The sequence below is a fragment of the Equus caballus genome, chromosome 1, assembly GCF_041296265.1.
Source record: "Equus caballus isolate H_3958 breed thoroughbred chromosome 1, TB-T2T, whole genome shotgun sequence".
NCBI classification, from domain to species: domain Eukaryota; kingdom Metazoa; phylum Chordata; class Mammalia; order Perissodactyla; family Equidae; genus Equus; species Equus caballus.
In genome coordinates this window covers 146,832,129-147,061,956 of record NC_091684.1, presented here as the reverse complement: position 1 = coordinate 147,061,956, position 229,828 = coordinate 146,832,129, and the positions used below count along the sequence as shown (strand labels likewise).

Here is a 229,828-nt window from a genome sequence, read left to right as displayed (position 1 = left end):
CAGATATATGGCCAAGGACGCAGAGCCAGTGTCATGATTGCATTTCGTCCACAAAATTGACCCAAGCCCTTATCTAAAATAATGTCATTTATGTTATTTTCAAAATAGTCAAAGTATTAATACTTTCAATAATTGGTATAGCGTTTTGCCAGCTACTATCTTAATTAAGTGGTGGAAGCCTCACCAAATTAGTAAAATGAAATCTGAATTCTATCTTTTATTTTTGATTGCCACCTGAGCTAACATTTGTTGCCAATTTTCTTTTTTTTCCCCCCTTCTTCTTTTTCTCCCCAAATCCCCCCACTACATAGTTGCATATTTTAGTTGTGGATCCTTCCAGTTGTGGCAGCATGTGGGATGCTGCCTCAGCATGGCCTGATGAGCGGTGCCACGTCTGTGCCCAGGATCCGAACCGGCGAAACCCGGTCCGCCGAAGCGGAGCATGTGATCTTAACCACTCAGGCACGGGGCCAGGCCCTGAATTACATCACTTAAACAAAACAGTTTTATTGCTTCAAGCGCATGTAGAATTTAAGAGAGATAAATTCCAAGCCGGAAAACTCCTTTGGGATCTTTAATGAAGACAGGAAAATGGTTTATCATTAGCTTATCAGTTCCTATATGGAAATGGAAGATTTTTATAGTTCTGGAAAAGTCTGCTCCTTCTCTGTGCAATGACATCTTGTTTACACCATCATTTGCTGGGCCGACTCTGCCCTCATAATTTCCACCAAAGTAGACGTCAGCCCCGATTCTGCAAAATATCACATCTTCGAGATTGCTACATTTAAGTAAATTCCTGATACATTATCCTGCTTTATCCCAGGCTCTTAAAATGCTTTTGAAAGGAAGCTGCTCGGACCTGTGGAAATAGGCGGCTCTGATATTTTCTTTTGGAAGATAAGTGGCAGAAATGTTGAGGTTGTGACTTCATTTCTTGCCTGAGTTCCCAGGACCCAGCCTCCCCACCTGCCACCTCTACCTCATCTACCGGGCAATAATCCCCTCTGATCACAGCCCAGGGCTGGAAGGAAAGGCCAGGGTGGAAGGGGAAGCTGCTCCAGAAACCTCCACCGCCCTGTGTAATTATAGCACAAACGCAGCCTGTCCAGTGACTGCTGCCCAGCACGTGACTCTGGGCCTGGCACAGGATGACGTTCCCGGAGGGTGTCTGAGTCACAGGCGAGGGAGAAAAACAGGGACTTGTTTTCCTCCTACATCTCAAGGCTGCTTTCCAACTTGACCGTGGCCACAAAAGCACAGACCCCACGGCTTCTTGGCAATTAAATGGTTTTCACACTTCTATTTTTAAAAGGCTTGGAAACGAGGAACGTAGGGGATCAGGGCGGTTGGGTAAACGAATGTCTTTCCAAAGTTCTGCTAGCCAGAGGCCCTGTCCTGGCAGGGGTCCCAAAGCAACTGTGAAACCAAGATGCCACGACAGGGCCCGGTCTGCAAGCCTGTTCCTCAGATGGGAAAAACAGAAACATCCCAGTCCCTCAGTCTGTCCTATGTGACGACAAAGAGTTCGTGTCCCCAAGTGGTCCAGATGATTGTCCCCTGCTCTGCACGGGAATGTAAAGCTTTCACATTTGGGATTCTATTGCACGGGTCCCGGGAAGCCGACTCAGATGGAGGTGAGAGCGAGGGGCTTTCTTACTTGGGATCCACGTGGGAAGGGAAGAGGTGGGAGGAGGGCATGCTGGGCAGAGGGAGGAATGGAGCTGTGGTCAGTCTCCGAAAGGGCTCAGGTCCTTTGGGTGCTCTGCAGCTGGTGACCCCCCAGACCTGCAAAGGGGGCTGGGCCTTTATACCCTCACATCAGTCAGGCATGGGCTGTGACCACCTGGGGAGGGGTGTGACTGGGGTGAGGTGCCCTGTGCGGGGTGACAACCGAGCCTGTCAGTGGGCAGCCTCCCAGCAGCTGGGGAGTAAGCCTTCCCTCCTGAAGTGGGACCCGACTGCATCAGAGCATCCGTGACTGTGTTTCGTTTCTCTTCTTTCACCTGCAAGCTTTTTAAAACATTGAGTTAAAATTCATGTAACATAAAATCAAAAAATTGACCATTTTAAAGTTTACAATTCAGTGGCATTTAGTACATTCACAATGTTGTACAACTACCACTTATATCAAGTCTCAAAATATTTTCCTCACCCTCAATGAAAACCCTGAACCCATGGAGCATCACTTCCGCTCCCCTCTCCCTGCAGCTCTTGGCACGCACCACCTGCTTTCTGTCTCTGTGGATTTGCCTATTCTAGACATTTCACAAACAGGGAATCACATAATATGTGCCCTTCAGTGTCAGGCTTATTTCATTTAGCATAAGATTTTCAAGATTCATCTACGTCGTAGCAGGTATCAGCACTTCATTCCTTTTAGTGGCTGAGGAATGTTCCCTCGTGTGGATATTCCCTATTTGGTTTATCCATTCATCCATTAATGGACTCCTGAATTGTAGCATGTCATCTTTTTACAAAGGAGTTTAGGGTCAATGTGGAAGTTGATCATTGAAGCTATGACTTCCCCTCATTTGGAAGAAGAAAAAGCCCTCCAGGCTCACTCTGTGGGTGGGTCATATCACGAATTTATACCCCAGAAGAGGCTCGTACTCAAGTGAAAGTCCCATGCCTGCCAGCCTTCCTGGACCTGACAATGCCAGGTCAAGCTTGTCCCCCCTTCCTGCCGCCATGTGCATGCCCCAGCCCTTGGCTCCACTCCCCTGCATCTCCCTGGGTGCTGAGAGGGAGTCTTTCCCGTCTAAGCCTTAGAACTACCCTCCATAGCTTTAAGCCAAAGCCACCACTCTGGCAGACGTAGCGGCTGAACATCCTCCCAGGCTCAGCCCATTGGTGAATCTCCATGTGGCCCTTCTGCCCCAACTTCATCTCCACCTTGAGAGGAGATGCTGCCCTCTATGACTCCCTAGTGCCTGGGTCGGAGCGAACGCTGGCTGAGCAGCCACACCCTTGGCTCCCTGTCCTGCCCCTCTGGATTCTGCCTGCCCGGCTCATGCCCACCCATTTCTGCTGCCCTCCATCCCAGCCCCTCTGTCCTGTTCTCTTGTTCTCAGGCACTCCTGGACACCCCAGCACCCAGCACAGAGGTGCTTACAAAATGTTTGTTGACTGAAGAACCTCTCCCTTGGAAATTTCCACTCCATACCTATGAGCTTCTCTAGAAAACCCTTTCTGAGAGGGACCCTTGTCATTTTTCTTTCCGGTTTTACATACACTGTCTGTGATCCTCATAGCCATCCCACAAGGTGGGCATTATTATTCCTCTTCAACAGATGAGTTCAGGATGGAGACTACCCAGGTGGGAAGTGGCAGGGCCAGCATCTGCCCCCTGGTGCCTCCAGGCCCAGCCCTGCTCCTCATCTCTGGGCTACCTCTGCCCATCGGGTCAGTTCCACTGGGAACCTACTCTCTGCCAGGCCTGGGGCCAATCCCCGGCGTTCCTAAGGCGCTCTGGTGGTGATGGTGGGGGGGGCGGGGCTTCAAATAACGTTCAGTCTAGTGGGGGAGGTAGCTTACCGCCAGGGCGAGAGCTGTGCTCACCCTGAGGGAATTAATAATAATAGTAAGAATTAATAAATAATATTATGGGTGACACGTATGATCAGCTATTTATATCATAACCCAGGGTCTAACTTGGCCCGGAGGACATCCAGCAGCTGAAAAGCCTTACTGTTAACCCCAATCCGGGAAATGAAGGCAGCCCCAACAGCAGGAGCGGGGCGGCAGACACCACGCTCCCACCTGGACATGGAGGGACAGCCTCCCCAGGGGCTCCTTGCTTTCCCGGCAATAGGTGCTCAGACCTGAGGACGATCTTATCTTCCCCATCTCTCCCAGCGCGAACCCCGGGCTGCAGTACAGAGCCGGTGCCAAGGAAATGGGGATGCAGGAGTGCCAGGAGGGATGCTGGAGAAGACCGGGGAGAAGGGGCGCTGATCACAGCACTTGACTGGAGGCAGAGGGGAGGTCCTTCACAGAATCATTTTCCTTAAAATGTGGAGGGGGAGTGAAGGTGTCTCGTTTTTCTTTTTCTTCGGGATGATGAGCAGTGAACCACCGTGCATGCCAGAGGAACCCACTCCCAGACCAGGCGCACCTGATGAGCACCCAGAGCAGAGTCCCCCTCACCTGCTGCTGACAGTGTGCACCCACAGGGAGCAGCCATCAGCCGAGACCCTCTAGGGGCTGCTGCCCAGAGCTCTGGGTGGTCCTGGTGGGAAACACGTAGAGGGAGTTCCTGGGTTTTATCCCTCCCCTGGGGATGGTCATGATTCCTCTGCCTCCTGCTCTCCTCCCGAGTCCCCAGGGGTGGGCAACACCAGTCACCCGCCTCCGGTGGACCACCCATGTGTGGGTGAGGGTCTGTCCTGGGGGGAGAGGGAAACAGCTGGTGCTGGCTAAGGCGCAGGTGGTGGCCCCGGTGCTGTGAGAGGGAAGCCCGGAGAGGGTGGGAGTCAGGGCCGGAGGCCCACGTCCCAAACAGCCTGTCAGCACGTCGTTCTGTTTCACTGCATCCCTAATGCAAAGCTCTGAAGCAAAGGGGTGTGACTGTTCCAGAGTGAGGAGAGAGAAGGTTCTGGGGTTCTGGACATGGTGAGTAGGGCAGGCCTGAACAGGACACTGAGGTGGATGGTGTGGACACAGCGGGCAGCTGAAGGCTTTATGCCAAATGGGAGAGACAGACAGACAGACAGAAGCATCCCAGGACCCAGGAGGCAGGAGAGAGCCCCAGGCCGTGGAGAAGCACTGTGGTCTCCAATGGGGCGAGGCCCGGCCCTCCCACTCCCCAGGCCTTTTTCTCTCTGTGCCTCGGAGGTCCAGGGTGGGCCTGGGGGTGTCAGAAGGGAAGCCCACCTTGGCCACTTGCCTGGCAGGGGCCCCATATACATCCCTGAAGCTACTAATAGGTGTTTGTCCCAGTTCAGTCCAGCAGAACCCTCTATGGACCGGAGGGTGAAGAGGAGCAGCCATGGGAGTGGGGAAGAGAGAGTCTGCTCTGCAGAGACCCAGAAGCTTCTAGGCAGTCACCACTGCCATGGGAGCACAAGCACACATGCACCCCTCCACGACTGGGACCAGCAGACCCAGACATTCCTGCCGGCCTGCAAGGAGGGCGCCCAGCCTGGGTTCTGCCCTCTGAAATGCGTGTTAGAGGCCCAGACTGACCCGAGGTGGTTTTTCTAATTCTTTTCCCATTCTGTCAAGGAGGAAAGGACATGCTTTCTGACACAAGGGAAAAAAGGGAGGCGAAAAAGGAGGAATGTGGAGGGAAGGAGGTCTCCCCAGAGCAGCCTGGGCCACAGCCAAGGCCCAGCCACTGGCCGAGGAGAGCAGATGGCGTGGCTGTCCGGCCCGCAGACCTCCGGACTGGCCCAGCCCTCCTCTGTGCTGCCCACGCTTCCTCAGAGGCCTGCGAATTTGCTCTGACGCTGACATCCCTGCTTATGGTTTCCCTTCAGATGCTCCTTTAGCTTCTCCCTCACCTGAATCTGAAGCTGAGGCCGATTTCTTTGTCTCTCAGACTTAGGTAAACGAGAGGCCTCAGACCCTGGGAAGATGCAGAGAGCTCTCCCTGTACTTCCTTCTTGAGGCTCCAAGGACATAAAATGGTTGCTATGGGGATTCCTTCATTTGTAGAGTAACAGTTTTCAGAAAAAAGAATGATTTACAAGTCCTTGAAGGAGGAACTGAGTCAGTCTTTGGGGACAATATGATGTAATAGGGTTTAAGACAGGAACAATGACTGGCTTTAGTTTGGGGCTATTTCCTCTATTCTTCTTTGATCCTGGGGCATGCTGGGGCCCCCCATGGCTCCCTCAGAGCCTCATTCTGCACAGAGTTCTATTTGATGCCTGACACTTCCATTTGCCTCTTTGCAGTAGTTGAGGGCAGGCGTTAAAAACAATGTTAGAAACAGCCAGCTAGGCCCACCAGGAGTTACTGTCAGGGTCTCCACAAGTATCTCCATGGCCCTTTCTGGGCCTAACTAGCTGGATGTAGTTATTAGCCCCAGGGTGCCACAGGGCTTTTGCACATTCATTTGCATTATCAGTAGGCTGGCAGAAAGCTTTCCCTACATGGCTCTCTGGGAAGGCTGGGGTTAGCAGTGCAGACTGGAAACTGAGGTCCACAAGAGGAAAGGGACCTTAGGCCTGACCCAAGGCCCCACTGTATTTAAGTGGCAGAGTCAGGCTCAGAAGCCAGGGCTTCAAAGCAGCTGTGGCCAGCACAGCAGGACCCATGTGAATAAACAAATTTTCTAATAATGGGCAAAGAGATTGGCTGGTGGGAGGAAAAAAGAGAAAGAATAATGAGGGGCTAAAATTAGACTGACAGCTGATTGAGATGAACCTTCTCTTCTTTTGGAAAGAGCACTACACCAGGAGTCAGCTACGTGACCTTGAGGAAATCACTCTCCCTCTCTGGGCCTCAGCTTTCTCACCTGCCAAATGAAGGGGCTGGGCTTGAATGAGCTCAGATCCCTGCCAGTGACAACAGGCTTGTATACTGCACTAATGCCGGAAATACCAGTGACGGTCCCTCTAGGCTAAAATTAGTGTTCAAGGAGTCTCTGGGGCCACAGGGTCGAGCCCAAGCTCCTTAGCTTGGAGCTCAAGGTCACAGCTCATCTTGCCAGTCTTAGCCCGCATTTGCCGTTTCCGGTGGATTGCTCAGGGGTCCATCCACCCAGCCTCCGCACCCTCTCCCTGCAGAGCACGCCACCTCCACCCCGGAGGCCGCAAAAGCCCCGTTAGTCCTTGGCCCTCCAAGAAGATGCCTCCTCCTTCAGGAACCTCTCCCGGAATCCTGAGTCTGGGGTTGTGATCTTCCCAATCCTGTGTCTGCCATCACTCTCCTCATCTGAACATGTGTTGTAATTATCTAGACATTCAATTCAACAAATATTCCTGAATGATTAGCCTGCGTATGACAATGCCGAATTCAGACATAGTTCTGCCTTCATGGGGGGGAAGAGAGGCATTAATCAAATAATCATGTTCACAAATGCGTAATTGCAAACAAAGAAGTTTGAAGAAAGAAGAGAAAACAGTCCCCTGGGAGCTTGTCTGATATCTGGGAAGGAGGAGAGGATGGGATGCGCAAGGGACATGTTCCCAGAAGGGGAGGAACGCGTGCTGACTCTGGCGGAAGGGAGTATGAAGGATGAGAAGGGCTGGAGGGAGGCCAGGGTGAGGGGATGCCTCCAAGAGCAGGCAGCCCTGGGAAGAAGGGCAGCTGAGAAGGTGGGCAAAGGCCGTCCCTTGTGTGTGGGAGGGGTCGTCTTGATCAGAGGAGCCATCTGGGAAGCCTTTGACAGGTTTTAAAGAGGGGAGTGATGATCGAATTTGTGCTTCAGAAGAATTATCTTGGCTGCTGTTCAGAGAATGGCCGGGAGCTGGAGTTTGCAGCCCCAGATGCTAGGAGAATGGCGTGTCCCCAGAGTCTGCAGCCCCAGATGCACTGGAAGCACAGAGAGGTTTGAGAAGAACTCAGCCCGGGCCTCACCTCCAGACATCCCCATCCAGTTGGTCTGTGGGGAGGCAAAGTGAAGAGGGGCGCAGTGGTCCAGCCAGGTGATGAGAGCACCTTGGACAGGAAGGTGGGACCCGGAGGGGCTCGCGGGACATTTAAGGGAGGAGATTGACAGGGTGTGGCGATTAATTCAGGTGGGGATGAAGGAGAAGGAATTGTCAAGACTGGGCCCTGAGTTTCTGGCTTGTGCAAGTAGACAGAAGGGGGGACCTGCGCTGAGACTGAGAGCCTGAGGCGTTGAGGGGCAGGGAGCAAGCAGATCACAGCGAACAGGACCCGGGAGACCCGGCCTGTACCCGGGAGCGCTCCGCGCCTGCGCAAGGCTGTGGGCCTGCGCTTTCGCGGGGACTCTCCGCAGCCCCTTGGAGCTCTCACCTGCAGAGACCAAGGTGGGTGGGGAGCAGGGCTTGTTGGGTGGCCCGCGCCCCTCTCTGCATGCCTCAAATGGAGATGCCTCGAATGGAGACGCGAGGGAGGCCTAGAGGCAGGGAGCGCGCCGGCCCCAGGCGCCCAGCGGACGGTAAAGGGAGAATAAAGCTAACTTGGAAAGAGCCGTTTCTGAAGCAGAGGAACAGCACTAAGGGATCCCCAGCCGTCGGGCGCCAGCGGGCCTCCCACCTGCCTCTGGATCAGCGGGCAGCTCCGGGAAAGGGGAGACTCGGTTCAGGGCGTGGCCGCGCAGTAAGAGGCTCCCCGGATGCGCGAGCTCGCGGCACCTCCCGTATGAGACAGGTGAACACGGCCATCAGCTCGCTCGGCTTCCCGCGCAGGGGTTGCAGAGCAGTAAAAAAAACCTGTCCACAGTCGTTTCTTTCAGCCGCTTGATGCAGCAGAGAAAGACTCCGCTTGGAGTTGGGGGAATCGGGTCCTAGGTCTTTTTGGGGGGTGGGGGAGGAGGTGACACATTTTGTGTCCTTGGATAAGTCACGTATCTCCCCAGATCCTGGGAGAAACAGAAGGAGGAAGAAGACCCAGTCTAGAGGCTCACTGGCTCTCTGGCCCTGCGCCAGGCCCTGGGCATACCACAGCCCCGGCAAAGTTTCCTGGAGAAAGAGGAGGGAGAGGAAAGAAGAGAGAGAAAGATGGAGAAGAGGTGAGGGAGGGGAGACAGGAAAGTGAGGAAGAAGGGAAAGAGGACGGGAAGGAGGGAGAGGGAAGAGAGGAGGCCAGCGGAAGCACGGAGGGGATGGGGGACCTGCACCTCCTCCCCAACACACGGGCCTCCTCTTCCTCAGCTCAAAGCTCCTAGCCCACCTCCCTCTGTCGTCGTCTATGTTGTGGATCACAAGGTGTGTTTGTACCACAATGACTTTAACTAAAACTCTAAGGTTGAACTTTGAGTTGTTTTTATTTTTCGTTTTTCTCTTATAGGAGAACCTGTAATGGCTACCCTAATGCATACACATTTGTGCTTGTTTATAAGCTCTTTCTTCAAAACGTATTTTCTTACATCGCTTCTGTCCCTTAACCTATGCCTATGGCCCAAGGCAACACTATTGAAAACTTGTCCTTTTCTCCTTGTGCGTTCAAACATATTCACACGAAAAGGGAGTCAACCCTTTTTTTGTCACTAATTATCTTACAAAAGTTGGATCATACTAGATGCGATTCTCTGCCACTTGTTTTGCTCCCTGAACAATAAATACATAATGAAAACCCCTCTGCTTGGGGAGATAAGAGTTCTCACTCGTTCTTTTTAACAGTGTGTAATACTCCATGGTGTGGACTGACTAGAGCACGTCTACACAGCCAAGAGATTTTTTTTTGCCCAACGGTAAAAGAGAAATAGATATTTTTTTAAATGCTGGAGACTTCACTGAATTCATTTTACCCGGCAGGGAGCTAAACTACCTGTCAGGTTCAAAAGCCAAGCCCATCAGCCCTGGGTGTGGGTTTGTCGGAAAGGACAAGAAAGGACTCTGCCCGGAGGAGTCCGCTCTCCTGCCAGGAAGAGGAGGACGTGGCCATTAGACAGCAAGCCCCACAGCTGTCTGAAGGAGGGTGAAACGTGTGCCTGCAGGAGTGAAGTTTCGAGTTAACCCCCGGAGAGGGCAGCCCTGATGGAGAAAACCCAAGAAGGAAAGTGCGGAGGTGGGAAATTATCTGATGTGCTGTGTGGCTGGCACACGAAGCTAGGTAGGAAAAAATGGGCTTCTTGCAAGGACTGGCTGAACCGCCATCTCTTTCCCACTGACTTCGCCCTGGAATTTCATCAGCCCCGGGTTATTTTGGGCCTTTCGTTTCTCCTCACCGGAGGTCGAGCCACTGTCTCTTGATATTCTGACTTCAGAACGGATGAAAGTCTGAGATTTCAATCAAAAGCTTAAGAAAATAATAATCCTTGGTTGCCCTAATTCTTTCCTGAAAATACCTCACACTGACAGAAATTGTCTTTAAGCCCCTTTTCTCTTCTTTCGCGCTTTAAATTTCTTTCTTAATTAAAAAGAATTGTTTACCTGATTTGGGCTCCGAAGCGATTATTTTAACTTATCTCCTTGTTTCTTTTTTCCTTATCTTAACCAGTGACTTGATAACTCTATAACTCTCTATTCTCCTGTCTTAAAATGCCCTTGTCTCTGTCATCGAAGTAACATAATAATGAACTTCATAATCAGCTCGTTTCTATTCCCGCGGAATGGAAGCCGCGTCAATAACAAGCAGACAGCCAGCCCCTCCATTCAACTGTCCTCAATTGGCTGCTTGTCCCTATCAGAGATGTTACGATGATTTCTCCTCAGAATAATATTTCAGTTTCACTCACCCCTACTAACATTTGATGACAGCACTCACTGAAAATTAATGAGGAATTAATGTCTGCCTTCAAAAGTACCTGGTTGAATTCACCGTGTAGAGAAAAAGGCAGCCACACTAGCACATCATTGAAACCCAGCAACTGTTGATTGACAGAATTTTTTCCCATCCCTTAAGGCGATCAAGTGCTGTGCTCAGTCTGAGAATGCCTCAGAGACGCGCCATCCAGTGACTGGGATCCTTGAGCTGAGAGGATTGTGATAGAATTAAGTCTGACTCAACAAATGAGGTCACTGGGAAGAAGAGCTGGCGTTAAATTTACCGTTAATGCCGGGGTCGATTTTCTAAACAGTCATCTGCTTGTGGTTCCAGAAGACCTCTGGGTAAATTCCAGACACTGCCTGAGCTGAAGATAGCTTACGCATGAAGTCACCGAATCCTGGTGGATGTGACTCTGGGTGACCATCTCTTAGTACACCAGAGAGTGTTTCCAGAGACAGGATGCCATTTTGGTGTGTAAAGCCTGTGAAATCTGTGGAAGGTGACTTTTGATGTTCAGTCTACAAATAGGATGGCCGGAGGGGGAGAAACCATGACTCTGGTGCCGGGAGACTGGACTTCTAGTTCCGCCACAGATGTTAACTGGGCCTGACAATCCAGTCGTTAAATGGCTCATTTCAGAGGTGTTTCTAGATTAGATATTGTACTGTATTGAGAAGCGTGGATAAGTAAGGAATTCTGTCAGCCCCAGTGGTCAGGCATGAAAGATGCCTTTCCCTGCTTCTGTGAGCCCCAATCTCCTTAACTGTCAGGTGGGAACATAAAACCTTACTTACCCCGCCCCCCACTTCCCAGGACTGTTAACATGAATAAGATGAGAACATAGATGTGAAATTGCCATACAAAGTTCAAAGTTCTACACAAATAAAAAGAAGTAGGGGGAATCATTTCTAGATTCCTTCTGATGAAATTTTTAAATCATTTCCAATCGTAGTTTTAAGAATTCATTAAACATGTCCTGGCTGAGGAGCCTGTGCTGGTTCAAATGTCACAACCCTGATGACCCCTGGTCTCTTCTCTGGCCAGCCCCTTGGGGTCAGCTGGTTCTGTCACTGCCTTGCACCCTCTGCCTCTGACCCTGGGGAAGCCAGGACCCCAGATGAACCTCTCTGCTTCCTCCTGAAACTGCCCTCCTCAGTTTTTCAGCTGTATCTTCCAGAGTCTTCTCACAGGATTCTTGACTGGGCAACCACTTTGCTTAAACCAAGTTGGGTCTCCTGAATTCCTGGAGATGACACAGCAGAGGGGCAGCCTGTGGAACTTGGGGCCACACAGATCACTTATTATCCACAGCCTTTCTGAGCCTTGGTTTTCTCATCTGTAAAGTGAAGATAATAGATCTACTTTACTGGGTAGATGAGGATGAAATGAAAGAATATGGGTAGAAGAGCCTGGCATTATTGTGGGAGCTGAATATAAGTCCTTTTCCTTTTTCCTTCCTCCTCTGTTCCTTCCCCACGCCACTGCCTGCAGGCGCTGTCTCCTCTCCTGATTAGGAGCACCTTTTCTCTCTTGGCGAAAGAAAGCAAACTCGGCCCCATGTCTGTGCATCGGCCTGGAGAAGCCCTCACAAGGCCACATCCCCCCGCCCCTTCCATACTGGCCTTCTCTGCGTTATTCCAGATTCTTCACATTTGGAATGGTGTGGGGAAACATCTGGATGTGTCACTTAATTTTTCTTGTTGCATCTGGACATGTCACACAGCCATAACCATAGCCCCACACTGAGAATCCTGTCATTTGTGCTGCTGGTAAGCCAAGAAGCGGCTTTGTGGGGGTTGACGTGTTGGTGCTGGGGTGGCCTGAGAGGAAGGAAGAGGGACTCCGAGGGTCTAAAGAAATGAGGAGTTAGGTAGGACCTTATTAAGTGGGTTTCACTAAAACGTGTTGACACCCTTCTCATAAATTCCCGACTTCCTGCTGTTTTCACAGGAGATGACACAAGGAGGGCTGGAGATCAAATTAAGTGAAGCTTTCCCAAGTCACTTGAGCTCTTCCTTGTGGATCCAGGGTCCTGGGATAACACGGCCTGTCAGGCACACCTGCTCTGTACCTCTCCCCCTCTCCATTCTGCAAGGGGACAGGAAGAGAGCAAAGTGTTGGTTTCCAGAAGTGCTGGCACCACTGCCTTTCTGCAGCCCCACCCCACCCCCGGGCCCGCCTCATCGCCTTCCGCCCCTCCGCTATCTCTTCATCCATCTTTCTCCTCTTTATTTTTGCCCGTCCCTATGGCTGTCACCTTTGTCATCATAAACTCAAGTGTTCCAAAGTGTGCTCTGTGGAACACTTGTTACTTGAGAATGTGCCTCAAAAAATGGACCACACCCTCATCTCCCTCTTGGGGAGTCTCCATTACCTATTAAGGGCTCTGAAAAATCCCATAATAAATGGTTTAATTTTGCTTAGCTATTTTTTTCCAAAAGTTTTTTGATCACAGACCTTTTCCCGTGAACTCCCAAGGAGCGCTTATTAGCTGGGTTTGGCGAATTACACTTTGGGAGAAGCTGGCATGAACAATGTATTATTCGTAGGAATGCTGTGAAGTCAAATTCGCTAATGAGAAATCTGGCATCAAAGGCCCATGGAAAAATGTGTGTGCTTTGCTTTAACGAAAATATGCCATTTGCGTAGATCAGAGGTCCCCACCCCTTTCACCACGAAAGACCCTTTTTAGTTCTTTCCTCAAGGGCTTCCATGTTTTGAAAGCTTTTATCTACCCAACAAACTACAGTTATTGAATAATAATTTGTTTCTTTGAGTTTTATTCATCAAAGACATGCAACTGCCAATTAGTGCTTCTGATCAGTCCAGATAACCACCGTTACCACGCTGGGTTGATATGACTCCAGCCCAAAGCAAATAAACTTAATGTTTTATTTAGTCTGGGAACCTCATTGAGGTAAATGCATGATTTCCTTTGGGCTTTTTGAAATCTTGAAAATAGCTTGCAGACCCCCCTCGCTGCCTTCACAGAGTGCAGGGTGGGTGGGAAGCAGGGCTGTGTGTGGAAACCCAAGGAGGACACACACGGCGGGAGGGAGGCTGGGAGGCTGTGGTTGTTGGGGCTACCCACGGCCAGTGTGGACAGGGAGGGCTGAGTGGCTGTGTCCCCAGGAAGCCTGAGGGTTCGTGGATCAGGGAGGCCAGGTCCTGGTGAACAGATGAGAAGCCGCTGGCCAAAGGCACACACATGGGCGCCCCCCAAATGAGGGCAAGAGCCTGGGGAACAGCATCTCGTCTCTGTGCCCCCAGTACTCAGATACCCAGAAGAGAGCTGGGGGAGAGCACAGGGCCGAGGGAAGTGAGAGGGCACTGGGGGCTGCCGGGCTCCTCTCCCCAGACCTCCTGATAGAGTTTTCATTTGTGAGCTACTAGGAGGTGAGTGAACTCAGTTCTGCTACCGTCTTCGGTGTTGATGGAGCCCTTGAGGGCTTGGGGCTCCCGAGGTACCCACCGCCTACTGGCAGTTGGTTCACTCCTAACCCTGAAGAAGACCGTCTGCCCAAGGAGCTCCTCCTGGCTCAGCAGACCCCACTCCTGTTGCTGTGGGAAAGCCGTAGGGCATCGTGAAGCTCTGCCGCAGACAACGGGTGACATGGGCTCTTTTCCGGGTGCATTTGAAATGGAACTTGGTGTCCTGGAGTCGGTCTCCACCTGACTTTTCGGAAGAGCTGGTGGGGCAGCTGTGGGTACGGTGGGGTGGTCCTCTTATCTGAAGTGAGAGAGGGGCTCCTCCACGGGAGAAAAGTGCTCAGGCCGTGCCCTTTGCAGCCTAATCGGCCTCCGTGGGCCGGGCCTCCAGCCTCTCCCGGGCCGTGGAGGTGATGTCCCGGACCCCAGCCCTGCCTGGCAATGGCATTGGACTTAAACACCCAGCCTTGCTTCTCAGCTGTCTTCCCTCGTTAGCCAGGACCTAGCATTTTCCCAGAAGATACAATCTGTGTCTGGCAGAAGCCTGCTTGCAAAAATAAATCTTTCCCTGAACATTTTCCAGGCCCATTTTAGAAACAAATCTGGGTGATGCCTTTTACTCATTTCCAAAGACAAGCATGCGACACCCAGGGCCCCGCTCTGCAGCGTAAATGTGAGGGTGGAGGAGTGGGATCTGCCCCTCGGAAGAAACCACCCCCTGTGAGCAGGAAGAGCGTGACGGTCCCCTGCCACAAACCGCTGCTGCCCCTGTCTCGGGACACTGGTGGGACAGAGCTCACAGCCCTGGGCCCCGGTGCCGCACAGCCATGCGGGGCGGGCCCTTCGCCTTCACGCTGCTCGGCTCTCCCACAGGTGGGAGCCTCCTTGTGGCTTCTGGAAGCACTGAGAGTTGCAGAGGCTGCAATCTCCCCGGCACCCATTCACTCATTCATCCATTCACTCAATGAATATTTATACTGAGCACTTGTTACATGTCCATGTAGGCACCATGCTAGGAGCTGGGGATACAGCGGTGACCATGGGCCCACAGGGCCTGGCACCTAATGGGCACTCCGTTCCCAAGGCAACAGCTGAGTGAGCGGGCCATGCAGGGCTCACACAGGCTGTTGTCTTCCACACCATCACGGCATCGTCTCAGTTGATTTTCACAACCACCCTGTGAGTTGGGAAGGAAGGAAAGTAGGAAAGAGGGAGGGTAGGAAGGAGAGTAGGAAGGAAGGGAGGGAGGGAGGGAGGAAAGAAGCTTCTCTTTATCTGGTCAGCACCCCCTGCCTTCACTGCACCATCTCTCTAATCTCCCAACCGCACCAGGCAATGAGAAGGCACCTCCGTCCTCGCTTTCACAGAAGGAGAGTCAAAGCCCAGAGGAAGTGGCAGAGGAGGAACTGAAACAAGGTAGGTCTGATTCCAGAGCCCCAACTCTCCCTCGTACAGGCATGCTCACCCGGGCACTCATACACACCCACATGCACACACTCACACACTCACAAACATACACGCATCTAGACCGTGGGTCCCAGCTCCAAGGATTCCAGTGATTGACCCATGTGCTGACATTTTGCTTTTCTTCGTCCATAGGTATGTTCTGAGCACCTGCTCTGCATCCTGCATGCTCCTCTCTGGGCCCGGCGACCCAGCACACCAGAAGAGACCATATACATGTCAGGTGTGATAGGTGAAAAGAAAAATCAAGAGGGAGTGCAGGTGAGTGGGAGCTGTGTTAGAGAGAAGGTGACATTTCAGCGGGAACCTGAATGAAATCAGGGAGGAGCCTGAGGACACTGAGGGGAAGAGCATGCTAGGGAGCTGGAACAGCAAGTGCAAATGTCCTGAGGTAGGTGCGTGCCTCTCGAGTTCAAAGACAGCATGAGGCCAGCATGCTGGGGCAGAGTGAGTGAGAGGAGGGTGACCAAAGGCAAGGTCAGGGAACCTCAGCATCAGGATGAGGACCTGGATGGATTCAGAGTCACATAGTGTGCTCCGTAAATGGCAGTCATGGTTCTCACTGTCATTACTAGTGTTCCAGGAGACCACAGGTTTCCTGGAAACTTGGCAGCTGTCACCATTCACAGGATCTTCCAAGATGAGGAGGTGCTTGTGGTCTCCAGGCTCAGTGCAAGAGAAATGGGACAGCCTGCCACCGGGCAGCCTCACACTGTCTTGTGCTCAGCAGTTTGTCTGTAAGAGAAACCCTACTGAGAGGCATGTGGACTGAGTGGTCTCCGGGGGTGGAAGTTTGGGACTATCAGAGAGGCAGGAGGCCCAGGTGACCCCAGGACGCAGCAGCTCCTTATGATCAGGGAGCCCAGGACCCAGCGGCTTGCTGAGGTTCTGCTCTAGAGGCCTCTCCTGTCTGCCCTCCACCCTGGGTTATCATGCCCCTCCCCTACTCAAGGACCCACAGTGGCTCCCTATTGCCTTTTGCTTTGTTCTCCAGCTGACTCTTTGCCATGGCGATCACTCATGCCCCTCAGGTCTCCCTGTCCAGTGGTTATTTGCTAAAAAATCTTGGCGAAGACTGCTGGAGGAAATTACTTATTTTTTGCCAAGAGAGAAAGACCTGCTTTAATGAATATTTTTTCCCCAGAAAATGATCCTTCTGTCCTTCTCTGAACCAAGAAACCAGTGCTACCTTGGCTTTCTTGCCATCCTGTGGGGTGTGGCAGGCTGAGAGGGACCAAATGAAGTTATTCGGGGACAGCCACGCTCACTGACCCAGCCTAGACTCCATGGCCCGTCGAGTTGGGCCCTGGGGGTTTAACATAGCAGGGTGCCTTCGAACAACCAGGCCTCCCACCCCACTCGCGCTCATTTACTGAGGCTGCGCCGGCCGCTGTGCTGTGGCCTGACCGCTCGACCGTGGTCCCAGCAGGAGGGGGCTTAGTCCAAATATGCTTCTGTTAAAGAAATGGCCTGCCATTTCAGTGGTTACTGTAGAAGCAGAAGGCCACAGCCCACCAAGCTGACGCAAATCTTTCAATATTTGATCGCATCTCATAACGCCTTTGCTCTCGGGAGGAGCTCCAGAGTCTGGATCCTTCTGTTTGCTCTTTATCAGGAGGATAGGCATCTTTACAGAGGAATTTGCAAGTGGGACTCAGAAAGGTCAAGGGATTTCTTAAGATCACACAGCCGCACGATCTGTGGAGCCTCCGAGCCTGAATCTAGAGGGGTTCCTCTCCACTCTGGCTGCGCAGGGAATCACCGGGAGAACTTTTACAACTACCAAGCCCCCAGGTGGCGCCCCTAGAGAGTCCGGTTTAATTGGCAGGGCCTGGGGCTGGGTGGGGCGTGGTGGGGTGAAAGCTCCGAGGTGATTCTAAGGGCCACAGCAGCTGAGCACCGCTGCTCCATAGCCTGTAGCACAAGCACACTGGCTCTTCCACTAAGTTGCTGTGTGATTTGGGGCAAATCTCATAACCTCTTTGTTCTTCGGTTTCTTCATTTGCCGACAGGGAGATCTCCTTCAGAGTCTCTTTCACACGTGGAATCTGTCAGTCACATGGTAATGGAAGAAGCTCGAAGTCCTCAGGGAGGCACCCCGTGAGAAAGGGCTTGGGTCCCGGTCCTCCCCACATCAGAGCAGAGGGAGGGAGAACAAAGCCCTGCACAGGAAACCGCATTGTGTCCCTGTCCTCCCCACCCCCCAGTCCCAGGGCTCTTCTTCCTGGGGTGAAGGTCAGGAGTTCTCTGCCCAGGGGAGGGCACTGCAGAGGAGGGGCAGGCATCCAGGTCCACATCCTGCTTGTGTGTGACCAGCCCCAAGGGCCAGCAGGGCCCTAAGGGACTGAGGCCCTGGATCTTTAGGGCTGGCCCTCGTTCCAGAGCAAGGAAAGAGGTCACCCTGGTCCTGTAGGCTCAGCAGCCCCAGGAGGGGTGACCTGCCTTGCGGGGTTTCCCAGACAAAGGCCCAGCCTGACCGAGATGACTGGGGTGGGGCGGGGGCCCTCTGCGTGATGTGATCCTCCGAGCTTCTCTTTGTTCTCACTTCCTGATTGTGAAAAATGTGTTGCAGAATGAACAGAACTGTTTATGTTTCCCAAATTATGAAGGTGACTTCATGTTCTTTGATGGGTTTTTTAGTGTTTCTGAGATAGAGTTCATTTTTCTTCTGGGACATTTTGTGGCTCACGGGGACCTTAATGGGGGACGTCGGGGGCTGTGGGAGGCCACCGCCCCTCCACATGCTACACTTATTCTTGAAGTGGAGGGGCTCAGAGAGCTCCAGGCTGGGGTGGGTGTGGGGCTGGGGCTCTGAGAATAAAAGGCCGGGAGGATTGGCCCCACAACTAACCAAAGTGTCCTCCTGTGGGGAGGAAAGCACAGGGCCCATCTCCACACTTCCCTGAGCCTCGGAGGGGCCGCTGTCACTGCACCTTTCTGACTGAAATCAGACAGAAGCAGCTTTCCGTGGAGTGGCAGGCACCCCGGTCATGAGCTGAACTGCCGAAGGTGGCCCCGGCTTTCTCTCTGATCCGGTGGATGTTTTTCTCCTCAGCATCTGGTCCACAGCCGGCCCAGAGGATGCGTGTTGACTGGCCACGTTCCCACTAAAAATGTGGATCCTAGAGCTCGAATTTCTTGGTGTGAAAAAGAACTTCCTGCAGGCAGTGCCTCAGGAAGTGGATCATGAAAGTTCTTTTCCCAGCCCTTCTTGGCTTGTGTGTGGCCTCTATGCCGAGTTTATAAAAACAAACTCATGATGGCCAGGAAAGGGAGCCAATGGCCGCTGAGCCATCGGGTCCTCCCAGCTGCTCTCGGGTGTTGTCGTGTCAGGGCGGTGGGTGGGGATTTGCTCCATGACACTCAGGCACGAAAGTCATCGGTTTCCTTTAGTTTTCCATCCTGGAAATCCTTTAGTATTTCCTTTAGCATTCCATCTCCCAGGCTTGGGAGGAAACCCATCTGTTGTGTTTGGGGATCTTGTCTGCTCGCTGGGGTCCTATGGACCCCAGAGGGTCTTGCACCATGCAGAGAAGTGGCACTGCGGGCCTCAGGACACCTTGAGCACAGCTGAGAGACTGGCTCTTCTGTCATCTTGGTCCCCAGAGGCAGTGGCACCATTGAGTCTCAGCTTGGCCCCTGGGTAGTCATGTCGCATCCCCGTGAGCAATCTCGGGTACCCCCTCCACCCCAACTCCTCCCCATTTGCCTGAGACCACCACCCCTGTCCCCGCATCTTTCCTGGCACTGTTGACTGACTCCCCCTCTCAACTCAAGATATCAAGCTCACCTGGGACCACTCAGTTTACGCCCTCTCCCTGCTCCCCATAGGCCTAAACCATAGGAGCTCTGTACTGTGGAGTTGGGGTGAGTAGGTGAGAAAGCTCAGTCCTTCAGAAACACAAAGTGGCCTCTTATCCCCAGAAGGGGGAGAAGAGGAGAAGGAAGATGCCCTATTCTTTTGGGAATCAGAGTAAAAGCATTGGCCGAATGACACTTCCACCCTCCTACTGCCACCCCCCCCCAAACACCCAAAACAAAACCCCAAAGACCAATTTTTTGTTTTACTAAATAGCTCACCTTGTTACCTTAGCCTCATTTGACAGACAAGAAACCAACGCTGAGAGGGGTCACCTGGGCTGCCACAGGCCCTGGTGGGAGTTTGTGGACATACGGGCCCCACTGATCATCTGCTCCATGGGACAAGTGTCAGGCCTGGCGGTGACCCTGTGGCCACAGAGCTCCAAGCAGGGACCCACCTGCTGAGACACGGTCTCCATCACAACCTTAGCCACTGTTGCCGAACCGATGACAAAGTGACCAAGAGACTGTTACATTCCAGCCACTCAAGACAGAACTGACTTGACTTTGAGCTCCTCTCCTGGACCAGGCACATGCTCGGTTGTACACGTGTTGAGTAACTTTCCCAAATCCTATAACTAGGAAGATGCCATTGTGGGGTATGAACCTGAATCTCCTCATTTTAAGTCTCGCGTTCTTTCCACAGTACATCAGTGAAGACAGCTGAGCAATTTCATTTTTTAAGAGACAAAAGCAAGACAGGTGGATGCCAGTGTTCACTCGTTTTGTCTGAGGTGCCACGCGGGCAGACAACAGGGAAAGCCATTCGAAATTTCAGTCTCTCCGCAGGATTTCAGGGGTGGCACAGAGGCTACTCCAGAGGTTATTCTGCAAAAGACCACCAGGTGGCACCATTGCACAACAGCTGCGTCCGCTGAAGGCTCCAAACGGAAGAGGATGGGAAAATGCGGCCCAGGGGAGCGGACTGCTTTTCAAAAGTCGCTAATGATCTAGGAAGTCTAATTAGGCTGTGTCCACGCCTGGCCATTGCTCACGTTCCCCCTGAGGACCAGAGCTGCTGTCTGAGTAAGGAACTCACAGTGTCAGCTCCTGTCCATTTACTAATCTGTCTCTTTAGCAAAGATACCCTTTGCACCCAGTGACTATTTAAAAGCTGTTTAATTTGTTGGGTCTTTTCAGAGAATCTGGTCTGTCTCTGGAAATGTTGTGCCTTCTTGTCTGGAGGTGCAGGGAGCAGGATGAATTCTTTAATGAAGTCTTCCCTTGGCCTGAAGAGGAGGCGGTAGGGACAAGTATTGAGCCTGGGTTGAAGGTGGAGGGGTCAGAGGTCATGCAAGGGCAGGGGTGAGGTTTGGCGGGCCATTCGGGGCCAGGCAGGCAGCTTTGCACAATCTATCCTTTGCCTCTGTATGGGGTCGGGAACTCGGGAGGCATGCGAGTTGGAGGGTGGGGGGAGAGAAGGGGGTGGTAAACAGCACTTCTCACACTGTTGATGGACACAGAGTCCTCGCCATCGCTAACTTGGCTCTGGGATTTTGGGAGTTCCTAGGAAGTGCGGGGTGGGGCAGGAGCCAGGAAATCAGGGGGGTCACCGGGATGGCTCTGCCCTGGTCTGAAGGGTGCTCATCACACACTGCAAATGAGGAGAGTGGACACGCTGGAGGAGAAGCAGGGAGTCGAAAGGAGGCCCCAGGCATTGAAATGTGAAGAGATGGGTCTTTCCTGATGGAGGGAAATAATGGGGCAGACAGAGCTCTGAGTGGTGGTGGCCACATTGGGAACACACAGCTCTGAGTGTGACACGCCCAAGATTACCTTCAAAGAGCAGGTGAAGTAGGAGCTGAGGAGTTACTGGTCCTGGCAGCCTCCCTAACGTCTGCTTCATGTAACCTGAGAAAGTCAGAAGTAGGGCCAGGTGGTCAGGAAGAGGGGGAGCTCTCGGGGATGGAGGTCTGAACTGGGTGGCAGGTGTCCTGTAGCCCAAGGGAACGAGATCCAGAGGCAAGATGGAGCATGGCTCCTACTGAGGGGCCAGGCAGGACATCGGGCCACACTTCAGAGTGCTGAGTGCTCAGTTCTAAGTGCTGAGTGCTGAGTGCTGAGTGCTGACCTGTGGGGAGGATCCACCTCGGTGAGGGAGGGCCTGAAGCCCTCCAACTGTGTTTTTAGCTTTTATTTTCTCTGAAACCTTATTTTCACTGATTGGCTTCCTACAATGAATAGCTGGTAATAGAGAATTTGCTGGAAGGAACATAGGGTGCTGGATAGAGATTCCAGGCTGTGTTAGAAGAACATACAAAGTGCTGTGACCAAGTTTGTGAGTTATAACTTGAGGTGCCTTTTTTATTTTTACTAACCTATTGTCTTATTACAAGTATCCAATTATTTTTGTTAATTCTTGCACAAAACATATAAAGAATGAACAATGAGTATTTTAAATGTCATATAAAAATAGCGGCTGTGACTTATTTAAGTATAGTTACAAAGGAAGTTCATAACAGAATTCGTATTCAAGTATCATTGCTGTGTAACTCAGAAAAAATGTCCTTCCATACACCCTCTTACATCGAAGCACAAAATGTCATAAGCAATTGTTCTGTAATAAGACATAAAAAACAGGTTATCAACAAATAAGACAAACGCGGCATAACCTCTATGTTCTGCAGATATGCTGATTTTTTGTTTAATAATTTGGATTTAAAGGGCTTTGAATATTTTTATGTGTTTTGCATATCACCAATGACTTGAAGTTCCTTCAAGCTATTAGATCTAAATTCTAGTCTATGGAGAGATGATGCCAGGTCGTAAATGTTATGGACTGAAATGTGACCCGTCCCCCCCTCCCCTGCCCCGCCCAAATTCGTATGTTGAAGCTGGAGCTCCCAGCACCTCAGAATGTGACTGTATTTGGAGATAAGTTCTTTACAGGGATAATTAGGTTAAAATAAGGTCACTAGGCTAGACCCTCATCCAGTGTGATGACCGGTGTCTGTGTGAGATGAGGGAATCCGGACACAGATACACAGAGGGAAGACCAGGTGAAGACACAGGGAGAAGACAGCCGTTGCAAGCCAAGGAGAGAGGCCTCAGAAGAAACCAACCCATCAAAACCTTCATCTCAGACTTCTGGCCTCCAGAACTATGAGAAAATAACTTTCCATTGGTAAAGCCGCCCAGTGTGTGGTCCTTTGTTATGACAGCCCAGCAAATGAGTACACAGAATTACACAGACTAACAGGCAAGAGGCAATAAGGACAGAGGAAGCGAACACGGTGTCTTTCAGCGATGGACCCCTTTTCCTAGACTCATTTGTACCTGTCTTCTTAAAGTAGCTATTTTCACTGAAAGAGAGACTAATGAATTTTCAAGTTTCAAACACATTCATTTGTTTCTATGCAACTGTACATGGCCTGAGAGTGACACTCATCCTTCTGAGAGTCACCTGTCCTCTAGAGAGTAATGACCTGTGCTAACCGAAGCTGTTCGGGAAGATGAATGACTCACCTGGTCCCTGCACCACAGCCGAGGCAGATGTCAGGAGCTGTGCAGGGAGCCCTGGGGACTGGGGCAGCACCAGCCACATGGGGAGGTGACTTCCAGGGCCCTGAGGCCAGCCGCAGCAGGCTTGGCAAGGACCCTGAGCAGGGGCTGGGCGGGAGACCCCTGGGATCAGGAACAAATGGCAAAGCTGGTCAGGGAGGTCAGGCCATGTGGGAGAGCCTGGTCCCTGCTGGGGTCTCCCACCTGGAACCGGATTAGGGGCCGGTGACCTGGCACAGGTGGCCACACTTGGCCAGTGCTCTATTTTGAAGACAAAAGCAAACTCCTAACTGTTTATAAAATATATAGCTGATGCACTGAGTAGTGCTTTTCAAAAATTGGTCTTATATAGATGGACTAGAAGGAAATTTTCTGGGGGGAAAATCTCTAGAATCTATAGTTCCTGGTATATTAGGTTGCCAGACCAAGGAGAAAAATTAATTATTTTAGAACTCTTACTTGGCAGTCGGCATCCTGCTGGCATCACAGCATTCAGGTACCTGAGCTTTTTGTACAATAAAACCTTATTAATTTGAAATCCAAAGAACAAAAAGGAAAATTCTCCAATCCCCACTGGACTTTGCATTTACCAAGTTCGGCTTATGTCAGCACTTTTATTAAACAGGAATAAAAGGCGTCTCGTTGGTTGGGGACTAGCAGTGACTTTGAAACAGTCGCAACTTTTAATTAACCAATGTTGAAATAATGAGGTTTTTCTATAATTTGGTATGATTTAATTAACTCTAACTTTGCGTCCGCCTTAAACCTCCCAGCTCCGATCAAGAAATCCCTCAGCAAACCGCTTAGATTTGAGGGGAGCCAGACGGCGGGGGTCTCTCGGAAGGCCTGCCCTGATTTGTCTCTTGGGGCAGCAGTGGGGACCCCACTTTTGTGTGGCAGCTTGTGGGGTAACCTGTTTTTCTGTTTTTTTTTTTTTAACTTGTCCTTATTGCCAACTTAGCCTGTCCTCAAACCTTGTCACCTTCCTCCCCCGCTGGGTCCCCTGCCTCACATCCATGCCCCAGCCTCCTAAGATCAGAAGTGCCCTTAAAAAGGCTTCTCCTCTTTTCCTCAGACTGTACCAAATTCTCCCTCTTTTCCCCAGAGCCTCTCCACCTCTGTGGTCGCCCCTCCATGGTCCAGGCCCCCCCCCCCCTGCGTCCTAGACTCCCTGCCCTCCCTCGGCCTGCACAATCCAGGCCCTTTTCAAACGACCCCTCTTCTTCTGTGAAACCCTTCCCATGGGCCCAGCACCCATCGGAGGCTGTCCTTGTTCCACGGAGCCCTGGGAATTGGAGGAGGGACCTGGGAGGTGAGGATGAGGTGACAGAGGGGACAGAGGGGTCCCGGGAAAGCCACTTCCTTATCACTTCTGCTTCGACCAGAGTGGCCCTGCTCTCCTCTGATTCATGCATGAAGCTTCTGGGTAATATTTGATGTGAAAACAAAAGGTTTCTGTTGCTAAAAATAAGCTAGAAAACTACTGATCTGTACGATAGGATCCATGCTCTCCAGTGAACAATCATGACCCAGAACAATGCAACGAAGGCCGCCTCTCTGTTTTTCTCCACTTCTCCCTCTCTCCAAACCCACTGCCTACCGGGCCCTGAGAGCATGTTGTTGTTTCCCGCCTTTGCGCCTGGAATAGAAGGCCCCTCTTCTTCGTCTTTTCGGTTCCCAGGGGTTGTAGACCTAGCACAGACCTCAACCCACCTCTGATGTGGCTGTGCCCACCCTGACTGCTAGGACCAGAAGGCTCTCTCTCATTCTGCAGGCCCCTGCTCCTCTCCCTGGCCACAGCTGAATGGACCCGGGGACCCTCATGGGTCTTCTGTGGTCTGGTGCAAAAACACATGGCTGCCGGAGAATGTGGAATCCAGCATGGAGACTGAGCCATTGGGTGATGATGGCTATTGCCTGGTGGAGAGGCCACGTGGAGTCAGGAGCCACTTGTCAATCAAAATTGGGAGATGGGGCTATAGCGGCTGTGGATAAACCGAGAAAGGTAGTCAGCAGAGACGGGAGAGAGAGCCAGCAAGAGAGACTGAGACTTTGCTCCTGGGGGCGTCCTGGTTCCTGTCCTCATTTGTGAGACCCACTGGGAGGTCTTGCTGCAAACCTTGCCCTTACTGGAGCCCACCTCAGGGGCCTCTCTTCCTGCCAACAGAAGAGCTAGTTCACATCTCCTTGGCTGGACCTTGAGCTCCTTGAGGGCAGAGATTGTGTCTCATTCTGCTATTATTCCCTGCAGCTCAGGAACATGGCAGAGTGTGTGTGGGAGCCTGAGCTACTCGCCCGCCTGGCTTGAAAAGATGACATGTTTGAGCTTCACTACTGAGCGTGCGCAGCCCTAGCCTGGGGAGTACGTGATTCAAAACCCATAGGTACTTTACAGCCACCAGGAGAGCGACAACCGAAAAGATGACAATAACAAGTGTTGATGAGGATGTGGAGAAATTGGAACCCTCCTATGGGAATGTGAAACGAGGCAGCCACTGTGGAAAACAGTCTGGCAATTCCTCAAAAGTTAAGCACAGAGTGGCATGTGAACCAGCAATTCCACTCCTAAGTAAACATCAAGAGAAATAAAAACGCATGTCCACTCAAAAACTTGTATGTGAATGTGCATAGCACAATTCTTCACAATAGTCAAAAAGTGGGAACAACCCAAATGTCCATCAACTGAGGAATGAATAAACAAGATGTGGTCTGTCTGTACAATGGCTTATTATTTGAGAATAGAAAGGAATGAAGTTCTGACACATGCTTCAACATGGAAGAACCTCGAATACACTAAGCTAAATGAATAAGCCAGTCACAGAAGACCACAAATGATTCCATTTATATGAAATGTCCAGAATAGGCAAATCCATAGAGACATACATATATATATATATGTGTGTGTGTGCCAGAAGACCTCGTGCAGACCCCAACCCGCCCTCTAATATGGCTGTGTCTGCCACTTTTTCTTTATCCGTTCATCCATCAATGGACACTTAGGTTGTCTTGGCTATTCTGAATAAGGCTGCAATGAACATGGGAGTGCAGATATCTCTTTGATATCCGGATTTCATTTCCTTTGGATAGATACCCAGCAGTGGAATTACTGGATCATATGTTAGTTCTATTTTTAAGTTTTTGAGGAACCTCCATACTGTTTTCCATAGTGGCTGCACCAATTTACATTCCCACTAACAGTGCACAAAGATTCCCTTTTCTCCACATCCTCTCCAAATCTTATCTCTTGTTTTTTTGATGAAAGCCATCCTAACAGGTATGATGTCATAGCTCATTGTGATTTTGATTTGTATTTCCCTGATGCTTAGTGACATGGAGCACATTTTCATGTCCCTGTTCGCCATTTGTGTGTCTTTTTGGGAAAATGTCTATTCAGTTCCTCTCACCATTTTGATCAGACTGTTTTTTGTTATTGAGTTGGATCAGTTCTTTACGTATTTTAGATATTAACCCCTTATCCAGTATATGATTTACAAATATTTTCTCCCATTCTGCAGGTTGCCTTTTCACTTGGTTAATAGTTTCTTTTGCTCTGCAGAAGCTCTTTAGTTTGATGTTTATTTTTGCCTTTGTTGCTTGTAATTTTGGTGTCATATCCAAAAATTGTTGCTAAGACTAATGTCATGGAGATTTTTCTCTGTGTTTTCAGCTAGGAGTTTTATAGTTTCAGATCTTACATTTAAGTCTTTAATCCATTATTAGTTAATTTTTGTGAGTGGTGTAAGACAGGGTTCAATTTCATTTTTCTGCATGTGGCTGTCCAGTTTTCCCAACACCATTTATTGAAGAGATTGTCATTTCCCCATTGAGTATTCTTGGCTCCGTTGTCTAATATTAGTTTATTGAGTTTATTTCTGGGCTCTTGATTCTGTTCCATTGGTCTGTGTGTCTGTTTTACAACAGTACATACCTTTTTGATTACTATGGCTTTGTAATATTGTTGAAATCAGAAAGCGTGAGGCCTCCAGCTTTGTTCTTCTTTCTCAGGCTTCCTTTGGCTATCCAAGGTCTTTTGTGATTCTCTACAAATTTTAGAATTGTGTTTTCTATTTCTGTGAAAAATGCCATTAGAATTTTGATAGGGATTGCATTGAGTCCTTTCAGATTTGATAAGAGTATTTTTTATTGTGTTATTTGAAAAAGAGTCCTTATCTTTTAGAATTACTAAAATATTTATGATACCTGGGATTTATTTCCAAATAATCAGGAGGGAGGAAAATGGGTAGAGGTATAAATAACATGAGATTGGCCATAAGTAGACAATTGTTGAAGCTGGATGACAAGAATATGGGGGTTCATTTTATGTTCCTACTTTTGCGTGTTTGAAAATTTCCATATTTCCATATTTATTTATTATTTTAAAATAAATAAGAAAAGAAGGATTGAAAGAGAAAAATCATGGCAAAGTAGTCTTCTGATGTGGGGAGTCAGGCCCCATGTGTTGACTGCCAGTCTTGCTTTAGCTGAATTTGCTGGCTGCACCCAGGTGTCTCCACCCTCGCTCCTCCCTCTCTGTCCCATTGGCCCTTTCTGGGAAGGAGCGCTGTCAGTGGCTGTAGCCATCCGGGCCTAGCCTCACAACTGTTTCCAGAGGAAAGAAGCTGGCTCCTGGGGACCAAGGTAGGAAAAGTGGATGATCAATCTCTTGTGGCCACCGCTGTTGTGGAATAATGATTCTAGACTATGGCCCTCCGGTAATTGGAGCGCTTTAGAAAGCACAGAGCTGAGGTGTGTGAGAAGGAGGGAAGTGAGGAAACCTTCTCAACTGAGAGCTCACTGCTGTTTAGGGAAGGGAGGTAATTTTTGGATCAGAGGTTGGGGAAAATTCTGATCAAAGGAGTGAACTGAACTAGAGCGACAGTTAAATCATGCAAAACATCTTTAAATGCATTTATTAATTAAAATTAAAAAGCCCTGCAGAGAAATGGGCTTCTCCCTTGCTCAAAGATGACCACCTTGGAAATGGCTGGTGCCTTGACAAAAGGTCATCTGTAGGCTGGCTGTTTTAGAACAGAACACATTTCCCACGGAAGCCATGTTATATGTGGTGTGGGGTTCCCAAGTGTATTTAGCCAGTTTAAATGCTGAACATTTGCACCTGAAGTAGCTAGGACCATTTTAAAGGTTTGGCAATTTGATAACACTTGTGTTACACATCAGGCCAACGGAGATATGTGCCCCCAGCCCTCAGGAATCCTAAGTGGGATTCGGAGGAGGGAGGGGCCCTTCCAGTTTGGAGCCCAGGGAAGCAGGGAGATTTGAGTTGGGCTTGGAGTGATGGCTACAGTTCAGTGCCCAATAAGAGCAGCCCCTTTATTCTCTTTCCTCATCGTTGTTAAGAAAAATTCTGAAGTGTGCTTTGGGCAGTTTCCAATCAGTGAGCGCTGAATCAGGCCCAGTGGGTTATGAGGGAATGTTAGGAGCAAGGTCAAGTCCATCCGAGACAGACATACATGTGCTCAGGATGCACTGAGTCGATAGTCGCACTTCCAGGTCTTCAGGACGCCTCCAGCTGCCCATCCCGACCCCACACTCCTTCAGGCTCCAGGCCCTCAGCTCCCTGACGTGCTTGCTCCCTTCCACTTTTGTCAAAACTGCAGGGTCAGATCAGCTCTTATCTTTGTTTTTATTTTTGAGGTTCCAAAGACAGCCTTCCTCAAGTGATCTTTTCCACCAGGCCCATAACTTCTTCCTGAAACCAGTATCCAGAATGCAAATACCAGATCCACCAGGCGGGTTCAAAAAATAGGTCTCTGATGGCTTCCTTATTTCAGGAAGCATTGAATTAATTATTTCCACTCAGGAAAATATTACGTTGGAGTCCATTCCTGCTTCTCCTCTCCAAGTGAACGCCAGGAAGAAGCAAATGAAAAGCGGCCTTAGTGCATGTAGCTCAAAGGAGGAAAGACCTCATTTTCCCCAGGATGAAACTTTAATAATTAAAATAATAAAGAAGATGAATTCCCTTGCCTCCCTCCCTTCCACTCCCATAACATCCAAGCACTCATTTCTCACTTGCTTCTCAGCCATCACCTGTCCTGTATCGGTTATCTATTGCCACAATAATGCTGTGTAACAAAACTCCCTCAATTTGAGGAGCCTGAAACCACAACTATTAGTATTGCTCATGTGTCTACAGGTTGGATGAGTGGTTCTAGCGGTTTGGGCCAAGCTTGGCTCAGCTCAGCTGGGCAGACTCTGGTCAGCTGGTGGCTGAGCTGGCGGTTGGCCGATTTAACATGGCCTCAGGTAGGATGAATTGGCTCTACTTTGCAAAGTAGCCCATGCTTGTTCTCTCTTTCTCCAGCAGGCTGGTCCAGGCTTATTCTCATGGCTGAGGCAGGGGTCCTGAGAGAAGAGCAGAAACATTCAAGGCCTCCTGAGGCCTGGCCTTGAAAATGGCACATCACCACTCCTGCTACATTCTGTTGGCCAAAGCAAGTCACAAGGACAGCTCCAATTCAAAGGATGAGACAGCACACTTCACCTCTTAATGGGAGGAGTTGTGAAGTCATGCAGCCAAGGGTGTGGATACAGGGAGGTCATTAATGGTGGCCATGAATGCCAGCAATCTAGCAGAACTGCCAACATGATTTTTCTTTTAATTGTGGATTTAGTCCAATTTCATACATTAATGAAACTCATTTGAATTCTACTTCCAGATTCCTAATTCCTGGGGAACTGGGAAAGCATAGCATGCCAACCTTCTAAAATCCTCCTTCACGTGACGAACATTTCCAGAACACCCCCTGTGCCAGGCCCTTTGCTCAGTGGGTCCCTGGGAAATATAAGAAAATGATGACTCTCCTGCCCCCCTAGGTGCTCAGCACAGCAGGAGAATCAGACTGCGAACAGGGAGAGGAGGCGGCCACTCAGCTCCTATGGGAATCGTGGGGAAGTTCAATTTGGTCTCGAGGGGTGAGTTAGTTTTCCAGAAAGAGAAAGAAGGGGCATTTATTCCAGAGGCGTGGAGTAGGTAAAGATGGCTGTGTTTTCAGGAACGTGAGCTGCTTGCAGGAGAGGGCAGGTTCCAGGTAGTGAAGGGCCTCCTCAGCCCTTCAGTGAAGCGTGGGCTTTGTGGTGAAGGAGGCACATAGCCACTGAGGGCTTAAGCTGGGCTCATGTGCTCAGGATTGCGTTGTGGAGGGATCTCCGGGGCAGCAGGGAGGTGAAGACAGGGAGATTATTTCCATTCCAAATATATCCTTTCAGGCTGAAGTTTCTATGGTGCCCACCTGCTGGCTGAAATAGGGAGCTTCTCCGGAGCCTGTAAACCCTCCTGGTTGCTTGCTTGGAATTATGCAAGCCAGCGTTCAAGGGGGCCGGGCCGGGAAGCTTTGCCCTTCTCTTCTCTTGGCCGACTTCATAACAGGTTAGCTTTTAAACTTCTGGCTCATTCCAGACACGATGCCTCTGGCCCTGGGAGAGAGCTTGGCCTCCCTGACCCTGCATAACATTTCCACTTTCTGGGAAACACACCTGTATGTAATTAGGTGAGAGAGGCGTACACAAATCCTTTATGTTGCCAACCTCCCTTCTCTGGCCTCTGTGTTTATTGTAAAGTTTCCATCCTGGGATAATCACCAGATGCCGTTTTCTTCTTCTGACACCTAATTCTGCCGTCCTGACCTTTCAGATTCCCAGCCCTTCTCTCACCACAACAGCTTGTCACAAATTCTCAAGGGAAGTGTGGCAGGCAGAATATTGATCCCCCAAAGATGTCCATGTCCTGGTCCCTGGAACATGTGAACGTGTTATTACATGGCAAAGGGGAATTAAGGTTGTTCATCAGCTGACCTTAAGATAGGGAAATTATCCTGGGTCGTCTGTTTGGGTTCAGTGCAATCATTAGGGTCCTTAAGGGGAGAAGGGAGGCAGAAGAGGAGGTCAGAGTGAGGCAGAACTCCGCCTGACGTTGCTGGCTTTCAAGACGGAGAAGGAGAACCATAAGCCCGGAGTGTGGGTGGCCTCTAGAAGCTGGAAAAGGCAAGGAAATGGATTCTCCCCTGGAGCTTTCAGAAAGGAGCACAGCCCTGCCGGCACCTTGATTTGAGCCCAGTGAGACCCATGTCAGGCTTCTGAACCACAGAACTATATGATAATAAATCTGTGTTGTGTTAAGCCACTAAGTGTGGTAATGTGTTACAGCACAATAGGAAACCACTGTAGGATGTGCGAGTTGATAGCGACCTCCTTGGGGACAGGGGTTTCCGCTAGATCCCCATCAGCTAGCACATGTCATTACCCAGTGCTCAGAAAGTGTTTTTAGAATGGACAGCACTGACTGAGACGAGGGAGTGGGCATCTGGTCTCTCCAGGCCCCCATCTGGCTGTGTGATCATGGTGAGTCCCCTCACCTTCCAGTGACTCATTTTCCATGTCTCTTAAGTAAGGAAGTCAGGCCTGATGACCTCCTAGGTTTTGGTGACTTTTGAGTGGACTCACAGACATGTCCCTTAACTTCCCTTTCTCTCCTGGCAGCCACCACTGGGTGACTCCCTCCCCTCCAACTGGTGTCACCCGTAAAGTCTAATACCATTGTTCTCAAATACCAAGGTCATCAATTAGTCAGCACCTGAGGCCTTCATCAACTCCATCCTCACTGCCCTCTCTGGAGTCCCCTGTGCTTCCTTGTCCCTCGTGGGTCCCCTGCCCACAGGTTTCATTTGGAGGTCATGGTGGACTTTGCTGTCCAGAGCCCCCTCATCCTCCAAAAGCTGGGAAGCCACCCTGCCCATTCTCAGCTGTGGGGGGTGTGGCAGGGACTCCTGTTAACAATTTTGCTTAGACATTTTGCTGGGACATCCCCCTGGCCCGTGATGCTGCTCTCACTAGAGAGTTTGCTACTCTGGCCACCAGCTGGAATCACTCAGGGAGTGTTTAAAAGTCCAGCCCCGCTGTACCCCAGAGCCATTGGATCATTGGGTTAAAATTACCTGGTTTAGAAAGTGACTCGACTTTTCCCGATGGTTGTGACGTGTGGCCAGGGTTGAGAACCACTGCCTTAGATGACAGTCATTACTCTTGTTCTTCCTTTTGCTGTTTACAAAAATGAGTTTACTTAATGCTGACTCTCAAGAGTGACAACACCCATGTGCCCTTCCTTGTTACTCTGGAAGATGCTTTGTTCTAACTGTCCCTGAATCCCCTCTGAGTGGTAACTGACACTTACACATAGTCCTGGGATCTCAGCCCTGGGCCCTCTGGCCAGGTCAGCATCCAAAGTCCTCCCAAAGTTTGAGGATGAGCCTCTCCTGGACCCTTTTAGTGGTCTCTCTTCTAAGAGACCAAAGGAACAAAACCCAGCATCTGCACTGATCTCTGAGGCCCTGGTCCAGGATAGCTGCTCTCTCCATGCAGTCGCCTCTGACTCATCTCCCCACTTCCTCCCTGGTTCCCACGTGCTTCACTCACAGCTTTTCGGGCCTGGTGCATCTGTGAGATGTAATCTTCACCTGCCTCCTCCCTGGGTCCCTACTTGCCCTGTGGATGAAAACTTGGGAGCACACCCTTGACCCAGCCTCTGACCCTGCTCTTCAACTCACTGGATGCTCCTCACCCACTCCGCAAGGGAGACTGGTGCCTGCAGGTGTGGCTGCAAGGCTCACTGTGTCCAGCCTCAGTGTGCCAGGGCAGCCGGCCAGGCTGGGGCCTATGGAGGCCTGAGGATCCCAGGCACCCTAGTCTCCTCTGGACCAGCATTGGCCACATGGAGAGCTTCTTGAGAGCAAGGGCTTCTGGGTGACACCTGGAACATGGGAACATGCTGGGATCAGTTCAGCCAACAAATGTAACTCATCCGAAGTGAATGTTAATGGTTTCGAGAGTACCTGGGGACAGGTGGTAGAACTGCAGCCCACAAATTAAGGGGGGAGGGTCAGGAATCTGGTCTTTGGTGCTGGCCCCTGGGCAAGAAGAGAACTCCAGCAGGCACTGTGGCACCCAAAGTGGTTCCTCCTACCTACAGCTCCCCCCACCCCCACAACAGTCACCCACCCTGCAGGCTCCGCATGGCTTTCCTGCCTCAACCAGAGAAGTTTGCCTCAGCTGCTGAAGGGCAGCCTCAGCTGGTGTGTCCTTCTCTGAGAGCAAGTCTGAGCCAGTTCCCACTGGTGCCCCTCACCCGCTCCAGGCTGCCACAGCTGAGCAGGAGTCCAGTCACATAGTGGCATCTCCTTCCTGAGTAAAATTCCCCATGGCTAATTGTTCACAACCTGAAGGAAGAAATGTCCCACTTTCAAAAAAGAAAGAGCTGCTAACAGCCAGCTGCTAACTAGGTGTCACTTGAAATTCACAGACACCCGTTCCCATAGCAACACCAGGGAACTAACGCAGCCTGCCTCTGATACAAACTGCTTTGGCAAGGGGTTTCAAAAGTATCAAACATTTTTAAAGCACATATTAAACATAGTTTTTAAGTCGACATCAAGGGGTTCCTCAGCTGAGGTAATTGGATGAGAAAGCCACTGGTGGGTTTTGTTGATGAATACAACTCTGATTATCAATGGCTGGAAGCGGAGGACACTTGGTATAAAGGCAGCGAGACTGCATCCCACGATGAAGGGGGACATCCTAGGCTTAGCATCATATTTGAAACCCTTGGACAGACTTCCGTGCGCAATGCTGTTTGGAGATGTTGCCAGAAACCAGAGAAGCCAAAGATACACGATGATGTCAACGTTGGTACGTGCCCTCCACCAGCCTGAATTACATAGTAAAACCACATCTGCACGTAGCCCCTCTGTTCTGCCACCTCAGTGCCTTCTGAGGAGGAAAGTCCTCTCCTCTCTCCTGTCTCTTGGGCACTGCAGTGGATGAGCAAGATTCTCCCCAGGCCCCCCTCTCTGAGGACAGGCTGTCTGGCCCTCTGGAGTAGATTCACCAGATGCATACGCTCCTTGGAAAAATGCCCTGGGATTTCAGGACTGAGAATGGGCAAGTACAAAATAAGCCAGGACCAGCTTATGGTGCCAGAAAGTAAAGAAATGCTCGGAAAATGATGGGGTCACATCCAAAGATCACAGGAGCCAGCTTGAAATGGCTCTCAACAGCCCAAACTGGGGAATTTGGGCAAGAAAATCAATAATGATAACAGTGAGTCATGATCTGTAGAGTAAAGTGAATTTATTTTGTTAAGTGAAAGAAGCCAGATCCCGAAAGCTACATTTTGTAAGAATCCACTTATATGACGTTCTGGAAAAGGCAAAACTATAGGGATGGAAAACAGATCAGTGGTTGCCAGAAATAGAGAACGTAGGGAGGGGCTGATCACAAGGGGGCAGCATGAGGGAATTTGGGGGTGGGGAGGAAGGAACTGTTCTGTTTCATGACTCTGGTGGTAGATTTATGACTCTGTACATTTGTCAAAACCTGTAGAACTGTAAACCTTGAAGAGCGAATTTTAATTCTGCGGTATGTAAAAATTACCCAGGGTGTGTGTTCCCTAAATAGAACACAAATTGCTACAGATGAACCCAAAGCAGATGAATAACAGAACCACACTGAAGGGGGTGGGGAAGAAAAGAACTCACTTAAGCACCTTTGGAAAATCAAATTTTGACTTGTAGGCTCAGGACAAAAAGAATGTACACAAATCCTGTATTCCTAGTAAATTTGTTCTCACAGGAGTCTGAGTCAGCAATTCTGAGATGACTTTATGTGTATACTGAACAGATAAGTAAATATGTTGTAGATGTTTAGAGCCAGGTTTCTCCTGTTAGAGAAAGAAGTCACAAATCAGAAAAGGGGGAGGCTAAATGAACCCCATGCTGTTGGGTTGGAATCTGAGATATCAGTGTGAATATGTGTTTATGTATATATGTGTCATATGTATATCAATGTCTACAGACAGGTCGATACAGAAATATAGATGTGTGTGCATGCATGGGCTAGTGTACATATATATTCTGTTCTGTTCTCTGAGAGAGCCTAGACGCGATGACATCCAGTGACAATAAGTGCACCTAGTGTTCAAATCTTCATTTCTAAATAAAAGGAGCCAGGTATCCTTGGAGAAGTGGTTGATTCCTCGCTCTGGGCAGGAAAAATATAAGAAGAGCCTGGAGCATCTTGAGATACCAGAAAGTAAGGAAGTCCTAAAAAGGGATAGGAGTATGTCAAAAAGGCGCAGGAGCCAACCTGAAAGAGCTCCCCATGGCCAAAGGTAGAAGAATTTGATCAACAAGACAAATGATGATAGCACTGGATTATAACCCACAGAATAAAATAAGCATACATGAGTTCATACTCATGTAAACAAACAAATAGATAAGAAAGGACAGCTCTTCTGGACGGAGAATTTCAATTACTTGTAACAATTAATATGCGAGGGAATTGTTTAATAATAATTAATAAGGGGAATATAAAATCACCATTAGACAAACATCACAGTAAAAGTGTGGCGTGATCCACCAATGGATGTTAAAATTAGTGGGCAAAATTTGAGATGAGACAGGCTATTTACATAGCCTCAAAGTAGCTCCCTCAAGATATTTATTAACTACAAAAGGAAAAACAGTAACTTTACAGTGGAGGAACCCAGCAGACACCACCTTAACCTGTGATCCAGTGTTAAAACATAGCAACATCGTATCCCCCTGACATGATGCACTGAGGGCTCATTCCCTTTGTGCTGTTCTTAGCAGAAATGCATCACCTCAATCTAATCAAGAGAAAATGTCAGATAAACCCAAACGGGGGCACATTCTCCACCATAACTGACCAGTACTCTTCAACAGTGTCAAGATCGTGAACAATAAGACTGAGGAAGCCTCATAGATTGGAGGAGATAGAGACACAACAACTAAATGCAATGTGGCATCCAGAAGGATCCTGGAGAGGAAAAGGGACATTAGATAATTGGATAGTCTTTGACTGACATCTCCCCATTTCCTCCACCCCTCAGCCCCAGCAACCACCATACTACTCTCAGTTTCTACGAGTTTGGCTTTTTTAGATTCCACATATAAGTGAGATCATACAGTATTTGTTTTTCTCTGTTTGGCTTATTTCACTTAGCATACTGCCCTCAAGGTCCATCCATGTTGTCTCAAATGGCAGGATTTCCTTCTTTCTCACAGCAGAATAATATTCCATTTTTTATATATACCATATCTTCTTTACCCATTCATCCATTGATGGACACGTAGGTTGTTTCCATATCTTGGCAGTTGTGAATAACGCCGTAATGAACATGAGAGTGCAGATATTTTTTCCAGATCCTGATTTCACTTCCATTGGATATATTCCCAGAAGTGGGATTGCTGGATCATATAGTAGTTCTGTTTTTAATTTTTTCAGAAACGTCCATGCTGTTTTTCCCTAGTGGCTGTACCAATCTACAATTCCACAACAGGTCTTTTCTCCATATCCTCGCCAACACTTATTATCTTTTGTCTTTTTGATGATAGCCATTTTAAAAGGTGTGAGGTGATATCTCATTATGGTTTTGAGTTTCGTTTCCCTTATGATTAGTGAAGTTGAGCACCTCTTCACGTACCTGTTGGCCATCTGTATGACTTCTTTGGAAAAATGTTTATTCAGTTCCTCTGCCCATTTTTTGATCAAATTTTGTTGTTGTTATTGAGTTGTATCAGTTCTTTATATAGTTTGGATATTAATCCCTTATCCAGTATATGATTTACAAATATTTTCTCCCATTCCATAGGTTCCCCTTTCATTTTGGTGATTGTTTCTTTTGCTGTATGGAAGCTTTTTAGTTTGATATAGTCTCACTTATTTATTTTTGCTTTTATTGCTTATGCTTTTGGTGTCATAGCCAAAAAATCATTACCAAGATCAATATCAAGGAGTTTTCCATTTTATGCTAGGAGTTTTCTGGTTTCAGGTATATATACATACCACATCTTCCTTATCCATTCATCAGTTGATGGGCACTTGGGTTGCTTCCACGTCTTGGTTATTGTGAATAATGCTGCAATGAACATGGTGCATAGTCTCTTTGAATTGTTGATTTCAAGTTCTTTGGATAAATACCCAGTTGTGGGATGGCTGAGTCGTATGGTATTTCTATTTTAAATTTTTTGAGAAATCTCCATACTGTTTTCCATAGTGGCTGCACCAGTTTGCATTCCCACTGGCAGTGTATGAGGGTTCTCTTCTCCACATCCTCTCACACATTTGTCGTTTTTTGTCTTGGTAATTATAACCATTCTGATGGGTGTAAGGTGATATCTCATGTAGTTTTGATTTGCATTTCCCTAATGATTACTGATATTGAACATCTTTTCAAGTGCCCGTTTGCCATCTATATATCTTCTTTGGGAAAATGTCTGTTCATATCCTCTGTGCATTTTTTGATTGTGTTCTTTTTTTTCAGCTGAGGAAGATTGGCCCTTAGCTAACATCCATGCTAATCTTCTTCTATGTTTTTTTCTTTTAGTATGTGGGCCACCAGCACAGCATGGCCATTAACAGAGTGGTGTAGGTCCTCACTGAGGAACCAAACACAGGCTGCCAAAGCAGAGCATGCTGAATTTAACCACTAGGCCACTGGGGCTGGCCCAGATTGTTTGCTTTTTGTTGTCAAGTTCTATGAGTTCTTTATATATTTTGGAGATTAACCCCTTGTCAGATATATGATTTGCAAATATTTTCTCCCAGTTGGTGTGTCGTCTTTTTGTTTTGTTCCTGGTTGCCTTTGCCTTGCAGAAGCTCTTTATTCTGATATAGTCCCATTTGGTTATTTTTTCTTTTGTTTCCCATGCCTGAGTATACATGGTATTTGAAAAGATGCTGTTAAGACTGATGTCAAAGAGCGTACTGCCTATATTTTCTTCTAGGAGTTTTATGGTTTCACCTCTTACCTTCAAGTCTTTAATCCATTTTGAGTTAATTTTTATGTATGGGGTAAGATAATGATCTACTTTCATTCTTTTGCATGTGGCTGTACAGTTTTCCCAACATCGTTTATTGAAGAGGCCTTCCTTTCTCCATTGTATGTCCTTAGCTCCTTTGTCGAAGATTAGCTGTCCATAGATGTGTGGTTTTATTTCTGGACTTTCAATTCCATTCTATTGATCTGTGCACCTGTTTCTGCACAAGTACCATGCTGTTTTGCTTACTGTAGCTTTGTAGGATGTTTTGAAATCAGGGATTGTGATGCCTCCCGTTTTGTTCTTTTTTCTCAAGATTGCTTTAGCTATGTGGGGTCTTTTCATGTTCCAAATGAATATTTAGGATTCTTTGTTCTATTTCTGTGAAGAATGTCATTGAGATTCTGATTGGGATTGCATTGAATCTGTAGATTCCTTTAGGTAGTATGGACATTTTAAATATATTTATTCCTCAAATCCATGTGCATGGAATATCTTTCCATTTCTTTATGTCATTTTTTATTTCTTTCAATAATATCTTATAGTTTTCATCGTATAGGTCTTTCACCTCCTTGGTTAGATTTATTGCTGGATATTTTATTCTTTTCGTTGTGATTGTAAATGGGATTGTATTCTTGAGTTCTCTTTCTGTTAGTTGTTATTACAGTATAGAAATGGAACTGATTTTTGTAAGTTGATTTTGTGCCCTGAAACTTTCCTGTAGTTGTGAATTATTTCTAATAGTTTTCTGATGGATTCCTTAGAGTTTTCTATATATAGAATCATGTCATCTGCAAACAGCGAGAGTTTCCCTTCCTCTTTGCCAATTTGGTTACCTTTTACATCTTCGTCTTGCCTGATTGCTCTGGCCAAACCCTCCAGTACCATGTTGAATAAATAAGAGTAGTGAGAGTGGACACCCTTGTGTTCCTTTTTTCATAGGGATGGCTTTCCATTTTTCGCTGTTGAGTATGATGTTGGCTATGGGTTTGTCATATATAGGCTTTATCATGTTGAGGTCCTTTCCTTCTATACCCATTTAATGAGAGTTGGTATCATAAATGGGTGTTGGATCTTGTCAAATGCTTTATCTGCATCTATTGAGATGATCATGTGATTTTTATGGCTCATTTTGTTAATGTGGTGTATCACATTGATTGATTTGTGGATGTTGAACCACCGCTGCATCCCCAGTATAAATCCCACTTGGTCATGGTGTATGATCCTTTTAATGTATTGCTGTATTCAGTTTGCCAATATTTTGTTGAGGATTTTTGGATCTATGTTCATCAGCAATATTGGCCTGCAATTTTCCTTCTTTGTGTTGTCCTTGTCTGGTTTTGGGATCAGGGTGATGTTGGCCTCGTAGAATGAGTCAGGAAGTATTCCATCTTCTTCAATTTTTTGGAATAGTTTGAGAAGGGTAGGTGCTAAATCTGCTTTGAATGTTTTGTAGAATTCTCCAGAGAAGCTGTCTGGTCCTGAACTTTTGTTTTTTGGGAGGTTTTTGATTACTGTTTCAATCTCTTTACTTGTGATTGGTCCATTCAGATTCTCTATTTCTTCTTGCTTCAGTTTTGGGAGGTTGTAGGAGACTAAGAATTTATCCATTTCTTCTAGATTGTCCAATTTGTTGGCATATAGTTTTTCATAGTATTCTCTTATAATCCTTTGTATTTCTGTGGTATCCATTGTAGTTTCTCCTTTTTCATTTCTAATTTTATTTATTTGAGCCTTCTCTCTTTTTTTCTTAGAGCCTGGCTAAGGATTTGTCAACTTTATTTATCTTCTCAAAGAGCCAGCTCTTAGTTTCATTGATCCTTTCTACTGTTGTTGTTATTGTTGTTGTTGTTGTTTGGTTTCTATTGCATTTATTTCTGCTCTAATTTTTATTGTTTCCCTCCTTCTGCTGGCTTTGGACTTTATTCTTCTTTTTCTAGTTCTGTTAGGTGTAGTTTAAGATTACTTATTTGAGATTTTTCTTGTTTGTAGAGGTGGGCTTTTATTGCTATGAATTTCCCTCTTAGGACCACTTTTGCTGCATCCCATAAGAGTTGGTATGATATATTTTCATTTTCATTTGTCTCCAGATATTTTCTTGATTTCTCCTTTGATTTCTTCATTGATCCATTGGTTTTTCAGTAGCATTTTGTTTAGTCTCCACATATTTGTGATTTTCCCAGCTTTTTTCTTCTAGTTGATTTCTAGTTTCATAGCATTAGGTTGGAAAAGATGCTTGATATGATTTCAAGCTTCTTAAATTTATTGAGGCTTGCCTTGTTTCCCAGAATATGATCTATCTTTGAGAATATTCCATGGGCACTTGATAGGAATGTGTATTCTGCTGTTTTTGGATGGAGTGTTCTATATATATCTATTAAGTCCATCTGGTCTAGTTTTTCATCCACTATTTCTGTCTGGATGATGCATCCCTTGAAGTAAGTGCGGTATTGAGGTCCCCTACTATTATTGTGTTCCTGTTAATTTCTCCCTTTAGGTCTGTTAATAGTTGCTTTATGTACTTTGGTCCTCCTGTGTTGGGTGCATATGTATTCATAAGTGTTATGTCCTCTTGATGGAATGTCCCTTTTATCATTATATACTGCCTTCTTTGTCTCTCATTGCCTTTTTTATCTTGAAGTTTGCTTTATCTGATATAAGTTTGGCAACACTTGATTTCTTTCATTTGCCATTTTCTTGGAGTATTGTCTTCCATCCCTTCACTCTGAGCCTGTGTTTGTCTTTAGAGCTGAGATGTGTTTCCTGGAGGCAGCATATTGTTGGGTCTTGTTTTTTAATCCATTCCGCCATTCTGTGTCTTTTCATTGGAGAAGTGAATCCATTTACATTTAGAGTGATTGTTGATATATGAGGGCTTAATACTGCCATTTTATCTCATTTTCCGGTTGTTCTATGTTTCTCATCTCGTGTATTTTTGACTGCCATTTCAGTTTGGTGATTTTCTATGATGGTTTTCTAAGTTTTCTCTATTTATCATTGGTGTCTCTGTTCTGACTTTTTTTTTTTTGTAGAGGTTACCACGAGGTTTGTATAAAGATCTTGTAGATGAGATAGTCTATTTTCTGATAGCCACTTATCTCCTTAGCCCAAGCAGGTTCCATCCCTTTCCTCTTCCCTGTTTAATTTATTGTTGTCACAACTTATTCCATTTTGTGTTGTGAGTTTGTAATTAAAATGAAGTGTTTATAGTTATTTCTGATACTTTCCTTCCCTTTATCTTTAATGTTATAATTGTTTGCTAACCTATTCTGATAGAAAGCTTCAATTTTCTGATTTTGTTTGTCTGTTTATCTCCTTGCTCAAGGCTTTATAAACCTTTTCCTTTTTTTTCAGGTACGGGAGCTTTCTTGATCATTTCTTGTTTGGGGGGTCCAATGAACTCCCTCAGCTTTTGTTTATCTGGAAAAATTTTTATTTCTCTATTGTGTCTGAAGGATAGTTTCTCTGGATAGAGTATTCTTGGCTGAAAGTTTTTGTCTTGCAGTATTTTGAATATATCATTCCATTCTCTCCTAGCCTGTAAGGTTTCTGCTGAGAAATCTGCTGAAAGCATGATAGGGGTTCCTTTGTATGTATTTTCTTCTACCTTGCTGCCTTTAATATTTTTTCTTTGTCATTGAGTTTTGCTAGTTTTACTAATATATACCTTGGGGAAGGTCTTTTTGCATTGATGTAATTAGGAGTTCTTTTGGCGTCATTTAATTGTAATTCCTGCTCCTTCTCCAGGTTTGGGAAGTTCTCAACTATTATTTCTTTGAACAAGCTCTCTGCTCCTATCTCCTTCACTTCTCCCTCTGAATTACCTATAATCCTTATGTTGCATTTCCTAATTGGGTTGGATGTTTCTCAGAGAATGTCTTCATTTCTTTTTAGTCTTAGTTCTCTCTTCTCCTCCACCTGAAGCATTTCTGAATTTCTGTCCTCTAAATTATTAATTCTGTCCTCCATAATTTCAGCTTTTTTTTCCTTGGTGAAGAAGATTGGCCCTGAGCTAACATCCATTGCCAATCCTCCTCTTTTTGCTTCAGGAAGACTGTTGCTGACTCAACATCTGTGTCAGTGTTCCTCCATTTTATGTGGGACACAGCCACAGCATGGCTTGACGAGCACTGCCGGGTCCATGCCTGGGATCCAAACTCATGAACTGCAGGGAGCCAAAGCAGAGCATGCAAACTTAACCACTACATGGCTGGACCAGCCCCTCAGGTCTGTTTTTTTTTTTTTTTTTTTTGAGGAAGATTGGCCCTGAGCTAATATCCATTGCCAATCCTCCTCTTTTTGTGTAGGAAGATTGGTCCTGAGCTAACATCTGTGCCCATCTTCCTCTACTTTATACAGGGGATGCCTGCCACACCATGGCTTGATAAGCAGTGAGTAGGTCCACGCCCGGCATCTGAACTAATGAATCCCAGGCCCCTGAAGCAGAGCACATGAACTTAACCACTACACCACTGGGCGGCTCTGATTAGCTCTGTTTTTTAAGGATTCTAGATTTTTTTTAAATCTCATTCATTGTGTTCTTCATCTCTAGCATTTGTGGGGTTTTTTTTTTAGAGTTTCATACTCTTTTGTGAAGAATTCCTTCTGCTCATTAATTTTACTCCTGAGTTCACTGAACTGTCTTCCTGTGTTTTCTTGTAACTCTTTGAGTTTCTTTAAGATAACTATTTTGAATTCTCTGTCATTTAGATTGTAAATTTCTGAGACTTCAGGATTGGTTTCTTGAGACTTGTCATTTTCCTTCTGCTCTGCTCTGGAGTGTTAATGTATTTCTTCATGGTGTTTGATGGAGTGGACCTTTGCTGGTGCATAGTGGTAGTATCTGGCCACAGATTCCACGTGCCACCACTGCAGGGGTGGGGGTTCCGGAGCTGTGTTTTCTGAACTCGCGTGTCCAATGGAAGTTTGCCCATCAGTTGGAAGCTGTGCCAACAGGGCCCATCTGTGTTTGCCCACAGGCCACCGCTGCTTCACACATGCAGGCACAGGCACTCTGGCATGGAACCACTGCCCTGGACAACCAGCTGAGCTGGTGCACCAGGCCTGAGAGGTAGGGAGGGGCACTTTCTTTTGCATGCACAATCCCGCACCATCCCACTCTGCACTCACTGGTGGCCCACCTGGGCTGCTCAGCTTGGGGGGGGGCACCCACGTAGCATCTGAGCTGCCTCTGTATGGAGTATTCCTGCAGGCTGGAAAGCAACTCTGAGAGCAAAGGTGTTCCTGTGTAGGGCTGCCTGTTTCCCCATCTCCTCTCAGAGCCATGCACCAGCTGCTGCTTGAGGTCCCATGTCCTAGATCACTGCTGCTGGGGCAGGGGAGGAGGTCTGCTTACCTCCTTCCACTGCTTCCTGAGGGTCTAGTCCCCCCACCTTCAGACCTATGGCTGCATGGATCTCTCAGATGTTGTATTGTGCTGTGTGGATATCCTCTGTTGGTTAATGAATGTCCTTTTCATTGTATCTTAGGGAGGAGATACTAAGGGAACAGCTCACTCTGCCATGATGCTGATGTCACTCAAATCCACTGGAATTTTTATAGGGATTGCATCGAATCTATAGACGGCTCTGGCTAATATGGACATTTTAACAACATTAATTCTTCTGATCCATAAACATTGGATATCTTTCAATTTGTTTGTGTCTTATTCAATTTCTTTCATTAAATTCTTTTTTTTTAAAGGTTTTGTTTTTCCTTTTTCTCCTCAAACCCCCCCGGTACATAGTTGTATATTTTTTAGTTGTGGGTCCTTCTAGTTGTGGCATGCAGGATGCTGCCTCAGCATGGCTTGATGAGTGATGCCATGTCTGTATCCAGGATCCAAACTGGCAAAACCCTGGGCCACTGAAGTGGAGCGCATGAACTTAACCACTCAGCCATGGGGCCGACCCCTCATTAAATTCTTATAATTTCAGTTGAAAAACCTTTCACCTCCTTGGTTAAATTTATTCCTATGTATTTTATTCTCTTTATGCTATTGTAAAGGAGACTGTCTTCTTTATTTCTTTTTCAGATATTTTGTTTTTAGTGTATAAAAACACAACTGATTTCTATATGTTCATTTTGTATCCTGAAACTTTACTGAATTCATTGAGTTGTTCTAACAGATTTTTGATGGATTCGTTAGTATTTTATATAATTTAAGATCATGCATCTACAAACAGAGACAATTTTACTTCTTCCTTTCCAAGTTGGATGCCTTTTATTTCTTCTTTTTGGCTAATTGTTCTCTCTAAGACTTTCAGTGCTATGTTGAATAAGAATGGTGAGAGTGGACACTCTTGTCTTGTTCCTGATCTTAGAGGAAAAACTTTCAACCTTTACCATTGAGTATGATGTTAGCACTGGGCTTTTCACATATGGCCTTTGTTATGTTGAGGTATGTTTCTTCTATACCCAACTTGTTGAGTTTTTTATCATGAAAAGATGTTCTATTTTGTCAAATGCTTTTTCTGCGTCATATCTGACCTTGGTTCTCCATGAGTCCGTTATAGTTACAGGTTTCCATTCCATATGGGAGCTTTTATCTTTCATTTATTCCTGTGTTTGTAGTAGAAGGGAGTGATTTCAGTCTGTCCTCACTCAGCCATCTTGACCTGGAAGGTCTGAGTTACTTTTGTAACGAAAAAATATGCATTCTAAAATAAACATTACATATAAGAGAGCTGCCTCTGTAGACATGCGATGTATCACAATGATTAAGCACATAGGCTCCAGAGTCAGACAGGCCTGGGTTTGAATCCTTGCCCTGCCACTTGCTAGCTGTGCCATCTTGGGTGAATTATATAATTTCTGTGTACCACTTTCCTTCTTGCACAATGAGAGTAACAATATCGTCTGGGCTATTGTCAGTACTGAATGAAAGAATGCATATAAATGCCTGGCACATAGAAGGTCCTCCCTCCTCCACTTCTCAGGTCCTTATCTACTGAAACAGACATCAGAATCAGGCAGAGGAGATCAAACTGGCATTTTTATTGCTAGTGCAGTTGTTGGAGAATAATAGGAATGCTAGGTAATGGATATCTTTTTAAAAAAATGATGCCTCATGCCATCATCAGTCCCATTATCAACAACTATATAATATCCAGGTCTATATAAAGAGTTTATCATCACATGTATCTTAATACTGCTTTATTGATGCCCCTCCAATAGTTCATTGGAATAAGAAAAAATTTCAAAATATATTGGTAACTTTTGGAGATTTCATAAGATGAGTTTGTTGTTTGTTTGTGTGGATTTTTTTCTCCTGGCTCTGGGTGCTTTGAATGGTAGGAACTGGGTATAAGACTGGAAGAAAGCCTGGCTAGGTGGGTCTTGAACAGGATACTGTTATAAGTGATTTTGTGAATTTCTTTTCTTATCATAAGCTAATTAGCTTGTAATGCTTTATAAAGTAATACCTGGACTCAAATTTCCTCCATTTACCAGGTCTTTTTACTAGCCTAGAAGGTCTTAAACATGCACCGATACTCATATTTTACACTTCCATCAGCCAGACACAAATAACCAGAAAACTCTCTTTTTTAATAAATATAAATCTATCTCTTCCTTTGGCCATATAGATGTATACACACACACACACACAAAACTATAAACATAACGTTTTTGTGTATTTTTCCCCCTGTGATCTGGACCCAGGAGTTCTTCATTCTTCCTTTTTAAATTGTGGTAAAATCTACAAAACATAAAACTTACCATGTACACCATTTTTAAGTGTACAGTTCGGTGGCATTAAATACATTCACATTGTTGTGCAACCATCACCACCATCCGTCTCCAGAAAATTTTCACCGAAACACAATGTTTTGAAAACTATCAATTTTATTAAGTACTTCTCACTCAAATAGTAACCGCTGGAGAAAGAAATGTAGACCTGGCAACGACACTCTCAGCTGCGAGATTTCAGAAGCAATGAAGTATTCCCTTTTGAAAAATCTCTTCCCATTTTATCATTCTTTGCAAATGCATAGAAAAGTTGCTTTATGAAAACAAAATTTAAAACAGAAAACAAACACTGTGTCCTCTGCTGGTATATAACAACCAAAGTTTATAACAACATAACCATTTTATAGCTCTCCAAGCTTATTAAAACTACATTCTTCCTGTGCGGTTCCATCTTGTGGACAGGAATGTAAATAAGAGAGATGGTGTGTGATCTTAAGGGCTCTCTTACCGGAGAATGTTCTGGCCCAATTCAGTTTGTTACATTATACTGTTCTTTTATATGTCACCTAATGTCGTACTTATCTGTCTACATAATATCAAAAGTAGGTTACATTGCTTCCGAAAATGTTCTCGACCTTTGTTATATCCATTAAGGAAGTTATAATTCTGAGATGTCTGTATTTTACTGCTGACTGGATAGATCTTTTTCTGGTATGAAATGTGGGTATTAAGGCACTGAAACATACATTGAACTGTTTGTGGGAGTTATCTTTCACTTCTTCGATATCTTCTAAAAAGTTTTTAAGCCTATGAAAATATGTCAGGCCATCTTATTAGAGGGAGTGTTCAAAGCTCTATCCTCTTTCCAGGGTCTTAAGAATGTTCTAGAATATTGTAAGGTGGGAATGGAGTGCCCAGGATCAGGAGAAGGGAAGCATGTAAAATCTCTGGGCATGAGTGGGCATCCCCCTTCTGGGTGGTCACCAGGCAAAGGGCTGACTGTGGAGGAAGGGAAGCCTCACCCAGGGAGGGGCAGCTGGCAAGTCTGGGAGCAGCCGGCACAGAGGCCACCTGGCTCCCACGGCTCCTCCCTCAATTTCCTCCCAGTGGCCCTTACACCTATTTTTTCTCATTCCTGTTCGAATGGTTTCTTAACCCCTCTCCCCTACCTCTTAATCTCTTCCCCTCCTAGTCTAGAATAATATTTTCTAGTCCTCCAGAGAAAATTCCACAAGTAAGCCCCACATTTTCCAAATTTTTGGTCTAGGCCTAGAGACCTCCAAGTCGGAAGGCCTCTGAAAGCTGCCACTCTGAGATTTCTTTCTTTTCTGCCTCCATCTCTCCCTCAATGCAACGGGCAAACGACAGGGCCTTGGAAAGCGAAGGTAGAGCTTCAAAGAGCAGAAAGGGAGAATTTTTTCATTAATATTTCAAAAACATCGTCCTACTGTGATGTAAAGAATTGGATTTTCACTATTAGATGTAAAATACAGTCAGGTTCTCTGCTTGGAAAATTGATCTGTAGGACAGGGGTCCCTCTCCAGCCTTAACGGATAGTCTCTTTAAAAAAAAGCAATACAAGAATTTGCTATTGAGAAAATTAAAGTCCTATGAGACAAATATTCGTAGAGCCAGGATCAGCCCTGCTGCACACCTGAATCACCGGGGAGAACTTGTAAAAATACCAAAATAGGCTGCCTGGGCCCACCCCTAGACACTTCGATTTAATTGGCTGGGGTGGGACTCCAAGCAAAGCTATTCTTTAGAGTTTCCCAGGGAGTCAGTGTAGGGCCGAAACCCTCAGTATTTAAGCAGGGGTGACCCATCCATGAGACACAGGCACAGAGCTGGGCCCACAAAAATGTTTTGTTTCTTTTAAAATCAGAAGACATAAATGAACTTTTAGGTGGAAGGAAATATGTTACTATCTAATATTAACGTGTTTTTCTTTATACCAATGCATTAATAAAATATAATTTTTAGTATTTTTTTTTTGGAGGAGGGGACCCATAGTGCAAAAATGCCTGGGGCCCATGGAAGTCATAACACAGCCCTGTATTAAAAAGACCAGTGTAAGGGTGTGTCTTTGAATATTCTTGAATATAAAATTCTGTTCACATTAAGATGACACACTGAAATACGTCAGTGATGTCTATACCTTGCATTGGCAATAATGATGCCTAAATTGCCCTTAAGCATGTCCTATCCCCTATGTTCAGTGTCTCTACCCTGTTTCAACGAGCTACCTGTAAATTTCGCTATGTTGCCAATGATGGCCTGAGAGGCGTTCTGGAGTGTCTAGTCTTCCATCCAAACATCCAGTGCCTTTCTGAAGCAGAATCGCTGACCAGGTCGTGGGTGTTTCAGGGACAGAGCAGACTGGAGTGGACTGGAGCGCACTGGAGAAAAAGCTGCACTGGCCCTGAGCGAGAGGTCCGGGGTGACTCTGGTCCCCAGCAATATGGGGCTCCCTGCCCGGCTACGCCGGCCCCTGATGCTCAGCTCAGCTCTCGCCTGGCCCCTCCTGTGGGCAGAACTTCCCAAGGCTGAGTTACACAAACCTCTGCTGCCCCTTTTTCCTCTTTGCAAACCCATATCCATGTTTTGAAAGTCATCTTCATGTTGGCACAAACTCTGGAATTCTCACGGCGAAGGAAAGGCCTGTGGACATCAATCTCTAAGTCCTTGAATTTCATGGAAGGGACGCAGGGCTGGGCGGGACTGAGGGATCCGGCACGGAGGGACAGGTCAATGCTGGGTCTTCTGGCACAGGGTGGTACTCAGAGGAGGCTGTCACCTATGAGTGCTGGGTGTGAGAGTAAAACACACAGAGGGAGACGCACCCAAAACCACCCACCACAAAACTCCCTGTGGCTGAGGTCCCCTCGGCTTCTGGCAGGGAGCTGGAGAGGAGGAAGCCGAGTCTGGTGTGAAATGAGGGAAAGAAGACTTGGGACGAATCATTGCTAGATGCCTTCCCGTTTAAGCTCTGTGATTCTCCCTCTAAGCGCTGGTCCTGACGGACCCAGGAGCACTGGAAACTTCTCCTCCATGTATTTATGAAGGATTTGATCTTGGGCAAGTTGTTTTCTGAGCCACAACTCCCTCATCTGTCAAATGGGGATAAGAACACCTACCAGGTTGTTCTGAAATTTAAATGTTGAATGTGAAGTTCCTCAAGCTGCCCAAGAAATCCAAGTTCCTGCTATAATCACGGTTGCCTTCACCATAGGACTGTAGGCAGAGGGCATCGCCAGTCTGTGGACTTCAACCTGCTCTTGAGTAGAGCAGCTCCAAGCCCTAAGGCAACCCCTTACACTTAAGGTCTAGGAAGATAAATTGTATCTACTTCTACAAGATAAACCAAATCCTAGTTTTCATTATTTCAGGCCTAACCACAAAATAGTCCCAGCTTACTGCTTTTGCTTTAGACATAGCCAAGAAAAATGTGTTCTGGAAGGAGAAAGCCCTCATTAGTGGGTGTGGGCAGTCCTAAATGAACAAAAATGCAGCACTGAAAAACATTTGATCTGGTGTTTCAGGCCTCCTCTGTAGCCCAGTTGGTCTGAGAATGTGGCCCTCAAGATGGCTTAGATTATCTGTGACCAAATAACCCTTAGAAAGGTTAATTAACTTGCTGCAGAGAAAATGCGGCCCACAGAGTCAAAATTTTTTTAAAGGTTTTGTTTTTAATCTTGGAATTTGAGCTATCCTGACTTTGGCCAAAGCACGGTGGAAAAGGCAAGACTTTTGTATCCTGGAGTTGTTTCAACATAGCTGGGGACATTTTCGGGCTAATATTTAACAAATGCGTCTTCATTGAATTAGTATCAGTTGGTGGTTTGGGAATGACAGAGGACACAGGGATTGTAAACGTGTCCTGTTTCTCCAGGCATCCTCCCTCCACCGATCCACTGAGCTTTGACATTCCTTCTGGTCTTCTTCAGCCTCCAGGCAGGCAGGCAGGCAGGCCAAGCTTCTAGAAAGTCCATCCCTGCTGGCATCCAGCTGATCCACAAATGTATATGAAACACTTTTGACCATGCTGGCTTCCTCTAAAGTTGCTATTTATTCTCCCTTGATTTTTAAATTTATTGTGCAAGTTGAAACACCTGTGGGAAAAATCTGTGGTCCCCTTAGAGCAAATCCTGGAGAAGGTAGCATGGAGTCAAACTGAAACCTGGCTTGTTTGTGGTTTTTTTTTTTTTACTGAGAAACTTCACTCCTCCTTCAACATTTCCACCTTTATGATAGGGATGTCCTACCTTTAGAGTGGACAAAAAATTAATTGATAGTTTCTTTATCTTCCCATCTCCCACAGAATAAGAATGTGTTAATGACACACTCAGCTTCATTACCTTCCTCCATACTGTACACAAACACATTTGCTTTTTCAAAGCCTACTTAGGGGATTTAAATAGTAATTCGTCTCTACCTCCTCCCTGTGGGGTATGTGAATACCACTTCCCTTTACAGACCTTGGGATCCAGGCCACAGAGAGATTAGGTTACTCGTCCAAGGCCACAGGCTAGTCTTTATTAGGATTCACATGGGCCGGGTCGTTCCCTGGTCTGGCCACCAGACAATGACCTCAGAACTTGTTCTCAGTGGCATTTCTTGATAGCTGTGCATGTGTGCACTGACTAGCACGTGTTCATTCCTTCATTCATCAGACATCTACTGAACACCTGCTATGTGCTAGTGGCTGGAGACTCAAGGAGGGGTCTGACCCTCTGCCTTCAGTTAAGGAGCTCAGAGTGTGTGGGAGGGCTGAATTACAAAGACATAGGTGCTGGGATAAAGCACTCCGAAAGGCAAAATTGGAGGATGGAGGAGGAAGGACTTGAGCTGACCCTCTGAAGATTGGAGCCAAAGGGATGGGTATTCTAGATGAAGGAGCCTTGAGAGCAGGGGGTGGGGTGGGCAGGGACGCAGCCACGTTGACTGTTCCCGCAGGCTGGGCCAGAGCACGAGGGGCTATCCACACCTTGCCAAGGGGTTAGATTTTTTTCTGGAGGCAGAAGGAAGACCTAGCAAGTTTGCCTGCCCAAGGGACTCCAGAACTTCCAACAGAAACTTAATATAATTGTTTGATGTTTAAGTCCCTTCCCTTAGCACCTACATGAGTGAACACTTGGAAAAGTGAACAGTTTGAGACAGAGATTCTTAACTTCACATGGTAAGTGTGGATGGTCTAAGAGTGAGATTGGGCTCCCAAGGAACAGCCTCCCCTCTGCCCTGGCTCAGAGCCAGGCCTCTTTGGAGAGGGCATGGCTGTGGTGGCAGGCCGGTGGAACTTGCTGGAAGTCTGACCTCTCGGGTTCTGGGGAAAGCTGTTCAAGAGGAGGTATCTTGCCAGAGTTGCTCCACTATGAAACAGCTGGTGTTGGAGGGAGCGAAGAGGGGGAATGGTGCCGAGAGAAGCTGCCAGCTGCCCCATGCCGTGGGAGGGCTGCTGGGACAGTCCCGTGCAGACTCAGTGCCAGTGCTGACAGCTTCCCACCTCCAGTGAGCACTTTTGTCCCAAGCAGCCCTCTCAGAATGGGAGCTGGGGTAGGGAGTGTAGCCCCCAAGGGCAGTCCCTGCTGGAGCCTTGGAGAAATACTCCAGCCCCCTGCCCTTCAGGTTGTCAATTCCAGGGGAGGGAGGAGGCATTCAGCAACTTCTTACAAGGCCCCACTATACACAGCACCAGTCTCAGTAACACACTCTAATCATGGCTTCCTCCTTCCCATCTCACTCTTCCTGCTCCCTCCCTCCTGCTTCCGGGGTTGCCCTCTAAATACACCGCCTGCCCCAAGTCCTGCCTCAGGCTCCACTTTCAGGGCAACCCAAACTAAGGCAGGCTCTTCCAAAGGCTCCAAACAAAAGTCCTCGTCTTTCTTCGCAAGCACAGCGTCTCCATGTCAACCAAATACACCAGTTGACTATTTTCTGCTTTGTTCACTTCCTCCTGCTTCCTGTCTTCTGTGTCTGCTCACACGTTCCACGAATGCCCTTCCGCGCTCTCTTTGTTACCCACGTTCACTACATCCTCACAGCAGAGCCACAGGAAGTGTTCCATGATGCAGCTTCCCTTCTAGGGCTGAATAATATTCCACTGCATATACACACCACATTTTCTTTATCCATTCATCCATGGATGCACACTTAGATTGTTTCCACGTCTCAGCTATTGTAAATAATGCTGCAGTGAACATGGTGGTGAACATATCTTTTTGAGACTGTGATTTTGCTTTCTTTAGGATAAATATCCAGAAGTGGAATTTCTGGATCATGTGGTAGTTCTATTTTTAATTTTTTGAGGAACCTCCATACTGTTTTCCATAGTGGCTGCGGCAATTTACATTCCCACCAGCAGTGCACAGGGTTCCCTTTTCTCTACAGCCTCACCAACACTTGTTATCTCTTGTCTTTTTGTTAATAGCCATTCTAACAGGTGTGAGATGGTATCTCATTGTGGTTTTGATTTGCATTTTCCTGATGGTTAGTGATGCTGAGCACCTTTTCACATATCTGTTGGCCATCTGTAAGTGTCTTCTTATCTATTCAGATCCTCTGCCCATTTCTTAATCAGATTGTTTCCTGCCACCCCCCCTTCCCCCCCACCCCCGCTCTTGAGTTGTATGAGTTCTTTATATATTTTGGATATTAACACCTTATCAGATATATGATTTGCAAACATTTTCTCTCATTCGCTATTACTTTTTAGTCTTTTTTATATTATTTTAAATGATTGACGTTTCGAGCCTCTGTTTCATTCTCTATGTCAGCAAACATTTACTTATTAAGTACACTTGTGTGACATTTCCATACCTGTTTTCTCAGATAATCTTTGCAACTGGTGGGGTGGGTATCCTGCTCCTCATTTCCAGATGAGGACATGAAACCTTTTTCCTCCAGCTCTCACAGCCGGTCGGCAGCATCTTGCAGTTTCCCCTGGAAGGGGCCTAAACTACATCCCAGAAATCTGGCTTCTACTTCCGGCCCTACTACCATCAGCTGTGTGACCTTGGGCACCTCACTCCCCCGCCTCCCTAACAGGGACAGACATTTATTATTGTTAGATTGTAAGTGGAGACTATAATCTTTTAGCTTTCTCCCCGTGTCTAGACGGTAGGTACTCCATAAATATTTGTAGATTTGATTGTGGTAGAAGAAAGTTACACTCTAAGTTTCTGAGTAGTTGGGGAGAGAAAGTCTGCCCGGAAGGGTAAGGAGAAGACAGGACTCAGGGGCTGTGGAGAAGGGACAGGGCGGGCATCCTGGGCACGGGGAATTGGGCAAGGGGGAGGCTAGAGGTGAAACATACCGCTGATGCCAGAGGGGAGGTGGGAGGACATTCCGATCTGGGGAAGGGTGAGGACAAAGCGCGGCTGCACAGGAGTGTGAGGCCCGATGAGGGTGGGGAAGAGGTGCTGGCGGGGGGCGGAGGGTGAGCCCGAGAAGGGTAGGGGTGCCCGGGGAAACGGATCCCGAGCGGCGTGGGGCGGCGCGAGGGGCCAGGGGAGAGCAGGGGGGCGCGGCCGGGCCACAAGAGGGCTGGGGCGGGCCCGCCCGGGAGGGGGCGTCTGGGCGCCGGGCTCCCGCAGCCGGGGCGGCTGGTCGGGCGGCTCTGGCCCCGCGCGGCCCCTGCCCCTCCTCCCCGGAGGGCGGGGCACGGGCTCGCCCGGCCTCCTGGCGGCGCCGCGGCCCCTGCACTCGGGCCGGACTCTGCTGGCGGCGGCGCGAGCGGGACCCGGAGGCGGCGGCGGCGGTGGTAAGTGCGGCGGGCGCGGGGAGCCGAGGTGTCGCCTGGGCGGCGGGACCCGCAGGGCTGGGGCTCCGCCAGGTGCGCCGCGCTCTGCCCGCGCGTCCGCCCTCGGCGCGCCCGTCCTCGGGCTGGAAGGTGGGCTCCTGCCAGGAGGACGTGCCGAACAGATGGTGGGGATCCCTGGGGACCCGCGCCGGGGCCAGGCCTGGGGCAGGGTCTCCAGGACCTCACTTTAGCGAAGAGGGATTGGCCGCTTTCGCACCCCTACCTCGACCCTGGGGCTCGAGTGACAGCTAGGAGCGAGCCAGGTTCCTCCGTCCCTGTCCCACCCTGTTTTACTTAATTTCTCGGCGCGCTCGTCCAGACCATCCCTTGCAAAGAAAGGGCTTGTGGCCGCCCCCTTCTTCCTGGCCTTCCTGGTCCAGGCGGGTCGTCCTGAAAGCCCCCGTCTCACGATGGCACATAGTCTAGCTTTCCAAGGGACTTTTCCCGGTTGCATCACTGTCTGGCCTCCAGACAGGTGCTTGGCTGTCATACTGGAGTTAGTTACACAGGACTTTTTAAAACTTTGTGTATTTACTGTGTGTGTACCCCTTCACCCCAGGGAAGCCGTGCCTTTCCAACGCTGCTCATGCTGCTCACCACACGCTGTTAGAACACGTTGGGACTTCTGGGGATTGGTTCTCAAACTTGGCTGCACACCTAGAGAGTTTTTGAAAATACTAATGCCCAGGTCCCACCTCTGGAGATCTTGATTCACTCTGTCTGTAGTGCAGCCTAGACAGTGGAATTTAAAAAGCCAGGTGATTCTAATGTGCAGCCACACTGGAGAAAGTCTGCTTGAGCACTTGCTCCCACAGCCGCTTTTTGAACTACTGGAGAAGATCAGCCCTAATAGAGAGCTCGTCTCGGGCACTCCTGCCTCTGCCTTCTGTAACCCACCTCTCCTCCTAAAGAGCCTGTTGCTGCTTTCCAGCCTTACACTGCAGATGGTGCCCGTCTTCTGAAGTTCCCTTTGCTTCTGCTTTTCTGTTTACAGTAAATATTGCCTGGGCATTTTCTGCCAAGGAGGTGGGAGTGTAGGAATTAAAGCCGAGAAGTCCTTGGAGGTGTCAAGGTTATAACACAGCGTTGTCCTATTCAGGGAAAACCAAGTGATAGTTTGACATGTCCGTTTGGGAAGGATTTCAGATTAAAGGGAGGAAAATACCTTAGGAATCCATCAGCTTTTGGAGACCTTCCATCACAGATAACAATTTTGCATAAATATAGGAAATTTTCCTTCAAGAAAGTAAGCAAACAAGATCCTTAAGCTTTTGTGGTTGATACTGTGTTAATGTGCATGCATTTGTGGCTTCAGCTTCTTCCCGATGTGTGATTAAGCCCAGCACAGTTGACAGAATATTGAGTTAGAGGATGAGTGCCTTCTGGTAGCATGGCACATCTGAGGTGAGACCTCAGCCACTTGTCAAATGATCTTTAAAAATGATAGGGAAATAGGACCAAGGAAAAATTAAACATATGTATCTATTGATTGATCATATATATTTTATTAAGAAAGTGTATTTTCAGTGTCCATGTTATTCTTGTGACAGTCTCCTGGGATTTTGGTTAATTTACTGTTGTAGCTAAGTATGATGTTTGTATTAGATCCCCACCTGGATGTGGCTATCTGGCCATAAACCAGTGGATTTTATTTTTTTCTTAGGTGCTGACCCTCCATGATGCATTTTTATTAGTGGTGTCGTGACATACTTTTAAGAAAATGCCCTCCAGAGGTGGAAGAATGTTTATATTCATTTCTAGCTCCTAAAATGAGTCAAAAGAACATTCATTTTGAAAAATAAAAAATTGTAGCGTTTTGCCCCAATCAGTTTTTCTCTTTTTCCCACCTTCCACTGCCATCTGCTGCTCCTATCGCTGTATTCAATTGCTGGAAGTGGGGCTGCTGTGGGATACGTCTTAATTGTCTTGGCTTGAGAATGGAGGTTATGTGGAGTGCATGGTCTCACAGGGTGGCCCCTGACCCAAACCCTCAACCTTTGGGGAACAAGACCATATGGAAAGTGTTTTCCTACTGTTGATTTTTTTTCTTGTTTTTTTGGACCAGGCCACAAAATGAAGCCATTATTGAATGGTTTGTTAACTTGGTAATCTTGTCTCCATTTTGGGGAAAAATGTTTATTTGAGGATGCTCTTGAATTCTTGGTGTCTGAAAAGTTGCGCCTGAAAATAGCAATGGTTACACTGTGAATATAATAGTACATTCTGGAAAGAAAGAAAAAGTGTGTTTAATATGGACCTAAACAGCTTTATGGAAATATTTCTCACTTTGGGGGAGCAACTCTAATATTCTAAAGTGATTAGAAGAAAGTGAAGAAAAATAAGAAAGACTCGGTGAGGGGCTTCTTCATTAGAGAAAGAGTATATAGCATTCAGAAGACTGTTGAGTGTTGATTTGTGTTAAGAATAAACTGCCCTATTGGCTTCCTTTTTTTCTTTCTTCAAGTGGGGACAGTTAATTTGCCTGTACCGGTGGTTTAAAGAAGTTAATGGCCTCCTTAACTCCCTTTCTCCCTGAAACCTATTAATTTAAGAGATGCCATTGACCTCTTTAAAAAACACAACTGACTTTGTGCTTTTTCTTTCTTTTCCTCCTCTGATCCCGGCACTAAAGGGCAGTGAAATGGCTGAGAGGTTGGCATCAGAGGAGAAAAACAAAGTTCAAGGGGAATTGAAATTGGGTAATTTCCCCTGAATGACCAGGCACTTACTTTATTCTGTCACGTGACATTGCTGTTATCAAGAAATAAGTTACCATGTGAGAACCCTGAAAGTGGAAAAGGAAAAAAATTAAAAAAAAGGATTGATGGGAATAGCACCAGGGTTGACTGGCTTTCCGTAGGAGAAGCTTATTGGAGTTTTCAGTTGAACGCCCCATCCCAGCCCCTCTTTGCCTTCCCGCTTCATGCACTGTCCATCTGCCAAACCAGTGTCCCTGGGGGAGAGAGTGCTTCATCATAAATTCACCCCAAGCTTTTGTTGTTTCATTTCTTTCTTTTTTTTTTGAGGAAGATTAGCCCTGAGCTAACATCTGCCACCAATCCTCTTTTTTTTTTTTTTTTTTTTGCTGAGGAAGACTGGCCCTGAACTAACATCCATGCCCATCTTCCTCTACTTTATACGTGGGATGCCTGCCATGGCATGGATTGACAAGTGGTGCATGGGTCCACACCTGGGGTTCTGAACCAGTGAACGAACCCTGGGCTGCTGAAGTGGAACGTGCAAACTCAAACACTGTGCCACTGGGCCGGCCCTATTGTTTCATTTCTTTATTCACTCATTTAACAAATTCTTATCAAGTCCCCACTATTGGCAAAGCTCTGTCTTCCTCCTTGAGTTCATGGTAAACAGGGTCCAGTCCCTGCCTTACGGAGTCCATCTGGTGGAGATGGAAACCATGCGTACAGCTCTTAGGATCACGATGAGCTCAAAGAACATGAGGAGCCAGGAACCCCCTGACTAGCCTCACCCGGGTACACACCTCAATTCACTGGCACAACAGGCACAAGAAAAGCTTTCCTTGGGTTTAAGTTAGGAGTTATTTTATTAGGTCCCTACATCCAGTTTTAAATGACGGATTGCAAACACTTTTCTGCCGGAGGACAGAGAAGGGTTTGTGCACAGATCAGGCGGAGAGGTGGGCGGTGGAGAAAGAGGAGGCCCGATTCTGGTAGATACATTTTGCTTACAGAGTACCGAACCGAGGAGTGCAGGGTACTCCCCGGGGTTGGGAAGCTGGTGGAGAATGAGGCTGGACCCGTTTTTGGCATGTCAGTAACTGGCAAAATAAGCTTAATTGGTAGTGGCTACCTCTGCCGCAGAGCTGGGAGCAGGGTGCAGGGCGTCACGTCCTTAGAGAGCAAGCCTCTGTGCCTTGTCCATGACTGCAGGCAGCGTGTGGGCGTTCGTCCTTTGTCGTACTGTTGTCACTTTAGCTCAGGTTTCCTTGGACAGACTGAAACTGGACTTCACACTGTTTTTCCCTTGGGAAGCGGCTTTCAAAGAGCCGTATCGGGCTAATAACCGCAGGGTTGTGCGAGTAGTTACCATTTTTTATTGACCGTCTTCTGAGTGCCAGGTCTCACTCAGCACTCTCTTCCATTACTTTGAACCCGTCCGTTCCTGAAAGGCAGGTGGCAGGGGCCTCATTTTACAGATGAGGAAACTGAGGCCCAGAGAGGTGCTGGATCACCGCCCCCCGAAGAAGTGGCAGAGTTGAGGTTCGAGAGTACTTGGGTCTATCTGAAGACAAAGCTAAGCTCTTTCCACTGCTCCATCTCCCCTTAAGCGGAACTGATGAAGGAACTGTGTTTTCAGTGCCTTGTTTTTCTAACATCACAGTCTCCTTGGGTCTGGGTTGGTTGACAGTTTTCCTCTACTAGATGATGTGTCATATTAGACTAAAGATCACAGCCGGCTTGTCATCCCAAGGGAAATTTTATGAAATCCTACTTTTCTGGATTTTTTTAATGGAGAGGTAGATTTGGCTGTTGAGAAAGGCTCTGAATGGATCCCAAATCCTAGGTTAGAGAGACATTATCTCCACATTTCTGCAAGTTCTGCAAACCTCTGAATTTCTGTAGATAACTGGTCGTTAGGTAAGATGTTAAAAACAAAATTCAACGTTGAGCTTTCTGGAGCGGAGCGAAGCTGTGCGCGTTCCCCTCCTGTTTATGTGGTACTTGTGACAAAAACAAAACTTTGGTGCATTGTAATTACCTCAAGCTCTTAAAATTACAGGTCGTAAGGGCTCGGAGGCCGTGTGGAGCTATAATTAGTAAAGGTGAGTTTAAAACAGGGTTACTGAATGCGTGCTCATTACTACAGTGGGCTCCAGCTCAATATTTCCACCTGAGGAGCCTCGGCTCCGGGAACATTTCCAGGGGACTCAGTGGAGGGTCGTCCTGGAGTTCGAGTGTTTGGGATTAGGGCACAGGGCGGTTGTCCTGAATGTGGATTATTCCTGCCAGCCTGGCTGGCAGCCTCCTTGTTCCTAGGGCGTTTTTTCCCTGCTGCCCCATCTCAGGGGGTTCTGCTTGCCCTAGGTAGAGTACAGAATGGTTCAGGCTGTTACTCTGTAGTTTTCTTAGGTCTATAAAGCTCCTTTATTATTCATAATCTTTCACTATTGCTTATCTCATTGCTAGAGAATTGAGGCAAGACAACCAAGATTTTCTAGTTTTGGCTTCAATAATTCTTTTGGTTTTTACCTCTGATTTCCCCTGGCTTTCTATCCTTATATTTTATTGCATTTGAAACAGGCACTGTTTTCCCTTGCAAATTTATAGAGTATTCAGGAGAGAGGACCCACTGGGACCATGACTTCTCCCAGGGATCCTGTGACATCGGTGTGGTTCCTGCCATTTCCCGGGTGAGGAACCTGGTGAGGTCTGGAGCGGTACTAAGGGGAAGTTCGGGGATTCCAGCTCAGGGTTTCAGACTCTAAACAGCTGCTCTCTGGATTTGATGACAAAGGAAAAAGAAATGGCCCAGTTTTCAAAGTTGTGCAGAGGTTCTAATATGTCCTGTGAACTAAGCTATATCCTTGAGCTTTGTGGTAGATGTATTGGTAGCTTTTTTTAAAAAAAAGATTTGATTCTCCAGCATTTTTGCCCGTGAGATTTTTAAAGACAGTGACTTGCTCAGAATTACACTAGCAGCTGAAAAGTTGATTGGCCTCCGTCCTTGCCCTAATCAAATATCAAAAACCTGGAAAGTTTACTGAGAGGGGTGATTACAGTGAAAGCTTTAGGAGTTGGAGAGGAGCTGATAGAGAAAGAATGGAGGCACTGATAAGAGAGAAGAATTTGCAAAGGGGGCTGCAGGGTGGGGTTTACCAGGCTTAAGATTTCTGTTACTTGTAAGGTTCAGCTTTGGGACTTGAATACCTTTGTTCCAGATGTAGCCAGAGCAGCTCAGCTCTGTCTGCACTGCCCTGGGCCCACCGTGTTTTTTTGGGGGGTGGGGGTGGAGGAGTGTAAGATGGGAGAGAGGGAGAAAAGAAGGACGAGAGTAGGGGGGGATGGTGAGCAGAGCCATTGATTACCTGGTTCTTCACATCTGGTCTGCTCAGGGCGTGACCACCTCTCACTACAGGTCTGGGTACCTGCTGTGAGTCCGCTTCCTGGGTGTGAGGCAGCTGGGTGGGGTACCAAAGAGAGAGAGGGTCTCCAGACTTCCCAGGAGATCTACCCAAGATCAGCAATTCTCATAACAATAGCAAATGCTTATAGAGCACTCACCTCCAACCCTGTCGGAGAGCTTTGTCATAGCACCTCTATGGGACAGGACCTATCGGAAACCCATTTTACACTTGAGGGACTCAAGGCTGTGAGCACTTGGGTAACTTGTCAAAGTTGTGTAGTTCCCAAGTGGTAGGACCCAGGGTTCACACTTGTGTGGCCCTGAGCCGTGCTGGTACTGCCTTAGATGGCCTCTCTAGACCCAGAGGTCTGGTTGCTGCCCTGCCTCTTCATTCTTCCTCAGTTTACCTACTCAGTCATTTCTTCATCAGATTACTGACTGCTGTCTATGCCTTTACCTCAACAATTAGGACACCATCAGTGCCCTTGTTTACGTGTCTGAACTCCCACAAACCTGTAAACAGACCTATAAAGAGGAGAAATCTCTCCCCTGACCTCGTCTCCCCGTGTCCAGCAGAAAATAGATGCTCAGTAAAGTTTTGTGGAAGGAAGGATGGAAGTCAGCCAGCCCTTTTGAAACTTCACGTGCTTGTATTTCATCTCTTTCTCTCTGGCAGCCGCAGTGATTTCTAAACAGAAGAGCGCTAAGAAGGATGGGAGTATGAGGACAAGTTTTCACACCAATAATCAGAGAGAATTCTTGATACAAGCCTGTTTTTAAAAATGTATTTCAAGTTCTCATGGCCAGTGATCTTTTGTTTGTGTCTGTGCTTAAAGTATGTCTTATTCGAAGGGCATGCAGCTTGTTCTGTGAGTAAAGGAGGCCCTCCAGACTGCCAGGCGTTGTTGGGGCTGTTCCTGCCGGCAGAGCCAGCCGAGCATGTTTTTTTGGAGTTGAGGACCAAACACCGGGAAGGTTCAAGCCCACCGTCTGTTTTCCTAGGGCATGGCGCAGCTTGACATTTCTCCCATCCACAAGCTGGGAGAAAGTACTTCTCTCTCCTGTATTCTTGTTCCTTCTTCACACCGGGGGTAAGAGCCTTGGGTCTCCCCTACCTGGACTGGAAGCTACATTTGTCCATCACTAGGAGTATGGTGTTCTGGGCGGGTTCCTCATCCACTTTGGGTTTGTTTCCTCATCTGTAACATGGGGGTGTAGTGCTTACCTCACAGAATTGTTAGGGCCACATCTCTTTGAGAGAGTATAGTGGCTCTCAAACAGGGTCCCCACTGGGCGACATAACATCTGGAGACATTCTTGGTTGTCATGACTGGGGAGTGGTGGTGGCTGCCCGCTTCTAGTGGGTAGAGGCCAGAGATGCTGCTGAATACCCTATAAGGACAGCCCCTACAACAAAGAATTATGTGGCCTCAAATGTCAGTGGTCCCTGGCAAGGTGGAGCCTCTAACAAACAGTGGTGTGGTTTTTTTTTTTTTGAGGAAGATTAGCCCTGAGCTAACATCTGCTGCCAATCCTCTTCTTTTTGCTGAGGAAGACTGGCCCTGAGCTAACATCCGTGCCCATCTTTCTCTACTTTCTATGTGGGATGCCTGCCACATCCGAACCAGCGAACCCTGCGCGGCCGAAACGGCCACCAGCGGTGGTTGTTTTTAACATCTCTCATCAAAAGGAGCTACGGCCAGTCACACAGAGCCCTCCTTTCTTAAGTGGGGTGCGGGGAATGGAATGTAACCTTTTATTGATGCTTCTGGGTTACCCCACAGGTGCCCCTGAAGTGTGGGAGTAGCTACTCTCCTCCCCAGGAAGTGCTCCTGATCTTCATTTGTAATTGCTTGCATCTATTTACATATAAATAATACATATAAATTTACATATAAATAACTTATCTGCTTAAAAAAAAAAAGTCCCTTAACCTCTCGGGGTAGTTAAACCTGGCTCTTGAGGATGTCAGCCTCTTAAGGAAGACAGCCGGGTGGGGCCCTGGAGAGGAAGCCAGGCTCCCGCCCCCGCCGTGTGGCCTGAGGTCAGCTACAGCCCTTGTGAGGCGAGCTTTTCTCCTTGTAAAAGGACAGGGAATTGCCTCACCCTCCTGTCGTATCATGTTGTCCCCAGGACTAAATAAAATAAATCCGCCTGTGTGAATCAGCTCTCCACAAATGAAGTAGCTCTTCACACGTGAAGGTGGCGCATGTGCCTTTGAACGTGGTTTTCAGGAAACCTCATTCGTAAGTGGTCACTTGGTAAATGCAACTAAAGAAAGATTAGGGCTCAATAGCCAAAGACCATCTGTGTTTCGGGCAGAGTGGCCCAGGAAACGTGCCTGCAGCGGAGCGTGCCATCAGAGGCAGTGTGGCCGTAGTTGAGAGCCTGAGTCGGGGTGTAAGCCGCCTGCTCCCCTACCTCTGGGTTCATCCTTGACTTTTCTCTTGTTGGTGTGTGACCCCCGGCAAGCTCCTTGACCTCCCTGTGCCTTGGTTTCCTCACTTGTAAATGAGGCTCACGGTAACGCCACTCACCTGAGGACAGGTGTGTGTGTGTGTGGGGGGGGGGGGAGTGACGGGTCGTTGAGAAGTGCATGGTGCACGTGGGAAGCTTAGCTCAGTAAATGAGGTGTTATTGGTACAATAACATCATTTATTGCTTTGGCCTGTAGCAAGGATATTTTTACTCAGGTGAGGGAGGGATTGCTCCTGGGTTGGGAGCTGAAAAAGGATTTTTCTGGAGTTCTTGGCATCATTTTTTATTTTATTGTGGTAAAATACACCCAACAAAAAATCGACCATTTTAACCAATTTAAAGTGGTCTTCATTAACCAGTTCTCTGGCATTAGGTACCTCACAGCATTGTGCAATTACCACCACTATCTAATTCCAGAACTTTTTCATCACCCCAAAGAGAAACTCTGTACCCATTGAGCAGTTACTTCACATTCTTCCCTCCCCCCAGACCCTGGCAGCCACTAGTCTACTTTCTGTCTCTGTAGAATTGCCCATTCTGGGTATTTGATATAAATGGAATCCTACAACATGTGGCCTTTTGTGTCTGGCTTCTTTCACGAAGCATAATGTACTCCAGGTTCACCTGGGCAGCATACTTCGTTCCTTCTTACCTGGTGTCTTGTAGAGCCACTCAAGCCACAGTTCCATCAGGCTTCTTCTCCCACATTGAGTCCCGTTTTCAAGCTTTAAAATGTCTTTCTTCATTTATTTTGGTCCTTTTTAGCCAGCCTTATTTTTTCCACTTTTCCCATCCAGGGATCCTAATGACCCTTGAAATGAACGTTGGAACGAAGCTCTCAGGCCAGGTTCGTGGTGCTGCTGGGGAGCACATCTTATTGGATATTTTGTTTCTGCTGAAGAATTAGCAGCAGGAGCATGCAGGGCCCTGGAGGTGTGCTTCGTTTCCCCAGGACAGCACGGCTGCTTTGAAAAACAAGTGTCTGGAAAACCCCCGCCAGGCCCCTGTATTCCTCGGTTTAAAAGCTTTCCACAGATGAGAAGTGGCCCTCAATTAAGTCGTTTAATGAAAACCTCCCTCTGTTTTAAAGCATTCTTGGGAAGTGTTTACATTGAACGCCACTGCGGGCTTCTAAATGAGGAGCTGTGGAGTGAGCGATCCTTAACCTGTGACTTTAATAATATCCTTTGCTTTAGATTTCCAGGTGGAGGCCTGGGCCGGATTTGTAGCTTGTCATTGACGCAGTCTTGACTCCATCCTCCCCCCTCTGCCTTCAGTCACCGCTAGTAGAAGATTTAGGGAGGCCTAAAGTGGCCTAGAGATGTAAAACCAGCTCTCTGGAGAGAGACGAAACTGAAAGGGGGTGATGTGTTCCTCTCTGTTTCCCTCCCGGCAATTCTGACCTTAGTAGCCAGGTTGGTGGGGGGGGGGGCTTCAGTGAGAAGAGATGAAGGCATTTAGGAGAGCAGCTTAGGAAGTCCAAGATTCTGGGTCCTTAGGGCGAGGCCTGAGCCTCCAGGCCGGATCTGGAGCTTTCCTGTGCTAGGGAGGCCTTGGGCCCTGATGGCTGAGGAGGCTCTGCTGTTTGCTGTGGTTCTGGAGAGGTGAGTAGGCTCCGCCAAGAGGAAGCAGGATGTTGGCTGCCTTGCGGGGCTGACAGAGGCCCTTTTGTGGGAAACTGTAGGATTTCTCACAGAGGAGTATCCAGAGAAAAGCTGCGTCCTGAAATAAAGGACGCTCTAGGATGCCTTCCCTGTGTGCTGATTTCCTGGGAATCCTCGCTGCACTGGCCCAGGACAGGAGGGTGGGAATCCAGAGTCACTGGCACGGGTTGGGATGCGTAGAGAGGCTGCAGTGCGTGGCGGTCACCAGCGTAGACTCTGGCACTGGACTGTCCGGTCTGCCTTGTCCAGATCCTGGCTCCAGGGTTATATGTTGTATGAGTTCTTATGTCTAAAGTGCTTAGAATGGTATCTGGATAGGGAGGTGTCTATGTGTGTGTTCTTTTTCTTCTTCTGACACTTCCCTTTTGTGAATTCCCACTTAGAATCATAGAAATGCTCCTTGTTTTCAGATTGAACCCACCCCCGTCCCCCCAGGCCTGTGCCGTCCATGGGACAGGGTGAGATTACCGGAGCCTTAAAAAAACGTGACTTGCAGGTGGATAAATCATGCTTGATGAATCTATTAAAGTTCTCTGAGGGAGAAAATACGGGTGGGGAGAAGGACAAACCAGTGGATATAATTTATTTAGACTTCCAAAAGAACTTTGAGAAGACTTCATGCCAAAGGTAATTAAACATACGAGGCTCCCACAACTCTGTGGAGGGGGAATGGAAGAAGGAAATGGCTGAAACTTGTCTTCTGTACTGTCCTCCACAAAAGGAGCAGGGGTGGTGAAATCTTCATATTTGCAGATGAAATACAATTCTTTTAAAAGTAAAATGCTAACATCATGTTGGAGTTAAACTATAGGGAGTGTTTTTTTTTTTTTTAATTTGGATACTAACATGAATATGTCAACTATACTTTATATGATTCCTTTGTGGTCAGTGGCTGCATCTGGGCAGCCAGGGGTTAGGGCTAGAAATTGTGCGCGCTGCTTCCTAGCACAGCTACACATCCTAGGCCTAGGGGATCAGAGGTGCTCAGTAAACGTTTGTTGAGTGAATAAATGAAAATTAATAGAACAAAGGCATTCATTAAAAAATAACGAGTTCTTTCTTTTAAAAAATAACTGTCTTTGAAATAAATAGGACATTTGTGTAAGGAAGTAGATTTCACCGTCAATACATATAAGAATCAGATCCCTTAAATGCACAGATGCTGAGGTTCATCCCTTCTGTGATTTAACCCAGGACAATAAATGAATGAACGAAATGAATAGAAGCTTTGTCAACACAGACCCCTCTCCCCCAGCAGGATTTAGGAAGCTTGGAGTTTTGCTAGACTAGAAAAACATGGCATTAGTTACTTTTGTATTTTTCATTTTGCTCAGCTTCCTGTGGGTCCGGTGTAGTGGCTTCTGTATGTGCTGGGATGATGAATGAATTAAGCCCTCCTTAAGATAAGCACGGATATTTTATTTTTGCATGTCTATTATGTGCCAGGCAAACGTGATATTTGCTCTTACACTGGTTGTATTAGGTTTTGCTGTGTGCAGACAATCCCTGATCTCGATGCCTTACAACCACAAACATTTATTTTCCTATTTGTTCATCTGTCAGTGGGATATGGCTTGGTTGACCTGGGCTGGCCTTGGCTGGGCCAGGCTAGACTCCAGCTTCTGTTTGGCTTCAGGTCTGTTCCACATGTGGGTATTCTGGGGCCCAGGCTGAAGGGGCAGCAGCTACCCAGGGCATGCCTGTGTCATGGCAGATCACAGTAACACAAGAGGGCAAATGGAAATGTACAATGCCTCTTAAGGCTTTGGCTCATAACCACCCCATTGTCACTTCTGACATTCCATTGGTCAATGCAAATCACACGGGCAAGCCCAACATCACTGGGAGGGGAAGCATACTTGGCCATTCTAGTGGGAGGTACTGCAAAGTCACATGGCAAAGAAGGTGGACATATAAGCCCATTATAGGGGAGTAAAGTGTTGGGAACAGTGACCCAGTCCACCACAGTGTAGAGAATGAATGAGGGGGCAGAAGGAAGTATGGGTCAGGCCAGCCTTGTGGGAGCTTGCTAAACCTGGGCCAGCTGGGTGCAGAATCATAGACGTTTTGCTCAGGTACCAGTGTAGGCCTTAGTAATACTATAAATTAGCCTGGCGCTCACTGACTCTTGGCTAGCTGAACATCTCTTCATCTTCGTTCACTGAAATGGTGCTCCTGGGAGGTTCTGTTTCTCTGTGGGAGGAGCAGAAGTGACGGGCTGGGTTTTCTTCTGGTCAGTAGTCATGACCTGACGGGCTGCCCACTGTGGTGGCAGGAGAGTTGACAGGTAGAGAGAGCAAAGAGGACTAAGAGGGCCGAAGTTAGGAGGTCGGCTTTCCATTCCTGTGGTCCTCTCTCAGCATAGATGTGCAGGAATCAGCCTAAGTCCCGCCTTGAAGAGCCAGTGACAGTTGATCATTGGGCCTTCAGGAACCCTGTCCCCATCTGTATAAGGACTCTGGGTCTTCGTTTCCAGAGTCCTCCTTTCAGATCTCAAGAAATAGGCCTCGAGAGGTTAGTGGACTTCTCTTCAGTCGACCAGCTCGTGGGTAGCAGGTCCCAGCTAGGTCATCCAGTTCCAATCCAGGGCTTGTCCTTCCACACCCCTGTGACTGTCCCAGCGCAGGCAGAGCGTGGCTGGCTCTGAGGCATTAGAGTATATCCCAGCCCTATGATAACAGTGCCTGCTTTCCTGGAGGAGCTGGGTGAACCGTGAGTCTCAGTGTGATGCCCTGGGAGGAGCAGAACGAAGTGTTGGCCAAGGGCAAGCAGCCTTTGTGTTACATTTTGCATTGTGTCCTTTGTTTAGTAAAGAGCTGCTGGACTCTCTGAGGAAGAAAAGGTTCTGGCCGTTAAGTAAAATGCACTGAGAATAGAAGGGGACTAAAACTTTGTGTGTGAGGTGTGAGGAGACAGATACTTTCCTACGTGCTGTGGGTGGGATTAGAAATCCAGCAGATTTCTTTTTGGAGAGCAGTTTGACACTGGGGATAATTCATCTGCAAGTAAATGGTTACTTTTACCATTTGGGGTTAATTAATGGAAGACCCAGATGCATTTTCTCTTTCCTCTTTGTCAGCCTCAGTGTTTGACATTTGTCCTCAAGTGTATCTCCTCATGGTCCCAATGTGGCTGCCACTTCTCCAGCCTGTATCCTCACACACAGTGATGTCCAGAGGCAAGCAGAGAGGAAAGCAGAGAAACTTTTGCTAGGACCCCTCCCACCCCCCACAGAAATTCCATACCCCTTTGGCAAAAATAGGTCACATGCCCGCACTAAACCAATAAATTGCTTTGGAAGATGGGGTTCCCATAGCTTGCTTAGACCCATGTTGGACTTAGAAAGGGGGCCAGCCTTCCCTGAAGCACATGGGCACTGGGAAGAGAGAGGACGAAACTGGAGCTTTGCTGGCTAGGGAGAAAGTGGCAGTTACTGTGGGCAGGTGGCCCTTGTGTCAGCCACAGCATTATCTTTCAAAATTAAGAATGTGTATCCCCTAACTCAGCCTTTTCACAGTTAGGAATTTATCCTGTGAATATACCTGCACAAGTCTGCTAGCAAACATGCAAAGATATCCATTGCAGCATTATAATAGCAAAACACAGCAAATAACCTAAATATCTTTCAATAGAGGACTGGTTGAATTAATTAAGGTATATGCATGTTATGGACTTGGGCGAATCTGTAAGCACTGATAAAGAAAAATTTAAAAAATATACTGTTAATTTTTTTTTTTTTTTTTACATCAAGGTGCAAATCAGTATGTATTCGGAGATCCCATTTTGGTTTAGAAAAGGACTTAATTCTTGATTGCGAATATAAATTTCTAGAAGTCCCAAGAAATGTGGTTATTTCTGGGCTGTGGGTTTAGTGGTATGGTTGGGAGGGAAAGTTTCTTTTTCACTTCATGCCGTAGGGGAGGAAAACATTTTGTCTACCTTCTCTGGGTTCGTCTGGCCGGAGAACGAATTAAATTCACATGAGACAGAATAGCAGGAGAAATTTAAACAAAGCTTTACAACGTGTATACGTGGGAGAGATCAGGCAAGCTGAGCAACTCGCCAAAGTGGCTGAAGCCCCCACCTTAAATATCTAAAGACAAAGGAGGATGTTGGGGTTGGGGGGAGTCAGTTACAGGAGGTTACCAGAAACAGGAATAAGATTTTTATGCAGATTCAAGTCCTTGCCTTCCCCATTGATCAAGAGTTTCTAGAGACAAGGTCATCTTCCCTTATTCCTGGTACAGAGAGGGAGATATCTTTACAGATGGAGAGTTCCTTTACAATGTAAATGTCTCTTACAAAGGGTAAGTAAATTCTACTTTTCAGTTGCTTTCCTGTCTGCAAAGTAATGAGCCCCAAATAATCATCATGCCAAAGAGATATCTTGGGGTGGCCAATTCCAGGCCCCCACAAATGCCCTTCTTGACTGCTTGAATTTTATAAAAATCACTATATGTATTACCTTTATAATAAAAATAATGAGTATTTTCTTAGTGTACAGGGGCTGAAGGAGAGGAAACCAGGGCCCTCACGTGGGCATTAGCAGAAATGTGGTATTGTGAGGGGATGGGCATGCCATTTTTCTGTGTGTGAGGGGAGATTGTGTAAGGAAAAAGTCCAGGAGTGAACTAAGGTCATTTTTTAATCTCCCTTGGTATCTGGCACAGTCTTACCCATGGTAGAGTCATATACACATTTGAAGAATGAATGAATGTTTCGATCAAGACCCAAAACAACTCGATGAAGTGCCCAAACCCAACCAAACAGCCCAAGTCAGCAAGAAAGTAGATTCTGCTGGAAATTCATTTTGCAAGTAAAATATGGCTGCCGTTTTCCACTTTTCCCTTGAGCTCCCAGCATCTAATTCGTTGCTAAGAATCTGAGTGTGAAACTTTCTCTTCATCATCCATCTCGTACTGAAGCCTACTGTGCCACATCTGGATAATAGAGCTGAATAAGGTCTTTACGATCGAAGGTGGGGCAGACAGGAACTACCATCGTGACTTAGCTGTCTTTATAGATGTGGCTTCAGTGGAGAGGTATCCAGATGTCCTAAAGTCTACTAAGTATAGAATAAACAGTTATTTTTTTAAGCAAAATAGGGTTCTTTGATACCCTGGACTAATAAATCAGAAAATTGCTATCTTAGTTATGTCACTCTGATGATAGGAAGAAAACCACAGATAATAGTAATGAGAGGGATTTTTGATCTGATTGGCTAGTGTTAGTAGAAAAGTGTGAATGTGCTTGTTGGTGAGATGAAAGAATTATTTGTAGTTGTATTTCTGAGTGTAATTCTCTTCCACGTGGAAAGGCAAAGGCATGTGGGTATTGAAAAGCCTTTTTACTGGGGTAGGGAGAATTAGCACACTACCACTGTGTTGTGCTGATATTGCTTATAATTCCTTGGCTTAAGGGTTTGCTTTCTGAGTCTTTTAATTTTTATATCTTGATTTTAGCATTTAGCCCTCTGTATGCCACCGGATGCCCACTTTATTCAGACAGTGATGATATCATTGACCTGTGGTAAGATCATTTCCTTTGGAACAAAATGAAAAGCTTTCTGTGCTCACAATTGGAGGAAAATGTAAAATTTCAGCATGCCTCCTCTGCTACAGGTTGAAAAGAGTCGGTGTTTGAACACCATCCACTTTGTGGCTCAAATGTGCCGTGGAAAGGTTCCAGCAGGTTTTTGAAATAGGAAAAGCAAATATACCTTTTCAGGGTGTGTTTTTTAAATGGGTCCTTAGAAATACTTGGAAGAAGAGTAATATTTCACGTCTTTGACGGGATCATTTTGGGACCAAGAGAACCTAGGATCATTGGTACACTATGTTCTAGAGTGATTTAAATTACTTATGAGAGAGAGAGAAGGAGAGAGGGAAGGAAAAAGAGTTTGTGCACGTGTGTACCTACAAAACCGATATTCATCCTCACTTGACATAATCTTAGTAAACACATTCTGGTTTTTAGATAGTCTATCCTATATCTGCAAATTGTGTGATTAAATTTTATAGTTTTAAATGAATTCTGCATCCACATCAGAAAATATAAAAATTAATGGTAGTAACACTTGTATACCACTTATAGTGCTTGGTCCTGTTTTAAGCACCCAACACCTATTAACTCATTTAGTCCTTATAATAACCCTATTCTTAACCTGTTTTACTGTTGAGGAAACTGAGGCACAGAGAGATTAAGTAACTTGTTCAAGGTGATGGGGCTGGCAAGTCGTGGGGCTAGGTTTGAATCCAGACAGTCTTGTCTTTCCTTAGTTGAAAGTAAATTAAACATTAATGGAAGCAAAAATTCATGAGACATGAGTCATTCCTAAATCTACCGGTTAATCTTGTAATTTGGAGACTATTCTGTCAATGTTTCCTTTAACTCTATAATCTGAGTCCCTTGCTTCATGACCAACATTTTAAGTTACTTTACATAGCAAGCCTATACTTTAAAAATTATTTTAGTTGTGAATTGGAAATACGTTAAAGGATAGTAAATTTAGCTGGTCGACGTGAGAAACTTTTAGCAGAGAGCTGCTTGTCTCTTCTGTTCCCGTAGGGAAGAAAGATGAGCTCTTTGAGTTCCCAAATGACTCCTCAATTTATAATGAATTATTCCGCTGGAGTCAAATATTCTTTCTCTTCCTGCAGAAAGCAGCTACTGCTTTCAGAAGCTCGAGTCGTTTTTCTCTTCAATAGTCTGTGATTAATCCTGATGTGTGGCTCCTGCCAGTTTCCTTTCCTTGAAACCTCAGCAGCAACATAACTAGCGATTCCCCTTTTTTCTTGAAATAAATGCTGTGGTTGGTGTTCTATACAGATGACTTCTGAACGCCCAGGTCACAGCCTGCGCTTCTGGCCTTGAGTAGTGGGTGTTCTTACCCACCAAGAGCTGGGAGAGATGGTCTCCAAAGTGATTAAGAGCTTAGAGCTTAGAGCAGTGCCAGGCACCGAGGAAGCCCTCAGGGGATGTTCGCCCTTGCTGTGATTGTTACGTATGTGGCGCTTGCGCTAGGCACTAGGTTAAACATGCTAATGCATTGCCTAATTTAATTCTCATCACATTTCCATCAAAAGTGATGTTTTTGTTTTCATTCCCATTTACAGTTGTAGAAACTGAAGTTTAGAGAGGTTAAGAAATTTGCCCAAGGCCAGGCAGCTAGTAAGTGGTTAGAGCTACGGTGCAAACCCATTTTTTTTTTAAGTAGAAAAGTGCAGAAATCATAAGTGTATAGTATCTTGCAGAAGTTTTCTCGTACTTCCTCCTGGTTATTATTCCTTAGCACAGATAACCACCATCCTGTTTTATCACCCACCGTAGGTGAATTTTGACTATTCTTAAACTTCATAAAATGGAATCATATTCATACAGTATGTACTCTTGTGTCTGGCTTTTTTCTTTCAGCATTATGTCTGAAATTCATGCATGGATTTGCATGTAGCACTAATTTGTTCTTTCTCATTGCTAAATGTATTGCTACATTTCTCGTTGTAGGACTATGCCTCCATCATGGATTTGTCTACTGTTGACGGACTTTTGGGTTGTTTGTAGTTCTTGGCTGTTATGAATGGTGTTACGTTCTTTTGTATGTATGTGGGTTCTTTGGGTATATATATCTAGGAGTGGAATTGCTGGGCCTTCATATATGTGGAGCTGTGATCGATACTGTGAACTAGTTTTCCGAAGTGGTTGTACCAGTTCACAGTCCCACCTAGCAGTGTGGGAGTTTCAGTGGCTCCAGTGTGAACACTTGGTATTGGCGTTATCTTCATTTTGGTCATTCTGGTGAGTGTGTAGTGGAACTGTGTTGTATTAAACTCGATTTTGACTCAATAGATGGTTATTGTAAAACATTTGGAAAATATAGAAAAGTAGAAGATGAAAATTAAAAACTTTTCAGTTCTACCATCAAGATGTACACTGTTAATATTTGGTTGTATTTCCTTTTATTCCCCACTGCATATATGTGCATATGTATGCTCAGTACAAAATTGGAGTTGTTCCATGCAAGCAAGATAATATTACAGGGAGTATTTTGGGTGCCCATATAATGAAACAGGAAAACAGTGACTGGAAGGCTCAGGAGTAGTCTTCATGATGTTATGAGTGTGGAAGGAGGAAAGGGGAAAGGAAGCCAGCATTATTGTGCACCTGCCATGCCCGGGGACTGCATGGGAAGAGCTGTGTGCTCCCAGAGTAGAGTTGAGCTCTGTGAGAAAGTGTAACTGGTGTGGCAGCCATATAAGGTACAGCATGTTTGAAGAAGAAGTCTTATTTCACACCTAGTAACTGGGTATGTTGGAAAACTGGGCTCAGGTCATAGTGTAAACTGAATTTAATTTAACTGGCAGGTTGTTTGCCCAGTTGTGAAGGGGCATACACCGCTATTGTTTTAACCCACTTGAACATTAACACACAGGAACAACACTTTGAATGGAGAATACTTCACCATTTGGTGCATACGCTTTGTGTTTTTAACAATTGTCCTGTTTCCTTCAAATGCGTTGCCTCTAACTGTTTGTTGTTGTTCAACAGTGAATCTAGTCTCAAAATCCTATTTGTAGTCTATAATCGAATAATTTGCATTGGCTGAAACTTTGGTTGCTTAGTGTTTTGAAAAAGTGGAACCTTGTTTTTTGAAGCCATGCTTAATCTCCTTAAGACCCAGGACTAATTTTTGTTGCCAATAAAAATCTTTTGGTGGAAAAAAATAACACCAGAAATACGCAGTGCTCCAATCCTGCATTCACTCTGTATCTTCATGGCAATCAGTAGAGGTCTCTTGGTTTTCTCTTGAGAGCAGAGGGTGTAGGATCTTTGTGCTGAGGATTGCTGACCTTGGGTAAAGTTCCTCATGTAAGTATAAGTTAATTTTGGGCGTGTGTGGGAATTGCTTTTAAGAAGAATGAATATTTAATCTAATGGCTTTTAAAAATAAGAACAAGAATTCTTAAAACGTTATTCTGTAAATACAACCTAAACAAAAATGATAGCTTAATTCTAGAGCATGTCGAACAATTAGATATTTCATATTAGTTCGTTTTCCTGATTTCTGAAGTTTATTTCTTCAAGCCATAAGACTAAACATTTAGCTTTTTAATTGAAATTTTAATAGGGACGTGTTTCCCTGAGTTACTAAAACCTAGACACTCAATAAAATGTACCATTTTCTTTCTTGTTCATCTTATTTATCGTTGCTGTGCTTCTAATTCTCAAGATGCTTTTGGTGGTTCTTCTGTCGTCTTCTGTAAGGGACCCCTTGTTTGCTTCCACAGCAGCTCACGCATCTATGTTATTGTTTCTCCTTGGCTTTGGGCTGGGGATAGTACTTTCCAGCCGTGTCGGAGTGTCTGTAAGAAGCCAAGGAAGGAGGAAGCTGATGCTGCATTGTGTTGTGCTGGGTGCTGGCTTTGAGACAGCCTGTTGCCTAAAAGGGAAGCTGGGCTTCCCAGCACCACTGCTTGTACACTCAAAGGCCATTTCAGCTTCCATTGATTTTTTTTCTTATTATAATAATAACTTGTTTGTAATGAAAACTGAAGCACTACAGAAATGTGTCATTTAAATTGAAAGTACCCTCTTTTATCACTTCCAGTCATAACTACTTCTTAAGAATTTGGCAGACTCTTTTAGATTTTTATGTAACTTTTTACATAAAATTATGTTATAGCAATGGGTGACTCTATAACTCTGTCCATTAGTCTGATGCTTATTTTCGTTATATAGTTTTTAACCCTGTATGTTGATACTTTCCTTGGCTGTGTAAATAAATATTTTTTTTTTATCAGCTTCTTGGTATTCCGTGGTGTCGATACTATATCATAATTTAGCAACCTCCTATTCATGGACATTGACTTATTATAAATATCTTGTATACAAGTATTTATACACATAGAAGTGTTGTTTACATAATTCTTTTGTTTAGGGCTAATTACTAGAAGTAGAATTGCTGGATTAGATGGTGCGCACATTTAAAATTTGATGGTGTCTGCCGTAAAAGTACCAATTTGCACTTTTGTTTCCCCCATGCTCGTCAAAGTCCATTTCTACATATTTCCTGGTGTTTTCCAAGCGCAAATTGAGAGTCACAAGTGTCAGATATGAAGTGTTTTTGAGCTTCATTTTTCATTCAAAAGAGAGACCTTTATTTCTGGGATATAAGAGGCGAAGAGACGGATTCGTCTCTGTCAACACGTGAGGCAGACAGGGCCAGAGGAGGAGGAGGAAGAAAGAGAAGCGCCCGGGGAATTGCTAGTCTTCCAGCGGCAGCAGCTCCTCACGTGCCCTCGGGTCTCTGCGCGTGGCAGGTTCGAACCTGGCCCCAGCTCCTCCTTTTTTTTTTTTTTTTTTAGAGATTTTATTTTTTTCCTTTTTCTCCCCAATGCCCCCCCCCCGCCCCCCCGGTACATACTTGTATATTCTTTGTTGTGGGTCCTTCTAGTTGTGGCATGTGGGATGCTGCCTCAGCGTGGTTTGATGAGCAGTGCCATGTCCGTGCCCAGGATTCGAACCAGCGAAACACTGGCCTGCCTGCAGTGGAGCGCGCGAACTTAACCACTCGGCCACGGGGCCAGCCCCCTCAGCTCCTCCTTAAATCCCTTCTCACCATGTCAGGTTATCCACTTATCCTGAAATGGACAACCCCTGGGGAACTGGAGCCCTCCCTGTTCCGTGAGGACGTCAATCACAGGTCTTAATTTTCAGCAGTAGAAACTAACCCTGGTACATCTAAGCAGAGAGATGTATTATGAGGCTATCGTAAGGCTCGCAGAATTGCTGGGAAGGTGGGAACCAGGCTGTGGAAATGGGCAGGGACCAAGGGAAACCGGGAAGGTAGGACCGTGGCCTGGTGCCACCACAGGCATGCTCTGATTAGGACATGCCACCAGGGGCCACGCTGCACTTGGGACACAAACCCGCTCTCCAGCTGCTGGGGGCAGAGATGAGAATTGGGCTTTCTCATTCATACCGGTTGCTGGTGGACACTGTCTCTTCAAGACTCCTGTGTCGGTGGGGAATTCTCCAGCACGGGAAGGGACTGCGTTCAGATGCTGACTGAAATACGGATCACCTCCAGGCTCTGTCCTTCATCCCTGGGTGGTCAGTCCCCCCTTGCCTCTCTCCCCAGGGTCTTTGAGATCTCAGAGAAGAGGGATGTTGATGTAGATATATGGATACAGATTTATGTACACATATTACATATACATATTCATTTTTAAAGCCTTAAATTCCTTACGTTCCCCACTTTAGGTGGCATTGCAGACCAAGAAGCACGCTTTTTGAAGGCGTTGGGTCTAAATGCAGAAGTAGGGATTCCAGCAAACAGTTGATTGTACCATGTTTGCCAGTGGCTAAGTGAGTATAATTTAGTTGGAGACTTAGTCCAGCCTGGAAACTAAGATTCTTCAGCCAGAGGGTGGTTGGATGGTCTGAATCTTTGTGTTCGGAAACCTGGAAGCCGAAATTCAAATTCTACAGAGAGATGATTTCAGGGAAAAGAAGACTGGATTATGAGTGAAGATTCTAGTCCTAGTTCTGCCTACAGCTAATTGGGACCCTGGACAAGTCACATGACTGCTTTAAATTGTCTCCTCATGTTTGAAATGAGGGTTTGGATGAAGTCACTGTTTTTAAACCAGACCACCCATCAGCAGAGTTACCTTGGGCTGGCCCTGTGGCCTATTGGTTAAGTTTGGCGCACTCTGCTTTGGCAACCTGGGTTCAGATCCCAGGCAAAGCTCGTCAGCCATGCTGTGGTGGCAACCCACATACAAAATACAGGAGGGTTGGCTCAGACATTAGCTCAGGGCAAATCTTCCTCAGCAAAAAAAAGAAAAAAAGTTACCTGGTTGAATTGTGTGTGCATGTGCGCACGCGCATGCAGAATTTTAGGCCTCAACCCTAAACCATCTAAATTTCCAAAAGTGGATCTCAGATGTGTGTTATTAAAAGATCCCAGGAGATTCCAGTGGAGCCACAGTTTTAGGATGCCTAAGAAATTTCCTTACTAGCTTTAGTGTTTCGTGAAATAAGTTCAATTCAAAGGTGGATGGTTCTGGAAAATTGGTTTTATTACTTGTTCAAAACACCTTCAGCTTTAAATAAAGTTTTTAGCTGTCCCTGAAGAATAATGTCATTTGAGCTTCATCCCTCAATGCCTTTTTTTTTTTCCCCACTACCTGCTCTTCTGAACTTAGTAGAGCTCCAGATTGGCTCCTTCTCAAATTCTCCTTTTATGCATTCTGTGGCAAAGACTGCTAATTTTGTGTCCAGTATCTGTTCTCCCCTTCTTCCTCAGTAACCAAAAGCCTGATTTTTTTTTAGGATGTAGTGATGTGCCAACTAAAAGACTATATTTCCCAGCCTCCTTTTCACCTGGATATAGGCCAATGACTTAAACTTTAGTAAGTAAAAGGCGAAGGTGTTATGTGTGGGGCTTGGGAAAGTTCCAGGGACTGACATGTGTGGACAATGCACCCCTTTTGCTTTTTCTCTGTCCTCCTACTGACTGCTTGGGATATGGACACAATGGCTGAAATCCAGCAGCCACCTTGGATCATGAGGCAACTGTGAAGATGGAAGCCATGCTCTAAGTAAGTGGAGCACAAACAGAGGAGGAACCTGGGTCCCTAATGATCATGGGGTCATGATACCAGCCCTGGACTGCTTACCTCCATACTTCTTTCTTTTTTTTAAAGATTGGCACCTGAGCTAACATCTGTTGCCAATCTTCTTCTTCCTCTTTTTTTTTCTTCTCCTTCTCCCCAAAGGCCCCCAGTACATAGTTGTATATTCTAGTCGTAGGTCCTTCTGGTTGTGCTATGTGGGACGCTGCCTCAGCATGGCCTGATGAGCAGTGCCCATGTCTGTGCCCAGGGATCCCAACTGACAAAACCCTGGGTTGCCGAAGCAGAGTGCACGAACTTAACACCACTCGGCCATGGAGTGGCCCCTCACTTCTTTCTTATTGTTTAAGCCAAAGTTCTTTTGGGTTTTCCATCACATGCAGCTGAACCTAACCCAGCTGATACCTTTGCTGTGTGGAGGCTTCACAGTGTGTCCTCCACATCTTGAAGGCGACTTGTATGCAGTAGGTGCTTGCTAAGTGTTTGACAGTTTAAATGTGCAATGGCATTGAGGTGAGAGTTTAAAGGCTCCAGCTGCTCCGACCTCTGCCCTTCCTGCCTTGATTAAATGACTCATGGGAACCTTTTGTTTTTCCTATCCTGACCCCCAGGAAGGTTTCTCCCAGTCCTCTGTGCAGGCCTGTAGGGCTACAGGCTCACATATTTTGACAAGGCGCTGGGCAGTAGGCCTTTGAGACTCCAACTGCATGCATGCATTATTTCAAATGAAAATCTCAGCCCTGGGTACTTTTCTGAATCCACTCAAGAAATTGGAGGTGGTGGTTCGAATGATGTCAGAAAAGGCCACCACGGAATCTTTTGCTATCATTTGAAGGCTGTACTTTCCACAGTGCCTGCCAGCAACTTGATGTCAGGGGAGTCTTTTGAAAGTGACTATTAAGGAGCCTTGATTGCCAGCTATTGACAAGAGGGTCTGCCTTCTCAGTGGCAACCTCAGAGGTGGTCTTGGCCGGACCAGCCTGCTCCTGACTCATGCTGAGCTTTGTCGGCCAGGCTGACACGCCCCTCTTTGGGGCCCAGGAGAACATGCTGGTTTCCTGGAAGCATTTAGGCCAAGACTCTGCTGCTAAGAAAATGATATTGTTTTTGTAAGTATGGCCTAATGGAAGTGTGCTTAAAGCTCTTTCTCCCTCCACAGTAAAGCTTCTTTCAAAGAAATACGGGTTTTTAAAAAAAAACAAGACCCAAATAAAAAGCAAAACCTGAGATGGTGAATTAACTCTTCACTGATGCCAAAGAGTTTATTTCAAAACAGGTTTCGTTGACTGCCGGGGTTTGGACAGCCCACCCCATCGTGTGCCCCCCGAGAGCAGGGGCAGAGGCGGACCCACACCCCTTTGTGGGAAAAAGTGAATTCCATGGCAAACCCCGGTGGCTCAAGACTGTTTGCTTCTCCTGGAAATAATTATAGAAATACGCAATTCTTGAAAGGCAACATCTGGCTGGATGGAGGCAGGCTGGCAAAACCTCAGTGTAAATAGATGGAGGTGATGTTGTACAGAAGGAAAGAAGCCGCCTGAGAAGATGGCCATGTATCTTTGTCCTCGTCTAGAGAGACATCGCTCCCTGTTCGGGGTTGACTTTTTCCCCTGAGCTGCAGGTTGCCCCTGACTTTCTAGGAGACAGATGTTCAGCCCAGCGCCCAGTTCCCTGCCCCATCCCCTTCTGAGGCCTCCCTGGAGGAAGGGGGCCTCCCGTAGCACTGTTGGCGCCGAGAGCCCAGATGTGTTTGCTGCCCAGGGAGCGCCCCGGGCCAGTGCTCTGTGGTCAGCCTTGCCTTCTCATCCGCTTCCAGTGCAATCTGAGGTGTTGATTTAGACTGTTAGACAATTTCGTCTCTTCCCCTTCAGGGCTTTCTCAGGGCGGCCCCCTCTGCTTGTTCTTACTAGCCATGCCCAGAACCTGGGAGCTCTGCAGCGTTTCCAGGAAAGTGGCTGATCTCAGTTCTCCCTTCTCCTCCCTGAGCGTGGAGGGGCCCAGCCTTGGACCGCTGGGAACTCCATGGCAGATCCCTTTTTAATCCTCTTCAATTTTGCACCTACCAGCTGGGAACAAAAGTGGAACAGCATCTTCATGGATTTATGAATGTTGAGGTTTTTTTTTCATTTTTCATAGCATGTGAGATATTTTCAAGTCAAGAATGCAGTTCTTATAAATCCCATGAACCTGTCATGGATTTTCTGAAACAAAGTTTCTATGAAAAGCTATGGTAATGACATTTTGAAGGAACTTATTGAAGAATATGGGCCCTTATGGCAAGTTTTTGCAGACTGCGCATTTTCACATAGAAATGCTTTCAGTAGCAGTTTTGTTCAGTTTTTCTGCAGCCTCTGGCTGTGATTTTTCAGAGCCCTGAGGCAACGTTTTTAGAGGCCTGGGTTTGACTTCTCTTTGGTCTCTTCAGCTTTTCAGTACTGAGGAGGGCCTAGACAGAGGAGACCAAATTTCTTCCAAGTGATGTGGTCCTAGAGTAAATCCTGGGAGGAATTCAGAAGGGGCATCCTGCTTTTGAATAAATAGTCATTAGCGTGTGATAGATAATGTCCTATTGATCACATCTGGAGGCGCCTCAAGAATTGAGTCCTTGGAACCTGAAGACCCGTAGACTTCCACCTCTGCCACTTGCTAGCTATGCAGTCTTGGACAGGAAGTCATTTGGCCTTTCTGAGCCTCAGTTTCCTCAGCTGTAACATTATTCTGCCCACTTCACAGTCTTTTATGTAAATCAATGAAGTCATGTTGTGTCGATGCTTTCTAAACTGTAAAGTGCTATACAAATATTAGTGACCAAGGTGATGGCTCCTTTTTTTCACTTCACCCATCCCATTGCCTCTGGTGTCAGTGGTGACGTCAACGTCGTCGCTCCCACCATCTCTAGGTGGGCCATTTTCTCTCTCACACTCATGTGATGCGTCTTGTCCCTCCTGTGTCACTGCCTTGCACTGGGCCACCACTCTGTGCTGCCTCTGGTTTGAGGGCTGTGACCTTTGCTTTTCCTGCCCTCAGGTAGCTTTTCTCTTTCCAGATCTTCCTGTTCTGACTCTGTCTAGGGTCCCTATTTTCTGCAGCATTCTTTGCTTTGTCATTTGCAATCGTCACCTCTTTCCTATCTTTGAAGGGACCCCCTGAGAAATGGTCCATTAATCTGACTTTGTCTGTGCTCTCTCCGCATCCCTCTCCCCTGGTCCAGACTCTGCCCCTTTCCCCAGGGTTCTGAGAAGACAGGAAAGCTCTTAGAAGGTGTTGACTGTTTTTAACCCTGTGATGCTGCAACTTACATTTAATACAAATGCTTTTCATTCATTCATTCTTTTAATACAGATATTTACTAAGTGCCTGCCATGTGCCAGGCCCTACTTTAGACCTGAGGATACAGTGGTATGCTTAGCAAAGGATAGCAAAGCAAAGGTACCCTCATGGTGGCTTGTGTTGTAGTGGGAGAGACCTAGTCAGTGGGGAGATGCTGATAAACACACAGAGGCGTGTCAGTGGGAGACGAGAGCTGGAAGAAGAATATGGCAGATAAGGTGGACTGTGAGGAAGTGGGGGATAGTGGTGAGCCCTACTTTATGGGGATGGCGTTTTCTATGAGATGGTCGACAAGAAGTTGAGACCTGAAGGAAAGTCTGGAGCTGGCTCCCTGGGGAAGGGTGTTGGGAAAAGGGGACAAGGACACTAGTGGCCCTAAGACAGTAGGCGTAAGGGCAGGAGTGTGCTTGGTGTGTTCTGGGAACAGCAAGGAGGCCGCTGTAGCTGGAGGGGGGTGAGTGAGGAGAGAGTGTGCTAAGAGGAGGCGGTTGGGATAGGGGGCAGAGCATGCTGGATTTTGCGGATCATCTTAATGTTTCATTGTGATGGGAGTGGGAAACCAATTAAGAGTTTTGAGAAGGAAGGAGGTGGGCAGTCCAGTTAAGAGCCTAGTAGAGCAGCCCAGGATTTTCTGTGGGATTTGTTCTTCAGTCATTGCAAGGTGGTCATGGCATAGTAACTCAGAAGAGGGTCAGTAATAGAGGCAGGGCCCTGAGGTGGGAACAAAAAGCTTGGAGTGAGAACTCAGGAAACCAGAAGGCTGCCTGGTCCACAGGGTCCTCATTTCAAAAATGTGTTTTAAAATGTCAGTTAAGCACATAAGAGCACAGTAATCAAATTCACATGAAGGTGCTGTGTAAATCTGGAAAATTCTTAGTATGTGTGCTGAACTAATTGACCACACTGGGCTCTGCATACATTTTTTTTTTTTTTTTTTGGTGAGGAAGAGTGGTCCTGAGCTAACATCTGTTGTCAATCTTCCTTATTTTTTTTTTTTCTCCCCAAAGCCCCAGTACATAGTTGTGTATACTAGTTGTAGGTCCTTCTACTTCTTCTGTGTGGGATGCTGCCACAGCATGGCTTGACGAGTGGTACTAGGTCTGTGCCCAGGATCTGAGCCAGCAAACCCTGGGCCACTGAAGTGGAGTGTGCCAACTTAACCAGTACGCCACCAGGCTGGCCCCTGTGAATACATTCTGAAACAAATAATTTTTTCTTACATTCATTTATTTGTCAAAATATTAATTGAGTGCTTACCAAATAGTAACCTAGTGCTTACTGTACTAGTTAATACTGGAATTTATGACTGTTGTCTCATTTCTGGTTGGTTCACAGGCCACTTGGAAGGTTGGGCCATTTGTCCCTGTGACTAGTTTTCTTGTCTGCTGGGGGTAACTGTTGGATCATCTGCTTATTGCTGGCAGTGTCTAGTCATGGCCTCTGCTTTGGGGAGGTGGCCTTCCCAGATGTCTTTCTTTATACATGAGGAGCGTAAAGACATTCTGTTATGGCAGCAAGAACTAACTTTTAGCACTTGCTATAACTTACCTGATGTCTGGGTTTATTTTTTCTTTCTTTATTTGTTTTTAGCAAGTATGATGAGGCAAACAACTCGTCTGCATTGTTTTCCGAATTGATGCTGGTCTTACCCCCCAAAAAGTGTTTAAACAAATGATTATGAAAAATAGGCCTAGGGTGGGTGAGATTTCTTCTCGGAAAACTCATTAGCATGACATGTAGCCTTTTTGCTACTGAAAAAAAAGGCCCTCTTTTGGTGATATTTACATTTTTAAGTTCAAAAAAGGGATTCTGACAGTTTGTTCCGTGTCTGAAAGTATTAAAAAATTGTTATTCTGTTTAGTATCTTCAAAGACATGGAGCTGAGAGGGTGGGGTGGAAGTTAAGTGACCTGACTAAATATCCGTGTCCTGCTGCATCTCACAGCGAGCTGGGTCCTTGGAGAGAAAACAGTCTATCCCAAGAAGTCGGTTCCCAAAAGCAACGGAGGACAGAGCACACCCTGTTATGTGTTTATTTTGGTAAAGGGAAAACAGAGTTAGGTTTCCCTGGGGCCCCAAACATCAGGGATGATGAACACTAAGATTGTAAGCTGAAATCATTTCCTTTGATGGAGACGTTTGTCCTGCGTGCCTCTCTCAGAGGTGAATCTCTTTTCTCAAATGCTCACTGCCCAGATGTTCCCTTTGGACTCACAGAGCCGATTATTCAGAAATGTGACTTTTAAGCCCCAAAGCAAAGTTTGGGCAGTCGTCCCAGAGCTAAACTTCTGGAGACTATGCACTTTTCCAACTGTCAGCATAGGACTGTCCTCGGCTCCCTCTTTATGAGGGGGTATGCTCTTAAAATTGCCTCTTGACTTCCAACCCCCTGTGCTGCATGCATTCGTTGAGGGCAGTTAGGAACTAAACATTGTAGAGATTAAGGGGCGGGCCCTGCTCTCCGGGAGCCCCGACTGTGATGGGGAGGTAGAGAAGTAAGGGGACAGCTGCAGTGAGTGTTTAGGCCGAGCTGAGCAGTGTGGGCGTGCGTGCGTGCGTGCGTGCGTGTGTGTGTGTATGTGTGAACAAAAGGCAGGAAACCTGGTGGGGGAATCAGGGGAGGTGAGGCCTGAGAAGAGTGGAGCTTGGGCAGGCAAGCTCGTGGAAGCCATGGAACATGGTGCCTTTGGAGACCCTCGAGCCTGCGTAGGGGAGTCCCATGTAGCCCGTGATCTTCAGGGGCCAGGTCTTGGATGCCATACTAGGGAGCTTGTATTTTTTTTTTTTTTAAAGATTTTGTTTCTCCTTTTTCTCCCCAAGGCCCCCCGGTACATAGTTGTGTACTTTTAGTTGTGGGTCCTTCTAGTTGTGGCATGTGGGACACCGCCTCAGCATGGTTTGAGGAGCCGTGCCATGTCCGTGCCCAGGATCCGAACCGACGAAACCCTGGGCCGCTGAAGTGGAGCGTGCGAACTTAACCACTTGGCCACAGGGCCAGCCCCAGGAACTTGTATTTATCCTGAACGCAAAGGAAGAGTGAGTGGACAAATTTGAAAAGATGACAAAAGGTCGTGTGGAGAATGGTTGGTGGAAAACGAGGCTGGAGGCTGAGGGACAGTCTGGGAGGCCCTTGCTGACATCCAGGTGAGACCCATAGACGCCCCAGATTAGGATGCCAGCGTGGGAATGGGGAAGAACTGCTGAGATGTTCTAGAAGGCAGAGTCGGCAAGAAGCAGTCACTGACTGGTGTGGTGCAGAAGGATGAAGGAGAATCTAGGATGCTTCCAGGTCACTGAGAGGGGATGGGGTTGACATGGATGCCGAGTCCCATGGTAAGTCGGGGGTTTTGAGAAAGGATCGAATGGTCCTGGGGCTGTTGGCGCTGTTAGGCAGTTGGAAGCTACTACAAGAGTAGGTGTGGTTCTAAGTTGAGTCTAACCAGGCAGCTGTTTTTCTTATGAGAAAAATGTAGAGAAACAAGCCAATAAAATCCTGTTTGGTTGGAAAATCCAAACTACTAGAAGGGAATTAGAACAGAAAGTTCCCCACAGAGCATTTTTGCCGCATGCTGCCTTGTATTAGGGCCTTCCCCTTTCCGACCTTGACAAGTGGTAACGATTCCTTCCATTTTAGAAAATGAAAGGCACAAGCCATCAGCCTCGAAGGTATTTTAGCCAAGGTGGTTCCAGATTCTGACCAGTGAGCGCTCACCCCTTCAGGAGAGTGGGATCACATACTAGGTAGGGGGATTCACTCTTTGCAGTATTAGGACTGCGTGCAGAGGAGGTAGCATGGTCTAGTGAAGTGGGCAAGTAAGGACTTCGAGTGGGACAGACCAGATGCCTTGAGGATTCCCGCTCTGTCCTCTGTCAGCCTATCACCTCCTCCAAAACTGAAGCTCCTCATCTTTCCGTTTTCCCATTTTACAAGACTGTTAGGAAGATTAAATGTGGATGTAGGCACCTAGGCCCCAAACGATGCCTCACCCAGGGTGGGCACTCAGTAAATTGTAAATCCTGTCCCTTAGTCGACGTGGGAGATGTTTATAGCACCATGGGACAGGAGCTCTGGCTTTCTGCTTGTGACCTAAATGACGCTTGGTCCCTTGGGCGGATGCCATCTCGTTTGTCCTCTTCTGCTGCCTGCAGGCTCAGTCAATAGATGGAGGAGGGCTTCAGGTGCCCTCCCATTGCTTCCTCTCTCTTTCTAGGCAGGCATTTTGAGCACGTCTGCATGGTCCCAATGCGTCTTTCTGTGTTTGCGTTTTGGGGTGGAGGGGAGTGAATATGAGGAAGCTCAATAATAACAAGTGAAAGAGAGAGAGGAAAAAATAAATCCAATCTAAATATACCTGTTTTGGTGTTATTTGTTAAAAACCTGTAAAAAGTCTTAGACTATTAGAGAAACTGTAAATAGAACCTAGCATACTGCTTTTTCAAAATATTAAACCTCTGCCCTCTAATTTTATAAATCTTGTGTTAAACACGATGCATTTGTGTGGCTTTACTTTCTTTTCTCTTTGGGTAAAAGATGAAATGCGATCCTTTTCTTACTAAGAGAGTGAGGTTTATCATGTTTGTGTCTTCTCAGATTCAGTGGAGAAAATCAGATTTGCCTGAAAATGATAATGCATCTGTAGTTTTGTATTTTAATACAGGAGTCTGAAAATAAGCTGTAACAGTTTAGAGAACATAATTCGTACTGTACTACAAAGACCAAGTTTAAAAAAAGCCCAACCTTTGAAGGAATTTACTAAAATTTATCAAATTTCTGCCACACTGGATGGTGCTATTTGGTGATGTTTTTCTCAAAAATATTCTGGAGGCGTGTCATATGCAGGGGCTCCATCCGTAGAAACAAGAGATTTTTCTGACATGAGCTGGGTTCTGAATGGTCATCATTAGAATTTAAGCTTATCTCCTACTAGAATTAAGTTTATCTCCTACTAGAATCATCTGGAGCTGCCTAGCAGCTGTCTTCACCCCCTCAAGTCCCACCCCCTCCTGGCTCAGCATTCATTTGTGCATGTTTTTGTAAAACCAGCTGTGCTCTCCCTCGGAAGCCAACACCACATCTGCTTGTCCTTGGCCTCAGGGAGCTTACAGCTTAGCTGTGCTGACATTTCTGCCATGTACTGTTCAGCTCTCACTATTTTCTTCATTCTCCTCTTTGATGTGGATAATTTCCTTGGCCTTTGGCTCAGCTTCTATGTGGAGTTTCTTAATATCTTGCAGTACCTCCTTGAGAGACTTCATGTTTCTTTTCTGCCTCTTTCCTAGAATTGAAAGGTTAGATGTTTTAAACCATGAGTATCCAGTGCTTCTTGAGGAGATTCTGTCAAGGCTCATATCTCTGTCTGCTCTGTTGATTGCTCAACCAGCATTCAAAGCCCCACTAATGTTCACAGCCTTTTAATGTGACATCCCCAGTTTTCCTTTGGGACAGGCTTGGGTTGACTTCCTTCCTCTGCCAAGAGGGGAACCAGCTAATGATAGTTGTGAGTTTGTTTTGGGATAAGCCTGACGTCATGATGTGCCTGAAGTAATTCTCAATTCTCATTCATTTCTGGTCCAGGCTGGAGTCCCTCAGGCGGTGGATGTCTGCTGGTGGGTGGGCCGGACCCGCACCCAGGCTGCAGGCCACAGGAAGGAGTGGCTTCACTCAGTAAGAGACTTATCCTCAAGTCAGCATTCAGTGCAGATAAAAGCACAGGATAAGAGGGGGAGAAAACTTGGTTCTTTGGTGGTTCTGCTATCCTCTTACCTCTTAAAGACTGTTCCTGACCGAATTCACCTCTGAGCTTCTATCTTTGCTGTGATTATCTCCATGTTTTCTCTGGGTCTGTAAATGGATGATTGTTTCTGAGTAAATATGAGGTGAAATCATTGACTCTCAGATTTGGAAGACCCTACCCTTATTGAGGGGCTGACACAAGAGTCACTTCTCAAACCTGCCTGAATGGGCAGCTGCGCCCTGTTTGCATTCCTGTGCTGATGGGTAACTCATTGTCTCCTGAAATAGCCCGCTTTATCTTTTGGCATCTCTGTTAGAAAACTTCTCCCACTTAGATTGAATTGGAATTTGTGTCCCTGGCATGTCTACTCATTGTTCCTTGTTCTTAACTTTGGGAGGCACACAGAGCGAGTGTAATCCCCTTTTCACATGACAGCCCTTCTGGTATTTGTATTTGATGACAGTTTATCATCTTCTTAGCCCTGTCCCCCTCCTTCTGTACCCGGTGCCTTCTCTTGGCTCCTTGGTCCTGAAGTCATCCTGGTCACTCCTTTGTTAAAGTGGGCTCTTGCTGATCAGCCCCAAGCAGAAGGGACCCCTAAATTACCAGGGAGGGGTTCTGACAGTACGATCAGCAGGCTTCATCTGCCTAATGTGACTGCTGGGCTGGTGGCCCCTTTGTCCTCAGGACTCCCTGTGTGTTCCCCTGAGGCTGTGTGCTTGGCAGAAAGGACACACTTCTGAAATCGTGGCGGGGAGTTGTTCTTGATTTCAGGGGAGTCTGCAGTATGGGTAAGGGCCCTGTCCTGCTGAATCTGCATGTATAATTTCCGGAGATCACTGTGCTCCACAACAGTCATCTCACAGTGAACGTGTCATCACCTTGATCCTCCAAGATTAAAAAAAAAAGAAAAAAGCCACCCAAGGTTTGCTTCTATGCCTCACCCCTCCTGCAGTCAAATAGTTGGTTTCCTCAGGGCCTTGGATTCTCCCTGTTGAACTTCATTTTGCTAGGCTTGAGCCATCCATCCAGTCTGCTCATCCGTTTAGCTCCTTAACACTCCCACAATGCACTGTTTCCTGCGTTCCTGTTGTTCTAGGGGTTCAGGGCACAAACTTGACGGGGAAAGAGAGATGGGCGTAAATCCCACACCCACCACTGTGGTTTTGGGCAAGGGCATAGTGAAGAATCTTCAGGGGTAACTGACAGAGCAGATGAGTGGTGTCTCAAGGAACGCAAGGGCGGGAGGCTGCAGCCTTGGGAAATCAGAACCAGGGAAGGTGAAAAAAGGTCTCATGTCATCCCTACTTCTTTCTGAACAGAATTTTTTTTTTCTTTTCTGGGAGTTGACTTTCCCTGACCACTTATGTGGTAGGCAGAATAACAGCCCCCCAAAAGATGTCCACATCCTAATTCTGGAACCTGTGAATATGTTGTCTTACATGGCTTAAGGGCGTGATTAGATTAAGGACCTTGAGGTGGGGAGATTCTCCTGGATTATCCAGGTGGGCCCAGTGTCTTCACAGGTCCTTATAAGGGACAGAGGGAGTCAGGAGAGTGGGAGTCAGAGAAGGGGGCATGACGATGGAAGCAAAGTCAGAGAGAGGATGCTACACTGCTGGCTTCGAAAATGGAGGAAGGGGCCAAGAGCTGAGAAAGGCAGACAGCCTCTAGAAGCTGGAAAAGGCAAGGGGATAGATTTTCCCCCAAAGCCTCTAGAAGGAACACAGCCCTGTTGACACCAAGATTTTAGCCTACTGAGACGTCTGACGAACTCCATTATAATAAAAATGAATGTGTGTTGTTTTAAGCCACTAAGTTGCAAATGCCTCCTTGCCTTAAAGTCTTCCCCATGCCACCCATCCCCGTGCAGTAATGAGCTTCTCAGCTGCCTCTTGTGCCCCACTTTGGAGGCCGTGTGGTTTGTTGCTGTCTTCCCACTTCCTTCATCACCACTGTCTGCCTCAGGGCCCAATGTGGGCCCTCCATGGGATGGGTTCTTGGTAAATATTGGCGGACCCAAAGACCCCAAGAGAAACCTAATGGTGCCTTTGGAAATCCAGCTGTGTGGTTCTAGTTCTTTGGCCCCCTAACTCAGCTGCCCTGCCAGAAAAGGAAAAAGGCCAGTCCCTCATGATTTTTTCCCAATGACCCCTGAGCAGGCTTTTAGATGGCCACTTCCTCAGAGTCCTTTCACCATGCTTGGACTCACTACTCTGGAGCCTTTGTGTGGAGAATCCACCTGCTTTTGTAGACTGAAACTATTGCCATGTTTTTTATACTCTTCATATATCAGAGGTTGGATTTAAAAAAAAAAACCCACAGAAATATGGTTTTGACACTTTGTCTTTCTTTAATGTCTACAGTTGAAAAAGTGCTTCCACATTCACCATCACCTTTAATCCCCATGGTGGCCCCATGGAGTGGCCAATCCTTTTCAGTTTGTTAAGCTTTTTTCTTGTGAGGAAGGGAGTGACAATGTCCAAGCTCTTTCTTTACATGTTGGGCTGGAAGTCCACGGTTCTTTCTTAGAGGTCAGAGTTCAGGGTGGTGACATGCCCAGTCTCTCTCTTTGTGTGGGCAGAGGACGTCTCTGTTCCCAGGGCTTTTGGAAGCACAGCTCACCACCTCTTCAAAGTTGTTGGAATGTTCTCATTTTCCCCTTAGAAATCTGGATAGCCTTTTGCATTTTGCTCTCCCTTCTCACTAAGCCAGCATCCTCTCATGACCTCCTTTTTTCCTGCTCTTATCATGGCCTCCTTGTCTTCTGGGCTTACAGCTGTGGGCTGGCCATCTTCCTTCTGGTTTGAATTGGAGATACTCTGGGAAGTCACCCAGATCAGCACCTGCTCTTGGAGGCACCTGCTCTCAGAGTGTCCTTGGACCTGGTTTCATGTCTACTGCTGGGGTGCACACAGAGATGCTCAGTCGACCCTGGCTGGGTGCTGTCCTGGTAGCCACGTCCTCAGCCTTCCTTCTCCTCATGATCCTCTGCAGGAGGTCCCAACCTACAAACCTGATGAGTTCTGAAAATTTATTTTGCAATAAGTTGATTGTTTGGAGCTGGAAGGCATCTTCCTGGGGATTCAGTGTCATAAATGGTGGTTAGGTCCCAGGCCCCCAACCAGCATCTGTTGTACCTGTTATATAGCTGAACTCTGGAGTCAGGCCTAGATGACTTCTGGCTCTGCCACAGCTCTCTGGGTGACCTTGGGCAAATAACTTAACTCCACTGAGCCTCAGTTGCCTCACCAGCAAAATGGTGATAAGTAGTACCTACCTGGCAGAGTTGTTGAATAATGTATGAAGAGTGCTTACTTAGCATAGTACTTGGCACTTGGTAAATGAGCGATGAATGGCCGGTATTATTTATTGCTGTACTATTAATTACATATCTAGTTTGTTTAATAGCACCAGATACCTCATCACTATTTATACTACCATTTCTATGGGTAAGCTGGTTCCAAGGTCAAACTCTGTACTAGCCACTCATCGAAATGTCCTTTTTTCCTTCTGGTGGTCTTAGATTGCTGGGGGAAGAGTCTCTTTCCTTCCTTCCTTCATTTAATTCATAAACAATTGCATTATGTCTGGCATGCTGTGGGGCACTGGAGGCAAAATGGTGAGCAAAAACCAATATGGTCCCTGTACTCATGGATCTTACTGCCTGATTGGGGAGACAGCATTAATTAAAATAAAAAATCATAGAAATCTGGAAATACAGCTGCTGAGAGAAGAGATACTAGGGGAGGATGTGGGGAGATGTTGCCTGGGTATTTGGTGGGCCTCTGGGTTGGAGCTGTGTTGTTGGGTGGCAGACACTGTCTTCAGCTGGGTGGCTTGAGGCTTTGGCAGCACTGGGTCCAGACCAAAGCAGGGGTGGTGTTAACCTGGGCTCCAGCAGGGGACAGTCCAGGGGGTCTGAGACATCAGGGCCACAAGCATTCGTAAGAGAGGAGTAGTTGGGAAGAGCATGGCTGGGGGAAAGGAGACTTCCGGCTTTGGATCAGGAAGCTGCATTTTCATGTGGTGCTTATTAAGGAATGTTTTAAGTGGGGCTTTAACTTGGCCTCTCCTTCTGTTCAACCCAAATAACACCCCACTCCATGCCTCCTGTCACTGTGGCTTCCCGTGGCCAAGCAAATTTAATTAATATCTTTCTCCATATAATCGCCTCCATCTTATCTCTCATTTTCCACTGCTCCTTCCTTGCTCTCAATCCCTTTCGATTTCTCTTTTTTCCTCCTGTTTGGTTTCTTTGGTTCTGCTCTGTGACTAAATCAGCTCTTCTGTTTTTTTGTCTAATTAACGTTTCTCTCTTGGAGAAGCACATTCTTTGACTCTGAGATGGAGGAGGAAGGGGGCAGAATTCTGGCTTATATAAGCAACATTAGTATACAGGTTTTGTTTAATGTCCCCATTTAAACTCTGCTCCCATGTTCTTGGAGGAAGGTATATCTTCTGTGTTTGCCCACCTCGCTACTTGTTCCTTCTCCTTCCCACACGATGCGGTTTGCAAGTTTTTTTTTAGTCATTTAGTTCTGCTCTTTGGCTTGTGGGAAACTGTGCGCAGCTCATAAATTAGCACCACGTAGATCATATTCACACCCTACTTTGTGCAGAACTCCAAGCTCGGGCACTCACTGGATGTCTCTTGAGGTACCTGGAATGTGATGCTCTGTGTTCACCGGCTCCTGGAAAATTGTCCTGTTCTTCCTGGCAGAGGTCTAATCCAGGAGCAGTGTTTTGAGACCTAATGAGGATGGTGTGCCCAGTGACCTGTTGAAGGACATGAGTATCTCCGTTCTGGCCACCCGGCAGGCCGGAGGGGTAGGACAAGTCAGCAGTCACAAGTATTGGCACTGGAGTGACCACACTGACCACAGTAGTGGCTTTGACTGCTTGGTGGCTTTTTAAAAAAAGTTACTTAAAAAAAGCGTTGTATTGGGGCCGGCCCGGTGGCGCAGCGGTTAAGTTCGCACGTTCCGCTTCTCGGCGGCCCGGGGTTCGCTGGTTCGGATCCCGGGTGCGGACATGGCACTGCTTGGCAGCCATGCTGTGGTAGGCGTCCCACGTATAAACTAGAGGAAGATGGGCACGGATGTTAGCTCAGAGCCAGGCTTCCTCAGCAAAAAGAGGAGGACTGGCAGTAGTTAGCTGAGGGCTAATCTTCCTCCAAAAAAACAAACAAACAAACAAACAAAAAAGCGTTGTATTCTAGAAGAGTCTCAGATTTATGAGAAAATTGTGAAGATAGTACAGAGAGTTTCCATATACCCCCCAACCCAGTTTCCTCTATTATTAACAACATTACATTTGATTTGTCAGAATTAAGGGACAAATATTGCTAAATTATTGTTAGCTAGAGTCTTATTCAGATTTGCTTAGTTTTTATCTAAAGTCCTTTTTCTGTTCCAGGATCCCATATTACATTTAGTTGTCATGTCTCCTTAGGCTCCTCTTGGATGTGATAGTTTCTGAGACTTTGTTTGTTTTTGGTGACTTTAACAGCTTGGAGAAGCACGGTCAGGTATCTTATAGGATGTCCCTCCACTGGAATTTGTCTTATGCTTTCCTCATGATGACACTAGGGCTAGAGGTTTCGGAGAGGAAGACCACAGAGGTAAAGTGCCATTTTCATCACAATGCACACTATTAATATGACTTATTACTATCGATGTCAATCTTGGTAAAGTATGGACCAAGCTGAGGTAGTGTTTGTCAGGTTTCTCCACTGTAAAGTTGTTCTTTTTTCTTTCCATACTGTCCTCTCTGGATAGAAGTCACTATGTGCAGCCTACACTTAGAGAGTAAGGGGTTATATTCCCTTTCCTCTGGAGCAGAGTATCTAAATCAATTATTCGGAATTCTTCTGCATGGGAGATTTGTGTGTTCTTCCCCGTTTATGTATTTATTCAATCATTTGCTTATATCAGTAAGCACACATGGATATTTATTTTTATCCTTTGGGTTCTAATCCGATGCTACTTTATTTTGTTGCTCAAAGTCTTCCAGCTTTGGCCATTGGGAGCACCATGTCTCTTTGAAATACCTCCGTCATTGTGGGCATTATTGGTGTTTTCTTTTTTTAAAGCACTTCCTTACTTTCTGACACTATAAGATGTTCCAGGCTCATCTTGTATATTTTGTGCTCTAGTCCTAGAACCAGCCATTTCTTCAAGGAGCCCTGGTTCCTTTTGTTGGAGAATTTATTCGTATTAGAAATCAAGGTCTGGGTGCTAGATGTGCTCTTTGCTGCTGGGGTGTTCTCCTAGGCCCTCAGCTGACAGAGCAAGGAAATACATGTGTATACTGTATATAAGCATATTTATAAATGTGTAACCATCTGTATCTATATTAAGCTAAACATGAGTTTATACTGATGTTTCCAACTTGACTTCATTATCACATGGATCATTCTAGACTTCTCCCCTTGTATATCTATAACCTCCCACTCCAGCAGTGAGAAACAAGGCTCCCACCAGCTGCCATCCATTTACTTAATTGTTTGATTCCAGTGTACATGTGCAGTGGTTTCAGATCACTGGTTTCACTGTTTTCACATTGTTACCCCCCATCCCTCAATGGGAAACAACTTTATCAATGACAGTAAAATATGTCTAGTCCTTTTGCTTTTGGTCTTACAGACCCCGCTCACTTCTAGAGTTACTTAGCTCATTACCTTTTCCTCTCACCCGCTTTTGGTGAGGTTGTTTCCTGTATTTGTAATACAGTTAGATTCTTTTGGTCTGATGGCTCTTTAAAAGAGAGAAATGGCAAGATAAAGACTCAGTCATCAGGGAACTGAATTAGAGAAAGCTTATGAACAAGTCCTTTTCTTCTGTCAACCAAATGTTGGGTGCTGCTGGATGATGGGATTCTTGTAATCTTCTCTCCCTCTGCTTGCTTTTGTTCCTACACATTTGCTATGGACTGAATGTTTGTGTCCCCTCCCCAAATGCAAATGTTGAAATCCTAACCCTCACTGTGACCATATTTGGAGATGGGGCCTCTAGGAAGTAATTAGATTAGGTTATGAGGGTGAGGCGCTCATGATGAGATTAGAGGCTTTAGAAGAAGATGAAGAGAGAGATCTCTCCACACACATGCACGGAGAAAAGGCCATGTGAGGACACAGTGAGAAGCCTGCCATCTACAAGCCAGGAGAGAACCCTCACCAGGAACTGAATTGGCCGGCACCTTGATCTTGGACTTCCAGCCTCCAGAACAGTGAGAAATAAACGTCTGCTGTTTAAGTCACTCACTTTATGGTATTGTGTTGTGGCAGCCTGAGCTAACACAGCGTTGTGTGTAGAAACAGGATAGGCACCCCTGGGCTGCTGAGGAGCCCTTTCTTAAACCAAATTCCCCAGTTTCCTTGCTACCTTTAAACAGCAAAGGGATGCCTCTTTCCTCCAATGCATCTGGGGTAGGAGATGGGTCCAGGTAATGTTCTTAGTGGTGCTTTTAGATGTGGGAGCTCCAGGGTAAGTCCTCTTTATTGGAGTTGTCAGAGGATGGGATGCTATGGCAAAAACCAGCATTAGGATTGAGGGAATGCTTCTCAGTGGAGAGAGTATAATTACCTATTTGGAGGAAAACATAATCCCTTTCCCTGAACCTACCTAGCCTACGTAAGAGCAGGAGGGCCTGGTTTTAAAAGCAAGAAGCATTCTGGGAAGGGTCATAGTGCACACTCATGGATAGCTCAGAGCTGGATTCAAGTCCCAGCTCTTCATTGCGGTCAGCTGTACAGCATCATGTACTCCTGGGTCCTCTAGTGGGGCCCTGCCCTCGTTTGTAAATGTGGAAATACTTTGTAAACTATAACATTGCAATATGGATGTGAGTGATTGTTAGAAGGTCCAAATTAAAAGGCTCAGCTTCCTTGAGGCAGATTTTTCTCTTGGATGGTGATTGTGGGTTCTTAACGTTCTCCTCTTGTTGTTAAATGTTTTTAGCTTCTTTAGACAGTTCATCGTGTTTTCTCCTAGCAACTCTCTGCTCACTTCATACAAGTAGAGAAGCCTTATGAGCTGTCGCTGGTATAAGAAACAAAAGGAAGCCCAAGGCTTGAGAGAAGTGTGTGGCCCCAGATTTTTTTAAAAAAAACCTCTTAACTTTCAGGGAGGGACTTCCTTTCATTGTCTCCTTTTTGTGTTTCTTCCTTTTCCTCTTCAGTTTTTTCTCTTTTTTGAAAGTGGTGGTTTTCATGTGCAGGATTTAAAAATTTTTTTACTTTTATTGCCTATTTCATTTTACAACTTGGCACTTGTTTTGATAGAATGTCTGCTTCCTGCCGCCCCCAGGACAGTCAAAGAGCATGTGGTGCATTTGTCTGGGGCTTCACACCATGATTTCCACTGCCAAGACTCAGACAAGGCTCCCCTTGGAGAGGTCTACCCAGGATAACAAATTGCACTTTGGTTTTTAATAGAAAACTTTTCTAAATTTAGCCCATATAAGAAAATGAAGACATTTCAGTACTTTCTCTCTTTTTGCAATTTTTTTCCGATGGGGTCATCTGTTAACCACCCAAATTAAAGTGTGTGTGTTAATGTTCAACATTAGGCTAATGTCCCGAGGTTAGTTTTGGACATCACCGTTCAGAGTAGGTTAATGTTCAAAATACAAGCATTTAGAAGAACACTTGGTACATAGTACAAGTATTTAAGAGTTAATTACATTATTATTATTATTGCGAACTAAAGAATTGCTCCATGTTGCGGGACACTAGGACAGATGAGGGACCTGACACCAGCACTGGGTGTAGGTGGAGGAAAGTAAACTGGAATCGCTCTTGCTGTGTTACTGGCATGGCAGAAGTGATGTTGGGGATGGCAGTGGATCCCAGAGCAGAGGTTTGGGTCTAAAAACTGGGAACTAGGGAGCTTGACAGTGGCTCATGTAACGGAAATCAGGAGTATGTTAGATGGTCTCTGAAGGCTTTCTACTTTTAGAATGTGGTTCCCTGTAGGTTCTACTCTACCTGGAATGGGACCAAGGTGGGCATTAGTAGGTCAAGGGGTTCTGTAGAGGAATGGGAAAACGAGTGACTTTTTTCTGGGTTAGAGTCTTTTTTTTTTTTTTTTAAGATTATTAAATTTTATTCCTTTTTCTCCCCAAAGCCCCCTGGTACATAGTTGTATATTTTAGTTGTGGGTGAAAAGATATTTCTGTATGCTTCTGCAATTGGTCTTAATTAAACACAGACCATACCTGTTGAGCTGCTCTTGGTACACCCTTAGAGGTTCAGATGCAACACAGGACAATAGGCAAATGCCAGAGGGAGGGGAAAAAAGTAATATTCCATAAAAGTAGGTGAGGTCTGGCTTAGAGTACTTTGAGCATGAGGACCAGGTTATGCATTTCATTTACACCCCGCAGGCTGCAAGCACGGTCCTGGGGAGAGGAAACAAATGCAGAGATTTTGTACTGACGGGGAAGGCAGAGTTGGGATGGGTAAGGGAGGCATCTAAGTTTTCCGTGACAGCCTTTTATTTTTACGTTTTCATTTCTGTGATAGTTACCATTCCTTGAAAGAATTGTCTTTACTCCATTCTTATGTTAGCCCACTCTGGTTGGGCTTTCATGCCTTCCACTCCAGTGAAAGTTCTCGTTAAGGTCACCTTTGATCTCCATCCTGCCTAATACAGTGAGGGTTTCCTAGTCTTCATCTGCTTATTAGCAGTGTTTGATTTATTTGACCACTCCTTCCCTTTTGAAACACCAGCTTCTCTTGGCTTCTAGGCCATCTCACTCTCCTGGTTTCCTCCGGTGCCACTGGCTGTTCCTTTCAGTTGTCTTTGCCTCCTCCTTCTCTTCTTGACTTCTCAGTGTTGACTGTGCTAGAGCCTGGACCCTCCTGTGGATCTTGTTAAATGCAGATAATGACTCAGTGGGTCTGGCAGGAGGCCAGCAGAAGATTTTGCATTTCTAGCAGGCTCCCAGGTGATGTTGTTACTGCTGGTCTATGGAGCGTGCTGTGCAGCAAGGAGCTGGAGCTCTGTCCTCAACTTCTCTATCTGCATTACTTCCTAGCTAAACTCATCCAGCCCCTGGCTTTAAATAACATCTTGACTCTTTCTGTTGACTTCCCAGCCCACTTGGGATAAGACCCGGAGTCCTTACTGAGGCCCATAGACCCCCCGATTTAGCTTCTGCCCACTGCTCTGCCCTCACCTGTCCTTCCCTCCCCATTTCCCACTGTGTTCTGGCCAACTTGGCTCTCATGTTGATCTTTGATTTGCCTAGCACATTCCTTTCTCAGGAGCTCTAAACTTGCTGCTCTCTCAGCCTGGCACTCGCATGGCTTGAAAGATCTCATTATCTCTTTCAGATCAAATGTTCCCCTCGCAGAGAGGCCTTTCTTGACCACTGTATCTCAGATGGACCTTCACCGCCACCACCACCTCGTTCTCTCCTTACACTACTTCATTTTCCTCATGGCACTTGTCACTATGTGTCACTTGTGTATTATCTTTCTCTCCCCACCAGAATGTAAGTTCTGTAGTGTAGGACTATCTCTCCATGTAAGTGCTGTAGAAGAGTGCCTAGCACAGTAATAGGCTCTTAGTTAGTGATTAAATAAAACATTAGTATCAGCATATCCTGAATGAGCTGGGTGACCACTAGATGCTACCACTTCATTCCAATAGCCGTGTTCATAATGCTTGGGTTTCAGGTTCTAGTACAGTATTTTAATTATCACTAGTTTAATTATCAATAGTTTAATTCCAACTATTGGAAAAGAACTGAGATGGATCGGACATGTAAATGAGGCCATCACACCGTGTGAAGACCTGATATTTTTATGGCACACTGCACAAATGAAGGTTTCCTAGTTGTTTGCATAAAAAGAGGTCACAGAAAATTGCACAAGGTAATGTGTGCACGATGAAATCATGAAGGCCTGCCTGCTGTTGTTGGTGTCTTCCTGTTCGTACCACATATGGTGATTTGGTTTCAGCAAAATGAACATTATCCTGCCTATTAAATTCATGTTGTGAATTTGAATTGTATGGGTTTTATAATTGTTTGTATTTAATATGCAGATTTGTTTTGGTTTTTATGGTGACATGATCTATAATAGTTTAATATTCATACATTAAGTGAATACTAAGGGTCTTTGAGAATTTTTTCTCTAAAGGCATCTGTATGTCAAGCTTGTGAAAGACTAAAATAGCTATTAGTAGTGAAGATGCGACCGAGGACAGGGCTCCTAGAAATAGGTCTTAACTTCTCGAAGTGCTTGTGGAAAGCTGTTTTTAACAAAATAAGGATAGGATAGGCTCTGAGTGGACTATTAAATTTTAGTATGCTTTCAAGATAGTGACATTTAAAAATATCCATATTCACATGAATACAAAACTATATACTGACAAAGCCTAGAAGGCTAAATTATATAATACTTTTATTTATATAATTGAAACTTCAATTTCTGATTGCTAATTCAATTTCTGACTATTGAGAAACATCATAAATTGTGAAATTTCCTTACTGGAGACATCTGTATAAAATAAAGATATTTAAATATAAAACAAAGGTAATAGAATGGATGGCCTTTACCCATCCACGCCAGGGCCTGGGTTAGGAGGCTATGCAGTCAGAAGCTCCCAGTTCTAACTTCTGCCCCAGGCCCTTCTGCCGTCCCCTGACTCCTAGACACCAGAGAGGAAGGGATTCTGCACTTAGGAAATGGGGCCCAAGAGGGAGACAAGTTCTTTCTTTGAAAGAGACTTGAACGGTCCTTCCACACACATTTCATTTGAAGGTATGTGTTTGTTTATATCCTGTTCACTTCTGTCTTAGTCGCTTCAGGCTGTTCTCACAAAATACCACAGACTGAATGGCTTATAAATAACAGGAATCTGTTTCCCACAGTTCTGGAGGCTGGAAGTCCAAGATCAAGGCGCCAGCAGGGGGCATTCTTCTGAGGACCTCTTCCAGGTTCATAGCCGGCGCCTTCTCGCTGTGTGCTCACATGGGGGAAGGGACTAGGGAGCTCTGTGGAGTCTCTTTTATAAGAACACTGGTCCCATTCACAATGACTCCACCCTCATGACCTAACCACCTTCCAGAGCCTCAGCCTCCTAATACCATCATCTTTGGGGGTGAGGAGTTCAACATATGAATCTTGCGAGGACAGAAACATTCTGACCATAGCAACTTCCAAATATAATCTGAGGCCCTTGTACTAACGAGCCCAGCTGTGTGGAGCTGTGAAACCAGGGAGACTCGGGCAGAAGACGAAGAGCAGAATGTGAAGTTGGGGATGGCATGGGAGGGCTTTAGGAAAGGAGAAAGGGAGCCGAGGACCTCAAAAATGCTCAGAAGATCTGAAAGAACCCTCCGTTCTTCATTTACCTAAGTAACTGGTGAGAACAAGATATAACATGTTCGGCATGACTTTGGGGTCTGGGACAGTCCCCCTTCCCCTGTTGCCCACCCAAGAGTTCATCAGACTACTGGTGTCATCAAACACGGGTGGTACAGACAACCTGAATTTACACATGTGGGAATCTGCTAGGTTTCTATTTTAGAGGGTTTATTTTAATTTCATTTTTTGATATTTTGGGTGACTACACAGTGTTATTTTCTGTTCGTTTTTAGCAGTCACACTATATGATACTCAGTAGGTTTCTGTGGACAAATCCTGGTGCCTGTCATTTATAGCATAGTCTTTCTGGATCCCCTGCAAACAACTGGCGGATCCATTGATGAGACTTGCTTGGCTTGTGAATTGATGCCCACAGGGAGGAGTAAGTCTGCTTGCTGCCAGCTCTCTCCAGGTGGCTCAGGTTTGGCAGTCATATGGCCAAGGTTGCTCAGGATGCTGACTCCTTCAGTCTTTTCTCTGATGAAGACAAAGATGGACAAGCTTCCCTGGTTTGATCTTGTTTTGAGTGACCAAGAAGAGGGACTTTGCAGAAGGCATAACATATATTCCCGGGGAGGATATTTAGCTTTGGGACTCACTTTGCAGAAATCCTCTTTGAGGAGTTTAGGGACTCGGGCTTGCTACAGCTGGCATTGTTGAAATTCCCCACTGTCGCTTTACTCCCCTTCAGAGATGCTTGATAACCCCAGGGCCTATTTTCTACTTTTGGAACACATATCTTGTGAGCGTGGCGCCTGGAGGCAGGAAGAAAAGCCGCAATGATGCTGATGATCAGATTCTGGTGTTTTAAACATATTCCAGCCAGAGGTAGTGGTGTGCCTGCAGGATGGACATATGGGATTTGTATGGAAAATCTTGACTTGAAAAAAAATTGTTCGAATTTTAAAAGGGGAGTCAAAGAGCTGTGCATTTACGTGATTTATTAGTTCATTCATTCCTGTATTCATTCAGCACCTGCTATTTGCAGGATGCTGTTCTGGATCCTGGGAAAATGGCAAAGAGGAAGGCCCCCTTGAGGAGTGACACTTCCACTGAGATCTGACAGACAGGAAGCTGCCTTGCTGGCCTGCCAATGCAGAGGGACATAGAGATGCAGGTTGGTCCACATCCACAGCTGTCCGATGCCCATGTCAGCCTAACTGTACCAGAGACCGTGGGAGGCCGAAAAATGAAAATGTGGTCCCTGTTCAAGAAAGGGCTCAGGTCTTAGAGACAGAAGGTCTGGGTCTAAATCCTGGTGCTGCCTCCGAGCCTGGTGTGAGACCTTGGGGACATTACCAGCCCTCAGAGTTGATACCTCTCTAAAGGGGGAGGAAATAGAATCCCTTACTGGGGAGGGGTTGCGAGGATCTGACCAGACATTATGATATAAAGGAAGCGCTCCTCACTTGCCTGGCACCGTGGGGGGATGACGTGCATGTCTGACTCAGAATCAGTTGAAAAAACCTAAAATGTAGTTGTTGGGCCAAAACTGATCTACGAAAGAGCTTGTGCTGAACTGAGTAGAACTGACTGTGTACTAGAATGCCAGAGACGGCAGAGATTGCTGGAGTCGGTGAGCCTGGGAGAAAGAACAGGATTTTTGTAGCTGAAAGGAGATAGCGTTTTACTGGAGAAAAAAATGTTGAAAGTAAAGGTTGTAGAAACTGTGTAAGGACAGAAGCTTCTCTTGCTGGGTACCTTCCTCTTGGTGGCCTGATAGCATTGTGTTAATGTCAGTAATGTGAATGTGAGCATAAGGTATGAACTGAGTCTGAAGAGCTTTTCAGTGTTGAGGAGGATTCTGAAGCTAGAGTTGGGCTTAGAGGGAAAACGCACCAACCTTGTATGGACGTGTTTGGGCTTAGGCTCCTTATGGGAAACTACAGCACAAATGTCATAGGTCTCTTATTTCTGGTTAAGATCTTTTCTGTGTAACTGGCAACATAAAAACATTCATTTATTTAGCCAACAATTATTTATTAAATTTCCACGGTGGACACAGCACTGTACTTTAGATTCTCAGCCCTCTGGTTTCTTAATTAGTTAATAAATTATTTCAGGATGTTGGTGGTTAATACTGTTTGGTTAACCAGTGGGGTTTTTAGCTTCGGCCTCAAAGTATTTAAAAACATTTTATGATCAAAGTCAGCTTTCTTATGGCCATAAATGCCACGTTGGAATTTTTTTCATTTGTTATATCCTGTTGTTTCATTTAGCATTCAATATGTGATTTGATTTTCCCAATTACTTTATGAAGTCATTATTAATAATCTGACTTCAGAGGTAGGAGAACACTCAGAGAAGTTAAAGAACTTGTCCAGAGTCAGGATTTGAGCTGAGTCAAATGGTAGACATAGTCCGTGCCCCTGCACCTGGATGTTAGGCTCCGTTACTCATCTTCAGAATTGCAGACTTCTATAGCTTAGCTCTGCATCGGCGGGAGAACTTTTAGAAATCATTTCAGGGCTCAGAGGTGAGAAAGGATGAATAACATATCTTAAACATTTTAGGGACATGAATTCTATGTTTTTTCAGAGACCATGTGGAATATAAGATAACCAATCACTGAATTTTAAAATTAAACTTGGCGATATAAGAACACCATACACTAAGTGGTAATACTCTTGCTAATCAGGTAAGGAAAGAGGATTGGGATCAGAACCAACAGAAATGGAGCAGAGACTGATGTGGTGGGAGACCCTTCATGGGGAAAGGAAGGGAGTGGACTTCCAGAGGTGTGGGGAGGGTCCCAGGAGGTCCAGCGTGACACCCACGCTCCATTCTCATGTGGTCAGATTAGTTAGTCCCATGAGCCCTGGTCTTCATGATCCTCTAGGATCTCCAACCCTAGTAGAAGAGGACCTTCTTGCAGGCTTTTCTTTTCCCTTTTGCCACTCTCCTTTTTGTGCAAGCTGGGTGGGTTTAGGGGGAAGCTGCAGCACTCAATATTAAAGATTTAATTTTTTCCACAAACATAGAAAAATTTTGGTCATCATGCTCATTTAAAGAGATTCAAACCGTACTGAACTGTGTAAAGTAGACAGCAACTCTGCTGTCATTCTGAAACCTCCAAGTTTATTTTTGAACTTGTTTTCCCAGGGAGTTCGGAAGGCTTGACTGTGTGAGACATTTCCTTTGAAGTCTTAAGTTTGGTCAGTTTCCTGTGTTAGCGCTACAGCACAGATAGATAGGGAGAAAGAAAGGAGAAAGCAAGCAAGCAAATAAAGCTCAGTTTAGGTAAGGCTGCCTCTTTCTGTCGTGTTTGGGAATACGTGGAAAAACCAGTACGCGTTTTGCTAATCTTGGGTTTTCCACACTCTGATTTTTTACTTTTATCTAGTTGAGGTTTCAATGTGGATATTCCCACACAAAATTCATGTCTTCCCAGCAGACTTACAAGCAAGTCCTTAGGAGTAAAGTTTTGTCCACTCTTTAGAAGTTATAACTGGTATGTGTCCTCAGACTGGCAATGGCTTCTCTCGGAACCAGCCAACCACCAAATCCCATTCGGCGGAAACTACTCTTTGGTTTGTGGCTCCCTTCTGATTTCCTGGAATTAAGATGAAAACTGCACTGAGGCTCATTAGCTCCCCACCCCTCCTTTAGGTGCTCTTTGAAATGACTTGGATGATAAAACAGAATTTTTCATTCTAAGTCTGTGTACATGGAGTCCCTCCTCTGTGCCAGGTGCTATGCTGGGTGCTTGGCCCAGCCTGGCCTGGCCACCGGGGACTGTTGTCCTCGGGACGGAGGGCAGACTTGCCTGGCTGCATATCCGTGGTAGCCATGAGGGCCTCTGCAATGGCTGCTGACTATGCTTCCAGGTCTTGGAGGTGCCACAGGGATTAGAGTGGTGAGGCCGGGAATGTGTGGCCCAGCATTGTGACTAATCTCTGTGCTCAGCTGATAACATGTGATGGCCCAGAGAGAGGAAATGTTTCTATCTGGCATAGGTTCATAGTTCTTCCAAGTGCTAAGCTCTTTGTTCTTACTCATAAACATACTCATTGATCTCGCTAACTAAAGCAATTATCATCATTTAGCGATCTTTTCCAAAAGCATTATTTCCACTCCAAAACACCACTTTCATTTGCCAAGTGCCACAATGTTACATCCTGGCAATTGGTCAGCATTTACTGCAAAATTATGTAAGCCCTTGGTTGGACTTAGTCCCTGACTGAGCAAGTGTGGCTGTGGAGCGCAGTAGGATCGTGACGTGGCCTGGTGTCTGACCACAGAGAATAGCCGTCCTTAAATCCATTCATTAATTCAGTGTTTACACTGTGATTGAGAAGGAAATCCATATTTGCTTAAGACAGTGTCCAGCTGAGAAATGTCTTTCTGTGAAAATATTGGATTGAGGTTTGTTGTCAAGGAAATGTAAATTGTGAACGTTTCATGAAATTCAAATATGCGGATTAATTTGCTAACAGGGAGCTAAGATTGTAATAAACCAAGTGGCCTTATTCAAAGATTGAAATGTAATTAGTGTTGACTGTAGTAGCAGCAACTAATGAAAAGGACTATGAAACCCTAGAAAAGAATTTTATTAATAAATATTAGAAGAAATATTTTCATAGAAAAGTCAGAGTCAGCATAAGAAGAGATTATGGGTGAGTAAAGTGACCTCATTTAGTAAATAACATTTTAAAAAAGCATCACGGTGGATAAATTTGTACAGAAGCACTTCTGTTAAAAAAATATTTGTTATAAACTCTAATGAATACACAAACTTTGAGAGATCCAGAATAAAACATGCCAGCGCTGCTTGGAAACAAGGGATCAAGACACATCTGGTCCTTTTGGTCTTGGCCTTCGTGCTTTGGCCTTCATCACTTTAAGGCACATTTGCTGTTCTTGTGCTGGTCTCAAAGTGTTTCATGAATATTATTAGCCTCGTCAAGCTAGATAAGCTAGTTAGCTCCTGTTCCAAATCTCACTCAAAAGATAGTAAAGGAATGAAAATTAAACCCACAAAGACAAAGAATGGCGACGGAGACTTGGCGGAGGAGCGCTCTGAAGCAAATGGAGGCGTAATATTGAAGTAGTGCAGGGACGGCTGCGTCAGCCTGAAGGCCGGCAATATAGAAATGAAGTAATTTGCCTGCAGAACTGCTGAGAGGCTCAGATGGAAGGCACGGGTTACTGCGGAAGGCAGGGTGAGGAGCCAGCATAGAGGGCATGATTTAAGAGCCTTGAGAACTAGAGCAGTTAGACTTCCAGGGTCTCCTCTGCACCCTGGATATCTGAGCACCCATCTGCCCGTGCCCCCGTCCCCACCCCAGCAGCAGACTGGGGTCTGTTCTCTGGAGAAATGGAACTGGAATAAAGTTGGAAGGGGGTGTGGGTGACTGAAAACAGGGGAATCAAATAAGAGCGGGGCCTCCGTGCTGTCCCCTGCGCTGCCCCATGATGCCACCAACCAGTGGATTGCAGGATTCTTTTCTTGAGAAATTGAACAGCTTCAGAAAAAAATGCCCCCAGATACTGAAATGTGTGGGTCCCCAGTGGAAAGCTTGGTGTGCCCCCCCCCCCCCCCCCATTTCTTGAAGTTCACCAGCTGTTAACTCCTCTCCACATATACAGAGCTTTCAATCTCCTTTTAGTATTTCACTCTTAAATCTTTAAATAGGATCAGGCAGCCAAGGATCCAAGTCATGTTAGGAAAGCCTTCAACATGAAAGGGACCAGAACAAACAGGAAAAGAGAAACTTTGCGATGCTGCAGACAGCAGAGGAAACATTTTTTTTTAAAAAAAGTTATAGTCCTCAGAAAGAGAGACAAGCTATTTCATGTCTAAAATAAGAATAACATTTATGAAAGAGAAACAACTAGAGAACAAGGAAGAGATATTGGAAATTACAAATTAAATACTTGAATTTTTTTAAAAAAGTTGAGGCTGTCTCTTAAGTAGAACAAAGAAGACAGAGTTGAAAAGTAGATGAGAAAAGAAATATGAAAAACTGGAATCTGGTCTAATAGATTCAACCTTACTAATATATTAGATGCAAAAACCAAGAGCAAAATAAAATGGTTCTCCAAACATTATCACAGAAATAACACAAGAACATTTCATAGAACTAAAGACATGAATTTCCAAATTGAAGGAATATGTTGTGTCCATGTTTTATAAAAGTGCCCGATTTTGAGTCTGTCATTGTGAAATTTCAGAATACCAGGGACAAAGAAAACGTCCTGAAAATGTTCAGAGAAAAATAAACAGGACATATACAGAGGAAAGGATATCATAATAGCATCAGAATTCTTAACAGCATCCCTGGAAGCTAGAAGGTAATGGACTGATACTTTAAAAAATCTGAGGGAAGATGATTTTTAACCTAGATTCTAAATCCAGCTAGACTACCAACCAAAAGTAAGCCGAGAAGAAAGACATTTTTCAAAATACAAGGACTCAAAAATTTTAGTCTTTTGGACTTCGCTTAAAATTGGTCTGAAGTGTGTTCCTTCAGATTGATTGGGTGAACCAAGAAAGATGAAGACATGAAACTTGGGAAACAGTATAGACAAAAGGAAGAGAGCAGGTAGACCCTAATATAGGGTGGGAGGATGGAAGACTACAGAATGGAGGTTACCAGGGAAAAATCACCAAATTATCTATTTTGATCATCTGGAAATTAATACTGATAAGCATCTAACAGATGTGATGTAGCTGATGAAACAATTTAAGGATAGGTATCTAGAAAACAAGACAAGTAAAAATAGCAATCAATTATTAACTCTAGAAAAGTTAAAAGTTTTGTAAGAAAGGAAAGATGACCATAGTCTGTAATTTTGGCCCTTTAGTGGACAATATTTATGTAGTCATAATAATATAAACAATTGGCTCTTGATTTTATTATTGGGAAACTAGTAGAATGAGAAATTCATATGTATGATATGTCATCTACCATATGTAAAACTGACAAGAAACTGCAGCTAGGCATGTTGCTTAGCAACATGGAAAGTACTAGAAGAAATAACTAATATTTGCAGTTGGTTTCCTCTGGGGAATGTGACCCGGATTGGGGATGGGTTGCTGGAGAGTACAGGTTTTTATTCTATCTTGTCTTACTTTGACTAAAAATTAAATTATTTAAAAATGTTAGTATAACTCTGATAAAACTGAAGGTAGACATAATGAAATAATTGGAATTGGTGAGATGATGATGAATATTGCGGATAAATGTACCTCTCCAAGTTGTTCCTATCTGTAAAATGGGAGGCGATGATATCTAATATGTTTTACATTTAAAAGAATAATCAAGCAAAACTGACAGCACCATGCTAGTAGTAGGAGACGAATGGATCCAGAAAGACCCAAGACAAATCAGAAAGACAAAATAAGTAAGGATGTGCTCTAGCTGACCTAAATAACTGGTCAGGTTGTATGGATGTATTTTGAATGCCATGCCTTAAAATAGAGACTACATCCAGCACCTATTAAACGTTGACAAAAATTATCCATATAGTTGCTGACAAAAGAAATCTAAATACGTTTAAAAAGAAATAATAGAGACTTCATTTTTTGACTACAAGTAGAAATTAACAACAGATAGAAATACAGATCCTCCAAGCCAAAACAACACAAAAAATATAATGGATATGAAAAAACTTTCTCAAAAACAACTCTTCGGTCAAAGACAAAATCAAAACTACAAATTGAAACTATCTAAAAAATAATAATAGAAACATTACTGTGGTGGAAACTATTGGCTGCCTTCCCAATATCCATTCTCTTCTCTCTTTTACTAGCAGAACATTGGTTTTGTTGAGAGTGTCAATGACTAGCTAAAAAACTCTACTTCCCAATTCTCACCAATAAAGTGTATGAGATTACTGGGGCTTCCAGGAAAGCTCCTTTATAAAGAAGGTTGACCATCAGCTGGCCTAATAAGTCTTTGGCATATGTGATGCTAGATGAGCCATCTTGTAATTATAAGGTGTCTAATACATGCTAAAGGTAGATGAATATAAAGATACAAGAGGTGTTCCTCAAAGATATCCTGGGATTCATTCCAGCACTGGACTTCCTACCTCTGGGGAAAACATACCCTAACTCTTAAAGTTGCTATTTTGGGTCTCTTTAATAGTAGGAACCAACACAATTCCTAACTGACACAGTCACATATCACAATTCATGGGATATAATTAAAGAGTGAAAAGCAACAAGTGAAGCACGCAAGTTAAGAAATTGGAAACAGAACAACAAAATAAAACAGAGGAAAGCACAAGGAAATAAGAAAGATCAAACTAAAACTCAATGTTAGAAAACTTTAAAAATGATTGATAAAGCTAAGAGCTGATTCTTCAGGGGAACAACAATTTAAAAAAATGGACATGTAGTTTTACCTGTATAATCAAGAAATAGGTGAAGAAAGTACAAAGGAAAATTAGGTAGAAATTAGAGGAGATGAAATGATTTATACCGTGCAAAATTCTGTGCAAATAAAATTTGAAAATGTGGATTGAATAGAGGATTTTCTTGGATAATAAAATGCTACCAGATTGATCCCAAAATAGAAAGAAAACTCAAAAAAGCCCCTAACAGTGAAGGAAATGAGACAGTTTATCTGTGACCAATTGTTGCGGCTCTCCGCATCTCCTTTGCTGTTGGAGTTTTTTAGAGTGATAGAAGTGAATTTCTGGTGAGAGAACCTCAGAGTGTGGGAGGGGGATGGGTGTCTGCCTGGGGACCTGTGTGCAGTCTCTGACAAGGGTGGCCACACCCCAGAAAGGCAGAGGCAATGATTCTTGACATTAGGACCCATCACAAAATAAAGAGCCCCAGGTCTTCAGTTTTTTATAACATTTTTTCAGATCAATATGTTACTTGAACTGTTCTGGTAAGAAAAAATGATTGAAAATTATTTTTAATCATTTACTGCCAATCTCACAACCAATTCCTTAAAATGTTTTGAACAGTATATCCGAAATAAATAATGATTAAGATTTCAAATCAGGATTGTGCATAAAAAAGGTTGAAAGGGTTGTTTAGACAGGAAAATTAACAGTATAGAAAAAAAGAAAAATGGTGAGCATCAGAATGCCTTAGCTCTTAATTATTTTCATGGAAAAGTCATTTGTTCTCAAATGCTGGTAACTGGAACATTCTATTGGTTAAAAATAAATAGGATAAAGTGTGAGGTAACCAACTAAGGAAAAAACAAAGCAACCAGAACAGCCATCGGCTATAAATAGAATAATGAAATTATGCCAAAGGCTCAGGTCGTCCACCCTGAGGCCAGGGTTCAAGCCCAGTGTTGACAAACACCAGGGTCAAGAGGACTCTGGCATTCAGAGAGGCCTGTTTGGGCCAGCATTTGGTTCTGAAGTCTCCTTGCTGTTTAAAGTGTTTTGTTTTCTTTGAACTTTGAAGTTTCCCCTCATAATCTTCATTTAAACAGATGTAATTCTAACTTAATGTCCTCTTTTTGCTCCCTCTTTCCCTGGTAGCGGGAACAGTGAACCATGGAGCTGTATTTCGGTGAATATCAACACGTGCAGCAGGAATACGGCGTCCATCTGAGACTCGCAAGTGAGGAAACCAAAAAATCAAGGAATTCCCAGCACACTAAGGCAGGCTCCTATGGTGTCAGTATTCGGGTCCAGGGGATTGATGGCCACCCCTACATAGTCCTGAATAACACAGAGCGGTGTCTGGAAGGTGCATCTTTTTCTGAAAACGGGCCATCATTTTCATCTCCAATGATAAATAACCTGCCTCTGCATTCCAGCAATGGGTCTGTGGCAGAGGAGGACAGTGCCGAAGAAATGCAGTTCCCAGAAAACCCATATGCCCAACCCACAAGCCCAGTAAGAAACCCCAAACAACCCTCTCTCCTTGAGGGCAAGAATGGAGTTCTAGAACGCAAAGAGGGGCCAGTGAAGCCATCCCACATGCTGAACTTCCAGAGGCACCCAGAGCTTTTGCAGCCCTACAACCCTGAAAAGAATGAGTTGAACTTAGGAAATCACCAACCTTCTGAGAATAACTGGCTAAAAACCTTAACAGAAGAAGGTACCGACGATAAGAAGGCTTGGACTTGCTTTCCCAAACCAAGTGGTTCCCAGCCTACCAGCCCTGCTTTGGAAGACCTGGCGAAATCCAACGTGACGGCCATTCGTTTATGCAGCTCTGTGGTCATAGATGACCCCAAGAAGCAGACCTCAGTGTGTGTGAATCTTCAGAGCTGCACCAAGGAGGGGCCGGTAGAGGAGGCCCTTTCCCCTAGTGGGAGGCCCCTAACCGCCCACAGCCCACACAGCCACCCCGAAGCCAAGAAAACCAGACCGGACGTGCTTCCCTTCCGGCGACAGGATTCAGCGGGACCAGTCTTGGATGGAGCTCGGTCTCGGAGATCCTCCTCGTCGTCCACAACTCCCACTTCGGCCAACTCTTTGTACAGATTTTTGCTGGATGATCAAGAATGCGCCATTCATGCTGACAATGTGAATCGTCATGAAAACAGAAGGTATATCCCCTTCCTGCCAGGAACGGGGCGGGATATCGATACGGGATCAATTCCTGGCGTGGATCAGTTAATTGAAAAATTTGACCAAAAACCTGGGCTGCAGAGAAGAGGAAGGTCTGGGAAGCGAAACAGAATCAATCCTGAGGACAGGAAGAGGTCCAGAAGTGTGGACAGCGCCTTTCCTTTTGGTCTCCAAGGGAACTCGGAGTACCTAACGGAATTTAGCAGGAACTTGGGCAAGTCCAGCGAGCATCTCCTCCGGCCGTCGCAGGTGTGCCCCCAGAGGCCACCGGCTCCGGAGCACCGTGGGAAACAGGGCGCCGGCCGGGCCTTCGCCAGGCTGCAGGGAGCCCACCCCAGGCCTCCGCAGCAGAACAAAGGTGGGAAAGTTCCAGAAAACAAAGGTGACCAGGGAAGTTTGACCGTGAGCGCATCCTCCCTCCCAGCACAGAATAAAAAGGAAGAGGAAATTAAAACAGCCACTGCTGTGCTGATGCTGCAGAATCGGGCACTAGCAACTTCGCCTGACTCTGGTGCCAAGAGGATTTCTGTGAAGGCATTTACTTCCGCCTCAAATACTCAGGTAATACTAGTATGAGCCTTTTAAAATTTTTTTTGGTTTTTCTAAATGATCTAAATCCTGCAGCGTCATGCTGCCAGAGGCTGTAGGAATACTCATCTTCCATCTTGAATCAATAATTGCACACCCAGGTTTTTTAGAGTTTTCTTCCACAGGCTATGTCCTATTGCCAATTGTATGGTTTTCTAAATTAATTCAGATCCAACTGGATTCCCTTTGTGATCTTGTCTGTAAAGTAACTCTTCAAACACTATAGAGAGGCTCGATTTTTCTGTTTGTGTATATGTGAAATCTGAAAGTATGCAGAATTGGTTCAGTGCGTACGTTTGTGTAGATGTATCAATTTACCTCATGAAATTGAGCGACTGAGTTAGTTCCTGGCCTGAGAAATTAGGTTAATTCCAATTTAGGTTAATCCTGAAGTGATGGAGTTTATTTAAGTGGTACCTTTAGTGTTTGGGTAGTAAGAATAAAAAATAATGATAGTGATAAAAATGGTAATAAGGGTTGTTAAGTGCCAGGAACTATTTGTTATATATTATAGGATCACACCAGCCGTATGAAGGTAAGGCACCATTAACCTCAATCTACAGGTGAGAAAATTGAAGTGAGGAAAAGTTCAGTAAGTTGCCCAAGCTTACAAAGCTAATAAGCAGTGGAGCCAGCCGTTGTGAGGATCCTCACCTGAGGAATTGTTTTTAGAAAGTAGGACTGTGTTTGGAAGCTTCTGATTCAGGGTTTTGTCTTCTTCCGGGAAGCACGGTCCTGTAACCTAATAACAGACGTTATGTTCCAGGCCACTCCGGATCTGTTAAAAGGCCAGCAAGAGCTCACTCAACAAACCAATGAGGAGACGGCCAAGCAGATACTCTACAATTACCTCAAAGAAGGGTTAGTGATTTTCCTGAAAGGACCCAAATATGGTCATTTCTGGTGGGGGTCTTAATTTCCTTTTCTGAGACCTTGTGTCTTGCCCTCCCTGCTGCCCTGCGTGAGCCATTTGAGGGTTAAGACTCAATGGCTGGGGTTTTCCTGGCAGCATTTGAGTCTAGGTTGGCGGGGAGGGGAGAGCAGGGGAGAGGAGTGTAGGGAAGGACGCTGTACTTTAAAAACGAAAAATGAATATGTTTTTTAAGTGACTATTTACTGTTTCAAAAACACATTAAGAAATAGGAAGAGTGTCTGCTAAGTTTAATTAATTAAGTCTGCCATCACCTTGAGTTCCTCCGCGCACACAATCGTCATCAATCGTCCCTTGTTAGAAGTTACACATAAAAACACCTTCTCCCCTCCCCGGAGTTGACATTGGCCAGGAGCCCCTGCTCCCATTATTTTTAAGGCATGTGTGAGTCATTTAAAAGCAGCGCTTTCCACACACTTATCTTGGAGGTGAGTTTGAGTACTGTAATCTGGTTTTCAGTCCTTCGATACTAACTGCGCTGGAATTCTAAGTCAGGAATGTGAAGTTTCTGTTTCGGTTCTCTCAGCAGATATGATTAAAAAGAAAGAAAAAGGCTTTACAGCCTAACATGACTGCGAGTCACTTGGCAAATGCTCATTGGTATCAAAACACTTCATATTTTTATATTATGCCTTACAATTGTTTGTCAGTAAGATAGAGCTGGCAAGAGTCAGGTTCAAAGTATAAGATAGGGGCTCCTTTGGGGGGAAAAAAGTAGCCGAAGAGATTCTTCTAGTTAAGAACTAGTTACTAGTATCTCTCTGTGAAAGGTTTTACCATGTTAAGATTAAGGTAAAAGAACGTTTGGTTTTTAAAATTCTTTCTCTAAATTCTTTTATTTTTTTGTACCATGATTTATTGAGAAACTGGCGAGAGACTTTACAGGAGGTGCCTATTTCAGGAAACTTATTTAAATTTTTTTTCTTAATTGCCAGGTATTTCTGATAGAAGGTGTGGTAGAAGTTAGTACAACTTTATCTGGTCATTACATGTGAAAGTCTAGGCAACGGGCTGCTGTGTTGACAATCTTAGCTTTGGGATTTATTTTTTTAGACATAGGTTTAGTGTGAGATTTAAAAGTAAAATGTGTGTGTCTGTGTCAGGTACACATCCAGGAGAAATTCCTTTTTGGAATGAATATAAGTCATTTGAATCAAACAACCAATTACTAAGTTTTCACTGGATGTTTTCTCCAAGCTTATTGAGAATGTGGTTATGTCTCCTTACATGTTTGAAAATGGGAGCCCCTGTCCCAAATTGAGTGGTAACAGATAACAGTTTATTTGAAGAAAAATACACCATCCATCCTGCTCTTCTCACACTGATTTTGTTTGCAGCCTGAATTAATTCATGCCTCTTGCAATTTATCTTCCTAAAGGGCTTGTTGTTTGTATGTCATGGCATAAAATATTCTGAGACCGAAGATTGCACCCCTCATTGTTTTCGTCTGCTGCCTCTTTTCCAGAAGCACCGATAATGACGATGCTACTAAAAGGAAAGTCAACCTGGTCTTTGAGAAAATCCAGACTTTAAAGTCTCGAGCAGCAGGGAGCACGCCAGGAAATAATCAAGTAAATTGAAATTTTGGGTTTTGCAGAGGGTTTTTAACGTGGAACGTGGCAAAAAAATTTGCAGTTTCTTCGGTCTGTACGTTTGATTATAGCAGCAAGTGGAAAGTTTCCTGAGTAGTGGGCAGGACCTAAGATGGAAGGTCATGTTTTAAATATTAATAATTTGCACCCTGTCTTTTTTCAGAAAGGCTTTAAGATATTTTATTTAAAAAATACGTAAAATATAACAAGGTGAAACAAATAGGTAGTGAAATTTAGAAAGGGGAAATAGGAATAGGAAGAATGAAGTGGAGGAATGGATGGAGAACCCCAGCATTATTGTAGGCAACTTTGGAAGGTAAGTGCAAACAGGCCTGGGCCAAGCTCTGGAACTTCAGAGAAGAAGAAAGAGAGAATAAGAACAAGAGAATGAAGGACAGATTCCGGTAAAGCCTACCAGCATTAGTAGATGGGAAAGGAAGGAATGGAGTGGTACCAAATTCTTTTAAAAAAATCGCCTGTTTAATTTATTGTACTGAAATCGAGTTGGCACTTGGAGATTGTTTTGGTAAAGAAAGAGTCATCTCATGTTTGATGAACATCTGTTATATACCAGACACATCTTGTGCCCTGAAAGGAAGCAGCGTTTAAGGGAGTTCTTGCTGATGCATCTTCCCTTTCTCTTCCCCGGGGAATTCTGCCTGGGCAGGAAAGAGAAGATGCTCAGAGGCAGGAAACAGAAAGTTTTTCTGTAGCTTCTTTTTAACTTTGGAAACATATGTATAGAGGATGTTTTCAGACATCAATTACCCTCTTTGCCCTACGGCTCAGTATTCCTCTAGCACTCAGCTAATCCATGACTACTGCTCTGGCATTAAATAGAACAATTTATGTATATGTTAGATAATTTATATATATATATTATTATGTAATTTATATATTATATAATTTTTATAATTATTATAATTTATATATGTATTAGTATATATATTTATTAATATATACTAACTATATGCTACTGGGAAATCTTTAAATTATACACCTTGCTTATAGGCAAGCTTCAGGAGCTCAACATAGTTCTTAAAATTAGTTTAGGAACTTTTGCTAAAACTCTTAAATCTGAATTATCATTATGACTCTTGCTTTTCACTTACCTGCATATTCTTAGGGAGAGCATCTTCTTTGGTCTTGATGTTAAGATTGTCATTGTGGGTCACAGACGGGGGGAATCCATTCTGAACTGGGGAAGTCAGGGTAGCCCTTCTGGAGTGAGTGACATTAATGGTGTCTCAAAAGATCATAGAATTCTTCGGGAGAAGAAGGGAAGGCAGGGTGTTCTAGGAAGAGGGAATGGCATGAACAGATATAAAATGTGAAAGGCGTGTGTTTGTCATGTTTAGGGGACTGGAGGTAATGTAGTGTAGCTGGAGTAGAGAGCCGGGATGTGGTGGGGGCGCGCCAGACAGGAAGGACCTCAGAAATCACAAGAAGAAGCTTGCCTTTCAGGCTAAAGGTGATGCGCTACCATTGATGGACTTTAAACAGGAATATTTAGTGTTGGATTTGTAAAAATTCATTCGTTTTGTAGCTTTTGGAGAGAAGTAAGCATAGAAGAAGGGAGACCAGTTAAGAAGTTGCTGCTGAATCCAGTGAGAGATGATAAGATGAATTCAGGCTCTTAGACTTCTGGCTCTGATCACACTGCCGTGACTGCTTAATTGCCCATATTTTTCTACTCCCCTTCCCTCCCTCTTATTTTCTGAATCTGATTATTTCCTGGCAAAGGCTTTGGAGTTTTTATCTTTTTGGTGTCAGCTAAGTGATTTCCTGCGAGAGAATGTAAGAACCTTCTCCAATAGTGGAAAACAGCAAAGCAGGCAGAGTTTTCATTTGGGAAAGAACACTCTATAATTTCCCTCATTGAGTTGGATTTAGATTTCTAAAATGGATTGTTCTCATTTTGCCTTAGAAAATTAGAAGTCCTTTGTTTTGTTGACTCTTGGGTTCTGGTCCCCTTCACAGGAGTAGGTGAGGAAGTACCTCATTCCAGGTTCATCACGCACAGCTCACACCTGGATTCAGGTGCATGAGAGCCAAGTCTCTGCCTTTTCTTGCTTTGATTCCTGCTTTTATCTCTTCCCCTCCCTTATTTGTAGTTTTCTAACCACTTTGCTGTAGGATTTTAGGCCTCATCCTGTTTTTATATCCATGGAAGAAAAAAAATGAGATGCATTAATATTCATACTCAGATCAAAGATGTATTTTCTAATAGATTGTTTAATCAATTCTCTCTTCATTATGGAAATGTAGCGTCAAAAAGAAGAAAGCAATTTATTTAGCATACATTTATTTACTACTTGCATACAGGCATATGCAGAGAGTGAGGGAGAAACATCTCATTGGTGGTTATGGAGCAATAATCCCCAATGTAATGAAATTTTTGTAACAGATGTGTGTACAAAGGGCCTTGGGAATGCAGAGATGTGGGCTTTGGGTATAACTTCATGCAACAGATGAATCTTCAACAAATATCAATTTTTATGTTTTTATGTTATTTTTTTTTTAAAGATTGGCACCCGAGCTAACATCTATTGCCAATTTTCTTTTCTTTTTTTTTTCTTCTTTGCCCCAAAGCCCCCCAGTACATAGTTGTATATTCTAGTTCTAGGTCCTTCTGGCTCTGCTATGTGGGATGCCGCCTCAGCATGGCTTGATAAATGGTGCTAGGTCTGCGCCCAGGATCTGAACCGGTGAAACCCTGGGCTGCCCAAGTGGAGTCTGTGAACTTAACCACTCGGCCACGGGGCTGGCCCCTTTGCATTGTTTTATTGGGGTATAACTTACATACAGAAAACTGCACAAATCTTAACTGTATAGTTCATTGAATTTTAACATGCTTATGCATCCATGCAAACATACCCAGATCAAGATGCAGAACCCTCTCATTACTCTAGAAGGCTTCCTTGTATTCCTTCCCAATCAATTACACCCCCCCCCCCAGGAGGTAATCATATTCTGACTTGTATAACATAAATTAGTTTTATCTTTCTTGAATTTTATATAAATAAAATTTTACAATATTTACTCTTGTATGTCTAGGTTCATTTCCTCAGTGTTACGTCAGTGAGATTCATTACTGTTGAATGTATCAGTAGCTCCTTTTTATTGATACATAGCTTTCCATTGTTTCAATATACCATAGTATACACCCTCGATGGACATTTCCAGTTTTTGGCTATTGTGAATAAAGCTTCTGTGAACATTGTTGTACATGTTTTGATGGTAAATACACTCACTCATTTCTCTTGGGCGTAAACCTATGTGTAAAATTGCTGGGTCATGAAGTAGGCATATGTTTAGCTTTTAAATACTGCCAAATGATTTTACAGAGTGGTTGAAACAGTTTATGCTCCCACCAGTATATGCCAGTTCCATTAGTTATATCCTCTCTAAAACCTAGACTCTCTGTTCTATTCCGTTAGTCTACTGGTCTCTTCTTGTGCTGATACCATACAGTTTTAATTACCATAACTGTATAGCAAGCCTTGAAATCTTGTAATGTGTGTCCTCCAACTATATTCTTCTTTGAGATTGTCTTGTTCATTTTAGGTCTTTTGCCTTTCCATGTAATCTTTAGAATCAGTGGTCAATTTGAAACCAAAAGAAAAGTTTTAGTCATATTGGACTCGTGTTGAGATACCTGCTGAAATAATTCCTGTGACTGCGATAAATGCCGTAAAGTTGAGTTTCCTGGAGTCCCGAGGGGGCCAGCGTGACTAACTCTGCCTGTGAAGTCAGGGAAGGCTCTCTGTAGGGGTTTACATTTGAATTGGGTCTTCAGATGTCTAGTGTTACTACTCTGATTACGTTTTGGGGGAAAGAGAATGAGCATAAAGCATCTTGAAAATTTAAATTAGGATGTCTTTGCAATTAATTGTAGGCTTCTAATTCTTCATCTGAAGTCAAAGATCTATTGGAACAGAAAAACAAGTTGACCACAGAAGTGGCTGAACTTCAGAGACAGCTTCAACTAGAAGTCAAGGTATCTGATTTTTCGATTATATTATTTTTTTAATTTCTGTCTTGATTAATAAAGAATATCTTAAGCACCTTGGGATGCCTAAGTGAAGTGAAAGCCAGTTTTTTTCCCCACAAGAAACATTCTTCTCGTCACTGAGTAAATTCCTGTATATTTGGCTCCTGATAGCCAAAGAACTTTTTTTTTCTTTTTTTTTTTTTTTAAATAACCAAAGCATATAGCGACTGTCTCTTTGGACGGAGTAAAAGAAACCTTGTTGGATTCAGGCAGGCCAATAGGAAACTAAATGTATATGAAACATCTGAACTAAGTAATAAAAATAGCAGAATGAGGTTTAGCTGTGTTTGTGTTTCTCTTTTGGACGTATTACAATTCATTAAATATTTAATATTCTTTCTAGTTACAAACTTTTATGCCTTAATTATGTAGTTTGATTAAGTTATTTAATAACAGAAGTGTGAAGGCATAGAGTCCATCAGAGTTTAGAAGTAGGCTTCTGTGGGTTCACATTGATGTACAGTGGAGGTACTTTAAAATCACACTTATTCATATTAGAATCAACAGAACATCAAAGAAGAGAGAGAGAGAATGAAAGCAAATCTGGAAGAGCTCCAGAGCCAGCACGACACTAAGGTGGAAGAGAACTCAGTGCTGCAGCAGCGACTGGAAGAAAGCGAAGGAGAGCTCCGGAAAAACCTGGAGGAGTAAGTTCTGGGCCAAGAGTCTTGCATCCGAGGTAGCCAGAACCTTTGTGTCCATTTAATATGATTCAGCCTTCCAAATATTTATAGGAACTTCTGGTCCTTTCTCTTCTCCCTCTTAACCTTGTAAAATTGTGAAACTGGTGACGTGTAGACCGGTAGGCAGGAAGGTTAATAATTTTAAAATTCTTTGTATACCTTCAAGCATGTCTTGTAAAGTTTCAGCCCTTAGAGTGGATCTCATAAAAGATAAGCGAGAAGCAGGAGTACCAAGTAGTCATATCTAAAGACAGATTTTAAAGAACCTGGGCCCAGCCTACAGAAAGCACATATCATGTGACCCCCATAACCTCCCAGCTTGTGAATTTTGTCTTGAGTGGTGCTGGTCTCTGTGACCAGTGCTTATCCTTTTTTTGAGTCTGCAGAGAAGGAAAGTCAAGCCCAAGATGGCCCTGTCATTGTGTTCTATTAAAATCTGTGACAGGGGCAGGCCCAGTGGTGTGGCGGTTAAGTGCACACGTCCCGCTTCGGCGGCCCGGGGTTTGCTGGTTTGGATCCTGGGTGCGGACATGGTACCACTTGGCACGCCATGCCGTGGTAGGCGTCCCACATATAAAGTAGAGGAAGATGGGCATGGATGCTAGCTGAGGGCCAGTCTTCCTCAGCAAAAAGAGGAAGATTGGCAGTAGTTAGCTCAGGGCTAATCTTCCTCAAAAATAAATAAATAAATAAATAAAGTTAAAAAAAAAAATCTGTGACAAAAGGATCTGAAACTAAGGTCTGAAAATGTACATTGCTACGAAGCCCTGTGGATATGATGGAAGCCTTAAATGAAAGGTTAAGCAGGAGTGAAATCTAGAGGGAAATTCAAGAAAAACAAGACATTATGTAATAAAAGCATTTGATTGCCTTTGCAATTTTGATGGTGTAGTGTTTGCTTTTAAAATGTTTCTAGAGGTTAATTTCAGAAAAGAAGTTGGTAAGAAAAAAATCAGAAAATTTAGGGTAAATTAAAGACTTTACAAAATAAAAAGGTAGAATAGTTGTGAGTTTGGTTTAGAGCAGAAGTTGGCAGACTTTTTCTGTCTGATGGTAAATACTTTAGGGTTTGTGGGCCAATATGGTCTTTATCAGAACCACTGAATTCTGCCATTGTATGTTGCAAACGACCATAAGCAATACGTAAATGAGTAAGTATGTCTGTGTTCCAATAAAACTTTATTTATAAAGCAGACAGTGGGCCAGATCGGTCCATGGGCCATAATTTGCTGACTCTCCTGGTCTAGAGTCCTGAGGGGGTGGGAGGTGGGGAGTAGAGTGGCTTTAGTGAAAATTTTTATCAAAAATGTTATGTTCTTTTTGTTAATTCTTTATCTTTTATGTCTAAATTCTGGTACCCTATGGTCTCCTTTTGGGGAAAAAATGTCACCGTATAACCTTTCCCATTACACTGGTTTGAGTTCTCACTTGTCTTCTTGTTGGGCAAGTTAGACTGTAGACATGAGTTCTTACCTCGTGCCTTTTCTGGTTTGTCATTCCGTGTTCAGTGCAGGACAGAGAATGAGAGGCTTGTTCGGGCCTCAGATGACTCTGCTTGACCATCTGAAGGTCTGAAATCAGACTGGATGAAAATAAGCAGAGCCCAGGAGAGTCTCTCTGATGATCTTCCTTCCCTGCCAGGCTGTTCCAGGTGAAGATGGAACGGGAACAGCACCAGACTGAGATCAGAGATCTCCAGGACCAGCTCTCAGAAATGCATGATGAATTGGACAGTGCTAAACGATCCGAGGACAGGGAGAAGGGAGTTCTGATTGAGGTAAGAGGCTGTGGGGTTGGCGCCAAGAGAGGCCCCATCTGTCTGGAGAGGATGGGATGGTGCTGGGGTGTGTGTGGCGACTCAGTGCTAGAAGCCATGTTCTGTTTTATGCATTTGCTCCACCAGTGGTGCCTATGGCTGGATTATGTATGATCATCATATATAATAGTTTTTAAACATTGTCTTAGGAAAATTTTCAACCATACAGAAAAACAGAAAGAATAATACATTAATTCCCAAAGAGCCCCCAACAAAATCCAACAGTTGTCAACATTTTGCCATATTTACTCCATTTATTCACCTGTTCATCCATTCACCCTTCTATTTTTTTGTCCATCCATCTATTCTTTGCTGAACCATTTCCAACCAAATTATAGATAACACCGAGCCTCACTCCTAAATTCTTCAGCATGCATCTTTGAAAAATTAGGGAATTTTCTTATAACCGCAATACTGTTTTTACACCTAAAAAATTAATAATTCCTATAATATATAATATAACAATAATTCTAGTACCTGGTCGTTATTTAAAAGTTGCCAGTTGTCCCCCAAGTATATTTTATAGTTGTCCCCCCACCCCAGCCAGCCAGGATGCCATCGAGAATCTCACATTGCTTTCGTTGCTGTCTCTCCGAGTTCATTTATCTTGGTATATGGCCCTCCTCCATCCCCGACTTCGCTGTTCTTTTTCTTCCGTCCCATCTCTTCTGAAAAGACCAGACCAGTGCCCCACCTTCTGCATTATGGTGTCCATTACCTGGTCTCACTCTCCCTTGTATTTCTAGTAAATTTGAATAAAGATCTAAACACTAGTAGATTCAGGTTAAACTTTGGGCAAAAATAATTTGTAATTAGTGCTATTTATGGAAAAACGTTTTAAAGACATTAATGCCCATGCAGCACTTAGCAAAGGTTAAGTTTTTAAGTTTTTGTTTGTTTAAAGCCACCATAAGACTATATGCTCCAGGAGGCAGGGCTGGTGATAGCTGCTTAGCATTTTATCTGCAGCCGTTATCTGAGGGCCTGGGACATACAGCGCTCAGGAAATACTTGGTGGATGGTTGCATGGATGCATTATGGATGGATGGATGGATGAATGAATGAATGAATGAATGAATGTATTTGCAGTGTATACAGGCTGCCCATCTGGCTTCTGCCCCATCAGTATATCCCCTGTTGAATATTTAGCTCTTATCAAGCTGAGTCGGTGGATAAGGTTGACGCTTTCCTCTGCTTAGCAATGTTCATCATTATGGGGTTTCCTAAAGGCAATTATTATCTCTTCCCTGAATTAGATTACTATCCTGTTGAGGGAGTAGATGCACCCGATGAAATGATTAGAGAGCAAGAATAGGTTTCAAACATCTGCATTTTTTGTTGGGAATTAGTATAATCAAGGGTCAGGAAAAGACAGAACTTTCATCTCTACCGCACCCATTTTAAGATGTTTTGATCCTGGCTATAACATTATCATTACCTGTATTTTTGGCATAGTTTTGAAATTTAGTTCCTTGTAAGCTTTGGTTTGTAGGCACAGCCCCATAAATAAATGATACAATTTAGAACAGAGCAAAAAAAAAAAAAACCACAAAGAAATGAAGGTACCTTCTTAGTATTTAATTTTCATATTCTACTGCTTTTCCCCCAAGGGCTCGGGTGTTGTCTTTGTCCCTTTCGTGGGGTTAAAAGCTGCTGGCCACAAGTCCCTGTAAGTCTCAGCTGTCCACTGTTTTCTCACCCCCTTCCTTGTTTGGTTTAGAAGTAATTCCCCAGGAGGGATCTCAGTTCCTGCCCTTAGAACTTAGCCTCTCTCCTCCCCATGACTTGGCAGGAACGGAGAGCAGAGCCCTTGTGGCCACAGCATAGGAGTTCTCAGGAATTCGTTTTTCACACGGGCGGAGGGGACTCGTGTCTCTTCTCCCACATGACCTTCTTTCTGTCTCTGTTTAGCCCTTTTCTCCTGGAAAGCCCTTGGAGTTGTTCCTTACCACCTGGATTTTCTCTTTTTATCCAACGATTCCTTCAAACCACCACATTCATGGTAGTGTACTCCTTCTCATGGCTCTGCCTTCTTCTCAGGGCTCGGAGTTACAAAGATCAGGTACATTAGAATGGAGCTTTGAAAATATGTATATTATCACTAAAGTATTATTAAGACAACATAAAATGAAATTTTAAAGTGGGGGGTGGTGGAAACACATATTTTCCTAACACGGTAACAATGATTTTTCTCTCTGCATTTTTCCTTTGCTTCCCTATCTACCTGTCTATAGTTTAGGGACAATTGTAGGGTCCCTACAGCTTTGATACCTGCTTTTAGAAGTTAATTTGGGCCGGCCCGGTGGCATAGTGGTTAAATTTGCATGCTTGGCTTCAGCGGTCTGGGGTTCACGGGTTTGAATCCCAGGCACAGACCTACACACCGCTCATCAAACATGCTGTGGTGGCATCCCACGTACAAAATAGATGCAGACTGGCATAGATGTTAGCTCAGGGACAATCTTCCTCTCCCCAAAAAAAAAAATTGTCAGAAACATTTTTCCTTATTATACTCTATAGTCTTTATCTTTCATTTTTTAGAGAGATAAACCACAATATATTTAATTATCCTCCTATGTTTATTCTTTCTCTTTTTTTCAATTATGAAAAAGTGTGGTGCATGGTTTTTACATGTGTCCTTTTACTTCTTTAGAAAAATTTCCTAAGGATTAGTTCCCAGAAATGATGTCAGTGGACAGTTTTTGGCTTTCGATAAAAATATAACTTCATAAGCAAATTTAAATAGAAGGTAAAACTTTGCCATATTCTATGATTTCCCCATGTGGCACTTCATTGAGTCTAAGAGGGAAAGATATTATCTTAGCTACTGGAACATCTCGTAAATTGCTGGCTTTTCCCAATAACTGAAACCTATAATTGATACTTGCCCATTCCCCTTATGTCCTCTGTCCTTTTAGATTCTCTAGTTTAGCACATTTGACCTTGCTCTGTTTTTGTATCTCTCTCTTTTTCCTACTAGCCAGCTAATTCAAGAACATATTGTCTTTGCTTTTTCGCCTATCTCGTGCCTAGCACAGTGCCGCGCAACAGAGCAAATGAATAAATAAATTTCAGTATTTAAATTACTTTTAAAATTTCACCAATTTAGAAAAAGATTAATTCTGAAATGAGCCGTCTCTTCTTTGCCTCTTTAAACACTATATACTGAGCATATACGAACTGAACATAATTTAATTAAATAGTGTGTTGACTTATTCATGGCGGTAACGCAGATGAGGACCTGAGCCTCAGTTTTGGTGATGTGTTTTCAGGCAGAGGCTGATAAGGAGAGACACAGGAATGGGAAACGGCACATCTTTCCTTAAACGTTCCTGATGTTGCTGGCTTTCTGGTCATTTGCCTCATTGCTATAACAGGAACTATGTCATCCACGGCTGCTTTTCTGCAGAATGAGCTGGGGCACAGTTAGCTTCTCCATGCCAGAGTGGGTTTCTCGCCCTCTGGAAAATCATTGTTTTTATCAGGTTCTTTTGACTTGTCAGCAACATTTAAAACATGATCTATGGTTTGTATATCACTAATAAAGTAGACCCCATTTCCTTGTCACTTTCAATTTATTCTTCATATCTTAATAAAAAGTGGCCCAGGGGGCTCGGAAGACAGTTGTGGCCAAGTTTTCTCTGGCGTTTAGTTTAGAACAGACTCTTAATGAACATTAAACATTTCTGCTTTTGAGTGTTTGAAAAAGGTTGAAGGCCCTTTATTTTGTGAGGCCTGCACAATGCACAAGATTTTTCATAAAATCTCTGTTAATACTTCACGTTTTGTTAAATAACATCAGGCCCCTATATGGAATCAGTAAAGTGACATTAAGAGAGAATAGAATATTTTTTTTAAAAAAAGGAAGAAAGAAAGAAATAGTAGAAAATACCATGTTTTCTTAGGATAAGCCATATAATTGACCAATAATAGGATGACTTCGTTATTCTTAGTTAAACAATTGATGGTTCTGAATTTTTTTTTAACTGAAGTTACAAAATGATTATAGAACAAGTTTTTGGCTTCTTTGTCCATAAATGCATTTCCCTGCCTTCTGGGGGAAATGGGTAAACGTGAGATGTGGCTCTTCATGCCGTGACAGTGGCATTTTCCAATTACCAACCATTGTCTTTGATGGGAGCCTGCAGGGCTGACGGATGGGCCTCACTCCAGCAGGGGCTGGTGGTGGTTTATTCCCGGCATTTACCACAATGCAAGTATTTAAATATCAGTAAAATATTCCGTTTATGAAATTGTATTCATCTGAGGATAGACTGTGCTCAGAAATGAGGTCTCTAAAATAGTTTAAAAACTTCATTTGTAGCAATATTACTGAGCGTTAGACAAATTTTTATAAAAAACTAAAAAAAAAAATCATATTTCTCACCAACTGTGTTACACTATCTAGGCTATCCTTCCGGGTAAAAAAAAAATTACGTAGTTCTTTGTCAGCTAAATTTTTACTATAAAACTTTTTATTTGTCCTTTCTGTGAGTGTGGGGCAGAGATAGGGACCCCGTCGAACTTCTTGGGAGGCATTTATGCAGAAGAGGGTCTGGGTTAGGATTTTTCTCATTTTGATGTGGGATACCTGTGAGTAGGTGATGTGTGAAATGAAGCTTTCTGTGGGCAAATAAGTGACTGCTCTGGCCATTCTGGTGTGTCTGTCTCATTGCACCTGCCATCAGGATAGCCACTGGCTGCTGCTGATAATGGCCAGGTCTCAGAGCATCTTTACTTTTTCTTTCAACTTTCCTTCTTTCTTGTCTTCAGATTCTGATCATGTTTCTGTGCTTTAGTTTGAAGAGGTGGACCTCCTTACAGGCGCTTCTGGCCAAATACAATGCTCTGTTCTGTTTGCATCTAGAGACTGAGCACGGTGTAATTGCTTGCTCCTCAGCCCCTCTCGAGTGTGTAGTTTTCTTGTCAGGGCTGCAGAAGCTGTACAATGAAGCGAAGGGACATTGTATCCGATCTGGGTCTGAATCTTGGCTCCACCGCTTAGAAGCCATGCAATCTTAGGCGTGTTAGCATCTCAGAGCTCCAGTTTTTTTTCCGTTTATGAATGAGATTAATGATATTCATGTCCTTGGATTTTTAGCAGTGCTTAGCACAGTTCTTATTATGTACTAAATACCAAACACAGTCAACTTTTATAGCCTCCCTTGTCTCTCCCCACACATACATACACATTAGGTTTCTTTCTTCCGGCTGCTTTCATGTATGCAACTAGCCTGGATATGTATAGTTTTGAAAGCGCTGATTCTGAATGGCCAAGATTTTTCCTTGTTTTCCTTGATTGAAGTCTACGGAGAGGCATGTTTATTTCTAATGGATATTTCCTTATATTTCGAGGTTGATGTATTTTTTTCTCTCTTCTTTGGCTTGATATAATTGGCCGTAAAGCCAGTGAGGTGATGAAGTGAAGTTTTTGAAATCTCCTGCGCCTTTGATCTCTACTCTGGAAAACTTCAAGTACTACTGGGTGATATGGTGAGGGGTAATCTGATTGGATTTGTGCGACACAGTTCACTTACGCAACAACCCCAGCCACAGATAGCAGCACGTTGGTGTAGAATGGACCGTAAAACCTAGGTTCTTGACATGCATTGGTGGCAGTACACGAAAGACAACACAAAACACAGATATATCCTAGGAAAGATAAGTGTGGGAAGAGGAACTGCCTTATTGTCAAAACAATTGAGCAATGTGTGAGAGTAAGAACAGGAAACGGGTTATTAGAATCGCAGGGGCTGTTGTGAAGGGGCTGGCAGGGGCTCCAGGAAGACCTGCAGGAGTAGCCAGTAGCAACAGTGATGGGGGGACGGTTCTCTGATACTCCTTTTTTTCTTTTTAAAGATTGGCCCCTGAGCTAACAACTGTTGCCAATCTTCTTTTTTTCTTCTTCTTCTCCCCAAAGCCCCCCAGCACACGGTTGTATATTCTAGTTGTGAGTGCCTCTCTGGTTGTGCTATGTGGGATCCCGCCTCAGCACGGCCTGATGAGCAGTGCCATGTCCATGCCCAAGATCCAAACTGGCGAAACCCTGGGCCGCCAGAGCGAAGTGCGCAAACACAACCACTTGGCCACGGGGCCTACCCCTGATACTCCTTAAGGAGGGGCTGGGCAGCAGCAACAGCAGGCTGCCCTGTCCCTGTGGACAAATACTGGGACGGGGTATACTTAAGATTTGGTTATGTGTTCTGTGTTTGGTGCTTTGGAAGAGCCAGAGTTGCCCTAGTTCCCTAGATGAAGCTCTTGACTTTTCATCAGAGCTTGTCAGTGCCTGCTAGCTAGATTTTTGAAGGACTAAGTCTTGGTGTATGCAATGCAGCCCTACCCTGAGATTGCACAGGTTCCCCCGGTTTAATGGATGTGCATGTCCTAGAGAAAAGGAAAGGATTCCATTTTCAGGTATATGTCTTAAATCATGAACAGTTTCATCCCCTCTCTAGTGACACACTTGTTAAATGGAGAGTAACTTACCATCTCTGAGGCCTCGAGTCCCCAGGTGGCAGCCATTCCTCCAGTTCTCCAGGAGCTCCAAGAGAACAGGTTGTGTATTTACTTGGAAGCTACCTGTGAGAGAATAGACTAGTTTAGAATTCTGAGCTCTCCAGACTCTCACTGTACTCCACGTTAATTTATTTATATCCAGAACAGATATGCTCCCAATATCATGAAAAATATAATAAAACAGATCTATATCCTTCTTTTAAGGAGCTAACAGTCTAGCAGGAGAGAGAATAAAATAATGTAAATACGTGGACTGCAATGTAAAAATAGTATTAAGTGCTGCAAAAAGTACAGCTGAAGTGAGATGGATATTCAAGAAGGGAATTTAAGGAAGACTTCTTGGAGGAGGGTGTTTAGTGTCTGAGTCTTGAGAGATTTTCTGAAAGCAGAGAGAGGTGGGACTGAGAGGGAAGAAGGGCACTGCAGACAGAGGATGCTGTGTGGATGATGGCAGAGGCCGCAATAGATACTGGATTTGGGGAGCAGTTGAGTGGCTCTTGTGAACCACCTGGGCAGGAGGTGATGTGAGCGTAAACCAAGGAGGTGAGGGAAAGGGTCAAAGATGTTATAGAACTATAACTAACTGGTTGTGAGAGACAAAGAGAGAGGTCAACTTTGCTGCCAAGTTCCTGAGCTTGTGAGCTTCTGAGCAGATGATGCTGTTCACAAGAATAATGAACAGAGGAAGAGGAAAGGAAGGAGCATGATGAATTCACTGAAGAATATGAACCTACTGAATCTGGAATGCCCATGGGACATCCTGATGGATGTGTCTAGCAGGTCATTGAAAGAGCAGGTCTGAACTCAGATAAGGGTTGGAGGTAAAGGTTTGGGAGTTATTCAGGTAGAATGAATAGTTGGAAAAAAAGTAGATGAGCTTGCCAAAAAAGAATAAAGAATGCAAAGTTGCATTCTTGGGGATCATCTTAGCTTTTGGGAAGAGAGAGAAAAGCCAGAAAAGATTGTCATGGAAAAAGTGGCCTGAGGGAAGAGAACAGGAGAGTGTGGTGTCCTTGAACTTCAAGGCAAAGGAGAATTTTAAGGAGATAGGTGAGGAGATCAAAGAGGGGTCAACAGAGGTGAGGACTGAGAAGCAGTCATTGCATGTGGTCATTAGGAGGCCTCTGTGACCTTGGAGGGGCAGTCTTAGGAGAATAGGAACAAAAGCTATCTAGCAAGAGATTAAGGAGTGAATGGGTGGCCAAGAAGTAGAGGCAGTGAACAGAAATGATACTTTCAAAGAGTTTGGTGGTAAAGCTTGTCTCTCTTTTTTTTTTTTTTTTAATTAATGTTATGATAGATTACAACCTTGTGAGATTTCAGTTGTACATTTTTGTTAGTCATGTTGTGGGTACACCACTTCCCCCTTTGTGCCCTCCCCCCACCCCCCCTTTTCCCTGGTAACCACCGATCAGATCTCCTTATCAATATACTAACTTCCACCTATGAGTGGAGTCATATAGAGTTCGTCTTTCTCTGACTGGCTTATTTCGCTTAACATAATACCCTCGAGGTCCATCCACGTTGTTGTGAATGGGCCAATTTTGTCTTTTTTTTATGGCTGAGTAGTATTCCATTGTGTATATATACCACATCTTCTTTATCCAGTCATCAGTTTCTGGGCATGTAGGTTGGTTCCACGTCTTGGCTATTGTAAATAATGCTGCGATGAACATAGGGGTGCAACGGACTCTTGAGATTTCTGATTTCAGGTTCTTAGGATAGATACCCAGTAATGGGATGGCTGGGTCATAGGGTATTTCTATTTTTAACTTTTTGAGAAATCCCCATACTGTTTTCTCATACACTGTTGGTGGGAATGCAAACTGGTACAGCCACTATGGAAAGCTGGTCTCTTTTTTTGCCCTTGACTCAGCATTCTTGTGCCCTGAGTGAAAGAACATAGATTCAAGGAAATGGAAAAGAACAAAATGTCAGAGAAAATAAAGATAACTGATAGAGAAAAGACTTGGAGCAGGCTGGCAAGGGACGGCTCATTGTCTGTGATGTGGTTTCGGGTGGGGAGAAGGCCTGGAGTGCAGAGAAGAGCCAGGGTGGAGAGGAAGCTGAGGCAGTCATGCCCAAGTCCCAGCCAAGTGTGAGGGAAGGGCGCCTGCAGGAGAGGGCGAGTCCCGAGCTTGAGGAGAGCTGAGCAGGTTTCGGACGAGGATGGCGAAGTAAAAAGAATGCTGAGCTTTTGGCAGGACATACTTGGGTTTAGGTAATGCGATTTGTAGTGGAACTTGTTGCCCCAGTTTTGTGACTTTCCTTATGAACTCTTGGCAGTTAAGAAGGAGAAAATGTGAATATTATGCCCTGCTCAGATGGACAAGTGCGATAGAAAGAGAATAGGACAGAGTCATCCCGAGTACTAGGATCATGGGTTAAGGGTTTGACCACATGCAGGGTTCCAGGGGCGTGTGAAGTACGCAAGGCCAGCAAGTGGGCATGTCCCTCATGACGCAGCAGCACGTAAAGGCCAAGAGCAAGGGCAACAGACCTTTGCACAGAAATGAAATGAGATGGAAAAACCAGACATGTCTCCTCAAAGCAATGAAAGTTACATCAATTTCCCTTTTCTCCCTCAAATTAAATCAAATCTCAGAAGAGCTAAGGCAGACAAATCAAGGGGAATGATGGCCTCTGAGGAGTGAAAGGGGAGAGGAAGAGATGGTCTAAATGGGGAGCAGTGTGAGGAAGGAGAGAGTGGGGAGGACGGGTGAGAGCAGGGCCGTGTGTCTGGGTGGCCACGCTGGAGAGGAGGTGAGGGCTGCTGTCGGACCCTCATCTTCCCTGTCCACGTTTCCTTTCTCTAGGAACTCTTACAGGCCAAACAGGATCTTCAGGATCTGCTCATTGCCAAAGAGGAGCAGGAAGACCTCTTGAGAAAGAGGGAGCGTGAACTCACTGCCCTGAAGGGAGCCCTGAAAGAAGAGGTTTCCAGCCACGACCAGGAGATGGACAAACTGAAGGAGCAGTATGACGCCGAGCTGCAGGCCCTGAGGGAGAGTGTGGAGGAAGCAACTAAGGTGAGTCAACCGAACTGGCCAGTCAGACCGTAGAGGGCGTTGGGATGGGGCAGGAGCATCTGGCTGGGGAACAGATGGCAGGATAGGACCACCTCTCCCACACCGCTGCCAGTTGTTTCTCTTCTTTTTCGTTACAGAGTCCAACTCGGTTTCATCAGATCATTGACAAAGAGTTTGTTCACAAGGAATAAGCTCAACAGTTCTGCAGTTGACCATTTTAAGTCTATAAACTGAAAAATTGTTAAGGACATTAGTTAAATGTTATTGCGTTGTATGGCGTTGTATGGCTTTGCTAACGGGTTAGGATTGCAGACAGGATCCAAATTTCTGGACTCCTTCACCCTTGCCCTAGCTTATTCTTTCTGACTTGTGAAGCCTTTTGTTAGACAATTCAGGTTCTTTTCTCAGCAAAGTTACAAGAGGGTTAATTGGCTGACTTGCCCAAACTCTTGCAAGATAATTTTTCTCTTAATTGGATTCTTGGCTCAGATGAAGAGATTCTAAATTCTGTGGAAGTCTTTTGGTGTGGGCTTCCTGTTGGCTGTTGAAGAAGAGAAAAGCAATGTTTTGAAGGGGGAAATGCTTTGAAATATCATGCCATCTTTAGGGAAAGAGGGGAATTACAAAGTATAAATTTTTTGGAGTCTCTGCAATATATAGGTTAAAGATGATAAAGAAGGAAATCTTGCTATTATTCGTTTATTCTGTGATGATGACAGTGACAGCTCAGAGCTAGTGCCCTCTCTCTCTTAAGCTCCATCATGATTCACTGATTTTCAATTATGGCATGGTAATTGCAAATGACAAGAAGTGAAAGATGGGTTTGTTTGTTATAACAATAAAAAGTCTGGGAAATAGTCTGTTTGGGGTTATTATAACTGAGACAGTGGAAAAAAAAATCCCTTTGTTGATTCGCCTATCTTAGCTTTTTTTGAGGTTTGGTTTAGTTTAAGGGAGAAAAGCGAAACGTTTGATTTTCACTGTTTTGGGGAGACATGTCTGTTTTTTCCGTCTCATTTCCTTTTTTTGTCCTTGCTATTGGCCTTTTGTGCTGTTGCGTCATCATGTACCTGCCAGTAGACTATGGAGTAAAATGATTCTTCTCTGGACCCGTCGTGTCTTTATCGCCTTCAGACCTTGCATCAAAGCTCGAGTTAACATGGTATGGACATCGAAGGGTAGTCGAGGATTGTGTTTAGGCATGTTTATAGTGATTTGACAATAAGCAAAATTAAGCTAGTACCACACGTGAGACTTAAATAACTCTCTTGGCTCCCCGTTGCCCCACGCTTAAAGTTAACATTGTTAGCATGCTAGGCAATAGACCCCCTTTTCTGCCTAACCCTGTGTCCAGAAAACTCCACGTTTTTTTAGTCCTCTTACCTCTTTTCACATGTAGAGTGACTTCTTTCCACTTTTCTACATGACCAACCTCTTCTCATCCTTCAAGACCCTCCCCAGATATCCTCTCTTCTGTGAAGGTGCCCTAGCTAGGTACCTCCACTTCCCTTGGTGGAATTAGTCGCATCCTCCTTAAGGTTTCTGTTGCACCCTGCTTGTTTCCCTGCTGTAGTTTATATCGTACCATGTTGTAATTTATCATCCCATCTGCCAACTCCAGTCGACTCTGAGCTTCTTAACCACAAGGGCCAGTTTTGTCCCTTTTCTTTTCCTGGAGTGGGTGTGGCTAACTCAAGCACCTTGAGGGCCAGTCAGGGACATAAATGAGTGAAGTTCTGGCTGTTGTTGAGGTGGCAGTAGGGCATGGTGCGGACTGCGGCAAGCTGGAAAGTGTGTCCTTTGCTGCAGGGTCAGTTGCATCTCTTTTGTAGCTGAAAGTTGCCAGTGAAGGAATGCTGACCCCTGTTGCTAGAGCTCTCAATTTTTTTTTTTTTTTTGAGGAAGATTAGCCCTGAGCTAACTACTGCCAATCCTCCTTTTTCTGAGGAATGCTGGCCCTGAGCTCACATCCGTGCCCATCTTCCTCTACTTTATATGTGGGATGCCTACCACGGCATGGCGGGCCATGCAGTGCCATGTCCGCACCCGGGATCCAAACTGGCAAACCCCAGGCCACCGAGAAGCGGAATGTGTGAACTTAACCACTGTGCCACCAGGCCAGCTCCTGAGCTCTCAATTTTTAGAGAAGCCAGATATATGGATGTTGCCGTGAGATCTCCTGACTTTTAAGCATTGCTTGAAATTAAAAAAAAAAAAAAACAATCACATAGACCAAACGCGACCCATCTGCACTCGACAATGTGTGATCTTTGTCCCCTAAGCTTAGCTTAGCACAGTGCCTGGCACACAGTCACACCTGTGCAGTGTCTGATGCATGGAAGTAAGTGGAGGACAGATTCCCTCCCCACTGGATTGTCAGTCCCTGCTGTGCGGTTCTTACTGGATTTTCTCCGATGGTGATGGGGAAGTCTTTTAGGAAACTCTGCTATTATTCTGTGAATTTCTGTGCTTTACTTTTGAGTTCCCCTGCAGTTTCTTCAAGGGGATCATGATTGTGTTTTTGCACTTTGTTAGCTTTTGCTTCTGAAAGTGAATGCTGAACAAATGTGATAGAATCAGATTTAATGGAAAAAATTCTGTCAGTGTAGCAGATGGATGCTGCCGTTGTGTTACATCATTTACAGGTTGGTATTATTTAATAGAATTTTAAGACTAGTCTATTAAGTACTGGAGGAGACTGAATTAAATATAATTTTTTAATTCGGTTCAAAGTGTTTCTTAAATTTATGCACTAGCCTTTAGTCTGTTCCTGTCCCAGGAAAGGACCCATCCACCCACCACTGTGGCTAAAAGCTGACATTTCTCAAAGGAACTACATTGCATTCAAAAGTTCATTTCCTTGGTGAGTCTTAGAAGGCAGTCCAACCTCCTGTCATCAGTCTTTCTAATTTTTGCCACTGCCCCAGGGCCAAAAACCCCTAAAGTGCTATTTTCTCATTGTCGAATAACAAATATTTCACCCTGGCCTGCGCTTGAGTACTAAAAGTTTTCAATTTCTAAAACATTTGGTAAAAACTGTCAAAGTATATTAAGAGCAGTTTACAGGAATTCCAAACACTTAAGCTGTAAAAGTGGTGTTTATAGACCCAAACAGCCATACCTTTTTAAGAACAGATAGCTCGACAGATGAGAATTCCCGAACACCTTGGTTATGTGGGGTTTCCTCGAGCTCAGGGCGGACTGCACCTCTCCCACCAAGCAGGCGTGGGTTGGGGGGTTGGGTGAGCTCCTTCTTCCCTTCCCGTAGAGAAATGGATCTTCCCAGTCTGTCAGAAAGGGGAGTCTATCTATCAAACATTCTTTGCAAGGACTGTGAAATACTTTGACACCTTATTTCATAACATACTTTTTTCTGTGTCACATCCTTTTATACTCTTTCTAGTTTTGAAAAGGAAATGTCTTTCTCCTTGGGTTGGTGGCAGAGGCTGGAATTCTTGTGAAGAAATGGACAGTCAATGGTGATGTGAGTGACCGCTGTCTGGGTGTGAATGAAGAGCGCCCACGGCCGTTAGCTTCTCTTTCTCATCCCTGCCGCTTCCTGTCGCCAACTCTTATGCAAAAGAGAAGTGCAGACACTCTACTGTTTTCAGATTTCTCAGAGAGTAGGCTCAGCTCACATTCCAGGTCCTCTAGGAACATTCCTAGTTCCCTTTTAAACCTTACAGTTTCCAGGGACCTGGTATATTGGAAATGTTGTTTTTGGTTTCCCTTCCCTGTCATACTAAGGACTGTTGTCATTTTCCACTCATCATCCTCAATGGCCTTGGCCCTTAGTACGTATTCAGTAAACCTTTGTGGATCAGAGAGATGAAGAGACAAAGGGGAGATGCCCTTTGAGTCCCAACAATCCCAAGACCAGGCATTAGACTGTTTTGGGGCCTCATTTATGAATTAAATTTTTTTCTCATGAAATTAACAAATCTTGTCTGTTGGGAGCAGTAGCATAGTATTTATGTTAATCTTGGAAGGACTAATTTTGTGTCTAAAAGTTGCAGGTATTTTGAGGATGATAAAAGAGCCGCTTTTATTTTTGTATTGGGTGATATGACTTCTGGACCATTAGGTGTTTTCGGAGTGCCCAACGTATAACAGTTAGGCAACAAATATGTCTTAAATGGATGGGTGAGGGAGAAGAGGAGGGAGGATGAAGATGTGTGAGATACTCTTGCCATCCTTCACTTCTCCATTTGTACTGTTTTTAAATACAGCATTTATTGGGGCCAGCCCTGTGGCTGAGTGGTTAAGTTCGCACGCTCTGCTTCCGCAGCCCGGGGTTTCACCGGTTGGAATCCTGGGCCCAGACATGGCGCCTCTCCTCGGGTCACGCTGAGGCAGCATCCCACATGCCACAACTAGAAGGACCCACAACTAACATATGCAACTATGTCCTGGGGAGCTTTGGGGAGAAAAAGAAAAAAAAGTAAATAAATACGGCATTTATTAATTTACTTACTGAATAATTGCCAAGCGCAATTGCCAAGTGCAAGGTATTGTGCTCAGTTCTGTGAGTGTTATGAAGATCAGTCAGATAGAATGTATCTTCCAGAAGATTGAAGGGGAAATGAGTAGCGCTCAAGCTGATTACAGTTTGTTGTTGTTAGTGCCACTGAGTTGATTCTGGCTCCTAGCAGCCCTGTGTACAGCAGAGGGGAACCCTGCCTGGGCTTTTTGCGCCATCCTTTCACCTTCCAGCACTGTATCAGCCAATGCTCCGCTGCTATTCGTAGGGTTTTCATGGCCATTTTTTCGTGGATGTGGGTGGTCGGGTCCTTCTTCCTAGTCTGTCTTAGTCTGGAAGTTCTACTGAAACCTGTCCACCGTGAGTGACCCTGCTGGTATTTGAAATACCAAGGGCATAGCTTTCAGCATCACAGCACCACACAGCCTCCAAAGTATGACAACTGACACACGGGTGGTGTGGTTTCCTGACCAGGAAACAAACCTGGGCCGCAGGGGTGAGAGCATGGACTCTTAATCTCTATACCACAGGGCTGACTGATTACAGGGCAGGACAGAGTAAATGCCTCAGGTGCAGTGGAGATAAAGTGCTGTAGGAGATGCTTGTGTTTGGGAGGGGGGGCTGGTGGCAATCAGGAAAGGTTTCATGGAGGGGGCAGTATTTAGGTTGGGCTGTGAAAGGTGAGTGGTATTTGGACATGTGAGCATGGAGGCTGAGGACGTTTTAGGTACAAGCAACACTTTGTAGGTGGGAAAGTGAGATGTGTGTCTGGGCTGGAACCTTGTGGAGCAATAGAAGTTAAATGCTACAGAGTAAAAGAGACTTTTAAGAGGCAGGGACCCAAATGCAATGGATGGACTTTGTTTGGGTCCCAATGCAAACAAACAAATTATAAAAAACAAAAAAATATTTGAAATCATGGGGACATTTAAACACTGTCTATTAAAGGGTATTAAGAAATAATGTAAACAGATTTTTTAGGAGTGATAATAGTATTATTGTTTTAAAGGGTCTTTATCATTTAAAGAAGCGAACTGAGGGATTTGTGGGTGAGACTATAGGCTATCTGGGATTTGCTTTAAAATAATCAACTTTGGGGAGAGAGTGGGCGGGGGCGTAGATGAAACAAGGTTAGCTATATGTTGATAAGTGTTAAAGCTGGATGATGGGTAAGTAAAAGTTAATTATACTCTTCTCTTTATTTTTGCTGATGTTTGTTTGAAATTTTTTTATAATAAAAAGGTTTTTTTGGGGGCCAGCCAGGTGGTGCAACGGTTAACTGCACACATTCTGCTTTGGCAGCCCAGGGTTTGGCGGTTCGGATCCTGGGTGTGGACATGGCACCGCTTGGCAAGCCGTGCTGTGGTAGGCATCCCACATATAAAGTAGAGGGACATGGGCATGGATGTGAGCTCAGGGCCAGTCTTCCTCAGCAAAAAGAGGAGGATTGGCAGCGGATTTTAGCTCAGGGCTAATCTTCCTCAAAAAAAAAATAGATAAAAAGGTTTTTTTTTTAAGAACAAGACAAAGAGGTTTAAGATAGAAAAGGTGGAGTGAGATTGTGAAGACTGTGTGAATACCATAATGCCGTGACAGAAGAGTGGTTTTTTGATTGGCGAGAGAGCATTTATGTTTTTTATTAGGGACCTGGTAGGGACGTATCTTTGTAGTGGTGTGACCTGGAGGGAGGAGAGGTTAGAAATTGTAAGAATGGTTCAAAATAAGGAGTGAGGAGGATTGAGCCTCAGGTGGGGCTGAGGAGAGGCAGGACAAACAGGAGAGACCCCACCGGGAGCGTGATGGTGATGGGGTGAGGGGGCGAGAGGAGGCAAAACCAAGCCCAAGGCATTGCCTCTGGGTGGCTGGAAGGGGGCCTTGCTGGGAGTGGGAAGGTTCCAGTGGGGCCTCTGGGGGCAGGTGGTTAGCGAGAGGGTGGGCGGCCCTGTCGTTGGGTGGGGTGATGAGCAAGTCCACGAGGGTGGCGAGACACTGCTGGGGGACTGTGACAAGACAGAAGAAAAAGGGGGCTTCGGATAGAAGAGGAGGACACGGATGCAGAGCCCTAAAGAGAAGCAGACAGGTCCAGTAATAGGAAAGCAAGGGGAAGAGTATTGTGTTTGCCCTAGTTAATGATATTCTTGGGAAACTTCTATAAGTAGCCTGCTTTTGCATTATGTGTTTATATACTGGGTCTCTGACCTTTTATATTGTTCTCCTCCTAGTGTAAATTCTTTCTAATGTTACCCATGTTTTATATTCTATAACCTTTATAGAAATTTTATTCAGGGGCCGGCCCCATGGCTGAGTGGTTAAGTTCATGCACTCCGCTTCGCCAGCCCGGGGTTTCGCCAGTTCGAATCCTGGGCACCGACATGGCACCGCTCATCAGGCCATGCTGAGGCGGCGTCCCACATGCCACAAGTAGAAGGACCTACAACTAAAATATACAACTATGTGCCGGGGGGCTTTGGGGAGAAAAAGGAAAAATAAAATTTAAAAAAAAAAAAAAGTAATTTTATTCAAATTCAATAATATTGAAACTTTTTTCCCTCCAAAGCTGTCCTCAAATTATGGCTCTGTGTTTGTGTTTTACCCAACAATTTAGAAGTGTCACTCAGTCTTATAAAAATGAATATGTGCTTTGGTGCCCCTTTCCCACATCACTTCTAGACTTTTCCTTCCCTCTTTCCTACCAATCTGTGAACGGTTTCTTTCAAAGCATAAGGTCAACAGAGGGTCAGATGGTAGAAGCAGTGCTAATCTCAGGATCAATGGAGCTGCCTCACTTAAGACAGGGCTAATTCAGTGTAAAATCTCATTTCTGTCTTATCAGAGGGCACTGGGTTAGCAAGGGAAACTGTAGAAAACCCTTGTTTCTTCAGCTTTTTAACTTCAAATAATCAACTTACTCCTAATGACAACTGTTGAGAGCGAGCTGGAGAAGAGTAGAGTTTGCAATCAGGTGCCCAGGTAAAGGAAAAGATGTCTTTTCCGCAGACTCAAGAGTGCCTAGAGTGGCACAGAACTTTCTATCAGCAAAAGTAAGACGGGAAAAATTCAAGGTTAAAAATGGTTTCCTTCCTTTCATCTTTTTCTCTCTGTTTTTTTTTGCCTCCCAGACATACTGTTTTAATAATTACACCTTTTAATATTTGCATCACTCTTCTGTCTCTGTGTTGATTAGAAAGCAGCTAAATAAGAGGCCTGGTGTGACGTCCTAGGATTCCTTTTGAGCCCTCCATCAAAGCCCTAGTCACGCCCCCTCCCTGCTGTGACTCTGATCCACATGGGTCCTGATGAGCCTCTTAGGGGGCCTTGGTGACCCATAAACAGGACATCCCTGCACTTCACTCTGGTGTCTTTTTTTTTTTTTTTTTGCTGAGGAAGACTAGCCCTGAGCTAACATCTGTTGCCAATCTTCCTCTTTTTCCTTGAGGAAGATTAGCCCGGAGCTAACATCTGTGCCAGTCTTCTATTTTGTATGTGGGTTGGCTCCACAGCATGGCTGACAAGTGTTGTAGGTCTGCGCCCGGGATCTGAACCTATGAACCTGGGCCACTGAAGGGGGGAGTGTGCTGAACTTAACCACTAGGTCACAGTGCTGGCCCCGACTCCTAGTGTCTTAATCGAGCTGCCAAAGTCACTTGCTGTGGGTTGGGGAGGACAGAGTAAGAGTTGTAGATGTGCTGATTCATTTTCATCAGATGTTCGAGCGTGTTTCACCAGGGCCCATCTCTGAGGATACAAAGGCAGGCAACCCGTGGTCTCAGGGTTACAGTCTCTTGGGGAGAAAGATGTGCAGATAAAAAGACGATGAGTTATGGGTGCTATGCTTGAGGCGTGTGCAGGGTAGGAAGTCCTTACCGCTCTAGATGGTAAAATTTGGGAGAGAAATAGCGCATCCGTCCTGTGACTTGAAACCCTGTGTCTTTTATGTACTAACTACTTGAGAATTAGAAATGAAAAAGATGCTTCCTTTCCCCAGGACCCCTCTAGGAGTTTCTGGATGTTAGCGGACCTGGAACCTGTTGCCTTTCACCCAACTCCTTTTAGTAAACTCAGAGGTAACAGTTAGAATTGCTGGAAAGTTAAAGTTGTCTAAATGCCAGAGAGAGAAGGAATGCTGACCTGGGGGATGAGTTAAAATAGATTTCACTTATTAAAAAATCAGTGAGATCCCAGTTGCAGTTAAGATTTCCGGAAGGTAGGACCTCATCAAATGAAATAGTTACATGGGGGCCTTCTGCCTTTCCTGGTTGGGGTGACAGCATTAAAGGGGCTCTCGTTTGGGGTCTGCTGGCCTGACGTTAGGTGCGTGGCTTTAGCTGCTGCTGTCCTGTGGAGAGCGTGTTGGCCTCAGCATCACAGTGCAGGAGAAAGAGCTAGTGGTGGGCGGCGTTAGAAGCTTCCTCATGCAGGTACAGGCGGGACATTTGGCAGTTTTCACCAACAGTATCTTGAGGCCTCCTGAGTGCGATTAAGGAGGAGGGTGTTTTCCCACAGCTCCAATGGGAGGAGTGGAGCAGGGCACTCAGATGCACAGAGCACAGATGACCCAGAAAACCACAGCCAATTCACATGCAGTGTGAAGAGAAAGTGTGGAAACTTAATTGGGTAGAGAAACGGGGTAAAAACCCTGCTCCCTGCCTCCATGCGGCCTGGTCTACAAGGCTTGCTGTCTGTGCCTTCCTGACTCAGGCTTTAAGCTGCTGGGGGGAGGGAGGAGAGCTCTTCTGGTTTCCCGCCTGTACTGAGGAGTGACCGGGGAGGAGGCGTAAATAGCTCAGGAGACTCGACGTTAATTAGTCAGCGTCGCCTCCTAACCTTCAGGAATGGATTGTTGGTACAGTTTTTGGAATCTCCATTCAGTAACTAGTTCATTCATAGTCACTAATTAATTAAGCGAATGTCTGTCGGGCATTTCATTTATGCCAGGCACTGTGCTAGGTTGTGGGAACAAGATGGACAAAAAGCGCGAGGCAGACATTTTCAGTTAATCGCTTGTGTAAATGTGAAATTCTGTTGTGATAAGTGCTTTGAGAGGGAAGGAAGGAAGGGAAGCTTCCTCGAGGAAGATGAGGATGGAGATCTGAAGGATGAATAGGAATTAACCAGATTTTTGAAAGACCTCCCAGAATGTTCCAGGCAGAGGAAACAGCCTGTGCAAAGGGCTATGGCAGGAGGGAGCTTGGTCTACTCAAAGTGTTGCATGAAGGCCAGTGAGCTGGGCTGTGAAGGGCAGTGGAAGGTCTGGTGTGAGATGTAGTAGAGAGGAAAGTAGGGACCAGCTCATGCACGCCTGTGCGGCACATCTTAAGGATTTTGTTCTTTTTCCTAAGAGCAATGGAAATCATGAAAGACTCTTAAACAGAGTGTGTGTATGTGTATGTGTGTGTGTGTTTGTGTGTGTGACACAAGCAGATTCCTTCTGTGAAAAGGAGTCTGCTCTGGTCTTTACAAGAGAGATGGAATGCCCCGGGATGGTTTCTTCATGCTGCCACTTAGAATGGCGGCACGGGCTCTCTGAGGTCTCTTCAGTGATGCAGTTCCACTTTTAATGGAATTATTGCCTGTCCCTCTCTCTGGTGTAGGGCAGAACGGGAAGAGAGCAGGGTTATCAAGGGCCCCTTTTGTTTGTGAGGTTTGGTCTTTGCCAAGTGCTGGTTGCCTGAATCTGTAAACTGTGTCCCTGAGCAAGTGGATGAGGGTGGATAGGAATCATGGATGACGGAAAAGTTTGGTATGTTGTGGGGAGGTTTGTAGGGAGAAAGTTTTCACTTGTTTCTTGTCTAATAAGGCCGTTATCATATCTCAGTGCTGGAAATACCTTTAAACATTTATAGAAGTAGAGACAACAACCTAGTGGAGTGCTTACCTATCTCCCCAAATGGAATGAATGTTCTGAGATTTCTGAACCATCCACGGACACTACCCACAGCCCAAGACTGTGAGCAAGGCAGGAGTGGTGGCCACTCACTGAGGACCAGTATCTAGATGCATTGCTGGGTGTGGACGTGGTTAACCCACAGAACTGGGCAGTGTAATGAGAGCGGCTGTTTTAAACAACAAGGACAATGTAGCCACTATAATATTGCAAATAGTTGAATCTTTAACAATCGAAAGGAAAAATGCTTTAATTTGGTCAGAAATCCTGCTCAATCTGTATTATATTTTCTCTAATCCTCTATACTCTCTCTGATCCTCTAAACTCTGCCTGATTAATATTTTTTCTAAAATCTTGCCAAGATCATTAAGTAGATTTCTACTTGGTGGAAAAATTTGGCACTATTATTTGATCACTTTAAGCAGAAAATGGAACTTGTCATAAGCTCTAAATCCATTAGATAAGAAGCAGTGTGGAAACAGAAATATCTACAATGTCAAAGCACATCAAGATATGTAAGGTAGTATTGTGGCCAGCCTCTGACGTGGCCCTCAGGGATCTGTGCTTCCTAATACTCTTGTTCCTTTGCAGTCGTTTCCCATGTTGAATAGGGCTGATTTGTGTGACCAGTAGGAAATGGTGGAGTGTGCCTTCCAAGGCTGGGTCATAAAAGACATTGTGCTTCCTCCTCCTTCCTCTTGGATTGCTTGCTCTGGGGGAAGGCAGCTGCCATGTTGTGAGGGTCCTCAAGCAGCCTGTGGGAAGTCCCATGTGGTGAGATCCTGAGGCCTCCCATCAACAGCCATGTGAGTGCACCATCTTGGAAGTGGATCCTCCAGCCCCACTCGTGCCTTCAGATGACTGCAGCCTTTGCCAACATCTTGACTATGATCTCATCAGAGACTCTGAGCCAGAACTACCCAACTAAGTCACTTCTGGATTCTTTACCTTCAGAAACTCTGTGAGATAAGACATGGTTACTGTTATTTCAGGCTGCTGAGTTTGGGGGCAATTTGTTATGCAGCAGTAGATAACTAATACAGCATTTTGACAAAGCCATCTCTTTTATGCCCCATTTCCTGATAGCTGTCGACTCCGGCAGAACCACAGCATCCTTCCACAACTTGGTCTAGTCCTTGTATTGCTGGACTATGCCTGTAATTGATAATGCCATTCTCCCCATCTTGAAGGAGGGACCATCTTATCCTTTGTATCTCCAGCACTTTGCAGAGTGCTCAGTAAGCATTCTCCGTTGGCATGAATCAGAATCTGCAAAGGTGAAAAGAATGCTACTGTAGTTTAAGGAGAGGTCAGGGTTCTACATCTGGCTTTGCTGTTGACTTTAAAGAAGTCTCCTGGTCCTTCCCTTTTTTATCCCCTTTGTTGTAAATGAACGCTATTCATATTATCAAAATCAAACCAAAAATGAATACATATATGCTTGTGCATGTATAGACTGTCTCAGGAAGGATACAAAGTGATAAATAGTGATTGCCTTTGGGGACAAGCAGGGGGATGGGGTGAGAGGAAAACTTCGTAAAAACAGTATATAGTACCTTTTATACCATTCAGATTTATTCCTAGTACAATGAAGCGGGAGTACTGATCTGTGCCTCCCTAGGCAGGCCAAGAGGAGGCCTGAGTTTAGTAACGCATATTGTCTTTTAGTCACTGGGGGCCCCTAGCTGTGCTTTGGCCTTCACCTGCCGTCTGCTGCCCAGGTCTGTGGCTTCTGTGTCCACAGCATTACTTCTCTCCTCGGATCTCCTTTCCCACAGCCACTGCCCTGGTTCAGGTCTCGTTATCTTCAGCCTGGATGATTTCAGCAGCCCTCTCCCCATTTTGCCCTCCTGATTTGGCCCCTTCAGACCACACTCACCCTGCTGCAGCTTGGCCGCCCTATCGCCTGCCCCGTCCCCCCTCACAAGGCCCTCATGGCTTCCGTCCAGTTAGAATCCTGCACGGCTGTCTCTTACCTGCCTTTTCAACCCTGGTCCTCACTGATGTCCGTGATGAGCCCAGCGCCAGCCACGCCAAGGAATTCCCTGTTCCCTACACAGAAATGTGCGCTTGTGTCACCTCTGGGCCTTTTCTTTGCCATCCCCTCCAATCTGGAATCCAGTGTGGTGCAGTAGACAGAGACTTGCCATCAGAAGATGTGGGCCTTGTCTCCACTGCTTACTGAAAGGGAGATCCTTTTTTGGGGTACTGTATTGTATTTTGTGGAGTAGTATCACATGATGTTTTAAAAAATTCAATTTCCATCCATCAATTGCCCAAATAGCCCCAATTCTCTCTCTTCGTCCCAATCCCTGCAACCCTCTTGTGTGTTGTTTGGGAGATAATCTGTGTCGGTGGTCCTCAGCTGGAAGTGATTCTGTACCACTCACACTGGGAGACATTGGGCAATGTCTGGGGACATTTTTGGCTGTCACAACTCGGGGAATGCTACTGGCATCTAGTGGGTGGGGGTCAAGGATGCTGCTAAACATCCTATAATGCACCAGGCCGTCCCCATCCCCCACAATGTGTTGCTGTTGAGAAACTGGCGTCTATATATCCAAGTGTGTGTATATATTTGTGTGTGTGTGTGGTATGCATATTTATTCTTACTTTTCTTTTTATACAAATGATTGCTCTGTGACTTTAACCATAGTTGGTGAGCAATAGACTGAATGACTGAGTACTTTTGGCAAACCACATCTGTGACCCTCAGAATCCTCTTCTCTCAGTTGGGGAAATAATACTGACAGTGCCTGTCTCCCAGGGTTGTACCTATTCTAGCTTCAGTCTGTTTTTTCTGGCTTGCTCTCCTGTGTCCTTCTCCTGGACTTCTCCCTATGTCCCCTTGGCCATACCCCTGCCTTCCTTCCTCTGTCTCTCTGCTCATATTAGCTGTCAATCTCTAACATCTTTCACCACCCCCTGTGCCTCGGTCTCTGCCAGTTAAAACCCTGCCTCTCGTTCAGGGCTGAGCTCAGGTGCCCTCTTCTTCTTGTGGTCCAGCAGCTGCTGTCCTTTCTCTTCGAGATCCCCTGAGCCTTCTGCCTGTCCTGTAGCATTTATTATATTTTCCTTTGCCTGTAGTTGTTTTTTCACTCAGCACACGGAGAGTCATGTGACGCCTGGGGCGCAGGAGTGGACAAGATGGTCTCTCCTCTCAGTTCTCCCACTGCCTAGTCCTGAGGCAGACAGGAAAGTTGCTGCTGCCGATTTGGGATGCTGAGTGATGACATCCAGGTCTGGAAAGGCTTTTATACAGCAAGGAAAGCAGAAATACAAAAAGGGATGACTTTGCGCCGTGTAGGCAGGCCAGGCCAGGTTCCTAAGAGGGAATGAGGCTAGGATTGCGTCTTGGGAGCAGTGAGAGTTAGTGAGGTGACTCAGGGCCGGGGAAGAGCATTCCAGCTGGAGGGAACGTCATAAGCCAGAGCATGGGACATTTGGATTGTTCTCTTCTGAGATTTTAGTGGTAAGCATTTCCTTATTCATTTTTGTACCATCCGTAGTCTGACCCTGGGCAGTTAATAGATTTGTTTGTGTGTTCATGTACTTATTCATTCAAGAGGTGTTTTTGAGTGCTGGCTCTATTTGAGGTGCCGAACTGATAGAAGTGGATTTAGATGTGTTGTTGGAAGCAGACGGATTGCAGTAGAAATCAGGAGAACAGTAGGTGGCCTCTGCAGCGAGCAGATGTGGTTTAGTGGGTTTTGAGCTACAGATTAAGTTATGTTCGTGGTGACCACTTGTTAGGACTCTGGAAATGTGTGTAAGAACAAGTCAGAGGCAGATGTAATGGACACCCCTCCGCCCAGTGATCTCTGGGAACAGAACTCGCTTGAGCCACCTTTATTGAGTTGGTTTCATGAAAGACAAAATACAGGGCAAGGTGTTTTATGCCACAGGGTGTTCACAGCAGTTCTCACAGTCACGAATAAAGTAATGCTGTTTTGTCAGCGATGAGTAGGAGTTGGCAGGGAGAGGGGGCGGGGGAGAAGTTTGTTTCTTTTCTGGGAAATTCCAAAGTCGTGGATGGGCCTGATCCTTGGGGACTTACAGCCGAAGGGGAGAATATGGCCAAGTGCACATATTTCTCCTTTTAACACTTCCCCTCTTTTTCTTTCTTTTTGTTTTATTTGTTAAATTTCTGCACATGTTTCTCAAGTGTGTGGTCCAGAGAGAAGAAAGAGTGTGTCTGGGTTTAGGGAAACTCAGAGTCCACTTACAGTTAGAAAAAAGGGCTGAATGTGCTTCAAAGACTTTTGGGAACAAGACTTGGGATAAAGTCAAGCAAATAAAATGACCAAGCCCAGAAGAGGTGGCATTAGAGATGGATCTGAAAGTATTCGGGCAGATGTGATATAGGAAGATGTGAAAACTTTGTCTTTTCCATCCCTGAATTGTCCAAGAGCCTGAAGATGTCTGTTCTGCACCAGACGAGTTTTGGCTAGCTGACAGTGGAGGGAAGACTTAGATGCCTGCAAATTTAGTTGGAAAACACTGAGTTCTTTGTAGCTTTGGAGCAAGAGCCAAGGCATTAATAAGCTCTGGAAAATAGGCAGTGGGGTTGTCCTGTAGAATCCATATGGGAAAGTCTTTTGAGCCAGTTGGATTTATAAATATGACTCTGAACTTGAGCCCAGCACGTGCCAAACCCAAAGGAGCAGAATGCTGTTTGAAGCCCCCATGCTCTCTGATCTACAGGGTCCTCTCTGCCTGGTCATGCATTTTTCTTCCATGTCTCTCAGGCTGTGACCTTGTGTGAGAAGAAGATTCCCACTGTTCCTTCAATACTTGGTTTCTGAGACCCCAGGATGCCAGGCACCTACCCTGCCTGCTGGGCTCCCTTCTACCAATCCTGTTGTGAACAGTTTCCCTTACAGGCCCAGCTTGCTGCCGTTTCCCATATCTGTCCTAGTGACCCTTAGAGGCAGAAGCAGGCGCCTGTGCTGCATACCGTGAACTTCCTGCTGCTAAACTGGGGAGAAAAGGTGGCTGGCAGGCAGTGAACTCGGTGGCTGATTCAGGCCCAGTGGAGAACCAGGGTTAATAATTTACTATACCTCTGTGCAGCCACTGATGTTGACCTTGACAAAACTGGGAGAAATTAGAGCCTGGCCTGGCATTTGACTAACAGGATAATGTGGCAAAGAAATAACTTCTTGTTGCGAGGTTAATCCTGCCTCCAAGTTTACAGTTGACATTCATGTACCTCCGGGCTGTTTGCATCCAGCAGTGGAGAACTGTTTGCTCACTGCGTTCATGGTGTTCACGAGACAAAGATGTCGCACAAGGTCATGGGCCTGGCTTAATGTGGAGCTGCTCATCGTGGGAGGAGAACAAAAGCCACATTGATGGAGGAGCCCTGTAGCAGAGGCAGTGGAACCACATTAGGGCTTGGAGGGTATGGCAGGTGAAGAGGCTCCCTCCCCCCTCCCGCCCAGTACGCACCTTTCATTTTAAGTTTACAGCCCTTTTTCCTGAGCAGATTAAACTGCTTAAACTTCCTAGTGTAGAGTCAACAGCACCGCTGCTTCTAGAAGGCGCTTTAATTGGAGGGGCCCTCTCACTGGAGAATTTGCTCTCTCCTATCCCTGAAATGAGACCAGCCTCAGGGCAATGAAGAAAGCTAGATCAAAAATTCTAGTTAACTGTCAGATAAGCCTAGACTGCTAACAAATATGCGGTGATCCGAAGGTAGACTCTGACTTGTTAGGGAGTTTTCTAAATGAATATGTTAGGTTCACCGTAAGGTTGCACGTATTGCCCTCTGAAGTAGAATGCAGTTATTTCCCTGTCAAGAGCTGCAAAGTGCGGTAGAAATCTCGCTGCCCCTCCTACCCCAGCTCTCTAGGAAGGTGCGGTGACTTGGTTAGAGATGGTTCTAGCATATAGGTTTTGGGTTCCTAGTCAATGCTTTTCCCAGTACGCTGGCTGGCGCTTTTATCCAGCCAACAAATACATGCTGTCTACATACACATGTACTTTTGAGGAAGGCAACTGGCCCAAGATGGGAGTGTGTCGAGGGTGGAACTGAAACACAGGGCAAGCCAGAAAAAAGGAGAGGCGGAAAAGGAAGGATGGGAGCCCTAAGGGAGAGGGGTTGCCATTTTTGTGTCTGTATTAATGAGCTGAGGGATATTGACCTATAGTTTTTGGGTTTTTTTTGGTACTGTCTTTGTCTGGTTTTGGTGTTGGGGTATTATGACCTCATTAAATGAATTGAGAAGTGTTTCTTCCTCTTCTGTTTTCTGGAAGAGATTGTGTAGGATTAATGTTTGTTCTTCTTTGAATGCTTGGTAGAATTCTCCCATGAAGCCATCTAAGCCTGAAGATTTCATTTTGATGGTTTTTCAATCATGAATTCAATTTCCTTAATAGTTATGGGAGTATTCAAATTATCTATTTCATGTTGGGTAAGTTGTGGTAGTTTGTGCTTTTTGAGGAATTGGTCCATTTCACCTAGGTTATCAAATTTATGTGTGTAGAGTTGTTTGTAGTATGCCCTTATTATTCTTTTGATGTCTGCAGGGTCTGTAGTGATGTTCCCTGTTTCATTCCTCATATCGGTAATTTGTATATTATCTTTTTTTTCTTTGTCAGTCTTCCCAGAATTTTTCAATCTTGTTGATCTTTAAAAATAATCAGCTTTTTGTTTCATTGATTTTTTTCTGTTATTCTTACGTTTTCAATTTCATTGACTTCTGCTGTCTTTATTATTTCCTTCCTTCTGCTTGCTTTTTGTTTATAATGCACTTCCTTTTCCAGATTCTTGAGGAGGCAGCTTAGATTATTGAACTCAGACTTTTCATTTTTTCTATGTAAATATTTAGTGCTATAAATTTCCTTCTCAGCACTGATTTAGCTGTGTTCCACAAATTTTGATATATTGTATTTTAATTTTCATTCAGGTTAATATGTTCTTTTTTATTTTCCTTGAGGCTTCCTTTTTTGACCCATGGATTATTTAGAAGTCTGTTGTTTAATTTCTAAGTGTTTGGAGATTTTCTTATCTTTCTTTTATTGATTTCTAGTTTGGTTCTGCTGTGGTCAGAGGACACACTCTGAATGATTTCAGTTCTTTCAAATTTGTTGAGGTTTGTTTTATGGACCAGGATTTCATTTATCTTGGTATATGTTCCATACGTTCTTGAAAAGGGTATATTTTAGTAAAAATGGATTTTTAAAAGAGTAATACAGATCAATCTCAGGGATAAAAATAAATGATATTTTTTTTCTTGGGCAGTAGAAAGATTGTTACTAGTCATTTAACCAGACCTAGCCTTAGTTATATCATCTACGAAATGAGAATGCATCCTTTTTAGTGGTTTATAAATCCAGCTGTATTTGCATGTTAAAAGTAAGTGGTTGAGGATATCTGGTGTCATATTATTTGCCATTGAGAGTTTATTGCTATTCACATCATAATTTTGTGGAACTTTTCTGTTTTGTAGTTGTTTTAGTAAAAAGAAATCATAGATGGGGCTGGCCTGGTGGCGTAGCGGTTAAGTTCATGTGTTTGGCTTTTGCGGCCCAGGGTTCACGGGTTGAGATCCTGACCATGGACGTCCATGGAGCTTATCAAATCATGCTGAGGCAGTGTCCCATATAGAAGAACTAGAAGGACCTACAACTGGAATATCCAACTATGTACTGGGGCTTTGGAGAGGGAAAAAAAAAAGAGGGAAGATTGGCAACAGATGTTAGCTCAGGGCCAATCTTCTTCACCAAAATGCATAGTTTAAAAAAAACAAAGAAATGTTAGGAAAAGATCCCTTTAAAATAATTTGGACAATGCATAAAAGTATGAAATAGAAAAAAAAACTTTGGATCATACTTTTGACAACATGTATTTTTCCTCTCTCACAATATATTTGGAGCATCTTTTTAGGTGAGCGTGTATACAACATTCCCATATTCCTTAATGGCAGCAGTACAGCTCATGGACAGTGATTTAATAGGGGTTTAGCCGCCTGCTACCTCTTCTGGTGCCCCAGCCTCACTGAGCTCTCCTAATAGTCAAGCATTCTCTTTCTAGAGAAATCAAAGAGCCTGCCAAGGGGAAGTCCGCAACCCAGGCCAGAGTCAGGAGGGCCAGGAATTCGAGAGTCCATGAGCAGCTGAGTCAGGGGACTGGAATCAGAAGGGAGGGTGACTCAGGACCAGGGCCCAGGCTACTTAGGCTGAGGTGGTGACCTTGTTGAATCAGCTGCCTTCCTGATATCCAGGGCAGGGTTAGGCTCAACTGTGCCGAAGCTCGAAACTTCATCTCCCATGGGGCTCGGCTAGCAGACGTGGCCAAGGAGTTTGGCTCAGGTCAGGCTTCCCCACCTCTCCCATATTAAGTTACCTGTCAGAAAAATGTAAAACAAACTTTAGGGTCCTATGTCTCTGTTACTCTCAGTGCAAATATAAGTGATGTCATTGCAAAGGGTCCGGGAGAAGATGGTGGAGAGAAAGGAAGAGGGAGGTGAATAACAGTGAGGAAGAGAGAACCTCAGGGTTGGAAAGAAAGACGGACACTGGGCTCTTCTGGAAGAATTAGACTGCTTCTCACCAAATCTGGTTGATTCTGCCTCTTAGAAAAGTCCGCCTACTCCTCCTCTGCCTCACTTTTAACATGTAAGTCCTTAGACTGGAGGCCCTGATCATAGCCATGGTTTGATTGAATGGGTTAGAACAGGTTGTCAAGAGTGACCTTCAGATATTTACACCAAGTGACTGGATGAATGTTGGAGGCATTGAGAAATCCAGAGGAGGTCCAGGTCTTGGCAGAGTGGTGAGTGGGACGAGGACTTCCCTTTTGTTCATATTGAGAGTCTGTGTTGAGTTTGAGGGGCCTTTGGGACGTCCATCCAAAGAGAGGCCTCTGGCACAACAGAGAGGCTGGGCTGGAGCTACCAATTTTGGTTGGCCCCAGAGGGCACTTGCAATATTTAAAGGATCCTAAGGAAAAGGCTGTTTGAATTCTGCCCTTGTTTTATATTCCCATTGGGAGGATATGTTCTAGAAACTCTTACTGATGTCACTGCAATTGTAGGCCTGGCCCTGCCAGCCATATTTGAGGTACTGTGGTGATAATCCACTTCTTTGGCGCTGTATTTCCCAGTCCAGTTGAACTCTTTTTCTGATGTAAGCCAAGCTTTTAGTGGAGGAAAGCTTTTTAGTGGACAGACGTAAAAGCCTTTCTACCAGCACAGTCACACTGAAGTCTAATTGTACAGCGGGTAGAAAAGACTATGGTATGTATGTATCTTGGGGAAGAAGGGTTGAATTTGCACATCTATATTTATTGTGAAGATCAGGACGCCTTCTCTTTGGGGAATGAGTTTTTCCAAGATGGTGAATGGGGTTCAAAGAACAACTTTTCCTTTCCCTTCTTGGGTTTATTTAACCTTCTGAGTTCATTTTACCCTGAGCTGGTAGTATTTATTTTCAGGTATACAGAGCCAAAAAAAGTTACTAAAGAGGAGAGTTGGTTTATTTGTTTTTCTGGGCAAAAATGATACTTAGTGGGAAAATTTGGTGTACTGGGTTAGAATATATATCTTTCTTCACAAGTGTTTTTAGGAATTCTAAGGGGTGGGGTTAGTGTTTTCTGATATTGGTAATAAGCGTCATTGGCTGTTACCAAATAAATCTATATGCTCAGATTTTGTTTTTGGTCACATTATTTTATATTTTTAAAAAGGCCCAAGACTGAGGCAGATATCTGTGTGGGACTGGGTTATTAGAACTGTGTTTAGTTGCTAGCTTTGTAGATAGTGCTCTTATGGAGAATCTTGCCTTTACTGGCTTCTCATAATGTGCAGGTCTAGAATTAGAGGTCATGTCTTCTGCCCAGATGAAATAGAATTGGTACAAGTTCAAGTGCTGCCAGGTGTGCCAGGTGGGAAAAAACATCTTTAAGATAGCCATTCTTGAAAGAGCCTTCAGTAATATACAGTCTCTGGATGTAGTTTCAGAGTCTGTGAAGTGTACAGGTTTTTGTGTGGACAGATGTTTTCATTTCTTTAGGGTGTATACCTAAGAGTAGAATCTCTGGGTTGTATGGTAACTCTGTGTTTAATTGTTTTAAGAATTGTCAAACTGATTTTCAAAGTGTCTGCACCATACCCACCAGCAGTGTATGAGGGTTCCAATTTCTTTACATCCTCCCTAACACGTATTATCTATCTTTTGAATATAGCCATCCTAGTGGATGTGAAATGGTATATCATTGTGGTTGTGATTTGCATTTCCCTGATGGCTAAGGCTGTTAAACATCTTTTCATCTGCTTATTGGCCATTTGGATCTTTGGAAAACTGTTCAGATCCTTTGCCCATTTTTCGTTTGGGTTGTCTTTTTATTATTGAGTGTGGTAGTTCTTCGTATATTCTAGATTCCAGTCTCTTCTCATATATATAATTTGCAGAATTTTTTTCCCATTCCGTGGTTTGTCTTTTTACTTTCTTGATGCTGTCCTTTGAAGCACAAACATTTTTAATTTTTATGGTGTCCAGCTTTTGTATTTTTTTCTTTCATTACTTGTGTCATATCTAAGAAACCATCGTCTAAACGAAGGTTATGATGATGTACTCTTCTTCTAAGAGTTTTATGATCTTTATAGTTTTAGCTCTTACGTTTTAGTCGGTGATCCATTTTGAGTTGGTTTTTGAGTATGGTGTGAGATAGAGGTGTAATGCCGTTCTTTTGCATGTAGCTGTCAGTTGTTCCTGCACCGTTTGTTGAAGAGACTATTTTTAGCACTGTTCTGTCCCTATGGAAGTGTGCTTTCCAGGTCCCTTACCATCCAAGTTGTTCCCCAGACTTCAGGTTTGGTGGTAAGTCCTGGACGTTAGAGAATTAGAGCATTTACCCCAAAGAGACTGTCTGTTTGTCTGTCTATCTGTCTATTCATCTACCATCTATCTATCTGTCTATTTATTTTTGTGAGGGAGATTGGCCCTGAGCTAACATCTGTTGTCAGGCTTCCTCTTGCTTTCTTTTTTTTTTTCTTTTTTTTTGCTTGAGGAGGATGGTCCCTGAGCTAACAACTGTGCCAGTCTTCCTCTATTTTGTATGTGGGACGCTGCCACAGCATGGCCTGACGAGTGGTCTGCAGGTCCACGCCTGGGATCCAAACCTGTGAGCGCCAGGCCGCCAAGGAGGAGTGCAGAGCGTGTGAACTTAATCACTATACCACTGGGCGGGCCCCCCAAAAAGACTATTTAGACCAGAAAGGACTGAGATTCTACTACCTGCTAAGTTCAAGTTAGGGTTACTGCCATCCCATGTGAGTAAGAGATTGTGAGGAAAATTAGACTAGTGTAGAAAATAGAAAGAACACCGTCTTCCCTGAATGTCTGAAGGTGACCCTGCTCCCCATGCACCCTTACTGAGGTCACCTGGAGAGATTTAGTGATGGACATAGTTTCTCTATCAGAGACTGGGCTTTCACACGTGGGCAGCAGTGGATACTTGGAATTGTGAAAAAAAAGAAATGAGTTTAAGCAATGGAAAGCAGGGGTTCCTCATAATCGCTCTGCTATTAAAAAACTGTGTGACGTCAGGCACACTGCTTCAATGTCACCCTCAGTTTTCTCTTATGTTGAAGGAAGGTGCTGGATTAACAAACTCTGGGGTCTCCTCTGATATTAAAGTTCTGTGATGCTGGTGTATTTAAAAATGTTGTCAACATGGGCAGGCTTTGCTATTGGGAAACCATGTTATAAAAACCTACCTGGTAGTAGCAGGAAGTAAAGAAGCGCTCAAAAGAAACACACATACTGATGCAGATATGGCAAAGGGACACAGGAGCCAACTGAAAGAGCTCCCAGTGGACAAAGCTGGAACAATTTGAGCAGCAAAGTAGTATTGGCTTAGAACCCAAAATAGAAAATAAATATCTATGGATCCATACCGATACAAACATATGATTGAATAAACAAATAAACGGGAAGAACAGACAGCTCTCCCTTACAGAAGAATTTATATAGATACTTTGATTTCAAGGAGATAGAGCTTAGCTCCCCTCTCCTTAAGTGTGGGCTGCACGTAGTGACTTCCTTCCACAGAGTACAGTTTGGAAAGAGGGAAACAAAGAGTAACTTCTTTTTCCTTGTCAGTGGAGGACCCTGATAAGCTACCTCAGCCAGTGGATCAAGGTCCACATCAACCAGGATTAATCACATTGATAGCATATATCTTTGATATGATGTGATGAGAATGGCACTCTGCCTCTGTGGTCTTCTTCTCCCAAACCCATAACCCTAGTCTAATTATGAGAAAAACATCAGGCAAATTCCACTTGAGGGACATTCTACAAAATACCTGACCAAGTATCTTCAAACTGTCAAGGTTATCCAAACCAAGGAAAGTCTTGAGGAACTGTGGTATCCTGGATGGGATCCTGAAATAGAAAAAGGACATTAGGTAAAAACTAAGGAAAGATAAATGAAGTGTGGGCATCTGTTAAAAATAATGTATCAGTATTGGTTCATTAATTAGGACAAATGTGCCATACAAATATAAGATGCAATAATAGAGGAAACTGAGTGTGGAGTATGTGGGAACTTTGTATTAGCTTAGCAATTTTTCTATAAGCTAAAACTATTCTAAAAGCTAAATTTTATTAAAAAAATAAAAAACTAGCTGGTGAAATTTTCTAATGGCCAATTTGGTACCTCTTCTGTGAAGTCATCTCTGAACAGCCTCCTTCCAATGGCACCACTGTCTCCACTGCACACCACGTGTACCTCTGTTGCATCACTTCCATACCGCACTTCAGGTAACTTACTCTGTCTGTCCTGGTGGACTATGAACTCCTCATTCATCTTTATGCACAGCCTCTGGCACACAGGAGGTACTCACATATTTGTTAACTGATATAATGAAGGAATGAGCACAAGAACAAATATTTCATGAATCTACGGTATGCATGACCTTTTGCTATTTGGTCCCTCACTCAAAGATGCCCATATTGTAGCTAGGAGGCAGAATCGTGAAGGGATAATGATGCCATGAGGCAGTAAGAGAAAGAAATGCCCGCTCTCTCTCTCTCTACTTTAGAGAACAGCGTAAGGTTCACAATGAGATTCTGTAAGTACATCCTCTAAAAATGTGTTTATCCCAAGTGGGATTCACGTATTACTAGTGGGACCAACTCCCCCACACTCCAGCCCACCAGCTTCACTCCCAGGTATTTCTAGTTAGAGACTTTATTTCTTCATTTAAGGCTTTTTCTCTTTGAAATCCACAGTTATGATGATTAATCTGGAGGAGCCCACTTTATCAACTGCAGACTTAGATTTCTCAGACTGATGAAGGCAGAATCTGGCAGACCTGGCAATAAGACAGGTACCTCTCAAAGGGGGAGGTTAGAGGAACTCACCCTCTCAGTGGCCTTAGAAAATGACCTTAAAAAGATGAGGTAGGGCCAGCCCTTGTGGCCTACTGGTTAAGTTTGGTGTGTTCCACTTCGGTGGCCTGGGTTTGGTTCCTGGGCATGGACCTATACTACTCGTTTGTCAGTGGCCATGCTGTGGTGGCGGCTCATATACAAAAAGAGGAAGATTGACAACAGATGTTAGCTCAGGATGTGTCTTCCTCATCAAAAAGAAAAAGAAGAAGACAATGACTATGAGGTGTGACTAACGTGTCTTACTTCCTCAAAGGCATCACACACATTTCAGAATTACACTTTAATCCCACATAATAGCATAGTGCAAAGATTAAGGGCTGGCAAGTTCTCATTGGGAGGGGAAATTTCTATGAGCAATAGGTTTGCAATTTTGTTTATACCCTGTCATTTTTCGTAGGATGAATCTGAAGCTACTCACAACTGCACCTACAATAAAATTAAAAATATATGTATTTATAAAAGATGATGGGAAATAGAAATTCAATTAGAGTTAATACTGGGGATAGTGGGGACAAAATAGAGCCCAACCACGTAGTCCAAAGATCCTGAAGGTGAATTAGAAATGTGGTCCTGAGATTCCTGGCAGTCAAAGTGAAAAAAGAAACATGATCAGCTTTGTGATTTTTTGCTGTCCATATGAAAAAAAAAGCATTTCCTTAGGGGAAGTAAAGTTTCTCTTGACGTATAATTTTGAAAATTATACCCAAGTTTCTTTCTTAGCCTGGGGGCGAGGGGACTCCATGAGCAGAGAGAGAAGGTAGATGCTAAGATCCAGACATGCCCACTGTCATTTGTACTTGCCTCAGGCTCCTGAGAGAGAAACAAGTCATTTCCCTGAAGTCTAGAACAGCCCCTTGGGTATGGGCATTTCATTTCCAAATTTTGCTTTCTCATTGAGAATTGTGGGAGCACATCTGTTCTTCTGTGTTGGTGGGAAAAAGGGACTAGTTAAGCAGCCATATATGAGTATATGAGTGTTTATAATTCTGAAGTCTGGTTTGACATCAGCAGTAAACAAAACCAGAACTAATGCTTTTAATAACGAGTTCATGCTTTCAATTTGTAGTGAAGTTAATGGCGATAAATTTCAATCACATTGATCCTCTTGTCCGTCTTTTGTAAATATTAAAAGTTCAATTAAGAGCAGCTGAAGAAAGAGATGATCCTTAGAAGTCAGCAAAAACTCTTTCAGAATCATCAAATCCTGCTCTCTTCCTTCTGACAGGGTGAGAAGGCAAGGAGATTGGGGTTACGGACAGATCTGGAAGGAGTTTTCTGGTGATGGATGACAGGACTCTTGGCCCCATCCTGTTAACTTGTTTTCCATGAAGAAAGACACAGAAAGCATACTTAGCAAGTCTGTAGGTGACCCACAGCAGGCAGAGAGAGCCCAAATGCTAGATGATAAACCCAAGATCCAAAGTGGTCTCGACAGGCAGAAATGATTGTTAAAAGTCAACTTGATTAAAACAGAAAAGAGGTAAATGGCATGCCTTGTTTCTTTTTCTCTCATTTTTAGAGACTAAGTATCGAATGGAGGATCCAAGGCTTGGTAGGACTTTTGGATGACTGGGAGCACCGCTGTGTCGGCCCTAACAGGAACTCAGATATACCTATGTGCATAAGCCAACATGTTCTCAAACTTTAGAATCCTCTGAAGTACCATTTAGTGGATTCAGTGAGATTACAAATTCTTCAATTCTGTTCTTTCCTTCTGCTGTGGTTACAGTAGACAACGTGGTTGCTTTCCCCACTCAGGGGTATTCAGCAAATAGCAAACATTTATTCAGCTCCAATTGTATATCCAACACTGGTCCAGGCACTGTAACTAAGAGGATAAATGAGACATGGTCTCCATCCACAAGAAACCCAGGCTTCTCGTCTAAATATGTGTGGATGAGGAATGAAGTCATATGCTACTCTTGTACCCCACAGTACTCAGAAGAATAAGACAAATAATAATCACTCAGAGAGAGATACGAGAATACTGATTGGGGATATCAACCTGAAAATCACTTAAAAAATAAACTCTTGCAAGGCAAGGAATGTAGGCTTCAAAGACCATCATTTTTCTATGCCTATGCTCTTGTCATATAAAAATGTTACACTTATGGGCTCATCTGGTGACTTACTATTTTAAAGGTGAAGCCATCATTTGAGTATTTGTAACTGGATAGAGTGTGAGTGAGAAGGAGGGGTTGAGAAGGGTCTGTGTTCCAAACTCGTGGCCAAAAAGCTTTATTTATGACGGAAATACAAAGGATTCTCTTTCGTCTCTCCTCATCTCTCGGTCCCTGCTGTGGTTCTGTTGACATCCGGGGTGTATAAGAGCCGACCTCTGCCACCGCTCTGTCCCTCGGTCCTTTTTGCCCTTCTGCACCTGGATTCAGCATTTAACACCCTCCACTTGTGAGCAGCTTGTAATGAACTACTCGTATACGATTAGGCCATTAAAAATAGAAATAGAAAACTAAAAAGCATTAGGAAGGATGGATTTTATTTTGGGAAAGGACCCAGTCTCATGAACTTTTTGTTCTTTCTGTTTTAGGCTATGTGGTCCTGATTCTTCATTTTAGACTAATTGCAAACTGGTGCATATTACATTTTCCATCCCATGACAACTGGATTATGTCTTTCTCTGTTCATTCCTGAACCCTAGCCACTTGTGATGGTGCACAGTGTTCAGCTGGTGTCCCTTCCAACAGATTTTGGCCAACGGTGTTTCCTGGAAACTTGAGTGTCTAGGCATGAGCTCAGACGCTGGCACATTTGCCATCCCTCTAAATACCTCCATGTGCTTCTTGTATAATACTGACTATAAAGCCAGAGGGTAGCTTCTCTTCTCTGGATGCAATAGCTTTCTCTTTGCTCTTTTCTTAGGGATTTATCACCCACCCATTCTTGTATGACAGGAGCTGTGAAGATGGTTGTCATCGCCTTGAAAATCCTTGAAGGCAGGGTTTTTAAAATTTTTCTTTGTATCCTTCCAGGGGCTTCATGGGTTAGAAGATCAGTTCATGTAACTTGGTGATACCCTGTGGGTCATTAAACCATGGACCTTTCCAGTAGTTTCTACAGGAAGTTTTTCCTGTGAAATCACTGAAAGAGCTCACATGTGTAACCCAGAAACCAGCCGTCCGCAACTCATTTACATTATATCATCAATATTCATCTTGCTTTCCCAGTCAGTTCATTAACCACCAGGCTTCCTTGTCTTGGTCTTATTACCAACTTCCTTGTGGGTTGTAAGACGCAGTGACTCAGAAACCTCTGCCAGTTCTCAAATCTCGAGGATGCTTTGACCTGTCTTGATAGAAGGCCTCCCTTCCATGTCAAAAATTCCTCATACCTATTACCTACTGGTTCTTTAAACTCAAACTTATTGTAAAACTTGAATTTCTGGTTTTATACCTATGATGACTCTTAAAAACCACCTTACTTTGCCCTTTTGACCTAGGAACACCACCAAGGGGAGAGAGAGAGAGAGAATGGAGGATGGTAAATATCGGCCTTAAGGACTGTCATTAAGTCTGGGAAAATACAAAGGTGTCGCCACCTTACTCTTTTCAGGTTCTGTAATTTGGAGGAAGTGCTATAAACACAAAGAAAGAGAGTTAAGCTAACCCACATTGTCTTGGGCAGTGTTGAACGTGGTTTGGAGGATGACCAGCAGTATTTTCCCTGGTATAGATTGAATTTAATAAAGCATCAGCACCCCAGTTCCATTGTAGCTTAACTAATACCATGTGAAGGGTGAGGGTATTAGGAAGGCATCCATTTTTATATAAAAGCATAGCTTTGGAAGCATATAAAGTGACTAATTGACGAGAAAAATGAAAGCATGTTTCTAGAAGGCCAAGAATGTCTTAGCAACCCAGATAAATGTTGCTTGTAAAAGCAAAACTGATAACCAGGAATGACTGGGATGGAGCCTCACTAACTCTGGGGTGTGGAGATAAGATAAATGAGCGAGAGACAAAAGGAGGGCTGTGTGTGTTTTCAGGGAAAATGTTCACAGGGTTGTTCTAAAGTGCAATTGGATGTCCTCACAAAGGCAACAAATACATTAAAAAATAAAAACAAAACCCAGACTGCCTTATTTCCTTCTTTGTAGAGTCTTAAAAGGAGAATGTGACTATTTCCAGGAAAATTGTTCTAATTATCAACAGAACTGTCTACTGAACAGATTGAGAGTCGTGCTTGGCTTGACATTGGGGTTGAGTACAGCCTTCCACTCCCTAACAGGTCTCCTCTGCGAGGCAGTTATCAAGAAAGAGGTCGGTGGTCTGTGCTCTGAAGTCACATAGACCCATATGAGCCCTGGCCGTGTGATTTGGGGCATGTCACTTAACTAGTCTGAGCCTCAGTTTCCCCATCAGTAAAATGGGGATAATAACAGAACCACAGAGCTGCAGTGAGGGTCAATCGAGGTTGTTGGCAGTACAGTTTCCAGTGCACTAAAGATGTGCCAGATGGACACTCTTAGGCTAGGAGGAAAGAGTGAGGGGCCCGGGTGTGACGTGCCACCTGCTCTGTGGGGGGTTGGATGCACTTTCTTTGCGAGCAGCACATCGGCAGTCGGAACAGAACAGCAGATAACTTCCCAGCGCCACTTCCTACTGGGTTGGGTGACGTGAGGGTGGCTGTGGAAATAGAAGGTCAGGGAGTGACATTCTCAGCTGCTGCAGGTCCCTGTGGGTGCCTGGCACATCTGGTGGCTTCAAACAAAGGGTACCGGTGACCGTATCAGTCCAGCAGGAAAGAAAGTCTTGGACAAGAGGGCCTCTTTGTGTGCTCCTGTGCATGTGCGCCTTGGCTGGCCTGGCAGGCGGAACGAGCTGTTTGTTTTGTGGAACAAAGAACAGGCCTGGTTAGGTTGGGGGATGGAGGGGCAGGAGTGGTTCCTGACAGGATTCCCCTTGGTTAAAACAAACTCTAGGAGAAGCGTCTGGCATTGGGGAGTAGAATAGAGACACATTCACACGTGCTAAACTTTGATCCAGCAAAGTCAGAGCACACAGGAAACGGTTGTGAGTGACCTGACTCTCTTAATCTAGGCTTCTTATTCGGTATCAATAGGAATATTATTGGGGACAGCAGCTAACCACAGAGCGTGATTAGAGAGAGGCCTCCAATTTCCAGAAGTGGGGCAATTCCATGGGAGCCGGGGGTTAGGGTGGGCTAGGCATAGAGGCAGGCCCTGCAGAATCGGCAGATAATGGCTTTAATCTCAAGGCCGTGGCGAGCTGAGTGAGCATGCTGTGCAGCAAAGATGTGGGCTGGCTCACATGCACACAGGGGGATGGTGGCCCTTAGGATCCCATCAGGAGGAAAACACAGCTGATTCTCTCTTTTCCTCTCTCTCTTTCTAGAAGGTGTTCACTTCTCATGCCCCCAGTGCCCTAGGCTTCATGCTGGAGAGGAGAGCTTAGAAGACATTCTTCCTTCCCTTGAGGATCACAGATGGGGATGGACTACATGTAGAGCAGAATCAACTGGAAAACAACCAGCCCTTGCAAGCTTCCGTACCTCAGCATGTGCTGTTTCTTTTGTCTGCACTGCCTTTCCCGTCCCTTCTTTGCTTGGTACCAAGCACTTTCTAGCTTTATGCATGTCCCCCACGTCGAGTTACAGCTCCCTTACCTCCTCTCCCCTGGCGTTTGGTTCCTATCTCCATTATGGATATATTGTATTGTACTTTCTTTTTTCACATCAGTTGCTCATACTTCAGGTTGATTGGTTCAACATTTTGTGTGTGTGTGTGTGTGTGTGTATTTTATGAGTATTTACTTTGGGCCAGACACTATTAAATCTAGTGAGCAAAAATGGACACGTACGCTTTGCCCTCAGAAAGCTTGTAGTCTAGTGGGAGAGAAAATAAGGAAAAAAAATCATACCAGTAAATAAAAATTGCAACTGTGACAAGGCTCATGGAAGAGAGGGGCTAGGATTTGACCTAGTCTGGGAGGTCAGGGACCATTTCCTTGAGGAGGTGATGATTGAGCTGAGCAGGAGCTAACGATATGGAGAGGCAGAGGCAGACTCTTCCAGGCAGGTATGCAAAGGCCCTGGGGCAGAAGGGAACATGGTACAAGAGGAAACTTAAAAAAATTTAAAAAGGCCAGTGGAAGGTTGGGGTGAGTGAGGAGGAGGAGTGTGATCTCTGTTGGGGCTGGGAAGGTAGGTGGACCTGGTAAGCCCTGTGGACCAAGTTAAGGTTTGTTGTTTGTTTTTGCCTTTATCCTTAAGAGCACAGGAAAGCCATTGCAACATTTAAGCAGGGGGTGACATGATCTGATTTGGGATTCAGAATACTCTCTCCTGCCCCTGTATGTGGGGAATGGATTAGAAAGGGCAGAAGAGGGGAGGTGGGTAGACCAGCTAGGAGGCTCCTGTTGTCCAGGAAGGAAACGATGGCAGCTTGGACTGGTGTGGCGTTAGTGGAGATGGAGAATGGAGGGTAGATCTGAGATAAATTTGGGACATCCTGGGATAAAGTTAAACAGCTTTTCTTACTAAAGGATTTCTCAGAGCCTTTTAATAAGTGGGCTAAATGTGGGTTATGATTCTCTAAGAAAGGTCTCAACTGTCAGAACTTCTCAGAATTATATGACCACAAAACTCTTTTTTTCCTAAAGAATCTTCCATAATACTTTGTTTTATAGAATACTTTTGGGAAAATGCTGCATTACATAATTCTTTTTTTGCAGTGTACTTTCCGTAGGGGGTTCTGGACACTATTCAAAGGCCTGTAATTGGGAGTGAACCTGACACACAGTGCAGAGAGGAATCTGTCTGACACCGAGCTTGAAGACTTGGCAAAATCAGATTGAATAGGGAGACTGAAGTCGATTTAGAAAGGTTTTGGAGGCCAGGCTAGGAGACATTTAGATTCAATTTGTTATATGTTGGGAGTCATTCTGGACTTTGAGCAGAGATGTGTCATGGTGGAAGTGTCATCTTGGCAAGGTCTTTCTGGAAGACATATTGTAAATGAGTTGAGTGGTGAGATGTGTGCTAGAATTGAGTGTTCTAGTTTTCTAGACGTGAGTAGATGAGAGCCTGGGCTCGGGTTGGGGAGTAGGAATGGAAAAATGCATCTTTCAGGTCGAGAAGGAAACGTAAGATGTTTTTCTTCACACCCTTTCCCTTTGGCGGGCGGCCACTATCTGCAGTCTGAAGTCTGAAAGAGAGTCTCTTCTGTGTTTTTCTGAGGGCAGAGGACTCGTTTGGGTTCCCAGGCAGTGCTGGAAACGAAGGTGTGTGTTCAGAATGGCGTTGTCATTGTCGGGGAGCAGGAGCGCTATTACTTAGGTGAATAGTTAATGCCTAATGAGGGAGTTAAATTTGAGTCCGTCAAGTTCCCGGCACAGCTGAAAGTCCGCTGTGTGACTTTGAACAAGTTGCTTAACCTCTCCAGGCCCTGGTTTGCTCATCTGGAAAACGAGCGACTAGAACAGATGTCAAGTTCCTCCTAAGCTAAAAATTCCAGCCATCTCAGGGAACTGAAAACTCATTAATTAGGGCAGTCATTTATTAGGTTAAGCAAGACCCTATGCCTCTCAGGGAAGTATAATTTTGCGAGCAATTTGGATTGAGGGGCCGACCCTGTGGCCTAGTAGTTAAGTTCGCGTGCTCTGCTTCGGTGGCCCAGGGTTTTACCGGTTCGGATCCTGGGTGTGGACATGGCACCACTCATCAAGCCATGCTGAGGCGGCATCCCACATAGCAGAACTAGAAGGATCTACAACTAGAATATACAACTATGTACTGGGGGGCTTTGGAGAGAGGAAGAAGAAGAAAAAAAGAAGATTGGCAACAGATGTGAGCTCAGGGCCAATCTTTAAAAAAAAAAATTTGGATTGAGAATGGGGCCTTTGTAAAAAATGCGAGATGTGTCCAATTCACACATTCCTCTGAAATTCAGGCATCTTTTCTGAGGCAGAGATGCAGCGAAGTGGGGCCGACTTCAGTCAGACAGACCTCTTAGTAATGCAAAGGTAAACAGCACCCTAATGAAGGAATCTGCTAACTGGGGACTCACTTTAGGAAAGGAGGGTGCTAAAAATTTATTTTTATGTAGCGTGTTTGGAAATTGGAACAATTTTCTCATGGAGACATTGTTATAAATTGGGGTAAGGTTCTTAGGCCAGATAACAAAAGTTGATCTAGGGGCCGGCCCGGTGGCACAGCGGTTAAGTGTGTACTTTCCGCTTCTCAGCGGCCTGGGGTTCGCCGGTTCGGATCCTGGGTGCGAACATGGCACCGCTTGGCACGCCATACTGTGATAGGCGTCCTACATATAAAGTAGAGGAAGCTGGGCACGGATGTTAGCTCAGGGCCAGTCTTCCTCAGCAAAAAGAGGAGGATTGGCAGCAGATGTTAGCTCAGGGCTAATCTTCCTTAAAAAAAGAAGTAGCTACTGGCGAAGAACAGTTGGTAGCATTTAAAAGTTGATCTAGCTCATGACATAGTAGAAATAATGTGTGTTGATGATAAAAAATAAGTGTGTAGTGGGGCAGTATGTGTGTTAGGTGACTATCGTTGGATATGTTCAAATATACCTAGACACTTAAAAACATGTAGAGGCAAAAATTCACTGAACTTGAATTGTGGGTGCACTGTGTGCCAGGCACCGGCCTAGGCTGGGGCCCAGAGTGTGGGGCAGACCCTGCCTGTGAAGAGCTCGCTGTCTGGTTTTCAGTCTTTTGGGCTCTTAAGTCAGGCCGCTGGGATTATATCCTGTCTCTACTCTTACTAGCCTTGAGACCTTAAGCAAGTTACTTAACCTCTTAGTGTCTCAATTTCCTCACTTATAAGCAAAGGATTTCATAGTATCTCCCTCGGGAGGGGTGGGAGGTAACTTAAGAATTAAGTGAGACCCCCATGGAATGGGCACAATGTCCGGCGTAGAGCAAGCACTCAGTAGATGTTATGCCTGCCTGGCCCAGAGCCTTGTCCTGTGGCATGCAACCAGCAGCTCACCGAGGGCCAGTAGGGAATCGGGCCCCTGATCCAGTTCCTCAGGCATAGCCCTTGAATGGGATGGTGTGGAGGGTGTTGGCCATAAAGGGAGAGAAGTACGGGAGGGCAAAGAGGGAATGGTGGGAGGGAAAGGAGACTAAGAGAAAAAGACACTGTCTTTATTTTTTTTTCCCTCCAGAAGAGTTAAGGTACAGTTCACCAGCAAAGAGAATGGGATTGGGCCGACAAGGTGACCTCCCAGAGCTATCTGAGAAATGCACGAGAGCCAGGGGGGAGGTTGGAGGTACCCTGGTGGAGAGGGAAGTGGAAAGGGGCTAGCAGCCGAAGAAGGGATGGGAGCAGGAGTAGGACCTGGCAGTGACACCCTGACCGTCACCATTGATCCCTGCTCACGGGGGGTCCTAGCAAAGATGCAGTGGATGTCTGTGTGTCGCCAGGTGGTTGAAGCTTTCTTTGGCTTGTGGCCTTGAGTTCAAGCACCAGGTTTCGTCCTTGGCCTCTATGCAGACATGTATTTGTGAGGGATCTGACTATTTTAGTTTCTGGGAGACATTGTCTTGGGAGCCTGGGGGAGCTGGTAATCAGGACGACGGCAGGCCAGACTCTTCAGGGGGTGTTGCTTTGGTTTTGGGCCCCACACTTTGAAGGAGTACTTGATACCACGCTCCAGTGGGTGAGGAAGGACCTTTGAAAGTTTAGCCTAAAGGAGAAAAGACAGGATAGGATGGTGTGAGGGAGGTATGAGGGCTTCAGGTGTTTGAAAGGCTGTCATTTGGAGGAAGGACTGTACCCTTCTTGGCTGGTCCCAGTGATGTTGTAGGAATGCAGATGTCAGCTCCATGTGAAGGAGACGTTTCCATGGCTGAGTGCTGTCAGAAAACAGAAAGGCCTGTTTTGAGAGGTAGTGTGTTTCCAGCCCCTGGAAGCGGAGGTTGGATAACTGCTTATCTGCTAAAGATAAAGCAGGGGTGGAGAGGGATGGGGGAATATTGGAAATTCAGCTTGGGATTTGAACCAGAGAAATTTGGTGTCCCAAATAGCGCTGACGTTCTACCATTTTATGAGTAAGATAATGAATGACTGAAAGAATATCCAGGTCTGTTTTAACTTATCTGGAGAAATGGAAACTTTGGTAGGCCAGAGGGAGGCAATGACCTTTATTAGCCATGTGGGCGCCATATTCTTAATCACAGAGATGGACATGATCTTAGAGGCCATTAGACTGTTGTGCTCGTGACCCTTTCTTTAGGCCATGATTACTTATATTTCAGTTGTGACAGTTTAATTCTCTTGTGGGACTTCAAATTCTTGAAGAATGGCGCTGTGCCCCACTCAACTTGTATACTCATTCAGTATAGACAGTCAGTGGTGAATGCTTAAATCCCTAATTGGATTCCCTTCTCTCGACATGGGATAGCTGTGGAAATGAGGCTCACAGAGATTGTGACTTGCCTCAGGTCAAACAGCTAGTGACACCTGCCCTCCTCCATTCTGCCTCCTGCACTCCTTCCACAGAGGCTGCTCTCAGTGGGCTGGGTGCAGTCGGGATGTCTCGATACCACTGATAGCATTTCATTAAGCTATCACCTAAGGACACACATTTCAGGATGCTGTTAGCATTTGACCAGGCGTCTGGTGGCAAATGGCAGATTTTCCTAGATGTGAGGGTGATTGCTCCTCAGAGCCTCGCTGGAATGCTGTAACTGTCAAAGCTGGGGCTGGAAGGGGCCCCCAGGCTCTCTGAATCTTCAGTAGTAGGTCAGCAGGAGCCCTGGTGAGGGACCTCCCCCTACTCCTGCAGAGCTGACCCTGGGGACGGGCCATACTTCTGCGAATAATATTCAAGGGGGCTTCTTAAACTCAGGGGTCACCTAGGCTGGTGTGGCTGTCTTAGGGGGTTGGGTTGGTGTGGGGGTCCCCAAGGTCAGAGTCCCTGGGCAGAGGTAGTGCTTATGGTCCAGTAAATGGCAGCCAGCAACTTGGCTTGGGGTGGGGGAGTAGGCTTCAGATGGGGCCTGGAAGGCAGTCTGGAGCCCAGGGCAGAAGGCCCAGGGAGCCTGGGTCCTCTATGTGCAGGGGGTGCAGCTTCACTGGCTCTTGGCACTCCAGGGCTCACTCAGGGCAGGTTGAATAAACGGCTTAGAGTATGGGGGAAGATCTGGTATTCTCATTTTCTGAGCAGCTGCCACCTGAGCCCCACATTGCGCTAGCTGCTCCCACAGACACTCTCACGCTGAGCCCTCGCAGCTCCCCTGAGAGCAGGCACAGCGTTACTTCGCTATTTTGCAGAGCAGGAAGCAGCTGGTAAGTGACCAAAGCAGGGTGAAGATACTGGTGAGGTTCACTACATCACAGCTTCCTGAGAGCACTCTGCGTGGCTGGCCAGGCGCTGCATACTTTACATTCATCACCTTTAGTCCCCGCCACGCCCCTGTGTGGTGGGTGATAGAATTGCCATTTCAGAGTCCAGGAAATTGCAGCTCAGTGAAGGGCGGTTGACTGGCTCAGCATCACGTGGCTAGTAAGTGGCAAAGTCAAGATTTGAACCCAAGTCTGCCTGCCTCTGGAAGCCCAGGCTCTTTCGTTGTTGCAGCTCCACTGGCTCTTCAGGATGAAGCTTATGATGTACTCAAGGTTTTGTTCTCAGTGGACTAAGGGTGGTGGGCCGAACCTGTGAATAGAGAGTCTTTCCATAATGTGATAGGCTAGCTTATGCTGCAGGAACAAGAGCTCAGTAGTTTAACTAGAAGCTTATTTCTTGCTCACGTTATGTTTCTCACGTGGGTCATGGTGGTGTGTGGGTGGGGGTTGCTTTGCTCTGGGGCCCCAGGTGTCCATGATCGCAGTGGCAGTGGGAGGGGCGTATGGTGACTCACTAACTGGCTCTTAGAGCTTGTACCTGGATACAAGTGCTACTTGCACTCACGTTTCATTGGCCAAAGCTAGTCATGTGGCCACAGCTGATTTCAAGGGGGCAGGCCAGCAGGAGCGTACACATGCCTGGAGGTCAGAAGGACTGGAATATTTGGTGAGCGGCGCTAATGACCACTATGGTGGTTTTTGGGGGCCTCTATGGTAGGTGCCCCAAACGGCCTTTTTAAAAAATCCCTTGGCACCCGGCCCTCGAGCAGTCTTGGGGGAGGTCTTTGACTAAACTTGGTTACTCCATGCCTCCCCCTGTGTCTCTCCCAGCTCTTCTGAGAGGGAACATGACATTTTGTTGTCTCTTCATTCAGAAATGGAGGGACTGAGCGAGAGGAGTGTCAGCGGCCACGGCTGGGAAACAATTGGTCCAAGGGGACGAAGGCCAAAAAGTCACCACGCCTCCTTCAAGGCCTCTGTCTAGAAGGAAATCTGTGATTTATGTTCTCTAACTTCTGGGTGGTACATAATAGCTCCTTCCTGGACACGGTTTGCTATTTAAATAGTGACTAGTGTTTTGACACTTGGCACTGTCATCTTTCATTTTTCTTGATCCATGCGGTGAATGGATCCATAACACCACCCCTGTTTTTAAGAAAACCAAACTGTGAGGTAGAGAAATTGTTACTTGGACAAAACCTCAGAGTGGGCAGGTGACCATACCTGGATTAGGACATTCCTATTTCTGGCCCTGCAAGGAGGGGGCCAGAGACCGTGCGTGGGCTTTGCAGGAGTCCGATCTGCTCAACTCTGTCCCAGAGAACAGCCAACATCTTTGAAGGAGGAAATAAATAAAGGTCACCCTTGTTGTATGTCTTAATCCTGGGAATTGTGGGAATCACCCTCAAGGCTTGGTGAGAGTGTTGGCCCAACCTCTTGCCCTCCTGACTGTGATGTCTGTCCTGCTTTTCTTTCTCCAGCCCCTGTTAGTATTGTTCCTGCAGCCATGGAGGTAGGGAACAAAGGGAAAAATTGACAATTTTCTGCATGGAAATTTGGTCTAGTTTGGAGGTGCAAAGAGGTGCTAATGGGAATGGTCCATTGGATTGAGAGTTCTTGGTCTAAGCATTTTTATTTAAATTTCTTAAATGGCATGATTTCTACAGTTTAGGGTTGATCCTCTCAGCCTTTATGGAAATAAAGTAGCAGCAAAATGGAAAAGTTGAAGGTTCAGCTTTCACAAATAAGATTTCTGGGAAGGGAACAGTGTAGAACTGTGGACTTGATTAGAACCTGTTGGCTTCCAGATTGAGCCTTTAGTTTATCTTGGAAGGATCCCTGTAGCTGCCCAGTAGGCAGTGCTCTGGAGATCCTGCTTGTTTATCTACTGTCTTCAAAAATCCTGTTCAACCTGTTGGACATGTGTGTGCTGACAGCAAGCTGATTTTAACCACTTGTAAAGCTGTCTGATCTGTCAGCGATGAAGCGAATCTAACTGGGTGTCCAACCCTGCTTTTTCCCTGCCTCCACCCCCCAATATTTCCCTGGTGACCCAGAGCCCTGGACACATGGTATTGTCTGGGTGGAGTCCCTTCCGCCAGCCAGCAACTCCTTTAAGGGCTAACTGCACCTACGGGGATGCTGGGTTCTATAAACAGAACTTTTACTTTTACTTGCTGGTCACAAGGTTAGCTTAGACTTGGCCCTCATGGGGACGGAAATGGTGTCTTATAAATATGATGTAGGATCTTTTGAGCTCCTGGAAACTGGGGAAATTTTTATGAGAATTTTTTAGGGAGCGGTGTTAAAAAAATAAAGGCAAAAGCATAATTAAATGTCTGTAACCCTGTGGCCGAGTGGTTAAGTTCATGCGCTCTGCTTCGGGGGCCCAGGGTTTTGCTGGTTCGAATCCTGGGCGCAGACATGGCACCGCTCATCAGGCCATGCTGAGGCGGCATCCCACATGCCACAATTAGAAGGACCCACAACTAAAAATACACAACTATGTACCGGGGGGCTTTGGGGAGAAAAAGGGGGGGAAAAAAAAGTCTGTAACTCCGAGGGGCCCCTGATAACAGTTGCATATTCCTTTTTTTTTCCCCCTTTAAATCAGGGTGTGTGGACATAGCTAAGGCCCCCTGGTTGGCAAGTGTGGCTCTTCCTTTTCCCTCCTCTGGCTGGCTGTGGGGAATTTTCCCCGAAGCTGCTGACCCACTGGGAAGAACATAGAAGCAAGTAGCGGAGATCACAGGCAGGGAGTCGGAGGGCTGAGTGCAAGTTCTGGTTGTGCGGCTTTTGGCTTCCTTACCTTAATATGTAGCTATCATCAGTGGAGTTCTTCCTGTGTGCCTGAAACATCGCTACACGCTTAGCGTGTCTCCCTTCGTTATCAGAACGAGAGGAAAACCGAGGCGTAGAGAGAGGAACAAGCTAGGCCAGTTCAGGTTGGCTGACTCCACGGCCTGAACTCTTTTTTTTTCCTTTTGTTTTTATTGAGATAACATTCATATAACATAAAATTCACCCTATTTAAGTGTACATTTCAGTGGTTTGTATATATTCACAATGTTGGGCAACCATCACCACTGTCCAAGTCCACTATATTTCCATCGTCCCCAGATGAAGCCCCTTACATCCGAATTCCCCCTTTCTCCCATCTCGTGGCAACCGCTAGTATACTTTCTCCATGGATTTTTTTTTTTTTTAAGATTGGCACCTGAGCTAACATCTGTTGGCGATCTTTTTTTTCCTTCTTCTTCTTCTTTTCCCCAAAGCCCACCAGTACATAGTTGTATATTCCAGTTATAGATCCTTCTGGTTGTGCTATGTGGGACACTGCCTCAGCATGGCCTGATGAGCGGTGCTGTGTCCGCGCCCAGAATCCAAACTGGTGGAAACCCTGGGCCGCCGAAGCAGAGCGCACTAGCTTAACCACTCAGCCACGGGGCCGGCCCCATCCATGGATTTGCCTATTCTGGACATTTCCTATCAATGGAATGATACCATATGTCAGGGCCTGAGCTAGTGAGCATGTTGCCTCTTGGGAAAATCACTTGGCCTGTTTAGGTGCAGAGTATATTTATCATAGGTATTTTTATCCCCGTCTTGGGTGTCTCTATAGGTTTGTTGTGTGGGTTAAATGAGAGCCTATGTCAAATGCATTCTATAGGTAAGGGTGAGGCATTTTTTTAGCCTAGCTTTTGTCTTAGACCTGTGTCTGAATTACAGGCTGCTCCAGGAGCAAATCTTGCTGGTTTCTGAACTGTTTAAAAGGAAGTGTATAACCAATGGTATTTTAACTTGTGTAATCACTAAGTTACTATAGGAAGAATTGGGTAATTAAACGTGATTAAAAGGGAGTATATTTTAGGTGGTTTTGTAGGCAGGCAAATTACCACCAGGGCAATGAAAAAATAGGATGTAAGCAAGATCTGCATTAAGCATGATATGTTTAAGCTCGGTGAATTATGGCAAATTAATGACACTTTATTCTGCTCAGTGGCAGGAAGTGGCCCGTTTTTAGATTTCGTCTTCAGCTTTCGATGCTGGCAGGGAAACTGGTAAAAATGATCTGAGTTTAGCTGACAGCATTTGAAAATGAAATTTAAGATGATGTTATAGGAGTAAAACCTCTGGAATTCTTAGTTTATTTAATTCCATGATTGCTTAATGCAGCCCTATTTCTTCAAGTTTGTTCTAGAACCCCAGCCTGTTAAAGCTGGCAGGGCCGTTGAAATTAGCTGGACTGACCATTTTGTGTTACAGAGGAGGAAACTGACGGTAGATGGAAATCAAATGACTTGCCTAAAGTCATCATACAGTAAATTATTAGCAGAGTCTGGTCCAGAATCCACATCTTCTAACAAAAAGAAATTGAATATTGACCTCCACTCTTCCTGGCTTTGGCATCAGCTTTTCCTTGAAGATATTTGGGATTTTGGTAATGAGTACCCTCTACTTCTCTGCCAGTTTCTTTGCCACATTTATTCCCATCTCGTTCATGCCCTGCTCTGTTGCCAAAAACAAAAAAGCAAACAAAAAGAGCTTATCAAGGAGAAGTCCAACTGTATAACCAACTCGGTTCTGAGCTGTAAATATGTTGGGAAGGAATAGTGTTGGCATTTAAGGAATATAGTGAGAGAATTTTTGAAAATTCTGATGTAGCCCTAAGAATAGGGGTTTAAAAATGTTTTTCAGTGGCTCAACTCCCCTACTTGACCAAATGGTAAGTAGGTGGAGTCAAAAAGGAGGAAGGAAAAACCCATCACTTTCCATTCATACAGGGATTTCAACTTTTTCAAGCTTTTGTGTTTCTTATCTTTCTTTTTGGATTTTCTGACCCATTCAGAGTGAATATTACCAATTACTCTTACTCTAAGGATGTGAGGGGTCAGGGTTTGCGTAGGTCACAGTGTGAGCTGGCTGCCAAGCCTGCTGTAGACTCAATCCAGGCACTGGAGTCATACGAAGAAGCATGAAGGACTTGAACAGTTGGGGCCTGAGCTGGATCATCTGCAGGATGGCCCTGAGGTCTGAGTAGCCTCTCATCAGCCTAGACCTTACTACTCGAAGTGGCACCCACGGACCAGCATCACTGGTACCACCTGGCAGCTTGTTAGAGATACAGAGTCAGGCCCAGCTCCAGACTCCCTGAGTCAGAATGAGCATTTAATGAGATCCCCAGTTGAGCCCTATGCTTATTAAAATGTGAGAAGCCCTGGCTTATAGGCCTTGGGGCAGTGACATTCACAGATAACTAGGGAAAGATGGAGTGAGGGGCTCGTGACTAAAATACATGCTGTTTCTATTCCTAAATAGTTTGCCTGTTGCTCAGGTGAGGGGGAAGCTGAAGACACAATGCAGAAACTTGGTTCTTTACACATCATTCAGCGTGAGAAAGGGACTCGTTATTTGTAGCTCAGGTCCTGGAAATGGAAGTGGACATTCCCAGCTGTGATGGTGAAAAGGTGGTAACAAACCAGCAGATACCTGACCTCGGGGACACTTGGGTACCTGTCAGCTGAGATCCCGCAGCCTCCACACACTGGAGTGTGGGGGTGGCCAGTGGGATGGAACCGACAAACCAACATTCCATTCCCTGGACTCGCGGCCCCCACGCCTCAGCTGTTTTCGTTCATTCAGCAAAAAAGGGAGACAGAAAAGAAACAAAAGCCGACTGTGGCAGAGGCCGTGTTAATTAGTAAAACCTGATATGTCTGTGTGTTGGGTCTGTACAAGGGCAAGCGGGGCAGGCCTTGTTCTCTGTGGTTACTTGTTATCCATCAGGAGCAAACCCGTCTGAGGTATCAGATGTGTTCTCCTACAAGAAAAGCGTGTCACCGCCTTAGGATCAGGAAGAACACTCAGACATTGCCTTTTGCAGTGCTATTTGGGGGTTTTTGTTTGTCGTGGATAGAAGTTTCCCCTGGCCTCAGGGAACAGTGTGAACATTGCTAAATGTGGATGTTAACTCATGAAAATATGCTAGCTGATAAGCAAGTCATTATTTGTAATGAATGGTGGCACCTGGCAAAGACTGGGATTTTGTTTTTCTTTGTGTCAAATAATTCTATATCCCCGTCTTTTAAATCAGTAATTGGAACAAATGGTTAAAAGTCAACTATTATAGAAGTGGTGGAAATTTAGCAATTCAGCACCTTGAAACATGCTGTTTGTCTGTTTTGGAAGAATTTTCTTAGTTGCCATCAGTTTGCCAGACCATCCTCGAATGGGAAATTGGGCTAAATTTTTAATGAATTAGCCAACCAAGAAACCTGACTTGCCCTTGAAATAAGAAAGAGGTCATCTCACTTGTGTGGTGCAGTTGCTCTGTGAGGACTCTTAGAAGATCTCGATTCTCTTTTGAGAAATCTAGGCTTCATAGTAGCTGGTAAAAATGTGCGGATGGCAGTCTGAAGCCAAGTTTGAGGATTTAGAAGCACAGTAGTTGAGCTTTGCAGAGTCCCTTCCCTTTTGGGGAAACACATGTGGGTTTTGTTGGCCTGGTCATAATAACAAAGGCTACAGTAAGAGCCATTGCATCGATCATCTAGAAACTTCTAATGGTGCATGAGATAGGTAACTTCCTTGCCCTTTTACAAATGAGGATACTAAATCTCCTCGAGGCCCGGCTGAGTGAAAGGCCCCAGAAAGAGGCATGGCCTGGATTTGAGTCTGATCTGCCCAACTGTGGAGCACGCTGCTCTTTCCTCTACACTGTTAGATATGCATTTTTAGAATTAAAAATGACAGTTCCATTCTTGAGATGACTTCTGTCTGTGTTATTTGGGCTGAGAAATGTGTACGTGTGCTGGGTGGGTGGGGAGGGAGAGTGCTTGGCCAAGCTCCAGGGTGGAAGTGGCCCATCTTCCTGGAACACCAAGGCCACAGTATCGTAACATAAAAAGAGACTTGGGGTAGATTGAAAAACGCTGTAGTGTTGAATGCAAAATTTGCATGCATTTTTTATGGAAAAACCCAAGCCTTGAAAGCAGTTTTTTGCAGTCCCTTGGATGTCTCTCATCGCCCCATATTGGACTTCTTTGCCTTAGGATTGCTTGGGTGGAAAATTTGGAGAAGCACTTGTGTAAGTGCAAGTCCTGGGCCATCTGGGCCTTTTCCCCTCTCCCAGCTATATGTGGTGAAAAGGAATGTCTTAACTATGTAAACCAGCGTGGGAGAGTTGGCACTCTGCTCTGTTTGTACAGCTGCTCCCGGGCTCCAGCTCTGCTATCTTTCATGGCCCAGAAGTATCCACGACTGGGCTGGGGAAGGGTTTCTAGAGGCTGGAGGAGGTGAGAACTGGGCTGGGGAGGGGAGTTTTCCTTCAAGTGCCTGTGACCATTGATAGTCAATCTTTTCAAAGAAAATTGTGTTTATTTAAAAAATTTTTAATACCCGGAGAATTTCCGTAGTTCAAAATTCAAAAGGGTTTGCAATGGAATACTTTACTCTGCTTCTTTCCATAGCCCCAGTTCCTTTCCTCACAGCCCGTCATTGTTACCAGTTTCTTGTGTAGACAAGTAAACACATATTTATCCCCATTACCTTCTTTTTATACAAACAGAAGCATGCCATGTATACTATGCTGTTCCTTGCATTTTCCTCCCTTTCTTGTTCCTTTTTTTTTCTAGCTGCACAGGCTATCATTGATCTGATATAATTTATTTAACGAGTGCCCAGTTAATTGCCATTTAGTTGTTTTCAGTCTTTTGCTATTGCAGTGTCACAGTGAATAACCTAGTAGTGGGTATGTCATTTTGCACACCTGTAGGATAAGTGCTAGAAGACGAGTTGCTTTGTCAGATGGGCTGTACATTATAATTTTGATGATACTACCAAATTGCCCTCCAGGAGCGCATTCCAGTTTCTGGCCCACCAGCAGTGGATGAGAGAACCTTTTTCCTTTACCACCCACACTCTGTTACCCAGCCTTTGACCTTGGCTGCCTGACTGGAAGAATTGATCTCAGTGCAATTATAAAGCATGGTCCAATCTTGAAAAACAATAGAACAGAACACATCTGCTTTTGCCTTTGTATTGATGACCTAGTGTGGTGTTTCCAACCTTTTGGAGTGGCAGAGGAATTAAAATTGGTTTTTATTAACCATTTATGGCTACTTGTATGAATGAATAATGGTTAAAATATTAAAAAGCAAATCCGTTAATCCTTTTAAAAATAGATATTACATTGGTGGTGTGATATGGCTAAATGAATCATTAAAAACCGTGCGCTGTTTGGTTTTATTTGTCATGGAACATCTCTCCAATCTTGTTATGACGTACAGGACTTAAGATCAAAGAACCACAGAAATTTAGTACCGGCAACTTAAGGGAGGTCAACAGTATTTGTCCCCAGTGATCTCCTGTCTGAGTAGATCTTTACCAACTCTGACCTTGGTGGACTTCTGCTGCCTTTGCCACATTCGTGAGATATAAACGTAAGCATCTGGCAAAGATGATGCACAGATCAAGGTGCAGAGATGGAAGGGCATTTGGAGCTTCTCTCAACCAATTTTCTTCGCTGGGAAGTCATGGAGAAGAACTTGCATGTAGGACTTCCCTTGAACAAAGGGATATGATTTTTATTTTTTTGCATTCCGGGATGCTGCAGGTGAATTAGGTATGGTTTCAGGAAAAGGATATTTGTCCTGTGGGCTTATATAAAGTAATGGACTGGGGGGGGGGGGTGTATGTTGGCGGGGTGGAGTCAGGGGAGGGGTTCTGAAACGGTTTGCCAACAGAGGCTTAAGTTAAATTTATCTGTAAACATAATGTGGTCGCCACGCTATGAAGACAGAGAGAAAAACATATTATCACTTTACAAATAGTCAAACCAGGAGTGAGTGTCTCAACACATGCGGGCTCCCCTAGAGTCACACAGAGCCTGTGAAACGGAAGCTGGGCTTGCAGCCGACCCCTGGCAGCCGTAGACTGAGGGATGGACTTGCCCGAGCTGTTTTCGCAGCACGTAATCCCTCAGGACTCAGAAAGTGCCCCACAACTTTCAGACAGACAAAGTACCAAGTCCTAAAAGTCAGAACACCGCCGAGGTCCTTTTCCAGCACGTCAGGGTGCCAGGGAGGCCCAGTCCAGGTTCAACCAGATCTGGTTTTCAGTGTCCTTGCTCTTCCTGAGATTTCTGAGTGAATGAAAGAGCACTGACCACGCATGTAAGTGTTCTTCGCTTCACCAGAAGTTTAGGCAGATGACTCTAGTCTCCTCTTCCTCCCACCAGCAGACCTCAGACTGACGGGGGAAATATATGCCCTGGCCCCTCCATCCCGACTCCGCTCCCCTCGTCTCTTAAATTAGCTGTGTTGAGATGTAATTCACATAACGTGCAATTCAGCTATTTAAACTGCACAATCCAGTGGTCTTTAGTATGTTCAAAGAGTTGTGCCACCATCGTTACAGTTAATTTTAGAGCATTTTCATCACCCCCAAAAGAAACCCTTCCCCTTGAGCTCTCATCTCCCAATCTTCCCATTCTGCTCGGTTCCAGGCAACCACTTTTCTACTTTCTGTCTCTATAGATTTCCTTATTCTGGACATTTCTTATAAATGTCGCTATGTGGCCTTTTGTGTCTGGCTTATTTCACTTAGCATAATGTTTTCAAGGTTCATCCATGTTGTAGTATATGTCAGGACTTCATTCGTTTTTTAGGGCCAAATAATATTCCATTGTTTGGATATACCACATTTTGTTTACTCATTCATCAGTTGATGGACGTTTGGGTTGTTTCCACTTTTTGGCTACTATGAATAATGCTGCTGTGAACATTCGTGTACAAGTTGTTGTGTGAACATATGTTTTTATTTCTCTTAGATCTATCTTTAGGCGTGGAATTGTTGGATCATATGACAACTCTGTTTAACATTTTGAAGAACTGCCAAACTGTTTTCCAAAGTGGCTGCACCATTTTACGTTCCCGCCAGCAATGTGTGAGGGTTCCAATTTCTCTTCATCCTCCCCAACACTTGCTATTCTCTGTCTTTTTAATTATGGCTCTCCTGCTGAGTGTGAAGTGGCATGTCATTATGGTTTTGATTTGTATTTCTCTCATAACTAATGATGCTGAGCATCTTTTCATGTGCTTCTTGGACTTTTTAATATCTTTTTTGGAAAGATGTCTGCTCAGATCCTTTGCCCATTTTTTAATTGGGTGATTTATATTATTGACTGGAAGAATTCTTTAAATATTCTGGATGTGAGTCCTTTATCAGCTATATAATTTGTAAATATTTTCTCTCATTCTGTGGGTTGTCTTTTCACTTTCTTGATGGTATTGTTTTCAGCACAAAAATTGTAAATTTTATTTATTGATTTAAGATTTTATTTTTCTTTCTTCTCCCCAAAACCCTCCAGTACATAGTCATATATTTTAGTTATGGGTCCTTCTAGTTGTGGCATGTGGGACACCACCTCGGCATGGCTTGGTGAGCGGTGCTAGGTCTGTGCCCAGGATTCAAACCAGCGAAACCCTGGGCCGCTGAAGCAGGGTGCGTGAACTTAACCACTTGGCCACGGGGCTGCCCCCAAAATTGTAAATTTTGATGAAGTCTAATTTATCTATTTTTTCTTTTGTGACTTGTGCTTTTGGTGTTGTACCTAAAAAGCCTTTGCCTAACTCAAGGTCACAAGTATTTACTCCCATGTTTTCTTTTAAAAGTGTTATTTTAGATCTTACGTTTAGGCGTATGATCCATTTCGAGTTAATATTTGTGTATGTTGTAAGCAAGGGGTCTGACTTCATTCTTCAGCATGTGGAGATCCAGTTATCCCAGCACCATTTGTTGAATTATCTTGGCCCCCTTGTTGAAAATCAATCAGCTGTAAATGTTGGGTTTATTTTTGGGACCCCGGTTTTATTCCATTGAGCTCTATGTGTATCCTTCTGCCAGTCCCATACTCTCTTGATAACTCTAGCTTTGTAATCCCTTGTCTTTTATTGGGAGAGTTAGGGCAGGAATGGACAATCTAGACTTTTCTCCTTCTTTCCCTCTGAGCAGTTATTGGATTCTTTAGATCCCTTCACAAACTTTCAACCACCTTTATTCCTCCTCTGTTCATCTTGCTGGTTTCTGTAGAAGATGGTGTCCAAGTAGTCCTGAGAAGGCCCAGCTGCCGGGCTCTGTAGTTTTCTCCTAGCAATGCCAGCTAACCTCTTTCCGACTCAGTAGCCTGGCTCTGGCGGGCTTTACTAGATATATAGAATTAAACATTTAGGCTGTGAAAAGATGCTCTGGTTTCTGAAACTCTCTAATTGGTTAAGTTTAGGATAATACAGCGTCCTGTACTGTTAAGAGATTTAAAGATCTTTCTGGAAGGCTATGCAAGCAAGCAAGCAATTCCAGCAGATAGCTCTCCCAAGTGAGCCATAACACAGCCTTTGAAGCCAAATCTGCTCTCTTTGGGCCTTCCATTCCTTGCAGACATCTGCATTGCTGTCTCGTGAGCATTAGATTTGCTGATTTTGGCATCTTTCTAGTAGTGGAGAAATGGAAGGCAGGTGAGAGATCTGCCAGGAGAAGTGGAATTCTGAACAAAGTCACTTATCATTTCAAGTCCTTAAGCCAAAAAATAAAAAGCCCATGTGACAGCTGGAATTAACAATAACCATCCTGTAATTGGTGCCATTCTTTTCTGTCATGAATTGTGTGCAGCACAAGCTCATTTTCGGATGATCGTGCTTAGAGCTTGCTCTATGATCTATGTCATAATTTAAGCAACTTTTAATTTCCGTCTTGTATTGGACATTAACAAAAGCTATAAACAGAAACTGTCCTTCATCGAGAGCTTCTGTTAAGGAGCCCTGCATGTGGTGAGGGGTCAGGGAAATTTTCTCACCGGGAGTCAGTGGTTACAAGAGCAGATTCTGGATTCGGTCTGCCTGAACTCAGCTCCTGCTAAGTGAACTTGGACAGTTACCCAAGTCTCAATTTCTTTGTCTTTAAAATGGTGATAAGAATAGTACCCACCTCCTTGGGTTGTTAAAAGGTTAAAATCCCATGTCAAGGACAACACAGGCAAGGGTTGACTAACTTTTTCTGTGAAGAGCCAGATAGTGAATATTTCAGGCTTTGGGACACTGTAGACTTTGTGGTCTTGGCCACAGCTCCTCACTCTGCTCTTGTAGCAGGAATGTGGCCATGTACAGTGTGCACACGAATGAGTATGGTGGTGTTCCAGTAACGCTTTCTTTTTAATAACAGGAGGTGACCTGGACTTGGCCTGCAGGCTGTAGCATGCTTAGCATGTTGCCTGGCATGTAGTGGGTTTTGAATAAGTATCAGCCATCCTCGAAGCTTGGGGAATGCCCCTTGACACTGCTTCCCGTGTTCACCCGCTCCATGTTTTTACCAGAATGTTGAGGTCCTGGCCAGTCGGAGCAACAGTTCAGAGCAAACCCAGGTGGAGGCGAAAGTGCGCATGAAGGCGCTGCAGGAGGAGAACGAAAGGCTGCGGAAAAGCCTCGGAGAGCTGGAGTGCAGTGTGGCTCGGCTGCAGAGGCAGATTGCTGACGCAAGAGGCGACGAAGCCAAAGCGAAGGAATTGCTCAAGAAGTGTGAGGTGAGGCTCTCGGGGCCCCTGCCTGGGTTTGGCAGCGGCTGATTCTTCTTTCCTGAGTGGTTTCAGAAGTGGGAAGGGATTTATTACCATAAGCTAGTAGGAAAGATCAAGGCGATAGTGAGTATATCCTCTCTGCAAACCATTTCTTTTGTTCCTGCAAGTGGTGTGAATGGGAGATGAACTTCTAAAGAGGCCTGAGAACAGGGCTCGTGAAGTCAGGGTGGGAGACATATGTACAGACACAGGGGTCCCCCTCACCCAGACATCACGCATGCTTCACCTCTTGACACTTAGCAGAGCCCTCCAAACACCCAAAGGGGCTATCTGAACCCTGCCATCAGACTGATTTTCATTCGTGACTGTTTATTCTTTAACACATAGTTGGTGGTTTTTGAAGTCACACAAGTTTAACAAACCAATTATCTGGTTTGCCAGATCTCTAAAAGTGGGAGGCTGTTAGCGAGAAACATACCGATGGCAGTGAGAAAAGGCAGCTGATAGTGAAAGAGAGGACAAGTGAAATGTCAAGGGAGATGTATTCCAACAGAGCTCCCCAAACCATCCATCAGAATCCCCTGGAGGGCTTCTCCAAGATTTGTGTGCCTGAATGCCTTCAGTACCTGCTGCTTCTGAAGCTCCAGGGCTGAGGCTGGATACCTGACTTTTCAAAAAATCATCCCAGATGGTTCGGATGTTCACTCCTGCCTAAGTATGGAACCACAGACAGGCACACACATCCAAGAACACAGTTGTTGTGTGCCACCTTGGGCCCATGAAAAGCACATGCCTTCCCTGCCACCGAGTCAGCTTCATAGGCACAACATGCCTCTCAGTGCATACTGATCCTGTGTTTCATTGCAGGCAGAAATGCAGCAATTAGAGGAAGCCCTTGTGCATGCAAGAAAGGAAGAAAAAGAAGCCATGTCAGCCAGAAGGACCCTGGAGAGTGAGCTGGAAGACGCTCAGGTAAACGCTGAGGGCTATTGTCTTTATCCCTCCCAAAGGAAGTCCAGAGAAGCAAAATCAGAGGGAGCGTTTGGATTGTCATTGGTCCTCTCCTACCAGGTAGCTCCTTTCATGATAATAACCACCCTGGACTTCAAACTATCCATCTAGACCAGTGGTTCTTAACTGGGTGACATTGGGCAATGTCTGGTGACATTTTTGGTTGTCACAACTTGGGGAGATGCTACTGGCATCTAGTGGGTAGAGGCCAGGGATGCTGCTGAACATTCTACAAAGCACAGGACAGCCCCCACAACAAAGAATTATCTGGCTCCAAATGTCAGTAGTGCCAAGGTTGAAAAGTCCTGATCTAGACATTGAAGAGCTTGACAACTTTCCAAAGATAAAATATAAATTGTGCGAGAAGGCTGCCGGGATTGGTCCCCAAGGCGGTGAGGAGTCGGCTGTCTGGCAGAAGCCAGTTTCCTTTCTCCTCTGGGCAGATGTGCTCCATGGATGCAGTTCTTCAAGAGACAGCTGTTAGAAGGAGCAGGAGGAAGTTGTTTCTGTGAAACTAGATAGCTGTCTCTATTGGAAGTCAGTAGATTCTTAGAAAATTAGATTTTCCCGTTTGAAGGTTAAAAAGATTGTTTGAAGTACAGTCTAAAAAAAAAAGCACACCTGCCCTGAAGTTCTGAATTGACTTTGCACAGTGACCTCAGTGTGATCCAGGTACGTCCTTCGTTCTACCTGCTCTCAAGTTTTAAAGAACCAGCACCAAACCTCCCTCAGGCGAGATTCTGAGGAGGTAAAAACCTGTGTTTTTGAGCATTTGTCCAAGAGGAAGGTTGTTCATGTTTTCCATTAGGACTCCTTTGTTGGTGGGAGGAGGTGGGGGAGGGGCACGTGAAAAGTGGTAAGAACTGAGAAGCAGTCTGGTCAGATTTGTAAAGGCCTAATGCAGCTTTCCTTTCAGCGGACAGCTTCATCTCCTCGGAGAGGAGAGGGGAGGGGAGGAGACTGTGGGTACTAGGATTCACTCAGGTCGGCCATAACTCGGGGGCTCTTACCCCAAATCAGTGGTCTAGCCTTCTCCCAGCTTTGCAGAGGGACCTTATTTTTGCATACAGGAAAGCCCTGTTTTTTTCCTGAGTTCAGTGTCTGAGTGTCCTTGCTTTGGATTTCTTTCTTTTTTCTTCCTTTAAATCTAGATCTTGGTTACAAACTCTTGTTCGGTTGATTTTATGTGGGTGGCAGTTTCACTGTGCTCCTCTTTAAGGCTTATGATGGCTACAGCCCAGCCACCATAGTGCAGGGTTTAAATCTGTGAGCTAGTTGAGGGCAGAAGGGGAGGAAAAACGTTTGTGCTGTAGTGAGACAAAGATCTGCACCCTTCTGTGCTGTCCACACAGAGAGCTGGGGGCAGCTATTACAGTCGCTCAGTCTTTCTTGTTCTCTGATGAAACCAGAAAGTTTCACACATGAGGAAGTAGTTCACCAGCTGTGAATCTGTAGTTCATAGTTAATTCAGTGGAGAGAATAGATGATTTCCCCAAGGCCACAAGGTCTTAATGTAATCCCCACCCACCCCACCTCCGGATCTCTAGCCTTGCCTTGGAAATTATCCCTGGCGTGTTACTTTTGTTGAGGCCTGTTTTCCCAGTGGTGTTGAGATGGTGAGACCACGTCCTATGGCGTATGGCCGTGTTAACCACTGGCGACACAATCCGACAAGACTGTGTTGGCCCCACAGTCTCACTCTCTTTATCTGAATTATCTGGTCTCAGAAGTGTGCCATGAAAAATGCACCATCACTCTAAAATACCTTGTTTTCTCTAAAATCGGGAACCAGGCGCTCAGCTCCTTTAGCTCGATACTTCTTTGTGCACGCCTCTCTTCCCCAAGCTGGCCACCTGAAGGGAGCTTAATTAACCCTTGGGGGAAGACGAAAGAGTAACTGGTATTTTTTTCACACAAGCATTTTGCATTTCAAAAGCTTTGTGCCTTTAGCTATCTGTTGCATCGTCATGTACGATCAATATATTTCTTTACATAGTAGCTGAAGGCCATGTGAACTTATGTTGGATTTATCATGACTCAGTCAAAAAGTGGCAGAGGGTCCTAAAGATGCAATTCTTGGTGTGCTCACCCCCTACCACTTGGTTTAGAATTGTGCTGCTATGTAGAAATGCACAAACCACTTGGAGGTTGAATGGAGCCAGAGCTGGCCTGGAGCCCCTGGAATTGGGATCCAGAAGGAGGAAGAAGAGAAGCTGAGGGGACCTGTAGGGGCAGGGGTTGAGTTGGATCCTGAAGGATCTGTGGATGGCCCTCTGCATCTGTATTGTTGTTTTTGAAGAATTTACATTTTTGAGATACATGTTCCTGAGAGTTTTCTCCCACACAACGGGAACCATACCTTGCTGACCTTGCCCTGTGTGCTCCCCTTCACCCCCAACACCACTAAATCAACCACAAACACAAATCCCAGGGGATGCCCCTGTCTCTGGTGTGTGCCCAGCTGGGCTGTGGTGGGACATGCTCCTGCTAATTGCCCCCATGCTGAACTTCTGATTAGCTTCCTTTTGCCAACTGCTTTTGTTGACCTTGGTTCCCTGCAGCAGTTAACTTCAGCAGACTGGCTGTGTTGGCTGGTTCCAAACTGAGGGGCCTGGAAGGCCTCTGTAGTGGCTTTTGGCCCCAGGTCATGTGCTTGGCCGAGCAGAGTGGTTCCATGCTCTGCAAACCAGGAGTGCCCAGAGTGATTTGCAAGAGTTTTCAAGATGTCCAGGTTACTGCATGTGACAGCAGCTTATAAACTATTAAGCATGGTACAAATAAAAACCCTTGTTCTCATGTGGCCTCTGCAGGGACACAAGACTGGTAGGCCCTAAGCAGTACCCGTACTAACCCACATTCAGCCCGCAGCCCCTGGTAACATTTTCTAGATGATCCAGCCTGTGTCTGCATTATGCTGCTCCATTCTGAACTGTGCCACTTCTTGATAGCCTTACCTCAGTGGCCCTAACACTTAGCCATTTAAGAATCCACCATAATCTTCCTAAGATATTTTAGAATTGCATGTTGTTTACATAAAAGACGTCTATCAATGTGATGTTGTGAGATGAGAGCTTCAGGGGAACTCAGGGAAGATCGTGCACCCAAGATAGTTATATTTTATAGCACGTACTAGTATTCGGTGCCGATACACTAAATACCCACCCATAGGCACTTTTTTTAACTGGTGTCTCTTCCACTTAACACCTTCTACTCATTAAGTTCCTCAGACTGTGGATTGCCAGATTCTCTTCTTCCTATGTATGAGTGCAGCCTGTGGATTCTGTTGATTACAACTCCCTCTGCCCAAGTGGACTTTTGGCCTGTGGAATGATGTTCTCTTTCCTTACAGATTCATTTTTAGGTATTCCAACTGTAAGACTCACCTGCATAGCAGAGCAAATTCTAGAATATTAGGTATAATGCTATATATCATAGGATGTAAATTGCTGTGTAAGTTTAGGTTGGTCTAATGTATAACTTTACCTCAGTTTTCAAGCATGAACACTCAGGTTCTCAGACACTATCTCAAATTGCCACCCCCAGCAGCCTTGGCCATTTTCTGTATTTCTGTAACATGTCCTTCGTCTGCCCCTTCGTTCCTGGTTATGTGTTTGGTTAAGTCAGTTTTGCTTTTTGGTCTCTGAATTTCAGAACCAGCAGTGTCCTTGTGTCTCTGTGATGGCTTTATTTTGATCTTTTTCTTTATCACTGATATGACAGGTCTGATTGCTTTGTGGTGTGGCTGCGAAATTCCCTTTGCCACCTGTTCCTGTGGCTGACCTGGTAGGTAATGACAGCACTGTCCTTTCCCTGCCATCTGCAGAGAAATCTGAGTCGGGCCACCCAGGAGCAGAAGCAGTTGTCTGAGAAGCTAAAAGATGAGAGCGAGCAGAAGGAGCAGTTAAGGAGACTGAAGAATGAGATGGAGAATGAGCGATGGCACCTTGACAAGACCATTGAGAAACTGCAGAAGGAGGTAAGGGAGCAGGAGGAGGGAGAGAGAGGAGTCGAAGGGGGGGGGAACAGGGTGGAACTGTTGGGTTGGGACCCTCGCTGAGGGCCTGATGGGAGCTAAGGAAACCTGCAGTTAACGTCCAAGCACAGATGTGTCAGGGGTTTGCAGATCTCCTGAAGCAGCTCTTTGACTTGTTGAGAATCCCAGATACAGAGAAACTGGTCCAGGAAAAGTCAATGCCAGGACTCCCTCAATTCTGGTCCCAGCTCCTCTCAACATTACCCAGAGAAGGCTGGCACGTAAGTTCAGATTTAACAGATGTTACCTGAATCAGAAGCTCTGCATCTGTCCATAATCTCTGCGTTTGCACCTATCTTACTTGTCCAGGAGTGTGAAAGACAGTTTCAGAGTCCCGTAGTTACTGTTCCTCTGCTCATCTCTGCCCTAAAATATCCAGAAGGGGGAAGGTACAACACTGATGGGCTCCCTGTATTCTAGAGCTGACATGAGTGCCTGCCGTTTTCTGACAGCTGCTATATACCAGTCACTTTACTAGCTATTTTCTATCTAACTAGAATTCTGTCTATATCTATGTATTGTTTTCAAGGTAGATATTATGATTTCAGTATTTCTAACAAAGACACCACCGAGGGCTAGAGAGGTTAAGTACGTGCTTCAGTCATATAGCTGGTATGTGTCAGGGCAATTATGTGACCCTGGACTATGAACCTAGCTCTAAAGGATGTGCTTGTTTGCTCCTCCATGTTGCTTCCAGGTTAGAGGTGACTAAACTTGGATAAGCCATGACCAGGTGCTTTGCAGAGCTTCTGGGGAGGCTGTAGAAGAAAGAAGAGGAGATGTGTTCTGTGTTTAGGTGGGACCCAAATCTAGCTCCCTGGGCCCAGATGGAGCATCACAGGGTGGGCTCACACCTGCATCACTTCTTCCAGATGGCTGACATTGTCGAGGTGTCCCGCACGTCAACACTGGAGCTCCAGAACCAGCTGGATGAGTACAAGGAGAAAAATCGCAGGGAGCTTGCAGAAATGCAAAGGCAATTGAAGGAGAAAACCTTAGAGGCAGAAAAGTCACGTCTGACTGCCATGAAAATGCAAGATGAGGTAATGCCTGGCTGATCCGTTCCCCGTTTACCCCTTATTCACAGTGCCCTTCCAGACTGCTTTGAAACTCTTCTGTGAGGGACTTGGGCTAGATTCTTAAGACAGCATTTGTGCTTGAATCTTCAATCTTAATCCTCAGGATGGTTACCTGGGGCAAACGGCATTCTAAGACACACAGAATCCAGGGACTCTGAGATGAAACTGACGTAACTTTAACTTGACCATTTTCTTGATTCATCCAAAATTCTCTGCCTAAAAAGTTTAACTGCCTTTTATGGAGCGCCAATGACATGCCCAGCTGTGTTCAAATGATTTATATGTATTGATGTTTAAATTTAATCCTAGAACAGGGATTAAAAAAAAACTTATTTTTTTGCCATTCATTTTGAAAATATAGACATTTATTGGAGGGGGCGTGGTAGACAACAGTTTCAGAGTAACAATAATGGAGACAAAAAAAATCTTCGGGAATTTATGAGTCCTGAAGTTATTAAAACATATTCTTGGTTTTATGTTTAAGAATAATGGAGCAAAGTAACCCAAATGTTAGCTCCCTTCAGTTTGACTTCTAAAGAACCGAGAAAAATAAAAGGAATGGTTTTGATTATTTTAATGGCAAGCTGACGGCTGTAAAATGCAAGTACAGTGTATGCTGATTTCTAGCAATGCCTCTTGCCAGCTGGATGACCTTGAGCAAGTTACCCTAATTTTCTGAGCATCTGTTTTTGCCCCTTTAAAAATATACAAAATAATAATGATTTAATAATTAGATGAGATAACAAGCGAGACCATATAGCAGAGGATCTGTAGATCCTGGACAGTAATGTTGGTTTTTCTTAATTCTGTGGCTTACTTTTTTTCATAAGCAGTGCCAAGAGCACTGAGATTCCACAGGAAAACAAGTTTTTCTTTAAAAACAAACCTTTAATATCTTTGATGATCAAAGAAAAGTCGCCCATGAGTCAGTGCTGAAACTATGGAGAAGAACAATGGATATTTATTGCAGGCTTCTGGGACACTCCTGAAGGGACCCTGATAACAGCTCCCCCTTGGTTCAGGTCATATGATACAGGACTCCAAGTAAGAACTGAAATTAGTCTGTTGACATTACAGTTCTCTTTGACAATAAAAGAAAAATCGTTTTCACTTCTTCAGCAAGTGGGCGAGGGGATTCAGATATTTGCTAGAACATCAACAAACGTGTGTTCTGCTGTTTTGATTTCAGGAATCCCAGTGTCACAGAGCTTCCCATTACTTTTCATATAATAGTTATTCTGCTAGAATCTTCGGATTGGAAAGGAACCTTGAGATCCTCTAGTTAGGTAAAGAAACTAAGATGCAAAGAGATTAGTTAAGGCCAGATGGAGACCAGTGTTGTTTATTAAAGAGCAGTAATTCAAAAAAGGATTTCTTACCATGAAAAAGATGGCCCTGCCTCGATTTTCTCCGTGGCCTAGCCCTCAGAGACACTGTGTCCACCTGAAGGGCAGAAATGGACACCTCATCATTCTAAAAGGAAGCTACGGTCAGGTACCACCCTCAATCAAGTTGCTGAGGTCGTGGAGTTGTTTAAAACAAAAGTGAATGAACAAGCCACGGTCACTCTGGATCTTTGAAAAACTCTGTTCACTGGCCCCCACCCTGTGTTTTGGTTGAGCTGAGTTACATTCTCAGTAAAAAAGCTGCAGGGGTCTGTTCTAAGTACTGTAGTCCTCGCCTTCTTTGCTTTGAGAGAAATGGATGTTTTACCTATTTTCCCTTTGAGTATAGAGCTAGAAAAGTTCTGATGAAGAGAATCTTTAGAGAATGAAGACTTCGGCCACTGTCGTTCAGTTTATTTTCTAAATCCACTTAACAAAGGGCAATTTTAACTACTAGTGTAAAGGCAGCACTAGTGGGTTCACAAGTTATTTCCTTACTTGTGATCCCAGACACTATGCTAGTTACTCTTGTGTTTATCCTACCGAGTACTCTTAGTATGACAGAGCCCTCACTAGATGTTTGAGGGGCATACTGGGTGTTAGAAGGTAGGGGCGTGCTGGGCAGTGGGATGAAGGACACGCTGGGCCTGCGGAAGGGTACCAAGAAGGAAGGTGGGCTGTATGCTCACCTGTCAATCTTCCTCACTCTCAAACCCATGTTCTTTTTGGGTGTTATCTCATTTGATTCTCATAAGAGCTCCATAGGGTAGGTTTTATAATTATCCCAATATGGCAAATTAGGAAACTGAGGCACGGAGAGATTTTCTTTTTATTGTTAAGACTTCCTTTTGGAGAGATTTTTAATGCTGTGGAGTATAGTACACCCTCCATATCCAAAGAATGTCCCGTCATCCTTTTGCCTGGATGATTGTCACTTTGTGCTTTCACTCACAGTGTCGTTTCATGGTTGTGCTTTCACTCAGCTACCACCAAAGCCAGACTGGGGTCTTTATCTGGAGATGTTTTCTTCAAGGAGCTGATGCCCTCACAGAAATGTCAGCTGTTGCCACCACCCTCCAGGAGAGGAACACATTTTCTAAAGTTTTCCCCCTGGTCTTCCTAAACTAGCCTAACCTATTATCGGGCCACAAAGAAAGACTGTCTTTACAGCTTCCCAACTTTTCTGTGAAGACCACCCCCAAAGGATGGTATTCTTTCATGGAGTTTGCCACTCACTTTCATATACTCCCTGAAGGAAATGGACCCCTGGTGTGTTGTACTCCTGACTGTACTTTCGCCCAATGCCCTCTACCATCTCCGGGAGGAAGGAAGTTGGTCTGCACCGAATCAGTCCACACAGATGTTTCAGGAATACCTACTGTGTGCTGAGGTGGCTGGTCCTCTCGGGAAGATTACAGAGAAGTGGAAAACAGACAGTCCCTTGTGTCAAGCTCTTTGTCTGTTGCAGTTTCTTCAAAGCTATTAGTTCAGTGCCACCTTGTGGATGAAAAATACACTGTAAATTATAACAGCTGACATATGATTTTCTTCTAGAAAACAGTGGTTTTCACCTAGTATGCGTGTTTATATTATCAGATTTTGTGCCTGCAGGTTTTTTTGGGATCATTAGTTTAGTTTTTATTTTCCCCTCATTTTAAACCACTGTTGAGGCGATGCTGATGCAGGTCAGCAGTCAATTACACTCTGGGAAGCACTGATCTAGTTCAGTGGCTTTCAAGTGTTTTTGACCATGACCTATAGTAAGAAACGCCTCTTGCATCACAACTCACTAATATGGTCATCCCTACAAATACATGACTATCTGGTACAAAAGTTTCATAAAACAATGCTTGCTGTATTCTACTCTGATTTTTTTTTTCTGTTATATTTAATTTTAAAATGCTGGCCAATATCTACTAAATTGAATTTATAACCCAATGGGCTGCTACCTGTAGCTGGAAAACCGCCTCTTTTTATAGAAGAGGAAACTGGCCCAGAGGGAGGTGGCGCTTGCTCAGGGTCTTCTGATCTCCAATATGGTGGTCAGTGGAGTCCACCTGATCCTCCTCAGGGTCAGCCTGCGCACTGTCTGTCGAGATCTCTGTGGTCCTGATGTTCCCCAGCTGACCACCACACCTCTTCTCCTCCTAGATGCGCCTGATGGAGGAGGAGTTACGGGACTACCAGAGAGCTCAGGATGAAGCACTCACGAAAAGGCAGCTTCTGGAGCAGACGCTGAAGGACCTGGAGTACGAGCTGGAGGCCAAGAGTCACCTCAAAGATGACCGGAGCAGGCTCGTCAAGCAGATGGAGGTCTGTGGACCGCATGGGCGAGCCCTGGGGCCTGTGGAGAGTGAATGTGGGACACGAGGGAGGCAGCCTCTCTGCTCACACTTCAGCCTTTGGGAAGTCCTTGGTTTTTATTCTCTCAAACAGCCAGACGTTAGTAAGGTCATTTCTTGATTTGAGAAAGAAGCTGGTAGTTCATAGACTCCTAGGATGTCAGAGCTGGAAGGAATGATGGAAATAATTTGGCCTAATGCCCTCATTGTCTTGAAGAGGAAGCAAGATAGAGTCCCAAAGAGGTTAGATGCTTTTACATAAGGGCACATAGATAGTTCATCTTCTGTTTGATGCTTTGGATGCTGCTTCCAACCACAAAGGAGATAAGACTGCTGTGAATCTAGAAAGGGGCTGAGCTGTGCCTTGGACCCAAACTGCCCAACTCCTAGGGATGTCTGGCACTCATTTGCCACACCACGTGCTCCATTCTTATTTTCTGATTCTGGCCTGTTTTCTACTACAGACGATCTAGCTTTGCCAAAGCTAGCCACAAACTGTGGCTCAATTCGTTTTTAGACGCACAGTCTATACATAGTCCACTGCAGCGGATCAGAAAGTGCTCAGTGGCGTCACCAGCTAGGAGTGATCTGGTCACCAGATGAAAACACAACACATTAGAAAAACGTGAGTCAAGTAATAGCATCTAAATATGAGCAGCCCACCGAGAATGACAAGAAGAACCTTAACATCAGCCCACCTGGACTTAGAAAAAAGAGCAATCCTCAAAGACAAAACTAACCACAAAGCGGAACTGCCCCCACCCCTCACACACGCCCCAGTGGAATTTTAGAGGGGGAGAGACAAGTAAAAACAAGCCTCAGACCTATAGGAGAAGTTAAAATTGTCAAGGTTTTGATAAAAGACAGACAGTGCTCAAGGCCAGAGAGAGAGCACTTGAATTTGAAATCAGTGGAATTCCTGATTCAACTTTGAAAAGAAATAGAAATAACTTTGAAAACCTCCTGGGGACTTAGTAGCAATTTATATCAGGGGAGTGATGTTTTAATCATTTTGGATTTTATTAGATGGACTCTTTTAGAGGCCAAAATAACCTAGTTAGAGTTTTATTATTCTTTTGTAGGATGGCTGTATATTTTGCTGATGTCCTGGTTCTGATCTCATTAGGGGACATCATTTTAAGGCAAGCTAAGGTCAACACAGTTAACTGGAAACTAATTATCCCAGGGCCCAAGCAGTCTGCGTAAAAGCTAGCTGAAGCATCTTTGAAAGTAGTGACCAGGCCGGTCCAGTGGTGCAGCGGTTAAGTGCACACATTCCGCTTTGGTGGCCCGGGGGTCTCCGGTTCGGATCCCGGGTGTGGACATGTCACCACTTGGCAAGCCATGCTGTGGTAGGCGTCCCACGTATAAAGTAGAGGAAGATGGGCACAGATGTGAGCTCAGGGCCAGTCTTCCTCAGCAAAAAGAGGAGGATTGGCAGTAGTTAGCTCAGGGCTAATCTTCCTCAAAAATAAATACATAAATAAATGAAAGTAGTGACCAAGAACCTTTGGTATAGTGACCCCTGGCCTGGCCCATTGAATGCTCCTGCTTGGTTCTGTGCAATCTTGACTTTAGGCAAGAAGAGAGCCCTGTGAAGAGGTACTTTTACCTAAGGATTGGGTCATTCAGGTCACGTCCTTCTAGAATATTGTGACTAAAAAGAACATTTCCTTTGCTAACTGATAGTCTAGAAGCAGTGGCATGGTTAAGCTTCATTGGCCCCTGTGTAATATTTTAGGTATTTCTCCATTAATTACAAAATGAGTGGCTCTCAAGGCCCCACCACTGTGAAGGGCACTGGAGGGATGTTTCCTCCCCTAAGAGGCGGCTGGCAGGACCATCTTGCTGGGGCTAATATCTGCTTGTTCCTTCGCTAGCACTTAACAAATTAATTCTCAGGACTCAAGAGCTCTCTCAACAAGGGGCATTTTCTATAAACTCAGACACTCAGGTAACGTTTTTGTAAATGAAGCACTTGTGGGTCCTTGGTGATTTCTGACCGAAGTGAAACTGGTCTTGAGGAATCAGGAAGAACCATAAACAAATGGGAGGTTGGGTGCAGGACCCAGCTCTCTGTCCTGAGTTGGTCTTTGGGACTCGTGGCTTCTGGGAGAGAGCTTTCTGGGGTCCCTGTAGATTTCCATCACTAAGAGGGAAGGCGTTCACAGACATTTAGTTATTCCCATGAGTTCTGTGCATTTTCTTTTGGTGTTTACAGAGGTTCCATAGCTTGTCAACCAACTTTGACAATTGCAGAGACAATGTTTGTGTATAAATGCCATAGATTCATGTTTAAAAACTCACAAGGCTCATTGCTTTTTAGTGTGTGTGGCTCTGAGTTAACCCAGATGTGTGACACATTGGCTGGTGACAGGAGAAACACATGCACAAACCCCACAACCCCCAGTCCTAGGTGGAGTGGTTTGTGTTAGAAGCCTTTCTTTTTGTACACAAAGCTCCTTCGAAATGGCTTTTCTCATAACACTTAATGATGTTAAATTAGGAGCCCACAAGGAAGGTAGAACTTGCTTTTCTTCTGTGATGATGGGTTTAGCAGAATGGGCCAGCACTGCGTTGGAATGACTGTGTATGTTATGCCAATGCAGATTTGGGACTGCATGACTAAGTGTGTGAGGTTCCCTGGAAGGAAGAGGCAGATGCGAAAGACTGTGGTAGACTTGACTCCTGTAAGGCCCTTTGAAACTCTGAGGGGAGGGAGGTAAAACATTGTCTCAACTTGGAGTATGTAGCTTGTCTGGAGCTTGGAGTAAATGTACCTTGGATGATATCTCTGCTCCCACACTGTCTTTTAACAGGTGACTTAGATACCTGTTGGTGGGCTTAGGTAGATCTTTGTAAAGTTATTGATTCATAGGGGGAAAAGACTTGAAGGAAACATGCTAAAATAGCCTTAGTGCTTATGTTAGGGATTGGAGTAATATTTTTTCTCTTTTTATGTGTTTTCTGAATGCACAATTACATTCCTATTGTAAAAGAAAAAAAAAAACAGTTTTAAAAATATCTGTTTGGGCAGTATGAGAAATAGACATATCGTTTCGCAAAACCCTAAAGATACTCAGCTCTGATTTGTCCCTGAGGTTTTCCTTCCACAGGGCAGTCCTTGCTCCTCACCGGTCAGTGAAAGTTAAGTAGGCTGTGTTTGTGACTTCCTTCTTAGGACAAGGTGTCTCAACTGGAGATGGAACTGGAAGAAGAAAGAAGCAACTCAGATTTGCTGTCTGAGAGGATCGCTCGGAGCAGGGAACAGGTACTGTGCTATAGTTGGATGTGAGAGGATCGGTGGGAGCAGGAACAGGTACTGTGCTATAGGTGGATGGGAGAGCATCACAGGGAGCAGGACAGGTACTGTGCTATAGGTGGATGGGAGAGCATCACTGGGAGCAGGAACAGGTACTGTGCTATAGGTGGATGGGAGAGCATCACAGGGAGCAGGAACAGGTACTGTGCTATAGGTGGATGGGAGAGCATCACAGGGAGCAGGAACAGGTACTGTGCTATAGGTGGATGGGAGAGCATCACAGGGAGCAGGAACAGGTACTGTGCTATAGTTGGATGGGAGAGGATCACTCAGAGCAGGAACAGGTACTGTGCTATAGTTGGATGGGAGAGGATCGGTGGGAGCAGGAACAGGTACTGTGCTATAGGTGGATGGGAGAGCATCACAGGGAGCAGGACAGGTACTGTGCTATAGGTGGATGGGAGAGCATCACTGGGAGCAGGAACAGGTACTGTGCTATAGTTGGATGGGAGAGGATCGGTGGGAGCAGGAACAGGTACTGTGCTATAGTTGGATGGGAGAGGATCACTGGGAGCAGGACAGGTACTGTGCTGTAGTTGGATGGGAGAGCATCACTGGGAGCAGGAACAGGTACTGTGCTGTAGTTGGATGATGGGTGGATTTTTCTGTAGGAAATAGGCAATGTGAGAGGTTGAACCTGAGTTTCATCCTAAGGTCGGAAAGAGAGTTCACGCCATATGGAAATGATGAGAGAGTGAGTAGTCTTCACCATAGTAAGCCACTGGGAGGGAGGTGTAATGTATAATGCAAAGCATACAGTGGAAGTTTCCAGAGTAGTTATAGATAACAAACTATTAGTCACAATAGGCAAGTGCTTTGAGGGCTGAAGCTGTAGGAATCATTAGGTCAACAAGCAGTTGTGTGAAATTTGGTGGCTGGCACTACATTAGTGCTGTGGAAAGTAAATGATATGAAGCAGTCTTTCCTTTAAAAACTTGATGAGCTAATTAGCCATACATACACCTCCGAGGCATTCACAGTATGGTAACAATACCTTTAAGTGAACGTTTTTTTGCAGTTTCAAATGTACGAAATTTCCCCGCATTGATTTGCAACCCTGAGAGGCAGCCAGGGACAGCTCATTGTCCTCACACTGTGGATGATAAAGCTAATTTCCCAGACGACACTCAGTATAATCCTAAGGTTTTTGGAATTTGTTTCCACTTTTTTAATAAAAAAAGGAACATTCAGAGCGGCTAAGTCCTGTCCTGGGGACGGTGGGTCACATCACTAGAAAGTGGTGGTACCATTAATTGGTTGCTGTGTCCCGGTTGCATGCCCAAACTACTTGAGAGAGAAAATATGCAGACATTGCGAGGCAAGGAGTCAGAACCCTCCATGATGGTTTTGAGGAGACTTTATGTTCACTTGCCTCAGCCTTTAGTTTTCATGATACCTCTGGATACCTGTAGAAACCTTTGAGGGGATGGTCCTTCAGGGACAACTTACTCAGTCGTAGGCCTAGCTCCTAAAAATGGTGCCTTCACCTCTTGATTTGCCCTGGGCACTTTCTTAATTAAGCAATGCAAGCAAAAACCTAAAAGCCGTCGATGATGCTGAGTATCATTTAGGAAATCTGTAAAAAGGATTAAAATAAAAAAATCTGAAATACTAATTAATTTGGGAAAAATCTTCCCCATCCAAAGAATCGCTTTCTTCTGGCCCCTCTTCTGCTCATTCACACGCACCACCTTTCCCCACCTCAGGGTGACCAAGAACTGGAGGTTCCAATGCGTAGGGACAATGCTATCCTGAGCTGGCAGCCTCTGCTTAAAGTTGAAGGTGAATCACTGGCTTCTTTTCCATCTGCCGTGTTTCCCTGTTGATAGGTTCTTTGCAAACAAATAAGATAGTCATGCTGCTTTGCCCCTGAGAGTTAAGGAAATTCCAACCAGAGGCTCCATCCACCTCCCCGCTGAGCTCGGGTTCTGCCTGCATGTTCCATTGCTGTCCTACTAGCATTCCTCTGCCACCTCTGGAGGGGTGGCAGCCCGTCCGGCCTGAGCTGCAGAAGTGTAGAGAAAGACCTTCTTGAAAACCTGAAGTCCAGATGGAGAAGCCAACCTTGACATTTGAACCCTAAGAGGTTCTTACTAAAGTCTTCATTTTCTAAGTTCTCTCACTGGTATAAAAGCTGTTTGCTACCAGTTCCTGCCAGCTTGGCTCCATAGCTGCATCACCCCAGGGCATTTCAGGTTCTGCTGAGCATTCGTGATGAGGGAAGAAGTGGCCATAAATTTGTTTTGCTAATGCTTCTTGCGACTTATGCAAGGAGGAATGGTGGGAAAGGATGTCATCCTATCAACAGCCAGGCAGTTAAAACCGACTTCCAGACCCATGTTTTACACCGAAAACAGCACAGACAAACTGAACCAGAAGCTGGTTGCCTCTCTTGGTTAAGCTCATGGCTCAACACTGAGAAAACTGGTCTCTTAGCTCAGTCTGCTCTTGGCTCCTTTTTTCTCCTCTCGACTGAGCATCTGGATCATGGGGAATAGAGCTGCTCTCCACAGTGTGGTCAAGGTTGAAAATATTTTCATTGAGCCAAGGACTTGAAGTCAGCCCAGGGAGGAAGAGAGGGGAATGAACTTGGGCTACTGGGAGGAGCCGTGGGCCACAAGTCCCAATCCTGACACCTGCACCTAACTCGTGTAGCTCGGGAATGTCCCAGCCTCTCTGAGCGGGGTCTCCACAATCTATACAAATGAGGTCCTTTAGGGGATTTCTGAAGGCTTTTCTAAATTCTAACATTGAGATGCTGTGAGAAGGTTTTGTTACAGCAAGAGGGTCTAAGTCATCCTCTCCCTGAGTCTGAGTTATATGCCTAAAAAGATGAGACTTCCACAACGTCTAGGCCTCTTCCCCCTGTTAGTTCTGTTTTCTTGTTTTCTTTCTTCTCACTGCTCTCTCTGAGGCAGGGAGGGTAAAGCTGGTGTCTCTCAGAAGTGGAGAAATTGAGCCCCATTTTCAAGTTGATGTAGGAATTGCTAAAATAATAACACAACACAACAGAACCCCTGAGATAAAGTGATGTCTCCTGATTGAGTGCTCAAGGCCTCTCCTCTGACCTGTGCCACCTCTGGATTTGTGAGGGAGGGGAGAGAAGTAAGTGAACCAAATTCCTGCCTTCGAGGAAAGCATTTGTTCTCATTCAAAGCCGAGGTCAATCTGAGACTTATTTGTTGCATCTTTAAGTAAAGGATCCGAGGAAGGGCCCTGGTATAGACAGTTGGGCCCCGATTCTGAAGCTGTTTCCATCCACATAGGTTAACCTCTAGGGCCATGTGCCTGCTGCCTTCCTGCCTTCCTGCCAGAATCAGAGAAATGGGAAACTTCCTAAACCTCTGCCCCTCACATGCTTACCTGTGACACCTCCTCAACAGGGGATGTCTCCTAAAGAGCAGAAGTGGTGCCACGTCTGTTATCTCCAACTTGATGTATACTCTTAGCCCTGAGCACTCAGCAAACCACTACTAGGCACTGAAAAGGGGGGAGTTTTATTTTTTGAATCTTGCTGTCTTTAAATTAAAAAGTAAAAGATTATAGCTCTCTACTTAAACCCTGCTTTCTCACAAGCTCCTCTTCTGAATCTTTGCTTCCCCTAAACATCTTTCTCCTCTCTTAGTGGTAGGGCTTAGGTGAAAAAGCTAGAAACTGAAAAGGTTTTCCAGCAAAATTAGCAAATGGCCAACCCCTTTCACAGAATCTTAGATCTGGCAACGACCTCCAAGTTCATCTCCCCAGATTTCTCATGCACCAGATGAGTGCTGAGGCCCAGAGCACTTGGCTGGTTAATTGCAGAGCTGGCCTTAGATCTCCTGACTCCCAAGACAGTGCTCTCTCTACCGGTGCTTACAAAATATGGATACCTACTGTGTGCATAGCATTGCAGCAAGGCTGTGAAATTATGAAAAGTGGCTCCTGTCCTTGAGATGCTGTGGTTTGAGGAGAAAGGGCATGCCTGAAAAATGGATAACTAACAAGAAAAAGCAGCAGACACTAAATACCAAGTGAAGGATGCAGACACCCTCCGAGGGAAAGACCGTCACATCAAGGGGGACTGTGGAAGAGTTCTTAGAGGAAGGTGGACCTGGAGCCAGCTTTGAAGGAAGGGTACACTTTAGCCAATCAAGAGGAGTGGGAAGGGAATCCTCAACAGAACGAATGGCGTGAACAAGGACCGGGAGGTAGGATAGGTACAGCATTTTGAAGCGCAATGAATGGACCACTCTGGCTTGGTCAGGTTGAGGGTTTTGAATGGACCCTATCCTGATGGCAGTGGGGAGCCATCGAAGGTTGTTGAGCAGAACAGTGGACCACACAGTGTTCTAGAAGATGCATGTGGCTGGGGTTGAGGATAAGGACAGGGGACAAGGAGACCAGGAGGAAGCTCCCCTAGGCTGTTCCCAGGGACAGAGGACAGGAAAGGCAGCTGGGAGATTGAAAATTCTATCCTTTCCATGTTTTTTTTCCCTCCTCTTTCTTGTGCATACGCTTGACACTCAATAAATGCTGGCCACATTATTCGTGAGTTCTCAGCCTTTGTAAGGCCTTCCTCTTCCGTACATGCTCAGGATAGTATTTTTCAGGCTGATGGATTCAGGGAATCCTAACTGAGAGAACAGAGGTAAAGGAGTATTTATTTTCTCACCAAATATAGTTTCACCTTACACAGAAGGTTTCTGATCGACTTAAAGTGGTGGGAAAACTCAGTTAAAGAGTCGGGATTTTACTGGCTTTTGGTCTGTTTAAATCCAGAGAAATCCTTTTTTTTCCTCCTTCCTCCAAATCCATGTTTCCATTTCCGACAATGCCATTCTTACTGAGGATTCCCTAGGCGCTGGGCACTGTGTGCCTGCCTTGCACACTTTCTCTCATTGCTTTTAGGGCTTTGCAGGCTGGGTGACTGCCTAGGGTCACGCAGCTTGTCAGAGGTACGGAGCCATCTGACTCCAAAGCCTGCCGCCTCCCCCCGATCCATCATCCTAGCCTCAGACTGTGAGGGTGATAAAGACCCCCAAAAGCATTTGGGCCTCTATTCCCAAGTTAAAAATAATGCCCTGGTGTCTCTTACTCTGAGTGAGGATTTCTATTCTCCTGATTCTCTCCTGACTCTCCTCATGAGTCCAGGATTCACATAGTAAAAGATAAGCCCAGCTGGGTGTGTTTTCAATGCGTCCATCAGGCTGAGGTTCTAGGTCCTTGGGCTCTGCCATGTCTTGGCTGAGTGCAAACAGTTAACTGTAGAGCTGGGTCTAAATGGAGAGGCATTCTCTTGACCATGGAGGCCAAGATGACCCAGCCCAGTGGAAAGACAACTAATCCAGCCCAAGCAGCTGGCAGGCAGGAGGAAAAATACCAACTCTAGAGCTTTGAGTGGCTTCCTGGTCTTTCTAGGGGCTGAGCAAGGCTGCCCTGTTGCCTTGGCAACAGCAGGATAAATCCCAGGGGATAAACTTTCAGGCTTCTGCAGTCACTTTCGGGAGCTGCTCCCTAGTGGCTGGCTCACCCCTGCTCCTCAGTCTGCACCAGGGGGATTCAACCCCCAGGATGTGCGACTGAGAAATATAAGGTTTCTTTGCAGTCAGTGAGTAAAAGATCATAATGGGATTTCTTTCTTTTTTTTTTTTTTTTAAATTAAAATAATCCTAGTCTCAGAACTGCCTCCTATTGTACTGGCTGCTAACAACCCAATGGGTACAGTTGGTTAATAATAATTTTCCTTTCTTGTAATTGAGTACCATTTTTAATACCAGCCAGGAGTGTAGGCTCACCGACCCTTTACAGCCCGATGGTAAACACAGGTGAGGGGGTTAAATATTGTTATTAGCAATCATAAATATCTCTGGCTTTTCATTAACCCAGAAGGCAGCTGCTTCTAATCCTGAGAGCTGGCTCAGGTCACGGGTGCCTCTGACATAGAACCACTGGAATCTGATACTGTGATTTCCGATTGAAATGCTCAGGTTTAGCATTCTATCAATCCAGCTGTGGAAAACTGTTGCCTTCAGCTCCTGTTCTGTTTTTAATTTGACTGGAAAGTTTTTGTTTGGTCTATTTAATATAGTTGAAGGGTAAACAGCACATAAAGCACTAAGCTTATATAAGGAAGTGTTTTCCTAGTCTCAGATTTACTTCTTTGCTCCAAAGGAGGAAGCTGGCCAAGCCAGAGGCCTTTTTTTTTTTTGGCCAGTGTGGCCCAGGGTGAGAAGAATGTGATGGGGAATATTCCCAAGGTAATAGGCCAGTCCTAGGAGTCACTGTGTTGGAGAACAGCTAAAACACTTCTGGCTTATGGTGAAACCCGTCCTTGGGACAGCATCCATAACACCACGTGGTTTTCCTTGCGTAAGGCTCCACGGGCTGGATTTATTTTAGAATTTAGTGTTAGGCTGTCCTTTTTGAAGAATGGAAGGAAGCCTATCATGCTTACCAAAAGCCTTGTTTTCCAAAAGACTCAAGAAAAATGGACACCGGGTCACCGTAACTGTTATGTTTTATGCTTACACTTGAAGTCCTTCCTGTTTTTCATTCTGATTTATTTTGCAGTTCCATTTTAATCGCCATCTTTTGAGGGGAGGTGGCGGGGTATAAATACTGATGATTTTGTTTTGTGGTTCTCTTGGAGAGTCACCATTTGCCCGGGCTCTCCAGGGAGGTCTTGAACCTGCGGAGCCCCCCAGGATGCTGCCTCTCTGAGTGTTCCTCTGCTCCCGAAGGCCCGTTTCCTGGCAGTATCCAGATTTTCCAGTCGGGGGCATGGGGGGAGCAAGGCCTTGGCCAGTGGCCGCTTCTTTAAGTCACAGGGTTTGTCCTGACCTCCCAGCCTGGGCCCGGTGCTGTGTGACGCACCCCTCGGTGATCCTGGAATCCCTCACTTACTTCTCTCTCTCACTCCACGGTAGATGCTTCTTCCTTTTGGGCTCCGAAGCTCCCGCCTGAACTCGCCCTCCTTGTAGGATTTACCCTTCATTGAGAGACCTGGGTCCTACCAGTCTGCTGAGAGAGAGAGAGAAAAGGAGTATATGATTTTTATTCAGAAAGCGTGCGTTAGAATCCCAGAGCTGCTCTCAAGCTTCCCGAACCTCCCACCCTAAAATGGAGGCACTAACATCTGCCTGAGAGAGGGCTGAGAGGACTAATGCGCTCATGCCTGTCACCAGGGGCTCTTGATTCTTGGTATTTCCCTCCCCGGTCCTCAGGCCCGGAGCCCAGCTGCAAAAGTCACCGCCTGACCCCTAAAAGCAGATGCTCTACAGCTGCACTGAGACCCCTGCCTCTGCTCTGCCAGCCTTTTATTGTCTTCTGGTGTTTTTTGGCCTCACAACCGCAGCAACTAAATTTCTAAATTTCCTTCTTTCTCTGTAAGCCTCCAATTCTTCCTTATCCATTCACTTTGGGGAAGATAATCCCCTTTCCTTCCCTCCCTCCGTTCCTCCCTCCCTCCCTCCCTCCTTCCCGTGCCTCTGAGCTACAGGAGCCTGCCTCCCCCCAAGACCTGAGTGATGCTCGCTCTCTGGCTCAGAGAAAGAGTTTCTCTCCCACTCTCACGCTCAGCCCAGAGCAGGGCCTGGATCCCTCCCTCCCTCACTGGCCGGTCAGTCTTCCTGTCATAGTCCATCATCTGTAACTTTTCCCTCCTCCCTGATTCTCACCCTTGCCTGCTAATAGGTGTGGGGCATCTCTATGCAAACCCCTTCATGACCTCTCTGGCCCTCTGGTTACAGTGTCCTCTCCTCACGGCTGGAGTTCTAGAGGAGAGGCATGTCCCCAGCTCTTCATGACTGGCGCCTTCCCAATCTCAGTGGCCCAGTTCCCCTCTCCACCGAGTCTTCCAGAGCGAACTTTTTGTCCAGCCCAGGTGCTTTTCCCTCAGTCCTCAGCCTTCTCGGCTTTTGGCACAGGTCGATATCCTGGTTTTCTCCCTGCCTAACGTGAGGTGCAGCGGGGAGGGCTCCCCAGGGCATGGCTCCAGATGGTCCTGGATCCTCCTCATTCTTCATACGTTTTCTCCTTGGTGAGCTCATCTATCCTGTGGCTTCACGTAGTGGCACCCAATCTCCACACCAGTATCCACAGCCTCTCCTGGACTCTAGGGTTGATGGGGGTGTTAGGAGTACTGCCTCAGGTGGTGGTGAGGATTAAATGAGAGAAGACTATGAAAATGTTGAAGACCTGATTTAGTAAGTGCAGTACAGGCGTGCGCTCTTGTCACTGGACTGTAACCGGCCCTGTGTGGCTGCTCCCTCTCTGCCTCTCCACCTCATCTCCTAACCTGTCCCTTTGCCTCCCCGCGTGGCCAAGTCAGCCCTTTCAGTTCTCCCAGCACTCCCTTCTCTTGCTGGCCTCCTGCTCTTTCTCATGGTGGTCCCACGGCTTGGAAAGCTGCATTTCCTCTCCTGCCCCTTTCTCTACCCTGCCTGACCCTGACCTCTCAGTTACATCTCAGCTTAGCGTCCCTTTCTGTGGAGAATTTCACTGCCCCGCCAGGTCTGGGCTGTGACCACTGCCGTGTATCCCACCCTGGCACACTGTCCTTCCCCATCATGGTAACCTTGACCACATGTGCAAGGCTTGTGTGTTTGTCCCCCATGAGGCTATAATGAGGGCAGGTACTCTGTTGGTCTTTTTGTCACAATGTCCAGCCTAGGGGCCATAATATACTTTGAACAAATGGACAAACCCACTCCACCATTCCAAGACAACCCCTCCCCCAGCACACAAGTGTGTTTGTTTACAAACACATTTGCTCTCACCTTGACAGAGTGGGTCTTTTCCAGGGACCCTCCTAAATGCCTGGAGAGTTGGGATGCCTACTCTAGCCTGAGGATGGAGGCAGGGGCCTCTGGCTTCCACAAAAGGAGAGCCACACAGCACCCTGAAGGATGGAGGAGCCACCAAAACTGCTGTCACTGTATCACAGGCCAGCTTGAGGGGCCCTTACAGACTGTCTCGTTCAAGTTTAGAAACAAGGAATCTGCATCCCAGAGGTGAAACGATCAAGGTCACACCCAAGTGCACGCAGAGCCAGAAAGGGAAGCGGGGCTGCTTGTCTGTGTAATTGCTTCTCCTCGCAGTGAAAGTTTAACTATGTCCTCAGTGAGGTCCTGGCCTCCGCTGCCCCGGGGGTGTGAACAGAACGATTTCCCCCGGGAGCCATGTCTGGGTCCTGTGGCCCAGCTATGCTGACGTCCGCCCTGGGGCGTGGTGTCAGCTGGTTCAGAGCCACGCTCGGAGTGGGGCTGTGAGCCTGCATTCATTACCTGTGCACTCTGCTTGTAGAACAGTTACAGGAACACTGCTGATGCCCTCTCTGCAGCATGTGATTCTCAAGGGCCCTGGGATCAGGCAGCGTGGGAGCAGGGCTGCGGGCAGAGCTTTCTGGGCTCTGCCTGCTGACCCCTTGCAGGGCTGGCGTCTTTTCACTGCTGCACACAAGGATGACCTAAGGAGACTCACTGCCTCCCGGGTCTTGGTGTTTACGTGACAGCTGTATTTGAATCCTAGGTCTGTTGGAAGCCTTTTCACTGAGTGGGTCGTGGGTCCAGAGAGAGTAGGCTCCTAGTGGGTAGGGTGCAGGCTCGGCCTGGGTTCTAGTCCTGCTCTCTCCAGTTCCTTGTATAGCTGCCCTGGGCCTCCCTTTCCTCTGCCGTAAAGTTCTGAACCCCCATGACTTAGAAGCCTGCCTGTCAGAAGTGCAAACATGTAGGCATTTTTTGACCACCTGGGTACCCCTCCCCTGTCCCTCCCCTGTGCAGAGTCCCTGCTTCCTCCTGTGGTATCAGAGGCATCTATGTCCATGCCTCGCCCATCACCAGCCTTGTTCTTTACCACTCCCTGTTGCCCACTGGGCTGGCCACACCACTCTGCTTGTCATTCCATGCACACACCATGGTCGGGTCAGTGGGAGATGGGAGCAGATGCAAGCCTGGCTCAACGTGGTGGTGTCTTCTCTTATTATTCCCGGGACCCCCAGTTCTTGCTCTCCAGGCAGATGGAGGGAAGGGCCTGAGTTTATCTTTTACTTGCTCGTACAGAAGGTGAAAATCCAAGCTGAGGCCAGGCCGGGTGAGCCTGTTACAGATGCCTCCCAGGAATCCAGGGAGCATCCTGTGTATGCACCTCTTACCTCAGTCGGACCCTGACCTTAAGATGGAAAGAGTGGTTTTGTTTTATGGGCTCACCTTCTTAGTTCTCCTGGTTTCTTCAGGCTGCCCTCTGCTGGATGGTCCTGGGAATAGGGTCCAGGGCTTCCATCTCTGGCGCTCATTTCCCTGCTGCTGAAGCCCAGTGAGAGTCAGGAACGGAAATTGCGAAAGGCAGGCAATGGAATTTTTTTCCCGGATGCTGCCCAGCTAGGCTCGTTTCCTATTAACATAGAAGAAACCCTTAGGAATGTTTAACCTTTGCTGGGTCACCTGGAGCTGCCCAGTGTTCTTGCTGACTTCTGTTTCTGGCATAAGAACGGAGAAATCTAGCAGCGTCTGAGATATGCTTACTGTGGAAGCCCATTCTGAAGTCTGAACTTATAATGCGGCAGTCAGGAGCTTAGGGGTACACCGGCTCCCCCATTACTAGTTGTGTAGATCTTGGGCATGTTGGGTGACTGACTCTTCCCCGTTTGCCTGGGACTTTCCCAGTTTTAGCATGAAAGTCCCACGTCCTGAGCACATCCTTGGTCCTGGGCAAGCTGGGATGGTTGGTCACCATACAACTTGACTGACTTCTCCAAGCCCCAATGTCCTCAATAGAGACAGTATTACCTAGTTCTTAGGGTTGTTCTGGGATATAAGAGGATAGTGCATGTGGTGTGCTGAGCAGGTGTATCAGTTTCTAGAGCTGCTGTAACAAAGTCCCAGGAACCAGCTGGCCTTAGAACTTGACTCACAGTTCTGGAGGCCGAAAGTCTGAAATCAAGATGTCAGTAGGGCCGTCCTCCCTCTGGACCTGTAGGAGAATCCTTCCTTGCTTCTTCCTGGCTTCTGGGAGTTTTCTGGCAATCTTCGAAGTTCCTTGCCTTGTAGATGTTACTCTAACTCTCTGTCTTCACCTGGCATTCTCTCCCCGTCTCTCTCTTCACGTAGCTGTCTTCCCTGTCTGCTTGTCTGTCTCTGCGTGCAAATTTCCACTTTTTATAAGGACACCAGTCATATTGGATTCGGGCCTACCTCATTTTTACTTGATTACCTCTGTAAAGACCCTGTTTCCAAATAAGGTCGCATCTGAGGTACTGGGGGTAGGAGTTCAATGTATCTTTTTTGGAGGACACAATTCAACTCGTAACAGCAGGGTTAGCTTTGACTATTATTGCTATTTGTGTCATTATCTTTGTAATCATTGAGAATCCAGGAATACGTAAGAAACAGCTCCTGCACCCCAGAGGAGCTGGCAGGAGGCCCCCGTCATGAAGAGGAGCTGTCTGGTTCTTAGAACTAGCACCTGGAAGCATGTCAGCACAAAGGATATGGGAATAGCCCCTCTAACCTCTGAGCTTCTGCTCTGTTTGGTGTAGATGGAGCAGATAAGAAACGAGCTGCTTCAGGAGAGAGCTGTGAGGCAAGATTTGGAGTGTGACAAGATTTCCTTGGAGAGACAGGTGAGGGCAGCTGGCCCCCTGCACTGCCCCCCCCCCCCCGCCCCCCCGAAGCTTTGGACTAGACTCCCTCAGTGGTGTCTCCTTTGCTTAGTGCCCCAGGGACTCTGGGGTGTAACTCACCTGAGAGAGGTATTTCTGAGGCCTTGTGCAGAGACGTTTTTCCCAATAATGTTAAATATGCTTGGAAGTTTAGCAGCTTCCAAGGGGGAAGGTAGAATTGTAAGTCTTGTTTTCTAGACCCTAAAGAGGGCTAAATTCTAATGGAAAGGGGATAGTAAAGCACCAGTGCCGTCAAACACACGAGTTGCTAATAAAGCTTACTTGAATCGTTATTTCTTTTACATGCTATTCATGTAAATTCTTCAGTGAATAGGATGCCTGATAGTGGTGAAGGAGCACGTTTCTCCTGCCAGTAGGTTTATAAAAGGCCAACGCCAAGCTCATTGGCCTGACATCTGGGAGTCCCAGGCCATGCCAGTGATCTCACGCAGGCTTGTAAGGGAATGCGATAGAATCTCTTCTTTTGGCCTACCGGGACTGGAGTGCAAGGCCTTTCCTTGGAACCATCCCTGGTCTCCCCAGGTCCCCCGGGGCCACGTATCCCGGTGTGAAAGCTTGTTTATCACAGTCGTTGACCAAATGCTGGCCCTCCCTCTGCCCTGCTCTGCACAGAGTGTGGCAGACATCCGTCCCCTCACAGTCTCCCTCTCTGATTCCAGAACAAGGACTTAAAGAGCCGGATTGTCCACCTGGAAGGGTCCTACAGGTCCAGCAAAGAGGGGCTGGTGGTGCAGATGGAGGCCAGGATCGCGGAGCTGGAGGACCGTCTGGAGAGCGAGGAGAGGTGAGGCGGCCCAGCTGTGGTGTAGAGGCCTGGCGGGCAGTGGTATTCACCTCACAGAGTGCGCTCACATTTCTATCTCTTCCCATACTCCTTCCCAGAGCAAGGACAACCTGGAGGTTATTGTTTCCTTTCTACAGATGAGAAAACCGAAACCCACCCACCTAAGTACTTGAGGGAGGTAGCCTGGCTGAATATTGGTGTAGCTGGGCTAAAACTCAGGACTCCCACTCTTAAGGCCATAGCCTTCCTCCGTACTCACTGCTCCTTTCTCCATCCCCTCAGTAAGACAGGCTGCCTCATAAGCTATTGAGTTTGAGTCAGATTAGAGGAAAGGGGGCTGATGCCGCCATGGGGGCTGTGTGTATTCAAGCAGAGGCCAAGGGGCCATCTGTCAGAAATGGGCAGGTCCCCCCACAGTGGGATGAGATGACTACCCTCCTTTCCAACACCAGGATTCTCTGCAGCTAGCTCTCACATTGCAGCCCGAGTCCAGCACAGGTTGAACTTGACCAGCCTCAGTCCTGACTCATGGCCCCTCACTCTTCTAGAAGGTGTGTGTGTCTGTGGGTATTTGTGTATATGCGCATGCATACAGCACTTTACATTATGTTTTTAGTAGGACTTCTGGGGGCTGGGCTGGAGCAGCCTGGAGTAGACAGTCTCCAGCTGTGACCCTGTGCCTTACAAAGGAAAGCTTGAGATGGAAAAACTCAGGGCTGGTCCAGTCCCAGCTTAGCCCCTCACTGGCTCTGCAGCCTTGAGCAAGTCACTCTCCTTCTCGGAGCCCCTATTTCCTCATCTGTCTAATGGGCTGCACTTTTCCCCTGTTAAGCTGTGCGTCCCTCTGACCCCCAGCCTTGAGTTGACCAGGCAGCCCTGGCTGGAGCTTCCCCTCCCCCGCAGCCTGGGCTGGGCCTTCTGTGGGCCTGGGATGAGAGGGTGCCTCGTTCTGCCTCCCCTGCCCTTCCAGGGACCGGGCCAGCCTCCAGCTCAGCAACCGAAGGCTGGAGCGGAAGGTGAAGGAACTGGTGATGCAGGTGGACGATGAGCACCTGTCGCTGACTGATCAGAAGGACCAGGTGAGGGACACCCTGCAAGTCATTCTCAGATGAGATTTTATGTCCCAGGCTGGGGCGAGGCCTCCGCGGGTGGGCGATGGCGTGGTGGTGAACTGAGTCCTCTCTTTCCACTCTACCCAGTTATGTCATAGAATGGGGCTTTTCTAGCCTACTTAGTAGGTGATTTCAGCAAACTTCAAACCCTGACCTTGGCTTTTAAAAGCAGTCTTAGAGTCTTATCTCCACTTTCCCGTGAGACCAGTTGTCCCCCTTTGCCTTATCTTGGTTGCCTGGAGAGGAGGTGGCTGGACCGCTGGCCTGTCCGTGCTGGGGCTCTTCTCTATCCCAGCTGGGCCGGCCAGCACTCAACCTGCCCTCTTTCCCAATGCAGCTGAGCTTGCGCTTGAAAGCAATGAAGCGACAGGTGGAGGAGGCTGAGGAGGAAATCGACAGACTAGAAAGTTCGAAAAAGAAGCTACAGAGGGAGCTGGAGGAGCAGATGGATGTGAATGAGCAGCTGCAGGGACAGCTCAATTCCATGAAGAAGAACTTAAGGTGGGCAAGGGGAAGGGGACTTTCGGATGGCCCCGCAGGGAACATAAGCCCCCTGACACTGAAGGAGGGCTCAGTGCTTTCAGAACATTCTTACTCCTGCTGTCTCAAGCCAGTTCCTTATTGTCTCCTTTTGGAGTCATCCCATCCTAGAGATGAGAGTGGCTGTGTCCACTTCAGTCGCCCCATGTGCTCAGTAGGGCCTCACATGTGCCATCCTTAGGCCATGCCCTGATGTCAGCTGGGCCGGTATTGTCACTGTTGTCCATAAGGGGGAACTGAGTCTCAGAGCAGGTAAGACTGGTTCATACCACCATTGCAGGGGGCAGCTCACGGACCAGCTCGTAGGTCTCCTGCCTTTTTACATGACTTAGGAAGAAATAAGATAAGGTTCTGGCTCAAATATTCATGAGGACTGGGATATCCCGAGCCTGGGTTCAGGAGAGAGCTGCCTCTAAGTTCCCCTGCCATGGTCCTAAGGGGATGGGGTGAGGGGTTACCTGCCCTTCCCCAGGGAAAATGGGGTGAGGGAGTGATCAGGTTCATGTTCATCCATGGAGCTGAGCCTTTCTTAGAGGCTGCCTATGCTGGCTGCTCAGGGAGTTCTCTTAGAAATAGACAGACGGCTCCAGCCCCTAGAAAGTCCTATAAACTGGGTCTGTCTGTCAAGAACCTGGCCCCAGGGCCGGCATTAGGGTGCAGCATTTAAGGGGCACCAAAAATCTCAGTAATCAAGATAGATAATATTTAATGCGCTATTAGAAATTAAGGCAAACAACCCATGGTGAACAAGATATCAACATTTTAAATTAAGACAGGATCAATAACAGCACCCTCATGAGCCACATTGGAGCTTGAGGCAAAGGGAGCAATCAGGATTCCTAATCCTGTCCCAGGCGTGCCCAGCCCAACCTATTAGCACTGGCCTCCTGTGCTGAGAGGTGGGCGGTTTGTGCCCTGTGGCTGAAGGAACCATCAACTGCAGACCAGTTCAGTTCATGTGCTTCTGTGCCACTTGGTGGGGTGAAGAGACAGGGACCCAAGACCCTTCCTTCATCTCCAGATCAGACATGAGTCTCAGTCCAGTCTAGCGCCAGGAAACATGCCCCCTGTTGTTTCAGCAGACTTAAGAAGCTGCCAAGTAAAGTGCTGGATGACATGGATGACGATGACGACCTCAGCACCGACGGGGGGAGCCTCTATGAGGCACCACTGAGCTACACCTTCCCTAAGGACAGCACCGCCGCCAGCCAGATCTAAGTGCACTTCCAGGGCTGTGGAGGTGGCCCGTCATTCCTCAGAGGGACCTGCAGCCGCCAGCAGCAGGGGGCAGGAAAGGGAGCACCCATCTGGAGCAGAGGCCCATCACCTCCTCTTCACATCACAGGCCGATTCCTCCACGTTACAGTCCTCCTAGGATCCCACAGTGGGAGCACGGCTCTCATAGCTTAGCCGGGGAGCTATTGCAGTTTAACTGTTGAGGCCACCACCCATTGGGGTGTTTTGGAAAATATAATTTGGCAGATGAAGCCCCTGTTCTTTACAGCTATCTGCCAGCACCATTTGCATTTGCTGCTCCTGCCCCCCTCCCTCCACCAAGACAACAGGTCCAAAATGCTAGTTATTATTAAACAGCCACTTTGCAGAGGAGGAAATGATGTGTGAGCTGTACATATTTTAAACCAGACTTTCTCATGGACTGCTGCTCTTCCATTTTGCAATGTTCAGAGGCTTCATTGGATGGCTTGTTTGTAAATGTCACACATCTATCTTGAATTTTTTTTTTAAAATATGAAGCCACTAGATTTTAAGTATTAAGGAGCAGAGGTGAGAGAGAAGGTAGAATAAAGACCACTTTGGACATCAGAGTTGGAAAAAAGAAATTATAATGATAAGGGACAGTTAATCCTGAGAAGAGAAACTCGAGGGGCCGTGGTAAACAGCTTGCTGACGGAGGGGGAGAAGGTCAGAAGGTCAGGTGTATCTGTGGCCTTGGTTGCTTATTTTATCTAGAATTTTGTTACAATTTCTGAACCACGCTGAGACCAATTCTCAGTCACCAGGTGCAATTTCTTTTACACAGGTGGGTGGGTTTTTGACAAATGATGTGGTTTCTGGAAGGATGGGGCCTTACTGTCATTTCTCAGTGGTCCTTTCCTCCCTTCTGCCACAGCAGGCCTCCAAACTGTGCTCTCTCTGTCCCTGGATGGGGTGGTTGCTGGCTGGGGAGTAGGAGGGTATGGGGTTCATGGACCTAGGTGTGAGGAGGAAGCGGGAGGTGTTCAGTAAGGTCGTGGGAAAAGGGAGGGGGAGAGGAAATGAGCAGGTGTGAGGGTGTGAGTAGGAAGGAAGAGGAAGAAGTTCTTGAAGGCTGGGGGATGTGTAGACAAGAGGCAGATTAAGCAGAATCTCAGGTTTATGTCAGGAGAGGGAGGAAAGAAATAGAAGTCAGACAGAGGTGAGTCTGTGCAAACTGGAAGGCTCCTTCCAACTTCCTGGGATGGAGGGACACTGGCCAGCACCAGGCACAAAGTGACCGGGCTTGGATGAGTCTGGGGCAAGTCCACGTCACTGGGACACAATTACAGGGAGCATGGCATTGGGAGGCTGCAGGGTATCCCACTGCCTCCTCCTGGCCTTCCTGGTGTCACCTCCCACTGTGACAGTCCCCAGGCATGCCCGAGGCCAGGTCCCATCACAGCTAGGCTCCCATAGGTCAGGGTCAGGGCATGGGGACAGCAGCTCAGCAGGGCGATGGCCAGGGAGAGAACCCTGTGAGCTGGGTACATGTATAGGGGCAGAAGTGACAGCGTTCAGCTGCTTCAGCAGTGTCTCCTAGCATCCTGATAGATGGGAGGCCTGTGGACAGAGAACTCCACAACTGTTGCCACCGGGAGCAGGGGATTTCAGTGCCTTACCTACCCCATGTCACAGAGCCCACCAAACAGGATTCAGAGTGATCAGCCTGGTCTAAAGGCTGGTGTCATCCTCCCCCCCACAGGTGACAACCCTGGAGCAGGAGAGCCAAGCCATCCTAAGCCTCTGCTGGGGGGAGTGGTTCTTGCCTCTGCTTACTTATTTCGAGTGTGGAGAAATTCTTTCTTTTAGCCATTCATTCATTTAGCAAACATTTTTTGGGCACCTACGATGTGTCAGGCACAGTCCTTGGCACTGGGATTACAGCAGAGCATAAAACGGATCAAAATCCCTCCCCTCCTGGAGCACAGTCAGGGGAACGGGGGTGATAGACAACAGTCATACAGACACAGAGGCTGAGCCCCTCCTCACCCAGCCCTGGAGCCCCTCTGTCCTCTTGGGGATGTGACAAGCCTATGGGTGCTTGACTAGCTCCCTGGAACTCCCGGGGATCTTCGTTCGACCCTCAGTGTGTTCCTGATTTCCCGCTGCTTCCGCCATCATTACGTATTTGCCAGGAAGTCTGCCTGGAAGTGCCTCAGCCCACTCACAGCTACAGCTTGGAGACAAGAAAGGTCGGAGGCCCAAGAAGCTTGGGAGTGAGTGTCTGTCTTGGTTTGTGGGAAGGTCGCTGCCTATTGTTCTGGCCAATTCCTTCTGGTAGCCGTCAGGCTGGCTGCAGGAAGCAAAACTGCCCATGAAAAGAGAGCAGAGCTCGCCATTCCAAGATTGCACCCTTACCCTAAAAATGGGCTGTTTTAAGTGTTAACAAATGTGCCATCCTCCTCCGTGGCAGAGCAGCTGACAGTGAGCTAGATGCACTCAGTGTAGCTGGGTGGGCAGAACACTGGACTGAGAGTTGAGAGGTGTTTTCAAGTCCTCGCTCATCTTACCGCGGTGACCTTGACAGGGCATGCACTCTCAGAGCTGCAGATTACCCAGAACAAACGAGGACCAGGGCCCACGGTCCTTTCCAGCTCTGACATACTATCATTCTTTGATTTTATTATATACACATATTTTTTTTCTGTTTGTTGCTTTAAGAACTAACCCTACTCAAGAATGTTTTCTTTAGCTAGCTTAAAAGGACAAAAAAAGTTTTATTTAATAAACAAATATGTGGCCAAATGCAATACTGAGGAGACAATCATCCTATATCTTTATAATTTTTTTCCTGTTTCTGAGTGTTATTTGACAATGCCCATAGGCTTACTCTGTTGCGTTTCTGCTTTGGGGGATGGTTTGATTGCTTTGATTTGTCATGGGGAAGAGACATTGTTATGCAGCTACCTCCATGTAAGGGAACTGGATAAAGCAAGGTTGTCTTTCAATAAACGGCATCACCCGACGGGAATCTCGACTCCCCCATTGTTTTGACTCCCTTGTTTTCTCCACAATGTGGCTCTGTGTCCGCCAGGAAACAGTCAAGGTGAATGGCTGGATGCTACTTGAGGAAGTGGAACTTGGTGGCATTCCAGGCCGGGACGGTTTCTGAAATAGAAGGGTGGGAGTGGGTCAGTGGTAAATACTGAATCAACGCTCCTGATGGTTGTGATAGTCTGAGAAATCCAAACTGCCTGTTTCCGGAAAATAGCAAAAGGGGAAGTGTGTTAATAATCGAGAATGAACAGGCACCCGTTTTTCCCTTGTTCCTAAACTAAAAAGGGTTCTCCTGCAATCACAGTTTGCACATAATCTCTCTTGATTTATAGCAGGCTGACAGCAGGTACCTTGGTCTCCATTTTACCGGAAACGGAAGTTACTTCGCTACAGGAGGGCCCTGTGCTGCTCAGTCTTTGTCTTCAGATCCCTTTTCCAGCCTGTCCCCTGGAGGCTGATCCCTGCGGGCCCTGGGTTCCCTCCATGGCCAGTGACCACTCTCATTCGAGGGAGCAGGCGGAGGTCGGGCCTTCCTCTTCATCGCTCCCTGCTTCGCGCAGTGTTTCCAGCTGTGGCTGCAGCTCCCACGGGCCATGGGTGACCATACCTCTTCCTCGTGCCTCCAGTGCTAAAGGTGGTCGCGGCTTCCTGCTGCTGTTCCTCCTTGTCCCTTGCAGCCCTTGGGGGTTCCGGTGACACAGTCCACCCTCCAGGGCCCCTCTTCATTAAACTCTTTGGGTGGCCGCAGGTGGCTGCTGTTTCCTGCTCAGGGCTCTGCCTGGAGCCCCCAGTGATGTAAATATCCCGCCCATCCAGCTGTCCTGCAGCCCTGGACTCCCCTTTTCCTGACTAAATGGAGCATTCAAATACAAATTGAGATTTTCTGATTTTAATAAGTATTCCCTGCCTTTGTGTAAATTGTCTGCCTCTTTTTAAAGTCAGGTTTATTGAGGTGTAATTTTATCATTTGTAGTAACAGACACCCTTTTGGTATCATTTGCTTTTGAATCTGTATTTAGGCCTCTTTCGTTGGCCCCTCTGCCAGGGTCCTCATGGTGGGAATAAGAGATCCCGAGAGCTTACCTCTCCCTTAGGGCTGCTGAGGAATGTGACTCAGGAGCCGAGAGCCAAAGGGAAAAAGTCCTTCCAGGCCTGCAGCTCCTCCCTCCGCGTTCTTGGCATTCCTTCTTTGAACTTGGGGATAGTTACGGTGATCCTGTCTTTGTTGCAAGACAGTCATTAGCCAGAAATTTTTCTCTTCTAAGTTTTCAAATGATAGGGGAAAATGACTCGACACCATGCCCATCAGAGGCTTAGCAGCCTCAAATCCAGAAATCCCAGGCTTGGCAGAGGGATCAGCGTGATGTGGTCCTGCTCGCAGAGCTGCTGAGTGCACAGCGCTGAAAATCATCTCGGACGTGTACTTGCACGACCAGAGGCCCAGCCCATCTCCACCAGCAAAGCAAGATGTGAGCATGTGCCCATGCCGGGTTTACGAAGGCTGGGAAATGTGCCACTGCGGTTCCGAAAGACTCAACAATGATGCTGATTGTGTGTGTGTGTCGTTGGGGGCGGTGGGGTAGGGTTTTACAATGTTCCCACCGTGCAGAATCTCACTTGGTCTCACAACAGATTGTCAACAACTCCTTAGGAACGGGGAGCATGATTCCAGGGTCTTTCTGGGTAAACAAAATTAAACAATTTTATGAGAACTGCAGAAACCTCGGCAGGTAAGTGATCTGAGGCTGGGGGACAGATGTTGGGTGTTTTGCTGTAGGTCACGTCTGGAGGAAGCAGCCAGCGCATGGAGTAGAACCTGCCCCCGTGGGCCAGGTGCTGTGGCAGACACAAGGTTTGAGCCACAGCCTAGGACCTTTAGGAGCTAGCTGTCAGTGTAGTTACAAAAATGGTGATTATTAAACTAAGTGGAAATTAGACATAAATGTTGATTCTTCATATTTTTATATATTTATGCGTCACCAAATTTGTCTATTTTTCCTTGTGCTTTGTAAGCCCTCTGTCCATAGTCAGTACCCCCATTTCCCTGAGACCATAGACAATTCAATAGCTAATGTGTTAAAGCACTTACCTGCCCTGTGTCAGGCATTGTTCTAAACTCCTTACACGTAGTGACTCAGTTGATCCTTCCCACCCCCTGAGCAGGTGCTAGTGTGACAAGTGAGGCAGCCCAGGCAGAGGGAGTTACTAACCCTCCCAAAGGCACATGGTAGGAAGTGGCAGCGCAGGATTGGAGCCTGGGTCTGGTTCTGGAGTTCACACTGCGCCTGGAAGCTCTGCTGCCTCTCATGGCCCCGGAGGACAAAGGTCTTTCATTGGATCCTGTGTTAGGGGCTCCTGAGGCGGCCTGATCCTGCCTCTTCGGGATCTCCCCTTCAGTTGCAGGTTTCTTTGCAACTCGAGAGCTGGCTGCCTCCGCTCTGAGTGGCCATCAAAGGTGAAAATCCCAGTTAACCTTTGAAGCCACAGACCTGATGGATGTGGCGAGTCACAGATTTCCAGCTGCTCTTCTAGCCTCGCTGTCCCTGGTGCCATTTGCTGCCGTGATCTTTGGATCTCATTTTATCTTCGGCGTTCCCCTGGTGCTGTGCTAGCTGGACTTGTCTGGGCCTGATCTGGGTGGTGGTTGGCATATAGCAATAATAATCTCCATTGTGCAGTGTACCTTTCATGTTAGTCTTACATTCAGAACTGCACCTGCAGCCTGAAATCAGCAGATTTTCCCCAGTGGAACACTGTCAACTGAGGTCATTAATAAACCCTGCCCCAGAGTTGCTGATTGAGGAGCACTGGGAGTTTGGGCAGGAGTCTGGAAACCCTGGGCTTGACAGCAGTGGGCGGACTTCACGGAGGTGGCAGGACAGTCTCTGCTGAGCTGGGAGGAGCAGTGCCAGTGGGAATGGGCTCTGGATCCCTCCGAGTGGGCAGGGGGCCCACCGTGTCCAGGGAGGGAGAAAATCTGCAGGGCACAGGCAGCTCAGACTTAGAGCTATGTGCAGGAGCTCATCTTGAAGGAAGGGGCCCTCTGCCCAGCCGTTCATTCCTGGGAGCGTTAGGGCTCCAGCGGTGGAAACTGGCCCCTGAGCTCCTTAACTTGGAGTGGGGGTGGGGCATGTAGGTACCCCTGTCCTCATCTGCACACACCCCTTCTGAACCCACCCAGGGACTGCAAAAATGAGTCAGTTTTGCCCTGTGGACAGACCCAGTGGTATTTTGGGGCAGTAGCAAGATTCGTCTTTTAACACCTAAAACCCCTTAACAGGGTAGAAGCTGTGACTGGGCAAACTCCTATGGGCCAGGAATCTTTGTCTTTCATCTGCTATAATCTGCACCCTATGAGGTGGGTGGTGTTACCCCCTTTCCCGTGTCAGGGAACATGCTCAGAAAGAGAAATAACTTGCCTGAAGTCACCAACTAGTAAACTGGGGCTGGGATGAAGCCCCAGTTCCGCTGCTCTTACCAGCCCAGGGCTGCCCCGGACCTTGCACACTCCCCCCAACTGCCCCTCCAAAGTAGTCACCGCTGACTTCCCTAGCTGGGGACATTCGGCACAAAGGCTGGGAGGTCTGTCTGAGGTCACAGCGCCCTGGCTTCTGGATTGCAAGTCTGCTCTCAGAGAGCGAGGCCTGCCCACTCCTCTCTGTGAGGCCCTCTCCGGCCAGCTGCAGGCTGCCAGCCTGTTTCACCTCCTTCCAACTGCCTCTGGGTCTGCTGGCCCTTCCAGGGCGGGCTTGTTTTCCAGGAAAGGGCTTGGAGATTAAGATAAACAGGTGTCTCTTGTTAAATGCCCTCCTGCCTTTGAAAGGGCCGACTGGTAAGCCCGCCAGCCCAGCTCCTTGGTTTGCTGGGTTCGGTCTCAGCCTGGAGCTGCCTTCCTTTCATCGGGTGCCATGAATACAGGGCTGTTTGCAGATAGCCAAGGGAAATGGGGTCGGAGAAGGACGGTGACAAGCTCCAGCCTCCGCGGCTCCTGGCTCCTCCAGGAATAGTCCATGTCTCCGTCTGCTCTCCCTGGGGAGACTTCTCCTGGCATTTAGAGAATGAAGAAGTAGAACACAGGACTGGCCTCCAGTCAACCTGTGTGCAGCCTCCTCATCCGGCCTCGGTGTAATCCAGAACCCTGGCCCTCCCGAGCAGTGTTCGTCCCTGATTCACGCATGGCTTCCTCAATCAGCTTCATTTTCTGAAATGGTTACCTCACTCCTACCTCCCCCTCTTCATGGCAACTTTTACTTTTGTGTATTTCATTGCTGCTGGATTCTAAAATCATGGTACAAAATGCTTGTGGGCTTTCTAAAATTGTGTGGCCTTCCCAGGCCCTGTGGCAAGGTTAGATGTGCCCAGGATAGCCAGAGCTGGTCACCCCTGTGGTGGTCAGAGGCGTGCAGGCAGGAAGCATTGCACTCCCCCCTGGTTGTCACATGGGCCCTGCCAGTGTATTTCCAGAGCTTGCTTCCCAGATGTTAAGAGGCCAGCTGTGGAGTTAGTCATAGTGACTTTCCTACCAACATCAGCAACAAAGACTCTTAGGGAGCACCAAATATGAGGAAGACAGAAATAGACAAGGTACCACAGCATGGTATCAGATCTCTGAGAGTTTCCAGTTGAGCTTGGGTTTGTTTTGTTGGTATGAATTTGTGTTGCCACCACTGAGAATTAACAGTGGTTAGCATTTGGTTATATCTGCTTCACAATTTTATTTTTTTATATATATTTTTAAATTTTTATTATTTTTTTTTGAGGAAGATTAGCCCTGAGCTAACATCTGCTGCCAATCCTCCTCTTTTTGCTGAGGAAGACTGGCCTTGAGCTAACATCCATGCCTATCTTCCTCTGCTTCATATGTGGGACACCAGACACAGCATGGCTTAATGAGTGGTGCCATGTCCGCACCCAGGATCCAAACTGGCGAACCCCAGGCAGCCAAACCAGAATGCGTGCACTTAACTGCTGCACCACTGGGTGGGCCCTGTTTCACAATTTTAAATAAAAGAAAGAAAACCTTGTGGATAAGGTGGAAGATTCCCCTTTGTTCCTCACTCTCTGTCTTCTTTCTTTTGCTCCTTCCCAAAGGCAACCGCTATTCAGAAAATCAGCCAGTTGCATTGGTGTCTAGGATTGATGAAGTGGAAGAATGATTGGAGGTCTGGCTGTTAGAGGGAGAGAATTGCTTTAGACCAATACTCTAAGGGAAGTCAGTACCCTAATAGCTGCATGGGCAAGTGGTGAGACCCCCAAGGGGCATACTTGGCTAATGGCATGATGACTAGCTGCCTTCTAAAGAAGGTAAATGAGATTGGCCAGGGCCTTGGTTTGGCTGAGCTACAGTGCCCAAGTCTGGCATGTCTAGAGAGCTGAACTGCCCCAGACATACTCTTTCTCCTTCCTTCCCCCAGCATACTGCTTCCTTTTGTCCCTCAACTATGGTGAACAATATTAAAGAACATTGATTTGCAGGAACACCTAGTTATTTGCCTGTTTGGGAAATGGCATTTTTAGCTTGCCTAAGGTGCTCACATGTCTAGTTTGAGGCTCACAAAGACCAAGTTCTCACGGCTCTCTCCCCTGGAGGACAAAGAGTGGTGGCATCCTCTGTCATTCCTGGAAACACCCAGCTTTGGCCTGGAATTGCCATTGTTTCTTGGCTGCTGCCTCTATGGCCCCTTGTGCTTGCAGCCTCCGTTAGACGGTGAGATGGGAGGAGGGATGCTGCGCACATCACTCAGGGCCAGCTGGGTGCTGGTTGCCATGTTTATTTTGCTGTGTTCCATTTGGACCCTTGGTAATCAGAATGTGAACTTTGTTTGGTAAACTTTCCTTTTAACTTCAACATGGTTGCTGGAATCCTCACATGCTGGGAGTAGTTCTTGAAACAGTATGGCGATAGAGGCATGCATTCTGGTGTTTGTCCTTCCTTAAGCATGCATTTCCTAGCCAGAAGTTTCTGAAAATAGGATCACACCTCAGCTTGCCAAGAGGCCTCACATGTGCTCTTGCTTGGCAAGTAGAAGGATTGAAAGACAGACCTCATTTCTTTCTTTACAGATTTATTCTTCCATATAAAATGGGGCGATTGTATTACCCCCAAATTGGAAAATAACCCCACCAGTCCAATGCAGCCACCATGAGCATTTTAGCACATTTCCTTCCAGTCCTTTTTCCTATGCAGTTTTTAAAAAATATAACTACAACCACAGTGTTTATGTGGTTTTATGTATGTTTTATTGTCACTTAATATTAGAATAAGCATGTTTCCTGATATGATGTAATCTTTATCACTTGTTAAAATGCTGCATAACAACCCATTGAATGTATCCCATTGGCCAATTACCATCTCTATATTTTGGATGTCTAGGATTCTAAATTTTGTCTTCCTACAATGAATATTTTTGTATCTGTAGTTTTTTCCATACTTTCAACTATTTGCTTTAGCTAGATGACCAGAAGTGGAATTACTGGGGTACCAAGTGAAAAAGAAATCTTTACGTCTCTATAAATGTTGCCAAATTGCTTTTCAGAAGGGTTTACCAGTTTACAGACACTAACAACGCACAAATGTGGCAATTCCTCCACGTCCTCGCCCCTCAGCTTTGCTAATTCGCCTCTCTTCCTGACGAATAGACTGGCCTCTTTCATCAGATTAATCTCCTTTTGTGTTGTTAGTGAGGTTTATTTGATAAGATGTCCTTTTGTGACTGCTCTATTCTTGTCCTTGTAATTTTTATCTATTAAGGCTAGTGTGTTTTTTAAGTAGCGTGTAATAAAAAATGCAAACAGTATAATAGAGTAAAATAGTGAAAAGTAAGTCCTTCATCCTTGACCCCAATTTCTCCTGTCTCTACCCAGAAGCTACCACTCTTTCCGGTTTCTTTTATTTCTTCCAAGGCAGTTTCTCAATGTTTCATCCAGGCCCCAGAAATTATATGTGTCCCACTGGACACATTCATAGGAAAGTAAATCAGAGCAACTTGAGGGGATTTATAAAAGACTGAGGTAAGTGTGGGCCTTGGAACACCCCTCCCCCAGGCTGACTGCTCCCCCTCCTTCCCCTCTTTAGAGGAGTCCTATCCTTGGACTGCCCACCAGGCCTGGGACTCGTGGGTCAGTGAAGTGATCCTGAAGGAGGGCTGTCCACACAGCTTTCTGTTTTTTTCAGTGACTGTAGTGTCAAATACAAAGAGAGCTTAAAGTTAAAACGCCGTCTGTCTGAAGAGACCTAGGCCCTCCAAAGGGATCCAGGCATCCAAACCCCTGTGCCTGGACATGACTAGGCCTCCATGTGCTCGAGCCCCAGGCCGTGGCCGTATCCATTCCAGACTACTTGGTGGACTGTCCTTTCTCATTGGCCCACTCAGGCTTCACCATCTCTTGCTCCCCATTGTGGTGATCATTTTCTGCTTCTCACACATTTTTCTCTGGGGGATCTTGGATTCCTTTACTCTCTGACTTCCCACTAGCTTTCAGGTTCTCTTTCAAGGGTACCTCCTTGCTCCAGCTCCAGTGTGGGGCTTGGGGTCTCTCTCCCCCAGCAGGTAGAATGCAGGTATGATTTCCACAAGTAGAAATTACAAACATATGGACCCTTGCTGGAGAGGGCAATGAGGATGGGGACCACAGGGGCGAGCAGCCTCGGGGGAGAGAAATTACAGAGTCGCCCCATCTTCCTGAGATAGGGACAGGAGATTTAGACCAAAGGCTCAGGATCTGCGGGAGGCAACATTTCCCCAACCAGATATTAGGAGTAGCTGCAGGGGTAGAGTTTTCCGCGGTCTCCTGGGTTGTCAGGCGGGCTCCTAAAGGAGCCAAGAGGCTGATGGGATGGAGGGCTTCAGAGGGCTACCTCTAGTGAGTCTGGACCAACAGCTGCAGTGGCTCTGGCGTGGCAGATCAGTGGGCATTGGGTATCCAGGGCCCCGCCGCTCAGTGGTGGAGTCCCAAAGAGGACTTTGGACACTACCGAGGTTTGTCTTCCCAGCCTTGCCCACGTCATCTGGGGTTCCCAAGTTACACCGTGGTTGCAATGTTTGCATCGCATTGATTTTAATTCCAACATTTGTTGTGAGCTGCTATTTTGTGAGAGACCAAAGTTACTCATTTACACCTTTCAAAGAGCACTTGCTGTGCACCAACTCAGCACTGGCCTGTGCTGAGACGAGTAGGACTCAGTCCCCGGACTCAAAGGGATAAGAAATGTCCACTAAGAACTAAAACACAAGGGGCAGAGTGTAAAGCACTACAGAGAATAGTGATGGTGGTCCATGATGGGAAACATCCTTATTGCCTGGGGCAAGTAGGGAAGGCTTCATGGAGGAAGTGGTGTTCAAGAGGGCCATAAAAATGGGTGCAATATTTCAGAACTTTCTATTTTGAAACTTTAATCTTACTGATGGGTGCATCTTTGGTGGAAAGAACAGAATGAAGACATGGATGCAGGCTGGATTCAGAGAGTGAGCCAGTTGCGTTACAGTCCAGGATAAATGAAGTGGAGAAATAATTGGAGGTTATACTAGAGAACGCATTTGGGACCACATTTTTGGAGAACTTTGGATGTCACTCCTAGAAACAAGGAAGCAGTGGATTTTTTAAGGCAGGAGATTCTGGATAAAAAGCAGAGGAGTTGGGTTTTATGCCTTCTTGTTTTTTCCTGAGAAGGAAAGGAATACATTTTTTAAAGTGGCTGGTGTATTATTATAAAAGGTATGATCTTGGATCATCATTAAGGAGAATCAGCTGCCTCCAATTGAGAAATCTCTGATTATTCGTTTCATGCATGTTAGGGCATAAATCACTACTTAGTCTAAACCAGTGCTTCACAAACTTAGATGTGCACCTGAATCCCCTGGCGGGCTTATTAAAGCAGACTGCTGGCTTCACTCCCAGAGTTTGCAGGACAGCCAGGAATTTGATGCTGATGTTACTTGTCAGGGGACCGCACTGAGCATCTCTGGATTAAATTTCCTACCTGACCTTTATCAGTAGATCCACTGGGTGGCAGCAGAGAGCACCGCAGTCACCACACTGGCCCCACCTGGAGTCCTTGGGCGCAGGCTGCAGAGGCCTGTTTCTGTGAGCCTTCCATGAAGGTCTTTGCTCTCAGATGGCCATGCAAACCAACTACAACGTCAAGCTCTCCAAGACGCAAGGCACATTGTAGAAGGGAGGACGTGGTGACTTGGATCTTGTTCCTTCTGCAGGATGTCCTCAGCCCAAACACCCTCTGCCAGGTCCTCAGAACTCTACTTAGCAAATCCCTCCCTTAGGAGTGGAGTAAATTTGAGAAACTTCAAGGTCACTTTCAAAAGGGTTTCTGCCTGAGTGTAAGGTGAACTAGAACTTGGAAAGGGAACTCTGGGGCCCAGAATGGATGAGTTAGGCTGTGGCCATGGGGTTCTCCTACATCCTCAAACCAGACCTCGTGGCGCACTGCCCACTGGGTTTCAGCAGGGACCAGCTCTGACTGAGACAAAGGCTGGAATTGGCACGAGGCCGTCCTGAGTGAGATGGCATCCTGACACACCCCTACTGATGTCTAATAAGTCTAGAGGTTTCTAAGTTAATTTGTGAATCATTGAGAAAGAATCCACCTGTTCTGGTCAAAAGGTGACAAGTATAGTTAACTTTAATCAACAAGGGCAGAGAGTTGAATGTGGCTCCTGCTGATGATGCTTTATTTTCCCTGTTTATGTTTTTCTCTAGTACTTTCTAGTCTATTCTGCTTATGATATTTATCCTCTTTTGTTATATGCTTGAGATCAGATACCAGTTATTTTTATCCTAGTTAATTTACTTAATGTCACTAGCATTTTCTAATATTTGTAAAGTGTTATTCTAAGGTTTTTTAACATTTTTGAACATCTAATATTTTGAACATCACGACCATCTTTTTAAATCACTATATATTTTTCCATAAAGTATAGAAAATACTTAACCTGATTCATATAGGTGATATTTTCTTTGTAATTTGGCATTATTTTCTTAGAATAGTATCCCCAAATAGGAATTATTGTGTTAATGCTTTTTTTGCATCAAGTGAATTTTCTTTTTGGTGAGAAAGATTGGCCCTGAGCTAACATCTGTTGCCAATCTTCCTCTTTCTTTTTTTCATTCTCCCCGAAGCCCCAGTACATAGTTGTATATGCTAGTTGTAAGTCATTCTAGTTCCTCTATGTGGGATGCCACCACAGCATGGCTTGATGAGCGGTGTGTAGGTCTGTGCTCAGGATCCGAACCGGTGAACCCTGGGCCGCCAAAGCAGAACATGAGAACCTAACCACTCAGCCACAGGGCTGGCCCTCGCATCAAGTGAAATTTTTATTAACTTTTTCACTTACTCAAATAATTTATGCTTATTGTTAAAAAATACAGATAAGAAGAAGAAGGAAAGTCACCTTGGGTTCCCTATCTACAAATAACTATTGTTAATATTTTCGTGTATATTTGTCTAGGCTTTTTCTCTGTATGCATGTTTATTTTGTAAAATTTGGAATCATACTGTTTACGCTATTGCATAACCTGCTTTTCAAATTATCATGAAGTTTTCCATGTATAAAAATGTCTTTTCTCTGCATAGTTCTAACAGCTGCACGGTATTCCATGGAATAACACTAGTAGTTAACGTTTATTTCACACTTACTATATGCCAGGGGGTTACATACCTAAACGCATTTAATCCTCACAATAACCCTATGAGATAGGTACCATTACTCTCTCCCTTTTAGCAAAAGGAAAAATTCAGGCATAGAAAGATTAAATAGAAATAACTGGCCTTATGCTGGATACAGCAGTGCCCCCTTGTCCATGGGGGGTGTGCTCCAAGACCCCCAGTCATTGCTTGAAACCACGGCTAGTACCAAACTCTATGCATACTACGTTTTCTCCTGTACATACATACCTACGATAAAGTGTACTTATAAATTAGGCACAGTAATAGATTAACAATAATAACTGATAATAAAATAAAACATCTGTAACGATATGCTGTGATAAAAGTTACCATAGATCTTAGCAACCTCAACATACAGTTTTTTTTCTTATTGAGAACTTTCACCTTTTCACTTAAAGGAAGCACTTTATAGCTTGTCTTTGGCATATCCAAATTACCAGCATCACTACCCTTCTGCTTTGGGGCCATTATTAAGTAAAATAAGGTGACTTAAACACAAGCACTGTGATACTGCGACAGTCAATCTGATAACTGAGACAGCTACTAAGTGACTAACGGGTGGGGATCTTATACAGCGTGGGTATGCTGTGCAGAGGGATGAGTCATGTCCTGGGCGGGACAGAGCAGGACAGAGCATGATTTCATCACACTACTCAGAAAGGTGCACAATTTAAAAGTTATGAATTATTTATTTCTGGAATTTTCCACTTAATATTTTCAGACTGTGGTTGATTGCGGTAACCGAAACCACAGAAAGCAAAACTGCGGATAAGGGGGGACTACTGTATATTGTAAACGTATAGGAACCAATAGTCTGTTGGTGGACATTTAAGTTGTTTCTTTTTTGTTTGCCGTCTTAAGTGATGTTGCTATTAATTCATTAAACAAATATTCATTGAGCTCCCACATATGCTGGGTGTTACGCTAGAAGCTGTGCGTACAGGAGTAAAATTGTCAGCAGGAAGTAGGATTGGTTGGGAAGAGACCCATCTGACAGGCTCCTGGCATCACACTGGTTTATCTCCATTCTGTTTCCTCACATGACTGAGGGGAACTCAGCGCCGGCCTGGCAGCATCTGGCTGGGTGTGGTTCTGTCTCTTCCATCAACATCAATATTTCTTGGCTCCTCTTTCTGCTCCACACACCTGCCAGGGTGAGGCTTGTGGAGTTGGCCTTCTTCCTTCCTGAAACAGGAATCGAAAGCCAGAGCAGTAATCTGGGGGCTGGTCCTGTGTGCTGATTCTGTTGTTTAGTCTATGCAGGGTTTTCACTGAAAATGAAAAGGCCTAGATGTGTTCACTGTCAGTTATGAAAGAAAAATAGCATTGGCAGCTTCCTGGGGGAATAGTCTCCCACCCGGGTTACTCCGTCCCGCTTGATCCGCACCTTTTCCTGTAGGCTGCTTGCTGATGTGTATTTGGTGTATTGGGAGGGAGGCTAAGATCTTTCTGAGCACCAGATGGGAAAAAATAAGCAGTCTTTGGATTTTCAAGTATTTTTTAATAACAGTTTCATTGAGATGTAATTTACATACCATACAATTCACCCATTTAAAGTGTATAATTCACTGGTTTTTAGTACATTCATAGAGTCGCGCAACCATCACTGCCATCTAATTTCAGAAGGTTTTCATTACCCCTAAAAGAAACCCCATACCCATTAGCAGTCACTCCTCATTTCCCCCTCCCCCCAGCTCCTGACAACCACTAATGAGCTTTCTGTCTCTACGGATTTGCCTATTGTGGGCATTTTAAGTAAACGGAAGCATACAGTATGTAGTCTTTTTTTGTCTGACTTCAACTTAGCATGATGTTTTCAAGGTTCATCCATCTCGTCCCACGTATTAGTACTTCATTCTTTCTTATGGCTGATAATATTCCATTGTGTGAATATACCATGTTTTGTTTGTGCATTCATCAGTTGATGAACATTAGAGTTGTTTCCACTGTTTGGCTATTATGAATATGCTACTATGAACATTAATGTACAAGTTTTTCTTTGAACATATGTTTTTCATTCTCTTGGGTATATACCTGGGAGTGGAATTGCTCGGTCATAAGGTAACTCTATGTTTATCCTCTAAGGAACTGCCAAACTGTTTTCCAAAGTGGCTGAATAATTTTACAACCACTCTAGGCTTGTAGGAGGGTTTCATGCATTTTTCATCACAGTGACTATGATAATCTCTAAAAGCCAGGCAGTCACAAGCCAGCTGGACCAATGGCTGCCCAGCTCACAATTCCACAGTGCGGAGGAAATTCTCAACTCAGCTGTGACAAGTCGGCACACATACTAGGCCTTCATGACTCATGATTGCATACATTGTTTACACAATCATCCCTGGTGACTCATAGTTTTCCTGTTAATACATGACTTTCATTGGCATTGGTGACCGATGAGTCCAATAACTTCAGTGCAGAGGCTCCAGCTTTTGTCTAGAATCCCATTGCTTAGGACCAATAATAACACTCTTTGTACAGCTCTCTACAGTTTACAAAGCACTGTACTACTTCCCTTTCCTTCAGGGCCTTGTTTTCTGCTTTCAAAGATGCTGGCCTTATTAAAACAAAGTAACCCCGCTGAGGTGTGTTAATGGCCAATAAGAGGTTGGCCTTTCATCAGGGGACTCACTGAGTCCTAATATTTGCCTTGTATGAATGAATCTGTAACGGTGAGAATGCCAGGCCCTACAACAGGGTAGAACAGATTGTGAGGCCCCCTCAAATCTGTCCTTTGAGGACTCCCCGTCTATGCACAGGCCATAAGCTTTGCATTGTTGTCAGAACGTAGCACTTTGTTCAAGCCAGAAGATTTTTCTAGATCTTTCCTCTTACACAAGGATCATTTATGAAAAAGCTAAGATTGGTGGCAGGATTTCAAGGAATTTTTTTTGTTTTGTTTATGTTATTTTTAATTTTCCTAAAGATTGAAGATGTAATAACTGAAAAAAAATTTTTCCTGAAAAATTGTAAAAGAAACAAAAGAGTGGTGCTAGGCCCAGGATCTAGAAACCTCTGGGGTTTACAGTTCTTCCACGAGGGCAGTTCCTGCTTGTGAACCCTCCTTCCTTCTTGTCCATAAGCCGGTTCTCTATGCCTGACAGGACATTCCTCACAACCATGGATTCCTTAAAAGTATCCCTTTGCAAAAGACTCTTGTCAAATGTTTTTCATCACCTATAAATTGCATACAATTGTTTTCCCCTAACATTAGCATCAATACGTATATTAATTTCCTCTGAAAATGGTCAGCGTGATTATGCCTCAGAGAGCCGTGTTCCTGTCTCTCTCTCTCTCTCCACGAAGTTTAAATATTCTCAAGTATTCTCTGTGTGAACTTTTTATTATGTCAACCCACCCTGGATAAAAAAGACACCAGACTTTATGGATGAAGCCCCTTCAAAGCCCAACTCCTAAGAGAGCTATGGGTTTCCTAGGCCTGAGCAGTCCAGAATCCCGGTTCATGAAGGCGCTGTGGTCAGTCTAAGGGCTGGGCGTTCCTTGTTTAAATTCCAATTTATTTTCCAGCTTTAATGCAAATACACATTCACAGTACTACCCTACACCACTTACTGGTATAATCCATCTGTATGTTTCCTGTCCTTGCGTTATATCACTCAGAAAGAGTTCTAATATTCCAACGAGCCACCAGCCTGGAAATAAAGCAATTCAAATATCCAGGAACAATGGGCCGCCATGTTACCATTGCCCTATTTCCCTGTGATGTTTATTCATCAGAGATGAATTGATTCCTTGTAATTTCAGAGGTCATCTCATCCAGTTCTCTGCTTCTGGAAAGGACTATATCTAAAATAACCCAGGCTATGACTATCTATCGTATTCTTTAAATTTTATAGGTGTGGAAAGATGACATCTTTAACAAATATTTACTTCCAGTATCTAATTTTTATGAATTTAAGAAGTTCTACTTGATCGTAACCTGTATATTTTTTGCTGTGTTTCATGCCATTTTCTCAGAGTGGATCTGGTAACTGAAAATAGTAACCATTATGTATTGAGCATATATTATGTGCCAGAAACCATACATAGTGCTTTACAAACAGTACCTCATTTTATTCTTAAAACAGTCCTGTGACATATGTATTATTGGCAGCCTTCTCCAGCTGGGGGAGAAGAGGTCTAGAGACATGAAGCAGCTCACCAAGGAGACACAGTTAGACTTTTGGTTGAACGTGGCAGGTTGAACACACACAGTTACCACTGCTCCTTCCTGCAACTCCACTAAAATAACACAAGAGATTTTTTTAATACCATAAAACAACAACAATAAAAGAGAAGGAGATAGTAAACAATGGCAAAAAAATCTAGAAAGCTGGGTAGAGATGCACAAGTGTCAATTTAACAGACCAGAGAATGGTATAACCTAGATAGACAGTGAGTGAAGCTTGAAATACACAGCATCCTCTGAAAACAGGGTACAAATGGGGCTAAAATAGATTTTGTTGAAAGTTTGTGCATGAAACAGTTAGATTCCCCCTTAATCCTCTCCCTCATCCTAGCAGAAGAGTAGGCATTGGTTCCATGGAGCTGTGGGCTTTGGGCAGTGGCTTGACTGAGGACCAGGCACTATGCTACACCAGGGATTGAGTGACAGTGTACTCTGAATAGTGAGACCACTGGCCCCTTCACCACCCTGCTCCAAGACCATGGGCAGCCAGGGTGACATCTCCCAGGCAGAAGCCTGAAGGATTCCTTTCTGGGGAAGATGACTGGCTCAGGGCATAGAACTTAGAGATGCTGAGGATCAGGAGTGCCCGGTGAAGTGCACAGTCATTTACCCTCTGGTGAATCCCACAGTCAATGGACCCTCGCCTACACAAAGGGCTGCCCATCAGCTACTTAGTCCCCTGCTTCAAAGATGAGTGGACAGTCAAGGGTCTTCAGGCATTTGAGAGAAACCGCTAATATTAAAGACAGAGAAAAACAAAGACAAAGAAAAAACCAAGAGGAACATGGAAGAAACGGGCAATCTAGGCAGCAGAAGGAAACAACCACCAGAGCAACAACAACAGGTCGTGTGATTGGCTGATCCCCAGAAAATACATAGTCAAGCACAGGAGGTTGTAATAAGGGAACAGAGAACAGAAATAATCTTTGGATTTCAAAGTTTGATAGCAGAAAGAAAAATTAAATAAAGAGTTAGAAAATGAAGTTAAGGAAATCACCCAGAAAGTAGAAGAATAACAACATCAAGGAGAAGGAGAATAAGAGAGAAAACATAATAAAATTACAGGCTCCATCCAGGTCGTCTAACATCCAAATAATAGGAGTTCCATACAGAGGGAACAGAGAATATGGAAGGGAGAAAAGTAGCAAAGCTGTAATTCAAGCAGTATCCCCATAATGAATGTATGTATGACGAATGTATAGTTGCAAAACGTCCACAGAGCACCAAATACAATGCATGAAAATAGATCCACAACAAGGCATGTAATCATGAAATTTCAGACCTTTAAGAGCAAAGAGAAGACCGAAAAAGCTTCTGGGGTCGGGGGAAGGGGATTATCAGAAATGAAAATGGCAGTGGACTTTTCAATCAAAGCAGAACTAGATGCTAGAGAAGTAATGTCTTCAAAATTCTAAGAGAGAATTATTTCTCTATACCTAGAATTCTATACACATTCACATCACGAAGCAAGACAGTTTCATACATGCAAAATCTTAAAAACTTTAATTCTTCTTTACCCTTGGGTGTGTTCCTCCAAAATTAGAGGATTGTCTAAGAAAGAGGAAGACATGAAATAAAGGAAGCAGGTGATACATCGCAGGAGATACACCCCAAGAATCCCCAGGATGATGGCAAGGGAAGCCCCAGGGTGGTGCTGTGGGGTTGGCCTGGAAAACAACCAGTCCAGGCGGGAGCAGGCGTTTGGAGGGTTCTGCCAGAAAGTGGGTGGGGCTGTCACCAGAAAAAAGATGCCATTGATACAGGCCCAAATGAGTTTTGTCATACTGAGAGATTGCTACTCTTGAAGGAAAGCTGGTGATGGGTTAGTAATAAGTACATACAGACTTAAATAAATGAAGAAAAGGTGATCATTGTTAACTGAAGGAAAAGCAAAAAGTTATGTAAGAAAGAAAATGTTACTATATAGTGCACTTCATGACCTAATGATCCCACAGCCATAAGGTGTAAACACTGAATGTTGATTTAACCAAAATGATAATATAGCTCTATTTGGACAATGGGGAAGAGGAAGTGCACAGGGAGATTTAAGAGACCAAAACCTCAGCTTCCACAGGGAAAGTCAATAGCTAAGATCTAAAATCTAAACAAAATCTAGATGTAGCCATATAAGTGGGTTGTTTAAATATGTAGAGATAAATACCAGATGAAATAGCTAAAAGAGTTAAAAGTGGTTGTGTCTAGAGAGTTGGAATCAGGGTAGAGAGGATGGAACAGGAGAATGATAATTTCATTATAAACCTTGTAGAACCAGTGGACTTTTAAAACCATGATTATATATAATTTTGATTTCTTTTTAATAAAGTCAACACCTGGTAGTTGCAGAAACAGTATTTGAATCTGATTCTGTCTGAAGCCAAACTTCTTTCTGTTATGTCAGTTTTGCCTCTCAAAATAAATGCTTAATATTTATTTGCCTTTAGACTTTGATTTTCTTTAGTCTGGTTTGTACAATTGCCCCAACAAACTTCAAACTCCATGAGCGTACGGTCTGTGCCTATTTTGCTGACTGCTGTCTTCCCAGTGCCCAGCGGACCACCTGGAACAACTAGGCTCTCACAAAACATTTGCTTGGCATTAGGTCCATTTTCTAAATCTCTAAATGTGTTGGTTTCAATTCTTGAATGTCCACTTCCCTTTAAAGGCTGTTTCTGTCCTGCACGCAGACGTGAACATCACAGCAGATGCATATGCAGAAATGAATTAGAGTTACATAATCCCCTAGGCAGATGCCATTCCTGGGCTGTGCTGGCTGCACCGGGGCGGCTGCAGTTTGGATGGCAGGAGCAATGGTTGGCTGCGTTCCCTTGGGCAGGTCCTGCTGGAGCCAAGTCTGGCCCAGAATTTAATGTGATTAGATGTTATCTCGTACTTTAAATGACTGGCCTAAGGATCCTTCTTCTCTCTCTTCCCTTCCTTCCTTTCTCCTTCCATCCTGTCCTTCCTTCCTTTAACGAAGCTGTGTGGAGTACCTACTACTTGCTAGGCACAGGGAGGAAAGTAGGTAGGGAGAAACCTGAGAAAATAAAGGTGATTAATGCTGTCCTTGCCATCAAGGAGCTCACAACCAATAAGGGAGTCAGGCAGGCAGGCAACTGCCCGATTAGAGCGAGGCGGAAGAAAGAAGGTACTAACTGTAGGCGTGAAGGGTGTGGGAGGCAGAAGATGGAGCATGGATACTAACTGGGTATTGGGAAGACTTGGTGGGCAGCTTAGGGCTCACAGGAGACAGGGCTCTGGATGTGAGGTGGGCAGCCCAGTGGCCCCTAGAGGCCACGAGCCCTGATCGGTGGTGCAGAGGAGACAACAGGAGCTTAGAGCCCAGTGTGTCCCGCAGACCGTCCAGAGGGAGCTGCATGCCCTCCTCTGTCCTTCTCCCTGAAAGGGGCTTGGAATGTGAGTTAACAGAGTCCTCAGAAACGCTGAAGGGATGTGGAAGAATCTGGAGTGACCCCACTGCCATCTAGAAGAGGAACCAGAATGAAGGCCGTGGTCCCCAGAGCCTGTATGCCCGACTGGAATGTGCTCTGGGGCCTCTGGGTGAAGCTAGCCTGTGAGGCTCAGTGGGCTGCAACCACTCCAAACCCACTGGGACTACCATGAGCGACACGGAGGACTTGTCCTAGAGTTGGAGGGATGTCTCACAGAGCCCAACGGCAGGGAACTTGAGCCAGGGACTAGGACACCATAGGGAAGCCTGAAAGTTCTTTCTCTCCATTGCTTCTCTATGCTTCCCCCGGCCTGGGTCTGCTTTGTTCATCTCATTCCCAGTCGCAGGGTAGAAAACAGCCACTGAGTGCGCACCTGAACAGAGGAGCTAGACAGACCCTTGGGAGGAGCTAAGATAAACCTAGTTTGGGTGCAAAGTTCTGGAAGGTCAGCAGAAAGGTCCCAGTGGGAAACACACCTTCTAGATGGCCACTAGAAAGGGGTCATCTAATGAATGGGGTTTAGGTCCCCAGGCTCTAGCTTCTTCAAGGGACTTTGTCTGGTACTGGGATGTCCCTGCAGACCCTAGGCTACATCAGCAGGCAGCCGCACCCTGGATGGGTGGCTGGGCTGGGTGACCTTTCAGGGTATCTTCAGAGAAGTCATTTACTTGTGTTGGAACAAAAAGAGGGCTTGTGCAGCAGCAGGGACATCATTGACTTGGGGTCTTAGGAAGGGGTCCTAATTCTGGCTCCCCCTCTTATTAGCTGTGTAGGCACTAGTCCCATGTGGCTGTTGAGCACTTGAAATGTAGCTAGTCTAAGTTGGGATGTGCTGTGAGTGTAAAATACACACTGGATTTGAAGACTTAGCACCCCTCAAATATAAAATATCTCATTACTACTTTACCATTTATTATTAATATTAGTCTTGAAATGATAACATTTTGGATATGTTGGCTTAAATAAAATATGTTATTAAAATTAATTTCAGCTGTTTCCTTTTACTTTTTTAAAATGTGACTCTTATAAAAATTTAAAATTATAAAAATGGCTCCCATTATATTTTGATTGGACATCACTAATCTAGACTCTAGACCTAGTGAATTACCTTTATTGAAAAGGACAAAATCACCAACTTGGCACCACTCTAGAAAGTTGGAGAGAGGTATTTATGCAATTTCAATGCGTTAGCCTCCATTTAGTATTAATTAAGCAGCGTCTTGTCCTCCAGGGTCTCAAACTCTGGCCCAATCCAGCATCTTGTCCTCCAGGGTTCCAAACCACAGCTACGCCACCCTCCGCACTGCCTGTAACAAGCCAGCGCTAGTCCTAGGAGACAACATGAGGACAGTGTTTGAGACCCAAGTCCTGTGTACACTTAGGGGCATGCAGACGTCCTTGGGGGAACTGCAGGCCATTCCACTACTTTGGAAAGCTTGACAGAAAGAAATTCTAAAGCTTCCCAAGCACCGCTGCCTTAGCTGATGATGAAATCATTGTTTCTTGGCTTGGGGCTTCTAACAACCCAGCCAGGCAAGATTTGTGGTCTCGACTGATCAGAAGCTCTAATAGGCAATTATATATCTCTCTGATTAATGAAAATGTTGAAAACAGGTTAATTACTCATTAAGAGGTAATTGGATAGACAACATCTTTCCAAATGTGCTATTCTTAGAGAATATTATTGAAAGTTGCTGTTGGTAATGGAAAGTTTGGGAACCACTGATAGAAGTAATTGCATTCACAGGATCCTGGTTCTGGCATGTTTTGTCTCCATGTTTGGTTGGTAAGTGACAGAGTTCCTTTGAACTTTCCCCCAGGGATGTGTCCTTGGTATGTACATCACTCTGAACTTCACAGAACTTTGAGATTTGGAAGACTTCAATCATCTCGCCATCTGGGATGATGAGCAACCTGTCACCACTGTCAAAGCCCTGTGACCAACCCCCATGCTCTTTGTTCAGTCCCATTTACTCCATACCTTGGAATGTACCAAGCTTTAACTATCCCACCTCCAAGAACTATGTCAGAGTCGTAACCACAAATTCCTTAGTTTATGCTGCAGCTCTGCATGCCACTGTCACACTCACAGAACCAGTTCTTCACCATCATTGAGACCACAGCTACCTAGGCCCTCACATCCCACTGTCCTCCACCTGCGCCTCCAGGCCCCATCCGCAGGGCAGGAGGCGTAGACCAGGAGTAAAGTGCATGTGCTCAGGGGCAGGCTGCCTGGCTGTGTCCCCACACTTTCCTTACAGCCTGTGAGACTTTGGGCAAGTTACTTCATCTTTCCAGAGCTCCATTTCCTTGTCTGTAACTGGAGTTTATGAGAACACCTACCTCACTGGGAGTGATGCAATATAATTATATATATGCATATATGCATATGTATTTATAATGAGATAATATGGGTAAAGCTTTCTATAGTGCCTGGTTCATAGATGCTGTCAGCAATGGTTAGCTATGATTTGTTATTATTGGCTTTGTCTTTTCACCTGTTTTCTCAGAGAAAACCTGAGAATCAGATTGCTTGTCTCTGTGACAGAGTCATGACACTCCCCCACTGGACCTCCCCATGGCCTGGCAATCCATATGTGTGTGTGTGTATATAAAAGTTTTATCCACAAATATGTGTGTCAGTGTGTCTCTCTTTGTTTTTTCGGTAATATCTTTATTAAGATATAATTCATTCTTCAACAAATATTTATTGAGCCTCTTTTGTGTGCCATGTGCCGATGGCTAGGGATGTACAACCCAATAAGCCATGCTCTTTGCCTTTATCCCTCATTTGTTCATAGTCTCGGGGTGCCACTTACAGTCTGATGGCAACATGTCATTGTGGGACTCCTCTGCTTAAAATGCTTCAGTGGCTTCCCAGTGTCTTTAGGACAATGTTGAACGGCAAAATTCATGGCCACCAAGGCTCTGTGTATACTTGAGTGTTAGGCCGGCCCAGCCACCCTCCCTGCCATTCTCCCCGCCTTGCGTCTTCTGCTACTGTCTTAGGCGCCAAATGAATATTCTTTCACACAGCCCTGCGCCCGTTCTCCACTGCTCACATCTAGACTGCAGGCTTCCCCAGGGAGGACAGGATTCTTCCCCATCCTTGCATTTCCTACAGCCCTAGGACAATACTGGGCATGGTGAAAGAACTCGATACAGTACTATACATATACTTAACACATTTACCATTGAATTAGTAAATGAATGGATGGCTCTATAAGTGAATGAATGAAGGTACGTGGTTCTGCCAAGTAGTACCATTTATTTTAGTTTTTATTTGCCTGAAGTTGGGTTCTGTTCTGTCCATTTCAAACTGTCCAACCAGAATGATATGTCAGACCAGCTGAACTGAGGGGTCTTTATTTTAGTCAAGTATTGATAATAAATCATTCTGCTCTAAGGATTTTTAAATCGTGGCATGTTCTGATCTGTTTGTATCTATAGGATTTTAAGCAAAATGGAATAAAATGACAAAACATAAAATAAAATGCCCACAATCTGAATATATACATGTTGAACAGAGCCATATTAGGAGGCTTTGTTGAAATTTGCAAGGCGGGGGCCGGCCCCGCGGCCGAGTGGGTAAGTTCGCGCGCTCAGCTTCAGCCGCCCAGGGTTTCGCCAGTTCGGATCCTGGGCGAGGACATGGCACTGCTCATCCAGCCATGCTGAGGTGGCGTCCCACATGCCACAACCAGGAGGACCCACAACTAGAATATACAGCTATGTACTGGGTGCTCTGGGGAGAAGAAGAAGAAAAAAAAGAAGATTGGCAACAGATGTTAGCTCAGGTGCCAATCTTTAAAAAACAGTGAAAAAAAGAAATTTGCAAGGGGAGCTGGAGAGTATCTTTCCCTTTCACTCTCCTATAGGCAGGACAAAGGTCTCCCTCCACCCAGGACAGGAAAGTGTCTCTCTCCTGGATGGTGGTGTTGAGGGAGGGGATGGAGAGTGGGCTTCCAGTGGGGTGTCGGGCCCAGCCTGGCCCTGTGGGAGACAGGATGCAGGCGAGCCAGGCTCTCCAGCCCCCTCTCATCAAGCTGTTTCCTATTTTCAGAGGTATATGTCGTGGCCCACGTGATGCAACAGTGATAAATGCATTGTCCTGAAATCTAAACGGGGGAGGGAGGAAACGCCTGGCATTTATGATATGTCTGTCTGCTTATTTGCTGAGAATGTTGTTTGTGGGAGATAATAAACACAGTGGAGGAGTGTTTTCAGAGATCCTTGGGAAGATAATGTCCCGATGCAGGGCTAAGACATTGATGACATTCTGATGCAGGGCTAAGACATTGATGACATTCTGAAACAGGACGCAGGTCCCACAGCCAGGCTAAGCTTGCCCCTGGGTCTTCCTCTCAACTTCACTCCCTCCATTACAGGGTCCTCCCTGCTGTCCGTACTCTGACCACCACATCCCCAGCCCCTGGCCTCATTTCTCCCCCACCCCTCTACACTGGTAGCGCCCACGGCTCCTCCAGGATGCCCTCTCCTGGTTACAGTTCCCAGCAGTTTCTTCTTCCCTGACTCCTTCTCTCCTTTCCCCTCCTGAGACAGATCTTTACCCATAGGTCAGTGAGGAAGGCCTACAGCAGACAGCCCCCTCTGCTCCTCTCCTTTATTAAGCACTTGCCATGTGTCAGGTGTATTACTTAAATCATTCATTTAATCCAAACAACCTAAATAAGGCAGTGATAATGACCATTTTCCCCATTTTACAGGTTGAGAAGGAACTTGATTACCCCCATAATTGGTAGCCCAGGGATTTGAACTCATAGTCTGATGCAGAGACCTCACTCTTACTCAGTATGTGCTATTCCCTTCCCACTACTTGCTGGGTACCATGTGAACGTCTGGTGCAATAGAGATGCAAAAAGCAATCCTTGGAGAGTTCCTGGTTACACAAAGAACAGTGAAAACACTGGGAGAAGCACGGCAATGATGGTGATGGGAAGAGAGAAGCTGAGGAGATAAGGGAAGGCACGGGAGGAGCATGAGCAAAGGCACTGTGGTGGATGCTGTAGGCTGCTGCCCACAGCCCTCTCACTCCCCTAGAGTCAGGGAGTGGTGGATGCTGATGGCTCATGGCAATTGCCCTCAACTGGAGGAAACTGACTTGCATGTTAGGCCCCTTCCCAGGGGAAGGACTGATCAATAGGTGAGTAGAAAGGCCCAGCCACTTGCCTCAGTTGAGGGCAACTCCAAAGGGTCATCCCAGCTCCAGAGCACTGTGTGGGCTCGGCTGAGGCCTCTGGTGTGGCTGCTTCACAGGTCAGCCCCTTCCTCTCCCAATTCTGCTTCCTTCATTCCAGGACAGGTATGTCTCCTAAGAACA

General features: G+C 45.5%; 1 protein-coding gene and 1 long non-coding RNA gene across 6 annotated transcripts; one reads left to right on the top strand and one right to left on the bottom strand.

The window, feature by feature from the left end:
* The first annotated feature begins 52,763 nt into the window (after positions 1-52,763).
* Positions 52,764-206,142, top strand: CGNL1 (cingulin like 1). 5 transcript variants are annotated; one of them, XM_070270979.1, is made up of 20 exons: positions 52,816-52,902; positions 98,252-98,380; positions 106,720-108,321; positions 109,115-109,209; positions 110,745-110,850; positions 114,770-114,871; positions 115,424-115,572; positions 117,250-117,385; positions 126,757-126,969; positions 174,450-174,656; positions 175,518-175,622; positions 179,485-179,637; positions 180,567-180,737; positions 184,310-184,471; positions 187,682-187,771; positions 199,335-199,418; positions 200,138-200,262; positions 201,233-201,341; positions 201,712-201,875; positions 202,997-206,142. In XM_070270979.1, exons 3-20 carry the CDS (start codon positions 106,735-106,737, stop codon positions 203,130-203,132), a joined length of 3,894 nt encoding a protein of 1,297 aa, XP_070127080.1. In that variant the 5' UTR covers positions 52,816-52,902; positions 98,252-98,380; positions 106,720-106,734; the 3' UTR covers positions 203,133-206,142. The 5 variants fall into 5 exon arrangements, 4 of the variants coding, with proteins under 4 accessions (XP_070127076.1, XP_070127090.1, XP_070127080.1 ...); XM_070270975.1 differs by lacking the exon at positions 98,252-98,380 and having other exon boundaries at positions 52,764-52,902; XM_070270986.1 differs by lacking the exons at positions 52,816-52,902; positions 98,252-98,380 and adding an exon at positions 84,724-84,814.
* LOC138924774 (uncharacterized) lies at positions 162,268-165,002 on the bottom strand. Its single transcript, XR_011439986.1, has 3 exons — positions 164,892-165,002; positions 163,307-163,416; positions 162,268-162,392 (listed from the first exon to the last, which is right to left on the bottom strand). It is a non-coding gene; the product is annotated as an uncharacterized lncRNA (long non-coding RNA).
* Positions 206,143-229,828: the final 23,686 nt, after the last annotated feature.

Bases quoted from the DNA above. Each gene is read 5' to 3' on its own strand.
- CGNL1 (XM_070270975.1), top strand. From the start codon at position 106,735: ATGGAGCTGTATTTCGGTGAATATCAACACGTGCAGCAGGAATACGGC. The intron at 184,472-187,681 runs GTCTGTGGACCG...CTTCCTTCTTAG, and splicing joins GGCTCGTCAAGCAGATGGAG to GACAAGGTGTCTCAACTGGA. The intron at 200,263-201,232 runs GTGAGGCGGCCC...CTGCCCTTCCAG, and splicing joins CGTCTGGAGAGCGAGGAGAG to GGACCGGGCCAGCCTCCAGC.